Source organism: Mobula birostris, chromosome 4 (assembly GCF_030028105.1).
Source record: "Mobula birostris isolate sMobBir1 chromosome 4, sMobBir1.hap1, whole genome shotgun sequence".
NCBI lineage: Eukaryota > Metazoa > Chordata > Chondrichthyes > Myliobatiformes > Myliobatidae > Mobula > Mobula birostris.
Window position 1 is genome coordinate 159909736 of NC_092373.1, and position 288358 is coordinate 160198093.

General features: G+C 41.1%; 4 protein-coding genes across 7 annotated transcripts; 3 read left to right on the forward strand and 1 right to left on the reverse strand.

The window, feature by feature from the left end:
- The first annotated feature begins 3708 nt into the window (after window positions 1-3708).
- On the forward strand, window positions 3709-34997 carry fnta (farnesyltransferase, CAAX box, subunit alpha). The gene is made up of 9 exons (XM_072256335.1): window positions 3709-3953; window positions 15379-15464; window positions 18471-18585; window positions 27237-27341; window positions 27434-27560; window positions 28832-28980; window positions 30376-30438; window positions 31285-31456; window positions 34456-34997. Exons 1-9 carry the CDS (start codon window positions 3736-3738, stop codon window positions 34606-34608), a joined length of 1188 nt encoding a protein of 395 aa, XP_072112436.1. The 5' UTR covers window positions 3709-3735; the 3' UTR covers window positions 34609-34997.
- A 3997-nt stretch (window positions 34998-38994) lies between these two features.
- pomk (protein O-mannose kinase) lies at window positions 38995-50190 on the forward strand. 2 transcript variants are annotated; one of them, XM_072254770.1, is made up of 3 exons: window positions 38995-39815; window positions 43828-44024; window positions 48122-50190. In XM_072254770.1, the coding sequence occupies exons 2-3, from the start codon at window positions 43833-43835 to the stop codon at window positions 48905-48907; spliced, it is 978 nt and encodes a 325-aa protein (XP_072110871.1). In that variant the 5' UTR covers window positions 38995-39815; window positions 43828-43832; the 3' UTR covers window positions 48908-50190. The 2 variants fall into 2 exon arrangements, with proteins under 2 accessions (XP_072110871.1, XP_072110870.1); XM_072254769.1 differs by having other exon boundaries at window positions 38997-39815; window positions 43726-44024; window positions 48122-50188.
- A 7388-nt stretch (window positions 50191-57578) lies between these two features.
- Window positions 57579-135270, forward strand: hgsnat (heparan-alpha-glucosaminide N-acetyltransferase). Of its 2 annotated transcripts, XM_072256338.1 has the most exons (18): window positions 57579-57835; window positions 59866-59978; window positions 70262-70401; window positions 91221-91348; window positions 92253-92322; window positions 107307-107373; window positions 107818-107924; window positions 108697-108773; window positions 109663-109693; window positions 110388-110548; window positions 116831-116946; window positions 118165-118286; window positions 119686-119812; window positions 122441-122527; window positions 123633-123710; window positions 123819-123889; window positions 129380-129492; window positions 132164-135270. In XM_072256338.1, exons 1-18 carry the CDS (start codon window positions 57613-57615, stop codon window positions 132343-132345), a joined length of 2013 nt encoding a protein of 670 aa, XP_072112439.1. In that variant the 5' UTR covers window positions 57579-57612; the 3' UTR covers window positions 132346-135270. The 2 variants fall into 2 exon arrangements, with proteins under 2 accessions (XP_072112439.1, XP_072112440.1); XM_072256339.1 differs by lacking the exons at window positions 57579-57835; window positions 59866-59978; window positions 70262-70401; ... (3 more) ...; window positions 107818-107924; window positions 109663-109693 and having other exon boundaries at window positions 108701-108773.
- A 448-nt stretch (window positions 135271-135718) lies between these two features.
- LOC140196699 (SWI/SNF-related matrix-associated actin-dependent regulator of chromatin subfamily A member 5) lies at window positions 135719-189011 on the reverse strand. Of its 2 annotated transcripts, none has more exons than XM_072256337.1 (24): window positions 188760-189011; window positions 178415-178495; window positions 172873-173039; window positions 170802-170902; window positions 169643-169743; window positions 168459-168638; window positions 167914-168069; window positions 166670-166801; window positions 165623-165691; window positions 158201-158310; window positions 153435-153661; window positions 151328-151449; window positions 150686-150838; window positions 147567-147699; window positions 146856-147004; window positions 144950-145069; window positions 144750-144860; window positions 141005-141118; window positions 140236-140358; window positions 138326-138458; window positions 138054-138172; window positions 137741-137953; window positions 137483-137593; window positions 135719-135983 (listed from the first exon to the last, which is right to left on the reverse strand). In XM_072256337.1, the coding sequence occupies exons 1-24, from the start codon at window positions 188850-188852 to the stop codon at window positions 135918-135920; spliced, it is 3084 nt and encodes a 1027-aa protein (XP_072112438.1). In that variant the 5' UTR covers window positions 188853-189011; the 3' UTR covers window positions 135719-135917. The 2 variants fall into 2 exon arrangements, with proteins under 2 accessions (XP_072112438.1, XP_072112437.1); XM_072256336.1 differs by having other exon boundaries at window positions 178415-178498.
- Between the last annotated feature and the right edge of the window lie 99347 nt (window positions 189012-288358).

Genomic DNA, 288358 nt, shown 5'->3' on the forward strand with positions numbered 1-288358 from the left:
ATAAAAAGCCATGGATGACAACAGAGGTGCGTTCACTACTGAAGGCCCGTGACAGCCTACAGATCGGGGGACAGGAATGCGCTTCGCTCAGCCAGGTCTGCGCTTTCACTAGGGATCAGGAAAGCGAAAAGGGCCTACATGGGCAAAATACATGGACACTTGTGTGACACAGGTGACACCAGACGGATGTGGCAGGGAATTAAAGCTCTGACAGACTACAAGATCAAGCAGAAAACCGATGACAGTGACACCTCTCTACCAGACAGGCTTAACAATTTCTTTGCCCACTTCGAAGCATTAAACACTACAGCAAGGGGGAGAGCCGGTCCCTTTTTACCATCTGACCAGCCGGCTCCAATCATTGATCCAGAGCAAACATGGAGGACCCTTGCCAGGGTCAACCCACGAAAAGCGGGAGGTCCGACAACATCCCTGGACGTGTGCTCAAGGAATGTGCTGATGTATTAGCAGATGTCCTGACAGACATTTTCAACACCTCCCTTAGTGAAGCCATTGTCCCCAGATGCTTCAAAACCTCCACAATCATCCCTGTAGCAAAGAAATCAGTTGTAGCCTGTCTGAATGATTACCCGTTGCCCTGACCCCCATAGTGATGAAATGTTTTGAACAGCTTGTCTTGCCTCATATCACAGCCAGCCTCCCCTCATCGCTGGATCCTCTACAGTTTGCTTATCATCCAAATCTCTCTACGGAGGATGCAATATCCACCACACTGCACAGTTCTCTCTCACTTGGACAACAAAGACACTTATGCCAGAATCCTGTACATTGATTTCATTCAGCGTTCAATACCATCATCCCACAGAGACTAGTGGGGAAACTGTCGCTGCTTGGCCTTAACACTGCCATGTGTCACTGGATTCTGGATTTCTTGACAGAGAGACCACAGTCAGTCCGTGTTGGCAGGAACATCTCTGACTCCATCACACTGAGCACTGGATCCCCACAAGGCTGTGTGCTTAGCCCATTGCTGTTTACACTGCTAACACATGACTGTGCAGCCAGATTCAAGGAGAGCCTGATCATTAAATTTGCTGACGATGCCACAGTTGCAGGTCTCATCAGCAAAAATGATGAAACAATGTACAGGAGGAGGTCAAACACCTAGAGAGCTGGTGCAGTGATAACAATTTGATGCTTAATGTCACCAAAACCAAGGAGATGATCGTCGATTTCAGACGGTCTCAGCCTGAGCACATACCCCTCAGCATCAGCAGCTCCACAGTGGAGAGAGTGGAAAACATCAAGTTCCTTGGGGTGCAGATCTCAGACAATCTCACCTGGTCCAGGAACACCACTGGGATTGTGAAACAGGCGCCAGTAGAGATTGCACTTTCTGAGGAAGCTTAAACAAGCATCACTCCCCACTAACATCTTAACACCGAAACCCTTCGTCAGGACTGAAGGAAGAACTTTGGGGAGGGTTTGAAGAATGCTGGTAGTTGAAAAAGACAGTAATTTGAAAGAGAAAGGGGTGGGGGAGGGGAAGCAGGGAGGTGATTGGCAGGAGAGCAATGTGCGGTAGTAGAAGGAGGCGGAACTATGAGGGAGGTGATGTGAAATAGGGATAGGGGAAGGGAGGGGGAGGGAATTACTGGAAGTTGGAGAATTCTACGTTCATACCAAGGGGCTGGAGACTACCTAGATGGTATATGAGGTGTGGGAATGACATTCCTCTATCCCTTCCTCTGTCCCTCTTTTTGTAACTGCAACTTGACCTTTTTTATCTTTTTCTCTTCCCTGTGCAGTCTATTTATTTTTGTCTTGCTGACATAGTCATTGTACGTGTCCTACTTTGTATCATTTTCTGCATGTTTCACCTTTAAACCTGCATTGGTCTGCTTTATGTAAGCCCCTGCCACAATGGTAACACAATTTGTTCGGCCTGGCACATTTCTGTTTAGGCATTACAAATTTGTTCTCATTCACTTTCATCCCTGACAGCAACTCAGTTATGTCCCTTTCTGCTGTTTCCATAGATACAGCAATTTCAACTGCTCTTTTAAATGTGAGTTGTGCTTCCATTAGGAGCCATTTTTTTAATGTTTTCATGTAAGATTCCACAAATTAAACAATCTCTCAGTGCATCATTAAGCCCAACACTGAACTGACAATTCTCAGACAACTTGGTTGGAGCAGTCAAATACAAAGCAAGCTGTATGCTTTCTCACTTATTACACTCAGCAAATTTGATACTCGCTTCTCATTGGCTATTTCATTTGCTTCAAAATACTGCTCAATTTGCTCAGAGCCAGTTATTGTTGTGCAATCAAATCTGTCTATCTTTCCAATGTAGCCAGCCATTTCTGCTCTTCTTTTTAAATTTATGATTATATGACAATCTCACCTGGTCCAGGAACACCACTGGGATTGTGAAACGGGCCCAGCAGAGATTGCACTTTCTGAGGAAGCTTAAACAAGCATCGCTCCCCACTAACATCTTAACTACATTCTACAGAGGCGTGGTTGAGAGTGGGCTGACCTTTTGCATCACAACCTGGTACTCCAGCTGCAGTGCTGTCGACAAAAAAGCCTTGCAGAGGGTGGTTAGGGGAGCAGAGAAGGTTATTGGGTTCTCCCTACCTTCTGTCCAAGACCTCTTTCAGAGTCGACGCCTCCAGAAGACATGGTACATCATTAAAGACCCCTCACACCCTCTCCATGAACTGTTTGTTCTTCTGCCATCAGGCAAACGTTACAGGAGCATCAAAACTAAAACCACAAGGCTACTAACCAGCTTCCTCCCACAGGCAGTCAGACTGCTAAATAGCTGCTCTACCTGACTCTGCTTTGGACACCTTTAACTTGCACTGGACACTTATAACTTGATTTTAACTGACATGTGGCTGTTGTGTTTTACTATTTATTGTTATGTTTATTATTTAGTGTTGTGTTTGTTCTGTTATGATTGCACTGCTCCTGGGAAATGCTGTCTCATTCTGCCCTGCAGAGCTGATGTATGGTTAGAATGACAATAAAGTTTTTTGAATCTTTGAATCCCTCCCCCTGCTCTTTCATCCCCTCCACTCTCATCCTCCCCTCCCCCCACTCTCATCCTCCCCTCCCCCCCACTCTCATCCTCCCCTCCCCGCTCTCATCCTCAACCCCCCACTCTCATCACCACCCCACTCCCATCACCACCCCAATCTCATCCTCAACCCCACACTCTCATCACCACCCCTCTCATCATCACCCCACTTTCATCACCATCCCACTCTCATCTTCAACCCCCCCACTCTCATCACCACCCCACTCTCATCCTCAACCCCACACTCTCATCACCACCTCACTCTCATCATCACCCCACTTTCATCACCATCCCACTCTCATCTTCAACCCCCCCCCACTCTCATCCTCAACCCCCCACTCTCATCTTCAACCCCCCCACTCCCATCACCACCCCACACTCTCAGCACCACCCCACTCTCATCCTCAACCCCCCACTCCCTCTTCTCTCTCATCCCTCCCTCCTCTCTTTCTGATCCCTCCACTCTCCCATCCATCCATCCATCCCTCCCTCCCTCCCGTTACTGGGGAACTCCAGATGCAGGTGAAGGTCCGGTTTTAAACTGTACTGGCTCCATGTCCGTCCGGGGCAGGATTCAGCTGGGATTGGGATTGCGATTGTGATCTTGATCCGGATGCGGATGCGGATCTGGCGAGGCGCGGGGTGGGACAGGAGAGTGCGGGAAGTGACGTCCCGGGAGGAGAGCAATGGGCGAGCGGGAGGTTGAGTGCGCGGGTTGTGGAGAGGACGCACCGGCATTGGGCCTGGAGCCTGAGCGGGGAGGCGACATGGCTGAGAGAGAACTCTGGAGCACGCCCGGAGAAGAGGTGACTCCCGAGCCGGAGGTTTCGAGGCCGGAGGGATTGCGGCGTGCCTCCGGGGACTCGGACGGTGGTAGAAGAAGCGAGGGCTTCATCTTCTACAGGTGGGGGTCTGGGACTGGAAAACTTGGAGCCGAGGCTTTTGAGGTTTGATCAGCGCTAGGGGAGCTGGGGGTGGGAAAGGGATCAGAGCCTGGGCTGAGATCCGAAATGCAGAACCCGACCACTGATGTGGAGTCCGGATCAGGTGCACTGTGGCTTCGCTCTGCATTTGTCAACATGCCGGTGGAACTGAGCTTCAAATCTCTGCCCTCCCCCCCCCCCCCCCCCGTAGGTATGAAACATTAGTGATCTCTAGACCCTGTGTCCAAGTTAGTGTTTTTATATTTGGTCCATCATTAATAGTAATGGTTCTGCTTAGTGTGGAATAGTTTGGAACCTACATCAAAGTTATAAGAGTACCTCTGCATCCCGTACCTGGGGAGTAGCTGAGGACAGAAACCCAGAAATGATATGGTTGGGCAGAGGAGGATTTGCCCTGCTATCCAGCGGGATTTTTTGACTTTCCGTTGTGGTTGAATGTACTGGATTGAGAGCAGTAGCTGATCCCTGTGATTAATTTATCAAATTACCCTTTAAGAAGTAGAAGGGTAGGTTAGTAAGTTTGCTGATGACACAAAGGTTGGGGGTGTTGTGAATAGTCTGGAGGGCGGTCAAAGCTTACAGCGGGACAGCAATAGGATGCAGAACCTGGCTGAGAAGTGGCAGATGGAATTTAACCTGGATAAGTGGGAAGTGATTCATTTTGGTAGGTCAAATTTGAAGACAGAATATAATATTAATGGTAAGACACTTGGCAGTGTGGGGGATCAGAGAAATCTTGGAGTCCATGTCCAATAGGGCACTCAAAAGTTGCTGTGCAGGTTGACAGTATTGTTAAGAAGGTGTATGGTGTGTTGGCATTCATCACCCATGGGAATGTGTTCAAGAGCCATGAGGTAATGTTACAGGTACATAAGACCTTGGTCAGACCCCACTTGGAATACAGTACTGTGTTCAGTTTTGGTCACCTCACTACAGGAAGGATGTGGATACTATAGAAAGATTTACAAGGATGTTGCCTGGATTGGAGAGCATGCCTAATGAGAATAGGTTGAGTGAACTTGGGCTTTCTCCTTGGAGCGATGGAGGATGAGAGGTGACCTGAAAGAGGTGTATAAGATGATGAGCGGTGACCTGATAGAGGTGTATAAGATGATGAGAGGCATTGATGGTGTGGATAGCCAGAGGCTTTTTCTCAGGGCTGAAACGGTTAACACAAGGGGGCATAGTTTTAAGGTGCATGGAAGTAGGTACAGAGGGGATGTCAAGGGTAAGCTTTTCACACAGAGTGGTGAGCGTGTGGAATGTACTGCCAGCGATGGTGGTGGAGGCGGATACAATAGGGTACATGGAGCTTAGAAAAATAGAGGATTATGCAGTAGGGTAATTTTAGGCAACTTCTAGAGTAGGTTACATGGTCGGCACAACATTGTGGGCAGAAGGACCTATAATGTGCTGTAGATTTCTATATTCTAAACAGTATAGTGGGAAGTAAATAAAGTATATTCTGACAAAGTGGATTCTAATTTAGAGGGAATGTAAAATTTTCCATTTGGGCAATCAACGTAACTGGAAAAGCTGAAAAGAATGTGATTTATATACTATGCAAGATAGTCATATAAAAATACAGTACAGAACCATTTAAACTGCCCTGTCCCATCAAACTGCACCCAGACCATAGCCCTCCATACCTCTCTTAAATGTTGAAATCGAGCTCGCAAGCACCACTTGCACTTGCAGCTCGTTCCACACTCTCACAACCCTCTGAGTGAAGAAGTTTTCCCTCATGTTCCCCTTAAACTTTTCACCTTTTACCCTTAGCCCATGAACTCAGTGGAAAAAGCCTACATGCATTTATTCCAAGGAATAAAGTCCTAACCGCCAGAACCAGTAACATCCTAGTAAATTCTTGCTGTACTCTTCCAACCTTATTGATATCTTTCCTGTAGGCAGGTCACCAGAACTGCACACAATACTCCAGATTAGGCCTCATCAACATCTTACACAACTTCAGCATAGCATCCTATCTCCAGTACTCAGTACTTTAATTTATGAAGGCCAATGTGCCTATCTACCTGTGCCTCACATTCATTGATTTATGGACCTTTGTTCTACAGCACACCTCAATGCCCTATTGTTCACTGTGTAAGACCTACTCTGGTTGGTCCTACCAAAGTGCTACACCTTGTATTCCATCCGCCATTAACCAGGGCCTCAATGTCTCTTGAAAACCAAGATTCCCTAAACCTGTTATTTTTACCTTTTATTCTGACAGGCACATAAATGCTTTGTACTCTCAAAATTTCACTTTTGAAGGCCTCTTACTTACCAAGTACACCTTTGCCAGCAAGCAGCCTGTCCCAATCCACACTTGATACATCCTTTCGCTTTACCATCAAGATTGACAAAAACTTCTATCTCTTGCCCTGTTTCATTCCCTAATAACAGACCAAGTATCACACACTCTCTGTTTGGGACTTTTATGTACTAATTAAAGAAACTTTCTTGATCACATTGACAAACGCTACCCCATGTAGTCTTTTTACAGTGTGGGAGTCTCATTCAATATGTGGAAATTTAAAGTCACCTACTATAATTCTTGGAACTGTCTGTGATCTCTGCAAATTTGTTCCTCTAAATCCCACAGACTGTTGGGTGGTCTATAGTATAGACCCTTTAACGTGGTCATACCTTTCTTATTCCTTAATGCCACCCATAAAGCCTCACTGGATGAATTCTGTCAGCTATCCAGACTGAACATTTTCCCTGACTAGCAACTTCAATCGCTCATGCTCTGTTGTGTCTAAAACAATGGAAACCCATAATGTTAAGCTACCAGTCCTGCTCCTCCTGCAACCAAGTCTTACTGAAGGGTACAGTATCATAATTTCATGCATTGATCCATGCCCTGAGCTCATTTGCCTTTCCCACAATACTTCTTGTATTGAAATATACGCAACTGAGGATGTTAGTCACACCGTGCTCAACCTTTTGATTCCTAAGTTTGTCTTAACAACATTGGTCTCCCCTATCTGTTCTGGCACTCTGGTCCCCATTCCCCCCCCCCCCAGCCCCCCGCAGTACTAGCAAACCTTCCCACTAGGACATTAGTTTCTCTTCCGGTTCAGGTGCAATCTGTCTCTTCTGTACAGATCCCACCTTCCCTGAAGGAGAGCTCAGTGATCCAAAAATCTTATGTCCTCCCTCTTACACCAGCTCCTTAGCCACGTGTTAAACTGTATAATCTTCTTAGTTCTAGCCTCACTAGCATGTGGAACGGTAGCAATCCTGAGATCACAACCCTGGAGGTTCTGCCTTTTAATTTAGCACCTAATTCCCTGAACTCCCTATGCAGAACCTCATATCTACATGGACCATGGTGTTCACCCTCCCATTTAAGGATGTTGAGGACTCTGACTCTGAGGAGATGTTCTGGACCCTGGTGCCCTGGAGGCAATGGTCCTTGGTCGGAGAGCAAAAACATCCAGCCGATTCCCAGATGCCTTTCTCTGTTTCAGAGACATCCCTTTGTAAAACATGCACATCCTCAATTCCAGTCATACCCTTTGATTCGGAAACGGGGGATTCAGTTTTTCCCCAGCGTTCGTCATTTGGGGAACAATCAGTGCTGCGGTAAGGGCAGCTTGTTTCGCAGTTGAGTCAGCTCTGTTATTTCCACGGTCGGTCTCAGTTGTACCTTTAGTGTATGCAAAGCATTTAATAATGGCCAGTTGTGAAGGAAGACAGATGGTGGACCAAAGGTTGTCGATGTAAATTTATTCGTGATGGGCAGGTGACTTAACCCTTAGCTTTCCAAAGTTGATTGAAGTCATGAGGAACTCCAAAGGCATATCTAGAGTCTGTAAAAATATTGGGCAATTTTCCAGTGGCTAGGATGCATGCTGTAGTGAGTACAAAGAGTTCAGCTTGCTGCGCCTAGTGAGGAGAAAGAAAGGAAGCAGACTCCACAGTTTCTCTGTCGGAAACAATTGCATAGCCTGCACGGCGCTGGCCTTAGTTGTCTATAAAGGAGCTCCCATCTACATAGAAGACTTAAGTCTGGGTTAGCGAGGAGGACGTCAGTCATGTCAGGTCGGATTTCTGTCAATTGGTGACTTAATTGATCTAGACGTTCAGGTGGGCATTCTAAAAAGGTGGCTGAGTTCACCAGAGAACGGGGGAAAAATGGAGAAGGGGGTTCTGTGGGAGAAGGACCTCATATCTAGTGCGGGTGGGCCTGCATCAGGCCTTGCAGATGTTCATCAGAGCAACTACGTCATGAGAGGTGAGTACGTCCACTGGCTGGTGCAAGATAATGTTACTTGTGACCAGAACCATATTGTATACTGCAGGGAGAATTTGAATACAGGGAGGTAAGCCGGAAGCTACCAGGTCGCGTTTCTTGGAGAAGTTGGCGACAGGTCGTTGTTGATGGAAAGGACAACGATGGCACACCGTCCTTGATTGTCACATAGAGTGTAAAACAGTGATCATATAAGGGCCGGCCCAAGGAGGGGCGCGGTATTAGGGCTTGCTTGAGGGAAGCAAAATCCTGTTGGGCCTGTTCTGAGAGTCTTGCATTTGGGCGAGGAATAAGGGGTGAGGGATTTGGTGGGTAGGGCAACATCGGGAATCTAAGTGCGGTAGAAATTGGCAAAGCCCAGGAATTTACGCATCTGAGTCAGCGTAGTGTATTAACAATGGGGGTTAATTAGCACAGGTCAAGGGTGGAATCTGGTACCTTCTGGTCTATTAAGATGTGTACTACATTGGTGCCACACTTGATAACAAAACCTTTTAAAAACAAATCAATGTTTTTTCCTGACAAATTAACACACTCAATTTTTTTAAGTATAATGTAGTGTCCTTAGATTTGTTCAGAATTGGAGAAAATCAAAAATCAACCTTTCCTCACAAGGAAAGAAAACAATTATTAAAATATAGAAGATTGCTGTAGCCACCCACTGAATTGTTATGTACTAAAGTTTAAATTAACTTTTTCCCTTTAGATGGCCTTTGTGTTTTGCATTGAAAGACTGAACTATGACACTTCTTTTTGACAAGGCCACAGATTGTTAGTACAGCTACAGTGATAAATAATGAATGTCCTTATCTGATTTGCAACTTTCCTAGAAATACTTTGTCTTTGTGAACTACTAACTAATTTTATATGGCTTTCTGAAGCTTGAGTGGATTCTAACCAGTTCATATCGTTGATTTCAACCTTGTTGGCCACCTTGCTGGGCAGGGCTTGGAGGGGGAGAACAGAGTACTGTGGGGACTGGTTCGTGCTGCCTACAGTAACCTCCCGATCGTGCAGAATAAATGGCACTAAAGCATTCTAGGAAGTCATCAGGGGGTCTCACCTTTCCTGGATTTACACTCTTAACACCTTAGTTCCATCTATGGAGGGGGCCAGAACGTGGGACAAGGTGTCCGATGTATTTTCAATCACCCGCGGTTCAGTTTGCTCGGTCGCAATTAACTGCTCGTAGTTGCCATATCCAAGCTGAGTGGTGAATCGTGTCTGATCAGTAGGAGTAAGGGTGGCCATAGCCAGGGGGATCAAATCTCGGGAGTTAGTGGAATGAATAGTCGGGACAGTTCTTAAATAATTACCAAACCCTTGGGGGTCGACCTTTTTGTCAGGGATGGCATTCAGAATACCACAGAGTTCGGAAGGGTCCTGGGCTTATGCATTTGCATAGTAGGTGCTAGTCCTGCCGCTCCGGCTTGTGGGTTAGGAACGGTGTTCGTGGGCAATTGACACGAAGCCTGTGTCGGTTCCGGTAAAACCAATTGTCCTTGTTCAGGGGTCCTGTCCGGGAAGAAATGGGTATTGGGCTTCCCAGCCGTTCTGGAGGAGCTACATCGGTTGGTGGCGATGCAATGACTGTCGAGTTGGCAACTGAGGTACCAGGGTGAGAACCATACGGGGGTGGGGAACCTGACCATGGTAAAACAGGCGCTGATGCAGCTGCGGATAGTACGGCGAGATTATTAGGTCGTCATACCCCTTCCCAATCATCAGTATCGTTTGGGGAATCGGTCGGTATGTCTGGGTAGAGGCAGGGTACCCCAGAATTATTTTTATTTTCTATTTCCCTTTTCCCTTTATTTGTTCTTCCATGGCCATTATGTTTTGTCTCTGATACAATTTCTTTCCGTCTCCTTTGTCTGTTTCTGTCCCTTATCCCATTCTTCACAAATTGCTCTCAACTCTTGCCAACTCCTAGGATTGCCTCTTCTATCACATATGTCTATCCCTCTTTGCTTAGTGTTATCGGTTCAACAATTTACTTTATGTCTGTCTTTTATTTCTGCCTCGTGTCACCATAGGCCAATTAGGTGACCCATACTCTTTCCCTGCCTTCACTTTCCATATTCCCTGTTCCGCCTGCCTTATTAAATTTAAAATCAAATGTACCTCCTGCAGGCCAGTTGTCTTTTCCCAAATGTTTAGACAATTGAAATGGCATTTGTCTCAGTTTATTTTCATTGTCTGGATATTTGTCTGTAATTTTCTGTAACGGACTCGAACCACCCATCCTTTTTATTCCCTTTGGGTCCCGTCAGTGGATTTTCCCGCCAAAAAGAGGGAACAAACAGAGTTGTCAGAGAGCAGAGAGGAACCAAGGTTAAAGTTTACCTTGTGGCACGTTCGTCTCTGATTCACCCTAATGATCCATCAATCCACTTAATTCAGTTTTGGTGAGGTGTCTACCACATATTGGGACCCTGCTCGCAACACCAAGTGTCAATCTGCCTCTCTACCAGAGGACTTTAGGTTCAGACCTGGGGAATAATTGTCAAACACAGCTTACTTAAAATTACATACTGTTTATTAGCAAGTTTGCGTCTCAGTTGAAAAAACAGAGCTCCCGCAAATTTGCAAATCACGTGAGCACCGAGTACTGTCTGGGGCTGCTGTTAAACATTCATTATCACATACATACTCTGATAAGGGTACACAGAGTAGCTTTCTCATGCAACAAGCACTTCTTTGTTCATACATTATTCTCACAGCACGACTTGTGAAGCTGCTAATAAGTCAGTTAGGTCTTAGCCCTTTTATTTCTGTATATAATTCCTCAAATCTACCTACAGCTTTTTCGCCTGCTCTCGCTGAAGCTTGAAGAACTTAAGTTTCAAGATCCCCACTCTAACACTGTTCATACCAACAATAGCCATTCCAACAGAGGCCGCTCCGTTTTCCCTGCCTTATTTTGATTTGTTCTTGCCACTCAATCCTGATCGCTGATTGGCCACTGCTCGTAACATCAAACTGCCGCATATCAATGTCTTGTGAACTCAATCAATGAACCTGAGTGAGCTGTGACTTCTCATGCTTCCAATTGCTGATTGGCCACTGCTCATCAATTCATACAGTTTATAATTTCGGCCCTTGTTAATCATCAGAAAAAAAATCAATTCAGATTGTTTACAAAACAGGGACTGCAACCGTTCATACCTTTTATCCTGACTTTTACCAGCTGTATAGATAAGCTCGTTCTTCTGTGTTAAGCCCAGTATGCTTTCTGCATAGCTTTGAATTATGCAGTAGAGTTCAAAAGAGGATGTAGTTGTCTTTGACAGAAATGGTCTGTATACAGTGTATTTTCGTTCCTGGATTAGATGCATCTTGGAATGCTTAGGAAGGCAGGCAGTTAAGACTATATCACTGCTTTTGGGTGTGCATTCTTCAGCATTAGCTGTGTGTTCTGGATTTGCTTCTCTTATAGCCCTTCAGCCCTGAGTCATTGTTTTTGTATATTTTTACAGAATAATAATGTCACTTTTTTGCTGTTCCACTTTTGTAATTAGAACCCCACAACTCTGGGCATTGTTCTGTGATTATTACAAAAATTCACAAATATATACTTCGCAGAACTTTCCAACAAGGCATCTCCATAATGAGTTATGTAAATTACATGATGGATCCCTGCCTTTGAGTCCATATCCTCCTTAATATGCTGATATTCTGAGGTGACTTTACATGTCTCAGCATTCCTAACCTTTACAAATATTTAAGTTTTAACTGCAAGATACTCCTTTGTGTCGGTGAGCAGGAACCAATATTATCCTTTCTTTTCCACCTAATGCAGTGTTTAGAATCTAATGAGTTCTTCCAGTTTGCAACTATTCAAAGCAGATCTTGTCAGTCCATAAGACCATAAGACAAAGAAGCAGAAGTCGGCCATTCGGCCCATCGAGTCTGCTCAGCCATTTTATCATGAGCAGATCCATTCTCCCATTTAGTCCCACTCCCCCGCCTTCTCACCATAACCTTTGATGCCCTGGCTACTCAGATACTTATCAATCTCTGCCTTAAATACACCCACTGACTTGGCCTCCACTGCTGCCCGTGGCAACAAATTCCATAGATTCACCACCCTCTGGCTAAAAAAATTTCTTCGCATCTCTGTTCTGAAAGGGCGCCCTTCATTCCTTAACTCATGCCCTCTCGTACTAGACTCCCCCATCATGGGAAATAACTTTGCCACATCCACTCTGTCCATGCCTTTCAACATTCGAAATGTTTCTATGAGGTACCCCTTCATTCTTCTAAACACCAAGGAATACAGTGCAAGAGCAGACAAACGTTCCTCATATATTAACCCTCTCATTCCCAGAATCATTCTAGTGAATCTTCTCTGTACTGTCTCCAATGTCAGCACATCCTTTCTTAAATAAGGAGACCAAAACTGCCCACAGTACTCCAAGTGAGGTCTCACCAGTGCCTTATAGAGCCTCAACATCACATCCCTGCGCCTGTGCTCTATTCCTCTAGAAATGAATGCCAACATTGCATTCGCCTTCTTCACCACCAACTCAACCTGGAGGTTAACCTTAAGGGTATCCTGCACGAGGACTCCCAAGTCCCATTGCATTTCAGAACTTTGAATTCTCTCCCCATTTAAATAGTAGTCTACCTGTTTATTTCTTCTGCCAAAGTGCATAACCATACACTTTCCAACATTGTATTTCATCTGCCACTTCTTTGCCCATTCTTCCAATCTATCCAAGTCTATCTGCATACTCTCTGTTTCCTCAGCACTACCGGCCCCTCCACCTATCTTCCTATCATCAGCAAACTTAGCCACAAAGCCATCTATTCCATAATTCAAATCGTTGATGTACAACGTAAAAAGAAGCGGCCCCAACACAGACCCCTGTGGAACACCACTGATAACCGGCAGCCAACCAGAATAGGATCCCTTTATTCCCACTCTCTGTTTCCTACCAATCAGCCAATGCCCTATCCACATATGTAACTTTCCCGTAATTCCATGGGCTCTTATCTTGTTAAGTAGCCTCATGTGTGGCACCTTGTCAAAGGCCTTCTGCAAATCCAAATATACAACATCCGCTGCATCTCCCTTGTCTAGCCTACTTGTAATTTCCTCAAAAAATTGTAATAGGTTTGTCAAGCAGGATTTTCCTTTAAGGAAGCCTTGCTGAGTTCTGCCTATCTTGTCATATGCCTCCAGGTACTCTGTAACCTCATCCTTGACAATCGACTCCAACAACTTCCCAACCACCGATGTCAAGCTAACAGGTCTATAATTTCCTTTTTGCCTCCTTCTTAAATAGCGGAGTGACATTTGCAATCTTCCAGTCCTCCGGAACCATGCCAGAATCTATCGACTTTTGAAAGATCACCGCTAATGCCTCTGCAATCTCCAGAGCTACTTCCTTCAGAACGCGAGGGTGCATTCTATCTGGTCTGGGAGATTTATCTACCTTTGGATTATTCAGCTTCCTGAGTACTTTCTCTGTTGTAATTGTGACTGCGCACACTTCTCTTCCCTGCCACCCTTGAGTGTCCGGTATACTGCTAATGTCTTCCTCAGTGAAGACTGATGCAAAATACTTGTTCAGTTCCTCTGCCATCTCCTTATCTCCCATTACAATTTCTCCAGCATCATTTTCTATCGGTCCTATATCTACTCTCACCTGTCTTTTACTCTTTATATACTTGAAAGAGCTTTTAGTATCCTCTTTGATATTATTTGCAAGCTTCCTTTCAAAGTTCATCTTTTCCCTCTTAATGACCTTCTTAGTTTCCTTTTGTAAGCTTTTAAAAACTTCCCAATCCTCTGTCTTCCCACAATTTTTGCTTCCTTGTATGCCCTCTCCTTTGCTTTAACTTTGGCTTTGACTTCTCTTGTCAGCCATGGTTGCATCCATTTTCCATTTGAAAATTTCTTTTTTTTTTGGAATATACCTGTCTTGCACCTTCTTCATTTCTCACATAAGCTCCAGCCACTGCTGCTCTGCCGTCTTTCCCGCCAGTGTCCCTTTCCAGTCAACTTTGGCCAGTTCCTCTCTCATGCCACTATAATTTCTTTTACTCCACTGAAATACCGACACATCGGATTTCGATTTCTCTTTTTCAAATTTCACAGTGAACTCAATCATGTTATGATCGCTGCCTCCTAAGGGTTCCTTCACCTCAATCTCTGTAATCACCTCCGGTTCATTACACTATACCCAATCCAGTACAGCCGATCCCCTAGTGGGCTCAACAACAAGCTGTTCTAAAAAGCCATTTCGCAGATATTCTACAAATTCTCTCTTGAGATCCAGTGCCGACCTGATTTTCCCAATCCACTTGCATGTTAAAATCCCCCACAATTATCATAATGCTGCCCTTCTGACAAGCCTTTTCTATTTCCTGTTGTAATTTGTAGTCCACATCACTGCAGCTGTTTGGAGGCCTGTATATAACTGCCATCAGGGTCCTTTTACCCCTGCTATTTCTTAGCTCAACCCATAAAGATTCTACACCTGCCGATCCTATGTCACCTCTTTCTAATGATTTGATATCATTTCTTAGCAATAAAGCCACGCCACCCCCTCTGCCTACCTGCCTATCCTTCTGATACACCGTGTATCCTTGGACGTTCAGCTCCCAGAGACATGTGTCCTTTAGCCAGGTCTCAGTGATGGCCATAATATCATACCTGCCAATCTGTAGCTGTACGACAAGATCATCCACCTTATTCCTTATGCTGCATGCATTTAAGTATAACACCTTAAGAACTGTATTTGGTACTTTTTGCTTTGATTGCACTGTAACTCATCCCAATGGCTACAAATTTGCCCCATCACCTGCCTGTCTTTCCTGACATCTTTACTGCTCACTATCTTAGATTTAGATTTATTTCTGTTTTCCCCTTCCTCCGCTCTATCATTCCGGTTCCCATCCCCCTGCCAAATTAGTTTAAACCCTCCCTAACAGCTCTATTAACCTTCCCGCCAGGATACTGGTCCCCTTCGGGTTCAGGTGTAACCTGTCCATTTGGAACAGGTCAGGTTATGGAACATCTTCTAAAGCTGGACAGTTTGTGTGAATTAATATTATGATTCTTTAATATACAAATAGTGGTGAGGAATATTAATGAAATGTCACCCTCTCTCTAGGGACCGGAAGGAATGGGCTGATATTAAGCCTGTTCCACAGGATGATGGGCCTCATCCAGTTGTTCAGATAGCTTATTCTGAGAACTGTAAGTACTTAATTAAGAGTGCAATTAGTTATATAGAATAATTCATACTAATTTGATGACATCAAGAAGTTTTTGTCTCTTTTATTGTGCTGTCTAAAGGTTACTATCCATAGTTTAACTGGCATCAGGATCTGTTTGCCCATTACTCTGGTCATCCTCTTCCAGTCCACGAATACAGTAAACTAATGTTTGTTTATATAAACCCTCTCACTGTATTATCCTGCCATTTGTCCTACCCTCAAATATTTGACTTTATATTGCAGCCTTTACCAACCTTTTTGCCTTGAAGGAATTCTAGAAATAATTTTCAGGTCTCAGGGAACCCCTGCGTAAAAATTATATCTACAGCTCAAGAAACGTTAGTGTGATCAGTAAGTTGCAGATATAATTATCCAAAAGTACTTGTCAATGTCCTTTGAGTAGAGAATGAATTTTTAGCCAACCTTTCTTGGGGGAAAAAAGCAAGTAATTAAGCTTAGCTTACCTTTCTCAAAATTAATCTTTTTCTTTCCCTTTCATAAATTTTTAAAACTCATAAGGCAAACATCATAAATTTCTGCTTTTAATAAGACTCGAGACTATCTGATAACCTTCCTCGCTCTCAAGCCCAAGCAGCAGTGGAAACATTTCAAGATTTCCTTTTGCAACATGATTTTTCCAAAGATTCAGTTTCCTTTTAAATCCAAGAATCTTGTCAAAACATTTTCTCCAGGACCTTGCAGAGATTTGTTCAAATGGTTCATATAATGAAAAATGTCTGCTAGATAGGTTAGTTTCTGCAGCCATTCTTCATCTTCAAAGCACTTGGCAAAATCTGGCTTACTATTTTCTTGAACATTCCTTTGCTAAGCCACCGGATTTCTGTATATAGCAGGAGATTGGTGAGCTCTTTTCCATGTTTTCACACTTTTTTTTAAACGTTCTAGAATGAACTGGTCTTTGTTTAATAAAGTTAACCATTATAGTAGCATCATCCAGAATTTTCTTCATTTCATCTCCGAGTTTTTGACATCAGCACCTCTTTGTGAAGAAAGTGTGTTGTGACAATGTCAGGATTTTCTTTTTTTTTTAAACAAGAGAAACAAATCCTCTCATAGAGCCAACCATTGATGGTGCACCATCAGTACAGATGCCAACACAGTTCCTCCAAGACAGACCTTTTGCTTCCATATATGAAGACAGAACATTAAATATATCTTGGCCTTTGCTTATTTCAGGTAGCTCTTTGTAACAGAAAAAGTTTTCTTGAATTTCGCCATCATTTACAAATCTTACAAATGCTACAAATTGACATTTATTGGTGAAACCTGTTGATCATCAAACTGGATAGAGAAGCTGTTGTTTTTCAGTTTATCACAAAAAACTTTTCAGCATCATGTGACATGTCATTAATACATCAAATTATCATATTGTTGAAGAGTGAAGCCTTTCCAATTTCTCGTACTGCATCTTGTCCTAACACGGGTTAATAAAATAGAAAAAAGTACGGCATAATAAATAACTAAACGAGAAAACCACAGAAGATACGAAAACTTCACAATACCATTCAATTCTAACCTACGCTTTTCACCTTTTGCAACGTTTATAACAACAGCAAGACAGCAGGCCAGCAGCTGAGTCATCATGAGTAAAAATTCCTTCTTTAGAATGAAAATTTCTCTCCAATTTTGTAATAAACCAGTAAAGTTTGTTCGCTCCCATTGCGGTCAGTGGACGGTTCATGGGGGAAGGTGGGAGAGATAATTCGGGAGGGAGAGGCTGACATCACAACCCAAGTTGGGCGAGTCCGTTCAATGCTCAGAAGATGCACTTCACACTCCTCATCAGTCTACTGTCCTCCCCTCCCGTACAATACAGCGCTCACCAATTATCAGTGGCTTCCCATATCTCGTGTCAAAAACTGAGAGTGGGCTCAATCAAGTAAACATGGCCGTACTGCACACTGCCACACTGGGCTGAGAGATCTCTAACGAGATTGCTGACAGGGCTGCTCGGTCACTGCCCATCAATGTGCGTGCTAGCTACACACGTTGCACTAAGTTTTTTTTAAAAATCACAATCTCTTGCAAAACCCCAGTTGAGAAACTCTGCTATATAGAGTTGTACAGCATAGGAATAATCCCTTTGACTCACCATGCCCATGCTGATCTTTTAGCCCATCACTAATGATGGCAATTTAATTGTGAATTCATCAGCATTAGGTTTCTGTAATTCCTGCAGCTCTCTTTATTCCATTAAGTTTTGTTTTATGATTTTTTTGATCAAGCTTTTGGTCATCCATTTGAACTATATGAATATCTGTTCCTTTGGCTTGTTATTCATGTCCTTTCTGCTTTCTGAAATACGTGGGGGTTTCTTTTCCACATTTAAAAAGCATAATCATAAATAGTAGGTTGTTGTTGCCATTATGTTTTATTGAACGTGTTATGGCCTTTCTCTGAAAGCTTGGATTTTAAATAATTAGAATGTTTATCAATAAATTAACTGAATATAAAGTTACATGGCTGTCTTGTGTACCTACAAAATACAGTACATTTACATACCTAGCCTTCTCTGACAGCACCTTCCAAAACAGTCTCTATCACCAAGGAGGTCAATAGCAACAGATGCATAGGAACATTACCACCTGCAGATTCCCCCTTCAAATCACATACCATTTCATGTTGAAAATACATCATTCCTTCATCATCGCTGCGTCTAAATCCTGGAATACCTTTGCCATCTGCACTTTGGGAGTACTTGGAAAACTTTCACCAAGAAGAGTTAGGTGGTCCAAGAAAATGGCTCACCACAAGCTTCATGGGTGGTTGGTGATGGGCAATAAAGTACTGGTCGTGCCAGTCACACATAGGTCCTTAAAAAAATTAAAAACCAACAAGTAACAGGGTGATTTGCATGAAATGTTTGCCTAAAATTTGCTTAATTCTGTATAAATTCACTTACTAGTAATTGGAAAGTGTGTTAGCTGTGAACTTCAACTTTCTAACATTGTGTTTTTTCTTCCAGTTAAAGATGTATATGACTACTTTAGGGCTGTGCTAAAGCTTGATGAACGGAGTGAACGGGCACTCAGTCTAACAACAGATGCAATAGAGCTCAATGCTGCAAATTATACAGTATGGTAAGGCAATTGAAGCTGATAATTTTTTTTCTAGGTGGGAAAGTAAGAGCAAATATTCCATTAATCTAAACCAATGAAATTTGGAGCATAAACACAAGAGATTCTGCACATGCAGAAAATCCAAAGCAACTTACATAAAATGCTGGAGGAACACCGCAGGTCAGCATCTATGGAAAGGAAAAAACTGTCAATGTTTCGGGCCAAAACCGTTCTTCAGGACTCATTTGGATTATTTTGATTTTTATGTCATTACTTATCAGTTGAGCAAGTTTGCTGTTTGATTTTTGTTTTTGTTAAAGTAAGATAAATAAGAAAAAAATGTTGATCTCTGCATTTTAGACTTCGTGTTAATTTATTCCACTTTTTGATTTATTAAAGTAAAGGAGGTGTCTGATGAGCAATTTTTTGCACAAATGACAGTGCAAGAATATTGCGGATGAGTTAAAAACCTCTCAAATCTTAGTATTCTGATATCTTAATGCTCTGATCTTAAAGAGCATTTTATTACTGGAAAGTTAGGAATGTAGAAGTTAACTGTGCAGTGGCTGTAATGTGCCTTTGGAAAATGTTACGTATATTTGCTCTTGGAATATTAAGATTCCAGAGGTTTTTTTAAAACTCACTTGTAATATTCTTGCACTGTCATCTTGAACTGCTGCAGCCCTTGTACTGGATCATTATACTGAAATCTTCTTACTAACGATAAATTAGAAGAGACATACTTCTCATAAGATTAGTGTTCTCATCCTCTTGATGGCAGAGATTAACAGAAGAAACCAAAGTTGTCAATGTAGTTTTTGTATTCTGGAAAGATTTTGGAGGAAATTTGTGGTGAAGTGTATTTTTCTGTGAAAATTCAATTATCAGTTAGAGTCAGAATCATACAGGCCCTTTGGCCAGCACATTTTCGACAACCATTGCACTTATCTTGACTAATCTCATTTACTGGCTATAGATCCAAACCCTTGTTGGTTCAGGTGCTTGTCTAGGTGTTTCCTAAATGCTGTGAAAATATCTGCCTCCACCAGCTCCTTTGGCAGTGCAAGTTAGATTCCAACCATTCAACTAAAAAAAAATCGGCTCCGGATCCCCTGTAAAATTACTTCTGACCTTAAATCTCTAGTCCTTGATATCCCCACCAATGAAAAACGCAGCTTACTATCTACCTTTTCCACCCCCTCTAATTTCATATACTTCTCAGATCACTCCTCAACCTCATCTAGTTCACGGACAGCAGACTGAGTTTATCCACTCACGGATATGATTGTACTGGAGAGAGGCTTTGGCAGGAAGTTGTCAGGATTGGAGGACTTTAATCATACAGGTAGGATTGACTGTGTTTGATTTTCCTTGAACATAAGAGATTCAGGGATGACCTGTTAGAGGTATATAAAATTATAAGAGGTTCAGGGTAGATAATCCAAATCTTTTCCCCATGGTAGTGGTATCAAAAACAAGAGGGCTTAGGTTTAAGATGAGAGGAAGAAGTTTTAAAGTAGTGGTCACCAACCTTTTTAAGCCCAAGATCCCCTACCTTGACCTCAGTGAAAGGCAAGATCTACCTACTAAATTGTTTAGAGAAAAAACAGCTCAGATTGTACTTCCAATTTGAGGCCTTTTATTTGGGCGAATTGTGTTTGAATTACACAAAATACTTTTGTCAAACTTTCAAATTAATTCAAACAAGAAAACACTGTAACTAGCATATCAAACAGGCCATAGCTGTCTTTCTTTAAGAATATTACAATACTTCACACCTTTAATTCTAAGTTTCATTATTTAATTTCATTTCAACACGAAAAATAAATGAATAAAAATTGACTGTTGCACTCAGTGTGATGACTGGGGCTGAATACTTTCTGCTAATTCCCTGAAATTTGGCTCATAACTACAGACAGCCTGTGAGGTGTAGGGTTGCCAACTGTCCCGTATTCCCCCCGCTAAGGTAGAGCATTCCTATGAAACCTTGCATGCTGAAATGCTTTACGCCGAAGAAGCAATTACCATTAATTTATATGGAAAAAAATTTTGAGCATTCCCACACCCAAAAAATAACCTACCAAATCATACCAAATAACACATAAAACCTAAAATAACACTAACATATAGTAAAAGCAGGAATGATATGATAAATACACAGCCTATATAAAGTAGAAATAATGAAAATTAAGCCAAAACTGATTCATGGGGTAAAAAAAATTGGCACGTACGCGCATGCGCACACAGGTGCCCGCGCAAGACTTCATGGTCATGGTAGTCTTTCTCGGGGTAAACACAAATGCCCTGGGATTTGACTGCTACTTTTGTCTCTTATTTGGGAGTGAGAAAGTTGGCAACCCTAGTGAGGTGTTTGTCAGTAAGTCAGCTCCTGTACTTAGATTTAATAATTTTCATCTGAGAAAATGCAATTTTACATAGATAAGTTGACCCGAAGTAGGCACTGACTTTTAGTGGTATAAAACCAACGCGCACACCGCGCATTGCTCAGCCCCATCAGTAGTAATTGCCACCAGTTTATGAATGGGGATGTCATTTTCACGGACATTTTTTTTTAAACTCATTGTAAATATCCTCACTTCTCGTTCTTTCCTTTAATTGCAAAAGAGTGAGGAAGTCCTCCTTTGTTGTAAAATCCTGGAAAGCTATTCTGACAAATACAACAAGCTGAGCTGTTTGCATTACATCCAGGGATTCATTGAACTGTAGTGAAAAATATCCACGTCCTCTGACGGTCACTGTTGCAGGGCCGAGCAGTATATTATGTATTGCGGTTGTGATGCCGTTTTTATTTTTTAAAGTCATTAAAAACAGTCTCTGCAGTAATGACCATTGCTTCCTTGAATAAATTGCCATCTGTAAAAGGCTTCTTGTGTTAAGTCAAAAGGTGACTTACACGAAATGATGCTTCAATAGCAGCTTTATTTTGAGCAGCATGTTTTGTGGAAAACGATTGCTGGGCCTTCAACCCCAATTTCAGCTCAACTTTCCAGGCACAAATTGCACTCTCTGAGGAGTAGGTGTCTTTAAATTTCTGGTGGTTGGTTTTGCCACTCCAGATTCCCTCTTTTAGTCAGTGCTTGTGTTTGGTGGCACAACATGCATACACACTTGTCTTTCACCAAGGTAAATAGAAATTCCTCTTCCCATTCTGGATGGAAATTATATGTCTTTGCCTTCTTTCGTGGAGCCTCCGCTATGCTATCAGGATATCACGAGTGATTGCCGATTGCGTCGCCTCTGATCTGGGTCGATATTTACGTGCCGGGTGGCACCTAATTAATTTGCTTGTTTATTTCGGCTTTTTTTCTTAAAGATGTGCTGTGTGCATCCCGACTACCGCTGCACCACTGTGTGCTTCGCGGCCCGGAGGTTGGGGACCACTGCTGTATATTGAAGTTTGCGACAGTCTGTATTCTTATCTAATCTGATTGGTCACTTTGATGCAGCACAGGCTACGCTGAAAACGCGGTGCATGGTGGGGGAACTACGCACATGCGCACTGGGCAGAAAGAACGGAACTAAACCCCCCGCAACCCGGAAACAATCTCTTTGCAAACAGCTTTTTAGCGAAAATATTGCTATATTACCATTATCCTAATTAGTATTACTTACTTTTATAATGCTCACATTACAACAGTATTTGTGTATTTATTTTAGATTTTTCTTCGGGATCTACTGGGAAAGTCTCAAAGATTGACCGGTCGATCGCAATCGATGGGTTGGCGACCCCTATTTTAAAGGGTATTTGAAGTGAAAAATTTCAGAGAGTGGTTGATATCTGGAACTTACTGATACAGGACGTGGCAGTCATTTACATTAACTGTATTTTATTTAGACAGGCTGTTGAACAGCAAGGCATAAGAGGATAAGGCCTGATTTGAAGCAAAAGGGATGAGGTCAACATGAATGTGGTGGACCGAATGTGCTGTTCAGTGCTATGGCTCTAAGATGTCATTATTGAAATCTCCAGTCTAGTCCACATCCTGATGAATCTCTTTTGCATTCTCTCCAGTGAAATCACATGCTTCCTATAGTGTGGTGACCAGAACTATACAAAATTCTCCATGTGTGGCATGATATCCCAGCTCTTTTATTCTATGCCATGATTGATGAAGGCAAGCATCCCAAATGCCGCCTTCACCATACAGGCACTGTCACTGCCACCAGTGGACTTCAGCTCCGATCATCAACTCTTCTGAAGGCTCTACCATTTATTGTTGGTTGTCCTACCCTTGATTGTTTTCCCAAAACTCATTAAGATTCAGGACCTGGGGTTCTGTACCTCCCAGTACGACTGGATGCTCAACTTCCTCATCAGCAGAACTTCTCCTCACAATCATCAACACAGGTGCAGTTAAGCTTGCATGCTTAGTCCCGTGCTCTACTCTCAATATATGCATGACTCTGGCTAAGAACAGCTCCGGTGTTATCTTCCAATTTGCTAATAACAATACTGTTGTTGGACAAATCGCAGGTGGCAATGAGTCAGCTTAGCGGAGTGAGACAGGGCATCTGGTTAAGTGCTGCCATGGTGACAAACTCGCTTAATGTCAGCCAAATGAAAGAGTGATCGTTGGCTTGTGGAAGAGGGAAGGAAGGTAAATATTTTCAGTCTATGTTGGGAGATCAGAAATGGAGAGAGTCAGCAGCTTTAAATTTCTGGGTGTTAACATATCAGACAACCTGTCCTGGGCTCAGCGATTGGATACAATCAAAAGGAAAACACATCAATGTCTTTACTTTCTTAGGAGGTTAAGAAAGTTCAGCTTGCCACTGAGCACTCTGGAAAAAAAGCTTGTACTGATACACCTGACTGGTTGCATTATGGTCTGGTATGACAATATGAAGGCACGGGGACATAAAAAGCTCCAGAGAATAGTGGACTCTGCCCATTATACCACAGCCACATTCTTCCCTAGTACTGGTGATATCTGTAGGAGACACTGCCTCAGGAAGGCAAAGATCTGTCATCAAAGATCCTTGCCACTCAAGCCACACCATCTTTCTGCAGCTGCCATTAGGCAGGAATACAGAAACACAAAATCAGTTTCAAGAACAGCTACCTCCCTTCAACCATCTGTTCTCGAACCAGTTGGCTAAATCTTAATCATTACAGTATGATCACTTTGCACTAAAATGGTCTTTGCTTTTCCTTTGTTCTAATTCAGAATTGTGTGTATTATCACTATCATATATGATGTGAAGTCTGTTGTTTTGTGGCATCGACACACTGCAAAAACATAAAATTACTATAAATTACACAATTAAATAAATAGTGCAATAAGAAGGAACAACAGGTCATGTTCATGAGGTAGTTTTTGATAGGGTCCCACATGGAAGCCTGGTCTGTAAGGTCAGATCCAATAAGATCCAGGTTGAGCAAGGAAATTGGATACAAAATTTGCTTGGTGATAGGTGCCATGGGGTCAGAGGCCTGTGACCTGTAATCCACCACAGGGATCAGTGTGGGTCCTCAGTTGTTTTTCCTTACGCTGATGATCTGACTGAGAATGTAGATGGCACAACTAGTAAGTTGCTGATGTGTAGTGAACGGTGAAGTATGTTGTCTAAGATCAAGATCTTGATCATATGGGAAGCTGGACAAAGGAGTAGCAGATGGAATTTAACTCAAGTGCAAAGTGATGCATTTTGGGAAGTCACACTAGGGCAGGACATACTCCCTGGGATCCTGCTATTCATTGTGTACTAATGAATGGAGAAACCTTGTGGTACAAGTACACAAACAACAGGAATTCTGCAGATGCTGGAAATTCAAGCAACACACATCAAAGTTGCTGGTGAACGCAGCAGGCCAGGCAGCATCTCTAGGAAGAGGTACAGTCGATGTTTCAGGCTGAGACCCTTCATCAGTCCTGACGAAGGGTCTCGACCCGAAACGTCGACTGTACCTCTTCCTAGAGATGCTGCCTGGCCTGCTGTGTTCACCAGCAACTTTGATGTGTGGTACAAATACACAGTTCCCTGAAAGTGACAACACAGATAGACAGAGTAGTGTAGAAGGCATGGAGCCTGCTTGCCTTCATCAACCAAGACATTGAATGCAAGACTTGGGATGCCATATTTACTGTTGTACAAAATGTTGATTAGGCCACATTTGGAGTAATGTACTCAGTTCTAATCGTTACAATATAGGAAAGATGTGATGGAACTTGAGAGGGTGCAGTAAAGATTCTCAAGTATGTTTTGAGGATTGGAGGGCTTGAGTTATCAGGAGAGATAGGATAAGTTGGGTATGTTTTCCCTAAGGCAAAGAAAGCTGAGGGGTGACATGATAAAGGTCTATAAAATTATGAAAGGGATAGATATGGTTGATTGCCAGAGTCTGTGTCCAAAATTAGGTTTAAGGTGAGAGAGAGTAGATTTAAAGGGGATTTAAGGGATAGATTTTTCATATTTGGTATCCAAAAAGAGCTGCCAGTGAAGCTGGTAGAAGTATTAATAGTAATAACATTTAAGGAGCATCTGGATAGGTACTTGAATGTGCAGGGCACAGATATGAAATTAATGCAGGCAGGTGGGATTGGTGATTGATGATCAATGGTGGACCAAAGGGCCTGTTTTTATGTTTTATGACTCTGGAAGTCTGTGACTACAACAGATTCATTCAGAAAAATAACTCTCTGCTTCTGGAACCAACAGGAATAAACACTCAACGTTTTGGGCCGAGACTCATCATCGGGACACCTGAAGAAACTTCTCAGCTCAAAACAGCAACTGTTTGTTCCTCTCCGCAAATGCTGCCTCACTGGCTGTGTTCCTGGCATTTTGTGTGTGTTACTCTGGATTTATGTATCTGTAGAATCTCTTGCGTTTATGCTTCGATTATCAAACCATATTTGGATCCACTTCGTTAGCTTGCTCTGAATCCCAGGAGCACTAATCTTTCTTGCTGGACCTTGTCAAAGACTTGACTGAAGCACATGTGCACAACAACTACTACACTGCCTCATCAATATACTTAGTTACCTCCTCAAACAAAAACTTTTGTCAAATTAGTGTGACAGGATTTCACATGAACAAAACTCTACTATCCCTAATCAATCCGTGCCTTTGCAATTGTAGATAAATGCAGTTCCTTTTTTTGTTTGCAATTACCTGGATTATCTCTGCTGTCCTTGTAGAAGGAAGGAACTGTAATATAGGATGTCGACTGTCCATTTCCCTCCATAGATGCTTCCTGACCCGTTGGGTTACTCCAATGCTTTGTATGTTGCTGTCACAATATTTTCTATCTTCAATTCTTGCCACTCTCTGTAAGGAGTTTGTACATTCTCTCTCTGACTGCATGAGTTTGCTCCAGGTGCTCTGCTTTCTTCCCACATCCCAAAGACCTATGGTTAATTGGTCACTTGAGTGTAATTGGGCAGCATGGGACCATTAGGCCAGAAAGGCCTGATATTGTGCTGTATCTTTAAATAAAATAAAATCTCTAGCTAACAGATTCAAAAATCTTCATCAGGGTTCCAGCAATCTCCCATCTTGCCTGCCATTGCCTCCTGAGGATTTATCTACCTTTATGATCTCTAAGACATCTAATGCCTTCCTCAATGCTAATATACTTCAGAATATCACCATCCTTCTCCCTGAGCTCTCTATCTACCATATCCATCTCTTTAGTCAGTTGTTTGTACTTTTCTGCCCAAGATTTCTTTGAGTAATAATTTCTTGGAGTAAAGAATTTTCCTAAATTACATTACAGGTTGACTTTTATAAATTCAGATTTGCTTCTTGATTCTGTGTTTAACTTAACTATTATGATATTTTGTACTCATAGAAGTTCCCTCCCAGCTGTTTCCACGTATCTTAAAACGTCATAACATCATCTGCACAGTTTTTATTTTACCAGTCCTCACCCTGACACATCCACTGATCTTGTAACTCTTGATTTCTCTGCATCGTCCCTGATATTTCAATATTTTTTTTTCGTACAGTGGCTAATATTTGAACAAGGTATTTAAATAAGCTCTAGCTTGTGCATTTCTATCATTATGATTCATTGTGATAGATGACAATAAACTAAATGTAAACTCAGTATTGTGTTCCTTCTTGACAATGACTATGTTAATGCATTCCCTCCTTGGTCAGAGGAGGTAGGTTCCAATTCAACCCTAGGTTTTGAGCACATAACCCATCATGACAGCTAAGTATGGTGCTGTATTCGGATAAGTCGGTTGAGGTACATACCAAAGATGTCAAGTCATCATTTAGGGAAGTCCTTGTGGGATTTCCTAGCCAATATTCATTTTCCCAGCAACTCAAGCAAAAGTGGATTCAGGTAAACATCTCAGTTGGTGAGATCCTTTTGTGCACTAATGAATTACTTTATGATGGTTGCCTTCTGAAAGTAATTTCTGTGAAGAGTTTCTTAATGCCTTATTGTCAAATTTGGACCTCATATTCCCTCAGCAGAATGAGTCTATTCCAAAACAACTTGGAAGGCATATAAATGAGATAGTTATGTTCTGTTGGCAAAGTGTATGTAGGGATGTGGATCAAAGACTGATAAATGGAATTGATGTGCAGATTAACCATGTTCCAAAAGAATGGTTGTCTAGGCTTAAGGCCTGTTCTATGAATACATTTTTTCCATCTGAACGTGTTTGTTTGTTTTTTTTCCTTTTCACTCTTAGGCATTTCCGCAGAATGGTGTTACAGTCTTTGAACAAGGATCTCTATGAAGAATTAGCTTATATTTCAGAAATTATTGAGGACCAACCGAAGAATTATCAAGTTTGGTATATAAAAAACATTTTGCTTATCAGGTTAATAAAACCAGATGATTGAACTGGGAAATAAAAAATACGTCTTTGCATTTTTTGGCTCTTAGGTATCACAGGCAGAAGATTGTAGAATGGTTAAAAGACCCCTCACAAGAATTGGGATTTATTTCTGGGATCCTTGAACAAGACGCAAAAAACTACCATGCTTGGCAACACAGACAGTGGGTGATTAAGGTAAAAAAGCAAAATACCATGGATGCTGGGAATCTGGCATATAGAAATGTGAAGATATAGGAAATGGCATTTGAGAGACTCCAGTTCAAATCCTACTATGGAAAACATTGAATTTAAATACATAATCAGAATTTTTAATAAAAGTCATTAGGATGATGACTGCAAAACTGTGGTAAATTTGTTTAAACCCATCTAGTTTACTAATGCCCTTAAGCAGAGGAAATCTTCCTTACTCAATCTTGCCTCTATATGACTCCAAACTTAGCTGTATCGCTGGATCATTTCCTAAGTGCCTCTGAAATGATCCAGCAAATTATTTGATTCAAGGACAGTTAGGAATTGGCAATAAATGTGGGCTTTGTCGGACGTGCCTACACCTTGAATGATTGTTGTTTAAAAAAAATGTTCTTGGAGGAGTGGTAAAACCCAGAACTTCCATACCCTACCTCATATCAGATTGCAATTCTTTGAAATGAAATTGGAATATTATACAAGAGTAAGAAGCATTAGTACATGTGATTCTTTATCGACATCCTCGGTACGTCCCATGACAACCGTAGGATGTTTATATTCACTGTCCTGAAACACACTGTTGAGGTAGCTAGCCTCATCTTTTAGTGTTTGACAGACAGCTGGGCATAAAACTTCGGATGTTGGTGTCAGAGCCTATATTTATACTGCATAAAGTTCTGGTTAGGCTATATTTGGAGTATTGTGTGCGGTTCTGTTTGCCCCATTCCAGGAAAGATGTAGAGGCTTTGGAGAGTATGCAGAAGAGGTTCACCAGTATGCTTGCCTGGATTAGAGAATATTAGCTATGAAGAGAAGTTGAACAAAACCAGTTAGTTTTCCCCGGAGCGTCGGAGGTTGAGAGGAGACCTGCTAGAAGTTTATAAAATTATAAGAGGCTTAGATAGGGTAAGTAGCCTGAGTCTTTGGCCCTAGGATAGAAGTGTCAAATATTAAAGGACATAGTTTTCAGGTGAGAGGAGGAAAGTTTAAAGGAGATATACAAGGCATTTTTTTTTACACAGAGCAGTAGGTGCCTGGAATGTACTGCTAGGAATGGTGGTGAAAACAGACATAGTGGTGGTGTTTACAGGCACATGAACATACAGGCAGATGGGTTTAGTTTAATTTAGCATCATGGTTTGAAGGGCCCGATCCTCTTTTGTACTGTTCTGTGTTCTGTTCATTTATTTTACATTGCATGATGCATAAGCTGGTGATGTTGAACGGTGATGATTTTGTTTACTTTCTGTGCTTGACAGGAGTTCGGCCTTTGGGACAATGAACTAGAGTATGTGGATCAGCTGCTGGAAGAGGATGTGCGAAACAACTCGGCGTGGAACCAGCGATACTTTGTCATTTCAAACACCACTGGCTTTGATAACCCAACAGTGCTTAGTTGTGAAGTCGAGTTAGTCTTGCCCCACTTATTTCTGTTAACCCCATATGCAATTAATTTAACATGGTTTCTTGCTTTAGTATAGGAGGTGTTTAATCAAAAACGTTGTACAGCTGGAAGCCTATTGTTATGCCATTGCACATTGCAGTAAACAATCATGTCCGATGTAACAAGATTTGCTTTCAGAAATGTGAGAGAAAGAGTTATTTTTGATGTTCAGAAGCTTTCCTTTATGCAGAGGAACATGCATTTATGTAGCAGTTTTCACATCCTAGAGAGCCAACTGTGAATTATTTCTGAAGCCGTAGTCTTGACCTTGTGATTTGTTAAGACAGATGTGTTCCTCTCTCTATTGACGGATATAATCCACTACAATGGTAATCAATTCATTCTCGACATGTTTCCAAAAGTTGTGTTTTGGAAATGATTAATTAAAGTCTTATCCTGACCTGTTCGTGGAAGCAATTTAGTATGAAGTAAATTATCTAATGAATTCAGAATCAGAATCAAGTTTATTATCACTGACATATGTTGTTGTTTTACGGCAGCAGTACAGTGCAATCCATAAGAATTATTATAAATTATATTTTTAAAAAAATAGTGCTAAAAAGGGATAAAGAGGTAATGTTCATGGATTTGTGAACCATTCAGAAATCTGATTGTAGAAGGGGAGAAATTGTTCCAAAAATATTGAATGTGTGAATCAGCCTCCTTTACCACCTCATTGAAGGTAGTAATGAGATGAGGGCATGTCCTAAGATAGTGAGGGTCCTTCTTGATAGATGATGCCTTCTTGAGGCATTGCCTTTGAAGATGTCCTTGATGATGGCAAGGCTAGTGCCCATGATGGAGCTGGCTGAGTTTAGAACCCTCTGCAGCTTTCCCGATCCTGTGTGTACTGAGCCTCCATACTAGGGGGTAATGCAACCAGCCAGCATGCTCTGTATGATACATCTGTATAAATCTGCTAGTCTTTTGATGACGTACCAAATCACCTCAAAATGTTAGCTTGTGTATGTTCTCTCCTTTCATGATCTGCTCCCTCCCTTATACATTCAACTGAAGATACTACATTTACGATTGGAGCTGTCCATTCTTTTGTATTCCTCATCTCGAGAAACTATTGAAGCTAGTAGAATAACTCATTGTCCCCAGATGAGAATGTTGCACAGATATCTGGATATTCAGCTGTACAACTGCACAATTTTAAAATTACGCTTTTTCAGATATTTAGAGAGATATTCATTTAGCCTGTTCAAGTGACTCAATATAGTAATAGTTCTATTCATATTTAGTTCATAAAAGGGGAAATGATGCTCTGATTGTTCACCTTCCTGACCTCTAACAAGATTATGCACTACTTTACAGGCATGGTCATCTCTAACCACATTATGTATTACTTTACAGATATACCCTGAAGTTAATCAAAAGAGCTCCTCACAATGAAAGTGCATGGAATTACTTGAAGGGGTAATGTATAACTTACTGTTTCGCAGAATAGTATATTTATTCAAAATTTAACCAAGATATAAATACAGAGGTATTAGTGTTTTAATTCATTGTAATTTAGCATTTGATTAGGGTAGAAATATTCTTTAAAGTAATTATGACGCTTTGAATAAGAGCACAGGAATAAAGGATGAGCTGTGCTCTGCTCCCATTGAAAAGCCTCGGAGATGCTGATGCTTCTTGGGTGCTGCTCTATTTTGATTGCTCACAGGCCAGAGATACCAAATAGTGAGAGTATAACATTTTTTCCCAAGGCAATTGTGAAGTAATTTTTCTTTTGTACTATTTCTTTCTGTGGGAACCTGGAACAGAGTGCCTGCTTCAGGAATAAGAGTAGGAATAATGTCATCCTTCTACTTATAAATGAATATAACCAGTGCTTTAACCAATTTCCCCCGGGATCAATAAAGTATGACTATGACTGTGACTTGACACTGGACTGTTGACCTCGGCAAGGTTACGAGATTTAATACATTCATCCTGTTTTTAGATATGCTTCAGCATACTCTATGTACATACATCAGCTTTCACCATCTTCACAGGGAGTTTGCTTCATATATAGTTCTGTGCTCACTGAAATTGTTTTTCTACACTATTGTTTTGAAGTTATCTCCCTTTAACAGGAGGTTGTATCTTCGCTTTGAGTGTGCTATTAATTTTTGGCTCTGTAACCATGTGGTGACTTAATCTAAATTGTTTAGACAGTGAAAGGTAATTTGAGATTAGTGGCTGCAGTGTCATTTTGCAGTGATGTGGAATTTAATTTCAAACACTAACATTCTCTCACAAATCTCTTATTTTCATAAGAATTCTGCAGGATCAGAATCTCTCCAAGTATCCCAACCTTTTCGAGCAGGTTTCGCAGTTGATGGAAAAGCCCAGTTCCCCCTACTTGCTTGCTTTCCTGATTGACATGTATGAAGACCTTCTGGAGAACAACTGTGACGAGAAGGAAGAAACCTTAAGCAGAGCACTGGAGGTCAGTCACCTGGCCACAGGTTAAAATTCTCATTATGTTTATTGGCAGGGTAGATCAGAAACTAATTTATTATTTGTTAAGCTCTGACTAGATAAAGCCACATGCTGAATATTTTAGTCCTTTTCAATTAATTCTTTCATAAAACTATTACTATTCTACCATGGCTTCTATCTGTGGAATTAATCCAAGTTTTTTTTCCATAATCTAGCTAGGAGTTCATACCTTGTGTTGATCTGATTTCCGATAGAAGTCCTAAATTTGTTTCACACACTTGAATATAGCCTTACTCTGACCATTTAGTTTAATGGAGTGTTTAGAGTATACTTTTGCTCTGTTGTTATTGTTATACATTTGCCATCTGTCTCTAAATCAGATTTCCCAACCTCTTAGAATAATGGGGCAATTTTATGCTTTGTGCACTGCCTACATGGTTGAAATCTCCCTTGCCCACCTGCTGATCAAAGATACAATTTTAAGTTTTGGCGCAATGTGCTATCCTTAAGTGATCCCCTTTTGATGTTTCCCACACTGACAGATTAATGGGGATTTTATTTATTCATGTGGAGGGCAACACTGACAAGGTCATGGCCCCCATTGTCTCGCTAGCCAATGTTAGATGGCATGTAAGAGTCAGTCACTTTAGCTCAAGAGTTAAAGATAAACCAGACAAAGGAAGGAGGGTATTAATGAATCAGATAGGTTTATAACCCATCTCTGATCATACCTTCTGCTATTCTCCATTTGGTTCAGTGTCTTGTTTTTCCTCGTACCTCTTATGAAGTGTCTTATGTTAAAAATGATCTGGCATAAAAAGGTTTGGGCACCCTGGTCAAAATTTCTGTTACTGTGAATAACTAAGCAGGTAAAAGATGAACTGATTTCCCAAAGGCATAAAGTTAAAGATGACACATTTCTTTAATATTTTAAGCAAGAAAACTTTTTTATTTCCATCTTTTATAGTTTCAAAATAACAAAAAAGGAAAAGGGCCCGAGGCAAAAGTTTGGGCACCCTGCATGGTCAGTACTTAGTAACACCCCCTTTGGCAAGTATCACAGCTTGTAAACGCTTTCTGTAGCCAGCTAAGAGTCTTTCAGTTCTTGTTTGGGGGATTTTTGCCCATTCTTCCTTGCAAAAGGCTTCTAGTTCTGTGAGATTCTTGGACCGTCTTGCATGCACTGCTCTTTTGAGGTCTATCCACAGATTCTCGATGATGTTTGGGTCAGGGGACTATGAGGGCCATGGCAAAACCTTCAGCTTGCGCCTCTTGAGGTAGTCCATTTTGGATTTTGAGGTGTGTTTAGGATCATTATCCTGTTGTAGAAGCCATCCTCTTTTCATCTTCGGCTTTTTTACAGACGGTGTGATGTTTGCTTCCAGAATTTGCTGGTATTTAATTGAATTCATTCTTCCCTCTACCAGTAAATGTTCCCCATGCCACTGGCTGCAACACAAGCCCAAAGCCTGATCGATCCACCCCCGTGCTTAATAGTTGGAGAGGGGTTCTTTTCATGAAATTCTGCACCCTTTTTTCTCCAAACATACTTTTGCTCATTGTGGCCAAAAAGTTCTATTCAAAAGGTTCAAAGGAACATCTGAACAAGCCTGATACATTTTGGAAACAAGTGCTGAGGACTGATGAAGTTAAAATAGAACTTATTGGCTGCAATGAGCAAAGATATGTCTGGAGAAAAAAGGGTGCAGAATTTCATGAAAAGAACCCCTCTCCAGCTGTTAAGCACAGGGGTAGATCGATCATGCTTTGGGCTTGTATTGCAGCCAGTGGCACGGGGAACATTTACTGGTAGAGGGGAGAATGAATTCAATTAAATACCAGCAAATTCTGGAAGCAAACATCTCACCATCTGTAAAAAAAAAGCCGAAGATGAAAAGAGGATGGCTTCTATAACAGGATAATGATCCTAAACACACCTCAAAATCCACAATGGACTACCTCAGAGGCGAAAGCTGAAGGTTTTGCCATGGCCCTCACAGTCCCCTGACCTAAACATCATCACAAATCTGTGGATAGACCTCAAAAGAGCAGTGCATGCAAGACAGCCCAGGAATCTCACAGAAGTAGAAGCCTTTTGCAAGGAAGAATGGGTGAAAATCCCCCAAACAAGAATTGAAAGACACTTAACTGGCTACAGAAAGCGTTTACAAGCTGTGATACTTGCGAAAGGGGGTGCTACTAAGTACTGCCATGCAGGGTGCCCAAACTTTTGCTTCGGGCCCTTTTCCTTTTTTGTTATTTTGAAACTGTAAAAGATGGAAATAAAAAAAGTTTTCTTGCTTAGAATATTAAAAAAATGTGTTACCTTTAACTTTATGCCTTTTGGAAATCAGTTAATCTTTTACTCGCTTAGCTATTCACAGTAACAGAAATTTTGACCAGGGGTGCCCAAACTTCTGCATGACACTGTAGGAGCAAAATTAGGCCATTGAGTCTGCTCTGCTATTCCGTCATGACTGATTTATTATCTCTCTCAACCCCACACTCCTGATTTCTAGTAACCTGTGATGCCCTGATTAATCAAGTACCTATCAACTTCTGCTTTATATATACTCAATAATGGGCTTGACAGATTCACTACCCTCTGGCTAAGGATATTCCTTCTCATCTCTATTCTAAATGGGCATCCCTCTATTCTGAGTCTGTGCCCTCTGGTTCTCAACTCAGCCACTATAGGAAACGTCTTCTCCACATCAACTCTATCTTGGCCTTTCAATATTCAGTATCGAAATTTCCCTCATTCTGCTAAATTTCAGTGAGTACAGACCCAGAGCCATCAAACACTCCTCATATGTTAATCCTTTCATTCCTGAAATCATTCTCGAGAACGTCCTCTGAACCTTTTCCAATACTAGCACACCATGATGTGGTAATGCAAATTATTAAAATGAGTTTGGGCAGGTCTGGTATTTTGAAATTCCAGAATTGTTAAAAACAAATTGATGCAATTTAGTTTCTAATGGATTCGTTTTGAATTTCACTCAGCTTTGTGAGCAACTGGCTATGAAACAAGATACAATACGACGGGAATACTGGAGGTACTTTGCAAGGTGCTTGAAAACCAAGTACGGTATGAACCCAAAAGAAGCTACGTCTATGGGAAATGAAGACTCTTTACAGGAATGCTGTAATAACTAAAGAGTGCATTGTATTTTTTAGTATGCAGGACAAGATTTAGTGATAAATAATTTTCTGTTAACATCCAAACAGCTCATTTATTTATGTAAATATTTAAAGCCGTAACTTTGTTTGTGTATATACTATTTGAAGCTAAACTAGAAATACATCCAAATGTTCCTTCTTTGCCTTAGATACCTACTACAAAAATATGATTCAAGTGAATACTTTGAAACTAAGTCAGTTTTACTCACATGGGAACAGAATGGGAAGGTAGGGGTTGATATTGGAGTAAATTTAAAATATTACTGTTTTTAAATTTACCATCATTGTGGTATTATCGTATCAAAGTTGCAGTGCCACATTGTTTACCTGCTGGTAATAAAAAATAACTTTATGAAAGTGTTAAATGCTTTTTTTGTCTTATTAAACCAATAAATATATAAAACTAGCAAACACATAAAACCAATAAATTTTAAATCATCCATGGTTGCACTTCCATGTTGGTAAATGATTTTCTATTGCACTTTTAGTCTTGATTTCAAATATATTATTAATAATTTCTTTAAAGCATGAATGCGTCTATAGAGCAAATATACTGGAGGAAAAAATGACAAAAAATTGTGCGTGTAATCAAACAATAATGGATGCTAAAGTCAAAGTAGCCAAGATCTTTATTGGTAATTGTTTATTGTTATATGTACTAAGATACAGTGAACAAGATAATTTCAAAACAAATAAAATGAGGTAGTACAAGGGAAAAGCAATAATAGTATGCAGAATACAGCGTTACAGAGAAAGTGTCGTGCAGGTATACAATAAAGTGTATATTTACCCCATGACGGGGTAGATTGCAAGGTTAAGTGTTCATCTTTTACAAGAGGTCTATTTAATAGTGATATAGCAGTGAAATAGAAACTATCCTTGAATCTGGTGATACGTGTTTTTGATCCTCTAAAGTCTAGAGGAGGAATGATTAGTAGTTTGTTAAAAAGCCTAGTTAAATATGGAAACCTTAAGGGACTTTGAGGTGTTTAGTCAAAGAATTCCAAAGAATAGGGTCTATATGATGAAAATAGACACCAATGATGAGAAAACAGGAATGGTACCAAGAGGCTAAAATTCATGGAATGAAGAGTTCTTGAAAGAGTGAACTGGTGGAATTTGCAGAAATTATGAATAATAAAACCCAGATATGTTCGGTACAGAAACAGACCTTTTGAACCATTGTGAAATTTAGACATAGGAATGAGAATTTTCCTTTGACTACTGGAACAATAGAAGTCTTTGTAAATGAAGGCTTGATTGCTAGAAGATGTGAGCAGCCTGTTTTTGGACAGGAAGCTATGGGCCTCAAAAGACAGTATTAAGAATAATGAGAAGTGCTGCAAATAGATAAGGTATCCATAGGCACTTGAAAGTTGAGTCATACGGTATAGAAACAGGCCCTTTAGCCTCTGAAGTCTGTGCCATTCATCAAGCATATATTTACATTAATCTTATTTTATCCTCTATACGTTCTCGTCAATCGACTCCAGATCCTACCATTCAGCTATGCACTAGGAGTAATTTAGAGAGACCAGTTAAGCTACCAAACTACATACCTTTAAGATATGAGAGGAAACTGGAGGAAGTCACGTGGAGAACATGAAACTGCACCTCGATAGCACCAGGGGTCACGATTGCACTTGGGTTGCTAGAGCTGTAGTTAAAGCTACACCAGGAAAGGTTCAATGTAATTACAACAAGGATATGCCAGCTGCTTGAAACTACTATTATATTAATGTTGCTCCACTGCTTTTCCCCCTCAAGCTTCACATTTTTGCTTATGGGTGATGTATCCAACTTTTCAACAGTGGCTTCTAAAGGGGAGTTGGTATAAAATTAGAAAGGAATTACAAGTAGGACAAAGCAGAGGAGGAGGCTAATTTGAAAAAGCTGTGGACTGAATTGTCTACTTGATAACTTGGTATAGTACTCTCTCCTTACCAATGATTTCATTCACTTTGAGCCTATTTCCTTAGCCTATTGTTAACATTTTACATCCTCCATTTGACTTACAAAGCAGTGTATATAGGTATTGATCGTTGATGGGATTCTTGTTCCAATCCTTCCAGTTAACATTAGCTGTCTTTCACCTTTGAGACACCATCACTTATGCTTTCAGCATTTGCTTCACAGTCTTGTTTAGTAACATGGATAAATCACACTACTGCTAAAATTTATTTAACTACAAGCACAAGAGGTTCTGCAGATGCTGGAACCCAGAGCAGCACAACATAAAATGCTGAAGGAACTTAGCAGGTCAGGCAACATCTATGGAAAGGAATAACAGTTAACATTTCAGGCTGAGGCCCTTGGACTGGAAAGGTGGGTAGATACCAGAATAAGAAGGTAGGGAAAGGAGCACAAGCTAGAAGGCAATAGGTGAAGCCAACTGGGTGATGCAGGACCTGAAGTAAGAAGCAGAGGTGATGGATGAAAAAGGTAAAAGGCTGGAGTAGAAGGCATTTGATAGGAGAGGAAGTGGACCATGGGAGAACCAGAAGGCGGAGAGGCACCAGGAACAGGAGAGGTAAGAGGGGAGCCAGAGGGAGGAGTTGAAGGGGAAAAGGAAAACCCCACCATTGGTGCTGCTGTCACCTGCATTTTTCTTCATTTCCTGGACATCCACACTTACCACATCTTCCTGCTGGTTTAATGGATAGAGTTCCTCTTGTCCTCATCTACCATCCCATAGGCCACTGCACCCAACACATTCTCCGCAACTTCTGCCATCTTCAACGGGACCCTACCATGAAAACACCTTTAACTTGCTCCCCTCCCCCAACTCTCCACTTTCTGCAGGGATTACTTTCTCTGGGATTCCCTCATCCATTTGTCCCTCCCCACTAATCTCCATTTATCTCCACTTATCCCTGCAAGCAGAAGAAATACAATGCTTGCGTATTCAACTCCTTCCTATCACTTTCAATCAGGGCCCCAAACAGTCTCTCCAAGTGAGACCTGCAAATCTGTTGGGGGTCATCTGCTATAAACAGTGCTCCCGATGCAACCTCCTCTGCATTGGTTGGATCTGCTGCAAGTTGGGAGACTGCTTTGTCAAGCACCTTTGCACCATTCCCAAAAAGCTGGATTTCCCGGAAGTCAACAATTTTAATTTCAATCCACATTTCCATTCCGAGACGTTGGTCCATGGCCCCTCTTCTGCCCCAATGAGGCTACTCTCAGGATGGAGGAGTCTCCAACTTGATGACATGTACATTGATTTCTCTAACTTTTGGTAATTTCCCCCCTCCCCTTTCCCTCTTCATTTCCCCACTCTGGCTTCTTACCTCCTCTCCTCACTTGCCCATCCTCCCCCTGGTGCCCTCCTCCTTTCCTTTCTCCCATAGTCCACTTTCCTTTCCTATCAGATTCCTTCTTCTCCAGCCCTTTACCTTTTCCATCTATCACCTCCCAGCTTCTTTCTTCAGCTTCCTCCCCCACCATCCCTGCTTCACCTATCAATTTATAACTTATGCTCCTTTCCCTCCACCCACCCACCCACCCCACCCCACCCCACCCCACCCCACCCCACCCCCATTTTCTTATTCTGGCATCTTTCCCCTTTCTTTTCTGGTCTGATGAATAGTCTTGGCCCAAAACATCAATTTATTCATTTCCATAGATGCTGCCTGACCTCCAGTGTTTGTGTGCATTGCTCTTAATTATAAACATTCCTCCTCCTATAAAATCAAAGTCTTTCCTTCATCTGACCATTAACACCACACTGACATTTCTGCCCTAAAGATTTTGGCTAATAATCAGAATTGGTAACGTGATGAAACCAACGAAAGGAATGAACCTCATATGAGCACAGGATAAGACAGGCCGCTCGGCCTACAATGCAGTGATGATCGTAATGCCACTTGATACTGAATGTCTTCTTCCATGCATAATCCCCTTTTTAACTCATGTGTCTCTGTAAAAGCCTCTTAAACTCCACCAAACTACTTCCCCTGTTAACACATTCCAGTTACTTGTTACTCTTTGCTTCAAAAACTTGCCTCACGTCACCTTTAACCTAAACCTTAAAGCCCCTCCCCCAACCTTTAAAGCATGTCCTCTGGTATTTTGACATTTGTACCTTGAGGAAAAAGATTCTGACTGCCTACCTTATCAAAGTCTCCCATAACACAAACACAAACATTCTCTCACTCTCTCTCGAGTTTTTTCCTATTCTCTCTGACATAGCCTACCGTTGTCTATTATATCCTCTACTGTTTGATTTTATCTCTCTCTCCCTCTCCTTCTTTCCCTGCTCCCCCCCCCCGCTCGCAAAGCCTCACCATCTCTCTTTGACACTGCCTGCCATTTTCTGGGACAGTAGGTAGCTCCTTTAGTTTCCCTTCCTCTCCCTGACGCTGCCTTCCACATAGAAAATCTTTGTGCCGCCTGAACTTGGCTGTCTTGCTCTGTGTCTCTGTCTCTCTCCCCCTCTCTGACATTGCCTTCCTCTCTCCCTCTCTCTGACGTTGCCTTCCTCTCTCCCTCTCTCTGCCATTGCCTTCCTCTCTCCCCTCTCTCTCTCTGACATTGCCTTCCTCTCTCCCCCCTCCCTCACTGACATTGCCTGCCTCCCTGTCTCTCTCTGACATTGCCTTCCTCCCTGTCTCTCTCTGACATTGCCTTCCTCTCTCCACCCTCCCTCTCTCTGACATTGACTTTCTCCCCCTCTCCCTCTCTCTCTCTGACTGCCTTCCCCCTTCTCTCTCTCTCTCTGACATTGCCTTCCCCCCTTCTCTCTCTCTCTCTGACATTGCCTTCCCCCTTCTCTCTCTCTCTCTGACATTGCTTCCCCCCTCTCTCTCTCTATGACATTGCTTTCCCCCCTCTCTCTCTCTATGACATTGCCTTCCCCCCTCTCTCTATGACATTGCCTTCTCTCTCTCTCTCTGACATTGCCTTCCTCTCTCTCTCTCTCTCTCTCTTTCTCTGACATTGCCTTCTCTCTCTCTCTATGACATTGTCTTCCTCTCTCCCTTTCTCTCTGTTACTCTTTTCATGACTGTATGCAGCCGCCTGGATCTGGCTCTCTCTGTGACACCGCCACAGCACCTCTACCGCCACCTCTCTGAGTCTGAGACCGCGTCTGCCGTCTGCCGTTCGCCGCGGCGCGGGTGCTGTTGGAGCCGCTGAGCGGCAGCCGTTACCCGGGGAACCACGCTGAATCCTCAATTGCGCAGGTATGGAGCCGGGGTACGGGCAGAGGCCGGGGAAGTTTTTGATCACGTCGGTTTGGCGGCCTCGGGCTGCGTTGGGCACCGGGACAGCACCGTCCAGTGGCGGCTCGGCTGCCCGTCTGAGCTGATCCGCCTGCACATAATCTCATCTACATGGGAACAGGAGTAGGCCATCTTGTTCTTCGAGCCTGCTCGGCCATCTCTCCAGATCAAGGCTGATCTCTCGCAATCATCTCCATGTCTCTGTACTGTGCCCTATCACCTGATTCTCTTAGTAACCAGAGTGAACAAGTTGAATAAGCTCCCATTTTCCTCCGGACAGACAGCTCAGTAACCATTGCATGAATAAATTTCCGATCACCTCAGTCCTAAATGTCCTATCTCTTATCCTGAGACTGATCGCCTCGGTTCTAGACTCCTGAACAAGGAAAACATCCCCTCTGCTGTGGAGCCTAAAAAGTCGCAATAAGACCAGGCTTAGTCTGTTGAATCTTACACCCCACCGCCCCCATGCAAACCCATCACCTCAGGAATCAATCTTGTTAATCTTTGTTGTGCTGCCTCAGAGGCAAATATATTCTATTTTAATTGAGTAGACAAAAACTATACACAAAATTCCATCTCTTAGAGGCGCCACATAATCGGTTTTGGCTTATTGACCAAGATATAGTGAATAGCTTTATATATCATCCAGGCATTTCATTCCATACATAAGAACATTGAGGAATAAGACAGCTGTAATCCCATAATCAATTTCCCTTCCTAATTATTTGCTGTGTCTGCATGTTAACCTTACGTGAGTTTTGCATAAGGACACTTAGGTCCCGTTGCGGATTAACATTTTCCAATCTATCACCATTTTAAAAAAATACTCAGCTTCTCTGTTTTGGCTACTGAGGTGCATGACCTCATGATTTTATATACTTTATATTCCATCTATAACATTGTTGCTCAGGTCAGAATCAATTGGACAAGAGCCAAGATTCTACTTCAGATCTCCAGGTTTTAATCTTTTGCTACTCTTTACAAATTATCTAAATATTCACTGCCTTATTTCAACATATATAAGCTGTTTTATGCACTGCAAGAACACAATTTGAGTGGCTGATCCCTTTTCAATAATGTTGATTCACTGATAAATATTGAGCAGGAGGTCATATATAAAAGCCTTTCTTTTTCTTCAGAATAGTGTCAGTACCTTGTACATTTGCCTGAGAAGGTAGACCAAGCATCAGGTTAATGAAAAGGTGATATCTCTGTACTCCCTGCCCAACTTGACTCCCGCAGTCAGCCATGAACTTGAAACTACAGTTCTATGAAAGGAGAGAGCTATGCTGAAACAAAATGTCTAGAAATCTTCTAGGATTAATCAAATATCTGGACACTCTGTAAGCAAATCAGGAGCAATCGAAAGAAAATGCTTGCCTCCTACCCAAGATCCACAAACCTGACTGTCTGGGTAGGCCCATTGTTTCTGCCTGCTCCTACCCCATGGAACTTGTGTCCACATAGCTTGACTCTATTCTATTCCCCTTTGTTCAGTCCTTTCCTTGATACTTCACATGCTCTAGATCTCTTCAACAACTTTTATTTCTCTAGCCTCATTTTCAAGATGGATGTCCAGTCCCTCTATCCCCCATCAAGAAGTCCTTAAAGCTCTCTGCTTTTATCTTGATTACAGACCCGATCAGTTCCCCTCCACCACAACCTTCCTTCGTATGGCAAAACTGGTCCTCACCCTCAAGAATTTCTCGTTTGGTTCCTCCCACTTTTTCCAATCTCAGGTGTACCCATGGGCACCCGTATGGACCCCAGCAGTGGCTACCTTTCTGTTGGCTACATGTAACTGTCCATGTGCCAGATTTTTTCTAGTAATGGTCCCTAACTGCATTGGTGCTGCTTCATCCACCCATGCTGAGCTTGTCAATTTCATCAACTTTGCCTCCAACTTCCACCCTGTCTTTAAATTCACTTGTCTATTTCTGACACCTCGCTCCCCTTTTTTAATCTCTCTGTCTCCACCTCTGGAGACAAACTGTCTATTGGTATCATTTATAAACCTACTAGGTATCTTGATTATAGCTCTTCCCACCTGGCATCCTATAAAAATGCTATTCCCTTTTCTCAGTTCCTTCAGCTCTGCCACATCTGTTCCCAGGATGATCCTTTTCTTTGCAGGACATCAGAGGTGTCCTCCTTCTTCAAAGAATATTTCCCTTCCTCCGCCATTGATGCTGTTCTCAACTGTATCTCCTCCATTTCCCGGACATCCATGTCACCCAATCTCAACATGGATAGTTTCCCTTGTCCTCACCTACCATCCCATGAGACTCTGCATCCAACACATCATTCTCTGCAGCTTCCATCAACTTCAAGGGGACCTTACCACCAAACACATCTTTACTTCCCTCCCAATCTCTGCTTTCCACAGGGATCACTCCCTCTGTAATTCCCTTGTCCATTCATCCCGCTCCACTAATCTCCCTCCTGGCACGTATCCCTGCAAGTGACAGAAATGCTACACCTGCCCATTCACCTCCTCCTTCATCTCCATTCAGGTGAGGCAACACTTCACCTGTGGGTTTCCAGTGCTCCTGATATGGCCTCATCTGCATTGCTGAGACCTGACGTAAATTGGAGGACCACTTTGTCGAATAACTCCACTCCATCTGCAAAAAGCGTAATTTCCTGGTGGCCAACCATTTTAATTTCTATCCCTATTTCCATTCCAACACATTGGTCAATGGCCTCTTCTGCCATGATGCAGTCACCCTCAGCAACACTCACAACACGCTGGAGGAACTCAGCAGGTCGGGCAGCATCCATGGAAACGAGTCGACGTTTCGGGCCGGAACCCGACCTGCCCGACTTGCCCGACCTGCCCAACCTGCTGAGTTCCTCCAGCGTGTTGTGAGTGTAGCTTTGACCCCAGCATCTGCAGATTATTTTGTGTTTATGAGGTCACCCTCAGGTTGGAAGAACAACACGTCATATTCTGTCTAGGTAGCCGCCATCCTAATGGCATGAACATCGATTTCTCCAACTTCTGGTAATTTTGTTCTTCCCCTTCCCCTACCCTTTTCTATTCCCCACTCTGGCCTCTTATATCTTCTCTTCACCTGGCTATCACCTCTCCCAGTGCCCTTCCTCCTTCCCTTTCTCCCATGGTTCACTCTCCGTTCCTATCAGATTTCTTCTTCACCAGCCCTTTACCTTTTCCACCTATTCCCTTCCAGCTTCTTATTTCACCTCCCCCTCCCCCACCTACCTGGTTTCACCTATCACCTTCTAGCTTGCCTTCCTTCCCCTGCCCCACCTTCTTATTCTGGCACCTTCCTTCTTCCATTCCAGTCCTGATGAAGAGTTTCGGCCCTCAACTGTTTATTCATTTCTATAGATGCTGCCTGACCTACTGATTTCCTCAAGCAATTTGTGTGTATTGCTCTGGATTTCTCGCATTTGTAGAATCTCTTCTGTTTTTAATTTTCCTTGACTACTGTTTATTAATTATTGAAAGTATTGAGATTTGGGAGAAACGGTTTTTACAGAGATAATGTGATAAAACAACAAATGGATATAATCAGAGTTGTCAGCCCTGATCCGCATGCTCTGTGGTGAGCTCTCGTCTTACTGTTGTTAAATGGAGGGGGTGGGGGAGTTAGAGCTCACTGAAGTCTTGAATACATGCTGTAAAAACTGGCTCAGGAATTAATAAAGAGGAGTCATTCATCCCACAGAACGTTGATTTCCCCATTTATAGTTAGATCATGTTTGATCTTGAGCCATGATCCACTGTGCACTCCTCAGCCTTGCAGCTAAGTAACTGACTGACTACCAATTCGACAGCAGCTTTGAGCTGAGAGGTAGGGAAAGATTGCTGAACCAGACTTTTTCATTGTGAACCTTTGTACAGGAATATTGAAAATGCAGATGACAACGTCTGGTATTCATGGCTCTTCAGTAAGACAGAAGATGACCCTGTGCCTTGTATCCCTTATTGCTGTCGTCTTTACAGTCACCATGATCTTCAGAAATGAACTTTTAGATGCATTGAGTTGGTTGAGAAGCCCATTAGACAGGACATCAGACAACTGCCCACCAGGCTACTTCTGGCTGCGAGGAATGAAGGATTGCTTCCCCTGGTTATCCTGTGAAATGATACAGACCGAGGTTACTGTGATGGAACCAATTGGACAAGGTGCTGTCAAGCAGGTGGGACTCTATATTTGTCTGATTTTTCATTTCTCTTCCTTTAGATCAGTGTTATTCTTTTTGTTTTCAAATTTGGTGAACAGTTGTCAAAGGGAGTGAAGCATTTAACTTTTGTGATTCATTTAGAAAGAATAATGTGCATTTACAGAACATTTCATGATCTTCTGTTACCTTTAGAAGATTTCAGTCAATTAAATTTCAAATGTGCTTTTATTATAATTGGAAGATGGCAAGTAATTTGTGGTTACAAAGAGCCTATAAACTACAATGCAAAAATAGATATGGAATATGTTTTAATGAGATTGGGTGAGAGATGAAAGTCAGTCAGGGTTTCTTTTGACTCATCTGAAAGACTGCATTGGTAGTACTGAGCCAATCTCCACAATGAAATGTCAAACCTGGGTATGGGCCCAAGTCTTGGGTTTGTGACTAGATTTGCTTCAAAGGTGATAATATCACTATTTAGGCTAGGTGTGATTTACTTCTTTCCACCTGTTCAGATGAAAGACCTGCCTCTGTAAAACCTGTCTAATTCTACTTTTGAAGGCCTATTTGGACCCTTTCCCAAAACCGATATGAACTTATATAACATTTAAGGAGAATTCCACATGTCGTAAGATTCCAATCCAATGCAGTGTGTCATGAGATCACTCCATCCATTAGCCCCAAATTTGGAGGAGTTTAACTACTTGTTCCTTGCAGGGATTGCTACAGACTGTGCCAAAATAAAACCTTTTGCCATTGAATATTTCTGAGACAGAAGCAGCATGAATGCCATTCCTTATAATCCCCTGTGTAAATAGCCTTACACCCTGCTGACAGCTCAGTGTTCCCTGCTTTAGAATGATGCTCGCTCTCATTATCTCCCTTTCCTCAGTGCTCAGATCCAGCTTGGTTCCATGGGAACTCTTATATTCTCACTGCCTGTCAGCTGTCTAACAGTTGGCTCTTCATTGTTCACTTGCACATCAGGCCCAAAAGTGAACTCATATACTGACCTGTAACTGCAGGCATCGGACAGATCGACTAGCTAATGGCCTCACTAAGCATAATAAAACTGCAGTACATAAACAGAAAATAATACTGCTGTTGTAGGCATGAGGATCTGTGAACATACTGTATATCTAACTTGCTAATGATGTTGGATCACGGCATAATTCAAACTGATTCATGTGTATGGTCCTGAAGGTGTGGCGTTCTGCAGGTGAGATGTGAAACCCAGACCTTGTATACCACCAGACTTTAAAAAGGCCCGTGTGTTTTTTTGAAAGTGGGAAATTGCCCATGTCCTGACCAATTTTCATTTCTCACAAAATCATTAAAACTGATTACCCGCCATGGTCATCTTCATCACACCTACTTATAAGTAAATAGGCTGTATCATTTGTGGAACTTCAGAACTATGACTGACTGTGGCATTTTGCCACTCCAGACTATTGCATAAGGATCAATGGAAATACAAGTCTATTTTTTCCTGTAATATACCAGCACTGTCTCTAACACTTGGGAGATTGTGAAATTGTGCCCTGAGAAATTTGAGAACCCAAGATCAGTCATAAGTAGAAATAAATGAGTTTTACTGTAAATCTATTTATTGTATCAGCCACCTTTTTGCATTCTGTATGTTAACTTCTCACTAAATACTGAATGAGCCAAGTATTTTTAAAATTGGAAACGTTACGCTCTAATTAGCAGTGTCCAATGGTCATTTCATTCAGCTAAGGTTAAGATGTAATTTGGAGAACTTTCAGTTCCTGATATTTGTACCAACTTGTTAAATCCAACTGTACAAATGGATGTTTCATGGATGCAGTCCCCTAGCATTTGATGTTGGAGGCTGGCAGGAAAGAGATGCGGTACAGGGTAAGATATTCAGATAACTTTAAAGAAATAAAAGGTGAGAAGAGGATCTTGTGGAGCAAAAACACCCAGTTAGGCTGAGTGATCTGGTCCTGAGTTGTTATGGCCGGGTGAGTGTGTACCCAACAATCATTGCTTCCTCTCAGACTGACATACAAGATGTTGGAGGAATTCAGCAGGTTAGGTAGCTTTTCTTTAGCAGAATTGACAGTCAACATCTAGGACTTATCTTCATCTGGACTGAAAGATAGAGGGGAGATAACCAGTATTAAAAAAAATGCTGAAGTGAAAGGACTGGACACAAACTAGCAAGTAACAGATGGATCCAGATGAGGAGGGGTGATAGAAGAAGAAAAAGATGGAATAGGCAAAAGGAGGGGGGCAGAGTGGACTCATGTTCTTATTTTAGATCCACCTATTGCTTGCCAGCCTTCTCCCCACTTTCACTCACCCCTTTATATGGCTGTCTCCCCTCTAATCTTTCAGTTCAGATGAAGGGTCTTGACCTGAAACATCGACTGAGTCTATAGCATCTTGCTTGAGATTCCAGCAACTGCAGTTTATTGAGTCTCCTATCAGACTAACTGGGCAGTTTACACAGAACAGTTAAGTCAATTTATGCAAAACAACAGCATAAGACATAGGATTTGTGGTAAAGATGAAACTAAAACTAATTTTAAGAGGATTGTTACAGGTTATTTGGCTGTTCCAATTCAAAGGAGACAGTGATGGGTGATTTCTGTTGCTTTGGTTGACTTGAACAGTCCCTGGCTAAACCATTTAGGTGCACACATTAATGGAATAACTGCTTTGAATTATACAGAGCCTTTAATGGCGTAAAACAGTCCAAGACAATTCACAAGAATGCAACTGGGCAAAAATATTGATACCAAACCAAAGTAGGAATCACTAGGAAGAGTGACCAAGAAGGTAGGGCTGAATTGAATTGACATTATTACTTACACCCTTCATATACATGAGGAGTAAAAATCTTTATGTTACGTCTCCGTCTAAATGTGCAATGTGCAATTACAATAATTTATAATAAATGTTATGTACAAAAGAATAGTCAATATAACATAGAAATACTGTACAATTGCATCAGCATGAATTAAGCAGTCTGATAACCTGGTGGAAGAAGCTGTCCTGGAACCTATTGGTCCTGGTTTTTATGCTGTGGTATTATTTCCTGTATGGTAGCAGCTGGAACAGTTTGTGGTTGGGGTGACTTGGATCTCTAATGATCCTTCGGGCCCTTTTAACACACCTGTCTTTGTAAATGTCCTGGATACTGGGAAGTTCACATCTACAGATGCGCTGGGTTGTCTGCACCACTCTCTGCAGAGTCCTGTGATTGAGGGAAGTACAGTTCCCATACCAGACAGTGATGCAGCCAGTCAGGATGCTCCCAATCGTGCCCCTATAGAGAGTTCTTAGAATTTGGGGGGCCATACCAAATGTCTTCAACTGTCTAAGGTGAAGGAGGCGCTGTTGTGCCTTTTTCACCACACAGTCGGTAGTACAGACCACATGAGATCCTCGGTGATGTTTATGCTGATGAATTTGAAGCTGTTCACCCTCTCAACCACAGATTCATTGATGTCAATGGGGGTTAGCCTGTCTCCATTGCTCTTGTAGTCCATAACCAGCTCCTTTGTTTTTGCGATGTTGAGGGAGAGGTTGTTTTCTTGATTCCACTGTGTCAGGGTGATGACTTTCTCTCTGTAGGCTGCCTCATTATTATTTGAGATTAGGCCAGTCAGTGTAGTGTTGTCAGCAAATTTAATTAGCAGATTGGAGGTGTGGGTGGCAACACAGTCATGGGTATACCGAGAGTAAAGGAGTAAAGGAAATCGAGAGTGGTGCTGAGGTTTCGAAAGTGAATTTGAAAGCTTATGGCTAGGATGGGTGAAGGCTGGAGACAAGGAAATTAGTAAACAGTCAGGAGACAGAGTTGACAGAATGCAGAATTCATATACAGTATGGCTGTGTGCTGTAAAGATAGGGAACAGGAATGTACGGAAGTTTTCAACATGAGGGTAAGTAGTTCCTTCAGGAAATTAATATATAGAGTCTTAGAACTCTACAGCACAGAAAAAGGACCTTCAGCCCATTTAGTCCATGCTGAACTGTTATTGTGCCTAGTACCATTGACATGCTATAATTAATATCTGTATTTAAATCTCAGAAACATTGTCAACCATATATATTTGCCACTGCCCCTGTTTAATCTGCAGGTTTTGCTTGCATACTGGAGGGGAAACAAAGTGACTCTCTCTCGACTTGCTGCCTCTGAATTCAGTGACGACTTCTTTCATGGATTAGAGATGCTGAAAGGCTTGCAGAGTTCGTATGTGGTTCAGCTGCTGGGATTTTGTGAGGAGGATGCCACTATCCTCACGGAGTATCACCCACTAGGATCGCTAGTCAATGTTAATTCAGTTTTGCAACAGGAGGAGCACAGAGAATTTGATACATGGGAAGTTCGATTCCATTTAGCTCTTGAATACGTGAATTTTCTGCATTATTTGCACAACAGTCCATTGGGTACCCGTGTTATGTGCGACTCCAATGACCTGACAAAGACCTTGTCTCAGTATTTGTTGACAGCGAACCTGCATGTGATAGCCAATGATCTGGATGCTCTTCCACTAGTGAATCGAAGTGCTGGTGTTTTAATTAAATGTGGTACCCGGCAGTTACATGGTGACTTTGTGGCTCCAGAGCAGCTTTGGCCATTTGGTGACAAGCTTCCATTTTCTGATGACCTCATGCCTCCATATGATGAGAAAACAGATATTTGGAAGGTTCCGGATGTCACAGACTTTTTGCTGGGCCAAGTTGGAGGAAGTGATGTGGTCAGACTTCATTTGTTTCAGTTGCATCAAGACTGCAAGAAAAATGAGCCACAGCTTCGACCATCAATGCTGAATGTTGTGAAGACTTACAAAGCTGTTTATGATTCACTGATACAGGAGTCAGAGTTGTTTGGCATTCACAGTCAGATGTTACATGAGTTATAATAAATGATGTGATCCTGCTCTTAAAGAATGCTGTAATTCACCTCAGATAAAATCCCTTCAATACAAACTGACTCTGTTTGTCAATACAGGACAAGGCAAAGACTGAGTAATTCTTGATACCATCTTTTGTCTTCTTAATTGCATGCAGATAGGCCTAATTTTATCCATTAAAGATTGCTCAGGAATCTAATGTTCTCTCTTAACTGACAACTCTGATGTTTCTCCACTCCATCCAACAGCTAATATTATATCCACAGACCCTTACCCCGTACATGATCAGACCTTGTGACATATTAAGCCAATGCCCCTCTCCCACTCAGCTCATTTCCCCACCTTTTGATGTCTGATTACTGATTATCACACCACTCAGCACACTATATCCAGAGCCTGCAACTGAATTCCTCCTTCCTCCACTTCCATCAGGACTTTGAGATGACACAGTGGTGCGTCTAGAAGAGCTGCTGCCTTGCAGTGGCAGAGACATGGGTTCAATCCTAACCTTGGGTGCCTTCTGTGAGGAGTTTGCATGGCCTCCTTTTGACCATGCATGGATTTTCTTCATGTGCCCCGATTTCCTTCCATGTGCCAAGCTGTAGGTTGGTAGGTTAATTGAGATTTGTAGATTTCCTCCAGCATGTAGGGAGGTGGAGAAAGCAGCATGCTGAGAAAAATATAATGTGATGAATGTGGATGTTAATTTAAATGGTTAGTGGCTAGCATGAATCCAGTGGGCTGATAGGCCTGAATCCATACTATAACATACTTTTTCACTCAGTCCTTTCCACAGTATTGTCATGCCCAATGGTATTACTCTCACTGTACTCCACAAAACGCCCATGAACTGGGACTCCCATTGCATCCACACCTTCCCTGCATTTTTGTGCCTTCTCCCATTTCCATCTGATTGTTATCCCTCTGCCTGGACTTCATTAGACATGTACACATTCTAACCACCACAATTTCCCCTGCTGTTGCCACACCATAGGACTCTTCTGCTCTTTCTGTAAGTATTGTTGTTAGGTTACTCTCATTAACTCCTCTCTGCTTCTCCGTTCACACCCCAGAACATTTCCCCGCCTGTGATCAACAGCCCGGTCCTCCCACGCCTCTATATTCAATTAAAATTATGTGTAAACGATAAATCACACTAAGTGGATAAACTGTTTTCTACATAAAACACTAATGTGGAAGAAATTATACACTTTTGAAAAAGAATACACCAGACTGTTTCCTGTGATGGTAAGGTTGTATTAAGAGGAGAAGTTAAGCACACCAGGCTTGAACTCTCCAGACCTGACAGATGACTTGATTAAAACATATACATTCTTCTGGGCTTTAACAATGTTGCCATTTAATTGCAGCACATGACAAAACACACCATCAACAGATTATCTAACAACTACTCTATTAATGCAATTAGTTCAAACAATTTAATGATTCACCACGTTTTCAAACCAGACTCATTAACTCGTTTCACAACTCTTTTAGTTATGCAACTCTTTCATGTGCTTCAATAACTTTTCAAAACCTATACCTGTATTCAGATACTATGCCACTGTTGGCCGGGGTTCAATGTTGTTGAGTTCTTTTCTGAGAACCTGACTCAAGGTTTTGTACTTGTTGGTCTCTGGAGTCACTACTCCTGATGCCGTCAACAATCCTCATATTTTCTTTGAGTCTTTGAAAGGCTTTCTTTGTTATTCACATTCAGTCCTGTTGTCTTTCACTTCACTGCTACTTCCTTCACATCTGTTTTCTGATAGCATTTAATCGCTCAGCCTCCCACAGATCCTAAAAATTCGTAGTCACACAACCACTCCCTTATCCATACAAATATGTTTCTTCTAACCCATTCAAATTCCTCCTAATGCCATTCCACAAAAACCTTGACCATTTGGTTCCTTATTTATCAGAATGTCTGTGCCTTTTGCTTATTTGACTATTCCTTCCACAAGTTGTCAGTTTCCAAAATATCCCCATTTGTGTGTTCTGTTCTCTGGATGGCTCACCGTGAGATTGTTTGCAGGGCTGTAAGTCTGTCTCTGCTACTTTCTCATGCTGGCACTGAGTGAATCTCGATCATGTGACCTTCCTTAACTGCTTCTTTGTTCTTATTTCACAACATCTCTTTCTCGTCAACAGAGAGTCCTCTCAGAGCCTGATGGGATACTTGTTGTCTCTCTGGCTGCTACAGCAGGGTAGATGCTTTCATCTAAGCTGTCCAGCCATCAGCATTGAGAAGAATTATGTATGTTTTTGCCCAAGAGGGATGAGAAAGCTAAGACACTGAGTATATCCAAGACGGAGATTGGTAAATTTATGAATATTAAGGGAGTCAATGAACAAAGGGTTAGTACGACAAAGTGGTACAGTACTGAGGTAATGTAAAATAACCAGCCATGATCTTTGAGAGGCCTACTGCCTTCCTCCTGGTTTTATTTCTTATGTATTTACATGCTTATGACACTGTCGCTGGTTGCAACTTAGGTAGATGAACGTAGCCAGGTACAGATTGGCATGTATGATGTAGGCATCACTGAATCATGGCTAAAGGAAGTTTATAGCTGAGAGCTTAATGTCCAAGGATGCACATTATATTGAAAGGACAGGCATGAATGCAAAGGGAGCTATGTTTCTCTGTTGGTAAAAAATAAAATGAAATCATTAGAAAGAGGTGAGACAGGGTCAGAAGGTGTTGAATCATTATGGATAGAGCTAAGGAATTGCAAGGGTAAAAAGACCCTGATGGGAGTTGTATATAAACCCCCAAAGAGTCGTAAGGATGTGATCTACAAATTACAACAGGAGATAGAAAATGCATGCCCAAAGGGCAATGCTACAATAGTCATGGGGGATTTCAGTATGTAGGTAGATTGGGAAAATCAGATTGGTACTGGATTCTAAGAGAGGGAATTTCTAGACTGTCTATGAGATGGCTTTTTAGAGTAGCTTGTGGTTGAGCCCACTAGGGGATCAGCTATTCTGGATTGGGTGTTGTGCAATGAAACAGAATTGATTAGAGAGCTTAAGGTAAAAGAACCCGGAGGAGTAAGTGGTCATAATATGATTGAATTCGCCCTGAAATTTGAGTAGAGGCTAAAGTCAGATGTATTAGTATTACAGTGGAGAAAAAGGAATTACAGAGGCATGAGAGAGGAATTGGCCAGAATTGATTGGAAAGTAATGGCTGGAATGGCTGGAAGTTTTGGATGCAATTCAGAAGGCACAGAATGTATACATACTAAATAGGAAGACATTTTCTAAAGGCAAGAAGGCACAAGCGTGGTTAACAAGAGAAGTCAAAGCCAACATAAAAGCTAAAGAGAGGGCATATAATAGAGCAAAAATTAGTGGGAAGTTAAAGGATTGGGATGCTTTTAAAAAAACAACAGAAGGCAACTAAAAAAGTCATTAAGAAGGTAAAGTTGGAATATGAAGGTAAGCTAGCCAATAATGTTAAAGAGGATAGCAAAAGTTTCTTCAGATACATGAAGTGTAAAACAGAGGTGAGAGTGTATATTGGACTGCTGAAAAATAATGCTAGAGAGGTAGTAATGATGGAAAGGAAATGCTGATGAACTGAATAAATACTTCGTGCCAGTCATTACTGTGGAAGAAACTAGCAGTATGGCGGAAGTTTTAAGTGTTGGGGTAATGAAGTGTGTGAAGTTACCATTACTAGAGGGAAAGTTCTTGGAAAACTGAAACTAGTGGTGTTCCCCAGCAGTCTGTTTTTGACTGATTGTTTTTACGTTATATGTCAATGATTTGTATGTTAGAATTGATGGCTTTGTTGCAAAGTTTGCAGATATGAAGATAGGTGGAGGGGCAGGTAGTTTTGAGGAAGTAGAGAGACTACAGAAGGACTTAGACGGAGCAGGAGAACGGGCAAAGAAGTGACAGATGGAATACATTGTTGGGAAGTGTATGGTCATGCAATTTGGTAGAAGAAATAAAAGGGTTGACTATTTTCTAAATGGAGAGAAAATATAAAAACTAAGGCACAAAGGGAATCCTTGTGCAGGATTCTCTAAAGGTTAATTTGCAAGTGGAGTCTGTGCTGAGGAAGGGAAATGCAATGTTAGCATTCATTTCAAGAGTACTAGAATATAAGAATAAGGATGTAATGTTGGGACTTCATAAAACATTGGTGAGGTCTCACTTGGAGTATTGTGAGCAGGTTTGGGCCTCTTATCTTGGAAAGGATGTGCTGAAACTGAAGACGGTTCAAAGGAGGTTCTTGAAAATGATTCCAGGATTGAATGGCTTGTCATCTGAAGAGTGTATGATGGCTCTGGGCCTGTATTCACTGTAATTCAGAAGAATGAGGGTGACCTAATTGAAACAGATTGAACGGTGAAAAGCCTTGATAGAGTGGATGTGGAGAGGATGTTTCCTATTATGAGTGTGTCTATGACCAGAGGACACAGCCGCAGAATAGAGGGGTGTCCTTTTAGGATGGAGCTGAGGAAGAATTTCTTTAGCCAGAGAGTGGTGAATCTGTGGAATTCTTTGTCACAGGCAGCTGTGGAGCCAAGTCTTTATGTATATCTAAGGCAGAGGTTGATGGATTCTTGATTGGTCAGGGCATGAAGGGATACGGGGGGCGGTGGGGGAAGGTGGGAGATTGGGGCTGAGAGGGAAAATGGATCAGCCATGATGAAATGGTGGAATAGACTCAATGGGCCAAATGGCCTAATTTTGCTCCTATATCTTATGGTCTTAGAGACTGTGGCATCATTCGTGCAACTAACCCGCTAAGCTGCAAAGAAATTTGAACATTTCAATAAAATCACCTCTCAATCTTCTCAAATCTAGAACTGATATCCTCACAGTAATCTATTCTCATCCTAACAATCAACCCAGTATCCCTCAAAGACACTTGCCTTCTATTAATTCCAGTGACTATAAATTCAACTTTTCCCAAAGTGGTCTCAGCAAGTCCCAATACAATAGTAGTAAGTCTTCTCTACATTTGTGGTCCATTCACTTAGTCACGAAGGCCAATATTAACTGTTTCTTCTATCTGCATGTTAACTTCTGTGTTGCATGAAGCACTGAAGCAAGAGCCATCCGCATACCAATAATTATTCAGTTGGACAAATGTTGCCTTCCTATTATCAAATGTTGAGTTTTAATATCCATATAATTTGTAATCCAAACCTATGGGCTGCCCTATCCTGAATTGTTGAGAGATACCAGTTTTAAATTTTTAACTATGTCAGAGAGTCATACAAGGTGGAAGCAATGTGACCACCAGTCTGGTCATCAAAAACCTACCTCTGCTAATCCCAGTTCTTAGCATTGGACCTCTAGAAATCTATGACGTGGTGCTTTAAATGCATATGCAGTGCTACTTACCTCTTATATGATATGAGAATACTTGATTCCACTACCCCTCAACCTGTGAATTTCAGAGTTCAATTGTCCTCTGTAAAAAAATATCTTTCTGAATCCCCTATCTCTTAATTTAAACAGATACATGATTATGAATATCTCTGCCAAGGGTTAAGTTTCTCCCCATCTACTCTCCCTATATACCCCTCATAGTTTTGCTTATCTGATCCTAGTCACCCTTCAGTCTTTTCTGCTCCAAAGAAGACTAATTCAGTTTATGCAGTGTCTCATGCAAGGTAGGTTTTCTATGTTTCTATGAAAAATGGAAGAATTGTATTCAGTTTACTATTTAGTCTGCCCTTATACCATTTGGTCTGAACATGTGAGCACTCAAACTCAAATCATAATATTAAAGTATGAGAAAGAATGTCAAAGCTTTGCAGAGGGTGCAGGGAAAATTTACTGGCCTAACATCAGAAGAATCTTTATTGTGAGGAGATACAAAATCTGGGAATATTGTCCGGATTATCAGAGGTTCAGGGAAGACATTGAATATTATTAATAGAATGGAGAAAGAGTTTTGTGAAGAAAGATTATATTCATTGGCAAGTGGATTATGAACCAGATTATGTATCCCAATTGGCAAAACAAACCGTAAGTGATTTTCTCACATTAATGTTTTAGAATATACCACTTAAAGGGGTAGAGAAGCAGATACCACAGGACGTTTCAAAAGGAAATCAGAGGATGATTTGCATGGTTTTCACTGCACATTTGGATACCAAACATTTTGTGGAATCCCTATGATGTCTTGATTTGCTGTGGACATCCTTGGCTTGGTGGGATTGTTTTACCTTGTGTTTGAATGATGGAGCCAAGAAGAAGCATCAGGATCAGAATCAGGTTTACTATTGCCGGCATGTGGCGTGAAATTTGTTAACTTGGCAGCAGCAGTTCAATGTAATACATATCAAAAATAAATAAATAAATAAATAAATAAATTACAGTATACATATATTGAATAGATTAAAAATCGTGCAAAACATAAATAATATATATTTAAAAAGTGAGGTGGTGTCCAAGGATTCAATGTCCATTTCAGAATCAGATGACAGAGGGGAAGAAGCTGTATGGGTGTGTGCCTTCTGGCTTCTGTACCTCCTACCTGATGGTAGCAGTGAAAAAAGGGCATGCCCCCAGGTGCTGGAGGTCCTTAATATCTGCCTTTCTGAGACACCACTCCTTGAAGATGTCCTAGGTACTTTGTAGACTAGTACCCAAGATGGAGCTGACTGGATTTACAAACCTCTGCAGCTTCTTTTGGTCCTGTGCAGTAGCCTCTCCATACCAGACAGTGATGCAGCCTGTCAGAATGCTCTCCACTGTACATCTGTAGAAGTTTTTGTTGACAAATCTCTTCAAACTCCTAATGAAGTATAACCACTGTCTTGCCTTCTTTATAACTACGTTGATATGTTGGGACCAGGTTAGGTCCTCAGAGATCTTGACACCCAGGAACTCGAAACTGCTCACTCTCTTCACTTCTGATCCCTCTATTGGTATGTGTTCCTTCATCTTACCCTTCCTGAAGTCCACAATCGGCTCTTTCATCTTACTGACGTTGAGTGCAAGGTTGGTGCTGTGACACCACTCCACTAGTTGGTACATCTCGCTCCTGTATGCCCTCTCATCTCCATCTGAGATTCTACCAACAACAATTGTATCATCATCAAATTTATAGATGGTATTTGAGCTATGCCTAGCCACACAGTCATGAGTATAGAGAGAGTAGAGCAGTGGGCTAAGCACACACCCCTGAGGTGTGCCAGTGTTGATCGTCAGTGAGAAGGAGGTGTTATTACTAATCTGCACAGATTGTGGTCTTCCGATTAGGATGTCAAGGATTCAGTTGCAGAGGGAGGTACAGAGGCCCAGGTTCTGCAACTTCTCAATCAGGATTGTGGGAATGATGGTATTAAATGCTGAGCTATAGTCGATGAACAGCATCCTGATATAAGTGTTTGTGTTGTCCAGGTAGTCTAAAGCTGTGTGAAGAGCCATTGAGATTGCATCTGCCATTGATCTATTGTGGCGATAAGCAAATTGCACTGGGTTCAGGTCCTTGCTGAGGCAGGAACTGAGTCTAGTCATAGCCAACCTCTCAAAGTATTTCATCACTGTCGATGTGAGTGCTACTGGCTGATAGTCATTAAGGCAGCTCACATTATTATTCTTAGGCACTGGTATAATTGTTGCCTTTTTGAAGCAAGTGGGAACTTCCGCCCGTAGCAGTGATAGGTTGAAAATGTCCTTGAATACTGCTACCAGTTGGTTGGCACAGGTTTTCAGAGCCTTACCAGGTACTCCATCGGGACCTTCTGCCTTGAGAAGGTTCACTCTCTTTAAAGACAGCCTAACATCTGCTTCTGAGACAGAGATCACAGGGTCATCAAGTGCAGCAGGGATCTTCACAGCTGTAGTTATATTCTTCCTTTCAAAGCGGGCATAGAAGGCATTGAGTTCATCTGGTAGTGAAGCATTGCTGCCAATCATGCTATTGGGTTTCACTTTGTAGGAAGTAGTGCCTTGCAAAACATGCCAAGAGTTGTCGTACATACGATGTCACCTCCAACCTCACCTCTGTTAAGTTGGATAATGAATATTTCAAGTGCTCATTGAATAACAGAAAATGGGCGAGATAGAAAAGACTACTCTTTCTGTATTTCCTGTATTAAAAGTCAATTTCATGAGGAAACCCTTGCTATCCTGATAATGCTCATGTTCTAATGTTCTTCTTCAGAGATATGCTCCTATTCTTTCTATTTATTGAGTTACAGGGCAAACAGCTTAAACTACTTAAAATTTATAAGAATGATAGCTGAAGCTTTCAAGAATTAGAGAAATTGGTAAGCATTTTGGTTTTGGGGGAGATTATGATAAAGAGACTTAGTCTAAACATTGGACTAACATCTACCCTCCCTACAGTTTTATATTTTTGTGTCTCCTTCCCTATTCTGAAGAAAGGTCTTCAGATTGAAAGGTTAAATCTGTTTCTCTTCCCAAAGATGCAACTTCACCTGCTGGGCATTTCCAGCATTTTTTTCAGGATTCCAGAATTGCAGCTATTTTGATTTTCCGCCTGTTGTCTTTTCAACTCATAAGGCGAACGATCTTCTACATTCATTCAATGCACACCAAGTCCCGCCCCAGTCGCACCTTCTTGCCTATGACGAAGTCCCGCCCCTATGTAAGCTCCGCCCCCGAATGACGAACGCCCTTCTCGCTCTTGCAGACTGATTTGTTCCAGCAGAAGTCCCGCCCCCTCACCTTGTCCCACGAGGCGGAGTCGATACCGGAAGTGGCGACGGATGAAGCGCCGAGTGCGTCGGCCCGCGGTAGACGGAAGACAGCGGCATCAGGAGCCTGATTTATTGCGGCCGCTCGGAGCACAGGGACGGCGTTGGAGCAGCCGGACCGAGGCCGTAGAGCTGATGGGGGTGGTCGGCTCGAGCCTGGGCCTACTGGCCGCGCTGATTGTCGCTCTGTCAGTGCTAGTGGTGGGCGGCGTGAACTCGCTGACGGTGGCTGAAGGTGAGGAGTCCAGTCCTGGGGAGGAGGACAAGACTGCAAAGGATCGGGGTGGGAGCGGGTGCGCATCAGGGGCCGGGAGGAATTGGAGTTCTTGGTGAGTCGACGGGGGAGGGAGTGGTTAGAGATGGGGGCACAACAGATACCAATGATCACTGGATGGATTTGTGGAAAGTGGGGGTATGCAGAGGGGGGTAGGAGTGTTAACTGCAAGTGCGGTCGCTGTAGTTGGATTGCACTGTCCTACATGTGTGGGGAAGCAGTCTTTCTGTTCGTCAAGACTATCAGAATCAGTTTTATCATCACGCTTACATGATGTACCGTGCTGTACACTTCAAAATAAATAAGTAGTGGAAAGAAAGAATAATGGCGTAGTGCTATCTACGGAAAGGAGCAGTTTTTGATTGTGGATCTTCAGGCTCCTGGTGCTCTCTGATGTGAGTAACGAAATGGAATGTTCTGGATGTAGAGGGCCCTTAGTGATGGGTACTGCCTCTCGGGAATGTCATCTAGTTGGGAGAATTTTGCCTGCGATGGAGCTCGCTGAGTCTACAGCCCCTTGCAGCCTTTTGTGATTCTGTGCATTGGAACCACCGGAGGTGTCTGAAATGCAACCGGTTCAAATGCTCTCCATATACATCTTTAAATAAATGCACGAGTCTTTGTTGACATACAAAATCACGTCAAATTCTTCATGACATAGAGCTGGTAGTATATCTTAGGATATGATCTGAAGATTAGGATGTCAATTTCCTCCTGTAGAAGAGCACGCGGTGTCTGCATTTAATGTTTAAATCAAGAGGCGGAGATTTGACAACACAGCATTCCTGGTACCTGCAAGAGAGCTGAGATAAGTTTTCTCCAGATCTCGGTCTGGGCTCAGACTTGCATCCTAGTCTCCTAACTCATTTGAGAGTGTACAACTTTCAACCAGTATCTGAGATAGATTGGTGAGCAGCTTATTTTATTTGCTGTATACCATCTTCCTGTATACAAATTAGTTGCTGCACGTTCGTCCTTAGAACAGTAGAGGAGGTTGTAGAAGGCATCTATTTATTTTTAAATTGTGGATGTTTAGTAACTTGTTAGGCAATGGATACAGCTAAAATTGATCTAGTCTGAAGTTTTGATTGGCTAAATAGCTGTTAGCTTGTTACCAGGAGTGAAGTCAAATGAGATGTGTAAGCTGTTTGACATTATAATGTGCAGTGATCATTAACACAGTATATAATTCAGTGGGATACAAGTCATGTGTCTCTACAAATTTGTTGGCTGCCTTCAAGTTGTAGTTAAGACAGCAATTGTTATCTGGGTAATTATACATCACAATTTACTGATTTGTAATATTGACAGTAGTTGAAAAGGAAATTAAATAACCTTGTATTTTCTTTCTCAATATCACTGTGATTAAAATATCTGTAAAATTCTCCAATTCCAGTAGCTTATGTTACAACTTTTCAGTATCAGCATTTGTATTGATTTTCAATATGAAGTGCAAATTTCTTTTTGATTGTAAGAGCTTTATTTCCTTGGTTACTGATTGCTGGGGAAACATTCTCTAAATAAACGTAGGGTGTGTACTTATTGTACTTGAGTAAATTTATGTTAAAATGTGCTGTCAGTGTATTTAGTTGACACAGTCCATTTGTCTAGTGGACTAGGACAACCTGCAATTAATTATATTTAGATGAGATTTGGCTGGACCAATTAAAAAAAATGTAATAGCTGGGATAAAACTACATGTGTATCTTTGTATGCATATTTGGAGGAAATTGCACTGCAATACTGACAGCATTTGACATAGTGTTTCTTGAGTAACATCACAAACATAGTACATTGGCAGTAGCTTCTGATCAGTCTATCAATAAGCCATTGGAAATGCACTGTGAAGTTATTACAATGGGCAAATTAGCATTATTTTGTTGTTTTATAATATCTGAACCATTCTTGTATCTGAAAAACTTGGAAGTAGCTAGTTCAAGAATTTTTTTGCACAATCATATCAGTTTTTGAGTTTATTTGTGTCATTACAGAGTCTCCCGACAGAAAGCATCATAAACTTGAGATGGACCAGGCATTTTTAAGTGTTTATAATGAATTGTCTGAGGTGCTGGTTGTTTCTTGGCTGTCAGATCACTGTTACCAGGTGAGTGTTACAGTAAGTTAAGTTGTATTCCGGCGGTTGTTGCATCTAGGTTCACTGGTGTACAAATGAGAATGTTCTTGCTGGAGCAAAACTAACTTCACATATACAATGGCTGGAAAAAAGTTTGGCCTCTACAACTATTTTTACATTTTATTGTCTCATTTTCTAAATTTAAAATGTATTGAAGTAGAATTTTTAAACTAATCTACAAAATATTGTGCATCTTGTCAAATCAAAGGAAAAATTCCAATTGTTTGCTGAAAATTAAACTAAAATTGTGAGGCTATTAAAGTAGTCATCCCTTTTGTAATTGCTCTGCTAACTTTCCTCAGATGCAATATAAGTGTTACCTGACCAACTCACCCAGTTTGTTGATGTAGAAAATTGGAGGGTAACCATTTTCAATTAATTCATAAGAATAAATACTCCTTTGCTTTGTAAGGGCTGACAGTATGGTAGATTTTCAGCAGATCAGACCAAAATGGAGACAAAAGAGCAAATCAGGGGAATAATAGAGAAGCACAAATCTAGGGAAGGGTACAAGACCATCTCAAAGATGCTGAGCTTACCAGTGCAGTCCATCGTGGAAAAATATATGAAACCACTTCCACACAGCCTAAGTCAGGCTGTCCTTCTAAACTTGGATGCTGGAGAAGAATGGCACTTGTAAGAAAGGCTATTGTGACACCAACAGTCACTCTAAGTGAGTTGCAGCAGTCAGTGGCTATAACTGGAGATGAGGTTCGTGGTTCCACAATCTCTTGGGCCTTGCACAAAAATGCTATTATGGAATAATGGCAAGGAAGAAGCCCTGGCTTTTAAAAAATGCATATCCTTGCCCATAAAGACTTTGAAAAGTGTCACTTAGAAGATACTGTAACAATGTGCAAGGAGGTTTTGTGGTCAGATGAGAATAAAATGGAACACTTTGGCCTCCACACTAAGCAGTACCTGTGTGTAAATGTAATACGCATTTGCCAGGTAACACCATCCCGACTGTAAAGTATGGTGGAGGTCATATCATGTTATGGGGATGCTGTTCAGCATATGGGACTAAAACAATCTTGTCAGGATTGATGGGAAGATGAATACTGCTAAGTACGGAGAGAGATACTGCATTGAAAACCTGCTAGCCTCTGCCAGAAAGCTTAAATTGAGTAGGAAGTTCATCTTTCAGCAGGATGACCCAAAGCACACTGTTAGGGCAACCATGGAGTGACTTCAAATGAAGAAAATTGATGTCCTTGAGTAGCCCAGTCAAAGTCCTGACAACCAAATTGAACATTTGTGGCAAGTCCTCAAGATTGTTGTCCACTGTGCTCCCCAATCAACTTGGTTTAGCTTGAGCAATTTTGCAAGGAGGAATGGGCAAGTCTTGCTCCAGCATGTTGTTAATAGAGACTAATCTGAAAAGACTACTGGCTGTAATAGCAGTGAGAGGTGGCTCAAATCAGTAGTGAGCAAATGTTTTCAAACTGCTGACATTCCAGTTTTTGAATTTTTATTTTTTCATGCTTTACAATATTTCCTGTTTTTTGGCACTGCTGTGAAAAAAGGACATGTGATTCACAAATAAAAATTTTCTGTTAAATTGATTAAAATCCCTGGTTGCAGTACTTAGTTATCTGAACAAAGGGTTGGGGTCTGAATACTTTTAGAAGGCATTGCAGATCTGGCCAAATTTCAGGGATTGGTACCCAGATAACGTTATTTATTTTTGTTCTGCTTTTGAAACGTTTGAATACCTCTATGAGTGCAGTTTCTGCTTTTGGGTGAGTTTCAAATGGCATTGTTTTACAAGGCTTCAAGTAAAGTACATTTGTACAATCACAAAGGCAAGGGTTACATCATAGGTACAATTTTTTCTGATTAAGTTGAAAAGTGTCACTAGATGCATTCAAAGTTGGCAACTTGCTGAAGTTTTAGCAACAGTTGAATGTGTTTTACAGCATTCTATTCTCCATCTATATGTAATCTGATCTTAATTTTTCTGAAAGTAACTGAGAATACACTGAATCATTGAACCACTTGATAACTTCAGTGGTAAGTGGGAGGAAAAGTTTCCATCTGTAGCTGATTCAAGTATCAGATAGCATAAACAAAGTGAAAACCTAAAGGAACAAGCAGGACGTGAAAGGAATTTTTTTATATTTGAGTATAAGTATTTTGCTGTGCATGTAAAGGTGGTGGAAATAGTTGGTAGTTACAAAACAGAATTGGAAAGGGACATCAGGAAAATAGTTTGTAGTTCTATAGGCTAAGGGGAAGAAACTCAATATAATGCTAAAAAGGGGGTCAGTATCTTACTGTAGGTCAATTGGCTACCATTTGTGCCATAACAAAATCTATTTCTGTTTTGTGATTTTGTTACTTTCTAAGTACGTATGTTTTGATCTGAAAAAACTTTGAAAAAATACAAAGAAAATTATTGTTATCAGAGGAGCATTCCCTGTGTGACTCCCATTAATTTTAAATTGGAAATGTTGTCATTTTTGAAGTTATCTGCCTCTGATTAACTTTTTAAGGGGCAGGTTTTGCTGGCATATGTCCATCACAGGTGGTGACTCCACACCCAGTGTTACCTAGGCTAGATGGGAAGGAGAAACAAATGTACTTTGCTGATACATTTATGTTATCAGATTGATGATGAGGAATCTGAAGGCTACCGAAGGAGTTCTGGTCCCAAAGCTGGACTGGAAGTTTCTAGATATTTTTCAATGTTACTGACTTTCAGAATATTCAAACACTACTAGTGTCCAATTTATTATGTGGCAGCAACTCAATGCATAAAAGCATGCAGACATGGTCAAGTGGTTCAGTTGTTATTTAGACTAAACATCAGCACCTCGTTAATACAACTATCTAATCTTTGCTTAATGTCTAAGGATACATATTGTATCAAAAGGACAGGTAGCAAGGCCGCCTGTTGCTCTGTTGGGAGAAAAATGAAATCAAATCCTTAGAAAGAGGTAACCTAGGAGTGGAAGGTTTTGAATCATTGTGGATAGAGCTAGGAAACAGTAAGGGTAAAAACTCCCTATGGGTGTTGTATACAGATCCCCAAACAGCAATAAAGGTATGGTCTACAAATTACTATGGAAGCTAGAAAATGCATGCCGAAAGGGGAATGGTACTCAGTCATGAGGCATTTCAATATGCAGGTAGATTAGGAAAATCAGGTTGGTGCTGGATTCCAAGAGGGGGATTTTGTAGAATGCATATGTAGTCCCCCGGCCACCCTCAGGGTCGCTCAGCTCGCTGTCATCTAAGGAAATAGCCCTCGGCCCCGCCAAACTGGGTAATTGGTTTGTGTGGATGCTGTATGATGTACCCCACCCCGCCCAAATAACAGACAATACACCAGATACAATTAAATGATTTACAGTTTATAGATATTACTGGAATTATATAATTAATAGAGAATAAAATATAAAAGGAAAATAAAAGGCGCCACACTTATCAAAGTTCAGTCTCTTCGTGCACAAACAGTTGGAGCTCAGGACCCTCGGACCACCTCGACTGGCCGCCCTGGGACCAACAACGGTGGTCGACCAGACGCTCCACACGAGTCCGTCTCCTCTCCTCGCCAAACACCCTTCTCGGGGTCCGACCCCGTTAGTCACAGCACCTGGTCCATCCTCTGTCTCTTTCTCTCCCGCCTTCTGCCCCCAAAACTCCGCGCATACAATCTCTTACAGACACCCCACAGGCATAACAACTAACCCAATTAGTTCATTTGTCCTCTTATCAGTAGATAATCTAAAACAAACTGCCAGCGCAAGAACTTTTTCAGTGTTTAACATAACAAAGAAGCGTTCCCAAGCATAACATAACAAAGAAGCCATTTTAATTAGCCTACACAGTAACATAAAAGACGAAACCCCCTTACAAATACGAGATGGGTTTTTAGAGTAGCTCGTGCTTGAGCCCACTGGGGGAAGAGCTATTCTAGATTGGGTGTTGTGCAATGAACCAGAATTGATTAGAGAGCTTAAGGTGCAAGAACCCTTAGGTGAAAGTGATCATAATATGATCAAATTCACCCTGAAATTTCAGAAGGAGAAGCTAAAGTCAGATGTATCAGTAGTACAGTAGAATAAAGGGAACTACAGAGGCAGAGAGGAGTTGGACAGAATTGATTGGAAAAGAACACTGGCAGGGATGATGGCAGAGCAGCAATGACTGGAATTTCTGGAAGCAAGTTGGAAGACACAAGATGTATGCATACCAAGGTGGAAGGAGTATTCTAATGGTAAGATGACACAAGCTTGGCTAACAAGAGAAGTCAAAACCATTATAAAAGCCAAAGAGAGGACATATAATAGAACAAAAATTAGTGAGAAGTTACGGGATGGGGAAGCTTTTAAAAATCAACAGAAGGCAACTAAAAAAGTCATTAATAGTCATACTTTATTGATCCCGGGGGAAATTGGTTTTCGTTACAGTTGCACCATAAATAATAAATAGTAATAAAACTATAAATAGTTAAATAGTAATATGTAAATATTGCCAAGAAGTAAGTCCAGGAACAGCCTATTGGCTCAGGATGTCTGACCCTCCAAGGGAAGAGTTGTAAAGTCTGACGGTCACAGGCAGGAATGACTTCCTATGACGCTGTGTGTAGCATCTCGGTGGAATGAGTCTCTGGCTGAATGTACTCCTGGCCCAACCAGTACATTATGTAGTGGATGGGAGATATTGTCGAAGATGGCATGCAACTTGGACAGCATCCTCTTTTCAGACACCGCCATCAGAGAGTCCAGTTCCATCCCCACAACATCACTGGCCTTACGAATGAGCTTGTTGATTCTGTTGGTGTCTGCTACCCTCAGCCTGCTGCCCTAGCACACAACAGCAAACATGATAGAACTGGCCACCACAGACTCGTAGAACATCCTCAGCATCGTCCGGCAGATGTTAAAGGACCTCAGTCTCCTCAGGAAATAGAGACGGCTCTGACCCTTCTTGTAGACAGCCTCAGTGTTCTTTGACCAGTGCAGTTTATTGTCAATTCGTAACCCCAGGTATTTGTAATCTTCCACCATGTCCACACTGGCCTCCTGGATGGAAACAGGGGTTACCGGTACCTTAGCTCTCCTCAGGTCTACCACCAGCTCCTTAGTCTTTTTCACATTAAGCTGCAGATAATTCTGCTCACACCATGTGACAAGGTTTCCTACCGTAGCCCTGTACTCAACCTCATCTCCCTTGCTGATGCATCCAACTATGGCAGAGTCATCAGAAAACTTCTGAAGATGACAAGAAGGTAAAGATAGAATATGAAAGTAAGCTGGCCAATAATACAGGTCCACAATCCCTTATCTGAAATCCTTGGGGCCAGTTGCATTTCGGAATTCAGAATTTTTCGGATTTCAGACCCCCCCCCCCCCCCCCCCCCCGCCGATACCAAAAAACACGAATGCTCAAGTCCCTTATTTAACCTGTCTCAGTGTGGTGGACTTTAGGACCCAGCGGCGCACCAAACCTATGCACATCCTCCCGTATACTTTAAGTCATCTCTTGAAGACTCATACGACCAGATTTGGGAGTAGCTTCTTTCCAACTGTGATAAGACTGCTGAACAGATCCTGTCCCGGATCTGGGCCGTACCCTCCAAATATCCAGACCTTGCCTCTCGGTTTTTTTGCACTACCTTTCTTTCCATTTTTCTATTTTCTATTTATGATTTATAATTTAAATTTTTAATATTTACTAATTTTTGCTATTTTTAATATTTAATATTTGTAATCCAGGGAGCAAAAAAGCACAGAATCAAATATCGCTGTGATGATTGTACGTTCTAGTATCAATTGGCGACAATAAAGTATAAAGATTACGTATAATACCTAATACAATGTAAATGCTTTGTAAATAGTTGTTATACTGTATTGTTTAGGGAATAATGACAAGAAAAAAATTTATTTCCAACTAGAACATTCAATAAAACATAAAAATATACAGCTTCAAACGAACCGAATCAAACACATGGTAAATGACTTACTGGAATAAATGTAGAACGTCACTGTCACTATAAAACTTCAGTAATTTTTCTTTCTGTTTATTTAAATCATATACAGTGGTAGTTCGGACACTATTTTCTTCAGTCAGACGCCACACAGACATGCCACGATCAAGCTTCTGCAATAACTCCACTTTCTGCATTATTGTTAATGATATATGCTTCCTTCTCTTTTTCTCATTGTTACCCATAGGGTTATCTGCAGCTCTTTTTGACATTTTCACAGTGAAATTAAACAAAGTCAACAGTGAACTCAAAATATCAGCGAACAGCAAATGCATGTGTAACCAGTATGAGCGCTGAGCCACAACTGATGTCTGGTGGCCTCTGCTAGTGCTGCCACTTTACTCCTGAGTGACGTCAGCTGTTGGTGAAAAAAAGTTCGGTTTTCGGAGCTTTTTGGATTTCAGAATTTCTGATAAAGGAATGTGCACATGTATTAAAGAGGATACCAAAGTTTTCTTCAGATACATAAAGTTTAAAGGGGAGGTGAGAGTGGATGTGGACTGCTGGAAAGTGATGCTGGAGAGGTAGTAATGGGGACAAAGAAATAACGGAAAAACTGAATAAGTATTTTGCATCAGTCTTAACCGTGGAAGACACTAGTAGTATGGTGGAAGTTCTAGGTGTCAGGTGTCATGAATGTGTGAAGCTACTATTCCTAGAGAGAAGGTTCTTGGGAAACTGAAAGGTCTGAAGGTAGATAAATCAGCTGGATCAGATAGTGTACACCCCAAGATTCTGAAAGAGATGGCTGAAAAAAATGTGGAGGCATTAGTAGTGATCTTTCAAGAATCACTAGATTCTGAAATGGTTCTGGAAGACTGGTAAATTGCAAATGTCACTCCACTCTTCAAGAAGAGAAAGAGGTAGAAGAAAGGAAATTATAGGCAGTTATTCTGACGTCAGTGGTTGGGAAGATGTCGAAGTTGATTATTCAGGATGACATCTCAGGGTACTTGGAGGCACATGATAAAATAGGCCATAGTCCGCATAGTTACCTCAAGGAAATATCTTGCCGGACAAATCTGTTGGAATTCTTGGAAGAACTAACAAGCAAGATAGAAAAAGGAGAATTGGTTGATGTTGTGTACTTGGATTTTCAGAAGGACTTTGGTGAAGTACTACACATGAGGCTGCTTAACAAGCTGCAAGCCCATGGTGTTACAGGAAAGATATCAGATAGTTGAAGCACTATCTGATTAGGCAGGTGACAAAGAGTGGGAATAAAGGAAGCCTTTTCTGGCTGGTTGCTAGTGACTAGCGGTGTTCCACAGGGGCCTGTGTTGGGATCGATTTCTTTTTACATTATATGTCAATGATTTGTATGATGGAATTGATGGTTTTGTTGTAAAGTTTGCAGACGATATGAAGATAAGTGGAGGGACAGGTAGTTTTGAGGAAGTAGAGAGACTACAGAAGGACTTGGACAGATTGGGAAAATAAGTGAGAAAATGGTAGATGGAATACGGTGTTGGGAAGTGTATGGTCATGCATTTTGGTAGAGGAAATGAAAGAGTAAACAATTTTCTAAATGGAGAGAAAATACAAAACTCTGAGGCATAAAGGTACTTGGGAGTCTTTGTTCAAGGTTCCCTGGAGGTTTATTTGCAGGTGGAGTCTGTGGTGAGGAATGGAAATACGATGTTAGGATTTATTTAATGAGGGCTAGAATATAAGAGCAAGGATATAATGTTGAGACTTTATAAAGTACTAATGGGGCCTCACTTGGAGTACTGCAAACAGTTTTGGGCCCCTTATCCTAGAAAGGATGTGCTAAAACAGGAGAGGGTTTAAAGGAGGTTCTCGAAAATGATTCCAGAATTGAATGGCTTGTTGTATGAAGAGCATTTGATGGCTCTGTGCTTGTATTGGGAGTTCAGAAGAATGACATGTGACCTAATTGAAACCTATTGAATGGTGAAAGGCCTTGATAGTGTGGATGTGGAGAGGGTGTTTCCTATTATAGGGGTGTGTAGGACCTGAGACACAGCCTCAGAATAGAGGGGTGTCCTTTTAGGATAGAGCTCAGGAGGAATTTCTTTGGCCAGAGAGTGGTAAATCTGTGGAATTTTTTTTTATCACAGGCAGCTGTGGAGGCCAAGTCTATAGTATAATTAAGACAAGGGCTGATAGATTCTTAATTGTTCGGGACATGAAGAGATATGGCAGGGAAGGCAGGAGATTGGGGCTGAGAGGAAAAATGGATCAGCCATGATGAAATGGTGGAATAGACTCAATGGGCCAAATGGCCTAATTCTGTTCCTATATCTTATGGCCTTGTAGACTATGGAATCATCCATGCAACTACCCCATTGAGCTGCAAAGAATTTTGAACATTTCAATGAACTCACCTGTCATTCTCCTCAAATCTAGAACCAACATCCTCACAGTAATTTATTCTTATCCTAACAATCAACCAGTATCCCTCCAAGACACTTGCTTCCTATTAATTCCTGTAACTATAAATTCAACTATTCCCAAAGTGGTCTCAGCAAATCAATTGTAGCAAGTCTTCTCTACCATTGTAGTCCATTCACTTAGATTGATAGATTGTTGATTGTTCAGGGAATGAAGGGATACAGAGGGAAGGCAGGAGATTGGAGCTGAGAAGAAAATTGGATCAGCCTTGATGAAATGGTGGAACAGACTCAATAGGTCAAGTGGCCTAATTCTGCTCCTATATCTTATGGTCAAATCAGCCAATCATGTGATAGCAAGTCAGTGCATAAAAGCACGGTCAGTTGATGTTCAGACTAAACATCAGAATGGAAAAAAATGTGACTGAAGTGACTTTGACTGTGAATGATTGTTGGTGCCAGATGGCCTGCTTTGAGTATCTCAAAAACTGCTGATCATCCAAGATTTTAACATGCAAGTTCCTGGAGTTTACAGAGAATGGTGCAAAAAAAACCCCAAAAAAAAATCCATTGCGTGGTAAAAACACTTTGTTAATGAGACAGGTCAGAGGAGAATGGATAGACTGGTTCAAGTTGACAGGAAAGTGACAGTAACTCAAATAACCACATGTTACAACAGTTGTGTGCAGAAGAGCATTTGAAGGTAGTATATGTCAGACTTTGAAATGGATGGGCTACAGCAGCAGAATACCACGAGCATGTGCTTAATTGCCACTTTATGAGGTACAGGAGGTAGTTAATAAAGTGGCCACTGAGTGTATAAAATTGAACTAAACACTTGAGACAATTTTCAATGATTGAATTTTAAAAGAACAAATGAAGCAGCTTGGGGGGAAAAAACACAAACACAAATGGTTCTAAAAGAAGGACTTAATGTTTTCCTTTTTCTTTCTCCACTGCATCCCTCCAGTCCTCAAAGAAATCAGTTTTGCAATAGTTGCTGCATAGGTTGTACTGGTGCAGGATTTGAAAACCTACTTTCCCCAGTATAAAATTTTAGGAAATCCCAGTAATATCGAGCTCTGCTGCTGGATTCCCATCTGTGTGCTGCTTTTAATTACATTTGAGATGTGCGTATCTGTGTGAGACACTGTAGTGCCAATCTTGCTGGCATTTACCAATAAGAATTGCGTTACTGATTCCTGCAGGTTCTATAAACATCCAAGTTTTGCTTCTCTAATTATTTCTGAGTTCAGTCACTTTCTCATCACTTTGTCAATACAAAGTCCCATGTGAGTTTTCACTTTAAACCTCTGCAATTCTCTGCGCATCTAACTTTTTCTTCTCTTAAGATACTCCTTTAAACCAACCTCATTTCCAACCTTCTTGTCATCTGTCCTAATATCCCCATGAATGACAGCATCAAGCACTTGTATGGTGCTTTACAATTTCTAAGCGTGCAATATAACAGGTAAATTCTGCTTTACATTTCAGATAACAGAAATTCACCCAAAAATTGAGATAATGGAATAAAAACTTCAATATTATTACAACTTGCTTTTCTTGATACGTACACAGATGTGGCTTTGCATTACAGAAAATAGAGATTGAATGGATGTTTTTCTAGAATGTGACCCCGCTCTTCTCCAACCCCACCCCAGAGCATGTAATGTAGAATTGCCTGTAAATTGTTGTTGAATTGACCCAATTTAAATAGTGTGGAAATACATATGGAAGTGGTTTGTGGTGTGTTTAAGTATGTTTTAATTTTCTTGTTACTAATTTGATTGATTTTCGTGTTGGTTACAGCTTCAGTCATGGGATTTAGAATAAATTAAGTTGTGAAGCCAAGCATGAATCAATAGCTAACATTTTCCTTCTGATTTTCTTATCTTGTTTCTCAGTGCAAGTTTCAGAAACTTGGTAGTGTGCCTCCAAAAAAGCATTTGGAACTTCAACAAAAACCCCCTGGGAATTCAACATTTGCCATTGACACTAAACATGCAGTTTTGTTACAGTTGAACGTCACAGATGAGGTGTGCAGGTTAGTTTTTAAAATTCTTTCTTGGCTATGGGTAGTGTTGGTATGGCTGCCATTTATTGTCCATTCCTAATTGCCTTTGAAAAGCACTGAAGTCTTTCTGATAAAGATGCATGCACAGTGCTGTTAGGGGAAGAGTGGGAGAGGGGTGATTCCTAAGTTTAGACCCAATGATAATCAGAATCAGGGTTATTATCTCCGATGTGTTGTGAAATTTGTTGTTTTGCGGCATGGGGTTCCGTGCAATACATTAAAAATTAATACAATTTACAATGAGAAATATAAAAAAATAAGTAGTTCAAAAAGAGAGCAAAATAATGTAGCTTTCTTGGGTTCACAGGCCATTCTGAAATGTGATTATGGCAGTGGGGGGGGTGGAGGGGAGCGGTGTGGTGAGAGAAGCTGTTCCTAAAACATTGAGTGTGCATCTTCTGGCTCCTGCGTCTCCTGCCTGATAGTAGAAGTGAGAAGGGAGCATGTCCTGGATGTTGGGCGTCCTTAATGATGAATTCTGCCTTCTGGAGGTACCACCTTTTGCAGATGATCTTGACAATGGGGAGGCTCATGCCTGTGATTAAGCTTTTTTTTTGATTCTGTGCATTGGAGCCTCCATACCAGGCAGTGATGAAACCAGTAGGAATGCTCTCCATGCTGTTACTTTATAAATTTGCTAAAGTCTCTGGCAACAGATTGAATCTCCAATTTCTAATGAAGTATAGCCTCCGGTGTACCTGCTTTGTGATTGCATTAGTATGGTGGATAGATCCTCTGAGGTGTTGACACCAAGGAACTTGAAACTGCTCACCCTTTCTACTGCTGACTCCTCCGTGAGGACTGGTGTGTGTAACTAAAACTGTAAAACAGTACTCCAAGTGTGGTCTAACCAGAGTTTTATGGAGCTGTAACATTACCTTGCAGCTTTTAAACTTAACCTCCCCTCCCAAACTTTGACCTCAAGATCCCTTTGTCCTTCCACACTGCTAAGAATCCTGCCATTAAATGTACTCTGCTATCAAGTTTGATGTTCCAAAGCATATTACTTCATACTTTTATGGATTGAACTCCACCTGCTACTTCTCAGCCCTGCTCTGCATGCTGTCAATGCCATGTTGTAACCTACAGTACTGTGCAAAAGTCTTAGGCATGTATGTAGCTAGGGTGTCTAAGACTTTTGCACAGTACTGTATTTGTTGCTGTGGAGCAGAGAGAGTTTGTAAATCTGGTGGGAGCAAAGGAATGTTGGGAATAGCAAGGGTGGAGCACTGTGGGAGAGGTGTGGAACAGATGGCAAAGGAGTGTCATGGGTGGGTGGTTGGCATGGTTGCAGATATACCTAGCACTGAGACAACAGACAAGGTCATTTGATTCCTAGCAATTGGTTTATCGATCATCGGGGAATGTCTCTCTGATGCTTTCCACTCCCTCCCATCTTCCTTTCCCTTTTCCCAACCATGATTCCCCTCTTACTGCTCCCTTTCCACTCTCAGTCCACAATAGAGACCCATATCAAAATCAGGTTTATCATCACTCACATATGTCATGACATTTGTTTTATTTTTTTTTGTAGCAGTACAGTGCATAAAATTACAACATTACTATGCAAGAGTCTTGGGCACCCAAGCTGCATATATTTATTCTACTTCACCATACTAACCTTTCCCTACCTCAGTGAGACAAACCTATCGAGAACTCTATGCCAGTGCTCCCGAAACAATCTCCACATTTCCATTGTACATTTCCCTGAGAGCATCTGTTTCTAATTCAACACACACAAAATGCTGGACAAGCTCAGCAGGTCAGGCAACATTCATGGAAATGAACAGGGGACATTTTGGGCCGAGACCCTTTCTCAGGGCTTGGGAGCACTTTATGCTCCCACGTTCGTGCCTCATAATTTTCTCCTTCCCCATTAACTAGTTTCCCATGCCATCTGCTCTTATCCTTGTACAAGGCTATGGTAGAGGTCAAGGAGTTATGGTTACTGAAAGGCTCACCCATAAAGAGATATGTCAACTGCCCAGGTTCATTACCTAGTCCTAGATCCAGTATGGCCTCTCCTCTGTAGACTTGCCCATGTATTGTGGTAGGAATCTTACTAACAAATTCTGCTCCATCAAAGCCTCTTGCACTAAGGAGGTACCAGTCAGTATTAGGGAAGTTGAAGTCACCTATGGTGACAGTCCTGTTGTTTTTGCAACTTTCCAAAATGTGCCTATTGATCTGTTCCTCAGCATTCCTATTGCAAATGGGGTAGGGGGGGGCTCAAAAATACTTCCAGTGGATTGATTGCTCCCTTCCTGTTTCTGACCTCCTCCAGTCTGACTCATTAGACTATTTCTGATTAGCAATGCCATTTCCCCATTCTTTTTACCTCCCTCCATGTCCCTTTTGAAACATCTAAACCCTGCAGTTGCTATTCCTGCCTTTGTGATGGCCAAGGCTCTGTAATGGTCACATCATTGTAGTCACAGCGGATTATTAGCACCCAAACGCCCACTATTGAGAACATCTACCATAAACGCTGCCTGGGCAGGGCGAAAAGCTTTATCAGGGATGCATCTCACCCTAACCATGGACTTTTTACTCTCTTCCCATCCGGTAGCTGCACCAGAAGGCACAGGAAGAGCTTCTTCCCTGAGGCTTGACACTGTTGAACCTCTCATCACAGTGCTAAGCGGTATTGCATCGGTATTGTATTGTCTCAGTACTTTTATATTTGTGTGCTGTAGCACTTTTTTTATTTGCAGTTATTTTGTAAATAACACTATTCTTTGCATTTCTGGTCAGATGCTAAATGCATTGCATTGGCTTTGTATCTGTACTCGGCACAATGACAATAAAGTTGAATCTAATCTAATCATCGTAGCTCCTGTTACGTACCCCGTAACTGGGTTGCCAAACCAGCAGAAATGGACCACTTAGTTGGAGTCTGGATTACTGGAACTAAGAAAGTTTTATTAAAGAAATAAGTAACACAGTACTCTAATCGTAAGGATATTAATGCAACAGGTTAGCAATGATAAAACACACGTGTACACAGAACTAGGATGATAGGAATCAATCAAGCTCTATCGCAGTCTAGGGGTAAAATGATCAGTCTGAAGTGACGCAGAGTTCAGTTCAGCTGAGTACAGTTCACAGTAATCGCTGTTGTGCCATTGGAGAGAGAGAGAACGAATGTAAATTTCGATTCAACAGCCCTTTGATGTTCCCCGCAGTTAGCTTTCTCTTGACAGTAAATTTTAATCATGGTCTTTAATGTGGCGTGGAATCGTTCCAACGCCCCTTGGGACTCTGGGTGGTACGCGGAGGCCAAAATCTGCTTTGCTCCCATCTCATCCAACATCTGTCGGAATGTGTGAGATGTGAAGACACTCCCCTGATCTGACTGGATTTCCCTGGGCAGCCCCACTGTAGTGAAAAATTTCACAAGCGCCTTTACCACTGCGGGAGCCTTGACGCTTGCCAGGAACGCCGCCTCCGGAAACCTGGTGGCAGTGCACATCATAGTCATCACATACTCTCGCCCACTCGCAGATCTGGGCAGGAGACCAACAAAACCCACAATTATTCGGGAAAAAGGTTCCCTGAAAGCGGGTATCGGTTGAAGGGGCGCTTTTAGGCAGGACTTGGTTCGGCTTTCCTACCACCTGACATAAATGACATCACCTACAATATTCAATAATATCCTTCCTCATGTTCGGCCAGTTAAACTCTCTCATAATTCTGTCGACTGTCTTCCTCACCCCAAAATGTCCACCAAAGGGTATCTTGTGGGCCAGGTTAAAAATCTCGCCCCTATAAATTTTCGGCACTACCACCTGGTGTACAACCCCTCCATTCCTCATCTGTGGGCACGGTACGTGGTCTCCATTTCCTCATTAGTACTCCCTCCTTCACATAATAGCCCACTGGCTCCCTTTTTAATTCTACTTCAGGAGAGAGCTGTCTCCGCCAAAACCATCAGCTCCTCGTCTCGCTCTTGTGCCTGTACAAACTCTTTCCTTGCTAATGATAAATCTACCTCAATTCCCTCACTTCCTCCTGTTTTACTATGCTCCATCTTTTCACTTTCTAACCCCCCCTGTACAAGGCTGGTAAAAACATCTCAGCTAAATCTATATTCATTTCGGCACCCTTTCTGGACATGCACTGAGTCACTGCGCAAACGGGATAAACCTGTGAGTCCATGGGCGGGGCCTCAATCCTGGCAGACTGGCTTGTCAACCTTACTGCTGGGTACACCTCTCTGCTGGCGAGGTCATTACTGAGTAAGACCTCCACGTTTTCCATCGGTAGTTTGGGCCTCACCCCGATCGTGACCAGTCTGGAGACCAAGTCGCTTTTTAGGTGTATCTGGTGCAAAGGTACTGCTTCAGTCCCTTTCCCAATGCCTTTTATCACACTGACCTCCCCAGTCTCGGTCCCTGAACTAGTCTAAAACACTCCTTAAGATCAGTGACTGACAAGCTCCCGTGTCTCTCCAGATCCGCACTGGAACTGGGTTTGACCCCTCCTTCACCGACACCAATCCTGCCGAAATAAACTTCTCGCGCCCTTCCTGAACTTTATCAGACCTCTCCTCCCCTAGTGGTTTGTTTGCGGGTTCAATACAGCCAGTCGGAGTCGTTTTTCCTTTCCCCGTCTCCTTCTTTGGGGCAAAGCACCTGGACGCAAAGTGACTGGCTTTCCCACAATTATAGCATACGACCCCAGGAGACTTCCTACCAAACTGCTTCCTGTCTACCTTATCCGTCTCACTAGTCCCCGGCTTACTTCCTGACTTTTCTGGCGGACTCTCCTCGCCCTCTTGACTACCCTTCTGGTGGCCTTTACTCGGGGTAAACTTTGCTTTGTGCGTTAACGTGTATTCATCCGCTAACTTAGCAGTTGTGGCTAAAGTGTCTGCCTCTTTCTCATCTAGGTAGGGTCTCATACCTTCAGGGACACAACTTTTAAACTGCTGAATCAAGATTAGCTGTAGCAGTCTGTCATAATCCCCATTGACCCTTTTCGAGGCGCACCAACGCTCACAATATATCTGCATCTCACGGGCAAACTCTAAGTACGTGCGGCCCCACTGCTTCCTCGCATTCCGGAACCTCTGCCGGTATGCCTCCGGGACCAACTCATAAATCCTGAGTATGGCCTCTTTCACCACATCATACCTCTGGGCATCTTCTGCGGACAAGGCCGAGTAAGCTTGTTGAGCCTTCCCTTTAAGTACGCTCTGAAGCAAAACAGCCCACTTATCCCTCGGCCAGTCCTTACTTGCAGCAACTTTTTCAAAATGGAGAAAGTACCGATCAACATCGGCCTCCTCAAATGGGGGAACCAGCCTAACCTCCTGAGTTGCCCTGAACCCTCCACCTTGGTTCAGCATGGGCCCCTGCGCTAGTGTCATCTTTAACTTCTCCAGCTCAAATTCCCTTTCCCTCTGTTTCTCTCTCGCTTCTTGCTCTAACTGCCTGTCCCGGAACTCGTGCTCGAGCCTCAATTTTTCAATCTGCAGCTGTACTGCTTCTCCACCAGGTTTTCCCATGGATACCACCTCCAGCTCCCCTTGGGGAAACACACCTTTAGATACATAATGCTCTATGATAGCTCTGTGCATCTCTGCTCTTCTCATTGTCAACTTCCCCTTAAAAAGATTCAACCGTTTGGCCACAGTTGCCAATTCTGATTTCCTGGTATCCTCTAATGCCTCCAAGGTTGGCGTCTTTAGAAATTCCTCAATCTCCATTTCTGCTGTTTGCTCTTTCTTTCTTTCGGGAATTTTAACCCAATCAGTTTACCCAGTCCCAAATTTAGCGTTCAAAATCGCGGACGAGATCCCCACTTATGTTACGTACCCCGTAACTGGGGTTGCCAAAACAGCAGAAATGGACCACTTAGTTGGAGTCTGGATTACTGGAACTAAGAAAGTTTTATTAAAGAAATAAGTAACACAGTACTCTAATCGTAAGGATATTAATGCAACAGGTTAGCAATGATAAAACACACATGTACACAGAACTAGGATAATAGGAATCAATCAAGCTCTATCGCAGTCTAGGGGTAAAATGATCAGTTTCAAGTGACGCAGAGTTCAGTTCAGCTGAGTACAGTTCACAGTAATCGCTGTTGTGCCGTTGGAGAGAGAGAGAACGAATGTAAATTTCGATTCAACAGACCTTTGATGTTCCCCGCAGTTAGCTTTCAGGCGAGCCCTTTTACTGTCTTCGGAGGTCACTGACTGTGACCCCTCCATTCCGAATACGGTTGTTCTTCCGTGGTGAACCCAGCACCCAGGCAAGGGCGGACACACACACCAGGTTCCCGCCGATCGTACCTTTTCACCCTGTGCGTCTATGGTCGGTCCCGCGACCAGACCTCCAAACTCCCACCAACTTGTGGGGGCACACTGCTTTTCCAGGGTCTCGTTATCTCGTGATCTCGTGGTGTCTGTCTTGCCTTAGCGAACCTGTTCCTTTTATCCCCCTGCTGGGGTATCGCCTGTCCATCAAACTTCAAACAGTTGAGGTTCAAAGCAACCGGTCTGTCAATACTCGGAACTGTGTCTCTTTTCGTTAATCTCTCTCCTCTCTCATTAACATTTTGAACGCTTCTCCCTTTGTCTCTCTTATCTCTCTCATCAGCATCAATCTTCTGATAACTTGGTCTTTCGTCACACTCCAAATACTGGTCCATGCTTTAAGTTCATCACCTTTGTTCCTGATGCTTCTGACACCAAAGTAAACACATTTCAACCCATCCAACTGACTACAATTATGTTCTATCCATCGCCTATCCTTCCTTATAGTCTCTATACATATACATTACCTGCTGCTTCCTCTGACCACTTTGTTTTCCAATCTAGTTTAAACCCTCCCCAGCAGCTCTAGCAAATCTGTTAATAAGGACATCTGTTTTTCTCAAATCCAGGTGTAACTTGTCTTTTTTTTGTATGAAATACTTTCTCCAGAAGAAATCCCAATAATCCACATGAAACCCTACCCCCTGCAGCAATTCGTCAGTCACACATTCATCTGCTATATCATCCTATTCTTGCCCTCATTGGTGTGTGGCACAGGTGGCAATCAATGTTACCTCGTGGAGTTTGCCACGTTCATATCTTTTGCTACTAGTGCACAAAGGAACTGCACAAATAATTTGTGTTGTGAGGATGGACTTTAGCAGCTGGGGGAGCTGGGGAGCTCAGGAATCGCCACTCGTGGTTGCTGCTGAATTCACAGTACTTCTGTTCCGTTGATTGATGCCACTAACGTATTAGAATTAATGGATCAGTAATTCTAGATGGTGTTTAATTTATATTTACACTGAATTACCCCGACTTCAGACAGCAGCAGCCGTGGGCAATGGTCTGCTCCCAGGTCCTAAAGTCTATCATGACGCAAATTCTTTGTGCAATTCCTTTGTGCACTAGTAGCAAAAGATGTGTGCATGCGCACCTTAGAGGCAACATTGGCAGCAATTCTGAAATTACTACCTTTGAGGTCCTGCTTTTTAGCTTCCTTCCCAGCTCCCTGTATTTCCTCTTTAGGGTCTCATCCCTTTTCCTAGCAATGCCATTGGTATCAGTGCTTAGCATGACTTCTGGCTACTCTTCCTCCCCCTTATGAATGCTGTGAACTTGATCTGAGATGTTCCTGACACCTGGGAGGCAACATACCATCTGGGTGTCTCTTTCACATCCACAATCTCCTGTCTTTTCCCCTGACTATTGAATCCATTATTACCACTGCTGTCCTCTTCTGCCTCTTTTCTTCTGAGCTACAGACCCAGACTCAGTGCCAAAGTCCTGATCACTGTGGCTTTCCCTGTTAGGTTGCTCCCCCTCTTCTGCCCCTGTCCTCAGCAACAGTATATAAAGCAATGTACCTGGGTACTCAGTGCTCAGTCCTGCTCAAGGGTTTCGGCCTGAAACGTCGACTGTACTCTTTTACACAAAATACTGGAGGGAAAAAAAAACTGAGGCATAGATTTGAAAGGGGTGGAGGAAGAGAAGAGAGAAACGCCAGGCGATAGGTAAGACTTGGAGGGGAAGGAATGAAGCAAAGAGCTAGGAAGTTGATTGCTGAAAAAGATAGAAGGTCATGGATGAAAAAAGGGTGGGGAAGAGCACCAGAGGGAGGTGATGGGCAGGCAACGAGATAACATGAGAGAGGGTCAAGGGGATGGGAAATAGTGAAGGGGGTGGGGTGGGTGGAGGCATTACTGGAAATCTGAGAAATCGATATTCATGCCATCAAGTTGGCAGCTACCCAAATGGAATATAAGGTGTTGTTCCTCCAATCAAATGTGGCCTTATCCTAACAGTGGAGGAGGCCATGGATTGACATATTGGAATGGGAAGTGGAATTAAAATGGGTAGCCACTGGGAGATGCTGCTTGTTCTGGCAGACAGAGCATAGATGCTTGGCGAAGCAGTCTTCCAATCTACGTCAGGTCTCAACGATGTACTAGATGTCACACTGGGAGCACTGAACACAATATATGACCCCAACAGACTCTGGGGTGAAGTGTCACCTCACCTAGAAGGACTGTTTGGGGCCCTAAATGGTAATGGCCCTTCACCATTTCCCATCCCCTTGTCCCTCTCTCATGTTATCTCCTTGCCTGCCTGTTGCCTCCTTCCCGCCCTTTTTTCTTCCATACCTTTCTGTCTCTTTCACTAATCAACTTCTTAGCTCTTTGCTTCATTCTTCTCCCTCCAAGTTTCACCTATTGCCTGGTGTTTCTCTCTCCCTCCCGCCCCCCACCTTTCATCTATTCCTCATCTTTTTTTCTCCAGTCCTGCCGAAGGGTTTTGGCCCTAAGCGTCAACTGTACTTTTTTCCATAGATGCTGCCTGGCCTGCTGAGTTCCTCCAGCATTTTGTCTGTGTTACTCTGATACTTTTCTGGTTTTAGGCAGAGCCGTTGCAATACCAATCTATGCTGCATCTGATAGGATGCTTTCTGTGGTGGATTTGTAAAATTAAGTGACTGTCATTAAGGAAGTACTGAATTTCATTAGCCTTCTAAGCAAATAAAAGCGCTGGTGTGCTTTCATGTGATTGGACCAGGATAATTTGTTGGTGACATTTACACCTAGAAACCTGAGCTACCAACCTCCTCCACCTCAGCTTTGATACAGACAGGGGTATATTCTGCACCCTATACCCTGAAGTCAATGACCAGCATTTCCATTTAGCTGACATTGAGGGTGAGGTTGTTATCTTGACACCATGCTGCAAACCTTCCTATTTCCGTCCTGTACTTTGTTTCATCATTGTTTGAGATCTGGCCCACTACAGTGGTGTTATCTGCAGACTTGTAAATGGAGTTTGAGTAGAATCTGGCTATCCAGTTATGAGTGTGGAGGAAGTAATGCAAAGACTGAGAAAGCAGGCTTGTGGGGCATTGGTGTAAGGATAATATTGGTGAGGTCAGGTCTGTTTTATCCGTGTCTTGAGGGAAATCTTGATGCCTGCTGTGGCCCTGAGTTTGTAACTGGCAGTTAGGAACAGACCGTGCAAGAATCTGATAGACTTTTAGATTATAAGGCAATAGAGTGTTATGGGTCAGTACAGCTGCAGAGTGCTGTAAAAGATTAACCAGGAATTTATTGAATAGTATGGGGAGAGGGCTATTGCACAGGACCAAAAGAAGCTGCATAGGGTTTTAAATCCAGTCAACTCCGTCTTGGGTACTAGCTTACAAAGTACCCAGGACATCTTCACGGAGCGGTGTCTCAGCCAGGCAGTGTCCATTATTAAGGACCTCCAGCACCCAGGGCATGTCCTTTTCTCACTGTTACCATCAGGTAGGAGGTACAGAAGCCTGAAGGCACGCACTCAGCGTTTCAGGAACAGCTTCTTCCCTTCTGCCATCCTATTCCTAAATGGATATTGAATCCTTCGATACTACCTCACTTTTTTTAATATACAGTATTTCTGTTTTTTGCATGTTTTTTAATCTATTCAATATACATATGCTGTAATTAGTTTACTTATTATTATTGTTTTTATTTTTTCTCTCTCCTATATTGTATATTGCATTGAACTGCTGCTGCTGAGTTATCAAATTTCACGCCACATGCCGGTGATAATAAATCTGATTCTGATGTGATATCAGATTTTTAGTTCTGAGGGTTTGACAGTTTAGTGACTGAGCGCCTGTTTTCTTCAAACTTGGGTGGGGTTGGAAGGAACAGTACAATGTTGAGGGCCACTTGCCTAGAACTGAAAGAATATTTCTTGGAACTGTAGAGTAGATGCAGTTTTTCTCCTCTCAAAACCACGTCTTCTATCTTTAAGTGCAATGTTATCAATCCTGTTCCTAGCTCTTTCTGTAAATTATTTTCTCCCTCAACTATCTATCCATTTCTGTTGAATATCACCTTTGAAACTGCTGCTGCCCTTTGTGGGCAGAACTCCAGATCATGATTACTCTACAGAATAAGTTCCAGGACTGTGAATCCTTGGAATTTTTAGGGAGCTCTAAGTTTTCAGACATAGCGTAATAAATTTTTGTATTGCAAGAGAATCGAGATGAGACGTTTGGGCAGCAAAATTAACTTGAGCTCAAAGATCTGCTTCTCATGCATAGCAGTCAAATAGCAAGAAGCATCACCATTTATTCTATTTTTAAAAATTATATATAGCATCCATAGAGAGGGAGCTAGTAACGTTTTAGATAATATATTTGAACTGGAACAAGTTAAAATCAACGGGTCTTAAAATGCAAAGAGGAAGAGGAGGAAGAAGCAAAAGGAAAATTGTAATGTAGTGGTTAAATGTAATGTGACATAGAGATGGTGCAAGTCAAAAGAAAATGTGAAGACAAGTTATCAAAAGATGGATTGAGAGCTGTAAATGGGAATGTCAGATGATTTCTTTAGCTAGAGAGTGAATCTGTGGAGTTCTTTGCCATTGGTGGCTGTGGTGTCCAAGTCATTGTGTGTATTCAAGGCAGGGGTTGATAGATTCTTGATTAGTCAGAGCTTGAAGGGATATATAGTGAAGGCGGGAGACTGGGGCTGAGAAGGAAAATGAATCAGCCATGATAAAATAGAGGAGCAGACTTGATGGACCAAATGGCCTAATTCTGTTCCTATATTGTAAGGTCATGATTATTTCTTCAATATTATCATCATACTGATTTCAACTAATTTAAGTGCAAATATTTATATTTCAAAATAAGAACAATACAATAAAAAATACTGGAGTGGGATTTCCTGGTGGTGGCTGATGGAGTAACAGCAATCTGCAGTTGCTCCAGCACAAGTTATCTTACCATTTCCAACCTGTCTCGAAACTTTCTTAAGTGTAATATTCTTTCATTATGGCTATAAGGAGGGCTAGAGGTACTAAAAAAGATGATTCCCCTGCTTCTTTGGATTTTATTATGGTGCAGCACCCCCTAGCCAGTCTCGGTTGCTCGGCTCGCTGTCGTCTAGGGCAACAGCCCTCAGTCCCGCCAAACTGGGAAATCCATTTGTGTGGATGCTCTGTGATGTACCCCACCCCGCCCAAGTAACAGACAATACACCAGATACGATTAAATGATTTACAGTTTATAGATATTACTGGAACTATATAACTAACAGAGAATAAAATATTAAAGGAAAATAAAAGGCGGCACACTTATCAAAGTTCAATCTCTTCGTGCACAAACAGTTGGAGCTCAGGGCCCTTCTTCTTCACCCTGCGACCCCTCGGATCATCTTGACCGGCCGCCTGGGACCAACAACGGTGGTCGACCAGACGCCCCACACGAGTCCGTCTCCTCTCCTCGTTGAATGCCCCGCTCGGGGGCTGACCCTGTTAGCGGACTCACAGCACCTGATCCATCCTCTGTCTCTCTCTCCCGCCTTCTCTCCCAAATCCCCGCGCATACAATATCTTCAAATCTTCAAATACACCAAAAACATAACAACTATCCTAATTGGTTCGTAACATATTCTTATCACACTCTAACCCAAAACAAGCATTTCTGAGCACTCAGTTCAGCGATGCAAATCCCCCCTCTCCACTGTGTCTCATTCAGATTGACGACCTGGGTTTCCATCCCCAGGTCCACCACCGTCTGTTCCAACACCAGGAAGCGCAACTGGTATGTCGGGTCAATTTTCTCACATTGCACTAAACTCCTCCGGCCACAAACTCCTCTGCATGTGACACTTCGCTTCTTTTGCCTGGGCTCAGCCACTTGCCTTGCCTCATAGTCCTCCCCCCCCCCCCCCCCCCAGGCGAATCCAAGCTCTCGGCGGTCATCCAGATACGCCAAAACTCCACACACCTTCACTTCCCCCATGGTCTTCCTCATGCCCCGCAGGAAGGATGCAGGGGCTCCGGATATGCCCTTGGGCATCTTTTCGGATCAGAAGAATCCTAGGGAACTAATAACGGCTGTCTTCGGCTCGACAGCCGCACTCCTCAGGATCTGGCAACATCTACTCCTCAGATCCAGCAATTAAACCACGTCGCATAATCCACACACACGCTGCCTTCATCTTCCATGCCGCCAGGGTCTAGTTGCCGCGACCTCTCTCTCACTGAGGTGTCTTCAGCGGTCAACTCCCCTCCCTCGTGGTAGTTCGGAACGTCTACTAAGAGGGTTTCACCCCCAGTTACTTTCCCCAAGCCGTACCGCCGCTGGGTCTCGTTGAAATTTGGTACCGGCTCAGGGCTGCTACACACGTCCTCAGAAGCAACTCGACACACTGGGTGCCCAGACAATGCCCCCATGAACTCCAGGGTCATTAACCAATCATCGTCTTCTGGATAACTACTGGCACTGGTACCCAAAATCTCCAGTGCCCTTGCGGTTGTCAAGGGTAAATGCTTCAGATACCGGTTGTAAAACGAACTGTACAACAACTTGACCTGCGCCCCGGGGAAGAGGATGGCTTTAGCATTGCTTCCCTCTATCCGTAATGACACCCTGGGGCGTGGTCCCTCTAAGCCTTCAGGAATAGGGTCTTTTCCTTTCGGAAGTTCATTGGTACATTGCTGGGAACGTGCTTCCCCAGAGAGCCCAAGCCGTTCCCCCACTGGGCCTCCACGAAGTTTCCCGACACCCCTCTGATCAGCTGAACAACTGAAGGAGGGGCTGATCCCCTGAAATGATCCCCCTGGCACTGCAAGCAATTTAGCCGCCCTCCTAGCCAGAGAAGACATACTGAAAACTTACCCCCTCTTTCAAATAACTGATAGCTGTCACTACGGTGTAAGTGAACCTGACAGCTCTAACACCGTCACCAGCCCGCCTACTTAAACTTTCAACCAATCCCTGTTGCTCTCCTTCAGCTGAGCACTGCCACTCATCTAACAACTGTGAGATCGCTCTGCGCACATCTCGCACGCCTCCACCCCTCTTGGGGTGGACAGTATCCCAAACGCCAGGTGGAGCTTGCCAGAGCTAGAACATTTATTCGCAGACACTACCTCCAAATCAGACCACTCTTCCCTCTCTCTCCCAACAGCATGGACAGCCCCTAGTGCCACCTCCAACTTGTCAATGCTAGTCTGAACTCGAACAAAGACCTCACCCACCACACATACAGCAATAACCAGCAAATAACCCACAGAGACACACATTACTGATTTAAACAGGGCCACCACACAGCATACCAGAAGATCCAATCCCGGACAAAGCCCCCACAATGTAGCCCCCCCCGGCCAGCCTCAGGGTCGCGCGGCTTGCTGTCATCTAAGGAAACAGCCCTCAGCCCCGCCAAACTGGGAAATCCGTTTGTGTGGATGCTGTGTGATGTACCCCACCCCGCCCAAATAACAGACAATACACCAGATACGATTAAATGATTTACAGTTTATAAATATTACTGGAGCTATATAATTAATTGAGAATAAAATATAAAAGGAAAATAAAAGGCGGCACACTTATCAAAGTTCAATCTCTTCGTGCACAAACAGTTGGAGCTGAAGACCCTTTTTCTTCACCCTGCGACCCCTCGGATCACCTCGACCGGCCGCCTGGGACCAACAACGGTGGTCGACCAGACGCTCCACACGAGTCCGTCTCCGTCTCCTCTCCTTGTTGAACGCCTTGCTCAGGGTCCGACCCGGTTAGCAGACTCACAGCACCTGGTCCATCCTCTGTCTCTCTCTCCCGCCTTCTCTCCCAAAACCCCGTGCATAGAATATCTTCAAATACACCAAAAACATAACTATCCCAATTGGTTCGTAGCATGTTCTTATCACACTGTAACCCAAAACAAGCTGCTAGCGCAAGAACTTTTTCAGCGTTTAACATAACAAAGAAGCTTTCCCAAGTATAACATAACAAAGAAGCCATTTTAATTAGCCTAAGCAGTAACATAAAAGACGAAACCCCCTTACACTCTCCCCCCACCAAACAAAGTCATGTCCTCATGACTTCTAAATGACTCGCCAACCAGTCCTGCAGACACACAACACACACATACACAAATACACACAGTGACAGTGGACCTTACGCCGTCCCACGAGCGCTACATAAGCCAACCTATCTGGGAGCTTCTCAACCCTCCAAGACCTCCGTACCCCCTCACCTAAACCCTAAAGGCTCAGACACTACTAGGGATACCTCGGGCCTGCCTGCCAACTCCTCTCTCACTCAGGCCACCATTCCAACTCAGAGCCCCTTGTCCCGTGTCCGGGGCCCCACTCCTTTTCCTTCCTGGTCCTGCTGTAACTCAGACTGCCCACAGCTGGGCGTTCCCCCTACACCTGACTCAGTGGGAGAAGGGCCAAAGGTCTCTTCCTCAATCACGGGGAAGTTAGCGAAAAGCAGCAAGTACCACATATCCAGCACATCATCCTTCGAATCTGTATTTTTCCTCATTCCCTCGATTGGTAGCTGCTGTTTAAGTTTCTCCAAACTGAAACATTTAGCCGGGGCTACCCCTTCAGCTTCCTGCAGTCGAGACGTCAGCTTCTTCGGGGACTCCTTCAACTCTCGCCGCAGCCTCAATAGTTCTGACTCACGGTTCTTGACCATCTCAGTCTGGGACGCAGTTACTCCACCAGCTTTCTCCACCCTGACCTGAAAAGCAGCAGTTAAAGGATGTTCAGCTTCCAGTTTCTTCTTCCTGATGATGTCTTCCAGGTCAACTTTCAGTTTTTCCACTTCATTTAATCTGTTGATAGTCATCTTCAGGTTCCTTTCAAGTGTCTGCCCCTCTTTTCCGAGATCTGTCCTCTATTTCTTCACCTCCTCGGGAGTGTAGTCAAACTTCCCTCCCTGGGCTCTCGGTTTTCTATTGGCCTTAGTCAGAACACTTCCTTAATCTTCCCCAACTTGTCAGTCTTCCAGTCTTTTCTGGATCGATGTCTTGAATTTCTGCTGATCCCTTCGAAGGTAGGTCATTGTTTCTTCTTGCTGGATTAATTCATCAGTACATGACCGCAGTGTTGGCTCGGAATTCCGTTGCTCCTTCTTCACGTTGACGAGCGTGAATTCCAAGTCTGCAATGGTCGTCCCACAAGTATGGCACTCAGTCTCCAGCCGGCATTTCTGAGCACTCAGTTCAGTAGTGCAAATCCCCTCTCCCCCCTGTGTCTCATTCAGATTGACGACCTGGGATTCCATCCCCAGGTCCACCAACGTCTGTTCCAACACCAGGAAGTTTAACTGGTATGTCCGGTCAATTTTCTCACATTGCACCAAACTCCTCCGGCCAAAAACTCCTCAGCCACTCGCCTCACCTCAAACCCCCTTACAATGGATTTGCTGCAAAGTCGTACATGAGAAGCCTCTGAGAAGTTTCAACAATTCAGCTCTGAATTTAAACAAATAGATGGTAAATTGGGTTCTATTCAACAAACTCTTAATGAACACGATAAACGTATAAAAAATGAAGAAATTTTGTCGTCTCTGGAAATGGAAGTGGATGAATTGCAGAAGCTTTGTGAAAAGCAATCGAAGTCCAATGAAAAGTTAAGACAGAAGATTATCAACCTAGGAAATAGAAGTAGAGGGAACCACCTATGGGTTCTGGGTCTCGAAGAATTAATCGAAGGTAATCATCCTATGGAGTTTTTTGTAAACTTTTTGCAAGAGTTATTTCCGGAGATTTTGATAACTGTGCTTATGAGCAATTGAGTTCACAGATCTCCTGCGTTTAGACCTCCTAAGGGTCAGAGACCAAGATCAATAATAATCTGTTTTCAGGAATTTAAAACAAAGGAACTCTTTAATTCGTGAATCTCGACGAAGAGGCATGTTTGATTATAATGGTCGCGAGATTAGAATTGTCGAAGATTACTCGCCTGAGGTTACGCAGGAACGTGTTAAGTTAAAGGAGTAACGTCCGAGCTTTTCAATAAGGGTTTCAAGCCTTCCCTTCGCTACCCAGCCCGACTCAGAATCACACTTACAGACGAATCTTTCGAATGGTTCCGCTTGACTGTTGAAGCACAAAGGTTTTAAAAATCTGACGGCTAGCTGTTTAGTTTCTCTTTGCATGGAGACTCAAGATTAAATGAGGAGCTTTTAATTTGCAAATCCAGTGGAAGGGGCATGATTGGTTATCAGGTGGAATATTAAGGTTCTCGAAGATTATTCGCTTGAGGTTATGCAGGACCGTGCTAAGTTTAATCAAGTTTTGTTGGATTTTTTTTTAAACAAGGGTTTTAACCCATCCCTTGGCTACCCAGTTTTACTGAGAATCTCATGAAAGCTGGATCCTTCAAATGGTTTCATTTGAATGCTGAAGCATAAAGATTTTTAAAATCTGAAGGCTAACTGCTTGGTCTGTTTTTCCATGAAGATACAAGATTAAATGTTTAATGTCTTTCTGTATGAATAATTGTATCTTTTACTTTTGGTAAACCTTTGTAACTAATTTACTGTCATACTTTTTAATACTATATTTTTGATATACGAGAATTGAATCTCTTGTTTGGATATTGTTTAGTCTAGGTTGGAATATAAAAAACCATGAAACTAATTGGAGTGATCGCCAGGTTTTTTTGGGGGGTTGTCTGTAGTTGTAGATGCCAATTTTTCTATTGGGCGGTTTTCTTTTTTTGGGGAGGTGGGCGGGGGTATGGTTTTTTTTTCCCCTCAGAAGCTGTTTTCAAATTTTTAGCCAACTTATTGCTTGGTTACCATTTCTCAAAGTTTATGGCTTGGTTTTTAACTTACATTTTAACCCTTACTTTAAATAATATTAAAAATGGGCCAAACTATTAATTTACCTAGTTTTAACGTGAAAGGGTTAAATAACCCTGTTAAACGTAATAAGATTTTTGCTTGTATTAGGAAACTTAAGATCCCTGTTATTTTCTTAACAAGAAACTCACATACGCAAATGTGTTAATCTATGTTTTTTTAGCTGTTGGAATGGACTTTGTTTTTACTCTTCTTTTCAGGCCATATCTAGAGGAGTTTTGATTCTTTATAGATAGTACACTTTCCTTTGTCCAACATAAAGTAGTGTGTGATACTGATGGATGTTTCGTTATAGTTTCAGGAAAACTAGATAACAAATTAATAGTATTTGCAAATATGTATGCCCCAAATGTAGATGATCCAGGATTCTTTGAGCCTTTTTTTTCATTTTTACCAGATCTGAATCTTTATTCTTTGGTGATGGGAGGAGAATATCTTTAAAACTCACTGGTCTTCCTCAAACCAACAGATTTTGGCATTTTAATACAACTTTGTTATCTCATAAGGAATTTTAAAAATTTCTAGAGAAGCATATTTTGTTTTTTGAAGAAAATAAAAAGGAAGAGACTTCTAATCTTATTGTATAGGATACTTTCAAGGCCTATATTAGAGGAAAAATTATTTCTTATACTGCGAGTGTTAAGAATAAAGCTAATAAAGAACTGAATGAGCCAATCAATTGAAACAATTAGATCAAAAATATGCTATAGCTCCAGATCCTGTTTTATATAAAAGACGTGTTGAAGTTAAAACTAAATGTGATCTTCTGTTAACATATCCAATTGAAAGTCAACTTCTTAAAGATAAAACTCAATTTTACATTCACGGAGATAAATCAGGCAAAGTATTGGCCAACCAATTAAAAACTTCAGTAGTTAAATGACAGATTAAAGACATTTGGAAAACTAATGGTGATAGGACAATTGATCACTCTGAAATAAATGATACCATTAGAGAATTCTATTCTGAACTTTATAGTTCTGATTCCCCTAAAGATAATACTGTAGTGAATAATTTTCTAGATTAATTAAATATCCCTGCAATTTCTGCAGATAATTGCAAACAGATGGATCAACCCATTTCTTATGAGGAAATCGCCGAGGCTATACGTTCATTACACTTGGGGAAGGCTCCGTCCGGGTCCAGATGGATTTTCTGGAGAACTTTATAAGGCTTTTTCTTCATTAATTATACCACAGATACACTTAGTCTTTTTGGATTCTTTCAAATTGGGTAGTTTGCCTCAATCTTTTTATGAAGCTTCTATTTTGCCTATCCTAAAAAAGAACAAGGACCCAGCTGAGTGCTCTTCATATAGACCAATTTCATTACTCAGTGTTGATACTAAAATTCTTTCTAAAGTTCTGGCTTGTAGGATTGAAAATATTTTACCTTCTGTTATTTCTGATGATCGGACTGGATGTATTTAAAAACCGACATTCCCATTTTAATATATGCCATGTATTAAATGTTATTTACTCTCCTTCTCAGGAGATATCGGAATCTGTGATATCCTTAGACCTCTTTCAATATCGTTGATTGGATGAATTAATTCTATTAAAATGAATATTCTACCTAAATTTATATAACTTTTTCAGGCTTTCTTTTACCTGTTTTTATTCCTAAATCCTTTTTTGACTCTCTTGAATCTACTCTATCCTCCTATATATGGAAAAATAAACGTCCTTGTTTAAATAAAGTTCGTCTTCAAAAACCTAAAAAGTCTGGAAGTTTAGCCTTAACTAATTTTAGGTTTTATTATTGGGCAGTTAATATACGACATCTTAAGTTTTGGCTATATTATATAATCGTGTAGACTATCTGGTATGGGTTTCTTTAGAAGCTAACTGTTAATAAATTTTCTATTATTTCTCTTCTTGGATCCTCACTTCCTTTATTTGTAAGTAAACTAACTGATAATTTAATAGTTAAACATACTCTGAGATCTGGATACAATTTAGAAAACATTTTGGTTTATTGAGATTTTCCCTTTCTAGTCCCGTTTATTCTAATTTTTTTTAAACCCTCCATGACTGATTTAGTTTTTAAAGAATGGGACAGGTTGGGTATTAAATGTTTTTGGGATCTGTTTGTTGGAGGAAATCTTTTCTCATTTAAAAATATAGCTTACCCAAAACTCACTCTTTTAGATATCTACAAATCAGAGACTAAAATCTCAATTATGCACATTTCCTATAAGCTCAAACAAGAACTTACTAGACGTAATTTTTAATTTGACACCTTTTCATAATGGTTCAATATGTAATATTTATGATATGTTACTGGAGACGAGGAATGTTCCTTTAGACAAAATTAAGAATCTCTGGGAACAAGATTTACAGACGTCAATATCTGAGGAAACTTAGAATGAAATTTTTAAATTGGTTAATACTTCATTGCTATGTGCTTGCCATTCCCTCATTTAATTTAAGGTGGTACATAGAGTCCATATGACTAAAGATAAGCTTTCTCGTTTTTGTTTGGATATATCTCCCTACTGTGACAGATGTAATAATGGAGAAGCTTCATTAATTCATATGTTTTGGACTTGTCTGTGTCTAGAAAAATATTGGAAGGAAGTTTTTCAAACGTTTTCTTTACTTTTCAATGTCAATTTTAAGTCTAATCCTCTGACGGCCCTATTCGGTATTGTTGCAGGACAAGATGTCAAGCTGAAGACATCTGATTTACATATTTTGGCCTTTAGCTCTCTTGTAGCCAGGAGGGCACTTTTGTTTAAATGGAAAGATATTTTTCCTCCTGCTCATGCTCAATGGTTATGCAATGTTATGTCATGCTTAGATTTAGAGAAGATTTGTAGTTCAATTTCTGAATCTCGTCAAGACTCTCAAAACATTGTGGGGACCTTTTCTGAATTATTTTCAAAACTTTCAAAACCCTCAATTCGTTGTTTAAATTCAGATGTTGGCTATTATTAATTTTTTTTTATTATACAAGAAGGTATTTTACCTTTTTTCTCCTTAATAAGCAGTTTTGGTAGGGGTTAGACTTTTTTTTTGTAATAAGTTAGTATATTTCTATATAACTATTGACTAACTTACATGAATATGGGGTAATGAGATTGTTGTTATGAATAGATATAATGTAGTTGGTAGTTTTTAAAATCCTTTTTTGACCTTTTATATACACGGTCTTGTACTCTGTATTCTTCTATGTAGAAACTAATAAAAATATTGAAAAGGTACTGGAGCATCATTTATTAAATGTGTAATGTACAATGTAAAGATTCTATCAACCCTTTTTCCCAGGGCTGAAATGGCTAGCAAGGGAGGGCACAGTTTTAAGGTGCTTGGAAGTAGGTACAGAGGAGATATCAGGGGTATGTTTTTTTACGCAGAGAGTGGTGAGTGTGTGGAATGGGCTGCCGGCGATGGTGGAGGCAGATACGATGGGGTCTTTTAAGAGACTCCTGGACAGGTACATGGAGCTCAGAAAAATAGAGGGCTATGGGTAACCCTACGTAATTTCTCAGGTAAGGACATGTTTGGCACGGCTTTGTGGACTGAAGGGTCTGTATTGTGTTGTAGGTTTTCTATGTTTCTATGTTGCAAGTACAGAATAAAACTATTTCAATGGTTGAGCACCGAAGGTAAATATAGATTGATTTCTTATAGTTGCCCTTCTGTATGCCTCTTGCAGGGTTCATGAAAGCTTTGGGGAGTTTGGACACTATTCCTTATGGGTGAGAAAGGCTAACCGGAGTAATGCGAGTGGGACAGTGACCTGTAACGTCATTACTGACAAAGCACCCATCAACAGCAATCTTCGTATGTACAAGTGTTGCTTCATTTTACCTTGCTTAAAGTGGGAAGCGGAATATTCTTTATAGGAAGCGAAGAAAGAGAGCTAGCATTTTAATCTGTTTTAGAGGGAATTCTGTCAAGAACAGGAACAAGGTATTTCTATTTAACACAAGATTAGAGCAGGTTTTCTTTATACAACAATATGCAGAATGTATACTTAGTGGCCACTTTATGAGCTACCTCCTGTACCTAACAAAGTGTACACTGAGTGTATGTTCATGGTGTACTCCTGCTGTAGCTCATTCACTTCAAGGCTCGATGTGTTAAACATTCAGAGATGCTCTTCTGAATACCACTATTGTAACATATGGTTATTTGAGTTACTGTCACCTTCTTGTCAGTTTAAACCAGTCTCACCATTCTCTTATCATCTCCCTCATTAACAAGGCTGCTGCTCACAGAATGTTTTCTCCACACCATTCTCTGTAAACTCTAGAGAGTGTTGTGCATGAAAGTCCCAGGAGATCATTAGTTTTTGAGATACTCAAATCACTCTGTCTGGCACTAGCACTCATTCACGGTCAAAGCCATGTAGATCACATTTCTTTTACATTCTGATGTTTGCTCTGAACAACAACGGAACCTCTTGACCATGTCTACATGCTTTTATGCATTGAGTTGCTGCCACATGATTGGCTGATTAGATACTTACATTGACTAGATAGATGTACCTAATGAAGTTACCACAGTGTATGTGGTATGTTTCAGATCCATACACTACAGGCTGGTACGATATACTTAAGTCAACTATAAGCATTTGTACAAACCTGTTTTTTTCCCTCCTGGTTTATCATTTTTTCTCCCCGTTCAGAATTTCTTCTACAGTGCTTTATTGATTCAAAATTAACTTGTTGTGTTTATCCCACAGCGATTTTATATGCATTCCTTGCCTTTGTTGGAATCGTCCTTCTCATGTGTTTTGGACAGTTCATACAAGGGTAAGTGGTATAATTTAAGAATTACTCAATGAATGAATTTTTGGTGTTGTATAGAAAAATCATGTCTTTGATACTAGCTGGTGCCTACAGTTAGTCTCCTGACTGTACTTCACAAGCTGTGAATCTATTTAGTATGTCCTGTAAAACAGACTCCTCTGGTAAGCAAGATTGTAAATTCTGATATACATTTGTATCTCCATTTCTACAATTTCTCTCAATCTTTTGTTATCAGTAAGCTTTCAAAAGCTGTCATAGATTCTTTTTCCTTCACTGTTTCCTGGTTAGCCATTCCACATCCTAATAACTGTCTATATAATTTGTTGCTGTGGTATATTTAAAGCGGAGGTGAATAGGTCCTTGATTAGTAAGGGCATCAAAGGCTATGGGGAGAAGGTGGGCGAAGGGGTTGAGAGAGACAGTAAACCAGCCACGATGGAATGACGCAGCAGATTCAGTCAGCTTTGTGGCCTAATTCTGATCCAATGTCTTATGGTCTTGGATGACTACTTCTATGATTAGGTTTGCACCTTGTTAACTGCCAACTAACCGTAATTTTTCCCAAACTGTTTAATTAAATTTCTTTTCTTTTGATCCCCTCTGTTGGAATTTCATTTTACAATCTTTATCCAAACAATTAAGCTTAGTTTTTCAGTTCCACTTGCCTTAATAAACCATTTCTGCTCTTGACCAATATCCAAGCATCAGCTGTTTGTACTGAAGTATAGTTAAAGGGGTTTGGGATTTAGACTACTCTATCTGTGAATACCCTGCTGATTTTGCAGTTTCTATAACTAGAAATAGGTCCTTATGATCCTCCATTGTTACCACATTTTTCCCAATTATTGAAGTTTTTAAAAATGCCTTCATGAGGGGATATGATGGCACACGGGTGAGATAGTCTTCCTCTTAAGTAACAATGAAATGCTGCAAGGCATGTATAAAAGGATGTCACATTTGAAATATAGTTTAATTGGCTTCCGTTGAACTTCAGTCAAAATTAGTTAGATGCTCGCATGTATAGTGTCTCTATTCTCCCCCTATGCTCTCATCCAATCACCTTAAAAGTATGCCTACTTGTATCAACTATTTCCACCTTGGGGAAAAAGGTGGCAGCTTTCCACATTATCAGTGCCTCTTATCATCTTATACAGTGCATTTCTATCAAGTCTCACCCTCCTTCGCTCCAAAGAGAAAATCCATAGCTCATTCTACCTATCTTATAAGACATGATCTATAATCCAGGTAGTAGATCCCACAACAGATCCTTGCGGAACATAAGTGGTTACTGACCTCCAGGCAGAATATCTCCATCTACTACCACCCTCTGCCTTCTGAGTACAGGCCAATTTTGAATCCAGTTACGTGACAACTAGTATCATCCACAGTGCCTTTCAAAAGTCACCCCAACCGCCCCCCCCAACCCCGGAAGTTTTTATGATCAACAGTTTTTGTGTCAAAGGGAAAGCAGATTTCTACAAAGTGATATAAATTAATTACAAATATAAAACACAAGATAACTGATTTAATAAGTATTCACCCCCTTAATATGACACACCAAATCATCTCTGGTGTTGCCGTTTGGTTTTTAGAAGTCACATATTTGGTTAAACGGAGATCACCATGTGCAGTCAAGATGTTACAATTGATTGCAGTAAAATTATACCTGTGTCTGGAAGGTCCATCTGCTGGTGAGTCAGTATCCTGGCAAAAACTACATCATGAAGACACAAGGATACTCCAAGAAACTCAGCGAAAACGTTATTCAAAAGCACAAGTTAGGAAATGGGTACAAGCAAACTTTATTTTATTTATGATTGTCTACAAACTACAGCGTAGAAGAAAAAGAATCAATAGTATAAATAGAAGGATCATTGCAATACAATACAGACAAAAATAGCAATAAAACATAGCTTAACAAATGAGCAAGTCACCCATATTAAAAATGAAAAAATAGAAAGGAAAGCACCCAACCCACCCACTATCCAACTCCAAGCCAACCATTATATTATAAGTATTTGAAAGGACATTTGAGATAAACTTTTATCACCCCAGAACTATATATTGTAGTAAAAAGAGAAAAGAATAATAGTTTTTTAAAAAGCAGCCTGCTACCTAATCAAAGAATCAAAGAAAGCTGGAAATGCAGGATCTGACTTTCAAGGGAAGAAAAAAATACACCTGTCAATCTAGGTGAGAATTATGAAAATATTCAAGAAAAGGTCCCCACACCTTATGGAACTTTATGTCCGAATTAAAAAGTGAATAGTAAATCTTTTCAAGATCGAAACAAGACATAATATCCCTAAACCATTGAACATAGGTTGGGGGAACTACATCTCTCCACTTAAGGAGTATTGCACGTCTAGCTAAAAGACAGGCAAAAGACAATGTTCGTTGTTCAGCTGGGATCAAATGCTTGTCAAGGTCTCGAGAAATACCGAGAAGAGCGATCAAAGGTTCAGGTTCCAAATGACAATTTAATATAGAAGATAAAGTTAAAAAAATATTTTTCCAAAGTACAACAGGCCCAATACATATGAATAAGGGAAGCCTCACCTCCTTTGCACTTGACACACCAGGGACTAATATCAGGATAGAACTTCGCCAGTTTGGTTTTAGACATATGAGCTCTGTGGATGACTTTAAACTACAAAAGACAATGATGAGCACATAAAGAAATTGAATTGACTGACTTAAGAATTGAATCCCAAACCTCGTCGGGCAAAGAAAAACCTAAGTGATGCTCCCAAGCAGTTTTAATTTTATCAGAAGGGGCTCATCTGAGATTCATAAATCTGGCACGAATAGTAGAAATTAAACCTTTACCCAAGGAGTTCATTTGAAGAAACAAGTCTACAACATTTTTATCAGGTTGTTCAGGAAAATGTGGTATTAAAGGGCTAATGAAATGTCTAATTTGAAGATACCTAAAAAAAAAAAATGAGTATTCGGTAAATTAAACTTTGTAGACAACTGTTCAAAAGTCACAAACCGATTGTCTATAAAAAGATCTTCAAAACGCCTGATACCTCTCCTACACTAGTCTTGGAATGTGGAATCCTGCATAGAAGGTTGAAATAAATGGTTGTGTAGAATAGGACTAGAAAGGGAAAAACTATAAAGGCCATGATATTTTCTAAATTGGCCCATATTCTCAGAGTATGCCTGATTACAGGATTAATAATAAATTTTGGCAAGTGGCAAGGAAATATAAATCCAAGTAAAGCTGGAATAGATAATTTCTTATAAGCGTTCAATTCCATTGACACCCATGTTGGACAAACAGACTGATTATAAAAGTAGGACCAAAAGATAATATTGTGAATATTGGCTGCCCAATAATATGAACGAAAATTAGGCAACGCCAAGCCACCTTCTCTTTTAGGCTTTTGAAGATGAGCTTTATTAAGCTGAAGCTGTTTACCCTTCCATAGGTATGATGAGGTAATAGAATCTAAAGAATCAAAAAAAACTTTAGGAATAAATATAGGTAAAGATTGAAATAAGTATAAAAATTTAAGAAGAATATACATTTTAATTACATTAATTCACCCAATTAAAAACATAGAGGTGACCACTGTGCTAGACTCTGTTTTGTAAAATTTAAAAGATTATTGAAATTCTCATCAAAAAGGTGATTATAATTCCTTGTTACTATAATACCAAGATAAGTAAAACAATTGTTTACTACTTTAAAAGGGAGATTTTGGAATTCTAATGCTTGTGCTTCCTCATTTATCGGAAAAAGTTCACTCTTATGTAGATTAAGTTTGTATCCGGATAACTGACTAAAATTTATTCAGAAGTGAGAACATCAAAGGTAAGGAGGTGGTTGGGTTTGATATAAAAAGTAACAAATCATCGGCGTATAGAGAGACTTTGTGCTCAAGACTGCCCCTCCAAATCCCAGTCAATTCAGTATGCAGCCCCCCGGCCACCCTCAGGGTCGCTCGGCTCGCTGTCATCTAGGGAAACAGCCTCGGCCCCGCCAAACTGGGTAATTTGTTTGTGTGGATGCTGTGTGAGGTACCCCACCCCGCCCAAATAACGGACATTACACCAGATGCAATTAAATGATTTACAGTTTATAGATATTACTGGAACTATATAATTAAAAGAGAATAAAATATAAAAGGAAAATAAAAGTGCACAAAAACCGTTGGAGCTCAAGGACCTTCTTCTTCACCCTGCGACCCCCTCGGACCACCTCGACCGGCCGCCTGGGACCAACAACGGTGGTCGACCAGACGCTCCACACGAGTCCGTCTCCGTCTCCTCGCCGAACGTCCCGCTTGGGGTCCGATCCCGTTAGCGGACTCACAGCACCTTGTCCATCCTCTGTCTCGCTCTCCCGCCTTCTGCCCCAAAACCCCGCGCATACAGTATCTACAAATACACCAAAACCATAACAACTATCCCAATTGGTTAATAGCACCCTCTTATCACCCTCTAAACCACAATAAGCTGCTAGCGCAAACTTTCTCAGCGTTAAAGCACAACAAAGCCGCATTCCCCAGATTAACATAACAAAAATGCCATTTTAATTAGCCTCCGCAGTAACATAAAAATCGAAACCCCCTTACACTCTCCCCCCCCACCAAATAAAGTCATGTCCTCATGACTTCTAAATAACTCGCCACCCAGTCCTACAGACACACAACACACACATACACAGATACACACAGTGACAGTGCTCCCCAAACAGTGGACCTTACTCCCGTCCCACGGGCGCTAAATAGGCCAACCTATCTGGGAGCTTCTTAACCCTCTGAGACCTCCGTACCCCCTCACCTAAACCCAAAAGGCTCAGACACTACTAGGGATACTTCGGGCCTGCTTGCCAACTCCTCTCTCACTCAGGCCACCACTACAGCTCGGAGCCCCCTGTCCCATGTCCGGGGCCCCGCCTCTCCTCCTTCCTGATCCTGCCGTAACTCAGACTGCCCACAGCTAGCCCTCCCCACTACACCTGACCCAGTGGGAGAAGGGCCAAAGGTCTCTTCCTCAATCACGGGGAAGTTAGCGAAAGGCAGCATGTTCCACATGTGCAGCACATCATCCTTCGAATCCGTATCCTTCCTCATTCCCTCGATCGATAGCTGCCGGTTAAGTTTCTCCAAACTGAAACATTTAGCCGGGGCTACCCCTTCAGCCTCCTGCAGTCGAGACGTCAGCTTCTTCGGGGACTCCTTCAACTCTCGCCACAGCCTCAGCAGTTCTGACTCAGGGTTCCTGGCCATCTCAATCTGGGACGCAGTTACGCCACAAGCTTCTTCCACCATGACGTGAAAAGCAGCAGTTAAAGGATGTTCAGCCTCCGGTTGTTTCTTCCTGAGGGCGTCTTCCAGGTCAACTTTCAGTTTTTCCACTTCATTTAAACTCGCAATAGTCACCTTCAGGTTCCTTTCAAGCATCCGCCTCCCTTTTCCGAGATCTGTCCTCCATTTCTTTACCTCCTCGGGAGTGTAGTCAAACTCTCCTCCCTGGGCTCTCGGTTTTCTGTTGACCTTAGTCAGAACACTTCCTTGATCTTCCCCAACTTGTAAATCTTCCAATCTGTTCTGAATGGACGTCTTGAGTTTCTGCTGATCCCTTCGAAGGCGGGTCATTGTTTCTTCTCGCTGGATTAATTCGTCAGTATATGACCGCAGTGCGGTGCAAATCCCCTCTCTTCCCTGTGTCTTATTCAGATTGACGACCTGGGTTTCCATCCCCCGGTCCACCACCGTCTGTCCCAACACCAGGAAGTTCAACTGGTATGTCGGGTCATTTTCCTCACATTGCACCAAACTCCTCCGGCCAAAAACTCCTCCAGATTTGACACTTTGCTTCGGTCGCCCGGGCTCAGCCACTCGCCTCGCCTCATAGTCCCCCCCAGGCGAATCCAAGCTCTAGGCGATCATCCACATACGTCAAAACTCCACACACCTTCACTTCCCCCATGGTTTTCCTCATGCCCCGCGGGAAGGATACAGGGGCTCCGGATATGCCCTTGGGCATCTTTTCGGATCCGAAGAATCCTAGGGAACTAATAAAGGCCATCTTCGGCTCAACAGCCGCGTTCCTCAGGATCTGGCAGCATCCACCCCTCAGATGCAGCACACTAAACCGTGTCGCATCATCCACACACACGCTGCCTCCATCTTCCACGCCGCCAGGGTCCAGTTGCCGCGACCTCTCTCTCACTGAGGTGTCCTCAGCGGTCAACTCCCCTCCCTCGTGGTAGTTCGGAGCATCTACTAAGAGGGTCTCACCCTCAGCTACTTTCCCCAAGCCGTACCACCGCTGGGTCTCGTTTAAATTCGGTACTGGCTCAAGGCTGCTACACATGTCCTCAGAAGCAACTCGACACGCTGGGTGCCCAGAAAATGCCTCCATGAACTCCAGGGTCATTAACCAATCATCGTCTTCTGGATAACTACCGGCACTGGTACCCAAAGTCTCCAGTACCCTTGCGGTTGTCAAGGATAAATGCTTCAGACACCGGTTGTAAAACGAACTGTACAACAACTTGATCTGTGCCCTGGGGTCGAGGATACCTTTAGCATCGCTTCCCTCCATTCATAATGACACCCTGGGGCATGGTCCCTCTAAGCCTTCAGGAATAGGGTCTTTTCCTTGCGGAAGTTCAGTGGTACATTGCTAGGAACGTGCTTCTCCAGAGACCGCAGGCTGTTTCCCCCACTGGGCCTCCACTAAGTTTCCCGACACCTCTCTGATCAGCTGAACAACTGATCCCCTGAAATGATCCCCCTGGCACTACAAGCAACTTAGCCGCCCTCCTCGCCAGAGAAGACACACTGAAAACTTGCCCCCCTCTTTCAAATAACTGACAGCTGTCACTACGGTGTAAGTGAACCTGACAGCTCTAACACCGTCACCAGCCCGCCTACTCAAACTTTCAACCAATCCCTGTTGCTCTCCCTCAACCAAGCACTGCCACTCATCTAACAACTGAGAGATCCACTCCGCCCACCTCTCACACGTCTCCGCCCCTCCTGGGGTGGACATTATCACCAGTGCCAGGCAGAGCCTGCCAGAGCTAGAACATTTATTCGCAGACTCTACCTCCAAATCAGACCACTCTTTCCTCTCTCTCCCAACTGCATGGACAGCCCCGAGTGCCACCTCTAACTCGTCAATGCTAGTCTGAACTCAAACAAAGACCGCACCCACAACGCATACAGCAATCACCAGCAAATAATACACAGAGACACACATTACAGATTTAATCAGGGCACCCACACAGCATACCAACAGACTCAAGCATCCCGGACAAAGCCCCCACAATGTAGCCCCCCCGGCCACCCTCAGGGTCGCTCGTCTCGCTGTCGTCTAGGGAAACAGCCTCGGCCCCGCCAAACTGGGTAATTCGTTTGTGTGGATGCTGTGTGAGGTACCCCACCCTGCCCAAATAACAGACATTACACCAGATGCAATTAAATGATGTACAGTTTATAGATATTACTGGAACTATATAATTAAAAGAGAATAAAATATAAAAGGAAAATAAAAGGCGCCATACTTATCAAAGTTCAATCTCTTCGTGCACAAAAACCGTTGGAGCTCAAGGACCTTCTTCTTCACCCTGCGACCCCCTCGGACCACCTTGACTGGCCGCCTGGGACCAACAACGGTGGTCGACCAGACGCTCCACACGAGTCCGTCTCTGTCTCCTCGCTGAACGTCCCGCTTGGGGTCCGACCCCGTTAGCGGACTCACAGCACCTTGTCCATCCTCTGTCTCGCTCTCCCGCCTTCTGCCCCAAAACCCTGCGCATACAGTATCTTCAAATACACCAAAACCATAACAACTATCCCAATTGGTTAATAGCACCCTCTTATCACCCTCTAAACCACAATAAGCTGCTAGCGCAAACTTTCTCAGCGTTAAAGCACAACAAAGCCGCATTCCCCAGATTAACATAACGAAAACGCCATTTTAATTAGCCTCCGCAGTAACATAAAAATCGAAACCCCCTTACAAGTACAACTGTGAAATGCAATTGCCAGTGGCTCAATAGCCAGATCAAATAGCAGAGGACTTAAATGGCATCCTTGCTGGGTGCTACGTTTAAGGTCAAACGGTTGGGATTGCTGAGAATTAGTCAAAACTGATGCAATTGGATGAGAATATAGTATCTTAATCCACTTAATAAAATTATGTCCAAAATGGAATTTTTCTAAAACCGCGGATAAATAGTGCCACTCCACCTGGTCAAACGCCTTTTCAACATCAAGAGAAATAACACTTTCAGGAATCCCTGATGAAGATGAATATAGAATATTAAAAAGATGCCTAATATTAAAAAGGGGAAGGCGATTTTTAATAAAACCAGATTGATCTTCAGAGATAATTAAGGGTAAAATGGTCTCCAGCCTACGGGCCAAAACTTTAGTTAAAATTTTAGCATCTACATTTACTAGAGACATCGGCCTGTATGAAGCACATTCTAATGGATCCTTGCCTTTTTTCGCTAAAAGAATAATACAAGCCTCATCAAATGATGCAGGCAATTTATCTAGTTTAAAAGAATCAGAAAAAACTAAACTAAGTTGGGATAAGAACAATGAAGAAAATGATTTATAAAATTCTGCAGAGAACCCCTCAGGACCAGGAGGTTTACCAGGCTGCAAAGCAGAAATAGCAGAGGATATTTCCTCTAAGGATAATGGCTCATTCAATTTATGTTTGAGATCAGAAGAAAGTTTTGGAATATTTTAAACTATTTAAAAATTGCATAACAGTAGTATTACCATTAAAGGATTCAGAGGTATAAAGTTGAGAATAAGAATTCCTGAATGTATCATTAATTTCAGAATGGTCCATAGTAATATTCCCATTACTCATTCGAATTCTAGTGATGTGTTGTTTTGCTTTAGAACGTCTAAGTTTGTTAACTAAGGACTTACCAGATTTATCCCCGTGAATATAGAACTTACTCTTACTGCCCAAAAGTTGGCGTTCAACCGGGTAAGTAGAAATAAGATTAAATTTAGTTTGAAGTTCCATTCTTTTCTTATACAGCTCCGGATCCTTGACCTGGGCATATAATTGGTCTATAGCTTTAATCTGATTGATCAATTCTAAATGTTCTTTTTGAGTCTTTCTTTTCAAATTTGCTGTACAAGAAATTACTTGACCTCTTAGATATGCTTTCATTGCATCCCAAACAATTTGACTTGAGATTTCAGGTAATACATTAGTATTTAAGAAGAAAGTTATCTGATCCTCTGTAAATTTTACAAAGCCGTTATCGGACAACAAGGTCGGATGAAAATGCCAGTGCTTATTTACTTGAGGGAGACCAGGAAGAGCTATAGACAATGTAAGTGGGGCATGATCTGAAATCAATATACTCTTTATAGTCTCAGGAACGGATGGATGAAATCGACTGATTATCAATTTAAAAAATAATCGATTCTAGTAAATGTATGGTGTACTTGTGAGGAAAAAGAGTAATCTCTTTCATATGAATGAAAAAAAATGCCAAATATCAAATATTCCATAATTGGAAAGAAAAGATTGAATTGATAAAGCAGATTGACTTAATTGTCTAGGGATAGAAGGAGATCTGTCCAAGACTGGATCCAACCAACAGTTGAAGTCACCACTCAGTATAAGAGAGTATGAGCTTAGTTCTGGCAATGCAGGAAAAAAAAAGGTCAAAAAGGTCAAAAACCCCTACATCATCCGAGTTAGGAGCATAAAGGTTGGCTAAAACTACCCATATATTATAAAGTTTCCCCGAAACAATAATAAAATGACCATTGGATCAGATATCTTATTATGAAGCTCAAAAGGAACATTTTTGTTTATAAGAATTGAAATGCCCCTCACCTTGGCTTGAAAACTTGAATGAAAATGTTGTCCTGACCATCGTACCATAAGACGAGAATTATCTGAGTAACGAATATGTGTTTCTTGTTTTTAACCAAAAAAAACTACCTCTGCTGTAAGCTGTTTAAGATGTGCGAACACCCTCCCCCTTTTAACTGGATGATTCAAACCCCTAACATTCCAGTTTACAAAGTTCAACGGACTAACCATTGAACATAAGAAAAAAAAAAGGTAGCAGGCATTAAACCATATCTGAAATTTATATGTCAACTCTGGGGCAAAGGTATAGAAGAAAAAAAAACAGGGCAAAATTACGTCCTGTATAATGCAAATATGCCAAAATTCCGTATATAATATTAGTATTGGAGTTCCCACCCACACTCTCTAAACCTACAGCAAGAAAGCTGAAAATATAAAGCAGCAAGCTCTCCCCTAGAAAAACTAACCCCCTGCTGAACTTCCAGTTAGGTAACATCTTAGTTATCTCCATTCCAACAGATCTCCATTCCAACAGTTAATAGAGTAATGAAAACGACACCAAAAAGCTTTAAGAATTACAAACTAAAATTAATCTTAATAAGAAAAAACAATACATTCAAAGTTTATAAATCTTAAAATATGATAATAATCTAAAAAGAACTTTACCCCAACTTTCCCGCTAGAATTGATAAACAAAAAAAAGATAATTTGTAAACCCAATTATACAGGAAAAAAAGCTTTAATGTCCAAGTAAGTAATCCATCCGAATCATAAAAAATAAGAAAAACACAAATAGCATCTTGAAACATCGGGAAAAAAACGCCAATCCATTTGAAAGGATTTTTGATCCAAACCTGAAACAATTTAAAGGTACAGCATCAACTGCTATTTAAAGTTAAAATAATCTAACCGGAGAGAAAAAAAAATTCATTAACTTTTAAAGAACTAAAATTATGAAAGATAGAAACTGATATTGAGAAAATGGAAAAAAAACACTTCAATAGGACGATGCAACATATTTAAGCCACTAATTAACTAAATGTGACATCAGCTTCATTTAAAATTTTTAAAAAATCTAGATTTGTAGAAAATGGAGACTGAAGTCTGGGGGAAAAACAGGAAACCATTCAAAGACATCACTTCATGAATTGATAACAATTTTTTAATGCAACACCGACTCCATTTTGAAATGAAATCTCCAAAGACCTTTAAAAGGTGTCTAATTACATAATTTCACAATCAGCTCTATTTAAGAAAAGTAGAAATGTCCGTACTGAAAAATAGAAATCCATCATATCGAAATATATTGAATTAAATGAATAATAAAAAAAGATAAAGATTAGAATATTAGAAAAAATAATAAAGGAAATAACTGTTATCTAAAAAAAAAGGAACTCGAAGTAGCAGATAGGCTATCAATAAAGGTCTGCGCCTCTGCAACTGAATTGAAACGTTTAAAATCGCTGTTCTCGAGCTTGATTTGGAGCCGGGCTGGATAGGCAAGAGAAGGATGAAGTCCACGATTGTAAAAAAAACTTTCATTACTACTCTGTATTCAGCAAGTTGACTCATAACTTGAGGTGCATAGTTCTCTACTAAACGGATAGCTTGACCTTTATATTGAAGCTTTTTACGTTGGTGAGCTTCTTTAATTTGTAAATCCTTGATTTGATAACGATGGAGGCGAATTATCACTGGACGTGGTCTCTGGCTGTCCAGTGGGCGAGATGTAAAGATACGATGCGCTCAATTGATCTCTGGAGGACTGGAAAGTAATTCACTTCCAAAAATCTCACATAGAAAGTTTGAGAAAAGTTCAATAGAAGATCCATTTTCGACAGCCTCCAGCAAACCGAGAATTCGAAGGTTTTTGTGTTTACTCCTGCTTTCAAGATCCATAACTTTAAGGGTTAACTTGCTACTTGCTACTGTGCTCTTTTAGGGTAGAGCAAACTTTTTCCAGCTCTTTACAACAACGATCTAACTTCTCTGTAACTTCAACATGTGAGAAACGTTGAGCGTGATTCTCCAGTGTAGAGTTAAGTTTATCCAGTTTCAATTCCAACGAACCAAATTGGGAAAACATATCCTGTCGGGTTTGTTCTAACAGTGACGCAATTTCAATCAAGGTGGCTCCCGATGGAATATCTTTTTTTGCCGATTTAGTAGTTTTAGGTACACTCATTGTGCAGCCAGCAGATTCAGTAGCGGGAGGAAGAGTAAAAAGTAAAATAAAAGAGAACAGGTATATGAAATGGAGTGGAACAATAGTTTTAGTGACTTAAGCTATCGCCATCTTAACCGAAAGTCCATACAAGCCAGCTTTCAAGTCACTGAATATCCCTTGGAGTACAGTTAATCCAATCAGGAAAGAATATGGCACAGCTGTAAAACTGCCTAGAGTAGACCATCCTCAAAAACTGTCCGTGCAAGAAGGGGACTAGTGGAGGAGGCCACCAGTTTTGTAAAGATGATGTGCAAAACTGATAGAGGCCTATCCACACACACTCAAGCCTATAATTGCTGGTGAAGATGCATCTACTAAATACTGACTTGAAGGGTGTGAGTAATCATGCAATCAATTATTTTGTCTTTAAAAATTTAGACCAATTTGTTTTCACTTTGACACAAGTCTTTTTCTGTTACAAAAACCAAATTAAATCCACTGTGATTCAAAACAGTAAAAGATAAATTTCCAAGTTTTCATGGGTTTTTTTCACATCTGGAGACTGCAATTTTCCCCCATTCTTTTTTCTTTACAAAACTGCTCAAGCTGTGTCAGATTGCATAGGGATCGTGGGTGAACAGTCCTTTTCAAGTCCAGCCACAAATTCTCAATTGGACTGAGGTCTGGACTCTGACTTGGGCACTCCAGGACCTTAACATTGTTGTTTTTAAGCTTTGACTTTATGCTTGGGGTCATTGTCTTGTTGGAAAACAGATCTTCTCTCAAGTTACAGTTCTCTTGCAGACTGCATCAGATTTTCCTCCAGGATTTCCCTGTATTTTGCTACATTCATTTTGCTCTCTACCTTTCAAAAGCCTTCCAGGGCTGGCTGCAAGTGAAGCAATCCCACAGCATGATGCAGCCACCACCATGCTTCATGATAGGGATGGTGTGTTTTTGATGATGTGTGGTGTTTGGCTTACGCCAAACATAGCATTTAGACTGATGGCCAAAAAGCTGAATTTTGTTTTCATCAGACCGTAGAACCTTCCAGCTGACTTTAGAGTCTCCCACATGCCTCCTGGCAAACTTTAGTCGAGATTTCAAGTGATTATTTTTCAATGGTAGCTTTCTCTTTGCCACTCTCCTGTAAAGCTGTGATTGGTGAAGCAACAGTTGTTGTATGCGCAGTCTCTCCCATCTCAGCCACTGAAGCTTGTAACTCCTCCACAGTTGTCATGGGTCTCTTGGTGGCCTCCCTCACTAGTTGCTGTCTTGCATGGTCACTCATTTTTTTGAGGATGGCCTGCTCCAGGCAGATTTATAACTGTGCCATATTCTTTCCATTTCTTGATGATTAACTTAACTGTACTCCAAGGGATGTTTGTTAACTTGGAAGTTCATTTGTATCCATTTCCGACTTGTGCTTTTCAATAACCTTTTTGTGACAATGCTTGGAGTGTTCTTTTGTCTTCATGGTGTAGTTTTTGCAAGGATACTGACCCACTAGCAGTTGGACCTTCCAGATACAGGTGTATTTTTACTACAATAAATTGAAACACTTTTTCTGCACACAGCTCTCCCAAAACAGATCTTCACTTAACTAGTTATGTAACTTCTAAAATCAGTTGGCTGCACCAGTAATAATTTGTCGTGTTTGTTACGTACCCCGTAACTGGGTTGCCAAACCAGCAGAAATGGATCACTCATTTGGAGTCTGGATTACTAGAACTAAGAAAGTTTTATTAAAGGAACAAGCAACACAGTACTCTAATCAAAAGGATAATAAATGCAACAGTTCAGCAATGATAAACACACGTACACAGAATTAGGATAACAGGATCAATCAAGCTCTATCGTCGTCTAGGGGTAAATGACCAGTTTCAAAGTGACGCAAAGTTCAGTTCAGTTCGCAGTAATCACTGCCGTGGGAGATGGACAGTGGGGGGGAGGAGAGAGAGAGCAAAACGAATGAATATTCAAGCGGCTTCCACACAGACCTTTGATATTCTTCGCAGTCAGCTTTCGGGCGAGCCCTTTGTGATGTCTTCTGAGGTCACCAACCGTGACCCCTCCGTTTCCAGATACGATCGTTTCCCTGCGGTGAACCTGACACCCAGGCAAGGGCGGACACACACACCAGGTTCCCGCCGATCATGCCGTTCCACCCTGTGCGTCTATGGCTTGGTCCTGCGTCCAGCCTTCCAAAACTTCCCACCGACTTGTGGGAGATGCACCGCTTCCAGGGTCTCGTTACCTCGGGGTGTCGTGTGTGTGTTGCCTTAGCGAACCTGTCCCTTTTTATCCCCCTGCTGGGGTATCGCCTGTCCATCACTTCAAACAGTTCAGGGTTCAAAGAGGGAGCCGATCTTGACAGCTCTCCTTCCGTTAAACTCTCCCATCCTTCATTAACATCTCCAAATGCTGCTCCATTGTTTTCCTTATCTCTCTTTCTCCTGAAGACAGGTGGCAGACCAACTGCTGATCCCACTAGTGCCAGCACAGGACAGTTAACATCTTAATCTATGTGTATTCTCGTCACATGTTATATTAAAGGGGGTGAATACTTGTGCAATGAATTGTTTTGTTTTTTATATTGGTAATTAATACTTTGTAGAGATCTGTTTTCACTTTGACACAGTATTTTTCTGTTGATCCGTGTCAAAAAAAGCCAAATTACATCCACTGTGATTCAATGTTGTAAAACAGTAACACATGGAAACTCCAAGGCACTGTGACTACACATTGCCGTAGATGGAAGTTCTATCCTGTGCTGTTTCATTTGAGTCACAGAGTCACACAGCATCAATATGGGCCCTGCCGCTCAACTGGTCCAAGCCGATCAAGATTCCCATCTAAACTAGTTCATTTGTATGCATTTGGCTCATATCCCTTAAACTTTTCTTATCCTCGTACACGTCAAAGTACTTTAAATGTTAATGTAAATGCAGAATAAAGAAGTGGGGAAATGCTGAATTTCGGTGTATTTCTCCACCAGGCTAGCTCTTTTTAAAAGGTTGTTTCGTCTATCAAGTCGAGTGGAGATGGAACGATTAATCAATTCTGTAAGTAATGAGCAATTTTATCTCAGATTTCATAAAGGTAGGAAGAACATGGGTGTTTGTGTAGATAGTGTTAAAATAGTTAAAATTGAAGGGTATTGTTTATTAGCATGCAAAGCCAGTGCAGGTCCTCCATAGCTTAAGAAAGCTTCACTAATGTTTAGCCTATATGTACGAGTGAGCATTTGGGAGACATTGGTATGAATTTGCCGGTTGCTGGAGGGCTGCAGGCATCTGCTGCTGTGTGAGAACTTGGTTTACTACTACACGTCTTACTGATGAACCTTTTTGGTTATGAATAGTTCTTTATATTATGAACAGGCAGGGAAGTGTTCTTGATGAAAAATAGCATCTATTTATGGAAATTCCATGCTTTCTCTTCCTCCTTACAATTATATTTAGAGCAGGTTTAATATCAAGTATATATATGTATGCTTTGTTTCATAGGAGCTGGGAACACCAATCCGTGTGGGCGACAGCACTGATCAAAATAACCTGGTCCCTGGACGTAGTGCAGGCTCCCAACGGCTTCGTTCACTAGACACTTTGCGAGGGTAACTACATTTTTTGAATATTTTAAAGTTCACATTGTAAATATTCCTAAAGTACATTTGAGTAAACCTGTACAAGTTGTTCTTTTCTCTGCCCCATGCTGTTTGTAGGGAAGCTTCCTGTCACAGGTTTATATAATCTTGATATTTAGTGCCTGATCTGTTGCAGAGCATACTGCTACAGTTGCTCTGTTGCTATTACTTTTTAACTTTTGTCCACTATTTGAATGGTTAGTTTTGGTTCCCTGTTCCCCTGCCCTCTCTGAGCCGCTTAAAGTCTTACTGATCTGACAATTCCAGCTGGTCTCTTCCCTTTGGCTTGATGTCATTATACTCTGAACATATAACCTCAAGAGCAGGCCGTGGGGCTCCTTCTGCTTTCCTGCTATTCATAAATGATGACTAAATTTTTTCTTGGTTCCCTGACCCTACAGATCCAACGAAACAGGGATCAATCAATTTGAGTGTTTAAAAAATAATTTTTTTTTTTTAAATTGCAACTGAGAGCTTGATGTGGTGGGTGAATCAGCCTGGTCACAGTAACACTTTGTGTTTCTGTTCCTCAGAGAATTATGAATGTATTTGAATCCCTATGAAACTGATCTCTAATCTGTTGTAAATAAAGATATAGAATGATTAGAAGTGACTTTTATGAGCCATGTTTTATGTCTTGTTTCTGTGACCCTGTTTTTCACCAGATTCGAGGTATGGGGCAGAACTGTTTTGAATGGGGTTGTTGGTTAGAATGTAACCATTTTACTGTATGTTCTTCTAGGTTGGCTTTGGTGATCATGATCTTTGTTAACTATGGAGGTGGGAGATACTGGTTCTTCAAACATGAAAGTTGGAATGGTGGGTCAGGCACTTTTCTGTGTGTTCATGTGACTAATCACTAATCTGGGACAGGTTCATACTGTGAATAAATTGCTCTTTGAAGGCTTGTTTTGTTATACTGTTTAAAACCTACCATGTTCCTGTCTCAATTATTAGATTTATTGATACTATTGGTAATCATTCTGGAAACCCCTCCTTAACCAAGCCTGCCTTTTAACCGCTCTGTTGTTCTTGTGAGTCTCCTTTAAACCTACATGTTTGGTCAGGTTTTTGATCATGTTCCTTTGTGGTTTTGTTCCTTGCACAGTGTCTTTAAAGATAACATCTTGAGATGTTTGTTTGTTATGTGCCATGCAATGACATGGAAAGACTATGATTGCCCATGACTGTTCTTGGCAAATTTTTCTACAGAAGTGGTTTGCTATTGCCCCCTTCTGGGCAGTGTCTTTATAAGACTGATGACCCGGCCATTTTCAATCCTTTTCAGAGGTTGTCTGCCTGGTATCAGTGGTCACATAACCAGGATTTGTGATGTGCACCACCTGCTCTCATGGCTTCACGTAGCCCTGATTTGGGGGGGGGGGGGGGGGGGGGAGGCGCTAAGCAGGTGCTACACCTTGCCCAAGGGTGACCTGCAGGCAAGTGGAGGGAAGGAGCACCTTGTACGTCCTTTGGTAGAGAAGCATCTCCACCCAGCCACCCTGTGTTAAAGGCATTTTATAACTGCAGCCTGTTGACAATTACTCCTTCAGTTAGTGGTTGTGCCCTTTCACTGGTTCCATGTCAACTCTTCAAAGTGCAACATAGGCAAATAGTTTTCACTTAGTTTATGTTTGATTTCGTTATCAATCTATAATATTGTAATTCCATATGTAATGCTAATATTTTCTGAATTCTTTTCTGATAGGACTAACAGTAGCAGATTTAGTTTTTCCTTGGTAAGAGTTTTTAAAATTATTTCTGCTTTAGGCAAGAGTATGATGTCTTGGATTAATAATTATCTTGCAGTTACAAGTCAGACTGGTGTTAATTCTGTTGGTAGCATGTTGCATCTATGTCAGAAAGCTTAATTCCATTCTGGGTTCAGGGGTGTTGCCTTTTTGCTAAAACATTAATCTGTACACCTGTAAAGACTGATGTGAATCATGAAATTTCCCTAAGAACACTGCTGCCTAGGTATCGTGCTTTTCCTGTATTACTTTTTGAAAAAGTTACTAAATAGCTTGGTAAAATCATAAAAAGTGCATATGGGAGACTTTTATCGATTGATGTATTTATATTGCATATAATTGCTGTAAACTTTGAAGTAATTTTGAAATTTCTCAAAGATAAATTACGCAAATGTTATGAATACAGTAGGTTCCACAGCATCTATGGAAAGATGTTCATCAGATATGGGAATGGTATTTTCAGAAATGTGATTTTAAAAAAAAATTCATATTTCCAGCACTAACTGTTGTACACATTATGCATTTTAACAGCACAGAAGGCATTTTGTGTTTTAAGCTATTAGGTGATATGAATTAAGCAACTTTAAGAAGAATGGGGTGTAATGTGTATGTACTGTATATGGAAAGTAATAAATTGTTGATTCTTCGACATATTATTGTGCCTGCTGTCCGTTTGCCCTAGGTTTGTGTTTATCATGGGAACCTCCGTTGCCCTGGCCTTGAACTCCGCATTACAGGTTAACCGCTCCAGGTGGAAGCTGTTGACTAAAGTTGCTTGGAGAACTGCTGCACTTGTTTTGCTTGGCATCTTTATCATTAACCCAAATTATTGCAAGGGACCACGTAAGTGCTGATTTAGAGATTTACTTAAAATTTTGTTTGATTTTCTTTTAGAATTAGTGAAAATAATCCTTCAGGGTCGTGGTTTTTGAAACCTCAATTTATGAATAGTAAATATGTGCATTAATCAATTATGGATATGTGTATGTGAGCAATTGAAATAGGTAAACGTGAAAAGGAAAGGCAGTAATGGGTGATTTTTCCTGTTGACACTGAACTGTTTGGTGTAAAGTACACACATGCAATGGATTAGTGTATATTCTTTTTAAAGAGGACTTGTATCTAAGTTCAAATGTATGAGGAGAAATCATGGTTTTCTGAGAAAGACTTGAACTGAATGCTGATGCAGGGAATGCTGCACATTCATTGCCCATCTCTGGCTTCCATGAGGGCACGATATGTAAGTGAAATCATTTGTAGATTGAGTAGTGTTGAAGTGGTAAGTTTACTTCACTGAAAAATATTAGTGGATTGTTTTGATCTTTACAACAATCCAGCAGAGCTCATGTGCTGCATTTGCTGACTTCTCACCTTTTCACCATGGATTCCTCAATCTCTTCTTTGAATCCAGATGACTACATCCTTTGAATTGAAAGCAGAAAGGATATTAAAATTTGCAAATGCAATGTCAATGCATGTGTGACCATAAGATATAGGAGCAGAAGCAGGTCATTCGGCCCATCGAGTCTACTCCGCCATTCAATCATGGGCTGATCCAATTCTTCCAGTCATCCCACTCCTCTGCCTTCTCCCCATACCCTTTGATGCCCTGGCTAATCAAGAGCCTCTCTATCTCTGCCTTAAATGCACCCAGTGACTTGGCCTCCACAGCTGCTCGTGGCAACAAATTCCACAGAGTTACCACCCTCTGACTAAAGTAATTTCTCTGTATCTCTCTTCTAAATGTACGTTCTTCAATCCCGAAGTCGTGCCCTCTTGTCCTAGGCTCCCCTACCATAGGAAATAACTTTGCCATATCTAATTTGTTCAGCCTTCTAACATTCGGAATGTTTCTGAGATCCCCCCCCTCGTCATTCTCCTGAACTCCAGACAATACAGTCCAAGAGCTGCCAGACGTTCCTCATACAGTAACCCTTTCATTCTTGGAATCATTCTCATGAATCTTCTCTGATGTCAGTACATCCTTTCTAAAATAAGGGGCCCAAAAGTGCACACAATACTCCAAGTGTGGTCTCACGAGTGCCTTGTAGACCCTCAACATCACATCCCTGCTCTTATATTCTGTACCTCTAGAAATGAATGCCAACATTGCATTCGCCTTCTTCAGCACCGACTCAACCTGGAGGTTAACCTTTAGGGTATCCTGCACAAGGACTCCCAAGTCCCTTTGCATCTCTGCATTTTGAATTCTCTCCCCACCAAAGTGCAACAACATGCACTTTCCAACATTGTATTTCATTTGCCACTTCTTTGCCCATTCCCCTAAACTATCTAAGTCCCTCTGCAGGCTCTCTGTTTCCTCAACACTACCTGCACATCCACCAACCTTGGTATCATCGGCAAATTTATCCACAAATCCATTCATCCCATAGTCCAAATCATTGACATATATTGTAAAAAGCAGTGGACCCAACACCAACCCCTGTGGAACTCCACTGGTAACCGCAGCCAGCCAGAATAGGATTCATTTATTCCCACTCTGTTTTCTGCCGATCGGCCAATGCTCCACCCATGCTAGTAACTCCCCTGTAATTCCATGGGCTCTTTTCTTGCTAAGCAGCCTCATGTGTGGCACCTTGTCAAAGGCCTTCTGAAAATCCAAGTACACCACGTCTACTACATCTCCTTTGTCTACCCTGCTTGTAATTTTCTCAAAAAATTGCAGTAGGTTAGTCATGCAGGATTTTTTTTTCAGGAAACCATGCTGGCTTTGGCCTATCTTGTCATGTGCCTCCAGGTATTCCATAATCTCATCCCTATCAATCGATTCCAACAACTTCCCAACCACTGATGTCAGGCTAACAGGTGTATAGCTTCCTTTCTGCTGCCTCTCACCCTTCTTAAATAGCGGAGTAGCATTTGCAGTTTTCTAGTCATCCAGTACAATGCCAGAACCTATCGATTCTTGAAAGATCATTGTTAATGCTTCCGTAATCTCTCCAGCTACTTCCTTCAGAACCCGAGGATGCATTCCATCAGGTCCAGAAGATTTATCCACCCTCAGACCATTAATTTTCACTGCACGGTAGTGTCCTTCCTCCGTTCGAAAATTTCTTATTTGGAATATCTGTCTTGCACTTCCTTCATTTTTCACGGAAACTCCATCCATTCCTCCTCTGCTGTCCTTCCTGCTAGTGTCCCTTTCCAGTCAACCTTGGCCAGTTCTCCTCTCATGCTGTTGTAATTTCCTTTGTTCCACTGGAAACACAAAATAAAAAAGCTCACTTCAGACTTTTAAATCTATACTTTATGCTTTCACCAATGTTTAGAATTGCTATTTTGAACTAGGTTTGTTGACACATGAGACGGATAATAATTCTCAAAACTCTGTAAAACTATACTTCATCTTTGTATAGTTTATAAATGAAAAATAACTGAGTTGGCTACAGCAGCCTTAAAATTCCTCAGATTTATGAGAAATATGATGAACTGTAAGGCAATAACTTGTCGAAATGTCAAAAGGTAGTGGGAAATGATTCTCCGTTACTGATCCGCAAATCCATGCTCTTGTGTTTAGAGGTAATGGGTTAATGCTGTCTGTGAACTTTGTATTTAGTCTTATAGTATCATTTTAGTTTTGAAGTTATAATTTCTGATTTTTCCTGAGATCAGCATTTTTAAAAAATAGATGTTTAGCTACTTAATCTTCAATTTCTCAACTGTCATCTTGAGATTCAAGCCATTGTTGCTTGATCAGTAGGTCGCAGAATGCTATCTGCTAGTTCATGATCTTATCCACTTTACTACAGAGTTTACTGTGTAGGAGTCCTGAGTATTCACAGGTCTGATTTGCCAGTAAAGGCCCACCGGATTCTCTTTTCCCAATAGAAGTATAAGATAGTTTTGAGGGAACAGGGAATTGAGGACCAAGTTCAAAGAAAATCTGTTAACGAAGTACATATGTCCCCATATACAATCCTGAATTTCTTACTGGAATTCACAGTAGAAACAAAGGAACACCACAGAATCGATGAAAACTGCACTCAAGACAGATGAACAACCTCATGTGTAGAAGATAAACTATGCAAAACAAAAATAAATAAAAACATAATAGTAATAAATATCAAGAACCTGAAATGAAGAAGTCTTGAAAGTGAGTCCATGGGTTGTGGGAACAGTTCAGTGTTGGAGTGAGTGAAGATATTCCCTCTGGCTCAAGAGCCTGATGGTTGAGGAATGATAACTGTTTCTGAACCTGGTGGTGTGGGTAATGAAGCTCCTGTAGCTTCCTCCTGATGGCAGTAGTGAGAAGAGAGTGTGAGCTGAATGTAGACGTCCTTAATTGTGGATGCTGTTTTTTGCGACGCCATTCCTTGTATACGTGCTCAATTGTGGGGGAGTGCTTTACCCATGATGAACATGGTTGTATCTACTACCTGTTGTAGATGTTTCCCTTCAAGAGCAGTGCTGTTTCCATATCTGGCAGTGATGCAACCATATCTGCTGTGATTTGGCCATGTTATCCGCAGACTTAAATATGGTATTGGAGTTGTGCTTAGCCTCACGGTCATGAGTGTAGAGGGAAAAGAGCCTTGTGATACACCTGTGCTGCTGGTGATTGCGGAGGAACTGTTGTTGCCAATCTGAAGTGACTGGGGTCCGCAAGTGAGGAAATCAGTGATCCATTTTACAAGGAGATATTGAGGGCTTGGTCTTGGAGCTTATTGATTAGTTTTGAGGGGATGATAGTATTGAATGCTGAGCTGTAGTCAGTGAACAGCTTCTTGATGTATACGCTTTCACTGTCCAGATTTTCCAAGGTTGAGTGAAGAGCCAATGGAATGGCATCTGTTGTTGACCCGTTGTGACATGAGGCAAACTAGACCAGATCCAAGTCATTCCTTTAGAAGTTGAAATGTTTCACCATCGTCTCAAAACATTTCATTACAGTGGATCTAAGTGCTACTGGACAACAGTAATTGAGGTCGGTTACCATGTTCCTCTTGGGCCCCAGTATAATTGCTGCCTGCTTGAAGCAGCCGAGTACCTCAGACCATCAAAGCAAGAGGGTAAAGATCTCAGTGAACATGCCAGCCAGTTGATCACCCCAGGTCTTCGATACTTGGCTGGGTAATGGATCCAGGCTGATGCTTTTCATGGGTTCACCCTCCTGAAGGATGCTGTCACATTGGCTTCAGAGCTTGAAATCACAGGATCATTGGAGGCTGTGGGAGTTTGTGAAGATGCCTCTGTATTTTGCTGGCCATAAAGGTAGTTCAGCATGGACTAGATAGGTCAAAGGGCAGTTTCAGTGCTGTAGTGCAGGGGTCCCCAACCTTTTGTGCACTGTGGACTGGTTTAATATTGACAATATTCTTGCGGACCTCGCGTGCGTTCAAGTTCAACAGTGGGCATGACGGAATGAGGAAAAGTGCAGCTGACTCATATCGGTTCACATCGCCAAATCATATTGGTGTCCTCTCGGCTCGGTGGTTGGGGACCACTGCTGTAGTGTTCTGTGAATAGTGATCCATGTTACAAAGGGACACTGGCAGAATACAGAGCTGGACTGAGGTGACAGAGTGGAGTTCTCAACCCAAAGAAGTATGAAGTAATTCTCTTTGTAAGTTCAAATTTGAAGGCAAAACACATGGTTAATGGCATGATTCTAGGCGTTGTGGAGGAGCCAAGGGCTGTTGGGTTTCACTTCCATAGATCACTCAGATTTGCCGTGCAAGTTGATAGGGTGGTTCAGAGGGCATATGGTTTGTTGGCCTTCAGGGGATGGAGATCAAGAGCTGTGAGGTAATGTTGTAGCTCTATAAAACTCTGGTTAGAACACACTAGGAATGTTGTGTTCAGTTTTGGTGGACTCATTATAGGAAGGATTATAGAAGCTTTAGAGAAGGTGCAGAAGAGATTTGTCAGGACAATGTGAGAATTAGAGAACATTTCTTATTAGAATAGGTTGAATGAGCTAGGGCTTTTCTCTTTGGAGTGAAAGATGACGAGAGGTGACTTGATAGAAGTATACAGGATAATAAGAGGACATAGGTACAGTAGACAGCCACTGCCTTTTGCCCAGGGTGGCAATAGATAATATGAGAGGGCATAATTTTAAGGTGATTGGAGGAAAGTATAGGGGGGACTGAAAGAAGCTGCCCAGGCTTGTAAATCTAGTCAGCTCCATCTTGGGTACAAGCCTACAAAGCACCCAGGACATCTTCAGGGAGCGGTGTCTCAGAAAGGCAGTGTCCATTATTAAGGACCTCCAGCACCCAGGACATGCCCTTTTCTCACTGTTACCATCAAGTAGGAGATACAGAAGCCTGAAGGCGCACATTCAGCGATTCAGGAACAGCTTCTTCCCCTCTGCCATCCAATTCTTAAATGGACATTGAATCCTTGTACACTACCTCACTTTAATATACAGTATTTCTGATTTTTGCACGTTTTTAATCTAGTCAATATATGTCTACTGTAATTGATTTACTTACTATTTTTATTTTATTATTTTTTCTCTTCTATATTATGTACTGCATTGAGCTGCTGCTAAGTTAACAAATTTCACGTCACATGCCAGTGATAATAAACCTGATTCTGATTTTGGATGTTGGTTTTAATACAGAGTGGTGGGTGCATGGAATACCATGTTAAGGGGTAGTGATAGAGGCTGATGCATTATAGACATTTAAGAGACTTTTAGATAGGCACATGGATGATGGTAGTGTGGAGGGCTAGGTGGAAGGGAAAGGTAGATTACCTTGGAGTAGTTAAAAGCTCAATATAACATTGTGGGCTGAAGGACCTGTACCGTAAGTAAACAGAAACATTTCCAGTTTCAGTCCTTGGTTTATCCTAAAGAGAAATAAATTATATTGTACAGGTGCTTCATCAAGGCAACTTAAAATCGCATTATCCAAAATATTTTGTAACATACTATAAGTAGGATAGGTAGCTGATTAGAAGCACATTTAATTTAAATATAATTGGAGAACTAGTGTAGTAATGGAGATACCATTTTTGAAACAGATGTGCCCTGTCCTGGATAGCTTGTAAGTATATTTAGAACTCATTCCAAACAGAGTGATACCACTGGCAAAGTTGTTCATTATTGACAGTCTGAGGAACTCTTCTATTTCTTTGCTGCTTTTTTCCCTGTAGTTTCCTGGGATACTCTGAGGATTCCTGGTGTGCTTCAGAGGCTAGGTCTTTCGTATGGTGTGGTTGCTGTCCTGGAGCTTTTGTGTGGAAAAGTATATCCTGAAAGTCTTGCTTTGGTAAAAAAAAAGTTTTGATACATTTCTCCTTACCTTGCTTTAGTGGTTGAGTGTTTCATCTTCATTATTTTTTTGGTTTCAGTTCTGGAACACCAATACTGAAACTTGTAACATTGAAAATTGCCTCTTCGCAAATTATTCTATTCGTTGTGTGCATATATTTTAAGAAATCTCATTTTCAAGTTATGAATTAAAAAAATATATAGCCATAAATTTCTGCATGAAATTGGCAACTGTTCCTGTAAGTCCTGCTTAAGGGCATTGGGTGAAATTGCTGGAGGAGGGTGTTTCGTAACAACATTTTTTTGTGGTACTGCTCTTGTTCCTATCTAGTTAGTTTGGCTAGGAAAGCAGGGATCTGGCTAAAAGAATTAACCTTCCACTTGTATTGCTGCCAAGAGAAAATCTGCAGCTGCTGGAAATCCAAGCAACACACACAAAATGCTGGAAGAACTCAGCAGACCATTCAGCATCTGCGGAAAAAGAATAAGGTCTCAGCCTGAAACGTCGACTGTACTTTTTTCCATAGATGCTGCCTGGACTGCTGAGTTCCTCCAGTATTTTATATTTGTATTGTTGCACTCAGTTCACTGAGTAGGTTGTGATGGCATAATGAATTGTAGAATGTTAGTCTGGCTCTTTTACAAGTTCACTGCAAGTTCTGTTTGGAGAATGGTTTTACTGTTGTCACAGTAGTAGGAGCATGGAGATAATCATTTAGAGATAGACTAAAGGGCTAGTCATTCACAGGCTTGAATGTGAGTTTAGTTCCTACCATGAGAATTTGAAAATTTGACTACTAATTTGAAAGAAATTGACAAATGAGGAATTGGTGTCAGTAAAAGTGACCATGAAATTGCAACATATTCTTTCTATAGGGGGGAAAAAAAAGACTGCCCTTTTTTTTGGGAAGTGATTTAGCTCGAAATGTCGACTCTTTATTCCTTTCCATAGATGCTACTTGACCTGCTGAGCTCCTTCAGCATTTTCTCTGGATTTCCAGCATCTGCAAAATCTCTAGTGTTTATGATTGCTTAACTTCTGTTTTCCTCAAGTTATGCAGTGTTAGAAAGTGGCTTGGACTTGGAAGATTTTTGACTTTTGAGGTTGTTGATGATTGGCCTCATTAAAGTTTTCTACTAATGATTCTTGGTCCTTAAAGGCACAAATTGTTCTTGCAATAGCCTTTTTTTTTTATATGCTTTTTAATTTTCATAGGACAACTTGTGGTCTCCAGCCAGGGATGTTTTGATCTACTGGCCCCAGTGGATCTTTATTTTGCTATTGGAGTGTGCTTGGCTGTGTCTAACATTACTGTTGCCTGTACCAGGTTGTCCACAGTAAGTACTTGTTTTTCTGTGATTTCTGCAGTGGAATAACTAATTTTTTTTCCATTAGATTAAATTTACCAATAGGCAAGGTGAGAAGCAGGATGATATTGGTTCCTAAGCTGCACAAAGGCTGGAGGTGGTCCTCCGTCCTATCAATATTATTTCTCCTGTACACTGATAAATTTCCAGTGTTGCTATATTTTTAAGTTATCTGGGGCTGATGAGTAGGAATGGGGATCTAGAGTGCTGATATACAGTATTTAACAGAGCTGTCCCCACTGATTTATCCTTTGTCCTTAAGACCAAGCTATCATTTAAGAAACATCCTCTGTTGTAAAGGAGGAATTTAGCCTCCTTTATTCATAATTATCCAGTTACTAAACCTGCTTGATTACGGGAAAGCCTAACAGCCTTATGGTGTTTTTCAGTCATCATGCCGCTATTTAAGTAATCCAAATAATATGTTATTCTCGATTACTGTTGATGATTTACATTCCCAACTAACCCATATGCAGTTGACCCCCTTCTGTCATCTTCACTCTGTAATGCATATACTGTATACTCCATAGACTGCAACCTGTTTTAATGCACTTTTGTGGGATGTTGCTGGGATTTGCCGTAAGAATGTGGTGTGAAGGTTTTCCCTTGAACTACAATAGTGTGTTGGTGTTCCCACACTGTAGCGATGTGAGAAGCTCTAGTATTTTGATTCTGTGATTGTTCAGTTGTAATATTTGAAGAGGCTATTCAAGAAAACACACCCCTGATTGTGCAGGAGGTTAGGTAAAAGTCTTTTGCTTTTCTGCCTCCTGATTGTTCTTTCAATTGGAGATATTTTATTCAGGAGTTCTTTCAAATGTTAATATTCAGCCGAAGAAAATCTAACTTCTTGATGTCAGAGTTGACGTCTTTTTCTAGTAAAAAGATAGTGACCCTACATCAGGACTACAGTGTAAGAATGAAAGAGATTGGCTGTCCGCTTTACATTCTTAGTCCTGATACAGGGTCTTAAGTTGAAATGTCAACTATCTCTCTGAGCTTCTCTAGCAGCTTGCTATTTTTTTGTTTGCTCCAGGCTTTGTATGATTGTTTAATTCCAAGTCAAGATTGAAGCTCTCTAATTTTCTAGGATGAGCCACCAAATCCTCATTTTATATCATAAAAAGGCTATGCTTGGTCTTGGCATTCCCATTGGTTCCATACCCTTATTTTCTCAGTCACGTATTCTCTTGCATGCCTATCAATTCCCTCCAATACTCCTGCCACCCATGTACATTGAGAATAATTTACAGTACACCATTAACGTACCTGGTCAGAGAAAGCATGTACAAACTCTATGCAGAGATGATAACCAGGTTGTTGGAGCTGTTAAACTTGTATCTAAGTAAGAGGATGTGTTGCTTGTCAGGGGTTACCTTGGCCCTGGAGGGATTGGAGACTTTGGACAGTTTGCAAACTGCACTGGAGGAGCAGCAGGCTACATTGATCGTTTGGTCTTTGGAAAGAACCATATCTACCAACACCCCTCTTGTGCGGTAAGCACCTGCTGGATTTTACAATTCAGTAACATTTTAAGAATTGCACTTTTTCATTCAAGCACAGTTTTACTTCTGTGGTTAATCAGAAAGAGGGTCTAATTTTCTATAATGGCACAGTATAATTATCATGTATTTGATTTTTAAGGCAAAGTGGTAAGATTTGATATGGCATATGAGAGAGTACTGATCTCTCCATACCTAACAACATGATGGTGTTCCATGGTTATCTGCTCCAGAGAAACCGGGGAATTATAGACCGGTTAGCCTGACATCGGTGGTGGGGAAAATGCTGAGTCAGTTATCAAAGATATGATAACAGCACATTTGGAAAGCGGTGAAATCATCGGACAAAGTCAGCATGGATTTGTGAAAGGAAAATCATGTCTGCTTGATTGAAGACAGTATTTCCATCTCCTTGACACCGTGCTTTTGAGAGCTGTTCAGATGCTTATGAGCCTTTCATCACCTGACCACGAAGAACATTTTTTAAAAAATCAACAATGCTCATCTGATACCAAAAGCATCACACATATCTTTATAGCTTCTGGACCTGTGTATTCCACCATCTCAGACCAGCCTTTTACTCTGCGAGCTTGAAGTCAAGTAAAACTATGCGTGTCCCAATTCTCATCCAGTCTCATTCGTCTATCACCTAAATTAATGGTGGTCTGGTTAATTAAAGACCCAGTTTTAAATTCCTTTATAAACATTTAATTCTTTTTTCAGCTCTCCTATTCCTAGCTCTGTAGTCTCATCTTGCCCTCAGATACATCTGCTTCTTACAAGGCTCTCCTCAGTTTTATTTGTTCCTCCATCAGAGGCTATGCCTCAGCTGCCAAAGTCAAAAATCCTAACACGTTTTCCCCAAATGCTCCTCTCTCTTAAAACATTCCATAAAATCTCTCTCTTTGATCAAGCTTTTAGGCATATGTCCTAGTATCTCTTGTATGAGGCTCAGAGTTAAGTTTTATTTGATAAAACCATGTGTAAAGTCCTAAGGACACTTTAGCACATGGATAGGTTAGGTGAGTGGGCAAATTCATGGCAAATGCAATTTAATGTGGACAAATGTGAGGTTATCCACTTTGGTGGCATGAACAGGAAAACAGACTATTATCTGAATGGCGGCCGATTAGGAAAAGGGGAGGTGCAACGAGACCTGGGTGTCATTGTACACCAGTCATTGAAAGTGGGCATGCAGGTACAGCAGGCAGTGAAAAAGGTGAATGGTATGCTGGCATACCATAGCAAGAGGATTCGAGTACAGGAGCAGGGAGGTACTACTGCAGTTGTACAAGGCTTTGGTGAGACCACACCTGGAGTATTGTGTGCAGTTTTGGTCCCCTAATCTGAGGAAAGACATCCTTGCCATAGAGGGGAGTACAAAGAAGGTTCACCAGATTGATTCCTGGGATGGCAGGACTCTCATATGATGAAAGACTGGATCGACTAGGCTTATACTCGTTGGAATTTAGAAGATCGAGGGGGGATCTTATTGAAACGTATAAAATCCTAAAAGGATTGGACAGGCTAGATGCAGGAAGATTGTTCCCGATGTTGGGGAAGTCCAGAACGAGGGGTCACAGTTTGAGGATAAAGGGGAAGCCTTTTAGGACCGAGATTGGGAAAAACTTCTTCACACAGAGAGTGGTGAATCTGTGGAATTCTCTGCCACAGGAAACAGTTGAGGCCAGTTCATTGGCTATATTTAAGAGGGAGTTAGATATGGCCCTTGTGGCTAAAGGGATCGGGGGTGTGGAGGGAAGGCTGGTACAGGGTTCTGAGTTGGATGATCAGCCATGATCATACTGAATGGCGGTGCAGGCTCGAAGGGCCGAATGGCCTACTCCTGCACCTATTTTCTATGTTTCTAAGATCTTGCATCACCTGAAGTACTACTTAGACTCTTTGCAGAAAGTTTGCTTCCTTAGCGACTCTTTAGTTTGAATGAGACTCAACAATGGTCTATATTTTTGAGGCAGATACAAATCTCGATGGTTGACGTGTCTTTTATTGGACTTGATTAGTGTGGGCCTTGTATCACTATAAATGGGTGTTCTATTTTGATTATACATGCTGGGCCGGAGAATAATGTTTGGAGGAATTTATAAGTGACCCTAGTTTAATAACTCTAAATATAGCAAGAAATTGGGCCCAAATAGTACTTCAGCGAATGCCACATGTTGAGAAGGATCTTCCAGCTGAATTAACAAGCAAAAAATGTACATGATGGAAAAAATGGTGAGAAATAAGGGGGTAGGAGGGTGGTCAAGATCTACTTCACGTTACTGTTTTCTGCTAATTACATTCTGACTGAAACTAATGGAAGATAATTACTCCAATGTTGAAATGCTGTTTTTGGTCTCAGTCAAGCTCTGTGCGTAAAGGTATACCCTGAAAGTTACTGTAAGAATAGCCACAAAGGGAAGAGTTGAAAGAGGAGCACCAGAACACAATTAAATAAACCATTTGAACATGACCCATGTTCTGTGAAATCTTTGCTAACATGGCCTTTCCATGTTAGGACTGTGGATGATGCCTTTTTATTCTGTTTTAAAATATTTCAAGGCTTTTTTTTTATCAGGGTTGTAATCAACATCCAAATGTTTTTTTTTTCTTTTTAAGAGACTTTATAAGACAACAGTGCCTTTTGATCCAGAGAACCTGCTGGGACTAATCAATTCAATTGTGATGACATTTCTAGGACTACAGGTATCAACATTTTTCAGTTACACTGACTCTGGAGGTTCTTTGTCCAGTGAGTCCAGAAGCAGTTAGTTGTCTTGATGTGAGATGCACCCATGTGGCTCTTTGTGCGATCCTTATAATGTGTTTCCACACATTGTTCCAGTCTGTAGAAGATATTTAATCTTTTATTGGATTCCAGCAGTGAAGCACTTCATTCATCACAGTTGGTGGAGCTTCCTTATGACTCCTAGTCAATAATAAGTTTAGTGGACAGACAGCTGCTGCTGATGTCTCTTTCCACCTGGGAATCTAAAACTTCCTCAAATCAGAACACTCAATTTATTTTTGATAGTTTAGCACAAAGTTAGATACATTTGTGGCAAACTATTTAAAAAGGTTAGCATAAGAATAGCCATCTATGCTTACATGGCCTGGGCTTATTTGTTCTTGGAGTGGGGAGAAAAAATAGACTTTGATTATCTTTATGACCTTATGATGTTCCTTTGAATCCTTTGAAGTTCACTCACTTTGTTGTGTGACCATAGACATTGGAACAGAATTGGACCATTTGTCATAGTCTGTTCTGCCATTCCATCGTGGCTGATTTATTATCCTTTTCATCCTCCACTTTAAATATACTTAATGACCTGGCAATCTGTGGCAATGAATTCAACTGATTCACTACCCTCTGGCTAAAGAAATTCATCCCTGTTCTAAATGGACGTCCCTCAATTTTGAGGCTGTACCCCCGGTCCCTGACTTGCCCACTATAGGATACATCCTCTTCACATCTACTCTATCTGAACCTTTCAATATTTGATAGGTTTCAATGAGATTTCTCCCCCCCCACCTCCATTCTTCCACACTCCAGCGAGTATATGCCCAAAGCCATCAAGCACTTCTCATAAGTTAATCTTTTCATTCTTGGAATAATTATTGTGAACCTCCTCTGGACTTTCTCCAATGCCAACACATCTTAGATAAGGGGATGTGGAAGTAAGTAGCTTTCTAGTGTCCCAGTGGTTGAGTACAGAGACAAGTATGTGCAGCCTATCTCATCTTTTGTTTCAATATGTGCAACTTCACAAAAATATACGGTATGGTTTGTCATGGTTTTCTTTCTCTGCAGGCTGGAAAGATTTTTCTTATTTACAAAGGTCAAAACAAGCAGATTATGCTTAGATTTTTATTTTGGAGCATCCTGCTGGTAAGTATGTGTAGAACATAAAAGACTTTTCATTAGATCAAGTAGAGAGCATCTGGTTATTGAAATGTTCCTTGTTTGTCTAACAGTGTTCTGATTTGATGCCTGCAGGGTGTTATTTCAGCTATCCTTACAAAATGCTCTAAAGACCATGGATTCATTCCAGTCAACAAGAACTTGTGGTATGTACGTGTTGTATTCAACATGAGATGGCAGAACTCCTGCAAGTATTGGCATTATTCCCATGCAGTATGACCGATATATTTGTAGAAACAATTTTTGAGTGAATAGCTAACTTGTCCTGACTGTAGCAGGTTTAGTGATGCTGTGATCTAGATTGCACTGCTAGGATACCAAAGAAGAATTTGAGTTGTCCCAATTAGAGTTGGGGTTACCAGAGTTCTTTTGGCAATAGGCTGTGGTCACTATTTACAGTTATGCCAGGACTATATGTTGTTCACTTGAGTTCACTTTTTGTGGCCAGTGTCCAACCAAAGTGGGTGATGGGAGCTGAATAACAATTCTGAATGGCAGTTAAAGTGAGGTCTGCAAGGTGCAGTTGAAGATGGAGGGAAGTGAGTCGGTTATGATTGAGTGTTCTGGAGAAATTTGGGATTGGGGGGTTTGCAGAGTGAAAGGTTATTGACCAGTCATGGAGTGTGAAAGAAGCGTGTGTTTTTGAGCAAGGTGATTAGAATAGGTAGTGCAGGAAGAGTCGGTGGGTCCAACATAGACGGTGGATTGCAGACAATGTGATGAGAAGAGTCAGGATTTTGAAATCTAGGTCCCAGTAACTATTGACAATTTTCAGAATAAGGAAAGGAGGTAGGTTTTAGGAAGACTGGCCAATGCAAGAGTGCTTGACACATTGGACCTTGTAAAACTCAGGTAGCTGACAAATATGACTATTGGAGTTTTGTGCATAGAGATGAGTGTTTTAATGCTGGTGGAGATAGAGGTGTATTAGAAGTTGCTGAAGGATTGTTGAGTTTTGGGGTGTTGTATGATGCATGACGGATGTGGTAACAGTTTTTAAACTTCAGGAATGAGGAAGGTACAAGGATATGGGTTTGAAACTTAGCTTCTCAAAGTGGAGAGTGAAACTGAGATTGAGGAAGCAGCTTTTAGAAATGGGATTGGGACCTTAGCCATAGAATTTCTGCAGGACATTTGTTTTTAGATTGGAAGTCTTTTATCTTGTGTATAATTAGGTGGCAGGTAGTATGATAATAATTTGATAACCGGTCTGGCAATAGGATGGACCTTGGTCCTAGATGCTGAAGATTTGTAGGATAATAGAGTTAAGTACATATTTTGTGAATCTTGCCTCTAATGTGAACAGACATTTTAAGATGAACACCTTTAAAGAATTGTATCCGGGACATGATTTGGTTAGTCCTAATACAGGGTTTTGACCTGATACATCGAAAATTCCTTCCCCATTTGGATACTACTCAATCCCGACTTCTTCCTCCAGTTTGTTTCTTTTTTTTTGCTCCAGATCCCAGTATCTGTAGATTCCTGTATCATTATGATTTGGTTGTGACCACTTTTAAACATGGCTGGAGGGGTAGTTGGCTTATGAGGGACATGAATAAGTAATGACCAATCTCTCCTCCTCAACTCTAACCTCTGGAAGTCACAAAAAGAAACAATTTTATCAGACCATAAAGCCATAAGCCATAGATGCAGAATCAGACCATTCAGTCCATCAAGTCTGCTCCACCATTTAATCATGGCTGATGTATTATCCCTCCCAACCCCATTCTCTTGCCTTTTTTCCCCATAACCTTTGAGGCCCTTCCTAATCAAGAACCTATCAACCTCCTCTTTAAATATACCCAATGACTTGGCTGCCTGTGATAATGATTTACACAGAATCACCACCCTCTGGCTAAAGAAATTTCTCGTCATCTCTGTTTTAAAGGGACCTCCTTGTATTCTGTGGCTGTGCCCTTCGGTTCGAAACTTCCCCTCCACAAGGAAAAACCTCTCCACATCCACTCTACCTAGGCCTTTCAGTAGTTGATAGATTTCAGATAGATTCCCCCTCATTTTTCTAAATGCCAGCACTCTTTATTGGTTTGAACTGAGTTGTAGATGTATTGATCTTGAACAAGCTTTTTGCAATCTGCAATCCCCGCTTTTCCATTTTAGTGTTGGCCAGGGTGCACAACATCCTGGTACAAGAGGGAAAGCAACCAGAAGTCGTGATACATGTTGGTACAAACAACATAGGCAGGAAGAGGGATGAGGTCCTGAAATGTGAGTTTCGGGAACTAGGCAGAAAGCTGAAGAACAGGACCTCAAGGGTGGCATTCTCAGGATTGCTGCCAGTGTTGCTGCCAATCACATGACAGTGATTGTAAGAATTGGAGGAGATGGCAGTTGAATGCGTGGCTGAGGAGTTGGTGCGGGGGCAGGGTTTTAGATTTTTGGACCATTGGGATCTCTTCTGGGGAAGGTGGAACCTGTACAGAGTGGATGGGTTACACCTGAACTCGAGGGGCAGGGGGGGCAATATCCTTGCAAGTAGGTTTGCTAGCATGGTTCGGGAGGGTTTAAACTAATTTGCAAGGGGGATGGGACCCAGAGTGATAGAGCAGTGAAAGAAGTGCATGGAGTAAAGCCGGATCTAACATACAGAGAGGCTTTGAGGAAAGAGAAGCAGAATAAACGGTGTAAACGTAGAAGGGCTAAAGTGTGTGTACCTCAATGAAAGAAGCATCAGGAACAAAGGTGATGAACTGAGAGCTTGGATACATACATGGAATTGTGATGTAGTGGCCATCACAGAGACTTGGCTGGCACCAGGGCAGGAATGGATTCTGAATATTCCTGGATTTCAGTGATTTAAAAGGGATAGAGGTGGGGGGAAAAGGGGAGGAGGGGTGGCATTACTGGTCAGGGATACTATTACAGCTACAGAAAGGGTGAATAATGTAGCAGGATCCTCTTTTGAGTCAGTATGGGTGGAAGTCAGGAACAGGAAGGGAGCAGTTACTCTATTGGGGCTATTCTGTAGGCCCCCTGGTAGCAGCAGAGATACAGAGGAGCAGATTGGGAGGCAGATTTTGGAAAGGTGCAAAAATAATAAGGTTGTTATCATGGGTGACTTTAACTTCCCTAATATTGATTGGCACCTGATTAGTTCCAAGAGTTTAGATGGGGCAGAGTTTGTTAAGTGTGTCCAGGATGGATTCCTGTCACAGTATGTGGACAGGCCAACTGGGGGGAATACCATACTAGATCTAGTACTAGGTAATGAACCAGGTCAGGTCACAGATCTCTCAGTGGGTGAGCATCTGGGGGACAGTGACCACCACTCCCTGGCCTTTAGCATTATCATGGAAAAGGATAGAATCAGAGAGGACAGGAAAATTTTTAATTGGGGAAGAGCAAATTATGAGGCTGTAAGGCTAGAACTTGCGGGTGTGAATTGGGATGATGTTTTTGCAGGGAAATGTACTATGGACATGTGGTCAATGTTTAGAGATCTCTTGCAGGATGTTAGGGATAAATTTGTCCCGGTGAGGAAGATAAAGAATGGTAGGGTGAAGGAACCATGGGTGACAAGTGAGGTGGAAAATCTAGTCAGGTGGAAGAAGGCAGCATACATGAGGTTTAGGAAGCAAGGATCAGATGGGTCTATTGAGGAATATAGGGAAGCAAGAAAGGAGCTTAAGAAGGGGCTGAGAAGAGCAAGAAGGGGGCGTGAGAAGGCCTTGGCGAATAGGGTAAGGAAAACCCCAATGCATTCTTCAATTATGTGAAGAACAAAAGGATGACAGGAGTGAAGGTAGGACAGATTAGAGATAAAGGTGGGGAGATGCACCTGGAGGCTGTGGAAGTGAGCGAGGTCCTCAATGAATACTTCTCTTCGGTATTCACCAATGAGAGGGAACTTGATGATGGTGAGGACAATATGAGTGAGGTTGATGTTCTGGAGCATGTTGATATTAAGGGAGAGGAGGTGTTGGAGTTGTTAAAATATATTAGGACGGATAAGTCCCTGGGGCCTGACGGAATATTCCCCAGCCTGCTCCACGAGGCGAGGGAAGAGATTGCTGAGCCTCTGGCTAGGATCTTTATGTCCTCGTTGTCCACGGGAGTGGTAGCGGAAGATTGGAGGGAGGTGAATGTTGTCCCCGTGTTCAAAAAAGGTAGTAGGGAGAGTCTGGGTAATTATAGACCAGTGAGCCTTACGTCTGTGGTGGGAAAGCTGTTGGAAAAGATTCTTAGAGATAGGATCTATGGGCATTTAGAGAATCATGGTCTGATCAGGGACAGTCATCATGGCTTTGTGAAGGGCAGATCGTGTCTAACAAGCCTGATAAGAGTTCTTTGAGGAGGTGACCAGGCATATAGATGAGGGTAGTGCAGTGGATGTGATCTATATGGATTTTAGTAAGGCATTTGACAAGGTTCCACACAGTAGGCTTATTCAGAAAGTCAGAAGGCATAGGATCTAGGGAAGTTTGGCCAGGTGGATTCAGAATTGGTTTGCCTGCAGAAGGCAGAGGGTCGCGGTGGAGGGAGTACATTCGGATTGGAGGATTGTGACTAGTGGTGTCCCACAAGGATCTGTTCTGGGACCTCTACTTTTCGTGATCTTTATTAATGACCTGGATGTGGGGGTAGATGGCTGGGTTGGCAAGTTTGCAGACGACACAAAGGTGGGTGGTGTTGTAGATAGTGTAGAGGATTGTCAAAGATTGCAGAGAGACATTGATAGGTTGCAGAAGTGGGCTGAAAAGTGGCAGATGGAGTTCAATGCGGAGAAGTGTGAGGTGGTACACTTTGGAAGGACAAACTCCAAGGCAGAGTACAAAGTAAGTGGCAGGATACTTGGTAGTGTGGAGGAGCAGAGGGATCTCGGGGGTACATGTCCACAGATCCCTGAAAGTTGCCTCACAGGTGGATAGGGTAGTTAAGAAAGTTTATGGGTGTTAGCTTTCATCAGTCAAGGGTTAGAGTTTAAGAGTCGTGATGTAATGATGCAGCTCTATAAAACGCTGGTTAGGCCACACTTGGAGTACTGTGTCCAGTTCTGGTCGCCTCACTATAGGAAGGATGTGGAAGCATTGGAAAGGGTACAGGGGAGATTTACCAGGATGCTGCCTGGTTTTGAGAGTATAGATTATGATCAGAGATTAAGGGAGCTGGGGCTTTACTCTTTGGAGAGAAGGAGGATGAGAGGAGACATGATAGAGGTGTACAAGATAATAAGAGGAATAGATAGAGTGGATAGCCAGCGCCTCTTTCCCAGGGCACCACTGCTTAATACAAGAGGACATGGCTTTAAGATAAGGGGTGGGAAGTTCATGAGGGATATTAGAGGAAGGTTTTTTACTCAGAGAGTGGTTGGTGCGTGGAATGCACTGCCTGAGTCGGTGGTGGAGGCAGATACACTGGTGAAGTTAAGAGACTAGTAGCAGGTATATAGAGGAATTTAAGGTGGGGGGTTATATGGGAGGCAGGGTTTGAGGGTCGGCACAACATTGTGGGCTGAAGGGCCTGTACTGTGCTGTACTATTCTATATTCTATGTTAATTGTACAAATGAAATGGGATCCGATTTTATCAATATGTCTTAGCAGGAGAGCAATAGTGTTTTTCAGAATGATATCTGCCACTTTTTCTAAATATTGCTTTTTTTCCTTTCTCATATAGGTCCATCTCTTATGTTACAACACTAAGTTCCTTTGCCTACATTCTTCTCTTGCTGATTTACTTTATGGTGGATGTAAAGAAACACTGGACTGGAGCTCCATTTTACTTCCCAGGTATGGAAGATCCCATCATTGCACTACTCCAGAGCCTCTCTTGCCTTTTTCCCCTAACCTTTCTGCTTACCATGCTTCCACCCAATTTCTTCCCACCCTCCATCTTAAACCTTTCTCCACTGTCCCTAAAAATCTTTCAGCTAGGTTGGTGCGAAGAGCCAGTGATGTGAGAAGGTATTGTCACTTGCTTTACAAGTAGCAGACAGCAGCAGATGAGCTCAGAGAGGGCTCCCCTTCATGTAGGATATTTTTAAGGAGAGTGCATGACAGGCTTGGATAAACACTAGATTGCCTTGATGTTAAAACAAGGAAGGACTTATTTTATTAGAACAGAAAATTTGTTGACAATGCTACATTGACTGGCCTCATTTCAAATAATAATAATTTCAACCTGTGTGGGCATGTGGCCAAGTGGTTAAGGCATTGGACTAGCTACCTGAAGGTCGTGAGTTCGAGCCCCAGCCGAGGGAATGTGTTGTGTCCTTGAGCAAGGCACTTAATCACACATTGCTCTGTGATGACACTGGTGCCAAGCTGTATGGGTCCTAATGCCCTTCCCTTGGACAACATTGGTGTCGTGGAGAGGGGAGACGCAGCATGGGCAACTGCTGGTCTTCCATACAACCTTGCCTAGGCCTGTGCCCTGGAGAGTGAAGACATTCCAGGCACAGATCCATGGTCTCGCAAGACTAACGGATGCCTATTAGTATTAGTTGAAAAAGAAGAAGTCATAACCTTGACACAGTGGTATAAAAAAAAAACAACCTGTCCCTCACTGTTACAAAAACAAAGGAGCTGGTTGTGGACTACAGGAGGAACGGAGACAGGCTAACCCCTGTTGACATCAATGGATCTGGGGTTGAGAGGGTGAACAGCTTTAACTTCCTTAGCATACACATCACTGAGGATCTCACATGGTCTATAAACAGCTGTGTGGTGTGAAAAATACAACAGCACCTCTTTCACCTCAGATGGTTGAAGGAGTTTTGTATGAGTCCCCAAATCCAAAGGACTTTCTACCGGGCACGATTGAAAGCATCCTGACTGGCTGGAATGGGAACTGTACTTCCCTCAATCGCAGGACTCTGCAGAGAGTGGTGCAGACAGCCCAGCACATCTACAGATGTGACCTTCCCACTGTAAAGGGACATTTACAGAGGGAAGTGTGTAAAAAGGGCCCGAAGGATCATTGGAGACCCAAGTCATCCCAACCACAAACTGTTCGAGCTGCTACCCTCCAGGAAATGGTACTGCAGCATAAAAGCCAGGAGCAAAAGGCTCTGGGACAGCTTCTTCAACCAGGCCATCAGACTGATTAATTTACGCTGATACAATTGTATTTCTATGCTAAATTGACTGTCTTGTTGTACATATTATTTATGCAAATTGCTATAAATTGCACATTGAACATTTAGACGGAGACGTAACGTAAAGATTTTTACTCATTTATTTGAAGGATGTAAGAAATAAGTCAACTTAATTCAACCCTTAAAAATAATCTTCAACAAATGGGGCATTGAGTATGAGTTGGGACATTGTGTTAGAGCAGGACAAGATGTTGGCAAGACTGCACATGGAATATTGTGTGCTGTTTTGGTCATGGCCCTATAGGATGATTGTGCTTAAGCAAGAGAGCCTGCAGAAAGGAGTCACAAGGATGTTTTTGAAACTGGAGGGGGTTTGGGTTACAAGAAGAGGTTGTATAGGCCAGGACATCATGATAGAGGTTTTTAAGATCATAAAGGACATAAATAAGGTGCATTGTCAGGCTTTTTCCCAGCAGAACTGAATCTTGGTGTGTGAATCTGGGTAAATAGCAATTTTCCACACCTCCCCCTAGATTTTGTTTTATATTCTGGGTTTTATCGCTTATTTTTTTCCCTGTTTTTTAATGTTGGGGGTGGGGTTCGCTGTTTTCTTTGAATAGGTTCCATTTTTTTTGTTTCATGGGTGTCTGTGGGGAAGACAAATCTCGGCTGTATATTGCACACAAACTTTGATAATGTACTTTGAATCTTTGACTACATTTTTTGTTATGGGGGGAAACTCTGAGAAAAGTGACAGTAATAGTTCTGGCTGTACGTGCCCTGATTCTATAATCACTTTGCACTGTTGTAGGTTACTCTCCATTAACATTTTTCATTGGTGAAAGATTAGTAATAAAATCTTACAGCTCAGATGCAGGCCCTTTGTACCTACAGTATCTGTACCAATCCCATTTTCCCATAATTAAATCCATTGCCTATGACTTGCTGATTCAAGAAGTTAGCTGGATGCTTTTTAAGTGCCATGAATATATCTGCCTCCACACCTCTTCAGGCAACGCAGTTTAAGTCAGTCACCCCCGTTCTATGGGAAATATTGCTCCTCAGATGCCTTTTAAGCCTCCTACCTTTCTCCTTAAACCCATGTCCTACCAGTGGGAGAAGGAAACAAATGGAGAACATTTTTCTGGATAATAGGGCAAAACACAGAGAATACTTGGGCTTATTATTGAGTATTTGTTTTTAAGACTCTTAAGTCAATGGGGAAATGAGTATCTCTTAGACTTGCTGTTGCTCTCTTGATTGGTGGTGGTGTGCATAATCACCAGCTGTCTAGTCACCAGGTTAACTGTCAGATTGCAGCTCTGAAGCGTTGAATGATCTTTTGTTTTCTCCAATCTCTGTAGGGATGAACTCTATTCTGGTGTACGTTGGACACGAGGTGTTTGAGCACTACTTTCCTTTCAGATGGAAAATGCTAAATGATCGTTCACATGGGGAACACTTGGCCCAGAATCTTGTTGCTACCATTATCTGGGTTATTATTTCTTATGTTCTTTACAAGAAGAAAATATTTTGGAAAATCTAATGGGAATCAAGTATTTTTTTGGCAAATACAGAAAGTGACAGTATATTTTTCTATAATTGTGAATTGAATGAGCAAGTGTGCATTTTGTTAACATGGGAATGCAAATTTCAGTGGAATTTAAATTTTTTCACTTGGCCAGTATATCAGTGTTTCATTAACCAATTTCCTGGTAATCATCAGTTTACGATCTACTTATCTTTTTTTTTTAAAAAGTGTCAATTTTGCAGAGCTACAAGATAGATCTTTTTACTTAATTGTGAATTGGTGATACTGAAAATTGTATTGAAGTACTGACTAAATCAAAAGGTTAATGTACTAAACATCTCTGCATTGTCACCATTCCAGTCTCCAAAACTTTGCTCAATCTCTCAGTGCCTACCTTTCATTTTAGTTTCTTACCCCACAATTTATCACTGGTATTTTATTCCTGTTTACTTGTCAAAATTATTTTAAACAGATCTGTCTTAAATAAGCAATTGTAAAGCTGTTGGTTTATTTCGATGGATACGAGGAGAGGGATGTGTCTCCTGTTAACTGTTCTTCCGCATCCTGTTTATGGTGATACAAGTTACTAATAGGCAAACCTTCCACCAGAGTTCAAATCTCTATACTTTATCATAAATTGGCAGAGCTGAGAGGATTGAAAGTAAGATTGAGGTTGGAAAGTTTGAAGACTGGAATGCAAGTTTTTCACCTCTTATTAATGTTTGTGCTAATTTGGGAAGCTTGCTTGTTTAATGCTCTTGACTGAAATAATGATGGCCTTTGTGTGTTTGTATTTAAAAAAAACCCAACAAAACAGCATTTGCAATTGAAGACTTGTAACAGATGCTGTAGCCTGTGCCTGTCCAATCTGTCACTGCTACCACTGAAAAGCTTGTTTGTATTGTACACTACATCAAGAATGTATGGATTATCTTTGTCAGATTAACCAGATGATGTAGAAACTTCTTGTTAATATTGAATGTTAGAACTGTTGAGAAATCTCCTTATCTGCTAAGTCCTATGTTTGTCATATATAGAGCAAACTTGTTATTAAGGAAGTTACCTGAACCGAAAATTTTAGTGAAGCTGAGACTGGAATCAAGATTTGAACTCAATAATCATGCAAGGAAACATCTGGACTTTAGGGTACACACACAATGCTGGAGGAACTCAGCAGGCCAGGCAGCATCTTTGGGTGGGGGGGGGGGGGGGGAGGAGTACAGTCGACATTTCTGGCCAAGACCCTTTTTTTCATAGATACTGCCAGGCCTGCTGAATTCCTCCAGCATTTTGTGTGTGTGTGTGTTGCTTGGATTTCTTGTTTGGATTGGACTTCGGGATAACTATGTTATAGAGCAGATTGCTGATGAATTTCTAATACTTCTGTAGCCAGAATTTTCTTGTTCATTAAGACTTTGGTATACAGAAATTTCTGTTAGGAAGAATTCCAGTACCTGGTAACTGTGTCTGGTGTATCATCAACACAATGTACTACAAAGCTACAGAGTTCAGATATCCCATTATCAGTTTATCTTGGAGGACCTTGAACCCATGTAGCCCCTACCTTGGATTAGAGATGGCTTGTTTGTGCTCACAAGTACACTTTGTGTTAAGCTTGGTTTAGGAACACATCAAAACTCAGTGAATGTTATTTCCACTCAGTGCAGCTACCAACTCCTTAGCCATCTAACCTCACCATGGTGGAATCTGTCTTGTTCTTGTGTGATTCACTTGAACTTTTGTGGTGAGATCTAGATCAACACAATCTGCTTGCACAATCTTATTGACTGCTTAATTTGTCTTCTGACTTGGCCAAGGCAAGAATTGTATAAATATTTTCAGTGGATTCTGTGGCTTCCTGCTCTATCTGATCAGACTTATTACGTAGGTATCTAAAATCTGTATTTTTGTCTACTTCAAACCATTGTTATAATTTGGGAGGATTGCATTATAGAAACAAAGCCTAAATTTTCTCCTTTAGAGTCAGCAGTGTTGAGAATTGCAATACTACATTGCCACTTCTAGGATGGCAGTGATCACTGTTTGAAATCCTTTGCCTAAATGAAACAGTTAATGCCAGTATCAGTATTTTGTGTGCAAATGTTACTGATTTGAGAAGTTGCACTGTTTTTAACCATGTAGTTTATTTGTGATTGTTTATCTTCTAATTTGAACTTGCAGGGAAAATGAGTTGGTGTTCAGTTTTACAAAAAAAAAACCTAATCTATTCTATACATTCTTCTTTCTGAGAGAAATATTCAGGATTGCCCTGGCACTTTAATCTCGGTATTACTAGGTGGCTTAAATATAAGGTGTTGTACTTCATTTTACTGGGGGGGAAATGGCATAGAGCTTTTGATGTCGGGACTGGTTTTAGAATGCTTCAGTAGTATAATTGTTTTTTGTGGGAATATTGAATCTTAAGCAATTGATTTTAAAACTAAATTTCTCAGTAATGTTAAAAATCCACTTATCAAGTATTGAGGAGGTTTTCTGTACTTAAAACATTTTCCTGATGTTCATTTAATGCACAAATCACTTTAGAGAGAGATAATGACTAACACTTGTTTGTCAAACTTGATGTTTTAAATGTCATTCTCCCCCCCCCCCCCCCCCCCCCCCCAAGTCCTTAACGTTCAAAACGTTACACATTTTGGCTGCTGTGGTGTGCTGAGCTGTTACTGGATTGAGGAACATTGTTAATCCATGTCATCAGCCTTGAAGTAAGAAAAGGATCTACAACACCAGAGCACTGTTCTCAAAGTCATGTTTATCTTGTGCAGGCATAGTATAATGGATCTTCACACTTAATTTAAACTTCCAAAAGGGAAATCTAACATTTGCTTTTAGAATGCTAGATGGCAATATATTGTTTGTATGTTAATTCAATGGAATGTATTACCACTTTTTAAAATTGAATAAAGGGATTTCTGTACTGCAGTCACTTTTCCCACATGGAAATGTCCTATTTATGGGACATCTTTACTAATAAGAATAGATACAATGATATTGAGCACCTTGTTGCTGCATTGCTATTTTGGACATTTTAGTAAGGAAGATGAAATTAATTTCTGCATAATTTTGACTGAAGACTTTACCTACCCAATTCTCAATTTCCTAGCTAGAATACAGAAACTTTCATACCTGCAATTCATATGTAGATTAATGTCCACTTTCTTTAGGCTGGTGTTTAAAGATTTAACAGGAGTCTTCCTATCATTCATAACTGTTTTACTTCAATATACAAATGAATGAGCAGAAACTCTGCTAGGTCTTGGATACATTTCAAATGCAGTTTATGAAATAAAGACCACAACTCCCCTGGCAACAAGACAAAATTGTATTGTGTTCAACTATAAAACTGAAAAGTGTAGAAATAATCCATAGATTTGAATGGAAACCATTTTATTACATGGTAAAAAATATTCAGCACAGCTGTTCAAAATTCAATAAACTCTAGCCTACATTAATTCCTACTAGCACAGTGGGAATGATGTTGGAATACCACATGAGATTTCTATCAAAGCTTTTGTACATCCTCAGAACTGAAATACAATAACTATGCAGACATGATGTGCATAGATGATTCAAAGTTTTAATTTCTTTTTTCGGCCACGTCCATCTGGTCCACCGTCCAATTTGCGTTTCTGTGCCTGAAAAAAAGATGTGGATGATTATCTTAACAAATCTCCTCTTACGCTGTGGGCAGCTGTTAATGCTGTATACTTGATTCACAAAAGGCATAGTCATAGACCTTTGGCCCACCTTGTCTGTGTAGAACCATTTAAACTGCCTAGTCCCATTGACCTGCATTGGGACCACAGCTCCTCTTCCATCCATGTACCTTTCCAAACTTCTCTTGAATATTGCACAACTTACACTGGCAGCTCGTGGCATACATTCAACCCTTTGAGTGACGAAAATACCCTCCTGCTCCCCTTAACTCATGACCCATGGTGATTGCAGTAATTCAAAATGTACATTGTCATGAGATTTCAATTAAAAACAAAATTTACATCTGATGTGGTTCAAAGGGAGAAGTAGCTTATAGAATGTTACAAAAGAAAAAATTAAGGTCAGAAATTGTTGTCCTTAAACCTTGATCTCTCATCACAGCAATTTTATTAAATAGCCTAGCAAACCACTCAGACCACACTTCTGTAAAAAGGTATCATTGCATTCTTAGTTCAGAATGGTAGTACAGATTCACTCCACTAGGTGGTATAATCTATTCAAATAAAAACGGCAATTGCCAACATCTAATTTTATTCTATGACAAAAGCAGTTGGCTTATGAGCCCAGGTGCCATTATTTAGACTCCACTGTTTAAAGCAGTTTCTATCAGCTCCCATATCCCTTTCAGAGGCTGTTGAAAATTCTGATTTAAAGCGAATCAATTCAGCCCCATTAAAGAGTGATGTCTATGATTGAAGAAAATTTATAACTTAGCTCAACTTTGAGTTTGCACTTAAAATGAACATTACAAATAAAAATTACAAATTCAATCAATAACCTTACTGTAGCCAGAACAGCGTTTGTACATTAAAGGACCGGAAACACCAACAGCCTTGAATTTGGCTCAGTGTACCACAAGGTAAAAATTTCCACCCACTGAGCATATCTGTACACAGCACTGTCACAGAAAAGCAGCATCCATCAAGTACCACCACCACCACCACCCAGGCCATGCTCACTTCTCGTTGCTGCCATCCGGAGAATACAGGAGCTTTCAGGACTTGTATCATCCGGTTCAGGAATAGCTATTACCCCTCAACCATCAGGCTCTTCGACTAGAGGGGAGAACTTCACTCACTGAACAGTTTCCACAACCTATTGACCCACTTTCAAGGACTCTTCATTGTACATTCTCAATATTTATTGCTTGTTTATCGTCTGTTGTCTTTTGCACATTGGTGGTTTGTCCTGTTGGATGTGGTGTTTCATTACTTCTATTATGTTTCTTGGATTTACTGAGTATGCCCCCAAGAAAATAAATTTCAGGGTTGTATATGGTGACATATGTACCTTGATAAAACTTACTGAACTTTTGAAATGCTGCACAATATAGACATGAATTGAAGCTTCACATGACAAACTCAAGCATCAAACCCACCCCTATAATCGATGCACAACATAGAGTGGTTAAAGTTACCGATGCTGTTTTTGGTCCACGTTTTTTTCTTTCTGCTTTCTCCTTTTCTTCAAGTTCCAAGTTTTCTCTTTCTATTAGAGTGATTAATGTATTACAACGCCTTTGGAGTTCCTAGAAGTGCCAATGAAGCAACAAATGAATTTAATTCTTCAATGCTTTATTGAAAATATGATTTCATAGCTTGAATGTAGATAAAACCAACCAATTAACAAAAAAAAATCAATTACTTTAAATAGCAAAATCTTTGTAAGCAGTTACCATAGCAGTCCTTGACTTCAGGAACCAGTCAAATCTGAACTGTGGAGAGTTCCGAATACATTGTCTAAGTTCATCGTAAACATTTTCTTTATCAAAGCCCAACTTGTGCAGCATACAGATCAAGAATCTGTCCTCCTCTTCCGTATAATTCTTTCCTTTATTTGTGCCATATGCAATTCTCAGTTGGTGGAAAGGTGCTTTATATCGGGCAATCTATACAAGGACAAAATATTGCTGTTGAAAAATAGGAACAACAGAATACAAAAGCATACACACAAGCTCTAAAACCAAAGACGGGAATCAATGATCGTACCTTGGTGTCTAATGCTTTTTTAATGCCGATCCTCCTTTGGATTCTAGCTTCTCCCCTTTCTATCTGTGCCATAATTTTTTCAATGTCTTGGAGCTCATTACATCGCTCCCAGAATACAGCTGAGAAAGACAGCAATCAATCAGTAAAGTAAATTATTGATTGAGCAAAGTGTTCATAATGCTTGGACCCATTATGTCTAAAGTGCAAACAAACAAGAAAGGCACCTACTTTGCACGTTAAACGTGTTAAATACAGGCAGAAAAAAACCTTACCAGAATATTCAATCACTTCTTCAGGAATTTTTCCCTCTACTTCACGGGCAATATTTTCAATGTCATCACGGCCCCACTTCTCATTTGCTTTGATAAACTGATTAAAGTCTCTTTTCGTCCAGCTGGTAAATCCCTGTAATTTATATAGTTATATTTAAATAAAAATATACAAGTCAACAGATCAATATTAATAGGAGAAGAATTTGTGGAGTGAAGTGATGGGACATATTTGAAGCCTGAAGAATTATTATGAAAATACATGGCCACGACATCTGACTTCAGTACAATTAAGGGATTCTTAAAGCAATGAAAGAAAGATTTGCAAAACTGGCTGAAACATAACTACACCTTGGGGACCACAAAGGGAAAGCTTGAGCTCCATTTCAGGTGGTTGTGGGATTTTTAAAATCCACCTTAAAGGGTCGATGTAGGTTTAGCTACCGTTTTGACACGTGCTGCCTAAACTATGTACTTTGATCTTTCTATTGTAGGTTGAAGTAAAGATCTTTCAACTCAGGAGCAAGAATGCTACCACAGAATCAAGTTGACCTCTCAGGACAAACTCTCATGTCAGAAGATACAGTATTATGAGCTAGAAGGCATAGCAGTGTCTACACTTTGAGGAGATTGTGTAACTCTCCCCATCCCCATTCTAAAAATATTCTACAGGAGCTTTGTCGAGTGTCTGGTCCAGCTGCACCATTGTGTGGTACAGAAACCACAAGGCATTGGACTGCCGAACCCTACAGAGGATGGTAAAACTGCCAAGAGGATTACCGGGGTCTCATTCCATCCATTCGTGACATTTACTGGAAGTGCTGTACATGAAGAGCTTGAAGCATTGTGGCAGGAGGATGGGGTAAGAGCAGATGTGCGTGAAATGGAAGAGATGTGGTTGAGGGCAGCGTTGATGGTGGAGGAAGAGAAAGAGGACATCTCCTTCATTCTAGAAAGAAAAGCCTCATCTTGAGAGCAGATGCGGCGGAGATGGAGGAATTGAGAGAAGGGGATGGCGTTTTTACAAGTAACAAGTATAGTCCAGGTAGCTGTGAGAGTCCATGGGTTTATAATAGACATAAGTACATAAGACATAATAGACATAAGTTTATAAGTACATAAGTTGTCTCTGGAGATAGAGACGGTGAGATTGAGGAAGGGGAGGGAGGTGTTGGAAATGGACCAAGTAAATTTGAGGACATAATGGAAGTTGGAGGCAAAGTGGATGAAGTTGACGAGTTCAGCATGATCACAGTGAATGGGGGTGCTGGCTCGAAGGGCCGAATAGCCTAACTCTGCACCTACTGTCTATTATCAGGACAGGTGCAAGAAGCAGCACCAACACAATTGTTGATGTAGCATAGGAAAAGTGCGGGACGGTCACCAGTGTAGGCTTGGAACATAGACTTTTCCACATAACTGACAAAGAGGCTGGCATAGCTGGAACCCACGTGTGTGCTCATAGCTACCCCTTTTGTTTGAATCAGAATCTTAAATGAATTAGCTATGTTACTCTCAAACACACACAACCTCAAGCCCTTGAAGCAAAACTGCCACAAAGAGATGTCATCTTTTGCAAGATGCTTTCCAAATCACATGCCTTAGACATGTAATCACCTTGGTCAGATAGAGGTACACCTTCACCATACAGACTGCAGTAGTTCAAGGGAGCAATTCTGTGTCACCAAAGGCAGATGTGGATGGTCAACAAATGCTGGCTGGACCAACAACTTACCCCTTTTAAACAAAAGCAAAAATGTAAAGGCATAATAAAATTAAATGCTAGGGATATGCAGCAGGATACATTACATCTATGATAATAGAAATAGTTAACGTTTTAGGCTGCTCTAAAATGGCACCATTTCATTTCAAACATCAATTGTCTTCTATGAGAAATTGAACATTAACAGTACCTGTGTCAACAGCTTCTCCTTCTCTTCAAGCTCATCATCATTTAGGGGTTCAGCCTCATCAATCTTGCATTGTTCTTCTTTCTGTACTTGAGCTGAATTTGGCAAATCAGGATTACGTGGCACCTATACAAAGTAACACAACAAGTTTTAAATTAGCCTCTAGTTTTGTTTTCTTCCACCTGTATCTCAGAACACAAATCAGAAGCCTTCAAATATCACAATCATCTAAAATTTACATAAATTCTACTGATTCTAACATGAAAGCAAATTTAACTACTCTTTTTCTTCTATCAGCAAACTGGCTACTACACCTACCCATCACGTTCTGTCATCTCCAGCTTTCTGGACTTTAACCTACTCCAGTGTTTCTATTTCAACCATTAATCCTGGAAGTAAATTCTGCAGCCTTAACTCTTTCAATCACAATTTTGTATCTTTAGAAGAGTTATCTCATCACACAGCCATTGAAATATTCAAATAATAAATCATGAGCAAATTTCATGAGGTGGTTGATGGAAAAAATAGGGTAAATAGCAAAGAGACATTCTGCCAATCTCATGCACCACCTGCTGGCCACTTATGCAGCAGCTATGGATTAATACCATGGGGTCAATTTGCCAGTACACATATACACCAAAACTAAATTTTAATGTGATCATCTCTCCTCATTTCTGGAGGTTGTTTTGCTGTGAGTACTGTAAACTTGAGTAGTTAAGTATTAACAAAAAACAGACTATGTTCATAACTGAGATAAAGGATAACTTTTTACCTTATAGCCAATAGTTTTTCGATAATAGAGAATTTCTTTCTCTAGCAGCTCAAACAGCCGAGGGGGGAAGAATTGGAAATCTTGAATATTGGGCTGCTTTGGTGGCCGAGGAGCCTGGCAAGATAAAATTAAAAACAAAATAGTGGTACAGAAAACTACAGCACAGAAACAGGCCCTTCAACCCATCTAGCATGTGCCAAACCATTTTAACTGCCTAGCCCCTTCAACCTGCACCTGGACTATAGCCCTCCATGCTTCCCTTAAACACTGAAACCAAAATCACATCCACCACTTGTGCTGGCTGCCTGTTCCACACCCTCATCTCCCTGACTCAAATTTCCCCCATGTTCTCTTTAAACATCTCACCTTTCACCCTAGTTGTAGTCTCACCCAACCTCAGTGGAAAAAGCCTGCTTGCATTTCCCCTATCCATACCCCTCATAATTTTGTATACGTCTATCAAATCTCCCTATGTTCTAGGGAATAAAGTTCAACCTATTCAATCTTCCCTCCAGCCCCGGCAACATCTTTGTAAATTTTCTCTGTACTCTTTTAATCTTATTCACATCTTTCCAGTAGGTAGGTGACCAAACCTGCACACAATACTCTAAATTAGACAGTTATGGTCACCTATCTACAACTTTGACATAATATTATGCAAAAAAGGGACACATAAACAAACACTATCCAGTGAGACCCTTGCAGTCTCTTTCCAAACCCAACATTGGATCTAGTACCTTTCCAGATAGACACCAGCCAAGCATTTGCCTACTACATCTTGTGTTTGGAGACCCAGCATTTATTATCTACAATTTCTTTATGACCCAAACACAAAGAGCAATTGATTATAGAGCACAAAGCAGAAATGCCACAGTAACTGAGTCAAACAGCATCTATGAAAACAGAAACCAGTCAGCACTTCAGACCAATGTTCCAAGTAAATTTATTATCAAAGTACATACAATTGCAAGAAAAAGATCACAAACCCTTTGTAATCACCTGGTTTTCTGCATTAATTAATCATAAAATGTGGTCTGATATCACCTAGTCACAATAACAAACAAAATCTGCCTAAACTAATACCACACAAAGAATTGTACTTCTCATGAATACTGAGTACACCATTTAAACAATCTCAGTCTACATTCAAAAAAGGTATGTGAACCTCTGGGGTAATGCCTTCTACAAAAGCTATTTGGAGTCAGGTGTTCCGATCAATGAGATTGGAGGTATGGGTTATAGAGGTGCATTGCCCCATAAAAAAGGCACATAAAGTCAGGTTACTGACAGAGCCTGCTCTTCTCAAGAAAAATCTGTTTATGTGCACCATGCCTTGATCAAAACAACTTTCAGAGGACCTTGGAAGAAGAATTGTAGAGATGCGTGAAACTACAGAAGTAATATTTTGAGAGATGAGCTCATATGTTCCTGTCAGAATAAAAGGCAAGCATAACAGGTTTATGGAACCTTGGTTTTCGAGAGATATTGAGGACCTGGTTAAGAAAAAGGGAGGTGCATAGCAGGTATAGGCAGATGGAACAAACAAGGTATTTGAGGAGAAAAAGAAATACAAGAAAAAGAGGAGAACATGCATCAAGAACTCCCACCACTAAGGCCATTGTTCTCTTCTCGCTGCTGCCATCAGGAAGAGGAAGGCATACAGGAGCTCAGGATCCACATCAGGTTCAGGACCAGGTATTCCCCCTCAACATCAAGCTCTTCAACCAAAGGGAATAACTTCATTGACCCCAACAATTAACTGTTTCCACAACCTATGAACTCACTTTCAAGGACCCCATCTCAAGTTCTTGACATTTATTGTTTAATTATCATTATTTTATTTATTTTTGTATTTGCAGCTTGTTGTCTTGTACACATTTGGTTATTTATCTTGTATGTGGTTTACATTGATTCTATGGCATTTTTTGTATTTATTGTGAATGCCTGTAAGAAAATGAATCTCAGGGTTCTATATTGACATACAGTGCCTTGTAACTGTACTCAGTCCCCAACCCTTTGTTGACATTAATGAGTATTACAACCAGGAGTTTTGATCAAGTTAACCAAGAATTTTTATTTCGCCACAGTCAAGTCCAAAAAAAAGGGAAATTGTAAAGCATGAAAACCTAAAAATTCAAAACCTGAAATGTCAGCAGTTCAAAAGTATTCATCCCCTTTACTCAGTACTTAGTTGAACCACCGCTTGCAGCCATTACAGCCAGTTTTTTACGACTAGTCTCCATTGGCTTTGCACATTCCCCCTTACAAAATTGTTTAAGATGTGCAAAGATGTTTGGGGGCCGGGGGGTGGTGATGGACAGCAATCTTGAAGTCTTGCCAGAGATGTTGAATTGTTCAATTTGATTAAGGTCGGAACTCTGACTGGGTCACTCAAGGACATCAATTTTATTAATTTGAAGCCACTCCATGGTTGCTCTGGCAGTGTGCTTTGGGTCACTGATCTGGTGAAAGATAAACTTCCTCCCAAGTTTAAGCTTTCTGGCAGAGGCTAGCAGGTTTTTAAGCAACACACATAAAAGTTGCTGGTGAACGCAGCAGGCCAGGCAGCATCTCTAGGAAGAGGCACAGTCGATGTTTAGAGCCGAGACCCTTCGTCAGGACTAACTGAAAGAAGAGATAGTAAGAGATTTGAAAGTGGGAGGGGGAGGGAAGTATGGGCAAGGAGTATAGTGAGATGGACAGAGGGAGAAAAAATATAATAATAATAAATAAATAACGGATGGGGTACAAGGGGGAGGTGGGACATTAACAGAAGTTAGAGAAGTCAATGTTCATGCCATCAGGTTGGAGGCTACTCTGTACTCAGCAGCATTCATCTCACCATCAATCCCGACAAGATATAGAATCACTGCTGCTGAAAGGCATCCGCACTTCATGATGATACCTGCAGCATACTTTACAGAAGGGATAGTGTTAACCTGGCTGAAGTGCACTATTACACTCACACGGCGTGTGTTGAGGCCAGTAAGTTCCATTTTAGTCTCATTGACCACAAGACCTTCTTCCATGTCTTTAGAGCATCTTTTGAGAGATGCTTTGCAAAGCCTTTATGGGCAAAGATGTGCTTTTTTTTTTTTTTTTAAAGCCAGGGCCTCTTCCTTGCCACTGTTTGTGCATGGCCTTAGAGATGGTGGAGCCATGAACTTCATCTCCATTTACAGCCACCACCTTCTGCAGCTTGCTCAGAGTGACTGTTGGCATCACAGTAGTCCCTCTCACAAGTGTGATTCTTCTCTGGTGACTAAGTTCAGAAGGGCAGCCTAACCTAGGCAACGTGGCAGTGGTTTCATATTTTTACCCCCACTTTTTCACGATGGACTACACTGAGATCGAGGTATGCTCAAGTGTCTGAGAGAGTCGTGCACGCTTCTCCAGATTTGTGCTTCTCTTATCATTTCCCTGACTTGTCTTGAATGCACTTTTGCCTTCATTTTGGTTTGGTCTGCTGAAAATCTACAATACTGTTGGACCTTACAGAGGTAGGTATTTAATTCTTATGAATTCATTGACAAACAGTTGATTCTCCAAATTTGTACATCAACAAATTGGGTTAGTTGGTAAGGTAATCTGATAATAAAATTACTTTGAACTTTACTGGTGAGCTTTTCAGTATGGAATGACAGTAACACTATATAATATATATTTCTATCACATCAAAATCCTTAAACAGTAATGAAGCACACAGGTAAAGTGAGGGTCTCATTTAACCAATAATCAGACTTACTTTGGGTGCTTTTGGTTCACTGACACGAAGAGCCTCTCTGAAATATGCATCAACTGCATAGTTTGCTTTTCGTTCTCGTTTCGGGGGTTCAATCCATTCAGTTAGAGCCATCTGTGGATAAAACAATGTTTTGCTAAAATGTTTTATATACTACACTGAATTTAAAAGTAAAAGCACAGACAAGACAAAACAAAACTCACCTTCTGTTTCTCCCTGTAGTCTTCACCTTCAAAGTTGTACACACTGACCTCAGATTCCATGGTAAAGTTTCTGAGGGAACTTTCACCCATATTTGCAAGCTTTTCTGACAGTTCAGCTGTCTGTAGTTAATAAAGCAAAAAGATGAGCTGTTTTCATAGCAAGTTGTAAATAAACACACCACCAGATGGAGTTCTCTAGTTCCCAGAGATGGCTGCGGGGTGGGTCCTCCACACAGAAAGACACCAAGGTTTAATATAAAAGCTATTGCACTGGAGAACATTTTTTTCTTCCCCCATATACTAGTGTTTCCTCGTAGCACTGGATCATATCCACCATATGATTTTGTGACATTTAAAATATTTAAGGATTCAAGATGTTCTATTTATGGGGTGAGGGCACTCTCCAACAACACTAAGAATATGTTGCCCATTCCCAACCGCCCTTGAAGTGAGCCTTTTTTGGAGAAGGTGTCATAGATAACAATGCAATCCTCCCTAATAAAGAATACTAAGAAATAAACTATATCTACATTTTAATTTGCCAGCTGTTTAAATTGCCCAGGAGTCTGGATTACTTGCCTAGTTACAAAATCACTTAGCTTTACAATGAATTATGCAATATGGTTAAGTGGTATCATTTTCAGGTAACTTTCAGACAGTAATTAAGCTTGCTCTGTTAGTACATTTTACAAAAAAAAAAACAAGCAGGACGATCAGCAATACAGTACATAAAACAATTTCCCGTTGTCTACATTCTTCAGCATTGGCTTGCAGTTTAAAACACTTAATAACCAGAATAGCAATGAGTCAATTGAAATAAAAATATAATACAACAGGGGTGACTGAATTACCAGTTGCTATCAAAACAACCTACTTCTTCATGAGTTAAATTCAAGCTGTGTTTCTTCATTCCAAAGGTTTACACCGAAAATAATGCCTTCATCAATGACTTGGCATGATTGGCAAATGAGGCCAAGTTAAATTAAGAGATCTACACCAGTGGTCCCAAACCACCGGGCTGCAAAGCACGTGCTACCGGGCCACGAGGAAACAATATGAAACAATATGAGTCGGCTGCACCTTTCCTCATTCCCTGTCACGCACTTTTGAACTTGAACATAGGGTTACCAACTGTCCCGTATTAGCCGGGCCATCCTGTATATTGGGCTAAATTCGTTTGTCCCATACGGGACCGCCCTTGTCCCGTATTATCCCCGGTAAGGTACAGCGTTCCTATGAAACCGTTCGTAAGCTGAAGTGGCGTAAAGCGAAGAAGCAATTACCATTAATTTATATGGGAAAAACTTTTGAGCGTTCCCAGAACCGAAAATTAACCTACCAAATAACACATAAAACCTAAAGTAACACTAACATATAGTAAAAGCAGGAATGATATGATAAATACACAGCCTATATAAAGTAGAAATAATGTATGTACAGTGTAGTTTCACTTAACAGAATCGGGAAGATTAAGCCAAAACTGATTTGTAGAAAAAAAATCAGCATGTACACGCATGTGCACACAGGTGCCCGCACAAGGCTTCATGGTCACGGTAGTCTTTCTTCCCGTATTTGACTGCTACCTTTGTCTCTTATTTGGGAGTGAGAAAGTTGGCAACCCTGCTTGAACACCACCACCCCTCCCCTACCCTGGTTGGCCGGTCCACAAGAATATTGTCAATATTAAACTGGTCCGCGGTGCAAAAAAGGTCGGGGACCCCTGATCAACACCATTAATAATCTGAATACACAGTTTTCAGTAATTTATGCGAATGTAGATTAAATGACAGTTACTGAGATATTGAGCCAAGTCAAACTATTGTGGGAAGACTAAATAAAAGTTATTAAGAGCAACAGATTTAGATTAGCAATACATGGGGAGGGGGCACTCATATGTTGATTTTACCTTCCTTTCACCCCTTTCCAATATAGCATCAACATCTTCATCTGTAATGTCACTCTCTTTGGAAGCAAACACATGGGTAGCACCGTGACGAATCATCTGAAGCATCTCATCTTTTCCCAGCTTATTTAGATTCTGATCAACCAGCCTTCCTGAAAGAATAATTACTTAATTAATTTATAAAAGTGAAAGTGAGTGCATGAGGCCACTGTGTACAAGAATAAATTTAACAGGCAAAGGAGTGGAAGAGAAAATGTGATCACTGAGGCACAGCAGTGGAAAGCATATATTAATTGGTTATTGGCACACTAATCTGTGGCCGTACAGAGGGTCTATTTGCATTTATACAACTATAAATTATAAATATACAATTTCAATCTATTTAGAACAGTTTAGTAAAATACAGGATTTCAGAATATTATAACAATTCATGATAAAAATTCATTGGGAATCAGAGAAACTAACTCTTCAAATTGATAATCTACTGTCATAAATAGGAATAGTATGATATGCCATTTGATGCATGAGTGATTCCCATCAGGAAAACAAAGGATCCAAGTCACACTCTTCCTAGCACGAGAAATAAAGCCACAGCAGATGGAAAGGCAGAAATTATAACAAGTTTTCTTTTGATCAGATTTCTGGAACTTGTACCTCTTAAACCTTCAGGGATTTCTTTCTAGCTCCCCCGTCCAAATATAAGCAAACACCAACCTTGCTGAATTACAATAGAGTCCAATCTAAGTTTCATCTCAGCACGCTCCACAATTCTTTCTTCTACTGTGTTGTCTGTTATAAATCTGAATACTTTGACACATTTTGTTTGACCAATTCTGTGGGCTCGATCCTTAAAAAGAATTGCAGGAAAGTTATCTTCAAATAACATTACCATATATTCCAGAGGAGTTTTAAAGTACAAATTACAGTAACTTCTGTTAAAAAAAAAAATCCCTCAACTCCAAAAAGAGTTTTTAAACACAGGCAATAAGTAATATAACTTCCAACTATGTGTTCTTCAGTAAACTGGTGAAATTGTGAAAGAATAAAAGATTATTTGTATACTCCCAGCTAAAATCAAGAGCTGCTGCATTGAAATGGGGAGTGGCGTGGGAGTTTGAAAAAAAAATCCAAACAACTCATATTTACTGCATTTGTTCCCTTTCAGAACAGTTTCTTACAGTTGCTGTTACAACAGAAAGTATCCTGATTTCAAGATTTCAAACCATCAACCAGAAATGTGAACTATTTCACTTTACAGTGATGCCGTCCAATTGCTTATTATTTCTAGAAGCCACTGAATGCTCCATTTTCTGTACAGGAACACCAGAAACTTCACAAGCCCATGTCTAGAAAATAGTCTATGCTTTTATTCCTCTAACCAAAGTGGTTGACCATACACTCCCCCTTACACCGTATTCCATCTGCCATTTTGTTCATTCTCACAAACTGTCCAAGTCCATCTGCAAACTCCCTGCTTCCTCAACACTTCCTGCCCCTCCACCAACCTTTGTATGGTCTGCAAGCATGGCCACAAAGCCATTGAATTCAGCATCCAAATCGTTAGTATATAACATGAAAAGAAGCTGTCCCCATACTGACCCACGCGGAACACTATTAGTCACTGACAGCAACCGGAATAGGTCCTCTTTATTCCGTCTCTTTTTTCTTTGTCTCCTGCCAGTCACCCCGTCTTCTATTCATGCTAATATCTTTCCTGTAATACCATGGACTCATCTTGTTAAGCAGCCTCATGTGCAGCAGCTTGTTAAAGGCCTTCTGAGAATCCAAGTAAACAATATCCACTGACTCTCCTATGTCTATCCTGTCATGTTATTTCTGCAAAGAATTCCAACAGATTTGTCAGGCAATAATTCCCTTCAAGGAAACCATGGAGACTTTGGCCTGCTTTATCATGCGCTTCAAGTATCCTTTAACCTCATCCTTAATAATGGACTCCAACACCTTCCCAACTACCGAAGTCAGGCTAACTGGTGTATAATTTCATTTTTTCCACCTCCCTCCCTCAAAGAGTGGAGGGACGTTTGCAATTTTCCGGTCCTCCAGAACAATTCCAGAATAATTCCAGAATCCAGTGATTCTTTTTTTTAAATATAGTTTTTATTGAGTTTTCAAAAAGAATACATGAAAAGATAATATCTACCCTCCCCCCCCCATATAAAGTCCTACCTGAAAAAAAAAGAAGAGCCACCTGGGTATTGGAAGGTTTCCATATGCTCCAAAATAAATTTGGTATACTTATTCGTTACTTTCCCCAAGGGACCAAGATCTTTATCGGAGCACTTAAATATGCCACCCTATCTTTTGTAAATAAGGGCGCCAAATATTCAAAAACGTTACATATTTATCTCTTAAATTATAAGTAATTTTTTCGAGTGGAATAGAACTAGCCATTTCATTATTCCAACGATCCATACTTAAATACGAATCAGATTTCCAAGTAACTGCTATAGTCTTCTTAGCTACTGCCAATGCAATTTTTATAAATTCTTTCTGATATTTATTCAATTTAAGTTTCAGCTTTATCCCTTCAATATCACCTAATAGAAATAATACAGGGTTATGTGGAAGTTGAGTTCCAGTAATTTGTTCCAATAAGACTCTTAAATTTATCCAAAAGGGTTGAATTTTAAAACAAGACCAAGTAGAATGTAAGAAAGTACCAATTTCTTGATTACACCGAAAGCATTTATCGGATAGATTTGAATTTAATCTATTTATTCAAATAACACTTTCTTTTGTTACCTTCAATTAAGGGCTTACTTAAAAGGTAAGCTGGGTCAAACAATGTTTTTGCCAAAACCTAATGAAATTGAAACTTTAATTCAAAAAGGGAAAATTAAAAAATTTATTTCTTGTATGTATAATTTGATTCAAAAACAGACAATTAAACAAGGAATCCATAAGTCAAAACAAAAATGGGAAACAGATCTGTATATTAATATTGATGAAACAAATTGGTCAAGACGTTGTCTTGACAGTATGACAAATACAATAAATGTTCGACTTAGATTAGTACAGAATCCAGTGATTCTTGAAAGATCATTACTAATGCCACAATCTCTGAGGCATAGTCCATCTCATCTACCTTCAGACCTTTCAGCTTCTCAAGCGCCATCTCCTTAGTGATAGCAACTAAACTCACTTTTACTCCCAACACTCTCAAATTTCTGGCATACTGCTAATGTCTTCCACAGTGAGGACTGATGCAAAATACTTCATTAATAAGTTCGTCCACCATTTCTTTGTCCTCCATCACTACCTCTCCAGCATCATTTTCCAGTGGTCCGATATCTACTCTTGCTGCTCTTTTACTCTTTATATATCTGAAAAACTTTTGGCATCCTACTTTATATTATTAGCTAGCTTACCCAACATTTCATCTTTTCTCTCTTTATGACTTTTCTAGTTGCCCTCTGTAAGTTTTTACAAACTTCCCACTGATTTGGCTAAACAAAACTAGCTTAGATGGGAATCTAAGTCAGCATAGAGCAGTGGGCCAAAAGTCGCATTTCTGTGTTGTATAACTATGAAGGATTCTAAAAACTTTAAAGGAGTTCAACCTTTATCTCATTATCATACTCAGAAGATAAAACTTAATCTTCTGAGTATGATAAGAAGATTATCCAGATCATACACTAAAGTTATGGCATTGCTCAAAATTCCAAAAAAGGAATTTTAAACACTTAATAATCCAACCTTGTAGGAAGAGTGAAATATCTGTATGCTTCTAATTAACTAATAGAATTCATTGACCTTATACTCATGGGTTATGGAACAATTTCCCCCCGAAAATCCACTCTTTAATAACTTACCATGGCCTGCAGGTCAACCTGTGGGTTCCAGTCAGAGTCATATAGGATTACAACATCTGCTGTAGCAAGATTTATACCGAGACCCCCAGCACGGGTGCTCAACATGAAGATAAATTTAGTACTTCCAGGAGTATTGAATGCACTAATAGAATCCTGAAGGGATGAGAGATAAAAAAAAATCAAGCAAGAGAACTACACAGCAGAATGTGGCATAATTGTTACAACTTACTTGAAATTTGTCCTCGTAAAAGTACAAAAAGGTAGTAATTGCAAGTTACATGTTCATGGGTCCTTGTTCGAAATACAAACATCAATTCTGTAAATGAAATCTTAAGTTCCACCAGCTTTTATAACAAGGTTCATAATTACAACATTGATATAATGAGTCTTGTTATAAAATGTTGTTGGGCTAAACTGCTGTTTTGGATATACTTCAGGTATATCCTGTCCATCCAAGGCAGAAGTTAGGCAAGTGTTAGCTTTGCTTAAAATGCTGGTTATTTATAATGCAAGTGCTAAAGCTATCCCCCGACAAACGTGCCGAGGTTCCAACATATAGATAATAGAGCTTTAGATAATTTAAGATGGGAACTTTACAAAAACAAACATCAAACTTTGGAAGGTGCAAGACCAAAAATATACCTGTCTCTCAACATGTGGAGTCTGCCCATCCAGTCTGCAGTACTCATAGTTTCTCCACATACAATAATCTTCTAAAATATCCAGCACTCTAGTCATTTGGCTGAAAATCAACACCCGCGAGCCTATAAAAATGAGGATTGCACATCAGAAAATCTAATGAAAAACTTTACATGGATTATGACATGGTTCAAAATTCATATTGATTGAAAGATAGAACAAATAAATTTCTTCACTCATGCTAAAGACAGAACTTCTAAAAATTATTTTGTTGCAAGCTAATTAAAAAATGTCGAGTATAAATTAGCCCAATCCAATTAACTCACTGCATATACATCTCGTAGTATTTGAACTGACTGTGAATTTGTTTTTAAAACAACAAAAATACATCCAAATGTGTGGATTAAGAGAAAACTGAAAGATTTTAACTTGTGGATTTATTTTTGCCCTTAACATAATTTCAGCAATAGGGATAGAGTACAAATTAAGAAATGTTTGCAATCAAACACATTTAATCATTCTACTCTTACATTTCTATTCTTCCTTCCCCCAACCTGTTAACAATCATCCGAAGAACATTCAATACTGATCCAACTGCCTTTTGGATTTAGACCAGAGAATGGATGGGCTACTACCTTGCAAAACTTATTCTCTGTTTCTAAATCAGTCTGCTCCTTTGGGAGTTGAAAGGTTTAATGGCTTAAAGTTTTAACTTTGCTTGAAAATTCAGAATATCCACCTGCATCACTCAATGTTCATTATCCAAATAAATATTACGTGGCACTCACACTACTTTTAATGTTGGTTTCATCTTTAATCTTGACTCCTGCATTCACAAGCCTAGCTTTCATACTCAAAATCTTAAAACACTTCTCTAAATACTTTCCATTACATATGTGTTCCTTGAGGTAGGATATCATGCCTGATTATCGGCCATGTCATTAATTTAAACCAAGCCCTTGAAAACCATGTTAACTGTAACCCAACGAACTAAAGAAAAACAATTTCCAAGCATTGTACTTTAGATACTTTCAAAGTAGAATAAGTAAGCATTACCCAAGTATTTGTTAACCTTGTCTTGCAGATTTTCTGTGCCAAACATTCTGGTCATCTTCCTTTACCGGTTCCAAATCTTTCCACCTAACAACAACTAACTATACTCCTTGCCCATCCTCTGGGCTTCCCCCTCCCCCCTTTCTTTCTCCCCAGGCCTCTTATCCTATGATCCTCTCATATTCTTTTTGCCAATCAACTTTCCAGCTCTTGGCTCCATCCCTCCCCCTCCTGTCTTCTCTTATCATTTTGGATCTCCCCCTCCCACTTTCAAATCTTTCACTCTCTCTTCCTTCAGTTAGTCCTGACGAAGGGCCTCGGCCCGAAACGTCGACTGTACCTCTTCCTAGAGATGCTGCCTGGCCTGCTGTGTTCACCAGCAACTTTTATGTGTGTTGCTTGAAATTCCAGCATCTGCAGATTTCCTCGTGTTTGCAAACTAATTTTTGGTCTTGTAATGTGCTGCAGGCGTTATGCTTTGGAAGCCTAGTAAAGCTGACCATTCACATTTACATGATCAGGGATTTTGGGGGGGGGGGTGGTTGGTGAAGTCCCATATTTGTAGGCATCTTTTGGATAAATGGGCTAGGCTACTATTTAATTTTTCACCAACTTCCTTGTTTCAGGGAATATAAAATTATTTGAGCACTTGAGAATCATACTTCATAGAGAATCTGCCTCTTACAAAGCAGCACTCTAATGTTCCACTAAAAAAGCAACCTCCAAAGAAACATGTCAGTATTTTTCAGTGCTAATCAAGTCTAAACAATAAAATCTAACCTGCTATTCCAGCACTTCTCACATAATAGAAAACTTTCAACTAGTTTCTTGCATTATGGCCCATTTTATTTTGCATCTGTCTTATACCTAAGAATATTGGAACCATTGTATCCCCCATTTCTCCTTTACATTTATAGTATTTATGAAAATTTATGAATACAGGAGTAAAATTCTCCTGCAACCATTTTAAAACATATCCTATAGGACTAGAAGATACTGCATTTTATATAAAAGGTCAATAATATAATAAACAGGGTCAAACAGAGTCTCAGCCAACCTTGCTCCTTCACTCTTGGCAGCAGCTTGTCCAATACCACCATCTTTCCACTGTTAACCACGAGGTGCGTATCAGTAGTATAAGGTGGGCCAGGCTCAGCTCCATCAAATAGATAGGGATGGTTGCAACACTTGCGTAGCTGCATCAGTATGTTCAACAAACGCATTTTGTCCATTTTCCCTGAGGAATTAAGGATGTCAATATCCTTCATTAAAATCTTGGTGTACCTGCAAGAAATATTACAGTTAACTCAAATTTAGAGAAGTGATTTGTTTTCCATATCTCTTTAGGAGAATATTCAATACGTTAAAATTGTTTGAGAATGCAACTAGGACAAAGACTAGAATCCCATCTTGGCCCTCAGATCTATATCCAGTGATCAGTATGCATAATGCACAAAAGATCTCCCCTCTTTGACAGGAAGTACATTCTACAAAGTGGTAGAAAAGTGAGACAGCCAGGATGTGTGTTACTGCATCTAGATAGACAGTGGCATGCAAAAGTTTGGGCACCCCATGAGATCTGAGCTCAGATAACTTTTACCAAGGTTTCAGACCTTAATTAGCTTGTTAGGACTATGGCTTGTTCACAGTTATAGCTAGGAAAGGCCAGGTGATGCAAGAGCAGCTGTCTAGCACTTGAAAATTAAAATAAATGATGCCCACAAAGCAGGAGAAGGCAATAAGATAGCAAAGCATTTTCAGATAGCCGTCTCCTCAGTTTGTAATGTAATTAAGAAATGGCAGTTAACAGGAACGGTGGAGGTCAAGTTGAGGCCTGGAAGACCAAGAAAACTTTCCAGAGAACTGCTCGTAGGATTGCTAGAAAGGCAAATCAAAACCCCCATTTGACTCCAAGCGACCTTCAGAAAGACTTAGCAGACTCTGGAGTGGTGGTGCACTGTTCCACTGTGCAGCAACACCTGCACAAATATGACCTTCATGGAAGAATCATCAGAAGAAAACCTTTCTTGCGTCCTCACCACAAAATGCAGCGTCAGAAGTTTGCAAAGGAACATCTAAACAAGCCTGATGCATTTTGGAAACAAGTCCTGAGGACTGATGAAGTTGAAATCGAACTTTTTGGCCGCAATGAGCAAAGGTATGTTTGGAGAAAAAAGGGTGCAGAATTTCATGAAAAGAACACCTCTCCAACTGTTAAGCACGGGGGTAGATCGATCATGCTTTGGGCTTGTGTTGCAGCCAGTGGCATGGGGAACATTTACTGGTAGAGGGAAGAATGAATTCAATTAAATACCAGCAAATTCTGGAAGCAAACATCACACCGTCTGTAATAAAAAAAAGCTGAAGATGAAAAGAGGATGGCTTCTACAACAGGATAATGATCCTAAACACACCTCAAAATCCACAATGGACTACCTCGAGGCGCAAGCTGAAGGTTTTGCCATGGCCCTCAGACACTGACATCATTGAAGATCTGTGGATAGACCTCAAAATAGCAGTGCATGCAAGACGGCCCAAGAATCTCATAGAATTAGAAGCCTTTTGCTAGGAAGAATGGGCAAAAATCCCCCAAAGAATTGAAAGACACTTTGCTGGCTACAGAAAGCATTTACAAACTATGATACTTGCCAAAGGGGGTAGTACTGACCATGCAGGGTGCCCAAACTTTTGCTTTGGGCCCTTTTTTTCCTTTTTTTGTTATTTTGAAACCGTAAAAAATAGAAATAAAAAAATAATCTTGCTTAAAATATTAAAGAGATGTGTCATCTTTAACTTTATGCCTTTTGGAAATCAGGTCATCTTTTACTCGCTTAGCTATTCACAGTAACAGAAATCTTGACCAGGAGTGCCCAAACTTTTGCAAGGCACTGTAATTCCGAAGAAAGCACCAAGTAATACATACTCAAAAAAAAAAGTGTAATAATCATTCTGGGACAAACATCTATTGCATCAAAAGTAGTTGTCTGGCTCAAATCAACATACACAAAATGCTAGAGAAACTCAGCAGGTCAGGCAGATCTACAAAAATGAACAAACAATTGACGTTTTGGGTCGAGACCCTTCTGCAAGACTGTAAACGAAGGGGGAAGACAACAAAATAAAAAGGTGGGGTTAGAAGGAGGATGTCTGGAAGGTGATAGGTGAAGCAAGGTGGATGGGAAAGGTAAAGGGCTGGAGAGGAGCGTGTACCATAAGAGAAAGGGAAGGAAGAGGGGCGCAGCAGGAGGTGATAGGCAGGTGAGAAAAGGGGCCAGAGTGGGGAATAGAAAGGGGGGGGGGGGAGAGAGAGAAGACGACTTTTTATCCTGGAAGGAGTAATCGATATTCATGCACATGGGTTAGTAGGTTAATTGATTGCATTGGTGTAGTTCAGTGCCGTGGGCTTGATGGGCCAGAAGGAACCGTCACTGTGCTGCGTCTTCAAATTTGAGATATTTAAGGGGGATCAGAGGTGGAGATGTGCAGTGGAGAGTATACTGCCTGGTTGCATCACAGCCTGGCATGGAAACACCAATGCCCTTGACAGAAGATCCTGCAAAATGTAGTGGATACAACCCAGTCCATCAAGGGTAAAGCCCCCCTCCCCAACATCTATCCAGACCATTGTCACAGGAATGCAAAGGACCTAATACCAAGGCTGTGCTCTCTTCTTGTTGCTGCCACCAGAAAAGCAGTACAGCAGCTTCAGGACCCACACACACAGAATCAGGAGTTCATCGGGTTCTTGAATCAAAGGGTAACTTCACTCGCCCCATCAATGAATTGTTCCCACAACCTATGGACTCACTTTCAAATGATTGTTCATCTCCTGCTCTCAACATTTATTGCCTGCTTGCTTGATTTATTTATTCTCTTTTGTACTCACGCAGGTTGTTGTACTCTACACATTGGTTGTTTGCCCGTCATGTTGGCTACTGTCTCTCATTGATTCTACTGCTTCTCTTGGAATTACTGTATATGCCCTCAAGAAAACAAATCCCAGGGTTGCATATGGTGACCTATATGTACTTGGATTAAAAAAAATTACTTTGAACTTTGAAGCTAAGCTCAGTACATGTAACTTTAGGAAGAAGGTTGCTGGGGCTCAGACAAGAGGCCACAGCTGAGGCACTGGATGACTCATGGACAGCAAATGTAGTACTTTTATTCAGTATGAGCAGCAGGAATAAGCTCACTAATTATAAGCAAGCAAAAGGATGATTGTTTATTCATTTCATAGATGCTGCCTGACCTGCTGAGTTCCTTCAGCATTTTGTGTGTTTAACATCAGTGGTTATAATGTTTGCTGTCGTAATTCTAAGTGACAGGATTAATTTATATGTGGGACATTAGATAATGATCAAGGAAAGTCAGCAGGATTTTATTATGGGTGGGGGAGGGAGTCCTGTCTGACCAACTTGATTAAAATTTTCAAAGATGTAATGAAATGTATTTTTAAGGGTAATGTGGTTGAAGTAGCATATTTGGACTTCAACAAGGGCTTTGACAAGGTCCCAGAGAGCAGCCTCATCCAAAAAGTGAAGAGCTCTTGGGATTAGGGGCAAATTGGATGACAAGATGGCTTGGTAATGGGAAGAAGTGGTATATCGTAGAAGGCTGTTTTGAGATTGGAGGCTTGAGACTAGTGATGTATGCAGGGATTGGCTTTGAATCCTCACTGTTTATTATATGCACAAGTGAATCAATGTGAGTGTTAAGTCTGGTCAGTAAATTTGCATGTGGTATGAAAATGATCTTCATAATAGGACCACCTTAGGTTTTATGACAATACTGATGAATTATAAATATGAGCAGAACAAGATAAAATTTAATCCCAATGAGTGTGAAGCGATAGTTTTGGCAGAACTATTTAGCTACAATATACACAATGAATGATAGGATCCAAGACAATATTGGGGAAGAGGATTATTGGTGTACAAACCCAAGGTTCTGCAAGGTTCTTCATAGATTAAGTGAAGAAGAAAAAAAAGATTCTTTCCTCCTTTAGCACTGACATGAAAACAAGGGCAGGAAAGTTACAACTATACAAAATATCAGTTACGCCACAGCTGTAGTAGTGTGTGCAGTTCTGGTTGTCACACTTTACTATAGGGTGAATACAACCATCCTGGAGAACACAGAGGAGATTCACCAAGATGCTGTGTTTCAGTTATGAAGGAGAGAATGGGGAGATTGGGTGTATTTTCCTTTGAGTGGAGCAGGCTGAAAGGGGATCAGTATAGAAAATGTGAGGAACATGAAGTAGTGGTGAGAAACATTTTCTCCCACAAACGAAACCAGGCAGCACAGTTTAATAAAAATCAAGAATCAGAACCAAGCTTACTATCACCATCATATGTCATGAAACTCAGAATCAGAATCAGGTTTATCACCGGCATGTGACGTGAAATTTGTTAACCTTTTGTTATGTGGCAGCAGTACACTGTAATACATACTAATAATAATCAAAATAAGACAATAAAAGTTAAAGGAAAGAGGTTTAGAGGATATTGAAGGAAAAATGTTACATTCCCACACTCCCACCAGCAGCAGAGTGTGGTTAGAATCTGGAATGGTCTGTCTGAGGTGGTAACAAAGGCAGAAAACCTTATATTTGCACAGTATGTAAATGAGTACTTAAATCGCAAAGGAAAAGAAGGTAGCGGGCAGAATATTAGAAATTAGAATGCGTGCAGATGAGCATTGTGGGCCAAGTTGTCTGTTTCTGCCTTGTTATGACTATGATTAAAGCAAAATAAACAGTGCAAAATTATACCACGCTTCATTATGCAATATGTCATCACTTGCAGGTTGTATACTCACCATTCCCGTTGCATTTTGCTGAGGCCTACATACATTTTGACTTCTTTTTTTGGTGGTAGACTCTTTTCTACCTCAGCCTTAATACGTCGGAGAAGGAAGGGTCGCAATACCTAATTCAGGTTAGAATACATGCTCTTTACACACTGATGGTGCCCATGGAGGCAAGTAAAAGAAAGCAATTACAAATGCTATATATAAACATTAGAAAAGTGGCTTAAAATATATTTTACCATACCAAGGATTCAAGTACTTCTGTAAATATAAGCTAAGAATACAGTTAAATGGACACACCCATATACGCAGCCAAATTCAGGTCAAAAATATTTCATGTTAGATGCAATCTATTCTTTTGCAAGATCACAGCCTCTAAAGCAGAGCAAGTTCACAATGGCGCCCATAGACAATGCAAACTACTTGGAATTAATTTGAGTGCATTAATTAGAATTATACATTTGTGAGAATTTATGAACGTCCTTCAACAGAACAAACCCAGACCCCCAGCCTAGTTTTTATATTGTTAAGTAGAGCAAAGAAAATCCTCAGTGTCTTTCTTCATTCTTCAAAAAAACTTGATAAATACATCATGAAAAGAAATATTAAATGTTACAAAAATTCTGGTCAGAGGCAGAATTAAAGAGAGAATTCAGAGCATGGTTGAAAAGGTACAGCGATGAGCAAACAAAAGAAATGGAGTGGAGATCTCAGGAGATTAAATAAGGGACCAATATAACTAGAGGACAAGTTGCAAATATTGTTTCCCAACCAGGATTAAAAGTAGTCTTGAATTTGGTAAAGGTGAGATTCACAGTTTATTACACTGGTGCAAAGTGGTTGGAAAAAGAACGTTAGAACATAATTGAGGAAACAATGGCACTTTATAGATAGTAAGAGGTGGACTTCATGAGTCAACAGAATGTTAGTCCAGTATCAAGGTGGACAGAAAGGATATAGACATCAGACTGTGACCTGAGTCAGGAATAAGATTTTATAGTGTGAACAAATTTAGCCCCACTTCAGCAAGTGAAAAAAAAAATGAGAAAAAAAAGTTAAAGAAAAAACAAACAAAATATCCATTTAGTTTTTCACCCCATAATACCAAACAAGTGTTTTGAAATTTGAAACTCAGAAATTTCCGTCCTCCATAATTAACAACAGTTTCACCAGAAGTGTGGCAGTGCCCAAGCACTACTTAGTATCTAATTCAAAATTAGAATTCAAGACAACCCATGGACACACCTGATAGGCCATATTGCTGACACTGGGGAGCAGCGGCCAAAAGGACAAAAATACATATTGGAGATCTACATATTATCTCTGGAATTATTAGTTACAGGTGGTAAATTACTGGCACACATATCTAAGATGGCAATAGTATGCAGTGCTGTTCTTGATTCTTTAAACTTCACTCATAATTTAAAAAAAATTATATTAACTGCCAAATGAAGCAATAAATGATATTTTACACCCAGCAGCAGTGAGATGTTTTCACAGGAAACGTCTCACGCTGGCAGGGTGCCACATAGACGAATGTGAGGATAACTGACAAGTTAACCTTCCAAAAATTCTTTCTGTGACAACAGATGGTGCAGGCAACACAACTGGTAAAGAGGCAGGTTTTGGCAAACTATTTGCTAAAAATTTTGAGCATCTACTGATAAGACTTTCATTCTATAGTACACAAGGAGGTTTTGTGCAAAAGATGGCCTTAAGAAAGTAACAAAAATTATAACCAAACTATCTAATTTTATTTCTAGGTGTGTTTCAAAACAACTTTTAGTTTGCAAAGCAAGGTGAATTTGATGCACACAGCTACTCATGTACTTGTCTTTAAATGATTTGTTGAGTGCTTAGATGAATTTTTTTGATTTTTGATGAATGAAAAATGTACTTAACGAGAATTATATGACATTGTGTGGATTTGTAGATATCTCCTCACATTTGAACACCAAATTACAGGGATCTGGCAAAGTACTGATGTTATGCTTGATAATATAAAAGCCTTTGAAAACAAACTGGATGTATTTAAACGTGAAGCCAAAAATGGCAGTTTTTAAATATTTCCCAAACCTAAATAAACACATGACAGGTATTCAAATTCCTGAAATGACAGACATCCAGAGCTTTCCAATGCAATTTTTCAGCATCACTGTTTCAACTATTGAACAATTTTCTTTAAAAATAAATGAAATTCCAATCATTAAAAGAAACCGCAAAATTCATAAAGCAGACAGTAGAATAAAATTGGACAAACTAAATTTCAAAATGTTGAAGTGGATTGATTTCAATAATTTTTAATACAACTGATTGATTTACAAAGAAGCTTAATTTGGAGACACAATTTGTTGATTTATAAAAGCTGAAACTAGAAAGTAATGAAGGGGATCTGTCAGTAACTGAATCAAACTATAAAAGTCCCAACAATGAGATTCTGAAACTCGGGATTCCATTCTTCAAACTATTAACTACCTTACATTTGCTTTCCTCACCACAGATTCAATGTGCAATTAACCTTCAGAAATTCCTACACGAGGACTCCCAAATCCCTTTGTACCTCGATTTTTAAATTTTCTCCCCGTCAGAAAATAGTCTATGAATTTACCAAAGTGCTTGACCATACACTTCTGGAGACTATATTCCAACTGCCACCTTTTTGCCCATTCTCCTAATCTGTCCTTCTGCAGCCTCTCTGCTTCCTCAACACTACTTGCCTCTCCATCCATCTTCATACCGTCTGCAAGCTTGGCCACAAAGCCATCAATTTCATCATCCAAATCGTTGACATACAACGCAAGAAGCATTCCAAACATAGACCCCTGTGGAATACCACTAGTCACCAGTAGCCAATCCAAAAAGCTTCCTTTATTCCCATTCTTTGCCTCCTGCCATTCAGTCAATGCTCTATCCATGCTAACATCTTTCCTGTAATACCCTAATCTTGATTAGCAACTTCATGTGTGGCAACTTGTCTGAAAATCCAAATATACAACATCAACCGATTCTCCTTTGACCATCCTGCTTGTTATTTCTTCAAAGAATTCCAACAGATTTGTCAAGCAAGATTTTTCCTTAAGGAAACCATGCTGACAATGGCCTATTTTGTCATGTGCCTCCAAATTTCCGGAAACTACATCCCTAACAATCAACTGCAACATCGTCACAACTACTGAGATCAGACTAACTGGACTATTATTTCCTCTCTTTTGCCTCTCTCCCTTCTTGAAGAGTGGAGTGATATTTCCAATTTTCTAGTCCTCCAGAACCATGACAGAATCTATTGATTCTTGAAAATCATTACCAATATCTCTGCAATCTCTTCAGCTACCTCTTTTAGAACCCTGGGTGAAGTCCATCAGGACCATCTACCTTTAGACCTTCAGATTTTCCAAGCATCATCTCCCTAGTAATACCCCTGACACTCTTGAACTTCCAGCATACTATTAATGTCTTCCACCATGAAGGCCGTTGCAAAATACTTATTCAGTTCATCTGCCATTTCCTTGTCCCCCATTACTATCTTGCAAGCGACATTTTCCAGCAGACCAATATCTACTCACATCTCTCTTTTACTCTTTATATATCAGAAAAAAACTTTTGGTGTCATATTTGATAGTACTGGCTAGCTTATCTTATTTCATCTTTTCCCCCTTAAGTTTTTTTATAAAGTAGCCTTCTGCTGCTTTTAAACATTTCCCAATCCTTTAACTTCCCACTCATTTTTGCTCTATTATATGCCCTCTCTTTTGCTTTTATGTTGGCTTTGACTTCCCTTGGAAGCTACGGTTTCCTCATCCTCCCTGTAGAATACTTCCTCTTCTGTGGGATGCACCTATCTTATGCCTTCCGAATTTCTCCCAGAAACTCCAGCCATTGCTGCTCTGCTGTTATCCCTGCTAGTGTCCCCTTCAAATCAACTTTGGCCAGTTCCTTTCTCATGCCTCTGTATTTCCCTTTACTCCACTGTCATTCATCTGATTTTAGCTTAGCTTCTCTCTCAAGTTGCAAGGTGAATTCTATCATATTATGATCACTGTTTCCTATGGGTACCTTTACCTTAAGCTTCCAAATCATATCTGGTTCATTAGGCAACACCCAATTCACAATTGCTGATCCCCTATTGGACTCAACTACAAGCTGCTCCAAAAAGCCATCTTGGAGGCATTTCATAAATTCACTCTCTTAGGATCCAGTATCAACTTGATATTCCCAATCTATCTGCATATTGAAACCCTGCATGATTAATGTAACATCCTGGCTACTGCTCAGGAGCTGGTAAATAACTCTCAACAGGGTCTTCTTCCCTTACAGCGCCTTAACTCTACCCATGAAGATTCTACATCTTCCAGTCCTATGCCACATCTTTCTAAAGATTTGATTTCATTTTTGTAAGAGCCACTACTCCTCTGCCTGTCTGCCTTTTCAATAGGTTGTGTATCCTTGGATATTAAGCTCCTAACTACAATTGTCTTTCAGCCATGACTCCGTGATACCCACTTCACACCAGCCAATCTCTAACTGCGTTACAAGGTCATCAACTCTATTTTGTACACTGCGTGCATTCAAATATAACACCTTCAGTCCGTTATGTGTCACCCTTTTCAATTTTGTCCTCCTTTTATACTGCAACCCATCCTACTGACCGCAATTTTGCCATATCATTTTTCTGTCCTTTCCAACAGTCTCACTACCTCTGCTTGTAAAACAAAATCCTTATTCTTAGCTCTATCACTCTGGTTCCCAACCTACTGGCGTGTGACACAGGCAGCAATCCAGAGATCGTTACCCTAGAGGCCCTGCTTTTCAGCTTTCTACCCAGCTCTTCTAAATTCTCTCTTTAGAACCTCCTCTCTTTTCTGACCCATGCCATTGGTACCAGTATTCACCAAGACATCCGGCTGCTCACCTTCCCCCTTTTGAATTTCGTGGACATGATCCAAGACGTCCCTGACCCTGGCACCTGGGAGGCAACAAACTATCTTGATCTCTCTATTGAGTCCATAAACTCCCCTATCGATCCCTCTAACCATGGAATCTCCTATTACCACTGTATTCCTCCTCTTCCAAGCCATTGTGCCAGAGACCCTGTCGTTGTGGCTCCCTTTGGTAGGTTATACATGATGTACAATAACAATACTATGCAGAAATCATGTTATCTCCAATTGTCTTTAGAAAATTAATACTAATAATTTTTGAATAGGTTTTAGAAAATGCTTTATTTATAGTCTCTGTTAAACTTATAACAGTAAAATAATGAATACAGTAAATAAGCAACATTGTTCATCCTCTTTCCTTTAAAAAAGCCCATAATCATGGTTACTAATTCATTAATCAATGATAATCTCTGCTTACAATTACCATGGCGCATGAGAACTTTTATTAAGATTATCGCCAATTTGTGCACATGCTTTCAAAAAGGTTCACCACCCCTACTATAGAATTTCATCTCCTTGCTGTCTCAACTATTGTTCCACAAAAGAAACAACGGTCAAATGCATTAATGCTAATTGCAACAGTATGTTTATATCATCTTGTGCTAAGTTCTGCAGCTGGATCTTCAACTTCCTCACAGACAGGACCCAGGCTGTAAAAATAGGGGACAAGCTCTCCTCTACAATCACTCTGAGCACCGGTGCCCCACAAGGCTGTGTACTCAGCCCCCTGCTGTACTCACTGTACACCCATGATCGTGTAGCGAAGTTTCCATCAAACTCAATATATAAGTTTGCTGATGACACAACAATTGTAGGCCGTATCTCGGGTAATGATGAGTTTGAGTACAGAGGGGATATTAAGAACCTGGTGGCATGGTGCGAAGAAAATAACCTATCCCTCAATGTCAGCAAGACAAAGGCATTGGTTGTTGACTTCAGGAGTAGTGGACCACACGACCCCATTTACATCGGTGGTGCGCAAGTGGAACAGGTCAAAAGCTTTAAGTTCCACGGGGTCAATATCACAAATGACCTGACTTGGACCAACCAAGCAGAGTCCACTGCCAAGGAGGCCCACCAGTGCCTTTACTTCCTGAAAAAACTAAAGAAATTTGGCCCGTCCCCAAAAACCCTCACTAATTTTTATAGAAGCACCGTAGAAGGCATTCTTCTAGGGTGCATCACAACCTGGTATGGAAGTTGTCCTGAACAAGACCGGAAGAAGCTGCAGAAGATCGTGAACACAGCCCAGCACATCACACAAACCAATCTTCCGTCCTTGGACTCACTTTATATCGCACGCTGTCGGAGCAGTGCTGCCAGGATAATCAAGGACACGACCCACCCAGCCAACACACTTTTCGTCCCTCTTCCCTCTGGAAGAAGGCTCAGGAGCTTGAAGACTTGCATGGCCAGATTTGGGAACAGCTTCTTTCCAACTGTGATAAGACTACTGAACGGATCCTGACCCGGATCTGGGCCGTACCCTCCAAATATCCGGACCTGTCTCGGTTTTTTTTGCACTACCTTACTTTCCATTTTCTATTTATGATATATAATTTAAATGTTCAATATTTACTATCGATTTGTACTCCAGGGAGCGGGAAGCACAGAATCAAATATCGCTGTGATGATTTACATTCTAGTATCAATTGTTTGGCGACAATAAAGTATAAAGTTTCTTTTACCCAGAAATAGTTTGCATCTTGTTATGTGAAAAGGAAGGCAACAACATCTCAATTATTACTCATTCTCTTAAGTTCTTATCACTTAGGGAGGGGTTGCAGGTTAGACTGGTTTAAGCAACAAGGGAACACTTTACTACACCTAAGAATAATTCTAGATAATTAATAGAGCTACTACATAATGTTCAAGCTAACATTTATAACAGGTGAATTATCATCTGTGTCAATGAGTAGTCCAAGACTAACTTAATAAATATAATTAAAAATTAATTTAGAAACATATTTGTCACCAATAAAACACTCACCCAGAGGTATATTAAATCATCAAAATTTAAAGATTAAAGTCTGTCACGAGCCTTGTGGTCAATCAGGCTGGTGCTTATGCCGGTTTCCTTGGCATGAAGCGACTGAGAGTACGAGAATTCTCCCCAGATAGGACGCCAGTCTATCGCGAGGTTAACCATCAGCATTTTTGCCGGTACCCATTCTCAGCTGGACAGACTGGAGCATTGTGTGGTTAAGTGCCTTGCTCAAGGACACACACGCTGCCTTGGCTGAGGCTCGAACCCACGACCTTCAGAATGCTAGTCCAACACCTAACCACTTGGCCACAAACCACACCATCAAAATTTAAGTCATCATAAAATATGATGCATTACTCCAAAATTATTTAGAATTAGTTTAAGGTGATTTTTTTTTTTTTTTTTTTTAAAAAGGCAAGAACATTCCTTCAAATTAAGGTGAATCATAATAACATCTACATGTCTATAAACTAGAAGTATCACTGTCATTTAAAATGAATCACTTACCATATGCAACCGTTCAACTAGCTTCTGATCTCCAAAACAGTTATTTGTATCAAACCATGAATCAAAGTCCTAAAAAAAAGAAGAGAATTTTGCTCTTCCAAATCTAAAGTTTGGCCACATTTGCTGCTAGCTTTAATAACTGATATCCGATATCACAAAGCAAATTAAATTATCAAAGCAAAATTTTGCTTTCTAAATCCTCCATTCACGCCTTCCTAAAAATATGCTGTATGATGCTGCATATCTGAATGTGAAACTTTGTTTTGCAGCTTCTCATTAAAGTACTTTCAGCAATACATCTCATTAGAATAACATACAAATTCAAGGTGTGGCTGACATGCAAAACCACAGGTAGTGTTTACGTGGGATATTATTTTCATCTATATCTGGATAGTTAACAATACCTAAGTGAAAAGTTTAAGCAAGTTTTTAATAGGACACATCACCACAAGCATGTCTTGAATGTAATCTTCAATTGTCATACAAGAGGGCAGAATTGTTCAAATTGTATTAAGAATAAACATGAAGAGGGACAAGGTGGGTATACAGATTCAACATACTTATTAATTTAAGGCAGTTGTAATAAAGAGTATTAGAAACGCGCAACTATTTTGTGCAGTTAAAATTTGGATTGCCAAGTGAGTAATGAAGACAGTCACGGTATGGAGAAGAGAACCATAAAAGTATTTTCAAAAAGCTGTACTTAGTCCTGACGAAGGGTCTCGGCCTGAAACGTCGACTGCACCTCTTCCTACAGATGCTGCCTGGCCTGCTGCGTTCACCAGCAACTTTGATGTGTGGTACTTAGTAAGAGCTTGGGTACCGTGATTTGCTGAAATGCTTTTACAATGAACCAGCAAGGATTCAATGGAGCAAATGGCCTCCCTTCCAGGCTCTTATCTATGTGTAATTTCATGGAACAGTGCTGCGCTTGCAATCTTAACATACAAGCTTTACAATTAAGCACCATTGATATGGATGTGTATTAAACCTCAACCATAGAAAGCTTCACCTAATCTCAATGAAAGTTTTCCTTTAAGTACTTACAGCAGAAGAATTGAAGACATCAGGAAGAAGGAAGTTGAGCAATGCCCAGAGTTCGTGTAAGTTGTTCTGGAGTGGTGTACCAGTGAGTAATAATCGATTTGTGGTCTTGAATTCTCTAACTATTTCAGATAGCTGCAATAATATATCAAAAACATCAAGAAACAAACTGGCTTAAGACATTAAAAAAAAAATCACATTCAGTAATATAATAGTTAGATCCAGAGTGAATTCAAATAGTTACAACATGATTTGGCTATGTCATGGAAAATGAAACCAAGGTATTGGATGGGACAAATATTGGAAAGATAGTATTAGAAAGTCTAATTGATAAATCATGAATACTAGATGGGATATATCTTAGGCTGAACAAAAAAAGAAAATAGAACTGATTTCAAATTTAAAATCCAAGGACTCCTCCCACCCCCCACTGAATTCTAGAGCTGAGGAATGAATGTGTTTAAATGACCTCCAAAACTTGGGGTTAGTTTGTTGCAATTGGTACAAGTTAAAACACTTGCATTAGACTATCTCAGACCAAAGCACCAATCTACCTGCCATGAATGATAGAATGACTAAATATTTTTAACTATTAATGCTCTGATAGTGGATGGATAATGGAAGAATAAGATTGACATAGAAACAATTATTTTTTAATCATTCTATCAACGATAACTGCATCTTCACCAGCGCTTGGAATCAAGGCTACAGCTGAATTTCTCTCTCTACAGATGCTGCTCTATCTGCTGAGTTCCTCCAGGAGATAGATTGTTGCTCCAGATTCCAGCATGTCTTCTGTGTCCATCACAGAATGTTTCATTATCCTTCATTTTCTCCCTCAAATGTTCAATCTTGTAGTTTTTCATCCTGCATTATCACATTCTCCTTAGTACAGCTACATTAATTCACCCCACTTTTTAAAAAAAAGTACGGGCCCTGTTAAGCATTTCATTTTTTTTTTGTTATCCTTTACATTTCATGCTTCAGATGCAATTTAGCCCTTGTCTTTCCAATAAGTAGTACCTTGCTTGGAAAAAGAACTCATACTTGGAATACACAATGTGTTTCTCTCTGAGGGTACTTTTGCTACGTTATGGCAGCAGTGTGATCAACTGTCCAATGTAAAACAAGCTTGCATCAGTTTAATACACTTTTCACTAAATGTTTACCAAAAAATGTTACCATTATGTTTAGGTTACTATAACGGGTAGACATGATGGGAGAGAGTGGACGGAAAATAAACTTACCTTGGATTTTTCATTTTTGATTCTGTGGGCTTCATCTATGACGAGATACCTCCAATTAAATTTTTTGAAAACCGATTTCTCCCTGATCAACATTTCATATGATGTTACACAGACATCCCACTCTCCAGGCAGCAAGACATCTCGGATGAAAGCAGCCTGACAAAGCAAGTTGTTGTTTCTTTAATCAACCATTCAATTTTCTCTTACTTAACAGAGCTAAACCAAGAAAGAACTTAAAGTAATTAAATTTAACTGAATAAAAATTTAGAAAATTATTGTAAAATCAGTTCAACCCAATGATGCACTATGAACAAATCAAACACGACACTTTTTTTCTTATATAAACACACAAGTACTAGCAGATGTCACGATTGGCCAATAAAAAGGATGAAATTCTTTATCCTTATTTTCAAATTGGGGTAACTGCTTCTGCAGATCGGTTCAGCTAGCCTTGCATTGATCAAATCAGTATTTCTGGGTAATCTACCAACCAAGCTCTACAGACATTTGCTGGTTTATCCATTAGCACATAATACAAGTCTTACCCGCTGTTCCTTATCACCAATTAGACAAATGGCTCGAAGAGTTGGAATCCATCTCTTGAATTCAAGCATCCAGTTATGGAGTGTAGATTTAGGGACTAGAACCATGTGAGGTCCAGGAATGCTTCTGTAATGTTTCATGTATCCGAGAAGAGCAATAGTTTGTAATGTCTTCCCAAGACCCTGTTAAGTGAAGTACAATTAAATATCTCATTAGCCTTTGACTGGGAATAACATGACACATTTCCAAAGATATACAAGAAGCCAGGTTGGTAAATCAGATGTAGTTATTTTCATACAGTCTTTAGACTACAGCCTGTTCATTTAAACCATGGCTTAAACGGCTTTTAATATCATATCCGTGCCATGGCTCCTTATTGCTCAATACAAATACAAAGTTCTACCACAGCAAAATCTTGAATAAACCCATTTTCAACTACTTTTTGGAGGGAGTTCCAAACATCAATTATCCACATGCTTTCAGACACTAAAATTAAATACAGAATTTTAAGACAATTTCTTCCAAACATCCATAGATAAGTGAAATAGTTTCCTCAGATTTTTAAGGGACATTCAGTGCAGAAATAATATTTTATTTGAAAGGCAATTCAATAAGAAATACAATAATTGCACCTCAACTAGTCTAAGGTACAGCTCATGCAGTTTTGGCAATATTTCCCAAATGTTAATTAAAGACTTTAGAACTGGAAGGATCAAGTCTGTTTGTCTTTAAATTCACTACTGAATTAAAAAATAGGCAGTTAATCCTGTTGCAAGCTTATTCCACTTTATAAAGCCAGTTTGGTAAGACCCAACAGCTTGCAAAGTTATTTAAAAATCACTTCATCATTGCTGCAGGTATGGAGAAACATGTCAGCCATTTTGCGTAAAGACTAAAAATTTCCTTTCCTTAATTGGACATTAGTAACCCGGATGTATTTATTTTCATATTAACAGCTTGGTTGTCTCAGTCACTTATTTCATATTTATGTGAACAAACTAAAACTGCCTCATTATCACAGGACTTGAAATCCTATCTGAATGATCTGCATAATAGGCCTCAGAGTTTTCAGTCCAATGATGTAAGCAACACTTAACACTACCCCATATCTTAAATTCGATAAGCTTTTCACCTTTAATATCCATAATCAACATTTCTAGCACCCACAATTAACATAGATTCATACCATTTCATCTGCTAGGATACCATTTATGCCATTTTCATATAAAGAAATGAGCCAGTTCAGTCCACGGATCTGGTAATCCCGCAGCTTCCCCCCTTTTATATCTGTAGAAGAGATTCCTAACAGTTAGCTACACCAGCCATTAAAATAATGCTCCAAATACAGTTTAGATGGATACGAAAGCATTCTCATGACCAAGAATCATTTAGCCAAGACAGCAAAATGCAAAAAGTTTCAGTATTATCTCTTGATGCTAAGATTTCACTGTTTGAATAAAGAAAGCAGGCATTTAAACAAGGACTCCAAAGCTAAAGTGATGTTTTACAATGCCAGACTAACATTACTGCATTGCAATCCAAATTAAATGCTAAACACAAAGCCAAATAAATGGAGACAAATAGATGCAGAATATAAACTTCATCAGGACAAGTACGAAAGAGAAAAACTACAGTGGGGGGGGGGGGGGGGGAAGCAAGACTTCTTTGTTAGCCATAACATTATCATAGAAATGGCTATCAGAATTTCAATATCATCGGGAAAGGGCATTTAGCATGGGCAAGAGTATAAATGAACTGATCACAGGACCCTCAAGGGAATGTAATTAATTATTCCCTGTACACATACATTAATATTTCTAGATGTAGCCCCGTACTAAAACGATGAATCCATCCATTCGCTAAGAGCTATGGTTTCATGAAAAATATACTGGAGCAATTTAAACTTTGATATCTTCAAGAACAAGTCTGAGCAAAATGTGCCACTGAAGAGTAAAGAGCTGGTTTGTGAAGCATTACCTCGCAATGACAATAGGATAATCAGTGCTCAATGTTGACAATGACTATTGGAGTTCATGGTTCAAAATAAAATGTAAAGATGTCAAAGTGACAACATTTCTGGCATAAATCAGTGGCCTCAACATCATTTGTTGATGTCCACAAGTGATGTCCTTGACAGAACAACAATATGTGCAAAGGGAAGATAGAAGCTCTAAGCTAGAACAATTTGTGTGTCCTGACAGTTCAATTTGGCCTACTTTGAATAAAAACAAATTTTGCAAACCAAATAACAGAATAAAAATATAAATGTAAAAGCAACTGGAAGTAATGAAAACACAACTATGTTAACAAATGTATGGATCAATGAATAAAATGGCTTTACATACATGATGGGGATTCTTCAAACCTTGTGCAGACATTGGTTGTCTTGCTATTTTCTGACAGGAGTTCTTCATCTTCTTCCTGCTCCGTACGACGATGCCGATAACTAAGAATCAAAAGTGAATGGTTTTGTGCAATGAGTCACTAATATATTTTAATGTTTTTAGTGAGATGCTGATACAGCCAATTTCAAATCCTTCAAGTCTACAGTCATGAAAAAATAGCCTATATTACACATCACATCCAAGAGTGGAGACTGTTTAGTAAGTTTGGAGCACTATGCAAATGGAAACTACTTTAAGGGCAATTTGAAATCTAAACAATTTTTAAATTGCTGTTATACAAATACTTATGTTTTTCCAAAACCAACCAAGCCTAAAGGGTATAATGGTATAGTCAATGTAAATGAAAATAGCCAGAGATTAGCTTTATAATGATTCCCCTGCCAATACTCCGAAATACTTGACTAAATTAGAAATGAAATAATCAATACAGATCAGAAAGAAATTATATTTCCTCAGATATTTAAATGATTAAAAAACAAGGCACTGAACACCAGTGAATACTATACAACTCAAACTTTAAAAACTACCAGATTACACTGTTAATTAGATCTTAGTTTAGCTCCCCTAATTCACAAAAAGGTGTAATTTGTTGATGTATACTCAGAGGAAAAATCCTTTGAACAGTTCAGAAAATGTTTGCTACTCTCGTACCCCTTGTATGAAGGTGGATTTTTATTCTGAAATTGGCCGGATCAAAATTTTATCATGGCCTTCTGTTCTAGATTGCTCAATAACCCGAGCAAATAGTTTTTTCTCCTTTTCCTCACTATGTCAATTAAGAATTATAATATTGTGCAAAAGCTGTAGATATATATATGTGAAAGTGGACTACAGTGAGTTTGTAAATCTGGTGGGAGCAAATGATGCTGGGAATGGCAAGGGGGAAATTGCCTTGGAAAGGGTGGCAGAGGAGAGCCAGAGGCAGGAATGGCGTGGGTGCAGACGCCCCTTACCAGACACCAGGTAAGGTAATTTGATTCCAAACAACTGGTTTATTGATCATAACGGAATGTCTCTTTGCTGCTTCCCTCTCTCTCTCTTCCTCTTTTACTAACCACGATTCTACTATCCTTGCCCCCTTCCCACTCTCACTCCACAACAGAGATCCATATCAGAATCAGGTTTATCATCACTCACATGTCGTGAAATGTGTTTCTTTTTGCAGCAGTACAGTGCAATACATATATACCAACATACGTAGCTCTGCTATATCATAATAGCCGTGCTCCAAATAAACCCTACTTTATAGAAAACCAAGTTAATAGAAACGATTGTGTCAATAGTGGAAAAGTACATTGGGGCTAGAGTTTCAGATCACAATAATCAGAACTCTTCATGTAGGAGTTTCAAAAGTAAAGGTGCTTTTAATAAATGCAAGTTTATTTTGTTAATGTCAAGCTAAAATACTAAAGGCCCGATGGTAGACTTTCATATTTTTGGGCAAGAATCAATGGAAGTGACTTCTTGACAATTTTCAATGACCTTCAACTATGAAACTCACAACCTATGTTCTCAAAGGTCAATGGTGTCCCATTCCTGAGGGAAGGTTGCATGTAAACAGATTTTTATCTCCCAGGGTATTTTATTTCCCTTAAGACTGATTTTATTCTGCTTGTTAATTTGAAAGTAACTTTTAAATGGTACTCTAGTTCCCAATTATAACCTATTCAGAGTGCTTGATAAAAATCAATGTTCCCTAATCCATCAGTTGCATTATGAAACCACAATTTAAAGTTGAATTACACTAAACTCCACCCAAACTTCTAACTAGTTGTCGACCTATTGAGCATTCCATTTAAGTCCTATCTTCACATGACATTTCTCTATTCTTTCATCCCAGCCTGATATATTGTGAAGATGTGATGTACTAAAAAGTTGAAAAATGAAAGAGATACTTCTAATCAAGCCTCAATTCTTTATGACTTTCAAGTGTGAATAGTTTCCAAAGTAGGGCTACAGAGAATGTGCATCTTCAATGCAAGACAAAATCATTTCCTGTAATATATCTTACTCTCCAACCGACAGCAGTGTCTGCTTTTCATCTTTCTTTACGCGAGGGCGCCCTGGTTTCATCTTTAGAGGTGAAGTTGGTGTTTTTTGTGCAGCGGGCTGGATAAAATGGGCAAAAAGTTCGGTCTGTTGCAGTAGATAGTCAAATCTGTTTGCTCTGTCTGCTTTCTGCCAAACAAACAAAACAAGATATGTTAAGTAGAGCTATTAACGAGAACTGGTTAATCAAACTGAAATGGAAAACAAAATACTGGAAATACAGGACATGTGACATACTGTTCGTAACATTTTGGTTTGATGATCTTTAATCAAAAACTTATTTCCATGTTTTTGTATTATTTTAAATTTTCATCAGCTTCAGTATTTTACGCAAACAGACGTCATCAGATACAACCATTTTATACCGGGAACTGCATATTAGTTTTCAATAGCAGTGAAACTTACATGATGTTGGAACAAATAGCTTTACATTAAATCCTCGTATACATTTGTCTGCATCACAGCCTGCTATGGAAACACCAATGCCTTTGAATGGAAAATCCTACAAAGGATTATCAGAGATCCCCACCACCCACGTCATGCTCTCTTCTCGCTCCTGCCATCATGTAGAAGGTACAAAATTCAAGAACAGTACCACCCCACAACCATGAGGCTCTTGAATTGAAGGGGATAGCTACACTCACTTGACCCATCATTGAAATAGCAATGATCTCACTTTAAAGACTATACCTCATTATCTCATGATTCTCCTTAGTTATTGCTATTTATTTATATTTGCAGTTGCAAAGTTTGTCTTATACACTCTGATTGATCTTTTATTGATCCTTATAGCTACTATTCTACAGATTTGCTGAGTATGCCCACAGGAAAATGAATGTCAGGGTTGTATATGGTGACACGCATGTACTTTGACAATAAAATCTACCTTGAACTGGCACTGACTGTATATTTTGCAAATCAAAGCACCACACCACTTCTCAGTGGGAAATAAGAGATGTATTTTCACATTGTTATATCTACTTCAGCCTTCAATAAGTTCAAGATCATCTCAATAACCAATCCTTTTGAAATGACATATTTATGCACTAAATTTTTCTTGGTTAAAAAAAGTAGATTAAATTCAGTGAAACTTGGTAGGTCCATTCAACTTTATTGAACTTCTAACATCAACATAACTGACCCATAGGGCTTAGGATGCTTCTAAGGAGCTCCTGCATCCAACCATCTTCAGAGATATGTTTGACCTTCAACAACAATAGAATTGCTATGGTGAAATCTTCTACAAGATCAATCTATACTATTTTTATGCTTCAGCAACATTGCCCCATTCTCATAGAATGCAACTATTACTAACATATAGAATGCCCTCGATCATGATTTCACTTAAATCTGCTTATGCTACCACAAATTAAAATAATCTGTAAAATCACAATACTATAAAAAAAAATTGCTGAATATTGTGACTTACAAAACTACAAGATTTAATCAGGACAAAGCCCTGCAATAAAAATGTATCAACTTAATAAAAGCAAGAAAATTGCTCAACACTTGCAGAAGAAAGACGGTTGCAGCATTAGTCAACCCACTGGACTCCTCTACAACAGATTTTCAGGCTAGTGTTCCAGACCCAACCATTTTCAGCTTATTTAAAAAAGCCCTTCTTGAGAAAAAAAAATTCATACCAGTGGTAATGCTGTTAGGATTGTGCATGATAGCTACAGCAACCAGGGCTCAGTCCTGACCTCAGGTGCTATCAATCTGGAGAATGCATTTTCTCCTCGGACTGTCAGAGCTTCTTTCAGATGCTCTGGTTCCCTGCCATATTATAAATAAGTGCAGGATGATAAGTTAGTTAGCTCTTGTAAATTACCTGAAAGTAGTGTTAAGTGGTAGGTAGAATCTGGGATAAGTGAGAAGAATCTAATGAAAAGCAAGAAAAATAAGGATTGGTGTAAAACTGGGTGCTTGATAGACTGCAAAAAATTAGTAGGCTGAAAGGCCTGTTTTTGTAACTCTATGCTGAATAGATTATTAGATGTCTTAATTGGACCATTGTCTGAAAATGAAATAAAAGGACCAAACTTGAAAGAGCAAATTACAAGTCATCTTCACACTACCTCTTGTGATACTGGAAAATATACAATTCAAGCTAATAATTAAAATATACTATGCACTGGGACATTTAACTATCTGGCCCACATCAAGGATGGATCATTTGTAGTTATGGCAGCAAAAAGTCCCTGAGAAAGTCACTTTCACTTATACTGTGGCATGTAGGCCTATTTAGTATTAATTATGTTTACAGTTTCATACACCTGGGTAGCCACCGCAGGTGACCATATTTCCAAGTTCAGAAAACTTGTAAAGCTAACAATGATTGATGTAGACCCTTCCTTTACTGAGCATATTCGAAACATATTTACTATTCACACTACTTTGAAACATAACATTCCAAATCACATTTGTATAATTCAACTGGCCTCCCAATGTCAGATACTAACATCCATTCCAAAGCAAACTTTGAGAGGGGTCAGGGTAAGGGTATTTGAATACTACGAGCTATCAATGGAGAAAACACTGTAATTTAGCAGAAACTTTTAAATAAAAAAGTAGTCAAAAAAGCATCCTAAAACACGCCCACCAATATGTTTTGTACTTCTTTTCAATATAAAGGTGCAGGTGGGGGAAGGGTTTTTTATTGCTGGGAAAAATAAAGAGGGAATTATATCTGAATAACCTGAAAAAGTACAACAAACAGGAACACAAAGCACCATCACAGGAAAGCAACGTACGTCACCAGGGACCCCCACCATGCAAGTCATGCTCTCTTCTCATTGCTGCCATCAGGAAGGTGGTACAGCTGCCACAGGAACCCACACCACCAGGTTCAAGAACAGTTATTACCTCTCAATCATCTGGCTCTTGAACCAGTAGGGATAACTTCACTCGCCCCATCACAGAACTATTCCCACAACCTATGGACTCACTTGCAAGTATTCTTCATTTCATGCCCTTGATATTTATTGCCTATTTATTATTTTTTTAAAATTTTCTTTCATATTTACAGTCCATTGTCTTTTGCATATTGGTTGCGTGTCTACCCCATAGGGTCTTTCATTGATTGTTTTTTTAATGGATTTACTGAGTATGCCTGCGGGAAAATGAATCTCAGGCTTGCACATATACAGTGGCGTACAAAAGTTTGGGCACCCCTGGTCAAAATATCTGTCACTGTGAATAGCTAAGCGAGTATAAGATGACCTGATTTCCAAAAGGCATAAAGTTAAAGATGACACATTTCTTTAATATCTTAAGCAAGATTACTTTTTTATTTCAATCTTTTACAGTTTCGAAGCAGAAGTTTGGGCACCCTGCATGGTCACTTCCTAGTAACACCCCCTTTGGCAAGTATCACAGCTTGTAAATGCTTTCTGTAGCTAGCTAAGTCTTTCAATTCTTGTTTGGGGGATTTTCGCCCATTCTTCCTTGCAAAAGGCTTCTAGTTCTGTGAGATTCTTGGGCCGTCTTGTATGCACTGCTCTTTTGAGGTCTATACACAGATTGTCGATGATGTTTAGGTCAGGGGACTGTGAGGGCCAAGGCAAAACCTTCAGCTTGCGCCTCGAGGTAGCCCATTGTGGATTTTGAGGTGTGTTTAAGATCATTATCCTGTTGTAGAAGCCATCCTCTTTTCATCTTCAGCTTTTATACAGATGGTGTGATGTTTGCTTCCAGAATTTGCTGGTATGTAATTGAATTTGTTCTTCCTTCGACCAGTAAATGTTCCCCATGCCACTGGCTGCAACACAAGCCCAAAGCATGATCGATCCACCCCCGTGCTCAACAGTTGGAGAGATGTTCTTTTCATGAAATTCCGCAACCTTTTTTCTCCAAACATACCTTTGCTCATTGCTACCAAAAAGTTCTATTTTAACTTCATCAGTCCACAGGATTTGTTTCCAAAATGCAGCAGACTTGTTTAGATGTTCCTTTGCAAACTTCTGATGCTGAATTTTGAGGTGAGGATGCAGGAAAGGATTTTTCTGATGACTCTTCCATGAAGGTCATATTTGTGCAGGTGTCCTGATGGTCTTTTGCAGTCAAACAGGGGTTTTGATTTGCCTTTCTAGCAATCCTACGAGCAGTTCTCTCGGAAAGTTTTCTTGGCCTTCCAGACCTCAACTTGACTTCCACTGCTCCTGTTAACTGCCATTTCTTAATTACATTACGAACTGAGGAAACGACTACCTGAAAACGCTTTGTTATCTTCTTATAGCCTTCTCCTGCTTTGTGGGCATCATTTATTTTAATTTTCAGAGTGCTGGGCAGCTGCTTAGAGGAGCCCATGGCTGCCGATTGTTGGGACAAGGTTTGAGGAGTCAGGGTATTCATAAAGCTTTGCAATTTGCACCACCTGGCCTTTCTCAAGGATGATTGTGAACAAGCCATAGCCCTAACAGGCTATTTAAGGTCTGAGACCTTGGTAAAAGTTATCTGAGAGCTCAAATCCCTTTGGTGTCCAAAATTTTGCATGGTGCTCCTTTCCTTTTTTTCACTCCAAGATTGTACAAAACAAAAATAATACACTAATCTTGCTTAAAATGTTGAAAAGAATGTTTCATCTTTAACTTTATGACTTTTGGAGATCAGTTCATCTTCTACCCACTTGACTATTCACAGTAACAGAAATTTTGACCAGGGGTGCCCAAACTTTCGCATACCACTGTATGTACTTTAATAAATTTACTTTGAAGAAGCAAGTGATCCCCAAAGCTGCTCTTCCATTCACTAAGATCAAGGCTCATCCAATGACCTCAGCTTTATTTCCCCATCAGTCCCTCTAACTCTTGACTTCCCTATAAACTAAAAATGAGTTTACATTAGTCTAATATTTTAGTAACCCAACCTTTAATGATCTCTAGTATACAAAATATTGAGGTCTCATTATTTTCAGAGAATAAATTCCTTATCACCTCCATCTTCCAAGATCAACTCAATTTTTTGAAACACTTTCCCCTAGTTTTATATCCCTCCACACAAAAAAAATATTTGCCAAGTCTCCTCGGAATATTCTCCCAGTTTGATCATTTCTCATTTTCCTAAAACGAATGTCAGCCCAACCTTTGTTCATAACATCTTCATCCCATGAACTAACTTTCACTTTTTTTACGAACTGTCTCCAATGCAAGAATATCCATCCTTAAAACAGGCAGGCCAAAAGTATCTGCAATGCTCCAGGTGTATTTTCAGTAAATCCTTTCTATTAGAGATCAATCAATCCTGATGTAATCAAAGATGACACCTCTCAAATGCTAATGTTTGGAAATCAGCTTTCCTTACCTACATATGTTGTGATAATACAAGTTACAAGTCACTTAATTAAGCATTGCTGATAAATTGTTAATCTACTATGAATTAATAATCTGTCATTAACATAAATGCTGGAAATACTCAAAGGAAGGATTTTGAGAGGAAGAAAAAGTAAACACCAGATAATTGACATTTCATCTGAACAGCTCTACACTCCTCTTTACTATATTTACCATTTTTTCTTCATAGGCAGGATCCTCCTCTTTAACCTCTGGCTTTGGCATCTTGAATGTAAATGCTTCCTCAGTACTTTCCTTCTAGTAGAGAGAACATATTAGAAGCTTCTGAGGACAATTTAATTGCAATCTGTGTGCTAGAGACAAAGCCAGTGCCATTTTGAGTACTGTGCAATGCTGCATTTAAAACTGGCAAAGCAACTAAATTCTGAAGAAAGATAGTTTATAAAAATATTAATGTATTTGAAGCTTTGATGTAGTTTGTCAAACTTTGGATTTGTCAAAGTTTCTTGACCTAACCAAAATGATCTCATTGGAGTTTAACTCAGCTCTCTTCTTAACTGCTATATATCAAGTCAGTCCAAAAAGCTTCCATAGCAATGCACTGCAAATAAACAGGTTAATTATTTTCTAAGCAACACACACAAAATGCTGGAGGAACCCAGCAGGCCAGGCAGCATCTATGGAGATGAGTATATTCGCCATTTTGGGCCAAGATCCTTCAGCAAGTGGGTGGGATGGGAGGGAGAAACACTAGGTGATAAGCGAAACCGTAAGTAAAGAACTGGGAAGATGATTGGTGAAAGAGATACAGGGCTGGAGAAGAGGGAATATAATAGGAGGGGGCAGAAGGCCATGGAAGAAAGAAAAAGGGGGGTAGAAGCACCAGAGGGAGGTGATGGGTAGGCAGGAAGATAAGGTGAATGAGAGGAAATCTGCAGATACTGAAAATCCAAGCAAAGGTAAGGTGAAAGAGGAAGAAGGGGGATGGGGAATGGTGGGGGGGCGGGGCGGGCATAACCAGAAGTTCAAGAAATCCATGTCTTTGCCACCAGGCTGGAGACTATCCAGACGGAATACAAGGTGATGTTGTAGCAATGTTTAGGATCTCTGTTTAATCTTCACCAAAAATGAGCAAATTCTCTTGTTCTTAACCACTTTCGTTTATGTTATAAAACATTTTCTTCACAGCTCCTTCATTTTAAATGGCAACTTGAACTAGACACAGCATTGTGTAAATTCCACTATAATTAAATGTCCCACTAAGATGTGAGCCAGAGTGTTATGTTCGAGAAGTGAAAGAACATTTTCTTTTTAAAAAAGCTGAAAATCAGGGGATTGCAAAGCTAGACAATATTACATTTGGTAGAATAATGATAATCAGAGAATCAAAAACAGGAACCAGGGCACAGATTTTGGACATCAGCAAAGCCGGAAGGTTAGTGGGCATGTGCTGATGGTGAGAAATAGTGGGTTGTAGAAAAATCTTATACAAATGTTAACAAACCAACACCGAAGGTAGGTCAACAAGGGTGAATGATACATGGTCCAAGCTAACATATGAATAGCAGGGTTTTGGACACAATGAAGCTGGTGGTATAAGGAGCTAGCTAAGAGATTGCAATCAAAAAATAAGTAAAAAAGGTTTAAAGTAATGCATTATAATTTCAACAGGAGATTAAAGGCTGTTCAAGAAGAACAATGTTATAAAACTAGTTAAAGAACAAATGCATAATTGGAAGCTCACAGTGCCAAAGGGATGTTATCAATTTAGTACCAGTCCCAAAACACAGGCTCAGAAGGGTGGGATCATCCATCAGGGAACAATCTGATTGTTGGGATCAAAGGCACGCTTCCCAATATTTAAAGGGGGTTTCTGTTCATCCAGTTAGACAAGCAGTATAATGTTTATGAAGAAACCCTTTCTGTACTAGTAAGAACAGAAACTTAGCTGCAAGACTCAAAAATGCAACATGGGAAAATGCATACAAATAGGAAGATGTGAAGCAAGAACAGAGGATACAAAATTGCTTTATTGAAGAAAGAAAGTTGAGATAGATTTAAAGGAGGTAAATCAATGTCAAAAGCAGGATCTACTAACATCATCAGGGATCAGAAAAGAATGTTTGAGCTTATTAGGGATACAACCAAGAAAGTTGAAAGTGAACACAGAGTTACCATAGCAAACACGAGGAATTCTGCAGATGCTGGAAATTCAAGCAACACATATCAAAATTGCTGGTGAACGCAGTATCTCTAGGAAGAGGTACAGTCGACATTACGGGCCCAGAGTTACCATAACAGGTAAAAGCATTGAAAAAGAAGCAAGTTCCTATCTTGGACAAAGAGGAAGCTAAAGGGATGTTTAGCTTGGGGAATAGGAAAAGCAAAAGTAGCAGTACAAGAATTCCATGAGTTTTCACTTTGTGTCAGGAGGAATAAATGAAGGAGACAACACAGAACTATTAAAAAAAAATGGCTTGTACTGGATGAGAAGCAAGGCAGCGATTGGAGCTGCATTACAGGAACTTAGTTTCCATCCAATAGAAATAAACCCCAATACTTACATTGATTTTCTAAAATATTATAAGCTCATGATTTTGCTTATTATGTATTAATAAGCTGAGAAGATTGCTTTGCTATCTCAGTATGTCACCTTAACTCCATCCAAATACATACTTCACAACTTTTAGTGAAATTTGTTATCAACACATATTGACAGATTAGAAACAACCATCATCCTCAGTACTAGCCATAACCCTGCTCTCAGCTCCAAATCAGTGACACAAACCTTGACATTATCTGCTTCAGTCAGGATTCTATAACCATCAACATAAACAGACAGTTCCACAATAATGCAAAAACACATCACCTGCACAAAAGAACTGAGAAATGACACCAGTTTCAACTTTACCTTGCAAGTTAGTTTTGTTCCTTCATTGTAACAGACAAAATATAAATTCCACCCATAAAGATTATAGAGTGCAACAGGGAAAGGCTCTAAATAGATACAAGATTATTTCAATGGAGCTAAATTTAGGATAAATAGGTCAAATTCCAAACAAGAATCTAATAACATAATAAAGAATTTTATTAATAAAGAAAAATCAGGGGATTTTTCTGCAAAAAAGCAAGAAAAAGGGTGAGGCTTGAACAGCAAATATAGGGAGCCAGGAAAGAAGAACAGAGGCATGAGAGAGGTGGATTGGAGGAGGATACTGGCAGGGATGACGGCAGTGCAGAAATGGCTGAAGTTTATGAGAATACAGTCGGCCCTCCTTATCCGCGAGAGATTGGTTCTGGGACCCCTCGCGGATACCAAAAAACGCGGATGCTCAAGTCCCTTATTCAACCTGTCTTAATGTGGTGGACCTTAGGACCCAGCGGAACCCCAGACCTTATTTAACCTGTCTCAGTGCAGTGGGCATTAGGACACAGCGGCGGAGCTCTGAATCCACAGTGTTTCTGTTCACAAAAATAATCACGATCGCAATTTAAAATAAAGTAGAAATAATAGTAATCAGAAAGAGGTGAAACGCCATCGGTCATTGGAAAAGCACGAGGCTACAGTCGGTCAATGATCGGAACAATTTTAAAGGATAAAATGAGACAGGCCCTGCCCAATTAAAGCTACAATTATTACTAAGCAACACAGTGGTTTAATTCAGCAGGCCAAGCAGCATCTGTGGGAAGAGGTATAGTCGACGTTTCAGGCCGAGACCCTTCGTCAGGACTAACTGAAGGAAGAATGAGTAAGGGATTTGAAAGTTGGAGGGGGAGGGGGAGATCCAAAATGATAGGAGAAGACAGGAGGGGGAGGGATGGAGCCAAGAGCTGGACAGGTGATTGGCAAAAGGGGATACGAGAGGATCATGGGACAGGAGGTCCGGGAAGAAAGACAAGGGGGGGGGGGGAGAACCCCCAGAGGATGGGCAAGAGGTATATTCAGAGGGACAGAGGGAGAAAAAGGAGAGTGAGAAAAAAAAATTGTGCATAAAAATAAGTAACAGATGGGGTACGAGGGGGAGGTGGGGCCTGGCGGAAGTTAGAGAAGTTGATGTTCATGCCATCAGGTTGGAGGCTACCCAGACGGAATATACGGTGTTGTTCCTCCAACCTGAGTGTGGCTTCATCTTTACAGTAGAGGAGGCCGTGGATAGACATGTCAGAATGGGAATGGGATGTGGAATTAAAATGTGTGGCCACTGGGAGTCCGCCAGAGAAAGCAGGATCTCCCAGTGGCCACACATTTTAATTCCACATCCCATTCCCATTCTGACATGTTTCTCGGACGAGGGAGATGTCTTCATTTTTTAAAGAAAGGGGCTTCCCTTCCTCCACTATCAACTCTGCTCTTAAACGCATCTCCCCCATTTCACGTACATCTGCTCTCACTCCATCCTCCAGCCACCCCACTAGGAATAGGGTTCCCCTGGTCCTCACCTACCACCCCACCAGCCTCTGGGTCCAACATATTATTCTCCGTAACTTCCACCACCTCCAACGGGATCCCACCACTAAGCACATCTTTCCCTCCCCCCCCCTCTCTGCATTCCGCAGGGATCGCTCCCTACACAACTCCCTTGTCCATTCGTCCCCCCCCATCCCCCCCCACTGATCTCCCTCCTGGCACTTATCCGTGTAAGCGGAACAAGTGCTACACATGCCCTTACACTTCCTCCCTTACCACCATTCAGGGCCCCAAACAGTCCTTCCAGGTGAGGCAACACTTCACTTGTGAGTCGACTGTGGTGATATACTGTGTCCGGTGCTCCCGATGTGGCCTTTTATATATTGGCGAGACCCGACGCAGACTGGGAGACTGCTTTGCTGAACATCTACGCTCTGTCCCTCTGAATATACCTCTTGCCCATCCTCTGGGTCCCCCCCCCCTTGTCTTTCTTCCCGGACCTCCTGTTCCATGATCCTCTCGTATCCCCTTTTGCCTATCACCTGTCCAGCTCTTGGCTCCATCCCTCCCCCTCCTGTCTTCTCCTATCATTTTGGATCTCCCCCTCCCCCTCCAACTTTCAAATCCCTTACTCACTCTTCCTTCAGTTAGTCCTGACGAAGGGTCTCGGCCTGAAACGTCGACTATACCTCTTCCTACAGATGCTGCTTGGCCTGCTGCATTCACCAGCAACTTTGATGTGTGTTGCTTGAATTTCCAGCATCTGCAGAATTCCTGTTGTTTACAGTGGTTTAATTACTGAGTTTTGGGGCTTTGGGTTTTTGATCCTCCGTTATCAACCCGGCAGGGATGGATAGCGCGCTCGGGAGCGATCTGTTATTGGACTGAACTCGGGAACGCCCGGCGTTGAAACATACGTTTCTTAAGTATTTTATATGCATAGAAAGGTCATACATATACTATATACTAAGACAAACGTTTGGCTAACTGACGCTAAATGATACCAGATGTACCTGTTCCGACTTACTTAGTAAGAGAACACACGGTTTTTTTTCGATCTACGATAACCTACGCACATCCTCCCATATACTTTAAATCATCTCTAGATTACTTATAGTACCTAATACAATGTAAATGCTATGTAAAATAGTTGTTATACTGCATTGTTTAGGGAATAATGACAAGAAAAAAAAAGTCTGTACATGCTCGAACAGCAAGTGCTGGAAGAGCACTTCCGGATTTTCTCAATTCGCAGTTGGTTGACCTCGCGCATGCAGAACTCGCGGATAAGGAAGGCTGACTGTAGTTCACAAGACCAGGATAGATATGTCCCACAGAAGTAGTAGTTCTCAATGGTAGAGGTAGGCAACCGTGGTTGAGAAAGGAAGTTAAGGACTGCATAAAAACCAAGGAAAGGGCATATAAGGTAGCAAAAGTAAGTGGAAACCTGGATGAAAGGAAAGCTAAAAGGCAACTGAAAAAAGCTATAAGGGAAATATGAGGGCAAACTAGCCAATAATATAAAGGAGGATACCAAAAGTTTTTTTATTCCAGTTATACAAAAGACTAAAAGGGAGGTAAGAGTTGATATTGGACCACTGGACAATGATGCTGGTGGGGTAGTAATGGGGGACAAAGAAATGGCAGATGAACTTAATGGGTACTTTGCATCTGTCTTCACTCTGGAAAACACTAGCAGTGTGTCAGAGGTGCGTGAGTGCCAGGGAGCAGGAGTGAGTGCCATTGCTATTACAAAGGGAAAAGTGCTAGGCAAACTCAAAGGTCTTAAGGTGGGTAAGTCACCTGGGCCAGATGCACTACATCCCAAAGTGCTGAGAGAGGCTGTTAAAGGGATAACAGATGTATTGGTCATGATCTTTCAAGAATCAATTGATTCTGGGATGGCCCCAGAGGACTGGAAGATTGCAAATGTCATTCTTTAACAGAGGAAGGCAAAAGAAAGGAAATTATAGGCCATTTAACCTAACCTCAGTGGGTGGGAAAGTGCCGGAGTCCATTATTAAGGATGAGGTTTCGCGGTACTTGGAGACTAATGATAAGTTAAAACAGGTCAAAATTCAGCATGGTTTCTGCAAAGGATAATTCTGGGAATGAAGGAGTGTTTGGCAGCTCTGAGCATGTTCTCTCTGGAATTTAGAAGATTATGAGGGGGGTGGTGGTAGTGAGAGAGATCTCATTGAAACCTACCAAATGAAAGGACTAGATAGGATAGATGTGGAGAGAATGTTTCCTATCCAGAACTAAAGAGCACAGCCTCAAAAGGGCAACCTTTTAGAACAGAAGTAAGGAGGAATATTTTTTAGCCAGTGATGAATCTGTGGAATGCTCTGCCACAGACTGTGGTGAAGGCCAAGACCGTGGGTATATTTAAGACAGAAGTTGATAGTTTCCTGAGTGGTCAGGGCATCAAAGGATATGGCAAGAAGGCAGGTGTATGGGGTTGAGTGGGATCTGGGATCAGCCACGTTGGAATGGTGGAGCAGACTCAATGGGCTGAATGGTCTCATTCTGCTCCCATCTCTTATTATGGTCTAGAAACGGGCATAAGGCGGCCTTAGAGAGTAAGATTAGGAAAAACTCCTGAGGTTTCCTACACTAACATGAAGAACAGGAGGATGACTAGAGTTGTGGTATGACTGATTAGGGAGAATAAGGAAACAGAGGAGGTAGGGGAAGACCTAAATGAACACTTTGCTCCACTATTTGCTAGAATGTGAAGTCAGTGTCGAACAGGCACTGTACCGGACATGTCAATGTTAAGAAAGAGGCAATGTTGGAACGTTCAAAAAACATTAGGGTAGATAAGTCCCCAGGGTCAGACAGGATATACCGCAGCTTACTACAGGCAGTGAGGGAAGAGATTCCTGTGCTGGTGGCAACGATCTTTGTGCCTTCACTGGTCACAAATGTAGTACCAGAAGATAGGAAGATGATAAATGTAATTCCTTTATTCAAGAAAAATAACAGGGATAACCATGGGGATTATAGACCAATAAATCTTACATCTGTGGTGGGAAAACTACTGGAGAAGATTATCAGGGACAGATGTTATGAGCATATGGAAAAGCATAGTCTGATTAGCAATAGTCAATACGGGGCAGGTCATGCCTCGTGAGTCTGAGTGACTATTTAAAAGAAGTGGCAAAAAAAGTGATCAAGGTAGAACATGGACGTGATTATAGTAAAGGTCTTCAACAAGGAAGTGGAAAGGTGGGTTAGTAACACTCACAACATGCTGGAGGAACTCAGCAGGTCGGGCAGCATCCATGGAAACAATCAATCAATGTTTTGGGCCGGAACCCTTCGTCAGGACTGAAGAGGGAAGGGGCAGAGGCCCTATAAAGGTGGGGGGAGGGTGGGAAAGAGAGGGCTGGTAGGTGCCAGGTGAAAAACCAGTAAGGGGAAAGATAAAGGGGTGGGGGAGGGGAAGCAGGGAGATGATAGGCAGGAAAGGTGAAGAAGGAATAGGGGAAAACACAATGGGTAGTAGAAGGAGGCAGAACCATGAGGGAGGTGTTAGGCAGCTGGGGGAGGGGGCAGAGTGAAATAGGGATAGGGGAGGGGGAGGGAATTACTGGAAGTTGAAGAATTCTACATTCATACCAAGGGGCTGGAGACTACCCAGACGGTTTCTCACTTGGAACCTACCAGCCTTCTCCTTCCCACCCTCCCTCTTCAGTCCTGACGAAGGGTTCCGGCCCGAAACGTTGACTGATTGTTTCCACGGATGATGCCCGACCTGCTGAGTTCTTCCAGCGTGTTGTGAGTGTTGCTTTGACCCCAGCATCTGCAGAGTATTTTGTGTTAAGGTGGGTTAGTAAGTTTGAAGGTTAGTGGTGTTGATAGTGTAGAACATTTTTGTAGGCTACAACAGGACATCGACAAATGTAGTACTGGATTGAGACGTGGTAGTTCAAACAGAAAAAGTGTGAAGTGATAATGTAAGTCTAACTTATGGCAGAGTACAAAATTAAAGGCAGGATTCTTAAAGTGTGGTGGAACAAAGGAATCCTGGAGCCCAAGTCCATAAATCCCTCAAAGATGATGTGCAAGTTGATTTGTTGGTTAATGTGTATAATGTGTTGAGCTTCATTAGTTGGGGAGCTCTGACGTAATGTTGTACCTCTACAAAACTCTGCTTAGATCACAGCTGGAATAATGTGACCAGGATGTTGAAACTTTATGAGATGGCAGAGGAAATTTACCAGAATACTGTCTGGATTAGAGAACTTCTTATGAGAAAAAAGTTGATTGAGTTAGAGCTTTTCTCCTTGGAGCAATGGAGGATGAGTGCGAGACTTGGCAGAGGTGTACAAAATGATGAGGCATTGAGTGGACAGTTAACACCTTTTCACAGGGTGACAATGGCTAGTATGAGGGGCCATACCTATAAGGTGATTATACGAGAGTGGTAGTCAAAGGTAGTGTTTTTTTTATTGCACAGAGCGGTAGGGTGTTGGTAGAAGCAGATATATTAGGGACACATAAAAGACCCTTAGATAAGCACATGGTTGGAAGAAAAATAAAAGGCTTCTGGAGGGAGGGATTAAATTGATCTTGGAGTGGGTTAAAAGGTTGGCACAACATCACAGGCAGAAGGGTCTGCACTATGCTCTTCTATATGAAAGTGGGACATCAATTACTTCATCAGCTGTTGACTACTGGTCTTGCTATTCTTTGATACCAACCCAGTATATAAACATACACGGCCATTGCGAGAGCTGGTTTTCAGTCAATGACTAGACAGAACGATATTTTAACCATAAGTTGTTTTTTAGAAAGCACTGTCAGATGAACTACATCATTCTGGTGAAGATTGATACAGATAATATCTGAAAATGGAATATGCCTATTGGAGTCAGTATAGAACTGCCAGGTTGATCCAGAGAATGAAGGAAATGGTTAAACGAGATAATCGTTTAGACAAAACCAACATAGTCCTATTTATAAATAGTTATTCTGATTTAATGATAGCGACAAGGGCCTGGTAAAAGGGAATGTCATTTCCCTGATCTGGGAACAGAGAGCTACAGTCTAATAAGTGATTACATGTTCAAAGGGAATCAAATATTGAAAGGTGGGAAAATATTAACCACAGAAATCTAAAGAAATTTCGAAGTAAATGACCTCATGCAGGATATTTTATCCATACTCTGTGAATTTCATGCAAATTTCAACAGAGTTTAATTGTCTAATCACAGAATTCAGAAGTTAGAAATATGGAATAAGGGCAATTGAGGCATCATGATTGTACGGAAACAAACTGAAGAGGATAAAAGACGTGTGGGGAGTAACATGAAATGAAAGGGGAAGCATAGTACAGATGCTTCTGGGCTAAATGCTGCTGGGAACAGGCAATTTATCAGAACGAGACAATCAAGTTCGTTAAGCTGTCGGGATGGTGAACGACTCTGGTTCCTTTGTCTACGTTTTTACCCTAACTGCTCCCATTCACTCATTGACCGGGTAACACCCAGGTTTACACTAGTTTCTCTCCCCTCGCAAGAGACTTCCCGTTTAATTTTATTTCTCTCTCCACTTCACAATTCTGACGAAGAGATTTCGACCTCAAGAGTCAATTCTGCTTTACTTTCCACACAGATGCGGCACGATCTGCTGAACGTTTCAATCATTCGCTCATCTCATTTAGACATCCAGCATCTGCGCTTGTTTTCATTTTCAAACAAAGGAGGGAAAGCGCGGAGTGGAGCATGCGCCCGCGCTACCACCGCCATCCGGCCTTCCGCGCGGACCCGGTCGCTTCCCTGCTCCCCTCCTCCCGGCGAACGGGCTGAGGATGGCTAAAGAGACCGGGTGGTGGGCACTACTGTTCGACGACTGGGTTGGGGGTGATGGTAGTGGGAAGAAGCAGCAGAAGTTGTGTGGTTCCAGGGACCAGACTAGCGGGGGAAGCCAGTGAATGTCGCCGGGTCTCCCCTGCCTTGTGTGCCCGCCCCGTGTTCGGCTGCTCCTGGCGGGACAAAACCGGCGGCAAACAGCGCCGGGATCGGGATCGGACTGAAGGCTGAGCCGACCGCCCCGACAGGCGGGACATCCCCGTTCCTCCCGGAGACGTCGCTCCCGGCCCCACACCACACACCGGCGACTATCCCCACCCCAGTCGCTTACCTTGTCCTCGCCTTCCTCCGCGGGCGGTGAGCCCGCCGTATCTCCCTGGCCTTCAGTCGGGCATGAGCTCGACTTCTCCTCGACTACAGACATTTTGTTTTAAAATCCTCCTGTTTTCCACTCTCTCTCGCTGGTCGGGCAAATCGAAGGCTGTGGGCAGAATGATCAGGTCGACCGCCGCCGCTCGGTTACTCTTTCCCCCGGCTCTCCCTCGCCGGCTTCAACTGCTGCCCACCGCCGGCAGACTCTCGCGAGAACTCGCCCACTGCGCTCTCGCGAGTACTGGCTGTGATCTATGCTCAGTGACGTCGAAGCCTGGAGGAGGAGGAGGAGGAGGCATAGTATTGATGTGGATTGAGGGAGTAGGTGGCAATGGGTTGAGAGCGAAAATAAATCAGCTATGATCAAACCGCAAACAAATTCCATGAGCCGAAAGGGCTAGTTTTGATCCTGTCGAATGGTTTGAAAACCGGGAGAGGAGGTGCCAAGATGGCGGTGGCGTAATGTGGAAACAATTAGCTTCATTGTTTCCACCTAAACCGTTAAGATTGTTTCTCTTCAGTAGAAGTACCGCTTCGTGATATTTCCGCCTGATTTGGAGAAGAGGTGGAAAGGACTTACTGGGCTGGGGAGAATGAGGTGACACGGTGCGGGTTTGGGGAAGGGATCCGTTGGTGAAACGGTGTCACCAGCAAAGGATTAGGAGGGCGAAAAGGACGCACAGGGTTGATGCGGGTTGAGTGAAGGTGCCACAGGGTTGAGGGCAGGAGGTGGCAAGGGTAGGTGTAGGCTGAGATGAAGAGGTACCAAGGGGTGTGAGGTGAAGATGGCATAGGGTAGAAACAGAAAATGATGGAAAAAAAAACTGAACAGCTCAGGCTGCAGCTTTGGGAAGAGAAGCAGTAAGCTTTGATGTCTTCCACTTGAAATATTAACTCTCTTTCTCTTCCCACAGATGCAGCTTGACTTGCTGTGTTCCTAGCATTTCCTGTTATATTAGTTTTCCAATATCTGCATTTAAATAGGGGTCAGTTGGACTGTGGCATCAGGTTGAAGGCTGGAGTGAACAGGGAGGGGGAAGGAGGAAGCACAAGGTGATGGTATGGAAAGAAGAATTGATAGGTAAGAGTATTTAGGAAATGTGGGAGGTGGATGAGTAAAGAATGGAGTGAGAAGGTGATTGTGGGTGAGTGATTCACTTGAGGTATAATGTAGGTAGGTGGGCAGAGGGATGATGGCCCACAATTTTGTGGCAAGCTGGCTTTGAAGTTTAGTTATCAAAATTGCCTGTTCCAATGTCCCTAATTGTAACAATTGCTATTGAGTTTGAAAAGTTCTGACAAACCATGGGAATTTTCAAGCTAGATGTCCAAATTGGGCTGAGGCAAAGCTGAGGAGTTAACTGGCTTTAGACCACCTGGACAACACAAACACCTGTGTCAGGATGCTGTTCATCGACTGTAGCTCAGCATTTAATACCATCATTCCCACAATCCTGATTGAGAAGTTGCAGAACCTGGGCCTCTGTACCTCCCTCTACAATTGAATCCTGGACTTTCTAACTGGAAGACCACAATGTGTGCAGATTGGTGATAACATCTCCTTCTCATTGACGATCAACACTGGTGCACCTTGGATGTGTGCTTAGCCCACTGCTGTACTCTCTATATACATATGACTGTGTGGCTAGGCATAGCTCAAATACCATCTATAAATATGCTGACGATACAACCATGGTTGGTAAAGTCAGGTGGTGACGAGAGGGTATATGGGAGTGAGATATGCCAACCAGTGGAGTGGTGCCACGGTAACAACGTAGCACTAAACGTCAGTAAGACGGAAGAGCTGATTGTGGACTTCCAGAAGGATAAGACAAAGGAACACATACCAATCCTCATAGAGGGATCAGGAGTGGAGAGAGAGAGAGCAGTTTTAACTTCCTAGGTGTTAAGATCTCTGTGGATTTAACCTGGTCCCAACATATTGATGCAGTTATAAAGAAGGCAAGACAGTGACTATATTAGGATCTTTGAAGAGATTAGGTATGTCAACAAATACACTCAAAAACTTCTATAGATGTACCGTGGAGAGCATTCTGACAGGCTGCGCCACTGGTATGTGGGGGCTACTGCACAGCACTGAAAGAAGCTGCAGAGAGTTGTAAATTTAGTCAGCTCCATCTTGGGTACTAGCCTACAAAGTACCCAGGACATCTTCAAGGAGCGGTGTCTCTGAAAGGCAGTGTCCATTATTAAGGAACTCCAGCACCCAGGACATGCCCTTTTCTCACTGTTACCATCAGGTAGGAGGTACAGAAGCCTGAAGGCACACACTCACCGATTCAGGAACAGCTTCTTCCCCTCTTCCATCCTATTCTGAGATGGACATTAACCCCTTGGACACTACCTCACTTTTCAAAACATATTTAATATTTGTGTTTTTGCATGATTTTTAATCTATTCAATATATATGCTGTATAAAGTATATTGAATAAGATTTAGTTATTTATTTTTTTCAATATATATTGCATTGAACTGCTGCTGCTAAGTTAACATATTTTATGTCACATGCCAGTGATAATAAACCTGATTCTGATTCATAATGCAGACAAGAAAGGTGTTTGAAGAGCATCACTCACAAAATGCTGGAGGAACTCAGCAGGACTGAAGAAGAAAAGCTGAGGAGTAAATTTAAAAGGTGGATGGAGGGGAGAGAGTAACACTAGGTGAAACATGGAGGGGGAGGGATGAAGTAAAGAGCTGGGAATTTGATTGGTGAAAGAGACAGAAGGCCATGGAAGAAAGAAAAAGGGGGAAGGAGCACCACAGAGAAGCGACGGGCAGGCAAGGAGATAAGGTGAGAGAAGAGAAGGGGGTTGGGAATTGGTGAAGGGAGTGGGGGTGGCATTACCTGACGTTTGAGTAATTGATGTTCATGCCATCAGGTTGGAGGCTACCCAAATGGAATATAAGATGTTGTTTTGAGAAATCCAATTGGCCATAAAATTTTGTTAAGTCTTGAGACTGTAAATTATAAATGCAACTTTTGAATGTATAGGAGGAGGTAGTGCTATCACAGAGTGAAATAATGTCTACTGTGTCTCTAGCTGGATGGAATCTATGTTGATTTGGGGATCTGCTTCTCAGCAGGTGGAAGAGGACCTGGGCAGGAGACAGAGACTTCTTTAGCTCCCACAGACAAATTTGGTTCCTTTCTTGAAGGAGGTCACAAATGCAGCATTTATGGGGTGCTCTACTGATCTGTCTCTCAGCAAAAGCAGATATCAATGTTAAATTAACTACGTTTTTCAAACTGACAGCAATGCCTTTGGTTGATTGAGGAGAGAGGGATTTAAGCATAAAAACCTTAAAACCTGGCAATAAAATTTCTGCCCTATGAGATGATTATAAGACCTCAACTACCAGGACGTGTGTGTTGAAGATTAGCAATGTCTCTGCAAAATTTCCAAACGAAATAGAAATATAAATAAACCACCATCAGCTTCTTCTCACTGGCCAACACCTGCAGCAAAGAAGCCCTAGTTACTCTCAGTTGTTTTGCTGGCAACCTGGTTCACATGCATTCCTGACATTAGACTCCCAAAGCTGTTTATTCAGAGCTCTGTTATGGAGGCAGTAAAATGGATTACAGGCTGTGCAAAGAGTTTCTCTGAAGAAATGCAACATCCTCACTGAGTTCTGAGAACTGGCCCACAACCTCCCAAACTGGCATTTAGAACCTTGAGATCAGGCATTAGGAGCACACCAAAGCCCTGTGTAAGTGGCAAAGGGAGCACACCACCTCAAAAACTGTTCAGCTGCTAGTCCCGTCTGTCAAAGAGTTTGCAATCCAAACACTAGCTTCATTAGCCAGCTCAGAACCCACAAAGCACATGTTCCGGAAGGAATATGGAGGACATGCTTTACTTTAGGATTGATATTCGTTAGTTGGCATCTGTCTGTCTTGAAGGACAATGGGTAATGATCGTTATCACATCTCTGGGTGGAACATATGGAGATCCTGAGTTACTCAGTCATCAAAATCCCCCTCTCGGCCTCACAGGTGTAGTTCAAAAGAAAGCTTATGAAGCAATACGTTTGGCACTAGCTTGGCTACAGGAGCTGTAGGAAGGAGTGTTCAATGACGTCCAGCCACAGCACCAGAGCATGTCCACACATCAGTGGGCCTGCGCGCTACTTGACTCTTTCCTCCCTGTCCTCTGTAGTTCGGCCTGAGTCCAAAAGGAGTTCAGTTTTCGTGTGTCCCCATGGAGGAGGCGCTACATGAGGTTTGCTGTTGGAGAGGCTATGTACAGGCAGGGAGAAACTTACACATTCAGCTCTTCTTTTCACAAGACTGCTAGCCAGCGGTGGAAGCTGAAAGAGTGACAAGTACTGCCCACTGCACTACCATATAGATGCATCACAACAACCATTTTGATACCAGAATTGATGTACACTTAGACTAAAGTAATGTTGTGGATTCTGGACATTTGAAGTAAATTATTATTAATGTATCAAGGTACAGTAAAAAACATTGTTTTGCACACCCTTTATACATGAAAAACTGTTTTTACATGCCATCAATACAGATAATTTCATTACATCTGTGCACTGAAGTAGTACAAGCAAAAGCAATAACAATGTAGAATTACATTTTACATTGAATGTACAGTACAGGCGGATAATAAGGTGCAAGGTAGACTCTGAAGTCAATACCCGTCTTTTCATAGAAGGGGGCAGTTCAAACAGTGGGATAGAAGGTATCCTTGAGCCTAGTGGTACTGGCTTTCAAGCTTTTGTATCTCATGCCCGATGGGAGGGTGTAGAACAGGAATATCTGAGGTGGGTAGAGTCTTTGATTATTTTGGCTGCTTTAATGAGGCAGCAAAAACAGTAGAGTCCTTGGAAGGTAGATTAGTTTTCATGATGTGTTCAGCTAAGTCAAGAACTCTGCAGTTATTTGGAAGTCTTGGTCAGAGCAGTTGTCACACCCAAGCTGTAATGCATCTGTATAGGAACTTCCTATGATGCATTGTTGAAAATTGGTGAGAATCAAAGGACACATGCCAAATGTCTTTAGCCTCCTGAGGAGGTAGAAACATTTATGAGCTGCCTTGTATGTTGTATCTACGTGATTGGGCCAGGACAGGATATTGACAATAGGCTTCAGGAACATCAGTGGATTTGTAGCTGGAGCTGGCATCCAGAGTACTGAAATTTTCCACTTCCTTTAAAGTCATCAGGGGTCAATTTTCTCCTCTGCATTGACAGGGTTTGTGGAAAAATTTGCTGTATGACTAACGTAAAAAAAAAGTGAAATAAAATTATTATAGAGAATTAATAGAAGTAACGCCCAATCTTCTGGAATATTTGCTAATCTATCACCAAGAAAATCATAATGGTGTCAGATTATTGAAGACTTAGGAACATAGATTTATGCTGTGGGTCTGGGTGCTGCAATGTGTATTTGTTATATCAGAAGTAGACAGAAGAGGGTGCACTTGGTTAGTGTAACTGGTGAAACTCCAACTGTCCATTATCTAATTGGAGATCTGGAGACATAAGAGACTGCAGGTGCTGGAATATTTCCCTTCATAGATGCTGCCTCACCTGCTGAATTCCTCCAGCAGTTTGTGTATTGTGTTTGAAAATCTTGATTGGTTTGGCATCTGGTTCGTTCATTAGTAAACTAAGTTCTCGTTACTGATGGTCTTGTTATGCTTTGACCCATGTACTCCTGAGGTTGGCTGTGTACTGAAAGATAAAACCGACAACCTAAATCCCGCTGTATTGTTTCCCCCACTCCCTTTAAACTCACCAGGTTCACTCGGAAATGTGTTATCCTATCTGTACCACGTAAACAAAATGTAAAATAGAAGTGTTGTGTGGGTAATGGGGGCAGCATCCAGAACTCTTGGGCCTTGAGGCAAAACAAATTAGGCATGCCTCCATTGATCCTTACCAATTTATTTTCAGATGCACCACAGGGAGCATCCGTTATGGCTTGGTATTGCAGCTGCTGTGCCTAAGACCATAAGACTGCAGGTTAACTCTGTGGTTAAGAGTATTGGCCTTCATTAATCGTGGAATTGAACTTAGAAGCCGAGGTGTAATGCTGCAGTTATATAGGACCCTGGTCAGACCACACTTGGAGAACTGTGCTCAGTTCTGGTCGCCTCACTACCGGAAGGATGTGGAAGCCATAGAAAGGGTGCAGAGGAGATTTACAAGAATGTTGCCTGGATTGGGGAGCATGCCTTATGAAAACAGATTGAGTGAACTCTGCCTTTTCTCCTTGGAGCAATGAAGGATGAGAGGTGACCTGATAGAGGTGTATAAGATGATGAGAGGCATTGATCATGTGGATAGTCAGAGGCTTTTTCCCAGGGCTGAAATGATTAGCACAAGAGAACACAGGTTTAAGGTGCTGGGGAGTAGGTACAGAGGAGATGTGGGGGGTAAGTTTTTTACTCAGAGAGTGGTGAGTGCGTGGAATGGGCTACCGGCAATGGTGGATACGATAGGGTCTTTTAAGAGCCTTTTGGATAGGTAGATGGACTTAGAAAAATAGAGGGCTATGGGGAAGTCTAGTAATTTCTAAGGTAGGGACATGTTTGGCGTAACTTCGTGGGCCGAAGGGCCTGTATTGTGCTGTAGGTTTTCTATGTTTCTAAGACACTGCAAGGTAGTGGACACAGCTCAGCAGATTATGGAAGCCAGCCTCCCCTTCATGGGCATTGTCTACACTTCTTGCTGCCTTGCTAAAGCAGCCAACATAATAAAAGTCGGATCCCACTCTAGACATACTCTCTATTCCTCCCACCCATTGGACAAGAAATGCAAAAGCCTGAAATCAAGTATGTACCACCAGGCTCAAGGGCAGCTTCTGTCCCGCTGTTTTAAGGCTATTGAACCATCCCTTTGTATAAGATGGACACGACCTCATGAACTACCTCATCATGGCCATCTACCTTATAATTTATGTGCACTGTACTTTGTAACTGTAACATTATTGGAGTCATAAAGTTATACAACATGGAAGGAAGCAGGTCCTTCAGACCAACTCATCCATGATGACCAACGTGCCTTCCTGCATTTAGCCTTTATCTTTCTAAACCATTACTCTCTGTGAACCTGTCCAAATATCTTTTAAACATTACAATTGTATCTGTATCTGCCTCTGCCTCTGCCTCTGCCACTTCCAGTGGCACTGTGTCGCATTTACCTGCCACGCTCTGTGGAAAAACTTGTCTTCTGCATTCTGGTGTTGCTTTTCCCTTGTATTACAGTACCTCAATGTAGTTGTGTGATGCAATGATCTGTCCGGATGGCATGAAAACTAAAGCTTTTCCCTGTACTTTGGTATTGTAACAATAAACTTGTTGCCAATATAGTTTTACAAAACTGGCTTGTCTGTTTTCAACAAAGTTTAATGGTGCTGGATTATTGGAGTTGGAACAGTACGTTTTCATGCCAATGCTGGAAGTTTGGAACCTCTTGAAAACATCAATCATATTACATTCAGCAGATTTGGTATATCTAATGTTTCGCATGCATGAATCATGTGCTACACTTCATTTTTTCCTTTGTATATGTAATGGGTACAAAATAAACAAAGAGCAATAGCTCAACTTGGCTTACCTCAGAAAAACAGATGAAGACTGTTCTTTTGGAAATGGTACTCAGCTCATTTTATTACTCAGCCTTTTAGATTTGATTACTCAACCTATTGCCGCTACTGCCTCATGAATGTGAGAAAGTGATAGGCCAGTGGACTGGGAAATCCTCTGGGGTAAAAGTATAAGGTTTTAATTTTGAGAACAGTCAATGAAGGTGCATGGCAAACATTAAGGACATTTTTCAGATTGCACAGAATAAAGGCATTTTAACAAGAAAGAAAAACATGAAGGGAAACCCATCATGTGTGGTTAACTAAAACAATACTCTTGTATCACACTTAATGAAAATGTATAAAATTGGGTGCAAGTCAAAGACTGAGCAGAGCATTTAAAAAAAGTGAATAACCAAAAAAACTGTGGATGTAAAGATAAGTGAGTGAGATCATAGTAGCAAGAAATTTAAAAATAGATTGTGAAAGTTCCTTGTAGATAATTCTAAAAGAAAGTTAACAAAGGATGCATTGGTTCAATCAAAAGTGAATCTGGAAATGGAAATAAAAGAGATAGATGAAATAAAAACATAATGTATCAGTATTCATCACCAAGGATCTTTGTACTCTTGAAATAGCTGTGAATAGGAACTGCATGGTAAGGAGGAACTTGGGGAAAATGATATTTTCCAGGCCAGTAGCATTGAATAAATAGTTGAAGCTGCTAGATGTTAAATCTCCTAACATACAGTCTTAAAGAAGTGGCAATTGAGATACTTGCATTAACAGCTTTATTTGTTCATAGTTCCCTAAATTTGGGGTAGTGGTGGAGTTGTTATATTGGAAGATTTTTATCAAGAGATACAGCAGGGTAACATGCCCTTTCAGTCCAATGGACTCATGCTCCCTAATTAGGCCTATTTGACCAATTAACCAACTAACGGGTACGTCTTTGGAATTGGGGGGAAACCAGAGCACCTGGAGGAAGCCCAAGTGGTAATGGGGAGAATGTACGAATTCCTAACAGACAGCGGTGGAGCTGAGGGTATTACGTTGTCATGCTACTGTGTCGCCCAATAAATGTAATCACTTATTGTAAAAAGGAGGGAGACAGCAAGAAATCACAGGCCTGTTATCTTAACATGCCAATGGAGAAGTTACTACCTGTTATAGCAGGTACTAGGAAAGGTAATCAGGCAAAGTTAATATGGTAAACACAAAATACTCTGCAGATGCTGGGGTCAAAGCAATACTCACAACACGCTGGAGGAACTCAACAGGTCAGGCAGCATCTGTGAAAATGATCAGTCAACATTTCGGGCTGGAACCCTTCGTCAGGACTGAAGAGGGAAGGGGCAGAGGCCCTATAAAGAAGGTGGGGGAGGGTGGGAAGGAGAAGGCTGGTAGGTTCCAGGTGAAAAACCAGTAAGGGGAAAGATAAAGGGTGGGGGAGGGGAAGCAGGGAGGTGATAGGCAGGAAAGTTGAAGAAGGAATAGGGGAAAACAATGGGTAGTAGAAGGAGGCGGAACTATGACGGAGGTGATAGGCAGCTGGGGGAGGGGGCAAAGTGAAATAGGGATAGAGGAAGGGAGGGGGAGGGAATTACTGGAAGTTGGAGAATTCTATGATCATACCAAGGGGCTGGAGACTACCTAGACGGTATATGAGGTGTTGCTCCTCCAACCTGAGTTTAGCCTCATCATGGCAGTAGAGGAGGCCATGTATGGACAAAGTTAATATGGTTTTGTGAAAGGAAGACTATGTTTGACCATTTGGAGTTCTTTGATGAGTAACATGCCATGGGCACTCTGAAGGTACTAAGATTTTCTGATGGCAATTGGTGAGGTGCCACTTCAAAGGTTATAGAAAATAAAAGCTCATAGAGTAGGAGGTGACATATTAGCATAGATAGGAGTTTGGCCAGCACGAAACAAAACGAATGGGTCTCCTGGCTAGCAAAAATTTAGTGGATGATGTATATAAATGTTTCATGTAAATGATGTAGCTTAAAGCTCTAATATGGTTGTTAAATTCGCTGCTAACACAAGACAGACATAAGTTAAATTGTGAAGAGGATATGGGAGGCTACAAACAGCTATGTTACATATGTGGACAAATCTCACGCACATGAAATAAAATGTGGATAAATTTGAAATTTTCACATTTCTCTTATTTCTTTATGACATAGAAGGAAGCCATTCACCCCATCAAATAATTTCCAGATCTCAGTTTCATTTGCTCAGTTCTTTCTCATCTGTCTATCAATAAAGAACTTAGCATTTCTCAGTGAAGAGGCAAACTTTCTCTGAAATTAATCTGACTCCCTTATTTGGCTAAAACTTTGTTCCACACACCAATTGCTCTTTAGATGAAGAACTGTTTCTGGAAATCAGTCTTCAACTCTGCTTTTACAAATTTGAACACAGTGAATCACATCTGAGAAGGGATAAGAGTTCTGCCGTCGACAAAATATTAAATTCCCCCTCAAATCACTACTTCAATATAACTGGTTGATTTCTGCATATTTTGAATCATGCATACGGTTTACAATTTTTTTTTTTGCATTTTCAATTTTAAATGTTAGTGGAAAGGCAGCTTTATTTGCTCAGCTATACATAGTTTTCCTGTGAGGGCAGTGGTGACTATCTTGGATCACTGCTGAAGTTTGATGCAAAAGAATAACTGCACCAGTAACATGTACGAATTAGCCACATAACTTTAATCTGATTTGACGGTTACCAGCTTTATATTTCTGTATTTTGCTATTAAAAAAGAATCAACATTTGACAAGTCAAGGTATTCTTTGGATAACCATTCAGTGGGATTATCAAAATTCAACACAAAATTCGATCTCTGGGAAAGACACAGGTTTGGTTGAAACAAAGATCTCACACCCTCTTGTGGCCAATCATAGAATGATACTGGGGAAAATCCCAGGGACAGTCTGGCTACCCAGGCTTCTATGGTTCCTACATTGTAATAGCAACTAAATTTCATAAGTTGCCTGTAACGTGCTTTGGGGTCTCCAGAAATTGTGAAAGGTGTTGCAAAGTCTGGATTCTCTTAATAATTCTACACCTTTCCCTTTCCTCATTGCTATGCAAACTTTAATCTTTCACTTATGATTACAAATCCTAAAAAGAAGTTAAGAACTAGAAGCAGCAGTTGGCTATATGGATAAACTTGGACAAATACCAATACATCTCTCTCCACACTTATTACGAAAAGGCCATCACAGTAGGGGGTGAGGTATCCTTTCTGTAATGCAACATCAAGGGCACTTTTTTTTAATGAGTTGAGTTTATTGTCATGCACAAGAACATATTTGCAGAGGTGCAGCGAAAAACTTACTTACAGCAGTAACATAGCACACAGCATCGGGACACTATATTATACAAATTACACAAGACCAACACAATTAGAGCAAAAATGTTTATTATAGTATAAAGTCGTCAGAGTGTTGTTATACTGAGGTGGTGGTTAGGGTTGTGCATGTTGGTTGTAGACTTGAATGGTTGAAAAGAAGTAGCTGTGCTTGAACCTGGACATGTGGGCCTTCAGCCAGATGTACCTTCTGACAAATGGTAACTGCGAGAAAATAGCATGGTCTGGATGGTGGGGATTTTTGATAGTAGACTTTGCCTTCTTGAGGCAGTACTTCATGTAGTTACTTCCAGTGGTGAAGGTGGATGTGCCCAATACGTTGGGCTGAGTCTGCTACTCTGCAGTTTCTTACATTCAAATTGCCATACCAGAACATGGTGCCAAAGTCAGGATTATGGTAGTGCTGAAGTCATGAAGTCAAAGGGAGGTTAGCACAGTCAGTGTCTATCTCAACATGATCAGGACAGGGCCTGGAGTCTAAGAGAGAGTTCTTGGTGAGACATTCTGTCAAATGTTGACCAACTATTCAGGGAAATGCTCAGTTGGGTCAATTAGTTTGCATTTTCACTAATCTTCTGGACAAGTAGAGTCTCTCATTCCCTTTATCTTTACAGTAAAACTTCTCAGCACCCTTTCCAAGTTATTAGCAGCCACCTCAATGTGTTGGCAGAAATGGATACTTTTGTCCATCTGAGGCCTAACTAGCAATTTAAACAAAAGATTTTGGAAATAATTTGCTTACCTTTCTGTGCCTAAGTTTTCCATGCAGAAAGCACCGTGCTGTAATTGTTACTCATTGCCCATTGGACTTGGTACCTTCTACCATGGCTGTGTAACTGACATTTGTTGTGCTGGTACCCAGGATTCAAAATCAAATGTGAAAAGGTGGAGAGATTGTCAAGTTATTTTGAGATGAAGTGAAAATGCTAAACACAAGGCATATTACTGAGAACTAGTCCGCCACTTTGCTAAGCAGTAAATTTAATGTGGTTTGAAATTCTGTTCCCACCTATTACTGTTAAATTGTCTTATAAAATGTTTTGTCATTGATATTAACGGCAACACAGTATATCAAATTTGATTTAATGAGGTGTGAAGTAATGTTTAAATCCTCTAGCTGCTCAGTGACCAAAAGCTTAGTGGCCAACTGTACGTGGAGAAGTAATAGCAGTGCCGTTTAAAATTAGAATCCAGACAAGATGTGGGCGATGAAATAGGCTGGAATATTTAATGGAGAGAGAAGGTCGTTAATATCATCCAATCTCTTGGGCTTTCTGCATATTTTAAATAAATGCAGAAAATGCAAGAAACACATACTGTATCAGGCAACATCTATGGAAGAAGAACCAGAGTTAACATTTGAACTTGAAGGCCCTTGAACTCAAAGTTAGATCTCACTTGATTTCTCACTGCATCAGTTTCTTCAACAGATGATGTCTTGCTATCCTTTCAGGTGTCACAGATAGTAAACTCTCCCTTTATTGCAGATTTCAAGCATCCAGAACTGCTGGTTTCACTCCTGTTTATTTTCACAGGCTGAACCGAGTTTATTTTGCATGGTGTTGATTTCAAAAATCAAAAACTGTAGATATTGGGAACTGAGAATTTAAAAAGAAACAGCAAGTCAGTCAGCTAGTATTGATGGAACACATCTCAGCTGGAATAGTTGGAGAGATATTGTAACATTCTGGAGAATTCAGGGTTGGAAAGCAAAAATGCTTTTCTGGAAATGACACCATTATTTAGCCATTTTTCTGGACTTAGTTATCACATTCTTAATGGTTAAATTATTGTTGAGGCATGCATGGGAGCCATGACTCTCACAAAGACCATCAGCGATCTGAGAGAAATAGAGATGGTGGATCCTTTCAGTTGTTTTTTTTTGACCTGCAAACAAGACTCATTTGGTGAAGGTGTGAAACCAAATAAGCCAATTTTATTGCTATATAAAATTTGAAATTATCTGCAAATAGAGTAAGTAAAACAGAATTATTATTTCAGGATCATGACTTTTTATCGGTTCTGATGGAAGGTTAACAATCAGAAATGGTAACTGTTCCTTTGCAACACACACAAAATGCTGGAGGAACTCAGCAGGCCAGGCAGCATCTATGGAAAAGAGTACAGTCGATGTTGTGGTCGAAACCCTCCAACAGGAATGGAGAAAAAAAGATGAGAAGTCAGAGTTAGAAGGTGGGGGGAGGGGAGGAAGAAACAGAAGGTGATGGGTGAAAGCGGGGTGTGGGGGAATGGTAAGTAAAGAGCAGGGAAGTTAATTGGCGAAGAAGATACAGGGTAGGAGAAGGGGGAATCTGACAGGAGATGACAGAAGGCCATGGAAAAGGGAAGGAGCAACAGGGGGAGGTGATGGGCAGGTGAGGAGATAAGGTAAGAGAGGGAAAGGGAAATGGGGAATGGTGAACGGGTGGGGGGGGGGCATTACCGGAAGTTCAAGAAATCAATGTTCGTGCCACTAGGAGGCTACCCAGATGGAATATAAGGTGGCGCTCCTCCAACCTGAGTGTGGCCTCATCGCAACAAGCCATGGACTGACATGTCAGAGTGGGAAGTGAAATTAAAGTGGGTGGCCACTGGGAGATAGTGCTTTTTCTGGCAAACAGAACATAGGTGCTCAGCGAAGCAGTCTCCTCCTAATCTATATCAGGGCTCACTAATGCACAGGAGGCCACACTGGGAGAACCGGACACAGTATATGACCCCAACAGACTCACAGGTGAAGTGCCACCTCACCTCAAAGGACCGTTTAGGGCCCTGAATAGTAGTTAGGGAGAAGATGTAGGGGTAGGTGTAGCACTTGTTCCACTTGAAAGGATAGTGCCAGGAGGGCAATCAGTAGGAAGGGACGATTGGAGAAGGGAGTTGTGTAGGGAGCAAGTCCTGCAGAAAGCAAATAGTGAGGTGGGGAGGGAAAGGTGCTTTGTGGCAGGATCCCATTGGAGATGGTGGAAGTTACAAGGGATTGTGTGCTGGACGTGGAGGCTGATGGGGTGGCAGGTGAGGACAACAGGAACCCTATACCTGCTAGGGTGGCGGAAGGATGGGGCGAGAGCAGACATGTGTGAAATGCAAGAGATGCATTTGAGGGCAGAGTTGATGGTGGAGGAAGGGAAGCCATTTTCTTTGAAGAGGGAGGATATCTCCTTAGTTCGGGAATGAAAAGCCTCATCCTGAAAGCAGATGTGGTGGAGACAGAGAAAGTGAGAGAAAGAGATGGCATTTTTACAAGTAACAGGGTGGAAAGAGGTATAGTCCAGGTAGATACGAGAGTCAGTGTGTTTACAATAGATATCAGTAGATAAGCTGTCTCCAGAATAGAGACAGAGAAATTGAGAAAGGGGAGGAAGGTGTCAGAAATGGACTAGGTAAATTTGAGGGCCAGGTGGAAGCTGGAGGCAAAGTGGATGAAGTCGACAAGCTGCTCATGGGTGCAGGAAGCAGCACCAATGTAGTCGTTGAGGCGTAGGAGAAGTTGGGGAGTGATACCAATGTAGGCTTGGAACATAGACTATTCCACATAGCTGACAAACAGGCAGGCATAGTTGGAACCCTTGTGAGTGCCCATTGCTCTACCTTTTGTTTGAAGGATGTGGGAGGAGCTGAAGCAGGACTATTGAGAGTGAGGAGAAGTTCTGCGAGACAGAGGAGAATGATGGTGGAGGGAAACTGAGTGGGTCTGTTGTCCATAAAGAAAAAGAGAGCTTTGAGGCCTTCCTGGTGGCGGTTGGAGGTGTATAGGAACTGGACATCCATAGTGAAAATAAGACGATCAGGGCCAGGGAACTTGAAATCACTGAAAAATCAAGAGCGTGTAAAGTGCCATGGATGTAGGTAGCAAGGAACTGAACTGGGGGGATAAAACCGAGCTGAGGTATGCAGATTTAAGTTCAGTGAAGCAGAAAAAAGCAGAAACAATGGGTTTAACTGGACAGGCAGGTTTGTGGATCTTGGGTAGCAGGCAGAAACGGGAGGTGTAGGGTAAGGGAACCATGAGGTTGGTGGCTGTGGATTGGAAATCCCCAGGGTTACTACAAACATTGGTAAGTTCAGTGATGGTGTGGAAGACAATGGCCTGGTGCTTCTTAGTGAGGTCCTGTTCATTTCTTTCTCTACAGAATCTGCCTGACCCATTAAGCTGTATTTTCTGTTTTTATCTGAGAGTTAAGCATTTGCAATCTCTTGCTTTTGAAATATCCTCTGGGAGCCACACATTACAGTGGACTTCAAAACCCTAGAGAGGGCAAGGAAGATGTTTCCTAGAATGTTACCAATAACTTTGGAGTTCAGTTGTATTGAAAGTTTAGAGAAAGTACAAATTGTTCTCTTTAGAACATTGAACATTGGTCAAAATCATGAAGGTTCTCTTAGATGAAGAGACGGAGAAACTATCTCCTCTGACATGGCTTGTTAATGAAAAGTTATAATTTAGAATAGCTAGTGAAAAGATAGTGGATTTTATTTTACTTGGAAGGTTGTTAATATTTGGAATATGATGCCTATTAAGATCTGGAATGCTACATATTTGGAAAGGTGGTAGAGTCAAATTTCATGGGGACTTTTAAAAGGAATTGGACATATATGTAAACAAGTGTCAATGTCAGCTTATTTAGTAAAATTCATGTCTCTGAGTTAAAACATTTTGAACTCTAGTCCTACTCCATTGCCCACACCACAAAATTTTAAGCAGATACGCTTGTGTTCTCTTGTTATTTTGAAGAAGAGCTGGGCAATGATCTTCAACGATCTCACCAACGCTTGTCCTGCAGTCAATATTTTCAAACCAGATCTGGTCATTATTACATCGCTATTGATAGTGTTTGCTATATGAGAATTGGCTGCCGCCTTTGCTATGTAGTAACCAGATTTGTAAAGCATGTCACTGATTAGTGGATGTTCTGAAAGGCGCTGATTTAAGGAGCATGAAGTTGCAGAGTTGAGAGGAAAAGTTTGGGCATGGGACTGAATTGAACTGTTCTTTCAAAGAGCTAGAATCATTGTAAGGGGCTGAATAGACTCTGCACAGAAGTGAAAAGCAAACTGCTGGAGAATCTCTGCTGGCCAAGCAGCATTTGTGGAGGCAAATAAATATTTGAGATTTTGGGTTGGGGGTCTACATCAAGACTCTTCTGTACTTAGTATTCTCTGATTAGTGAGATTTTCACTTTTAATAGCGATGTCTGTTTGAATCTGTTAATATGTAAATTTAAAGTTCAAAGTAAATTTATTATCAGAGTACATAAATGTTACCATATGCTACCCTGAGATTAATTTCCTTATAGGCATTCACAAGAGAACAAGGAAACACAATGGAATCAATGAAAAACTACACACAAAGAATAACAAACAACCAATGTGCAAAAGAGAAACTGTGAAATACAATAATGAATAAATAAATAAATATGTAAACAATATTGAGAATTTGAGTTATATGAAGTCCTTGAAAGTGAGTCCATAGATTGTGGAATCAGTTTAGCGTTCAGGAGCCTCATGGTTGGAGGTTAATTTCTGTTCCTGATCCTAGTGGTGTGGAACCTCAGGCTCCTGTATCTCCTTGCTGATGACAGCAGTGAGAAGAAAGTATGGCCTGGATGGTGAGGGTCCTTGATGCTACTGCCTTGTGGTTGCGCTCATTGTAGATATGATCAACGGTTGAGAGGGTTTTTATTGTGATGGACTGGCCTGTGTCCAACAATGTAGACATTTTTTGTTTTTGGGCATTGGTATTTCCATACCAGGTCTTAATGCAACTAGTCAGGATACTTTTGACTGTGTATCTATTGAAATGTGACAAAGTTCTAAATGACATACTGAATCAGTGCAAACTCCTCGGGAAGTTGCACTGCTCTGCGTTCTTTGTAATGGCACTTACCTGCCAGTGCCGGGCAGATCCTCTGATAGGATAGTGCCAAGGAATTTAAAACTATTTACTCTATCCACCTCTGATCCTCTGAGATGATAATACAAAGGAATTTAAAATTATTTACCCTATCCACCTCTGATCCCCTAATGAGGACTGGCTCATGAACCCATGGTTTCTTTCCCCTGTAGTCAATAATCAGCTCTTTAGTTTTGCTGATGTTGAGTGAAAGATTGTCGTTGTGCCACCATTTAACCGGATTTTCTATCGTCTTCCTAATGCCGATTCATCACCACCTTTTGATTTGGCCAACAACTGTGTGACATCAGCCGAATCAAAGGTGGTGATGAATCAGCATATAGAGAGTGAGACTGAAAATAATAATCCCTCCCAAAGTTACCCCTATTGTGATTTTTCTAGCACAGGTTTGGAATTTCTTGCTTGATAGAGATTTACACAATAAGTAAACAGAATTACTTCCCATCATAGGAGCTTAAAAGCAAGTAAACATCTGGAAAAGTTTTAAAGATAAATTTAGTACAGGTACCTCATTTGTGAGGTGTATAAGTAAGAAACCTCACCCCATTATCTTCGTACCATTGTGAACAGCAAGGATTCTTTGAAAGTATCTCAGTACCTCTTCTGTCTGGAAGTACACAGATAATAAGTGAATGTGAACACTATTGCCTCCAAGCATTGCATGAGTCCCACTTGGCCAATCATTCATTACTGCCTGAGCAAAATCATGGACCTCCTGAAAGGAAAACATTGGAAAACACTCATCATACAGATTGCAATAATTTTAAGCAACGGTTAACCACACTTTTTCCAAATGACCAGGGACGGACAATAAGTTTAATACTTGCCACCAGTGTCCATTTCCTGAAAGTGATCTTGCGTTAAGTTCAGAATGTGACTGTACTGTTCTTAAAACTCGTGTAAAGGTGTAAGCTGGAGCCCAAACTTCTAAAGAATGAGACAAATGAGTTCAAAGTTGGTTTTATGTTGGGGCAACTACTATGGAACAGGAGGGATGCAGGTTGGGAACATAAAACTTAATTTCATTTTGAAGACTGAGGTGGCCTGTATCATAAGAAATTGACAGTCAGGTTTTGCACGGTATTGTTAACCTTTTCATCACCTGGTGAAACAAAAGGGACAATAACCCACTGAGGATGTAAGAATGAGGTAGAGGGCAAGCAAAGGCCACACCTTGTTCATCTGAGAAGTGAATACCATCAATATGCACTCAGTTACTGTGGTGCTGTAGCGGTGTGCAGAACTATTGTGATGGTGGTTACTGTAAGCGTAACATATCATCTCGATTCTTTTATTATGCTCAAGATAATACTTCATGCAACTTACTTTTTTATATTGCTATCCCTTTCAAGTAGGCATGAAGGTATTATAAAATAAAATCAGAAAATACTGAAATTACTCCCCAGTACAGATAGATGTCGTGGAGTGGAAAATAAGTTAATGTTTCAGACCAATGAGCTTTCATTGGAATTAGGAAGTGTTGGTGATAGAGTAGTTGTTAAGGAAGTACAGAAAAGGGGCAAGTTCGTGCTTTGAGAATGAATGTAAAAGGGTGCAAGCAAAAGGGAACACAAATGAACTTTAAAAAAGCTGGTGATGCATATTAAAACCATGATAATGAGACAAAAAATGACTTAAAGGGTCTCTAAATGACAACAGCAGAATCTACCAGCATGTGTTGAATGGAAAATAGGAGCAGTGCTTATAACTTGAACCCGTTGACCTCACTATGGTCCAGAAGACTGATGCTGGCCATTAATGAGGCTCAATAGCCTGTTATAAGATCCCACCGTATACATAGAATGGCTGTCTTCTGAGTTTTATTGAAATAAATGGATTCTAGTAAAACTTCATGAGTTCAATTTACTTTTGGTGTTGGTGAGAATGCTGGAAACAGATCAGATAGTATCTGTGGAGATAGGAACTTACTGTGAGTCTTTCCAACGTTGTCTTTTATTTTGAAATTTCATGAACTCTGGTGCTTATCCTATTGTTCCATCATTGTCATTTTTCCCTCAGTTCATTCATCTTCATTTAGTAATGTCTCCAGAAGCATCATCTGTAAAATGCAAGCCTTCACATTCACCAGCCTCTTCCAGCCAGCAGCACCGCCAGTTGAGTCATTCAGACTCTCTTGTTCTTCATCTTTCCACATTCCCTTTTAGCTCTCCTACTTCACCCCTGCAACTTAAAACATCTTTAATTTCTAACATTTTCAAGGTCCAATGAAAGCCACTGGTTATCTCCATCTTTTTTTTATTTCAAATTTCCAGCATCTGCAGTTTTTTCATTGGATACTTAATGTTTTGTTTAGTCCATAAATTCACACTCTTTTTATGTATGATGGCTGCCACTTTAATTGCTGCTATATTGGGCAAATGGTGTTGTTTTATCTCCAAGTCTCCATTGAACACTGCATCAGCCAAAGATGTCAATCTACCATTATCCCAAGTGGTGTGTCTGTGGTAACAGTCAACTGTACAACTGGAAAGTCAGTTTACTTGGAAAACAATCTATTCATTGAGTAGAAGAGACAGAACTTTTGAATGAACTCGGCAACTTCAATTAATTACCCTCCCCAATTTTCCCCCAAAAATTACAGCATAGAAGGCAATAAATACACATTTTGTGTTTCAATTCAATTTCCATCATTATCTCCGAGTAAATGAAAATGTATCCTTATATAATCAGGGAGGAAGTATAGGAGCTTGCAGACCGCACTCAATGATTCAGAATCAGATTTCTGAACAGTTTACGAACACTACCTCATTACTCTATTGTTTCATGCTATTTATTATCTTTGTGCTGTATTGCTGCTGCAAAACAATACATTTCACGTCATAGTGAGTGCTAACAAACCTGATTCTGATACATCCTTTACAAATTGTGGGCTGTTTCAGTCACTGGAGCTGAACTATGTGTTTTCTTATAAGTAGCTCTGTGGAATCAAATATATCAAAGCCCCTTAGGGATGAGGTCATTGAGGACTTCTTAGCTCATAATGTAGTATGACTGATATTGAATCTTCTGTATGTTATACTCCTAGGTTGGATCTTCCCCTTACTCTTCTGGATTATATACCAAGCAGTCTGATAATTGTGGCTTTATATTATTACCAGAGGTTAAAATTGTTCCCATGATGTTCCTACCATTATATAGGAGATTTTATTAAATCACAAGCATAATTATTCTCTTCATTATTCATCTTACTGACATTTTAATGCCCTAAATATCTTCAGAAATGTCTACATTAAAATATTTTTAAAAATTAATTACTGCAAATGAAACAAAATGACCAGTATAAAATTATTCTTTCTTCCTTTTGGATAATTTTAGGATTTATCATTCATCCTTTTTGCTGATGTTTTAAAAATGTATACTTTATCTAAACATTTAGAGGCCCAGTATTGGTTTGTCTGCCTAAAAGAGGTTATGCTTGTGAACGCAGAATTTGAGGTGTATGATTTTCTTTTAAAACACAGTCTAAATTAATGAAAAAGAGAATACCTTATTGGATTTATCAAATTCCAGAATAATTCAAAATCTAGCTAGGGGTTGAGTTGTTTTGCAGTCTGTTAATTTTACTGACTTATTGCCTATGGATTGGCAAGAATCCAGCTCAGAGTAATGCATTTGAAGCCCCATCGTGGGCTACAGCAGAAATCTTTCTGTAACTTGATGGCAGTCTTGTACTGAAAGGCTATAAAATTGTTCACATTAAGTTTGTACACATTGGTACAATGGATGGGTGTAGATGTTCTTATGCAGAGTGTTTCTTTTTCATTTTGAAGAGGAACAATTGTTTAGAGTTTAAGATGTACAAATATATCTTCTATATCAGCATTGCCCCTAAAACCAACTATAAAATTGTCAAAATGTAAACTATAAATACCTACTAGCATCTTTGTCATCCTTGTTGAATCTCACTGTGGGTGGGATTAAGTTCCAATTAAAATGTCTTAACTTGTAGGGAAACAACAAATAGAATACGCTGCAGAGTTTCTTTGTAATTTGAAAGTTTGGACACTGAATTCAGAGAGAAAAGTGAAATTTCTTTACAGCAAGGGTTGCTGCAACAAGGAAATTGATGTCCATGGTGACAAGCTTGGTGCCACTTGACAACTTCCAAATCACTTGAAAACAAATAGCTTCTTTGAAATGGACACTCCAGAACAGCCCATGACATGCAATAGTATTCAGCCTTTGGTACTTCTCTGTTATATTTTGTAATTCTTGTCACTAAGGCAGTTGTTTTTCTTTATTGACAACTAAGTCTTTCTATTTTCATTGCTTTGTGGAGAGGTGCAAATGATTTTGTCATATGCTAGTGCTTTAAGGAAAATATGGCTGTGTGATGTGGTCCAGAGAAGCAGTGGACCTCGTGAAAAGAAACTAGAATGCTAAAGAAGGGAACTGCCCAGGTTTGTGATTTGGGGGTAAGGTTAATCTTATGATGCACACCCTGTAACCATGTGGATTTCCTCCTGGTGCCCATAAGTGTGTGCAGGTTGGTAAATAAATTAGCTCCTGAAAATGACTCCTAGTGTCTATGTGAGTGGTAGAATCTAGGGAGACATGATAGGAACAGGAGGAGAATAGGTCGCAGTGAATGGCATTGATCTGTGATGTTATAGGCCAAAATAGCTTCCTTCCATGTCATAAGAAAAATGCAAATAGGGCCTAAGTAAGAAGACAAATAGGTCCATTATGTAAAAATGCTAGAATATCTAAAAACATTACAAAGAAAGATAAAGGTACTGTATCTGAATGCATGAAGATCAAATGCACAAATATATGTAAACAGGCATAGTATAATTGTTGTTAGGCTACAGAGTGACTAAGGCTGAGATATATCAAAGACATTCAATATTTAGCAAGGATAGTGGAGAAGGAGAAGTAACATTGTAAGGAAAGGATGCATCAGAACTATTCTTCCGAGGAAGAGTGTCCATTTCATGATAGAATTCTTCATTAAGATAGAGCGTGAAGTAGTTCAATTCCAAATTAGGATCTTAAATTTAAATAACATAAACTACAAAGGTAAGAAGATTGAATTGCTTATGGTGGATTGGGGAGCTTCACTCAAGACATAATAGTGAATAGTAGTTTATATTTAAGGAACAAATACAGTAACTATGGCAGTTATACAATTTTAGGATATGGGTTAAGATGCTTAGGAGTAATGAGGAAAAATTTCTTCTCTCAAACCATTGTGAATCTGTAGATTTTCTACTACAGAATACTAAAGGGGACCTGTCTCAGAATATACTGAAAAATTAACGGGACACTAAAGGCATCAAGGGGTATGGAGAGAACTCAATACTATGGTACTGTGATAGAAGATCAGCTGTTCCGCCCTCTCCTATGTATGGTTGTGAGTATATTTTGCATATATCTAGCAACATGTCAGTTGAGTTGACGTGATCTGCTTACTGTGTGTGTTAACTGCATATGTGTGCGTCCTGACGAAAATAATGTCAGGAGTAGTTCATACCCATAAATGTCCCCTGCATTCCTCCCACGTGACAAAGTGTGGCTTGGTAAGTTAATTAGCCACAGTAAATTGCCTCTAATATAGAGTGGTGCGAGGAATTTTGTGAACCCTGTAGAATTTTCTCTATTTCTGCATAAATATGACCTAAGTTGTGATCAGATCCTCACATAACTACTAAAACTAGATAAAGAAAACCCAATTAAATAAATAACACAAAAACATTATACTTGTTCATTTATTCATTGAGAAAAATAATCCAATATTACGTGTATTTATTGGAACAAGTAAATGAACCTTTCCTTTCAGTAAGTGGTGTGACCCCCTTGTACAGCAATAACTTCAACCAAACATTTCTGGTAACTGTTGATCAATCCTGCACATTGGCTTAGAGGAATTTTAGGCAATTCCTCCTTACAAAACTGCTTCAGCTCTGGGATGTTGGTGGGCTTCCTTGCAAGAACTGTTTGCTTCAGTTTGTTCCACAACATTTCCATGGATTAAGGTCAGGACTTTGACTCAGCCGTTCCAAAACATGAATTTTCTTCTTCTTAAACCATGCTGATGTTGATTTATTTTTGTCTTTTGGATTATTGTCTTGTTGCATTATCCAATTTGTATTCCACTTGTTGATGGGTGGCTATCCTAACTTTCTCTTGTAAAATGTCTTGATACAATTTTGAATTTATTGTTCCCTCAACAATTGCAAGCTGTCCAGGCCCTGAGGTAGCAAAGCAGCCCCAAACTATGATGCTCCTTCCACCATGCTTCAAGTTGGAATCAGGATTTGGTGTTGGTGTGCAGTACCCTTTTTCCTCCAAACATAGCAATGTGCATTTCTGCTAGAAAGTTCAACTTTTCTCTCATCTGTCCACAGAACATTGTCCCAGAAGTGTTGTTGAACATCTTGGTGGTCTTTTACAAACTTGAGACGTGTAGCAATGTTTTTTTTTGGAGAGCATTGGTTTCCTTTGTGATGTCCTTCATGAACACCATTCTTGTTCAGTGTTTTTCTTTTGGTGAACACATAAACAGAGACTTTAGCAAGTTCTAGAGATTTCTGCAGGTCTTTTGCTGTTATCATTGGGTTCTTTTTCAGCTCCTTCATTTTGTGCTCTTGGTATGATCTTTGTAGGATGCCCTCTCCTAGGGAGAGTAGCAACAGTACTGAACTTCCTCCATTTGTAGACAATTTCTTTTACTGTGGACTGATGAACACTGAGCTCGTTAGAAAAGTTTTGTAGCCTCTTCCAGCTTCATGCATCTCTACCCTTCTCTAAGGTCCCCTGAAGGTTGTTTTGATCAAGGCATGGTGCACATAAACAGATCTTTCTTGAGAAGAGCAGGCTTTTTCAGTACCTGACTTTGTGTGTCTTTTTTTATAGGGCAGGGCAACTCTACAATCCTCACCTCCAATCCATCTCATTGATTGGAACACCTGACTCCAAATAGCTTTTGTAGAAGGCATTACCCCAGAGGTTCACATACTTTTCCCAACAAATATATGTAATATTGGATCATTTTCTCAATGAATAAATGAACAAGTATAATGTTTTTGTGTTATTTATTTAATTGGGTTCTTTCTATCTAGTTTTAGGACTTACATGAAGATCTGATCACACTTTAGGTCATATTTATGCAGAAATAGAGAACATTCTACAGGGTTCACAAACTTTCTAGCACCACTGTAAAGGTGAATGATGGTATTGGAGATGTTAGGAATATGGGGAGATTTTTGGTAAAATTGGTGGGGAAATAGGATTGCACTGTGAACAGACCGAATGCCATGAGAAAGTATAGAGATACTTATAAGCTCCTTAGTAAACATTCAAATTCAAGGTCCTAGAGATGAAACCAAAATAGAATGGTAGATGATGGAAATATCAGCCCACTTACTATTTAATCAGGTGTGTGTTAAGGTACCACCATCTCAACCAAGACAAAATTATCGATGATTCCCTCACAATTTAGGCAGTGCCTTTCTATTACATAATAAGGAGGGCTCTGCGATTTTTAATGAAGTTTTGAGGGAAATAGCAATGCTTGGACTGTCTTTCCTAACTATTCTCTACAATAGTATTGAAGGGAAATTGCTCTTTGAACTTCTTATAATGATTACCAGGAGGCCATTGATCACAAATGTATAGCGAGAAGTCTATGGAAGAGCTCTGCTGATAAAATCACCTGGAGACCACTCAGCGAGCTTTAAATATTTGCAATCAGGAATGAAAAGAGAGGGGAGTTTTCACAGGATTAAATATGATATTAATAATACCAATGAAACTATTAAGCTGCAAAGTACCTCAAGGAGGAAAGCAAGTTTTGTTCTACCTTCTGTCAGAAAATGTTCCCTACTGCAGTTTGGATAGTCTTCCCAAACTAAAGTCTCGCATAATTTTTGAGTCTTTCAATTTGGCACTGACTAGAAGTAATTTTTGATCATAGACACAAGAGGTACTGCAGATGCTGGAAATCTGTCAATGTGCTAGAGGAGCTCAGCAGGTCAGGCAGCATTTATGAATGGAATGGGCCCAGACCGTTCAGAAGATCACTTTTGATCAGTCTTGCTTGCTGGGAATGGTGATGGGATGGGGAGAGATAAAAATTTCATTTGGTGCTTTTAAGTTATGGATTTTAAAGAATATTTATGGGTTGGATTAGATTCCTGAAAGCTTAGCTTGTTCCTAATGCTGAGTAGACTTGCACTTTGTATTCTCATTCACCCTGGTATCAGGCATGAAAACACATCAGAAGTAATCTAGTGACAAACAGGAGAAAATCTGCAGATGCTGGAAATCCAAGCAGCACACACAAAATTTTGAGGGAACCCAGCAGGCCAGGCATCATCTATGGAAAAAGTACAGTCGATGTTTCGGCCAAGGTAATTTTGAAGCAATAACATCAGAAGTAATTTTATTATTGAGCAAGTAGTTTCAGAATGTTTTAACTACAGTAACTTACAGTTGAATTATGGCAAATTGAAAATAATGAAACACTGTTGAAGTTGCATCCTTGGGAATCAAAATATTCTTGCATCAGCTTCCATAGAGAAAATATGGGGAAGATTTATAAAGACATCTTACTAAAGTTAAAGGATGCAATTATCAGTTAAATTTGGAGTAAATTGGCAAAAGACTGGAAAAAAAGTCTGAGAGTGGTATCTAACGTTTGTAAATTTTTAAAGGGGTTTAAAATGGTTTAATGACATTTATGAAGTACTTGTTCATGTTACACTTAGCATTATCTATTCCTGCCGGATGAGATTTCTGCCATGTAATCATTCATAAGATCTATTGTGTGTATCATGAGTCTTCAAAAAAAAAACTCCCTCAGTCTCCTCAGAATTTATTAATGTAACAGTTCTTTTCAAGGTTTCTGCTTTTTTCTATACATTAATGACAGTTGAGGCTGGCAAGTTTGGCTGTTATTATGGATCACTTAATATTTCCCCCTAATTATACTTTATTCATACAATATATAGTTACGTGCTGCAGAAAATTAATTATTTTCATTCATTGTTGGTAGGATTGTTTTTTATTACCCATTGCTTAATAGCCTGAAACTGAGCAAATGGAAGCATTTAAAAGTTAACTGCATTGCCAGTGTTCTAGAATCACATAAGCTAGAGTGGTAAGCACAACAGCTATCTTCTTAAAGGTCACCAGTGAACTTAATGGGGTTTCTACGACATAGTTAAATAATCACTGTTTCTGATACCAGTTTTTTTTAATTTTAGAATTTTTTAATTAACTGAACTTAAATTTCCTGGTTGCCTGGTGATAGTGAAACTTGTATCAGTATGTTCTGGACTGCTGATTCAGTGATATATCCATGAAACTATTGCATTTCACAGCACCAGGCTGTTCTATTGGAACACCCACTGTTCTATTGGAAGTGGACTGTGATGGGCTGCCTGTAGTCTGTAGCATATGATTTCATGCTTACTCACACTAGGGTGTGAAGTATTACACTAGAGTGTCATGTCCTCCCTCCAGCAGTTAGGAGCTTTGAAATAAAATTTGATGAGTTTTCACACAACCAATTGGAAAATTGTTCTGCATGATATGTACAAACAACAGCAGGTTGGGACTCACAGGAATGATCCATCTCATGGCTACACTGCACTCAATTTTTCTATGTCAACTTTCAGGCCATGATATTTTTGTAAGGTTGTTGGAATTACTAATTGGCAACCTGGGATTGACGCTAAGGATCGAGGCCTAGGGTTAAAATTCGAAGTCTAGAAGTAAAAGCCCATTGGCTGGAGCCAAGTCTGAATCTCTGCAGGTGTGCTGGGGAAGTCAAAGCCCAATGTCTGCAAGCCCGAGTCAGAGTCTGCTGGAGGCTGTAGACTGAAAGAGGCAGCCTGTCCTGGGGTTAAAGAGGGAGGAACAGGGTGTGATTTGTTGCTTGTTGTGTTCTGTGTTGTTCTGCTGAGCATTGTGAGCATGCTATGTTGCCACTATAAAAGTATAAAACAGTGAGCGAGTTGCCCCCAGCACACCTCGAGTGTGTAGGTTGTTAATGCAAATGATGCATTTCAAATTTGCTGTGAATGCAGCAGGCCAGGCAGCATCTCTAGGAAGAGGTACAGTCGATGTTTCGGGCCAAGAGAAGGGTCTCGGCCTGAAACGTCTACTGTACCTCTTCCTAGAGATGCTGCCTGGCCTGCTGCATTCACCAGCAGATTTGATGTGTGTCGCTTGAATTTCCAGCATCTGCAGAATTCCTCGTATTGATGCATTTCAATGCATGTTTCAATAAGTGTGTGATAAATAAATTTGAATCTTGATCAACCAGGAACTGAGGTCAATAGTCAACAGGACATCTAGACACTTGTAAACGTCTGATTCAATTGTCTATCAGCTCAATTAGTGTGTGTCAGTCTAATGTGAAGGCCCTGTAAGTTTTGAAATGCTGTGAAACTAGTGCTAAAGGTTACTAAAGAGGCAAAAAAGAAATAAAAAGTTAATGGATCTCTTCACCCAAAAACACTTTAAAGGCTAATTCTCCCACATTGGATGGAAATATTGCTATAGCTTTTTGATGAGGTTGTAAGTTAATAAAGAACGGATGCTTCAGAACATCTGTTCTGAGGAAGAGGGCCCTTTGAAAACGTGCCCATAGAAGAGTTTGATAAGCAAATGCTATGAAATCAAAATCAGCATTGTGACATTGAAGCAACAGATCACGATCTTCGTCACGGTCCAATGTACAGCAGCCAAGTGCATGTGGAAATAAAGTGACCCAGCAAACCAGAGAAGGGAAGCTCATATTGTTAGGGGTTTATTATCAATATAAATTTTATAGAAAAGTCAATTTATGTTTCTGACTGGGTACTTTTCAAACAAACGTACAACCCAAAGTTAAGCAAATGATAAAACTCAGGCGGTATGGTGAGGAGCCTAGCCTGTTCCTATTTCATATTACCTTTGATTCCTGTACTTTTAATATTTCTACATCTATTGATGCTGTTGGTCATGTAGTTCCTCTGATCTTAAAAAGGACTCCCAATAATTTCTTTCCAAGAAGACTGTTTTCCTTTTCTATATCAAACACCTTTTCTCTTCACTGGTCTATTAAGTATATCACATAAACTGTGCTATCACATTAAGGGAAAATCTCATCACTTCTTTTGGATAGGATACAAGAATAAAAAGCTCATCATATCTCTATTGGAATTCTCTTGGCTCTCTGTTAGTGATACTAATAGCACATTTCTGAATTTCTGCTCATGTTCCTTAAAAGTACAAGAACAACCATCCTTGATCTTCACCTCCCGTTGTGCAGATGTCTTTAGATTATAAATAAAACATTCTTTTGCAGTCTTTTCAGCAATTCCTACAATGAAACATTGACTATCTGTCTCCCTCCACAATATTGCTTGGCAAGCTGACAAAATTTCCAGTCTTTTCTGTGTTTGATTTCAGTTTAACATTTTTTGTTAAGTAGTGTTTGTTGTCAACAATGTTTTAACCAATAATCTTAAGGTGAAGTGCAGAATAATACAGCAAAGAGACTATTGTACAATAGAAAAGATTAGATCACTCAGAAAATAATCTATTTCATGAGTATATGAAACAAAAACCACAGCAAGAACAGTTAACTGGTTCATCTTTCCAGCATCTGTAGTGTCATTTGTCACTTTCCACAGCCGCTGTTAGACCTCCCAAGTTCTTGCGGGATTTCTGTTTTTGTCTCAGATTGGGGCACCTAGAGTTTCATTTTTTTCCCTAGAAACTGCAGCAACTCCTCCCAATAAAGGCAGCGCTATTTTCCCAGAAAAATGCAGAATCAGATTTATCACTGACAGATAACGTGAATTTTGTTGTTTTGGGACAGCATTACGGTGCAAAAATATAAATTACTAAAAGAAATAAATAATGCAAAAATAAAAAGAAATAATGAGGTACTGACCATTCTGAAATCTGATGGCAGAGGGGAAGAAGGTGTTTCTGAACTTTTGAGTGTGGGTCTTAAGGCTATTGCACATCCGCACTTATGGTAGTAATCGGAAGAGGGTATGTTTTGGTTGCTGAGGATCCTGAAAGATGGGTGCTGCCTTCTTAAATATGCCCTTTAGAGTAGAGAAGGTTGTGCTCATGATGGATCTGGCTGAGTCTGTAATCTACTGCAGCCTCTGGCAATCCTGTGCTCTGCATCTTCCACACCAGGCTGTGATGCAACCAGTCAGAATGCTCTCCACAGTACAGCAGAAATTTGCGAGAGCCTTTGGTAACAAACCAAATCTTCTCAAGCTCCTACTGAAGTACAACTGCCGGCAGGCCCTCTTCATGACTGTATCAATGTGTTTGGCTCAGGATAGATCCTCTGATATGTTGATGCCAGGAACTTGAAGGACAGTGCACAAAGTGGCATTGAGCAATAAGGCCAGCCATTAACACAAGAGATCCTGCAGATGCTGGAAATCAATGCTAATAAAAATGTTGGAGGAACTCACCAGGTCAGGTAGCATCTATGGAGGGGAATAAACTGTCAACATTGAGGTGAGCTGGCCTGCTGGATTATATCAGAGTGGCGTCCAAACAATGAATTAATAACATTCATCACCCAACTGGAAAGGAACAAATTGAAATGTGGAACTTGAAATTCAGCTGTACCAACGTAGTATAGTTTTAATTTTTGTTTAAATTCCAAAACACTGAAGAGATAAGTGCAGGCTATAAAGCTAGAAGCAACTTAGCAACCCTTTTCCTCTTTGCAGGAGATCTCCCCATCTCCCCTCCCCTGTCAAGTTGCAACATGGTTCACAACTTAGCAGAATGGAGAAGGCAATGAGTGACCCTAAGATGCCTTAGGTTTGGCAGACAGATGCTCCAGTTGGTGAAGTTGTTGAACAAGTTAGCTTTGTGGCCAGGGTAGAGCCATTAATCATAGATGCTTACTCTGAATGAGATGCACTGTGATGCTGGTTACTGGTGAATTTCTAATACGTCGATGGTGTAGCCCCCTTTCTTTCCTTGCTCACCCCCAATCAAATAAATTACTTTCATTCCAGAACTAAATGCTATCTCTTTAAAACTGAATGTTTCAAAAAGAAACTAAACTGAAAAGATTTTAATGTAGATCTGTCTCCCTTTGCGGGTTAATTTTCATTTACAGTTTAAACTGACAATACTTCATATTCATCAAAGAGCACTGTAACAGACAAGTTAATTATTCCACTGCTCTACCCAAGTGTTTTGTGAAAAACCAGAGATCTTTTAAACATTAATCTTGTGTGTTGCTTAAACTGAGAAGCAACACTCATTAGAGTGAGATAATGTCTCTTTCTTGCCAGGTCATTGAAAGACAACACTGAAGTTAATGTTAAACACACTACCCTATTGTTCATTCTCGACTGTTTCAGTACTCCTAGGAAAGTGAGGCACAAAACTACAGGCAAATGTGTTACACTATCTTTTTTGGTATATATCGAAATTTATAGAGAAATATGTCAGTTGCGTTTACAACCAACACACCCAATGATGTGCTGGGGGCAGTCTACAAGTGTCACCACACATTCCAGCACTGACATAGCGTGCCCATAACACTTGTCGGGACAACACGGAACACAACAAAATACACATACCAAGTAATAAAGCAACAACACTGAAACAAACTCCTTTCCTTCCTCTCTCCCATTTATCCCCCTGGGTACATATACCATCCTTTAAGTCCAGGACAAGCCATCTTCTTCAGCATCCAGCAGACCATGGATTTGCAGACACTAGGCCCTGCCTTCCCTTGTGGACCTGCAAAGCTCTGCACACCCAGGCTCTGGCCATCGAGTCTCAACTTATGGACTTCCAGTCGAGGTTAGATTTCAATTTGGACCTCCAATTGATCTTTGAGCATTACTCTGGACTTCCAATTGACTTCTTTCTTCCATCCGGACTTCTGATCGATCTTCGGGCTTCAATCTTTGGTATCGACCCAGGACTCACAAATGATGATAAGTGAGGGCCCGAACTCCAGGCCCTTAATGTCGGACTCAACCATGACGAGACCTCAAAAGCTAGAACTCTGTTGATGACAAGACTCCAACTGTAGTCGCAGGTCTGTGGCCCCAACATCTGACCATGCCTCCACCTCTGGCTTTCAAACGCAGAGGCCTGTCCTCTAATTTCCCCACATCCCTTTTGTAAATCCTAACTTGAGCCTTAATTCCCCTCCTTGTCACCAAAACCAACTCTATGAGCCACGAAACTAAAAGAAAATCTAAAAGATAACTAAGTTTGAGCCACGCCCCTCAGCTCGATGTCATCTCGGAAAAAATAACTCTGTATAGATAGTCACTGCTTTTTAAAAAGTATGATATTTTTAACCTTTTCTCAATATTCTTGTTCCATTTTGTAAGGGGGAGGGGGTTTTGGGGGTTGATGATTGGGATGCTGTTCCTTTTTGTGCAGGGGCTGGGTTTGATGTTTCTCTCTGAATGACTTCAATGTTCTTTCTTTGTTCCAAGGCTATCTGGAGAAGATGAAATTCAGAGTTGTACAATCGTTCCTTGGTATCTGCAGGGGATGGGTTCTAGGACTCCCCCCCCCCCTCCGCCCCCCCGCGGATACCAAAATCCGCGGGTACTCGTCCCTTATATAAAATGGCGTAGTATTTGCATATAACCTATGCACATCCTCCCGTATACTTTAAACCATCTCTAGATTACTTATAATACCTAATACAATGTAAATAGTTGTTATACCGTATTGTTTAGAGAATAATGACAAGAAAAAGAAGTCTGTACATGTTCAGTACAGACGTAGCCATCGTAGCTCTTCTGGGAACCCTGATGCTGCCTCGGCATCAGCCGATGCCAATTCTCCCGTAATCTTTAAGTTCTTGAGGCTGTAGTGCTTTACATAGCTAGCCAGCCATCCCTTACTAGCCCTAAACTCCTTCCTCTCGCTCACAACACAAGTAGCGAACGAATGAGATGCAAGGCGAACAATGCTCAAACAATGAGTGCTGGAGAGAGACTGAGGATCTGTGAAATGGCGGGAGGCTACAGCAGGGTATTCCTACACATCACTTCGTTTGCATGGATTCAGTGTAGTTCTCGACGCGCGGCAAATTCAAGTTTTGCTTTTTGGAACTTTCTGGAATTTTTTTTCGAATATTTTCGATCTGTGGTTGGTTGAATCCACAGATGCGGAACCCGCGGATACGGAGGGCCGACTGTACATGGATACATACTTTGATAATAAATGAACCTTTGAACCTTTGGATTGAAGAGAGTGAAGGGGCAATGAGTTGTTAGAGTTGGCCCGTCTACCATTGAGACTTTATATGTGTCTCCAGTGAATCTCCGAACAACTGGAACAAGGTTGTTTATGCTGAAAATACTTCCCAGAAGAGTAACAACCTCTCATTTTTTCCCCTCTGGCACCATTTAGGCTTAACTTGTTCTAGCTCCCCTCCAAATGACAGCCATGTGGATAAGACTATCGCATCTGTCACTGGGTCCCTTGCTGTGTTAGAAATGAAAAGTAATGACAGATGGAATAACTCCTCCTCTTACATTCAGACTAATTACTCAGATTGGTAGCAGGTGTGATATTATAATTGAAACCAAATAAGCTTTAAAATTATGTAGTTTTAATTAATATGCCATTAGTGATGCAGGGATATTGCTGGTTCTGCTGTTAGCAATGCCAATTAACACTAATCTTGAATGTTGCAAATCCTAAATCAAGACTATATGAGGTTTGGGAGAGGCACTACACACATTGTGAAGTCAAAACTGTATTTATTAAGAAAGTGTTTAGACTTCTAATTTATGCAGAACAAAGCTCAAAGTTCCCCACAAGATATTTTCAGTTAAATATTGCATTATGTGAACTATATGGATGAATTTTATATCCAGGTGTACGTGCATCAATACACACTCATATTTTCTCATTTTAATTATGTGAATATGAACAAGTACCCACTGAGACCTGATCTTATTACTCTAATCTTACATAATGAAACGTAAAGCAGCAATATGTCATTTAAGTGCTAGAATTTGTTTGAATCAAGTACTTAAATGATTTGTCAAAACATCTTTCATACATATTTCACAACAAAATTTTGTTTTTAATTAAGAGACAAAAATCTTTTCCTTTGTGATCAACTGGTGACAGCATTGACAGAAAGTGCCCTCTGGTCTAGAAACATGCTGACCATATCAGTAATTAACATCCTGAATGTTGAAAATACTAGGTGATGTGAGGTCACCTTGGTGAGAGGCTTCCCTTGTGTGCTGACACTGTGAAATTAAAGCTGCATTTATTTTGAAAGTGTTCACATTTCTGTTCTATGAATCACACATTGTAAGCCTCTTTAAAAATGTAAACTATCTGGGTGCAAAAACGTAAACTACCTTTCCTTTCTTCATCTTATTTATTGCATTACAAACTTCAGATTTTAAAATACTTGGACCTTCAATGTTCTTCTTAATTTCTGGATCTTCGCCTCGATTGTCTTCAAACAATTCCTGAACACACTCAGTCCATCTGTTTATGATCTCATCTTTTTCCATGATAATGGTACCGTCCTTTGCTATCAAACATACACCTGAAGAACAGAGGAGCTTTTTACCAGTGATATTCTTGATTTGTTGATGTACCCTTTTTGGATCAGTAATAGGGATTCTTTCTAGTTGCTCATATTACTGGTTTAACGATTCTCCTTTGGCTTTTTGACCTAAGCTTTTTACTTTTTTATATAAGGACTTATATTCCATAGGATTTGCTTTCTTCAGTCTCCTTTCTTCCATCAGATTTTTGATTTCATCTGTCATCCATCTATTCTTTGTGCTTTTTTGGTTTTTAAGAATCACTAACTTTCCTGATTCTACCAAGGCATCCTTCAGAGAGTTAAACTTTATTTCTACATGATTGCTATCACCTTCAACAGATTCTATTTCTAGACTTTGAAATCTATTCCTTACCTCAATTGTAAATTGTTGTCTTAAATTTTCTTCTTTAATTAATTATGAATTGATCCACTTGACCCAAAACAAGAGTGTGTGGGCCATGGCAGTCAAAGCTCAATCTGGGCATGTCACCTGATGATGATGATGACCTGGGTGAAATTTTTGCTCAGACAAGGATACATAGAGAAACATACTCAAGTTTGATCATTTGTGTAGATTCGGAGATCAAATGAGTAAATAAAAACTGGAAATGCTGAAAATATCAAATAAAAAACAGGAAATGCTGGAAAAACTCAGTAGGCTAGGCAACATCTCTGAGGAGAGAAACCATTAATGTTGAAATAGAAGTGTTGAAGGGTCTCAGAGCTAACTGTTACATAACTGTTTCCGTTTCTATTGAATATAACAAATTACTGTTATTCATTGTAGGAATTAGAATTAGAATCAGGTTTAATACTACTAGCATATGTCATAAAATTTGTTGTTGTGTGGCAGCAGTACATTGCAATACATATTAATAATTTTTAAAAACTAGAAATTACAGAAGAAATATGTATAAGAAAAATAAATTAAATAAATAGTGCAAAGTAGAGCAAAAATAAAAAACTAACAATCAGGTAGTGTTCATGGGTTCATTGTCCAGTCATAAATCTGATGATAGAAGGGAAGAAGCTGATCCTGAAATGTTGAGTGTCCTTAGACCTCCTTCTTGCTGGTAGCAATGAGAAGAAGGCATGTCCTGAGTAATGGGGGTCCTTAATGATAGATGCCATGTGTTTGAGGCATCGCCTTTTGAAGGTGTCCTCAATGCTGGGAAGACTAGTGCCCATGATGGAGCTAGCTGAATTTACAACTTTCTGAAGCTTTTTCCGATCTTGTTCAGTAGCCCCTCCATACCAGATGGTGATGCAAGTCATTAGAATGCTCCCCACGGTTCTTGGTGACATACCAAGTTTCCTCAAGCTCATTGTCATGTCTTCTTTGTAACTGCATTGATATGTTGGACACAACATAGATCTTTAGAGATGTTAACACCCAGGAATATGAAACTGTTCATCCCTTCCACTGCTGATCCTTTGACGAGGACTGGTGTGTGTTCCTTTGACTTCCCTTTCCTGAAGTTCACAATAAGCTCCTTGGTCTTACTGACGTTGAGTGCAAGGTTGTTTCTGCGACACCGCTTACTCCTGTACGCCTCCTCATCATCTGAAATTCTGCCAACTGTGGTTAAGTCATCAGCAAATTTATAGATGGTGTTTGAGCTGTGCCTTGTGTTCGTCCATCGTCATCGATGAGGACCTCGACACCATTATGATGGTGTCAAGACTAGCGCGTGATTTGGATTTAAGTGAGGGAGAGTTGCACAGCGTCAGCCTCACTCTCTCTTCCCAATTCCCATCTGGATCCAGTGGCAAGACAAGAGCCGGGACGGCTGGAGATGGGACTAGGCGCAGTGGATGACCAGGACGTCTTCTGTGTCTTGTCGTGCTCTACGTGTTCCACGACGCTTGCAGAGACCGCCTTCTTGACCGTTGGACCTTCCATTGGTCTTGTCCGCTCAGTCTGCAGTCTGTCTTCACATGCCGGGATGGATAACTCCCTATCTCACTGAGGGTTTGAGACCCGTCAGCTACCCTCAGCTGGTTTAGCCAGCTTGTCGAAGCCATTGCCCGGGGCGTGGCCACTGTCACATGCAAACAGCTACGGGGAGCCGCAGGTGAGAGCTGAGTGCCAGGTGGGGACCAAAGGTGGACTAACCGCCTTGTAAAGGATGCGACATGTTCCCCCACCAGAGGTGCTACCCCTCCCTGACACCCCATAAACCCACACCCGAGCTGTGCCTAGCCAGTTTGTGTAGAGAGAGTAAAACACAGGCCTAAGCATTCATCCTTGAGATATGCCAGTATTGATTGTCAGTGAGGAGGAGATGTTATTTCTAATCCGTACTTCCTAACGTCTCCTGGTGATAAAGTCAAAGATCCAGTTGGAGAGGGAGGTACAGAGGCCCAGACTTTGGAACTTTTTGATTAGAACTGAGGGTATGATTGTGTTGAATGCTGAGCTGTCAACAAACTGCAGTCTGACGTAGGTATTGTTATTGTCCAGGTGATCAAAGGCCTAGTGGAGAGCTAGTGAGATTGCATCCACTGTAGACCTCTTGGTGGCTGGCCCGGTCCTTGCTTAGGCAAGAGTTGATTCTGGCTCTGACCAATCTCTCAAAGCACTTCATCGTAGTAGATGTGAGTACAACTGGGCGATAGTGATTCAGGCGGCTCCCCCTGCTCTTTTTGGGCACTGGTCTGAATGTCACTCTTCTGAGGAGGTGTGAACCTCTGACGGAAGTCAGGAGAAGTTGAAGATGTTCTTCAACAACACACCTGCAAGGTGGTTGACACAGGTGTTCAGTGCCCCACCAGGCACACCACCAGGGCCTGATGCCTTGTGGGGGTTCATCCTCTTGAAAAATGTTCTGATGTTGGCCTCCGAGATGGAGGTCACAGTGTGACCAAATGCTGCAGAGATTTGCACAGGTGTAATTTTATTCTCCTTTTCAACATGTGCGTAAGAGGCGTTGAACTCACCTGGGAATGAAGCATCACAGCCATTCATGATGTTAGGTTTCACTTTGTAGGAAGCTATGGCCTGCAGAGCTGATTTGCATTTGATTCAGTCTCTAACTTCAATCGGAATTGTCTCTTTCACTCTTAAAATAGCCTTCTATAGGTCGTACCTAGAATTCTTGTATATTTCTTGAATGCCACAGATACAGCCCTCAACTGACTACAGATTTCCTGGTTCATGCAAGGCTTTTGGTTTGGATATGTCTGGTTTGTTTTCAAAGGCACACACTCATTCTTACAGGTCTTGATGAAGTCGGTGACAACTATGGCATATTCATTCAGATTTGAAGATGAATCCCTGAATATTGACCAGTTCACCAACTCAAGCTATCCTGTAAGTGCTCCTCTGCCTCGTTGACCATACCTCCTTGGTCCTCACCACTGGTCTCTGCCTATACGCCAAGAGTAGCAGGTAGCAGTCCAGTAATATTTTGGTGATAGTCCTTCAGGGACTCTTCAGGCTGGCTTGAATTCCCCTGCAATGATAGAAAACAATGAAGAGGAACAATATGTACAAAAGATTGTAATTAAAAAGAGATATAGGAACATCAAAACCAGAGGTAAATGTAGATGCCATTGAAGGTGGCAGGTTAACACACTGAAAAGGGTTAACATCCTGAGCTTTATAGATAAAGGTCAACAAAAAGAAAAGAAAGGAAAGTCATAAGGTAATGTGGTAGTTCTATTAGGCCACAGGTGGAATATCATGTTCACTCTGGTCACTTAATTATAAGAAGGATATGGAAGCTTTTAAGAGGGCATAGAGGAGATTTATCAGGATGCTACTATGAGATTAGGTTGAGTGAGCTAGGCTTTTTCACTTTGATATGAACTAGGATGAAAGGTGTAAGAGGTGTACAAGATGATAAGAGGCATAGATGGAGTGGACAGCCAGAGATTTTTTCCCAGGGTGGAAATGATAATACCGGGGGGCATAAATTTAGGGTGATTGGAGGAAAGTATAGGGGTGATGTCAGAGGTAGTTGGGTGCGTGGAATGTTCTGCAAGGTGCATGGTGGTAGATGAAGATACATTAAGTACATTTAAGAAACTTTGATAGGCACTTGGATGGTAGAAAATTAGAGGATTATGTATGAGGGAAGGGTTAGAATGGTCGTAGAATAGGTTATAAGGTTGACTTTTGACAGATTAAATAGGGAGAAACCTTACAGCAGGAAGACTGTAATCAAAAGACACAGGTTATATAACAGAGGAATTTAAGAAGTGTATATTTTACACAGTGAATTACTATAATGTACAAAAGTGTTGCGAGCAAATTCAATCATAACTTTCAAAGAAAAATTGGATAAAAAATGGAAGAGGAAGGGAGTGAGACCAATTGGAAAACTCTTTGGCACAAGTTCAATAACTAAATGATCTCCTTCCTTGCTGTGTTATTCTATAGTTCTCTGAAGATGGTAAAATTACAGACAATTTATACTTTGGAGCACAACGCAGTAAGAAGTTCAAAATCTGCTAAGCACATTTCAGTTTGTTATCCCTGTAACAGCTGTTAGACAGAGAAGACTTTCATTCCAATAGTCTGACTAAATTCAAAGCCCAAATCTCATAGGTGAAAGGCCAATTGCTAACTTGTCAAAGCCTTATTCATAACACAGTAACCGCACATGGACTTATGATTTAGCTTTTTAAGGATGGATGCGAGTTTTGCTTGAATATACTAATTTGGGAATAGTTGCAGTTACTTGATGTTCTGAACCACACATGAAACATCACAAGTTCTCTGTCACATGTGTCAATTTGAATGACTCTGGAGGCCAGTGGCTTGTAATGTGATTACAATCTTCTCATTCATCAAAATTTGTTCACAGAAGGCAAATGACGAAAATAGAAAAAAACATTTTGACTTAGATAATTTAAAATTGAGAAATGTCCTTAACTTTTCCATCTTCAAGCCAAAATATTGCTCAACTCTGTTACAGCTTTTGAACTGGAGGAGTAAAAGGATTTGGATGCAGGAGCAGCTTTTGGGATTTGGCAGCAGAAGCAGCTGAAGTAAGATCAACTGTTTACATTTTCGCTGTCCAAATGGAGAAGTGAATGGCTTACAAGAAGCAAAGGGTGATGCAAGCAGGATGTGTTGAAACATAGGTGAAGTTAGACGACCTCACTTTCCTTCTTCCTTCTTGTTTTCCATCCTTCCTTTCTTCCTCTGTCCCTTCGTTCTTTTGTTCTTTCCTTCCTCTCCTTTTCTCTTCCTTTTCATCTCTATCGCAGTTGTACTATACTATGGAAATAGCAACTGCCCATTGAGCACAGCAAGGTTGAATACACAGCAGTGAAATAAATCCCATCCCATGATCCTCTCCCTTCTCCAGCCTCGTATCCCTTTTCCCAATCACGTTTCCAGCTCTTAGATCCATCCCTCCCCTCCTGTCTTCTCCTATCATTTCGGATCTCCCCCTCCCACTTTCAAATCTCTTACTAACCCTTCAGTTAGTCCTGATGAAGGGTCTCGGCCTGAAACATCGACTGTACCTCTTCCTAGAGATGCTGCCTGGCCTGCTGCGTTCACCAACATTTTTTGTGCGTGTTGCTTGAATTTCCTGCATCTGCGGATTTCCCCGTGTCTGCGAGTGAAATAAATTCATAGGTCTTTTGCTTCTCTGAATGTTGGGTAGTGCAGGGTTTGAGGAGCATTGTGTCTCCATTGCTTGTTTTCAAATAGTTTTGAGGGTTGCTGGGCTGCATGGCTAGAAAGGCCCACTCCACGCTGTATTGCTAAAAAAAAATTTAAAATTAAATAAAAACGTTTGTGCCCTCTCTCTCTCTCTCTCTCTCTCTCCCTCTCTCTCCCCCTCTCTCTCCATCGACTGGTAACTCCTGCATTCTGTCCATTCAAGCAATGGAAATTCAACATTACAAAAGTCACAAACTGCTACCCAAAAATTTAAGATATGGAATAAGTCTCACCCTTATGGAATTTGTGTGATAAATTTTGTCTGTGTTTCTTAATGCATGCACAGATGACACAGCTTTATGTCACAAAAGATCACGATCCAAACAGGAATCCTTCTCCCACCCCCCCCCAACGGAAATTAATTATATATTTATGTGTGAGACATTTGTATAAATGACACACACTGCACTTATTTATATATATATAAGTGTAACTATACATCTGTATTTATGCATTAAGGACACGTCATGTTTTCATGAAAGCTTTGCCATGCTCATTGTATGTATTTTTAGAACTCCTTACTTCCTCTTCTGTTCTTGAGCACCAGCACGGCCAGTGATCAGCGGCTGTTGTCATGAACTTCCATTGTTCTCCGAGAGAGAGTGCGTGCAGAGCCTCATCCGATCGTAGTGCCTACAGCCACTAACTCTTTCAGCTGAACAGCTGGATGTGCCGTCATGTTGGAAAATGCCAAGGGAATGTGGGAGCACTCACAAAATGACTGCGAACAATTCAAGTTCGAGTTCAAATTTAATTGTCATTTAACCATACACATGAATACATCCAAAATGAAGCAGAGTTCCTCTGGGACCAAGGTGTAAAACCCAGTACTAGCAGTCAAGCACAGCACATATAGAGACGATAGCAGCGAAACACAGAGTCACAGAAAACATATTGCCCAAATCATGGCTTGTAGGTTGATGGTGCATCGGGAAAACAACTGGTGTGCAGAAAACAGCAAACTGTGCGAATACAAAAATGAAATAGTAATAATAAATTCATAAACACATGAGATGACAAGACATTGAAAGTGAATCCAGAGGTTGTTGGAACATTTCAGCGTTGGGGTGAGTGAAGTCAGTTGCAGATGAACGCAATCCAACTTGTCTAACACGGAGTGAACACCGGAGTGGCAAGCCCCAACTCAGTATGAGCTCCAGCTCTCTCCGCCTCTGCTCCAGGGTCTCCTTCCCGGGCCAGATGCAATAGGTGAGCCCACAGCATAAGGACCTGGTCGGTGCAACAGCCAAGACCACGCAGCTCTCCCGCAGTCAGTTTCGCCAATGAACCGGTGAACTAGACTTGCAGTATTCTACATTAGCAATGTCCAGCAGGGACATGTGCAAGTAATATTCAAGCAAGTGTATAGATTTTTGACTGTTTGTCTGTATGTTTATATGGAATACCCTAATATTATGAACTTTCGAGTAACAGAAATTCACAGAACACTAGCTAAGTTTTGAGATATGGAATAAAGCTCACTCTCATAAAATTTCTTGTGAAAAAGAAGTAAATAAATAAACACAACATGTATTTTTAACTTGCATTTTTATGAAGCTATGGCCAAGAAATTGCACCAATGGCTTTACTTCTTCAGAAATCAAAAGACAATTGGCATGTCCCTGATAACTCTTACTAATTTTAACAGTTGCAGCATAGAAAGCATCTGATCTGGATTCATCACAGCTTGGTAAGACAACTGCTCTACCCAATACAGCAAGAAATTGTGGAGAATTGTGGACACAGCTCAGTCCATCACTAAAACCAGCCTCCATTCCATGGACTTTATCATACTTCCTGCTGCCTCTGGAAAGCTGCCAACATAGTCAGGGACTCCTCCAGCCCAGTTATTCTCTCTTGACTTGAGAGATGTCATCCTGTCATTATCGGACCCTTGACTGGAGCTCTCATAGGATAAAGACGAACTCTTAATCCCTGAATTTACCATGTCATGCCCTTTGCACTTTATTTGTTTAGCTGCACAGCACTTTCTCTGTAGCTGCCGAACTATATACCACAACTGCAGATGCTGGAAATCCAAGCAACACACACAAAATGCTGGAGGAACTCAGCAGGCCAGGCAGCATCTATGGGAAAGAGTACAATCGATGAAGGGTCTTGGTCCAAAACGTTGGCTGTACTTCTTTCCATAGATGTTGCCTGGCCTGCTGAGTTCCTCCAGCATTTTGTATACACCACATTCTGTTTTTACTGTTTGCTACCTTGATGTATTTAATGTAAGGCATGGCCTTTGAGGCTGACTTGCAACAAAAGCCTTTAACTGTATCTCAGTACATATGACAATAATAAACCAGTACTACTGTGAAGTAATCCCTGCTGATTTCTGCTATTTGTGATCGTTGTTTTCCTTGGTCTCTGAATGAAACAGGCACAATTAGGAGTTGTGAGGAGCTGGCATCGATTTACACAGTCTCAGAAACCACTGAACTGGAGTGGAAACAAGTCATCCTCAACCCTTGGAACTATCTAAGATCCTAAGATATAGGTAAAATTTATGAAGCATATTAACTCTGATCTTTGGGAATGTAATATGTTTGTGTTTGAGGCAACATGGTATTATAGCAATGAGTACTGTTGCCTTAAGGCTCCAGGGACCCAGGACTGACCCTGACCTTACCTGTGAGGTTTGCATGTTCTCTCTGTGGATGCTCAGCTGTCGTCACGCCCCCAAAATGCCAGTACATTCTACTAAAGGATTAGTGCAGGTTCATAGCAAAAAAGAATCTAAAGGGAGTTGAGGAGCTTGGTTAAAAAAAGTCACGGGAGACCGAGAATGGAGAGGGAGGGAGGACTGAATGAGACTTCTCTCTTGTGAACCATCTTGGATCTGACAGGCTGGATTGCCTCCTGCATTGTTATAAGGTAAAACTGATTTCTCTCCCTTTTTTCCCATGGTCCACTGTTCTCTCCTATCAGATTCCTTCTTCTTCAGCCCTTCATCTCTTTCACCTATCACTCGCCAGCTTGCACTCCTTCCCCATCCCTGAACTTTTATTTATTTTTGGCTTCTTCCCCCTTCCTTTCCAGTCCTGATGAAGGGTCCTGGCCCAGAATATTGTCTGTTCATTTCCCTCAGAAGATGCTTCCTGACCAACTGAGTTCCTCCAGCACATTTTGTGTGTTGCTGAAGATTTCCAGCATCTGAAGAATCCCTTGTATATATAATATAAAACATTAGTTAGGCTACACCTGGAGTTCTGTGAGCAGTTCTGACCATCATGATAACTAACAAGAGACAGGCAATATGTCTTATACCTGAATTGAATGGCAAATTAATTAAAGTGGGATTGTACATTGGCTTGGCTGTTTCAGTCATTCCACAAAATGAGTTTGAACAGCATTTCAAAAATACTCAGCAGAATCCTGAAGGTTTCCAACTGAGAATTTATATAAGAGAAAAGATAACTCCTGTGGGAATGACATTCGTAGCAGTGAGATACCACAACCAACAAGCCACGTTGCAATTGAGCGTGGTAAAAACAGGAGGGCCAACATTGTGGAGACGTTATTGTCCAAGACACCTAAAACTTGACTGAAGACCCATCCAATATTTCCATGTCATATATCCTGCAATGGAGTCAACTGAAATCGAATTAAGAAAGGTACTGGGTGTGGCCATAGCAGTGTTCAAGAATGGCATTTGAAAACTCAAACATATCAAGACTAAAATAGTGCTGCATGAAAACGCCACACCAAATTTTACAAAGCCCGTCCAGTTCCTTATGCCAATCATGATAAAATAGTATTTGAGCTAGATCGCATGGAGGCTGAAGGAATTCTTTCCAAGGTTGAGTGGAGCCCATGGGCATCACTAGTGGTCCCAATAACCAAGAGGGACGTCTCTGTAGGGATCAGTGGTGATTGTAAGGTCACCATTACTGAAAGTAGATTAATACCCTCTGCTCAGGATAAATGATAACTTTGCAAACTTTTCTGGAGGAAAACACTTCAGCAAAGTGGACTTAGTTGAGATGAAAGAAGAGTCCAAAGTGTTTCTCACCAAAAATACTCACAAAGAGCTTTATCACTATAAATTTTGGCTTACTTCTGGAGTAGCATCTGCGGCTGCACTTTGGCAGAAAGCCATGGACCAGGTGCTGCAAAGCTGCCCAGGCATTCAGTGTTACCTGGATGACATCATTGTTACTGGTGAGGGTGACAAGGAACATCTCCAAAATCTCAAGAGAGTCTTAAAAAAGATTAGAAGATTGTGGGCTCAGAGCACGATGCGACAAGTGTGAACTCTTTAAACCAAGCATCACGTACTGAGGTCACACCTCTGATGCACTAGAATTACACAAGTGTGCTGAGAAAATACAAGCATTGGGGGATGCCCGAAGGCCGTAGGATGTGTCCCAGTTGTGGTTATTTTTAGGACTTGTTACTTACTATAACAGGTTCGTGCCAAGCCTTGATATTGTGCTCGACCCCCTGAAGTCATTACAACAGACCAAGAAGAAATGGCAATGGACAAAGCAGTGTGAAGTGACTTTTCAAAAGACAAAGGGAATGGTGACGTCAGACACTGTACTCACACATTATGATCCTTATCATACAGGGAAGCTTGCCTTTGACAACTCACCTTATGGTGTCGGGGCAGTCAGGTCACATGTGATAAATGATGGGAGTGAAAGCCCCATAGCCATTGCTCCATGTTTCCTTACAACTACAGAAGAAAATTACACTCAGAATGATAGTCTGGTTTGGGGTGTAAAATGTTTCAACCAGTACTTGTATGGGAGAGAGTTCCCTCATTACTGATCATCAATCCACAGAATGTGTCCCACTGACAGCAGCAGCATGAATACAGAGATGCGCTGTGTTTCTTGGAGGACACAAGATCGAATTTAAGAGGACAACTTATCATGGGAATATTGATGAATTGTCCTGTTTACCCTTGGAAAAGGAAATACCTGAAAAATTTACAAAAGAGGAGACTCCTCTTCACATATTCTCCCTAATGCAAATCAGAAGTTTCCTTTTTACGGAGGAGATGATCCAAAGAGATATCAGAAAAGACCCCACACTGTGTCAGGTCTACATGGCAACCAAAAATGGCTGGAATGTGCAGCAGAAATTGCAGTTCCACCATCTTACCTGTGCTGGGATGAACTTGCCCTTGGGGGATTGCCTTATGTGAGGATTTGGAGATGTTGTACCACCCAAATAGACTGAGCAGCTTGCCATGCTCTTTCGGGATGTAAACACCTCCAGAAAATGGCAAGAGCCTCTCCATCCCTGGGAATGGCCTGAATTTATGAGGATTTTGCCAGACCATTCATGGGCACAAATTTCTTGGTAGTAGTGGATGCAGCTACAAAGTGTTCCCAACAGCCTACACTACAGCCTAGCACGCTGTTGACTTCTCAAGGACTGGTGTTCCAGATACCTAATCAATGACAATAACCACAGTATGTTGAGAAACAGTTTCAGCCATTCCTGAAAATGAATGGAATAAGACAAATTACATCTGTCCCATATCACACAGCTACATATGGCTTGGTGGAAAGGTTTGTTCATAGTCTAAAGAACAGACTGCAAGCAATATCAGCAGAACACACAACACTGAATCAGGAGCTCGTCGATTTCCTCCTTGTGCATCACAATGCAGCACACTCAGCAACCAGCAACTCACCAACTATGTTGTTCCTGGGTCATCCCTTCTGTTCATGCCTGGATCTCCTCAAACCCAGTCTCAGAAGGAATATGCAGGACAAATAGCTGAGACAAATTGAGGACTCCTCAAACAAGGAAGTTCAATGGTTCACTCCTGGACTAGCAATCCTAGTGAAGGACCATAGAGATGATCAAAATTGTGTACTTGAAAAGATTAAGGACAGAACTGGACCACTCTCCTACGCAGTGGAGATTGCATTTGATGTCATCTGGAGATGACATATTGATCAGTTGAGGAGAGAAGAGTCAATTGTTAGAGAAGAAAGCTGTCAGAACTACTGCCTGCTGTCCCAGAGTCATCTCCTACAAACACCATGGAGGAGACCCCAGAACCTGAGATTGTTTCACAGCCACAAGTCTCACCTGTCAAGCAGAGTGACCCCTGCTTGTCAGGAAAGATGTATCCAACAGGAGTAAGAAATCATCCGTAGCAATTAACCTTTACGTCTTTTTTTAGATTATGAGGACACTCAGTCCTCGTTTATTGTCATTTAGAAATGCATGCATGCATGCATTAAGAAATGGTTCAATGTTCCTCCAGAGTGATATCACAAAAAAACAGGACAAACCAAAGACTAATACTGACAAGACCACATAATTATAACATATAGTTACAGCAGTGCAAAGCAATACCATAATTTGATAAAGAACAGACCATGGGAACGGTAGAAAAAAGTCTCAAAGTTCCAATCGACTCCCGATAGTCCCTGATAGCAAGTGGCAGAAGGAAGAAACTCTCTCTGCCATAAACCTCCAGGCACCGACAACTGCCGATGTTTTGGAAGCACCCAACCACAGCTGACTCTGAGTCCGTCTGAAAACTTCGAGCCTCCGACCGGCCATTCGACACTGAGCACTGAGCACCATCTCTGCTGAGCGCTTCGACCCCGCCCCGGCCGCCGAACAACAAGCAAAACTGAGGGCTCGGGGCCTTCTCCTCCGGAGATTCAGGATCACACAGTAACAGTGGCAGCGAAAAGGGCATTTGAGAAGTTTCTCCAGATGTTCTTCCGTTCTCTCACGTGTGTCTCCATCAATTCCGAATTGTGCACGGCACCCTACTTGACAGATTACAGGTATCATTCACCAGAGTGGCCACGCAAGCCGCGTCGCGCCGCCATCTTCTCCTCCTCCTTCAAATCAATTAGGCCTAAATAGAATAATTAAAAATTTTCTATGCTGTGCATATCTATATAGCAGCTGTATTATATAGCGTACTATATATATAAATAAAACTAGAGCAGAATACATTACATACATGAGTTGAGATGCATTCCATATTGCGTCGGAGTTTATAGTTAAGCAGCAAGGTCTGTAGTGCATTTAATATTCCAGTAATATTTGAGAAGTATTGTAAATATACTGTTTGACTAAGCTTTTCTGTTTATTTATATATGATATGTAAGAAGTGTTGTACATGAATGGCATACAGCTTTACACCACCACGTGATATGTGATCGCCTCACTAAAGAAAAGAGGAGAACAAATAAGTAGATCAGTAGATAGAAGGAAGGGACTTGGTGTTTTTGTTTTTGGGGGGGGGGTGCAGATTGTTCCGACGCTCGTGTTAATATGGAAGGATAGGAAGAGTACGTGGTTCCCTCACTGGTCTCATTAAAACAAATGAGGAAGCAAGTCATCTTCGAACCTGAGGGACTATCTGAAAGGAAAGGTGGCTGTACAACCCTGCTATGAGTTTCCCACATTGAATTCAACTGAAAACGAAACTTGCATTCTGTCTAACACACCATTCATCATCATTGACTTGAAACAAGACCTTAATCCACAGAGAAAATCAATTGTATTTCCTTTTACTTACCTTCCTATTCAAATATATTTTTAAAAATGCAAATTTTTCCAAATAAATATTTGTATTTACCAACAGCAAATCTTTTTTGTTGTTCTACATTTTAACAGCCTTTTATTATAATTGATATATTGTGTTTCCAGTGTTTCAGGCCACTCAAGATTTCTGTGGTCACAAGGTAACTTCCCGTGATATGTGGGGTAGCTAACCAGCTCCCTTCATTATACCAGCCGTTAAGAATGGGTCTGACAATCTATATATATTTATATTTTTCTCTTACTTTGTAAGAGGATAGTGCATCTTTGTGTTTGAACTGTTTGCTTTGGCCTCTTTGTCTACGTTTCCACTTTGTGTAGTTCGGGCTTTAGTTTATTATCTTTAAAAGTAACTCTCCTTACAATGTTAACAGCAGCACTTGAATTAAAACGTCTTTTGATCCGGGTAGTGTTCATGGGTTCAGGGACCTTTCAGAAATATAACTAAGTAAAACTGGAGAACGCACACAAAATGCTGGAGGAACTCAGCAGGCCAGGCAGCACCTATGGAAATGAGTAAACAGTCAATGTGTCAGGCCAAGACCCTTCATCAGGTCCTTTGGTTACATTGCTTGCTTTACCAAGGCAATGAGAAGAGTAGGTAAAATCTATGGAGGAGAGGTTGGTTTCAATGATATGTCGATCTCTGTCCACAACTCATGCCTCAGTAATGCATTCATTTGAATGCTGCCTTGAAAACAATTAGTGAGGCTCAAAGGGAACATGCCAAATTTCTCTAGCCTCTTGAGGATGTGGAGGTACATGTGTATTTTCTTGGCCATGGTGTCTATATTGTTATTGGCGATGTTCACTCCTAGGAAATTGAAGCTGTCAACGCTCTTGACCTCAGTATGGTTGATGAAAACAGAAGAGTGTGCACCGCCCCCTTTCCTGAAAGCAATGACCAGCCTTTTTGTTTTATTGACAATGAAGGAAAATTGTTGTTGTGGTGTATTTAATATTTCAGTAATATTTGAATAATACTGTAATACTGTATATTGTTTGATTAAGCATTCTTTGTTTATATGGGCAACATGCAAGAAGCAAGTGAATGGCATACATCATTACACCACCATGTCTTATGTGAGCGCCTCACAAAAATTAAAGGAAAGAAAAACTAAGTACACAAATATCCTGGCCCCTTTGTTTTACTTTCAATTACTTTTTGGAGTTACAAAACATAATGTGTACTGTTCCAGTAGTGCATATTTGATGATCAGCATAGCATGAGCCAATGGGCTTAATTTTGTTCCATGTGACTCTATAGCAAAGAGTGTATGTCTCAAAGTGTTGCTTGAAGTGTGTGGAACTCACTGCCTGAACGGGCAATAGATAGAAGCAGAAAAGCCTATTCCATTTGTAATTGCATTTGGATGAACTCCTGATTTATTACAAGCTACAGGAACTATGGTAATACGAGGGCAACACTTTTTCAGATTGCATGGAGACCTTGAGTCAAATGGCATGATTCCATGCTATGCAAGCCTGAGAAAAATATATGAACTCTCTTAAATGGAACTTCCTACAAAAAACAATGGATCCAGCCCAGCCCATCATTGATAAAGCCCAACCCGCCATTGAGCACATCTACACAGAGCAGTGTTGTAAGAAAGCAGCATCCAATATCGGAGACCCTCACCACCCAGGTCATGTTGTCCTCTTGCTGCTGCCTATAGGAAGAAGGTACAGAGCCTCAGGAATCACACTACTAGGTTCAGAAACGGTTATCACACCTCAACCATCAGGCTCTTGAACCAGTGAACTTCAGTCAACTTCACTTGCCTGTCACTGAACGGACTCTCTTTCAAGGACTCTTCACCGCATGTTCTCCATATTTTTTGCTTGCTTATATATTTATTTATTTATCCATCTGTCTATTTATTTTATTTTTTATTTGCACAGTCTGTTGTCTTTTGCACATTGGATGTTCAGCCACCACTTTGGGTGCAGTCTTTCAAGGATCCCATTGTAGTTGCTGTTGTTGTTCCTCTTTGCACCCTGTGACGCATTGGCTAGCAACCTTGCCATTTCTTTAGTGTTTCTCTGTTTTTTATGAGCCAGCTTGACACTCAATGCAGCACAGATCGAAAGCCTGCAAGGAGCCAGCCAGATTCGAACCCAGGATCACACGCTTCGAAGTCCAATGTGAATGCCACTACACCACCAGCCGGCTTAGTTACTGTGAACACTCTCAAGAAATTGAATCTCAGGGTTGTATATGGTGATATGTATGTACTTGGATAATAAATTTACTTTGAACTTTTAATTGTACATTCATTCAGCAATTCATTCACTCATTTATTTCCCAATTACAGGAATCTAGAGCAGATTCAATTTGCATGAGCCATATGTGGTTACATTTGGCAATGTCTGTGGTGGTTTGCAGAATATAATAAATAATGTAAGAACAGCGTTGGCCTCTCCGACAGATCCATGCCTTCAGCAGCTGGTTTTTCTCCTTCCTTGTATGCAGGAAGAAGAAGAAGATCGCCCATCTCCAGACCACAGCCTTTGCCTCCTCCCACTTGGACACTGACTTGATTGGACGCTTCCAGACCATAGCCCCACTGTCTCCAACTCCAAATCCACCAGGCTGCGAATTATGCAGCTTCCAGCTCCGGCTGCAGCCCCACCCTCTGCCACCCCCATCTCCAGACTGAGGCCTTTCTTACCGCCACTGTGCCGCAGGTTCTTCTTCCCCCACCACTACTGCCCAATCCAAGGCCTCTCAGGCTTCCCCATCACCTCTTGAATCCTCAGAGCCTCCAACTTCCTTCCACTGACCTTCCCTGAACACTCTAACCCTCCCCTTTCCTCTAATGCCACCAACTCTCTTCCCCAGAGCTATCCAAAGCTACTCATACATTAACCTTTTCATTCCCAGCATCATTCTTGTGAACCTCCTTTGAAGCCTCTCCGATGCCAGCAGATCTTTTTTTAGATAAGGGGCCTAAAACTGCTCACAGTACTCCGAGTGTTCTATGGCTAATGCCTTCTAAAGCCTCAGCATTACATTTTCACTTTTATGTCCTAGACCTCTCAAAACTAATACCATCAATTCATTTTCCTTCCTTACCACTGACTTAACCTGCAAGTTGACGTTTAGGGAATCCTGCACAAGGACTGTAAATTCCCTTTGCATCTGTGATATTTGAATTTTCTCCTCATTTAGAAAATAGTCTCTGCCTTTATTCCTTCTACAAAAGTCCATGACCATACGCTTCCCTACACTATATTCCAAATGCCACTTTTTTGTTCTTTCTCCCAATCTGTCTAAGTCCTTCTGCAGACTCCCTGCTTCTCCATCCTGATGGATTCCTCCACCTATCTTTGTATCTGCTACAAACCTGTTCACAAAGCCATCAATTCCATCATTCAAATCATTGACACATAACAGGAAAAGAAGTGGTCCCAACATGGACCCCAGCAGAACACAACTATTCACCAGTAGCCAACCAGAAAAAGATCCCAATTATTCCCACTCCTTGCCTCATGCCAGTAAGCCAATCTTCTATCCATGCTAATATCTTTCGGTAATACCATGGGCTCTTACCATGCTAAGCAGCCTCATGTGCAGCAGTTTGTCAAAGGCCTTCTGAAAATCCAAATAAACAACATACACTGACATTCCTTTGTCCATCCTGCCTGTTACTTCCTCAAAGAATTCCAACAGATTTGTCAGGCAATATTTCCTCTGAAGTCAGGCTAAATGGACTGACATTTGCAGAAATATCCCAGAATCTAGTGATTCTTGAAAGATCATTACTAATACCTCCACAATCTCTTCAGTGACCTCTTTCAGAACCATGGGGTATAGTCCATCTGGTTCAGGTGACTTATCTACCTTCGGACATTTCAACCTATCAAGCATCTTCTCTTTAGTAGTATCAACTACACTCACTTCTGCCTTTGACCCTCTCAAATGTCTGGCATATTGCTAGTGTCTTCCACAGTGATCACTGACACAAAACTCCAAAGTTGGTCTGGCATTTCTTTGTCTCCCATTGCTACCTCTACAGCATCATTTTACAGTGGTCTGATATCTAGTTTTGCCTCTCATTTGCTCTTTAAATATCTGAAATAAACTTTTTCTATCCTCTTTTATATTATTGGCTATCTTACATTCATAACATCTTCCTGAGCAGCGCCATCGTTCCTACGTGCTTCAAGGCCGCCACCATCGTCCCTATGCCGAAGAGGTCTTCAGTGCCCTGCCTCAGTGATTACCCTCATGTTGCACTCACATCCATCATCATCATGAAGTGTTTCGAGAGGCTCGTCATGAGACACATGAAGTCCCTGCTGCCCCACTCACTGGATCCCCTGCAGTTCGCATACCATCCCAACTGTTCAACAGACAACGCCATTGACATCGCCCTCCACCTGGCCCTAACCCACCTGGACAAAAAAGACATGTATGTTTGAATGTTGTTCATAGACTTCAGTTCAGCATTCAACATAATCAATCTTCAGAAACTGAGTAGAAAGCTGAGCCTACTGGGCCTGAACACCTCCCTCTGCTACTGGATCCTAGACTTCCTGACTGGGAGACCTCAGTCAGTCCGGATTGGTAGCAGCATCTCCAACACCATCACACTGAGCACGGGGACCCCCCACCCCCTGCAGAGCTGTGTGCTCAGTCCACTGCTGTTCGCTCTGCTGACCCACGACTGTGCTGCAACACACAGCTCGAACCACATCATCAAGTTCGCCGACGACACAACCGTGGTGGGTCTCATCAGCAAGAGTGATGAGTCAGCATGCAGAGAGGAGGTGCAGTGGCTAATGGACTGGTGCAGAGCCAATAACCTGTCTCTGAGTGTAAACAAAACAAAAGAGATGGTTGTTGACTTCAGGAGGACACAGAGCGATCACTCTCCACTGAACATCGACGACTCCTCCATAGGGATCGTTAAGAGCACCAAATCTTTTGGTGTTCACCTGGTGGAGAATCTCACCTGGTCCCTCAACGCCAGCTCCATAGCAAAGGAAGCCCAGCAGCATCTCTACTTTCTGTGAAGGCTGAGAAAAGTCCATCTCCCACCCCCATCCTCACCACATTCTACAGAGGTTGTATTGAGAGCATCCTGAGCAGCTGCATCATTGCCTGGTTCGGAAATTGCACCACCTCGGATCGCAAGACCCTGCAGCAGATAGTGAGGTCAGCTGAGAAGATCATCGGGGTCTCTCTTTCCGCCATCACAGACACTTACACCACATGCTGCATCCGCAAAGCAAACAGCATTATGAAGGGCCCCACGCACCCCTCATATAAACTCTTCCCCGTCCTGCCACCTGGAAAAAGGCACCGAAGCATTCGGGCTCTCACGACCGGACTATGTAAGTTTCTTCCCCCAAGCCATCAGACTCCTCAATACCCAGAGCCTGGCTTGACACCAACCTACTATACCATCTACTGTGCCTACTGTCCTGTTTATTATTTATTATTATTTATAGTAGTGCCTGTGCTATTTTGTGCACTTTATGCAGTCCCGGATAGGTCTGTAGTCTAGTGTAGTTTTTGCATTGTTTCATGTAGCACCATGGTCCTGGAAAATGTTGTCTCATTTTTACTATGTTCTGTACCAGCAGTTATGGTTGAAATGACAATAAAAAGTGACTCGACTTGTCTTGACATAGTTCATCTTTTCTCTCTTACCTTATGGCTTTTTGGTTACCTTCTGTAGGTTTTAAAAAACTTCCCTACCCTCCTACTTCCCACTAATTTGTGCTCGAATTTATACCCTCTGCTTTTGTTTTTTTATAACTTTGATTTTCCTCATCAGCCATAGTTTTGTCATCCTGTCTTTAGAATACATTTTCATCTTTGGGACATATCTATCCTGCACCCTCCAAATTGCTCCCAGAAATTCCAGCTCTTGCTGTTCTGCCTTCATCCCTGCTACTGTCCCCTTCCAATCAACTTTGGCCAGCTCCTCTCTCATACCTCTGCAATTCCCTTTCCTCCATTCTAATACAGATATATCTTCTTCCTTTCAAACTGCAGGGTGAATTCTATCATATATTATCATTGTCCCCTAAGTGTTCTTATACCTTAGTTCCTCAATCATAATCTAGTTCATTACTCAATACCCAGTCCAGAATTGCTGTTCTTCTAGTGGGCTCAACCACAAGCTGCTCTAAAAAGGCTTCTCTGCAAATTCCTTCTCTTGGGATCCAGCATCAACCTGATTTTTCCAATCTTCCCGCATATTGAAATCTCCATGACTATTTTAACATTGCCCTTTTAACAAGTGGTGCATCCCTCCCATTTTATCAGGGTTTCAGCATCCTCTCAAGGAAGTGCACTGAGTTCTCCATGCCAACTCATTTTGACAAACCATGGCTGAGGGCTACCCATGAATTATTTAGGCTGTTATATCTTTCCAGTGATACATCTGGAATATCCATGATTTTTTTGTTGCTTTCTCCTTCCTGCAACAGAGCTCAGAATTGAGTAGGTGTTTTGGGTGGCGTGGGTTGGGAATGTGAATGATATGGCCTATACTGAGGCTTGTCGGCAAGAATGTTGCCTGACATTGATTTGTTTATCCCACTTCTGGATTTACAATTTAATAGCCTCTACAGCAAATGATGTACTATCGATACACGATATTTTTTGAGATAACTTAATTATTAATAATTTACTGTAGTTCCTTAACTAATACATCTGTGAAGTGACATCATTCATTGACAAATAGATTGGTGTAAATATCTGCACAAAGTGAATGGAAGCCATCAACAAGCAAATTTAATCTTCAAGAAGTTAGAAAATATTAGCAATGGCAAAAGTATTGAAAAATTGAACTCAAAAAATAGTTTCTGTAGTTACAAACACAGCTTCCATCCACATAATACCAAATAGTGAATAAAATCAACAAAGGGTTTGAACAGTATCATCAAAAGCATGAATCAATGCTTCGCAGAGTGTAGCAGGGTGAAAAATTAGCAATTCCCTAAACACATCATTTTTATCTATTACAAAACGAAGGATTGAGCCAAGATTTAACTCCTTTTTCTAGTGCAGTCATTACAATCTGTCATTTTTTCAGTAGGATCACTCTACAGATTGTGCCTTTAATAATTTTTCAAAAGAGTGTCTAAACATTTCTCTTTGTTTGAAACGTGCCAGTGGTCCTCTCAACACAACTGCTCCCAGCCCCTCTCATTGTGAGATCCTCCTGCTCAGTGGGGATATGATTGCTACACTGCTGGTGAAATGGTACACTAATTCCTTTCCCCTTGACATGACTACTCTTTGGACCCACATTCCTTTCCAATTCCTTGTCATGAAAAACAATGACTGCATTGAGTTAGGAAAGAAGTCAGGTCTTTACACCATAGTGGTTTAATGACTGTGGAAAGGACAACCTTGCACATTGGATTGGCAGAAGGAAACTTTTTGAAAGGTGGAAGTGGGTATGTAACAGTTTGGGGTAACATGATAATGCAGTTAGTAGAGCAGCTGCCTCACAGTGCCAGAGAACCAGGTTCAATCCTAACCTTGGGTACTGTCTATATGGAGGTTGCATGTTTTCCCTGTGACCACGTGGGTTTCCTTAAGGTGCTCTGCTCTCATCTAACATCCAATAGAGGTGCAGGGTTAGTAAGTTAACTGACCACTGTAAATTGTCCCTAATGTGTAGGTGAAGGAAAGATTATGGGGGCAGTTAATGAGAATGTGGTGGAAATAAAATAATAGGAATAACATAGTGTAAATGCGATTGAGACAGAGTAACACACATCAAAGTTGCTGGTGAACGCAGCAGGCCAGGCAGCATCTGTAGGAAGAGATGCAGTCGACGTTTCAGGCCGAGACCCTTCGTCAGGACTAACTGAAGGAAGAGTGAGTAAGGGATTTGAAAGTTGGAGGGGGAGTGGGAGATCCAAAATGATAGGAGAAGACAGGAGGGGGAGGGTTAGAGCCAAGAGCTGGACAGGTGATTGGAAAAAGGGGATACGAGAGGATCATAGGACAGGAGGTCCGGGAAGAAAGACAGGGGGGGGGGGACCCAGAGGATGGGCAAGAGGTATATTCAGAGGGACAGAGGGAGAAAAAGGAGAGTGAGAGAAAGAATGTGTGCATAAAAATGAGTAATAGATGGGGTACGAGGGGGAGGTGGGGCCTTAGTGGAAGTTAGAGAAGTCGATGTTCATGCCATCAGGTTGGAGGCTACCCAGACGGAATATAAGGTGTTGTTCCTCCAAACTGAGTGTGACTTCATCTTTACAGTAGAGGAGGCCGTGGATGGACATGTCAGAATGGGAATGGGATGTGGAATTAAAATGTGTGGCCACTGGGAGATCCTGCTTTCTCTGGCGGACAGAGCGTAGATGTTCAGCAAAGCGGTCTCCCAGTCTGCGTCGGGTCTCGCCAAAATATAAAAGGCCACATCGGGAGCACCGGATGCAGTATATCACCCCAGTCGACTCACAAGTGAAGTGTTGCCTCACCTGGAAGGACTGTTTGGGGCCCCGAATGGTGGTAAGGGAGGAAGTGTAAGGGCATGTGTAGCACTTGTTCCACTTACACTGGGGTGATATACTGCGTCCGGTGCTCCCGATGTGGCCTTTTATATATTGGCGAGACCCGACGCAGACTGGGAGACCGCTTTGCTGAACATCTACGCTCTGTCCGCCAGAGAAAGCAGGATCTCCCAGTGGCCACACATCTTAATTCCACATCCCATTCCCATTCTGACATGTCCATCCACGGCCTCCTCTACTGTAAAGATGAAGCCACACTCAGGTTGGAGGAACAACACCTTATATTCCGTCTGGGTAGCCTCCAACCTGATGGCATGAACATCGACTTCTCTAACTTCTGCTAAGGCCCCACCTCCCCCTCGTACCCCATCTGTTACTCATTTTTATGCACACATTCTTTCTCTCACTATCCTTTTTCTCCCTCTGTCCCTCTGAATATACCTCTTGCCCATCCTCTGGGTTCCCCCCCCCCGTCTTTCTTCCCGGACCTCCTGTCCCATGATCCTCTCGTATCCCCTTTTGCCTATCACCTGTCCAGCTCTTGGCTCTATCCCTCCCCCTCCTGTCTTCTCCTATCATTTTGGATCTCCCCCTCCCCCTCCAACTTTCAAATCCCTTACTCACTCTTCCTTCAGTTAGTCCTGACAAAGGGTCTCGGCCTGAAACGTCGACTGCACCTCTTCCTACAGATGCTGCCTGGCCTGCTGCGTTCACCAGCAACTTTGATGTATGTTGCTTGAATTTCCAGCATCTGCAGAATTCCTGTTGTTTGAGACAGAGTAAACTGGATGGGCCAAACAGCCTGTTTCCATCTGCACCTCTCTATAATTCTGTACCTCTATAACATGGAACTAAGGCTTGGAGCTAAAGCTTGGGGCTCTATTCCCCCAATAAGTGTCACTGTGAGGGAGTTCTGTATGACAAAATGGAACAAAAACTTTTTAAAGATTATCCATTTATTAATAACCTTGAGAATATTTTGATATTACTCTTGCTGTAAAGTGTTTTTTATATGGCAATGAAAACAGTGTATAAAATTAAATCAGTTGATTGCAGTTTGGAAGCAGAAGATAAGATTGGTTAGAATCAAATTAAATTGCATTCAGTTCTATGAATTTTGATGACAGTACCTTAATCTCCCTTTTTTGAATAGGACAACTTGGGTTGGGGAATGTGTTTCAGGTGTCAAGGACGGTTTTTTTGTTCTCTCTCTCCTCTGGAAAGAATGCAGGAGAATTATTTTTCACAGGAAGAGGAGAATGATTCTTTTCTCATTGAGAGATATTCTTGAGTCTGTTCAGTCTTTCCTCCTTATTTGCTTTTGTAAATTCTCCCTTCTTTCTTTAACTTGCTTTTTATTCAATGTGTAATCTCTGACATTATTGGTAATGTAATATACAGTATTAACCCTGCTTCACTTTCCCTCAACCTATGCTTCATATTTCTCATTAGCCTCTTGCATTGTGAAGTCTTCAGGAGAAGAGAGCCATGAGAGAGATTTGGCAACTCATTTTTGGGGTGGCTTGCTCTATCTTTTGATACTTTATGTCTGAAGTGGGGAGAAAAACTAAGTTAATGTTTCACTTTGATGATCAGTCAACCCTGCTTCTTTCTCCACAGGTGCTGCATGACCTGCTGAGTGTATATCTAGAGCTGCTGTCTGGCTTGTTAGATTTAGATCAGTTTTCCAATATCTGTTCTATTTTGAATTTGATTACTAATCAAGTACGGTATCTCTACAATAGAATTATAGGCTTCAATTTAACACTAGTTCGCAGCTTTCTGTTGAATTTCTGGTGTTGTCAGATTTTAGACCACTTTTGTAGTTCAGGTATTTCAGGATATTCAGGGTTTAAAATTGCTGGTTGAATAATTCAGTGAAACAGTTCAGACCAATAAGCGTTACAAAAACAGTTCTAATCATTGCCTGGAGACACAAGACACTGCAGGTGCTGGAATCAGGAATGACAAACAATAACGCTTGATCCTGATGGTGGGTTTTCAGGAAAACATTGACAATTTCTTTCTTCCCACACCATTCGACCCCTGGAGTTGCTCCAGCTGATTGTTTGTTGCTGTTGTCATTGTCTGATGAAAGTCTGTGGGAGCGTGTCACATGTCAATTGACTGCACTGTTTCCTACATCACGCTGTTAACCATAGAGGTGGTTCTTTGATTGGAAAGCACTTTGGGATGACTTCAAAAGGTTTGAGAAGATGCTAGTAAGTGCAAGTATTTCTTTCAGTGATTATCATAACTGCAACAGTGAAGTTCACAATGGATAACCTCAGCACTTCAGTTGTCGTTCTGATCACAAGTTAAAGATAAGCTTTGTTTGTTGCATGTACATTGAAATATAGTGAAATGCGCCTTTTGTGCAAATGACCAACACAGTCCGAGAATGTGCTGGAGGCAGCCCATAAGAGTTGCCATGCTTCTGGTGCCAAACTACCATTCTCACTATTAACAAATTCTAACCTGTAGACTGAGGGAGGAAAGCAGAGCAGCTGGAGGAAACCCACACTGTCATGGGCGGAACGTACAGACAGCAGTGGAACTGAATCTGGGCTGCTGGTGCTGTAATCGGGTTATGTTAACCACACCATTCACAATGTGTTCCATTGTTAAGTGCCAATAAAGAACAAAAAATAAAACAAGCTGTAAATAATTTGCTTTGCTCCTAAATAGATAATGTTTCTTCCATTACTCTTGCACATTGCACCTTATATATAGATTGAATCAATGTGCTCCTTGACCTATTCAAGTCAACACTGTTCAATCTCTCAAATTTGATGGAAAGTTAGACTCCATCAATGTGATATGGAACCAGCCAGCTGTGATCAACATTGAAAGGAGCTGCAAGGCAATTTCTCGATGTCAGTATCAATCAGAGTGTCCTTGTACTTGCAAAGAGCCTGGAACCTACTCAGGATTGATGAGAGTGTGATGTGGGATGAATCAGGGCGAGTAGGTCATGCTTTATAAATAACAGGAAAAGAACAGGAGTAACAGAAGAAAGGCAAAGGAAGGGAGATAATAAGAAGGCCAATGTGATACACTTCCATCAAAGAAAGCAATAAGAAATTAATTTGGCCTCTGCTTCCCTCTGTATATTGTAAACATGTTATAGCTCACACTCTGAATTGGGATTGAGTTTAAGTGATACTTGCACTGTCTTTCAAGGCTCACATTGTGCTATTTGTATGCTGTGGATATTCAATATCTCACACTTGTAATGTCTGTTAAAACATTTCCTGTAGCACAGTGAGTATGTGACAGTACACACATTACGCTGCGGCTTATGCTGTGATCTCTACATAGCTCACATTGTTGCAGAAATATGGCTCACATTCATTTTTGTGAATCACTGCATCTTCCATGGATTGTAAGGTATGGAATGATTGAGAGGGATAATAAATCAGCCATGACGGAATGGTGGAGAAGACTTGATGGGCCAATGGCCTAATTTCTTTGAGTTTGAGTCTTATGGACATCAAACTCAAACTCAAGTTCAAGTTTAATTGCCATTCGTCCGTACAAATGAATACAACCAAATGAAACGGTGTTCCTCTGGGGCCAAGGTGCAATACACAGAATAACCACTCACACACAGCCCACACAGCACATATAACTACAATAGCAGAAAAATATACAGTTACAGAAATAATATTTTTAAAAAATTAGTAGTATAGCCCATGTCCCTGAGTGTCATGGCCTTTAGATTGATGATTCATGTACTGTACGATGTTGTGGAAGCACATTTCTGCAAGAACAGCCCACAGCAGTTCCTCATGTCGTATGGAGCAGCCCCAGATGAAGCCATTCTAGATTGTCTCCCACCAAGCCAAAACTGGAGGCCAGCACCAACGGGAATCCAGTGGCACACAGCCAACTCTGGCATCTCCTTCATCGGTGGCTACAACAGGCGATCCCAAGGCATGATTAAGGGCCTGGTCCATACCACAACGGAGGCCATGCAGTCTCCCTTCTGTCCATCTCACCAATGAAGCAGGGAATCAGATTTTCAGAATTCTACATTACCAGTGTCCAGCATGGTCTTCTGATTCCAACAAAAGCATTCAAGACAATCACCATGCACCATCTCAGCTCAACAACGGTATGCAACAAGTCCAGGCAACATCACGATGACGGTACGTTATAAGCCCAGCTCCATCGCTATCGAGCAACTTGATATTGGGGTAGACCTTCTGTTTTTGATGTTCTTAATATCCAGCAGAGCTTTGCAATTGTAAAAAATCCATAAAGGACAAACAATTACTCTTCTGGTTGGAAGCAGAGAGGCCGCTTTCTCTGACTGTGCTGCCATTTTAGCAGAAGAGACTTATCACTCACTCAGTATATTATTAGTATGTTGTGTCTCACCCCTTTTCCTTTCTATGTTGTGGTTCATTTCATGCCCTCTATCTGTTGTGCTTTTCATTGAATAGGTTAATGATAATTATTATTTCATTATTTGCCCATATCCTTTAGTTTTTCTGCCTTTAGCTTCATGTTTACTCAGCGGTAACAATCATGTTGTCAATATGAATCAAGAGTGATGCTTCCACATAATAATAACTTAGTAATTTACTTAGTTTTGTGGCATGGCTGCTTCCTTTGCAAATGTTATAATTATTTTTCATAGTGTACTTCATCTCTCATTATAAGGGATAATTTTAAACATTTACTCTGGGTTTTAATTTCTAGCCTCACCCACAAATGGGCATGTGTTTAGTGTTTAGGGTACAGAGAATGATGGATTTTAACATTTCTTTCCTTCACCATGAATCACAGCCGAGAAATATATCAGAATTTCTTGCCTCATTCATTCAGGCAACCTTCATTTAACAGTAATCATGAAAGTGGTGTAGTTTTTACGGACCCCAGTTAGTTCAGATTGGCAACAACATCTCTTCCACAGCCCCCTGCTCTACTCACTTTATACTTATGACCGTGAGGCTAAGCAAGCTCCAATGCCATATTTAAGTTTGCAGACGACACCATTGTCCTTTGGGGAGTTAAAACAACATAAAGGAGGGAGAGTGAAAACCTGGCTCTGTGTGCTACAACAACAACAACCTCTCACTCAATGTCAGCAAGACTCAGGAGCTGATTATTGACTTCAGGAGGAGGAAACTCGGCGGCCATGAGTTAGTCATCAGGGGATTGGAGGTGGAGAAGGTCAGCAACTTTAAATTTCTCAGTGTTTTCATTTCAGAGGATCTGTTCTGGGCCTAGCACGTAAGTGCAATTATGATGAAAGCATGACAGTGCCTCTACTTCCTTAGTAGTTTTGCAAAGATTTGACAAGACACCGAAAACTTTGACAAACTTCAATAGATGTGTGGTGGAGAGTATATTGACTGGTTGCATCACAGCTTAGTATTCAAACACCAATGCCCTGAAGTGGAAAATCCAACAGAAAGTAGTGGATACAGCCTAGTCCAACATGGGTAAAGCCCTCCCCCATCACTGAGCACACCTACAAGGCGTGCTGTTGCAGGAAAGCAGCATCCATCATCAAGGACCTCCACCACCCAGGCCATGTTCTCTTCTTGCTGTTGCCATTAGGAAGAACGTACAGGAGCCCCAGGACCCATACCACCAGGTTCAGGAACAGTTACTACCCCTTAACCATCAGACTCTTGAATTGGTGGGAATAACTTCACTCACACCATCACAGAACTATTCCTATGACCTATGGACTCGCTTTCAAGGACTCTTCATCTCATGTTCTTGATATTTATTGTTTGTTTGTTTCTTTCTCTGTTTATTTATTACTTCTTTTTTTCTTTTTGTATTTGCACATTGTTATCTTCTGCACATTGGTGTTTGTTCATCCTGTTGGGTGTGGTCTTTCATTGATTCTATTACGTTTCTTGGATTGACTGTGTGTGTCCACAAGAAAATGAATGTATGGTGACATATATACATACTTTGATAATAAATTGACTATGAACTTTGAGCTGTTAATAATATTACTAGTTTGCCATTTGCTTGCCTTGGAATTCCTTTTATGAACCTCTTTTGGAGTTCTCTCTCACTTTCTTTAAAACCAAAGGGAAAAACAGAAAACGTAGATAATACTCAGTGAATTTGGCAGGTTCTGAGGGTAGAAGAACAGAGTTATTCAGGCCAGAATGGAAAAAGCAAGTATGTTTTGAATGCAAAGAGCAACAGGTGTGGAGGGAGCTAAAGGAATGTTTGCCAAGGGACAAAGGTTGTCATGGTGACACAGTGCTTTTGGAGATATTTAGTTAACAATTGAACAAAGGCTGTTAGAATGATTAAAAATAAGAGAATGTGCAGGAGCTGTGACAAATAGAACAATTACTAGAGATCTGAGAAAGAAAGATGTCGGAAATACCCAACTAAACAAGCAGAATTATCAAAGTCAAAGTAAATATTATTGTGTAAATATGTATGTGTTTTCATATACCACCTTGATATCCATTTTCCTGCTGGCATTTATATGAAAATGAAGAAATTTATGAAAATCTATATATAACCGAAGACTGACAAAGAGCCAATGTGCAAAAGACAAATAGAGCAACTGAAAAGTAATACTGAGATCATCAGTTATAGAGTCTTTGAATGTGAGTCCATAGGTTGTGAAATCTGTTCACAGCTGTGGTGAGTGAAGTTATCCTTGCCAGTTCAGCAAACTGATGGTTGTACAGTAATAACTGCTCCTGAACCTGGTGGTGTGGGACCTAAGGCTTCTGCACCTCCTGCCTGGTGATGGTAGCATGACTGAATGCTGGAGGTCCTTGATGATGGATGTTGCTTTCATTTGGAGCACTACGTGTAAATTCTGGAGAGTGAATAACAATTAATTGCAGATGGATGAGCTGAAAAGACTTTCAATGGAATTAAGCAGTCCTGACACAAACTGGGAAAGTTGGCTATTTAAAAATCATTGAATTCATATGGATGCAACATGTGTAGAGAAAAGATGAAGTACTATTCCTTGAACTTATGTTGAGCTGTATTAGAATAGGGTAAGCCAAAGGCAGAGAGGTCAGAATTGGAGTGGATGGAAATTAATGGCGGGCGATTAGAAGTTGAGGGTAATCGCAGAAGGGCGAATTAAAGTATATTGTGAAGGGACCACACAACTGGTGTTTGGTTTCTCCAAAGTAAAAATAGCATGAAGTGGAGGTGACTTGCTGCTCTACTTGGAAGGAATGCTTGCCTCCCTAGGAAGAGGCATTGCATCTCCAACCATTCCATGGGGAAGTGAAATGAAAAGGAGAGTGAATACAGGAGGTGAAAGAGCAAACTAAGAAGCTGAACAGGTAATGATGGCTTTGGAACACTAAAAGGAAAATGGTGGTGGGACCTCAGTGAAGTTGATGGAAATCATAATGGATGAAGTATTGACTGCAAAGGCTGATGGAGTAGAAGGTAAGGTCAGGAGACCTTTCTTTGCTCTGGCAGAGAAGAGGGTTGGTGAAAGCAGAACCTTAGGAAGCAGAGGAAAAGTATGTTGAGGCTCAATAGAAAAAACAACACAGTTCAGGAAAATGCCTCATCACCATATCAGATATAATAAAGTGAGAGAAATACGGAGAATAGAATAGGGAGAGGGATTTACATTCAAATAATCAAGTATTTCTGGAGGTGGACATCTGAAAAGTGGATCAGGGCTCTTGGGAGACCACACAAATATACAAAATCACATCTGAATAATTAACAGGAATTAGCTCCATTGCCGGAGCTGAAATAATTGCACTATTCTCTGCTGTGGTGGAATTTCAATCAAAGAGATGTAAGTAATAGAATCCCACAAGTTCCTTCCTTCTGCTAGTACTTGCCATATAATAATAGATTCCACTTTTCCTTTGCAGAAAATGACTGATGCAGTAGTAGTGGTAGACGGTCATGATGACTGGTACCATGCCATCTAGATGTTTGTACATCCTGTGAACAGAGGGATGCAGAACTTTTACAATTTAATTTGCACTACAGTTTAATCCTGTAGTGTTTGAAATGCATTAACTGTGCAACTAAAGTGTGTTGGTCTAGGAAATGATGAAGATGCAGACAGCAGAAGACATCATTTAATTCATCTATAAATCAATCTAAACGGTAGGATACTTTGTGGTGAAGGATGACATCATCCACTTTGGATCTAAGAAAGATTAATCAGAATAGTTTCTTAATGGATAAAGCTTAGGCATCAAAGTAGCAAAGGGATTTAAAGTGTCTGAGAGCACCAACCAGTAAAAGCTAATGCAGAGAAGCAAAAACTAATCACAATGTCTCACAAAATGTTGGCTGGTATCTCAGGGGATTGGAGTTCAAGTATGAGGAATTGAAACTTCAGTTGCACAGCACTTTGGTCAGATCCCACCTTGGGCACCGAGTTTAATTTTGGGAACTGATCCTTAAAGATGTAGCTGATTCAATAGAATGATTCCAGGGTTGAAAGAGTTAAATCAGGAAGCTGTATTGTGTAAACTTGAGATTGTTTTCCACAGAATGTAGAAAATGAATAGCAACCTTGTTGAGGTACTTCCAATGATCAAGGATTTAATGGGGTGGATACAGCGAATTCATTTCCTCTATTGGGAGAGAATTTAAACCAAGGCTGCATAACTGCAAAGTTACTGCTCTCCCATTTCAGAGAGAAAGCAGGAAGCAAGGATAATAGAAATCGGAAACCTAGACCCCAAGAGACACTGGATGCTGAGCCAGTTGAAATTCATAAATTAGTGTTGGGTAAAGGAATTACGGATTGTGAAGTGGTAGTGGGCATTGGGTTACAGATGATAATAAATGGTAGGTTACATTTATGGGGTTAAGTGACCTCATCTTCCAAAAAGGCGATATATTTTGTTACGGAGATGCTGCTAAAGGTTTGAAATAATGACATTATAAATGGGTAAAGACATTTATGCAAAACTTGCTACTAACTTTAACTCTTGGTTGTTCTTTGAAAAGAACTGTAGGCTGGAGCATATTGAATAATAGATTATTCCCTGGGTATTAGTTATATACTTTATCAATGTGGATTGACATCGAGAATGTAGAGACAATTCAATATTTACAGCTTTTTCAGTATGACTTACAAACTTTTGTTCCTGTTTCCTCCAAGCAAAACACTTGACATATTTTATAAACAAGGCCTGTAGCAAACGGCTGGTCCACTGGGTATTCTTGTCCAATTGTCTTTGCATAGTACAGTGCTCAGGATAGTTATTATTGTGAAGAAGATCCAAGAACTGTCTGTCAGTGATTGAGAGGATCAGAATACCTATCTTTGTATAAGAGATGGGTTCACTCAGCTTTGATCGACCAGGGAAAACATCTCACATCACAATTGTCATCCAACCATGAAAGGTAGAAGACAGGATATGGGGAAAGTCCAGCAGTCAATTTAAGTGAAGCATTGCAAGTACCATAGGAAGACTAAGAGGAGGTCAGCATATCAAATAATGCCCTGGCTGCAAAATTATTAGAGCGACAGATCCAAATTTTTAGCCTGCAACTCAGCCAGAAGAGTGTTCCAATTGGTCAAGAGTGTTCTAATTATGAAGCGTTTGTGATCGGAAGCTCACCAAACTTTTCACACATTGAGAATCTTGTAGGACAGGGATATTGTCTTCTAATTGCTTCCACAAACTAAATTGTTCAGCCACAGCCATTTTAAATTACAGCTGAAGCATACTTGTCTTGGTAGTTGTCTTGTGGAGTATGAGTGCTTAACAAAAGGACTGTTTCACCTTTATTTGCCCACCATTAAAGTCAAAAGTCTTGCCGTTTAAGAGTACATCACGAAAACCAGATGATCTTGCACCTGGACTACACCTTTTCAGTAGCTGTTACACATTATTCTATATTGTTATTATTTTACCTTGTTCCAGCTTAATGATTTGATCTGTATAAACAGTATGCAAGACAAACTTTTCACTGTAGCTTGGTACATGTAATAATAATAAACCAGTATCCAACCAATACCAATACGTTTCCATTCTCTCCGTCTACATTTCCTGCTGCCTTGGGAAAGCATCCAACATAATTAAGGACCCCTTCCATCCCAGTCATTCTCTCTTCTCCTCCCTTCCAGAACTTAGAAAAGCATCAGAACATGTGACCCCAGTCTCTAGGACAGCTTCTATCCCATTGTTGTAAGACTCTTGAATGGATCTCTTGTATGCTGAAGATGAACTCTTGATCTCTCGGACTACCTCATCTTGCACATTTTTGTCTGCCTGCACTTTCTTAGTAACCATAGCACTATATTCTGCATTCTCTTTTCCCCCCCTTACACGACCTCAATGTACTTATGTATCGAATGATCTCTCTAGATGACTTGCAAGCAAAGATTATGCACTGCATCCTGGTATATGTGGCAATAATAAACCATTTGCCAATCACAATGCAAATCTTGTGAGATGATTTCAGCAAGATATTGAAGCATGCGAGATTCTGAACTGTACAAGTACCATTCTTGATCATTGAGCTGACCAATCATTATTGTATAGCATGGAGGGAGGGAACATCGACTCAGACCATGAGTGGCCTGTGTCAGGCATTTTCATGCCTTACAAGGCGCAGATTGGAAGTCTGTGTGGGCCGCCACTCCTTGCACAGACTAGAGCAATGTGTGATTAAGTGCCTTGCTCAAGGCCACAAACACACTGCCGCAGCTGAGGCTCGAACTAGCAACCTTGAGGTAACTAGATGAACGCCTTAACCACTTGGCCACGTGCCTAACACGTGTATAGCAAGTCTCAGGTATTGTATCAGAGCCTCCTCACTGAATACCATCCAACATGGGGACAGAGATGATGGAGAATTTCCAGTGAGTCCATTTTCCCACCATCTTCACAGGAAGCCGCACAGCCACTCTAATGCTCTTGGTGACCCTTCTGTCAAGGTCTGTAAGTCACACCTCGCGCATCTTCTCTCAGATGGTTGTGGTTTCCATGCTCCTTACTTGTGTTGCCATGAAGAAGCTGTTGCACTACCTGGTATCTTGCTGAACATTGTCTCCAAGGGGAGCTTGTCAGCATTTTAACTTAGGTAAAATGTCAATGGATGAACCAGCTAGAATCATAATTGGAGTTTCAGCATGTTAGTATAAACATCCCTTTTAGAAAGATGGGGCCATGTCTAAATCCATGAGTTTATTGCAGGGTTGGGGGTTGCATTGGACACCAGCCAGTGTTCTCAGAACTCCAGTTCAATTCGACTACAATAAAATTAGAAATTTTGATTAACAATAATACTCAGAGGGTTTGACTTTGATGAGAAGTGAGCTAAACTCTTTGATTCAATATTAAGCACAGATGATGTTCAGAGACAATCTCTGTTATTAATAGGAATTGTTTTTTACTTCAAAAGAATCTATATAAATTCCATTCCATAGTTATCAGGTGCAATAATAGAACGATAAAATGCAGAGGGAGCCATTCAGTCTATTTTGTCGTGGAGCCTCTTCTAAAGAACAACACAATTAGTCCCTTGTCCCAATCTTTCCCTAGCCCAGCTACTGCCTCTTTTTGTATATCTCCACTTTCAATTTTAGAAGACTACACCTTCTAGGTGGTTGACATACTTCACAGCTGACAAAATACTTGTGAAATAATGTGTAGGACAACAGTTCACCTAGTTTATGTAAGGCCTTACAAATGGCAAATTATGCAAATAACCAAATAATCTGCTTTTTATATCTTGTTTGTTGATTGGGATATTAATCTTTTTACATCCATCTAAACAGGGAGGTTGGACTTCAATATAATGTCCCATCTAAAAGATAAACTGAGGCTTTAGTGCATAGATTTTTTTAGTTGTTCAAGATCTCCATCTGTGAGAAAAGTTGTGTTTCCACTATCCCAGTGGGACTGGAAAACTTGATTTCAGTTCAGAATGTAATTTCATTTCAGGATGTTTAAAAGTATGTTATCAAAAGGTTTTTTAGTTCAGATAAAATCAGAGAATTTAATTTTCCTCAAGTCACATTCACGAGTGAACTCTAAAAAATTAAAACAATTGTACAAGGAAGCTTTCGTTTCTTTTTTCTCCTTTGGTCTTTGCCGGGGAAGGTGAAATTTGGATAGTATTATAAACTGAAAGCAAGGAAAGTAAATCCATTATAGCTTGGACAGATTTTGTTTTCTTCAGATCACAAGATAATGTTAACATACTCCTGATGGGGGTGGATTTCTTCCTGACGTATTTGGATTGTGTTTATAAGATGCAGAGTGAGTGAAGAGAGTAGAGTCCAAACTTCTGGAGTGTTGTAAGATGGAGTGTTCTTCTTTATCTTTATTTACTTAGAGCTGTTGTACGGAACAGGCCTTCTGACCCAACGTGTGACACCGCCCAGCAACCCCCCCATTTAACCCTAGCCTAATCACAGGACAATCTACATTGACTAATTAACCCAATAACCGGTACATCTTTGGAATGTGGGAGGAAATCGGAGCGCCCAAATGAAATGCTCACCTCACAGGAAGTGTGTACAAACTCCTTACAGATGGCGTCAGAACCACTGTCTTCTGGTCTCTGGTTTCCTGTACCAGCAAACTGAGGGTTAATTATTCACCCAGTCAGGTGGTGCTAGCCTGAGGGTGTGGATAATAGAAATCCACTTAAATTAGGAAGAATTAATGATCTCCACTAATGCCACATAGTCATTAATTTTTGAATCATAAAAGGATAGGTCTGATTAGCATAAAAATTGAGAAAAGCAATTCAAATGTTCAAATGAGCTATGCCAGATTAATGGGATGACTGCACAAAAGACTGGAACCTTTCTGTCATGAACCAGCTTTTGGCAGCTCGTGCTTATAGAGAGCACCTTTATTGCATCAGTAGTTGTTTTGCAAGTACAGGAACAGCTTTCCCTTAAAATATCATGATAGATGTACATGACTGCACTTCCCGTAAGGAGACAATCCTGTTCTCCCAGTTTCTCCTGCTCCATTGTATCTGTTGAGATAATGATACCTTCTACACTGGGAATCTTCTACCACCCACCTACACAAGGAGCAATCTACAGTTGCTAATTAACCTAACAACCAGCCTGTCGTTCGGATGTGGGAGGAAAAATGAGTACCCAGGGAGAATGTGAAAACTCCACAAAGATCTTACCGGATATCAGAATCGATTCCCCGGCGTTCAAGACAGCAGCGCTGTCTGAACTACCACTGTTCTTCGGTGAAACAATATTGTGTCAATAAAGCTGGCTCTTCTGCTTTTTGAAGTGGTATTTCTCACTATGAGGGTACATTTACAGCAAGATTTGAACTCAGAGACGCTGATGTTGAAGGGTTCCTTTGTCGTCCAGCTTTTCAAGTAGGGGATGCGTAGGCATTTAAATGTGACTGCTTTGTGCAGAATGCTTTAACCAGATGTATATTTTTTTCACACACACAAAGACACATACTCACAAATGTACCACACACACCCACACAGACACACATAGCTGCATGTGAACAGACCCATACAAACAGAGATGTCTAAATGCAGACACACACGCACATGCACACGCGCACACACACACACACACACACACACGCACACACACGCGCGCACACACGCACACGCGCACACACGCACACGCATACACACGCGCATGCACACACACACACACACACACGCACACACACACACACATCCATGTGCAATTCTAGGCCCAGCATATGGACACATTCATAAAGAAAGGGTGTCAGCATTTTTACTTTTTTAGGAGCTTAAGGAGTTTCACTTTGTGACCAAACACTTTGTCAGCCCTCTACAGACGCATCATGATCTGGTAGAGCAATTCAAATGCAAAGGGACGTATGAAGTTGCAGAGTTACATCACAGGCACACCCCACCCCGCTAGTGGTAGTGTCAAGAGGAAGGGCTTTCTCAAAAAGGCAAAACCCATTATCCAAGATCCCCAACAATTGGGCCATGCCATCGTTTTGCAAATACCATTGGGCAGGAGGTACAGACCCCTGAAGTCCCATACACCAGGTTCAAGCACAGCTATTTCCATTCAACCATTTGGTTCTTGAATCAGCCAGCAAACCCCTCACCACTACCTCAGTATAGCAGCACTATGACCACTTTGATTACTTTGCATTGTGCCCTTTCTTGTAAACTGTGTATAATTTATATCTGTCTTGTGAAAGTTGCTTATTTCATGTGATATGGCTATGAAGCTGCTGCAAATAAATTTCTCAATCCAAATGTACATCCATGTACTCGCACATATACGAAGTGCACCTGGATGACACATTTGAGTGAAGCACGAACACAGAGGCTGTGTACAAGAAGGGCCAGAGTTACTTCTACTTCCTGAGGAGACTGAGGTCCTTTGGACTATGCGTGCCTCTCCCTCACAAGTTCTACCAGTCTGTTGTTGTCAGTACAATCTTCTACGTGGTGGTGTGCTGGGGCAATGGCATCAACACTGGTGATGCCAACAGGCTCAATAAACTGAATAGGAAGTCTGGCCCCATTATAGGAGTCAAACTGGACACCCTGGAGCCTGTGGTAGAACAAAGGAAAAGGGAAAGGAAAGGTACGTTGCACCCGGAGTTTCTCTGGTTAGCAGACGATTTCTCTGACGTAGTGGGGAATTGTGTAAGAGGCAAGTTACAGCAGTGGTTTGCCAATGCCTTCTGCCGGTGAGTTTCTAAAGAGATCAGCAGCTCGTAACCCAGCACGGATGGAAAGCGTGCAGGAAAGCCGGCTGGATTCAAACAGGACCTTTCGTCCCAAAGTCCAATGCTGATGCCACTACGCCACCAGCCGGACCCTACAAAAAATCCTGGCAATCTTGGACAATGTTTCTCACCCTCTGTATGCCACCTTGGCTGAACAGAGGAGCATTTCTTGTAACAGGCTAAGACAACTGCACTGCTTCAAAGAGCACTGTAGGAGGTCATTCTTACTCATGGTCATTAGGCTCTATAATGTCAACCTATATCTAGGGAAGTGATGAAACCCTCCTGTTAGACTGTTTATTTTTTATTCTTTCTACTTCTCTTCTAATCTGTGCACTTGTATACTACTGTGACACTGTAATTTCCTTTAGGATTGAAGAAGTATCTAGCTGTATGACAATCAACTCAACATTGACTTTGACTTTCAAACAAAGACACTGACTTTGACTTTCAAACACGCACATGCAAACACAAATACACACACACACACACACACACACACACACACACACACACACACACACACACACACACACACACACACACACACACACACACACACACACACACCCCTGTAATACACACCTTGAAAAGGGGAGGGACGAGTCCCATGCCATTCATTCCCCTGTGCCTGTCTCTGGTTCCAACTCGGAGCTAATGTTGGCAGTAAATGTTCAGAGTGAGTGATTTCAGTTGCATGTTTGACAGCTGAACCTGTCAGATTACAGAGAAAGCTCATAAATCAGACCGTTGATCTTTGTTGTTTAGTTGATGTTGAGCAGGTCAGTGTCAGCTAAATCAGGTGAGAGTGGGCAGTCGCGCAGAACGTGCTGAATGTTCTGCACCCTCTCGCCACACTCACTGTCATGGTCCTGATCGTTAATTCCCTATCTTACTCCTAGTTTCCTTTGATTATGCCTTGATTTCGACCGTTAGTTTCCCATTTACTGCTAATTCTCTTTGATGACGACACACCTGTGTTCTATCAAGACCTGCGGAATAAGAACCCTGGCATTACAACCATTAGTCGCCAGATCGTTGGTCTTTTTCCTGTGAGATAGCTACGTTTCCTGACCACTTAGAACCGTTTCTTCTAAGTTAGCTCCAGTTTCAAGGTTTACCTATGAGACTCCGTTTCTCTGAGTCAAGGCTCCGTGTCAAGATCCCTCCTGTTTGCTGTTCGGCACTTACACCCGTGTGAGCCTCCAAACTCAATCTCCGTGCCCGTGTTCTTCACTTGGGTTTGCTTCCTTCGCTCCTTGCAACACTCACAGGGTTCGCTGGTCTTTAAACCCCACTTCACCATATTGTCTTCCGTCCTTCAAACTCCCGCTCTCGCTCTGTTGAGAGTGCACCACTTCTGCCTGTCAAGCAGTGCCCTGTCTGGTAACATTTCTGTGGGGTCTTGCACTGTATTGTTTGGTGGGGTTCTGGCTTCTGTTTGTTGCCAGAGATCAATTCTGTATGTTTGGGGGGATGTTCCATGCGGTAGTTCCTCCACTGTAGCAGAACTTTTCCTCGATTTTAGGCAGTTGGAAACTGGCACCTGATGATGTAGTGGGTGCCGTGGATCCGAGTTCTGTTTTACCTTTTTCAATTTTTGTTGTAGTGTGTCTTTGGATCTCTGGGGGAGAAATGCCTGCAAGTCTGTAAATGATATTAGTGGGTATGGGGCGCAGTGTGCCTGTGATTATTTGGCAGGCTTCGTTAAGCAACGGGTCTATTTTCTTCGCATGGGCTGTTCTGCCCCACACAGGTGCACAGTATTATGCAGGTGCATAGCAGAGTGCTAGGGCAGTTGATCTAAGTGTGTGAGCATTAGCTCCCCATTTCGTGCCTGCTATTTTTTTCAAGACAGAATTGCGAGAGCCATCTTTCCCTCAGAGTTTTTGGACCAAATATTTATTACCGGATGGCAACATTTGATGAGTAGCTTAAATACCTGTAAATTTCTGGTGACAACAACCATTCAGTAAAAATTAGTAGGAACTGTGTAGTTTCCCACACCGTGCAACAGAGTATTTTAACCATGATAGAAGTGCCATATGAATGTAAATTTTGTTAATATCTTTGGGCTTGGCAATTCTGTTCATTCAGTGTCCCTTGTGGAGCATTGTTATAATGAGGGGTTGTTAAATAATCTCAGGCAGCACTAGATACCAGAGAGGAAGCAAGCACAGGGAGAGTGAGAATAGAACGTCCAGAGGGCATCAGCCTCCATCCTTCGCAACTTCCACCATCTCCAAAGGGGTCCTACCACTAAACATATCACCACACTCCGCTTTCCACAGGGATTGCTCCCTCGCCCCTCCCCACTAATCTCCCTCCATTCACTTATCACTGGAAGTGGCCTAAGTGCTAAACCTGCCCATAACCCTCCTCCCTCATTCAGGGCCCCAAACAGTCCTTCCAGGTGAGACAACACTTCACCTACAAATCTGCTGGGGCTGTCAGTTGTGTCCAGTGCTCCTGAAGCGGCCTCCATTACATAGGTGAGATCCATTGTAAGTAGGGAGACCACTTTGTTGAGCACCTCTTCCCGGTGGCCAAACATTTTAATTCCAATTCCCAGTCCATGGCCTCCTCTTGTGCTGAGCTGAGGGCACCCTCATGGTGCAGGAGCAACACCTTATATTCTGGCTGGGTACCCATGAATTTGATGGCATGAGTATTGATTTCTCCTTCCAATGAACAAACTTCCCCCACCCCCTTCGTCCATTCCCCACTATGACCTTTCACTGCTTCCCACCTGCCTATCACCTCCCCCTGGATCCCCTCCTCATTCCCTTTCTCCTATTGTCCACTCTCCTCTCCTATCAGATTCTGTCTTCTTCAGCCCTTGATCTTTCCCACCCACCTGGCTTCACCTATCACCTTCCAGCTAGCCTCTTTCTCCTCCCCCCCCACCTTTTATTTTGGCATCTTCCCCCTTCCTTCTCAATCTTGAAGAAGAGTCTCAGCCTGAAACATCGACTGTTTACTGTTTTCCGTGGACGCTGCCTGACCTGCTGAGTTCCTCCAGCACTCTGCGACAGAGAGGAGACTCAACATCATTGGGGAAATACCACTGATGATGACTTGCACTTTACAGCCTAATTTTTCATGTGAAACATTTGGCCTGGTATCTCTTGATCAAAAGCATTAAAGCAAATGACTGTTCTTATGTGGGAAGGACAATGCAGCTCTCGAAATGGAAGTGCAGACCCATCTGAGGGTAGGAGCTGCTAGCTACTAGCGATAGCTGTGATCAATCTTTATAAAATCTGTAATCTCCAGAGTCTGTACACATGACAGAGCAGAGTCATGGTGAGGCAGAAATAATCAAGTGGGAGTGTAATCAACTGAGAGCTGGTATTAGGATATGACAGACAAGAGGACTGTGCTGACTGACTCCTTGCAGGCATTAGTCAGACATGACATCACCTTTAAGCTGATCCCGGATGGGTTATAAAGCACTACACTTTGCGTTAGTTTTGGAAGGGAAGAAATGAATAATCATCAAAGGAAAGCTTTAAATGTGTATTTTTGTGTGATATACCTTTCCCTCCCTTCCCCTCTCTCCTCTATTTCCACTCTTCCCTTTCCTGTTTCTCAGTTTCCCTTTCTCTGTTATTCCCTCTCTCGTTCCTCCTCTTCGTTTCTTTCTCGCTTGCCTTTTGATATACAGGACTTTTGTAGGTCCCTGAATGTGGCTGCACAAGCCAATAGGGTGGCAAGAAAGGAGGATGGCATTTTGGCCTTTATTCATTGAGGCAATGAGTCTGTGAGTCGGGAGGTTTCTTGCAGCCTAATAAAACTCACGTTGGGCTGGATCTGGAGAATTGCATTCATTTCCAGTCAACCCATTCTGGAAAGGATGTTGAGGATATGGAGAGAGTGTAGGAGAGGTTTACCAGGAAGCTGTCTGGATTAAAGGTATGTATATGGACAAGGAAAGGCTTGGGTAGTTTTCTTTATAGCAGTGGGGGCTGGGGAGAGACCTAATCGAAGTTTATATAATTATGAGAGACTTTAATGGAGTAGACAGCCAGTGGCTTTTTCCCAAGGTTGAGATGTCTAAAAGAGGGCATACTTTTGAAATGAAATGCGGGGCAGGTTTTTTACACAGAGAGTGTGGATGCCTGGAATGGCAAATGTGATGAAGGCTTTTAGATAGGCACAGGATCATGAGACTAGGCATCATTTTCATAATTACTTTTACAACATTGTTTATTTATTTATTAGGCTATAAACTTCTGGCCCAGCGATTCATGTCACTCGGCATCCCCAATTTAGTGTGGAAACAAGGAATGGACTTCCATAGGTGGTTGTGACATTCCCACGTGCTCACGGGAGAAAGTACAAGCACCTTACAGGCAGTGGCAGGAATTGAACCAGGGTCACCTGTACTGTAAAGCGTTGTGCTAACCACTATGCTACTGTGCCACCACATGGGCTGTAGGGCCTGTTCCACTGCTGTACTGTTCTCTGTTCCGTTCTTTCCATTTGTGGCCGACTGATTTGCAGATTAAACAAATTTGCATGTCTCCAGATTAAGGCAACAGTGCAATGGTGAGTGGTTGGAGTGATTCATTGTTGGTGAGAAACTGAAGCCCTATCGATCCTCTCAGGAGAATATTGAATCTCCCCGTGCACTATTTCAAAAGAAGTTCTCCTTTGTGTAAGAGCTAATGGTAATCCTTCAACACACATCACTAAAATAGATTTGCCAAGACATTCTAGCCTGTACAAACATTTGTACTATATAGTTTTTGCAATCACATACTGATGCCTTTTTAATTGTGAACCTGCTGATACAAATGCCAAACAGTGGGGGGAGAGAATAGTTGTTCGTCATAGACTGATGAGAGCCTGGGGAGTGGTTGGGTTATTGATTAGTAAGTGGCTGGTTTGGAGGGGGAGGATGGAGAAAGCACAGTTTTGGGGATTTGGGGGTGATGGTGGGTTAGATTGGTAATCTAGGTGGAGGCCTTGTCACAAGGTGGGGAGCAAGGGTGGACCAAGTGCAAGACACAAACACGTCTTGTGAGGTTAACTAAATTAAGTTTATTGCTCGTTACAAGGAGAGCAAAGCAGAAGCGGGAATAGCGTAAGGGACAAGAACTCAGGCCCTGGACTGGGCTGGAACTAAGGGTCTGGGCTTGGACTCGGAACACGGACCTCAGAGCCAGGACTCGGAACACGGACCTTGGAGCCAGGACTCAGAACACGGACCTCGGAGCCAGGACTCAGAACACGGACCTCCAGAGCCAGGACTCGATACTTGAAACCAACAGAGCCAGGACTCAGTACTTGAAATCTCCAGAGTCAGGGATTCTTCTTATTCACGGGACAGACTCAGACACAGGACATAAAACACTGAGCCGGGAATCCTCCTTAGACACAGGACGGAGTCGGGACTCTTCTTGACACAGGGTCAGAATCCTTCCAGGGTACAGGGCCGGGATCCCTTTTAGACACAGGACATGGATATGGAGACCACACAACGATGGACAGTACTATAACTGGGCACGAGTATGCTCCAAGCAGTGGCGAGCTCTTGACTCACCGCGGCGGGTTAACTTTGACCTGCTCTGGCAAGGGAAGGCGGCCTGCTGGCACTTGCTTCGGGAGGAGACTAGGCTTGCTCTGGCAAGGAACTTAGTTGGCTCCGGCCAGATGACTTTGGCTCGCACTACCTTCGGTGACTTGGTTAACGCTCTCGCGCAGAATGGCTGAAAGCAGGAGACTTATAAACTGCCAGTCCAGCCGGGAGTAAATTGCCTCTAATCACCAAGCCCGAGGGACACGGGAAAACAGGGAACCAAAGGGAAACAGGGAGTCAACGGTCCGGATCGTAACACAAACAAAGTAAATTTAAAGGGAACCCGATCCGGACCATGACAGGCCTAGAATAGGCATTGACCTTCAGGATCAGGACCTAGATGGAAGAGAAATGGTTGAGAGAAATGATGGGCCAGCAGTCAGGTAATATTTTCAAGGTGGAGGGGAAACGATGTTTGGAGCAGCTGGAAGTCCTCGGGTGAGGGGCCTTTGGGGGTGGTATGGTCAGGGGGTGGGAACATGGGTTTGACAGTGGTCTGAATGAATGGTCAGATGTGTTGCTTGGCAGGGATTCAAGACTACAGGAGATCACAAAAAAGAAGTGCGGAATATACCTTAGTTGTCTCTCAATAGGCATCTAACAAGCATTCCTGGAAATGGCCAATGCTAATCAATTATTGGATATTATTTTCCCAGCAATGGTCCAAAATGGTCATTGCATGGGGAATGACATACTTTGATGTGCAGTTGCTGCAGAAATAGAGAGAAATGTGCAAATGCCAGCAGTGAAGCAAAAATACTGAAATCATGGGTTATCAAACTTCAGTTCTTGAGTCCTGAGACGAATCGTGCTATGTGATTTAACTTCTAGGCCATTATCTGGCCATTTTCACATCCCTCTTCTGTGGAAGTTGTTCACAAGTGGGCAGCTGCTTTTTCCTTTCAGTACAACAATGACTGCAATTCAAAAGTACTTCCTTGTCTGTGAAGTGTCTTGGCCTGCACTGACTTCATGATAGATGCTGAATAAATACAACACCTTCTTTTTCCTTGATGAGCATATTTGAACCCTAATTTGATACTCCTCCTGAAGTTGAATATTAAGCTTAACACCACAGAAAGCAGCCATTGATCTAAAGCAGTGGTCATTCATGTCTGAATTTCTGTTTTTACATTCTGCCCTTTCCGTCTCTGTGCAAAGCAAATAAGCAAATAAGCAAACCTTCATTTGGTTCAACATCTGTGACGGCAAATTCTGTCTTCTTTCAGTTGACTAATGTAAATCACCAGCATTTAGCTGATAAATTTTAAGTGACTTTCCACTGAGGCAAGGGGAGAAAAAAACCAGAGGACATGGGTTAAGGGTGAGGGGGGGAAAGTTTAAAGGGAACATTGGGGGTGCTTCTTCACACAGAGAGTGGTGGGAGTATGGAATGAGCTGCCAGACGAATGCGGGTAAATGCGGGTTCTTTTTTAACATTTAAGAATAAATTGGACAGATACATGGATGGGAGGTGTATGGAGGGATATGGTCCGTGTGCAGGTCAATGGGACTAGGCAGAAAATGGTTCGGCACAGCCAAGAAGGGCCAAAGGGCCTGTTTCTGTGCTGTAGTTTCTATAGTTCTATGGTTCTATGATCTGAATACTCAATAAAATCGATATATTTATATTTCAGCTTTCAATGGACAAACTGTCCAAGGTGCCTGAAAACTAGCTGCAGGAATAAACTTTTTCCGTTGTTTGTCTCAGAACCAGAGGGTGTGAATTTAAGGTGATTGGGCAAAGAACCAAAAACAACATTAGGAAAAACATCTTTACCCAATGAGTGTGTAGTAACATGGATGAAGTATGAAAAGTCTGTAAACATCTGTAAATCCTTGTGGTTTGCACTCTCTCCTAAATCTAATCAACAAACTGATTACACACTATAATAGGGAAGTCCTGTTTGAAAGAACTGATTATATTTGATAAAAACTAAGAATGTAACCAGGGAACAGAATGTACAGATGGCAAAAGATTGAATGGGAGAAGACGTGACTGTTGGTTTGCGAGAGTGTGCGTGCAATGGAATGATGTAAGGGTAACAAACCTTCTAAATTACATCAAAGTCTTGACTACATTTCCAGCTTGTTGCTGTTGATTTGGATCCTGTTAAACAAACTTCTTTTTGACACATATGACATTCAAATAACGTGCTGGCATCACTGGATGCCACATCAAAATATTGACACTCAAAATGCAGATGAATGCTTTTGTTGTGCAAACAAAGCTCTCAGGTTTGTTAAGGAACTACCTGGGAGGAAAAATTCACTGCAAGAGATGTTGTTTCTTATCATTGGATGTTGTTTAACTGTGAACTCTAAATTTCGAGAGTGAGATGTGTGCTATAAAACAAGGAGGTAGTTTTAGAGGAGACGCCCATCAGAAGTGGCTGGGATGAAAAATAATATGTTGCATGATTTGTTTGCAATGACTTATTTGATATTACCCCTGTCTCTGAATCAGAAGGCTCTGGGTTTAATTCTTGAACATAATAATGGGATATCTTAAACCAGAAGTAACAAGCAGGAAGCTGAAGGAAATCAAAGGATCACGCTGTAATTGTGGATGGAAATGCACTGCCGATGTTATGGATCGAGGTCCTTCATTTGAATCCACGGACTTCCTCCAGCTACTAGTTTGTGGCTCTAGATTACAGCAATTGCATTCTCTTGTGTCTATCTCAAACCTGGAGTCAGAATCTCAAAATAAGGAATCATCTCATCACAGGAGAGATGAAAGGAAATTTCTTCATTCAAAGAATAACGTATTTTTGCAATTCTGGAAGAATCAAGGGGTATAGGGTTAGTGTAAGAAAGTGGCATTGTTGGAAAAGTTCAGCCATAGTTGTACTGATTGCCTACTTCTGCTCCTATTTCTTATATTTTTGAGTTTTATGCTCTGTAAACTCCTTACTTCTCTTCCCAACTCTCAGTATTTTATTGCTTTCCTTTCTACTTTGTAAGTATACTGGGCTTTCCTTTAAATTATCTGGGCTGCTTGGCTAAGATACTGTTGTTTGTCCTAATTTTTTAAAAGGATATATCAAGATATACTTTTGACCCCTAGATCTGGATTTGCACATGAATGCTGCTGACTTGTTCTACTTCATAAAATGACCGCCAAAGTGTTTTGAACCTCCTGTGTAACCAGATACAAAATATGTCTCAGATGTAAATAAAGAACATACTACAAAAAAAACCCAAAAACTAAAAATCAACAAATGCCTGCTTTGTTGCTATGGTGCAGCTCTGGGATTGCTTCCTCCTTAATTTACAAAAAATAGCTTGTGTTCAAAAAGAATGACAACTGAATGCATGTGCTGTTAACTCATCCTGTATATTACTTAGGTTCATCTTGTTTTACTTTAAAGGATACAGGTGTTTTTTTTTGCCTTCCCTTTTCCCCTGTGACCTGCTTGTTAGATCTCCTTTGCATTGCTCTGAAGATATTTGAAGAATTGAAAAGGCATATGTCTGATAGTGCCTTCTTTATTGTTAAAACTGAACTCAGTTCCAAGGGGCCCATTTACAGTCATTTGTTATCTCCTTTTATCATCTCTCAGCTTCTGTCTCTAAATCCACAGCCTGCCATCTGGCTCCAACTACCCATCAACTCCTCCTTACCCAGATCCTCTTATCATTTGCCAACACCTGCCTTTCCCTTACCTCTCACTTCTATACTGGATATCTCCCCTTTACTTTGTCAGTCCTGATACAGGAGCTCAATCAAAAATGCTGACAACCCCTTTGCAGCCTAGATGCTGCTTGATAACACTGAGCTCCTCCGGCAGTTTGTTTTCTGCTCCAGATCCCAGTATCTGCAGTCTCTTGCGTCTCAATCCCACGGAGTTCCTGCGGAGTGAATCGCTTGGACATTAAACAACCTACACTTAGTAAACCGTAATCTTGCTGGTAGCTTACTGTGCCTTTTGATTTGTCCAATGATCACAATGTATAATATGATATCTGAAACATGAGAAAATCTGCAGATGCTGGAAGTCCAAAGCACAGAAAGGAGTAAATAGTGGACATTTCGGGCTGAGACCTTTCAGAAGGGTCTCCAGCATTGTGTGCGTGTTGCTCTGGATTTCCAGTATCTGCAGATTTTCTTGTGTTCGTGATACCACTACTACTACTACTACTGTGAGGTCTCTTCAAGAGATGCCTACTCTGAAGAAGCTTAAACCTTCCGAGTACTGATGAAGGGTCTTGGCCCAAAACATTGACTGTTTACTCTTTTCCATTGATGCTGCCTGACCTGCTGAGTTCCTCAAGCACCTTGTATGCATTGCTGCAGATGATATCTGAAGCTTAGACCAGGTTTGCTCTGTCCCAGTAGTTCTCAACAGTGTCTTGACCAATTATGATCTTCTAATCAATGTTACAGAAACAGATCATTTGCATGTTGCAACTTTGTTGTTTGCATATACTGTATGCTATTTATATTTATTCACCACAACTTTATAAGAGTGAATGCTTTCAAAAGAACTTCATTAACTATAATGTACATTGAGAAGTCCTGTATTGTAAAATGCATTCTATTAATATAATTTACATTCTCTTTCCTTCTTGGACTTTTTCCTTTTCTCTGAGAATTCCATACCATTTCCATGAGGATAGAGAAACTGGTATTCCATCAATTTGTCCAGGTCGAGGGATATGGGTGACATAGCCAAGCAGGCACTCCAAAACGTGCACTTCTACAGAGCTCTCTCTGAACTTTTGTTTGTTTCATCTTGCAGGCAGGTAGTTATGGGAGACTTCAAATGGAATTAAGTGCAGGTTTCTGGTCCTCTGCTACTGTGGTCCACCCACTTCAAGATTCGACGTGTTGTGTGCTCAGAGATGCTTTCTGCACACCACTGTTGTAACATGTAGCAATTTAAGTTACTGTCACCTTCCTGTCAGCCTGAACCATTCTGGTCCTTCTCCTCTGACCTCATGCATTGACAAGGCTTCTTCATTCACAGGACTGCTGCACACTGGATTTTTTTTTATTTTTCACACCATTCTCTGCAAGTTCTAGAGGCTGTTGTATGAGATCCTAGGAGATCAACAGTTTCTGAGATACTCAATCCACCCTGTCTGGCACCAACAATTATTCCACGGTCAAAGCCACTTAAATCACATTTCTTCCCCATTTGTTCTGAATAGCAACTGAACCTTATGATCGTGTCTACCTATTTTTATGCACTGAATACTGCCACATGATTAGATATTTGAATTAATAAGCAGGTGTACAGGTGTACTTAATAAAGTGACCACTGAGTGTTAAGTTAAAAATTCTGAGAGTTGAATGCTACTGTTAGATACCTAACATTGATTTTTCTGTTTGTAAATGGCTTCAGAAAGATGGCTACAATACCAGTCCAAAATTTAGTCCCAGACTAGCTGTTGATTGTTTCAGGGCATGCAAGGTATAAATCACTACAAAATGAAGCAAAACAACATTTCCTTGCTGCTGAGCTTAACACATTCTATGCATGTTTTGAACAGAAGGGGACTGGAAAGCCAACACCCACCCCAACAGCCTCCGATGCACCTACCCCGCAATCGCTGTTGCAGATGTAAGATCAGTCTTCCGGAAAGTGAATCCATTGTAATTAACTTCCCCAAATGGTGTCCCTAGCCATGTCCTTGGATCCTTTGCAGATCATCTGGAGGGGATATTTGCAAACATTCTTAACCTCCCACAAAATGCTGGAGGAACTCAGCAGGTTGCTGAGTTCCTCTAGCATTTTGAGAGTGTTGCTTTGGATTTACAGCACCTGTAGAACCTTCTGTGTTTTTAATTTTCCTTGACTACTTCTGTTTGTAAGTTATTAAAAATATTGGGATTGGAGAGAAACTTATTTTAAGAGATAATGTGATAAAACTTCAACCAATGCATATAATCAGAGTTTTCAATGCTGAACCACATGCTCTGTAGTGAGCTCTTGCCTCATTAATGTTAGATGGGAGGAATCGGATTTCACTGAAGTCTTGTGGACATTGAAGGAAAGATTGTTATTTTAATGTATTTAATATTTCAGTAATACTTCAGTAAAATTCTGTTTGACTAAGCATTCTTTATTTGATTACATAATTCATTGTGGGTTATATGTAAAGGTACGTGAATGGCGTAGGTAATTATGCCACCATATCATATGTGAGCGCCTCACTAAAGAACAAAAAGAAAAAAAACTAAATAGACAGGTGCCCCGGCTCCAGTGCTTTTCTTTCAATTAGTTTCTGGAGTTAAAAAAATGTAACAGTGGCAATGAGAGCATTTTAAACTGAACTTGAGATGACTATTTACCTGTTGAAGCAACGCATATTTTTCTTTGGAAGAGGAGAGAGACGTTCGAGTCTGGGCTGAATCGGAAAGGATGGGTACAGGCTGAATTGAGGTGGTAGGTTGCTGGCCCCAGAGCGTGTTGAGATGATTGAACCTGATGTTTAGATGTCGATTTAGGTGCCAGGCCAGATTGAAAAGGTTAGGGTATGAGGACCCGAGGTGAGGTACGGACCTGTTCAGATCACTGCTTCACGACTCGGCTCTGTGCTGAACTATGGGACTCTCTTTGCAAACTTCGGAACGTGATTTGCTTGTGGTTATTGGTTACATGATATGTTCTTTTTCTCTGTGGGTTGGGTGATCAACAGTATTCTTTATTTTTATGTGATTTTTTTTATGGGCATGATGTGTTTTTTTCACTGCACATTGGGTGTTTGAGGGTTTCTTTTTCTGTTTGTATATGGGTTCTTTTGGGTTTCTTTGTTTCGCGGCTGCCTGTTGGCAGAGGAATCTCAATGTTGTATAACGTATACGTACTTCAGTAATAAGTGCACTTTGAACTTTGAAAACTAACAAGAGACAAACAATATAGCTTACACCAGAATTGAACGGCAAATTAATTATAATGGAATTGGACACTGGCTTGGCTGTTTCAGTCATTCCACAAAATGAGTCTGAAGGCAATTCAAGGATATTGAACTGAAGCCAGCAGATATCCAAATAAGAACTTATACTGTATAAAATCTGTCTGATCATTATGTATCAGTGTGGGTGGAAACTCTTCTAATCATTTGGCCATGATGGAAGTAAATATTCTATAATCCATATTAAAAGCAGATATTGGTCTAAATGACCCACATTCCATTTTATCCTTGCCTTCTTCCGGTATAGCTGAAATTATCGTCTCCTTCCAGCTGGGTGGCATTTGCGCCTTTCTTAGTGTCCAGTTCAGAGTGGGGAGTAAAATAGGAATTAACTCACTTCTAAACTCTTTATACCACTCTGCCGTATATCCATCTGATCCTGGTGACTTGCTTAATTTAAGCCTACTAATTGCAGTTTTTAGTTCAGCTTCAGTTATGTCAGCAGTTATCGTTGTATTTTGTTCTTTGCTTAAAGTGGGTAACCTTAAAGAATTCAGGAAGGTGTCAATTTGGGTTATGCTTCCCCCTGGAACTTTGGAATATAGAGTTTTGTAAAACATTTCAAAAGCTTCTTGAGGGGGAGGAGAAGATAGTGGCGTGACGCAGCGTGCGCGCGGCCTCTCCAGTGAATGATATCTGTATTTGTCAAGTAGGATGCCATGCACAATCCTGATTTGATGGAGACAGACGTGACAGCACGGAGGAACATCTGGAGAAACTTCTGAAATGCCCACTTCGCTGCTGCTGCTACTGTGCGATCGAGAATCTCCGGAGGGGAAGGCCCCAAATCCTCGGCTTTGCCTGTTGCCTGTTGCCAGGGCCGGGGTCGAAGCGCTCGGCAGAGATGGTGCTCAGTGCTCAGTGTCGGAGGCTCGAACATTTTGGACGGACTCAAGAGTCAGCTGTGGTCGGGTGCTTCCAGGATGCTGCATCGGCAAGTTTGCGGCACTGGAGGTTCATGGCAGGGAGAGTTTTCTTCCTTCTACTGTCTGCGTGAGATGATGGGACTTTTGAGACTTTGAGATTTTTTTTACCGTGCCCATGATCTGTTCTTTATCAAATTACAATATTGCTTTGCACTGTTGTAACTATATGTTATAATTATGTGGTTTTTGTCAGTTTTTTAGTCTTGGTCTGTCTTGTGTTTCTGTGATATCATACTGGAGGAACATTGTATCATTTCTTAATGCATGCATTACTATATGACAATAAAAGAGGACTGCATGTCCTCATAATCTAATCTAATCTAATTTCACTTAGTTTATTTTTTATCACTTTTGTTCTTGGATCCCTTATTCTATGAATTGTATTTTCTGCTATTTTTTTTTTCAGTTTCATAGATTTAGATCCACTTTCATAGTGTCTCTGTTTCAGAAACATTAAGTTTTTTCTAATTTCTTGTGTAGCCAAACTATTAATTTCATTCCTAATTTTTAAAATTTCCTCAAGTGTACCCTGTGCCAAACTCAATTTGTGTTTTTTTTTCTAGTTCCTTCAGCTTATTTTGTAATTCCTCTAATATTCTATTCCTTATTTTTTTCTTATATGATGCTATTGCTATAATTGCCCCTCTTAAGACAACCTTCAGACTATCCCATAGAATGGGAGGTGAAAGCTCTCCATTATCATTGAATTCTAAGTAAAGACCAATTTCTTTTTTAATTTGTTCCTTAAAATTGGGATCATTGAGTAGACTTGAATTTAAGTTTCCAAATAGTATTCTTTGGTTGAAGGTCAAAATCAACAGATAAATATATAGGTGCATGGTCACTTACATCTATTGTCCCAATTCCACAGGTGATTATTTTGTATCTATCTTTTCCAAATGTTATGAAATAGTCTAATCTTGTATATACGGAATGGGGAGAAGAATAATGAGTGTAATCCTTTCCAACATCCTCAAAAAGAGTGTTAACTTTCTTATGTAAGGACTTTGTTTCATATCTTTTTCTACTGGAAGAGTCTAACTTTGGTTGTAATTGTAAATTTAAGGCTCATATCAAGAGACCTTCTGTTTCCATTACCATAATATCAGTAATTTTCTGGAAGAAACAAATATCACTTCCTGGGGGTGTGTATATATTCAATAAAGTAACTGGATTTCCATCTATATTCCCCCTTACCAGAATATATCTGCCCTCCTTATCTCCCATTTTGAATACTTTTTCAAAATTTAGCTTACTTGAGATGAGAATAGCAACTCCTCTTCTATGTCCTGATTTATATGAGGAGAAAAACAAATTAGTGAAGCCCATTCTCTTTAATTTTCCATGCTCATTATCACTTAAGTGAGTTTCCTGTAAATATACTACGTGGGCTTGTTCTTTTTTCATTTTTGATAGAATTTTACTGCGCTTGACTGGATTCAACAGCCCACTGACATTAAAAGAAATGGATTTTACTTTGTCCTTAGCCATGTGTATTTATCTGTTAGTATATCATTGAAATTTGCAGAATATAACTTAACCGATCTACTCCCTGAACAAATAAGAGCGAAGAAACGTGAATAATAAAAAAAAGGTAACAAAGGTGTGATTCCAAGGCTGGGGTCTCTAGATGACCCTGGGTTGGGCTAGAAGAAAAGTCTAGCCACGGGGGATAGCCCCTTCTACCTGTGGGTTGAGGGCCCCCGTTGCAGTACCTACAAAAGTAAGTAAAAAAAAACTATGTCCATTACACAGAAATGATTTCCCTGTGCATTCCTCCCATGTATATATTCTCATTTAGGTGGGGAAAAGGAATGAATAAATGAATTTTTAAAAATTGAGTGATATAAAATCCACATTATAACACGTGTTTCTCGAGATAGGTATATCACCGTCTATTTTTGCTTCCGTTTAGTTTATCAGCACTTTTAAAGTAAGCCAAACCTTATGGCTCTTCCGGAGGAGGTGAGGGCTGCCCTCAGAGAACTGACAGTCTTTTCCTGATATCCTTCTCTTGTCCTGCTCCCGTCCCCTGCTTTCTAGGTTCTCTTACTATTTCCCAAGCAGCTCAGGACGACTGCTCAGCCAGACTCTCTCTTGGTTTGACCACGCTAATGGACAGTCCTCTGTTCTTCATGTCTGTAGTCGCCTCTTCCACCGTCTGGTGCAGTCGTATCCCTTCTTGGTAAAATACCCTCAGTTTAGCAGGGTATGGGGTTTGGAATTTAATCTTTTCTTGCTTTAATATTCGTTTCGCTTCGGAATATTCCTTCCATTTCTGTAGGACTGCCGGGGGGTAATCATGATCGAAATATATTAATTTCCTGTTCCAAAAAACCCTCTTCTTAGCCCAGGCCCTTCGTAGAATCTCCACCTTGCTCTTGAATCAAAGGAATTTAAGTACTATTGAGCGCGGTTTACTTTGTCTGTCTCCGGGAGGCCACTGGACGAGCGAACAATGTGCCCTCTCAATTTCAATCTCAATAGTCAGGGAAATCTCCAGCGCTTCCCACAGCAGCTTTTCTACAAAGTCTATCATCGACAATCCCTCCGCTCCTTCGGGAACATTATAAATCCTGATACTTTTCCGTCACGATCCTCCCTCCTGGTCAAGCAATTTACTTTCCTGTTGATTTAATATTTTTATCGTCTTACTTAGTATCTGTTCCACGTTTTGCACGCGATCTTCCAACTTCTCAATTCGAGTCTCTGCCACCGCTATTTTCTGATTGACGTTGGTGAGCTCTGACTTTTTATCATTGAGTTGCTGCTTTACATCTTTTTGGACTTCCCTTATCTCTTCCAGAATCCTTATCATACTTGCCGCTTTGCCTGCACGAGGCCCATCGTCAGCTTCGCCGCCACGCGCACGTGTAGGAGAGCCGCGCGCTGCACCTCTCTCTTCCATAGGCTGCGCAGTGGTGCTTTTTTAATCTCCATTCTTGCCCCCCTTATCAATTCAGATATTTTCGAAAGATCTTATACTTGATGGGTTAACGGGCAAAATATGCGTCTTTCCGGAGGAGCTGTTGATTTAAACTGCCATTCTGAATGATGATGTCACCGAAACCTTGAGAAAATCAGTTGTATTTCCCTTTACTTATCCCCTTATTCCAATATTTAAAAAACTTCTGCAAATTTTTCCAAATAAATACTTGTATTTACCAACAGTGAATTTTTTTTTGTTCTACATTTTAACAGCCTTCTATTATAATTGACATACTGTATTTCCAGTGTCCCAGGCCACTCAATATTTCTGTGGTCACAGGCAACCTCCCATGATATGTGGGGTAGCTAAACAGCTCCCTTTATTATACCAGCAGTTAAGAATGGGTCTGGCAATATATATTTTTTTTGTTTTTGTCTTATATCTGAACTGTTTGTTTTGGCCTCTTTGTCTACATTTCCACTTTGTGTAGTTTTTGTGGTTTGGTTTATTATCTTTAAATGTAACTTTCTTTACTGTCCATGAAAATGTCTTCTGCAACCAGGTGTTGTTCTTGGGTTCATGGACTGGTCCGAAACATAACTGACTGTAATTGGAGAGCACTCTACAGTAACACACAAAACACTGGAGGAACTCAGCAGGTTAGGTGGTAAATATGGAAATAAATAAACAGTTCGACGTTTCAGGCCGAGACCCTTCATGAGGTCCTTTGACTACATTGCTTGCTTTACCAAGGAGGCAATGAGAAGAGTAGACAGTGTCCATGGAGGGGAGGTTGGTTTCAGTGATGTACTGAGCTGTGTCCACAACTCAGTCCTTGGTAATGCATCCAGATAGAATGCTGTCTATAGGGAATGGATAACAATTGGTGAGTCTCAAGATCCACAAACCTGACTGTGTGGGTAGGTCCATTGTCTCTGCCTGCTCCTGCCCCACTGACCTCGACTCCATTCTACCCCCCTTGGTTCAGTCCCATCCTACCTACGTAGACCTGCAACACTTCTCATGATCTCGATGTGCTCACTAACTTTCAATTCCCTGGCCCAGACTGCCTCATCTTCACCAGAGATGTCCAATCACTATACACCTCTATCTCCCATCAGAAACACATTAAAGCTCTCCGCTTCCTTCTCAACACCAGACCCAACCAGTTCACCTCCGCCACTGCCCTTCTCCATCTGGCAGAACTGGTCCTCATGCATAATAACTGTTCTTTCGGGTCCTCCCACTTTCTCCAAAGTCAATGTGTACCCATGGGCCCCAGCTATGCCTGCCTTTTTGTTGGCTACATAGAACAGTCCATGTACATGGCTTTCCCTGATAATGCTCCCCAACTCTTCCTCTGTTATATTGATGACTGCATTGGTGCTGCTTCATGCACCCGTGCTGAGTTCATCAATCTCTCCAACATTGCCTCCAACTTCCACCCTGCCCTTAAATTCACTTGATCCATCTCTGACACCTCCCTTCCCTTTCTCGATCTTTCTGATTCTGACATCTTTTATAAACTTACCGATTCCCACAGTAAAAATGATACTCCCTTTTCTCAGTTCCTTCATATCTACCGCATCTGTCCCCAATATGCAGCTTTCCATTCCAGGACATCCTCCTTCTTCAAAGAACGAGGTTTCCCTTCCTCCACCATTGACACTGCCCTCACCAGCATCTCTTCCTTTTCCTGTACATCTGCACTCATCCACCTTTCCATGGGCTTAAAAGTGATGGAGTTCCTCTTGTCTTCACCTTCCACCTCATGAGCCTTCACATTCAACACATCATCCTCCACAACCACTGCCATCTCCAGAGGGATCCTATCACCAAATATATCTTTACGCCCCCCTCCACTTTACGCAAGGTTCGCTCCCTCGATGATTTCCTTGCCTATTTGTCCCTCCCCAGTAATTTCGCCGCCGGCACTTATCCCTGTAAGCAGCCAGAGTGCTACACCTGCCCAATCGCCTCCTCACTCATCTCTGTTTGGGGCCACAAAGAGTCCTTGTAGGTGAGACAACATTTCACCTATGAAGCTGCTGGAGTTGTCTATTGCGTCTGTTGCTCCCGATGCGGTCTGCTCTACATAGGTGAGACCCATGGCAAATTGGGGGGACTGCTTTGTTGAGCTCCTCTGTTCCATCCGCCAAAAGCAGAACTTCCTGGTGGCCAAATATTTTTATTCAGATTTCCATTCCCATTCTGACATGTCAGCCACAGCCTACTCTTGTGCCAAGATGAGCCCACCCTCAGGTTGGAGGAGAAACACCTTAAATTCCGTCCGGGTAACCTCCAACCTGATGGCATGAATATCAATTTCTCTTTCCGGTTAAAAAAGATTCCCTCCCTCTCTCCTCTTCTTCTACTCCCCACTTTCACCTCATATCTCTTCTTACCTCCCCCAGCTGCTCTTCTCCTTCCCTTTCTCCTTGGGTTCACTCTCCTCTCCCTCCTTTCCTTCCTCTCCAGCCCGTTTCCTTTCCCACCCAACTAGCTTCACCTATCACCTTCCAGCTATCCTCCTTTCCTTCCCCACACCTTTTTATTCTGGCATCTTCCCCTCTCCCTTCCAGTTCTGAAGAAGGGTCTCAGTCCAAAATGTTGACTGTTTATTAATTTACATAGATGCTGCCTGACCTGCTGAGTTCCTCCAGCATTTTGTGTACGTTTCTTTACAATATTTCTTGTTCTAAAAATTAACCTTTTTTTTACCATGTTAACCGCAGCACTTGAATTAAAATGTCTTCTGCATCCAGGAAGTGTTCATGAGTTCAGGGACCATTCAGAAATATGACTGAGTATAACTCAGAATAAGGTTTGTTATCACTGGCACGTGTCGTGAAACTTGTTCTGATTCTGATTCTGAGTATAACTGGACAGCATTCCACACTTCCTCTTCTTCATGTACCTTGCGTGTTACACGCTTGGGCCACCATGGCTCTCTACATCTCGCAGCATCAATGATATCTCGCACACTTAGATCTGTTAGTTCTTTCACAGTGTCCATATGTTTTCTTCTTTGCCTTCCTCTTCTGCGTTTCCCAGGCATACAGCCTTGTAATGTAAGGCATTCTATTTCTCCCTTTCTGATGATATGGCCGAGGAATTTAAGTTTCCTCTCATTTAATGTTCTCATTAAAGATCTTTTTGTATGGGCTTCTCTAACTTCTGCTAATGCCCCACCTCCCCCTCGTACCGTATCCGTTATTTATTTATATACTCACATCCTTTCTCTCTCTCTCTCCTTTTTCTCCCTCTGTCCCTCTGACTATACCCCTTGCCCATCCGCTGGGTTCCCCCCCCACCACTGTCTTTCTCCCCGGACCTCCTGTCCCATGATCCTCTCATATCCCTTTTGCCTATCACCTGTCCAGCTCTTGGCTCCATCCCTCCCCCTCCTGTCTTCTCCTATCATTTTGGATCTCCCCCTCCCCCTCCCACTTTCAAATCTCTTACTAACTCTCCCTTCAGTTAGTCCTGACGAAGGGTCTCGGCCTGAAACGTCGACTGTATCTCTTCCTACAGATGCTGCCTGGCCTGCTGCGTTCACCAGCAACTTTGATGTGTGTTGCTTGAATTTCCAGCATCTGCAGAATTCCTGTTGTTTGCGTTCATTGTTTGGAAGTTGGTTTTGGCAATGGCAATTCTTTTTATTTCTACTTTACTTCTAGCATCTTGTGATATAAAGCTACCAAGGTAATTAAAGCCGGTCTTTTGTTCAATGTCTTGGTTACCAATGTACAATTGGCAGTTGGGAGTATCCTGCTGTTTTGATATTACCATACATTTGTTTTTTTTTACAGTTGATGGGTAGACCAACATTAACACTAACATACAGAAAATGCTGAAAATGCTGATGAAGGGTCTCAGCCCAAATCATGGTCTGTTTATTAATTTCCACAGATGCTGCCTGGCCTGCTGAATTCCTCCAGAGCAACACATGCAAGATGCTGGATTTCCAATATCTGTTGGCACTCTTGTGTTTATGAGCACTCTACATCGTTGGGTCGATGCCAGTGTTGTAGGTATAGTGGAATAGCTTGGCTACAAGTACAGGTAGTTCTGGAAGGCAGTTCTTTGGTACTACAGCTGGGATTTTGGTTGGCCAAAGTTGTAAGTGCCTAGAGGGATGACCTACCTTGCTGGGAGTCCCACTATCATGACACTTAAGTGAAACATTGCAAATTGCCCATGGAACCAAGACCTGAACAAACTGTGAAAATCAGATTAAAGTTGAATGTGGTTAATCTTCTGAAAAGATTAGAGGGAACTTCTGAGAGGAAACTTGATGATGGTGAGGACAATATGAGTGAGGCTGATGTTCTGCAGCATGTTGATATTAAGGGAGAGGAGGTGTTGGAGTTGTTAAAATACATTAGGACAGATAAGTCCCCGGGGCCTGACGGAATATTCCCCAGGCTATTCCACGAGGCAAGGGAAGAGATTGCTGAGCCTCTGGCTAGGATCTTTATGTCCTTGTTGTTCACGGGAATGGTACTGGAGGTTTGGAGGGAGGTGAATGTTGTCCCCTAGTTCAAAAAAGGTAGTAGGGATAGTCTGGGTAATTATAGACCAGTGAGCCTTACGTCTGTGGTGGGAAAGCTGTTGGAAAAGATTCTCAGAGATAGAATCTATGGACATTTAGAGAATCATGGTCTGATCAGGGATAGTCAGCATGACTTTGTGAAGGGCAGATAGTATCTAACAAGGCTGGTAGAGTTCTTTGAGGAGGTGACCAGGCATATAGATGAGGGTAGTGCAGTGGATGTGATCTATATGGATTTTAGTAAGGCATTTGACAAGGTTCCACATGGTAGGTTTATTCAGAAAGTCAGAAGGCATGAGATCCAGGGAAGTTTGGCCAGGTGGATTCAGAATTGGCTTGCCTGCAGGAGGCAGAGGGTCATGGTGGAGGGAGTACATTCAGATTGGAAGATTGTGACTAGTGGTGTCCCACAAAGATCTGTTCTGGGACCTCTACTTTTCATGATTTTTATTAACGACCTGGATGTTGAGGTAGAAGGGTGGGTTGGCAAGTTTGCAGACGACACAAAGGTTCGTGGTGTTGTAGATAGTGTAGAGGATTGTCGAAGATTGCAGAGAGACATTGATAGGATGCAGAAGTGGGCTGAGAAGTGGCAGATGGAGTTCAACCCGGAGAAGTGTGAGGTGGTACACTTTGGAAGGACAAACTCCAAGGCAGAGTACAAAGTAAATGGCAGGATACTTGGTAGTGTGGAGGAGCAGAGGGATCTGTGGGTACATGTCCACAGATCCCTGAAAGTTGCCTCACAGGTGCATAGGGTAGTTAAGAAAGCTTATGGGGTGTTAGCTTTCATAAGTCGAGGGACAGAGTTTAAGAGTCGCAATGTAATGTTGCAGCTCTATAAATCTCTGGTTAGGCTGCACTTGGAGTATTGTGTCCAGTTCTGGTCCGCTCACTATAGGAAGGATGTGGAAGCATTGGAAAGGGTACAGAGGAGATTTACCGGGATGCTGCCTGGTTTAGAGAGTATGCATTATGATAAGAGATTAAGCGAACCAGGGCTTTACTCTTTGGAGAGAAGGAGGATGAGAGGAGACATGATAGAGGTGTACAAGATGATAAGAGGAATAGATAGAGTGGATAGCCAGCGCCTCTTCCCCAGGGCACCACTGCTCAATACAAGAGGACATGGCTTTAAGGTAAGGGGTGGGAAGTTCAAGGGGGATATTAGAGGAAGGTTTTTTACTCAGAGAGTGGTTGGTGCGTGGAATGCACTGCCTGAGTCAGTGGTGGAGGCAGATACAGTAGTGAAGTTTAAGAGGCTACTAGACAGGTATATGGAGGAATTTAAGGTGGGGGGTTATATGGGAGGCAGGGTTTGAGGGTCGGCACAACATCGTGGGCCAAAGGGCCTGTACTATTCTATGTTCTATGTAAAAATGTGTCAGTGTATTTAAAATCAAACTAAACAAATGATGGCTTATTTTTAAATGAACTCCAGAAAAGTTTCATCTTAAATACAAATGTGGGTACATCCAAAAAATAAAACTAGAAGTGGGTGCAGCCTCAGTAAGGACACTGCATGAGGACTGAATGTATTTCTGTTCACTGTCCTGCAGGAAACGTGACTACATAGGATAGAATGTGGAAGAGATGTACAAAAATATTATAGGAACTGGAAAATTGCAGCTATGATGAAGGGTTGACTTCTTTTGGACAACAGAGGCTGTATGTCATGGTGACAGAGGCAGAAAGAAAGAGTAGTTAAATGTGTACCTGAAGGGTCATTGCCTGCAGTGTTGCAGAGCTAATAACTGGAAAATGTGATTAGGCTGGAAAGACCTTTCCTGACTGGAATAAACAGCCTCCTTCTTTAATTGAAGTTTTCAATTATTCCATAATTTTCTTCAAGAAACTGGTTGATGGCTTTTGTTTCCTTAATCGGTTTGAAATGTTTCTTGCACATCTTTTCATTCATATGTTTCCCTATGTGTCTATAGCAACTTTGAGTATCACACTGTCACATTTCCATTACTCAACCTTATCATGAGATGCTTTGTTTTAACTGTTCTTTTATAGCTAGTTATTAAGGATACCTGTACCCAGCAGGGTGCCGTGAAATTGCACCTTAGTGCACTTCAGGAGGAGGCATTTAGCTCATTGTTCTTGGGTCTGCTCTAAGAACGTACAATCTAGCAGCCTCATTTCCTTCTGATAAGACGCCGTGAACACTATTCTTTTCAAATTATTCACACAGTTTGATTTTGAAAGTTATTATTTTCTAGTAATACATTTCAAGTCATTAAAACCTGCCATCTAAAACATTAGCTTTCATATTTTTCTTCAACTCTACACATTTTGCTTGGCAATTATCATAATTGGCATCCAAAAAGACACAACTTATAAAGTAAAGTAAGTTCATTACGATTTATCCAAACCAACTAGCTTCAAATTATGCTACATAGCTTAAACAAATAACAAGCCTGGTAAAAGCAATTGTGTCTTCATTTGATGTCCCAACATCTTGACTGGTTTCCTTGAACCTTGAATTGTGCCTCTTTGAACTCACACAAGGAGGTGTGGTTGATAAATGAAAATTTGAATGGAAAAGAGGCTACTGAGGAAATTACATAGCAGGCTCACATCAGACGAGATTACTTCAGTCAAAACTAATACAAGTCATGGGAGAAGCCACCAGAAGATATATCATAAGAAAGTCACACAAGGAGATGTGGTTGATAAATGAGAATTTGAAAAATAAGGTGTCATAAGGAAAGGTAAAATATTTTTAGAATTAGAATTTATTTAAATCTTACATCCATCCCACAACATGAATGAAAATCTTTGTGTTATGACTCTATCACAATGTACAAACGTGGGAATTTAAAAGCCTAATGGTTTGTAGGAAGAAGCTGTTCCATAGCCTGTTAGTCCTGTCTTTAATGTTCCGGAACCGTTTGCCAGAACAGAGCAGCTGAAACAGTTAATGGTTGAGGTGACTGGTGTCCCAATTGATCTTCTAGGCCTTCTTTCTGTACCTGCTACTATAAATGTCCTCAATAGAGGGAATATGATATCAAACATGAAAGAGAATTCAGGCCCAATGTTTACAGATGATGCCATTAATTTAATGTTTGCAGATGATGTCAATCAAAGTAGGAACATGATGAACTTAATACAGCATTATATAAAGTAGATGGGGGATATTTTAGTATGGAAACAAGTAAATCACTCTGAGTGCTTTTGTGCAAGTGATTATTTTTAATTCAGTACAAAGCATAAACTTAAGCCTAGATTTAGGGAAAAGTATGTGCAGGTAACAGAGAAAAAATTAGTATTTGTCATAACATAAGAAAGTCACACAACGAATCATGGCTGACATTTGAGGATTTGAAATGCAAAATGTTATTAGGAAAGATTAAGTATGTATATAGAGAGCTGTGTGAAAGGCTCGTGGTAAAATTCTTGCAGACGGACAAGAACTGCATAGAGTTAGTGTGGTCAGAACAAGAGCAAAAGAAAATAGGAGGAACAGACCACCAGGGCCTTCAAAGCTGCCTTATCATTCAATATAATTATGCCTGATCAATGCTGGCCTCAACTCCTCCTTTGTGCCAGTTCCCCATAGCCCCCAATTCCCAGATCTTTCAAATATTTATCTACCTTCACTTTCAACACATCTCACGACGAGACCACCTTACACAAAGCCATATCCATAGTATTATAATTTCCCTTACTGAAGTTGAAGACTTTAGATCCTGTACTGTTCAGCATCAAACTGCATCTGAAATACTATTATATTATGATCAGGGAACTTCTACTAAATGATCTCATTAATCATTCATCAATACTCATATCCAAATCTAAATTAGCCTGCTATTGGGTAGGTTACATAATATTCTCTTCTAAAAAGCAATCCCTGACCAACTCTACAACTTCTTCATCTTTTACATTCTTGCTAGTTTGGATTCTCCCAGCAATGTGTAGATTAAAATCTCCCTTGACAGTCGCAATTCCCTTCAACCATGCAATAGATCCATTTATACTCCACCCATCAGGGGGTCATATTTGGGGTCATTTGACCACTCCCACCTGTGTCTTCTTTACTCTGCAATTCATGATTTCATCCCAGACGAAAACTTGCCTGCAAAAAAATAGTGTTGTTTGGAAGCCTAAGAAAGTCATTCTTCTAAATAAAACAGGTTCTAAATGATACACAAGAATAGTAAATCTTCTGATGCTTTCTCAGGGTTCAAAAGACTGCAGAAGCTTGAATCTGGAGCAACAAACAAACCGCTGGAGGAAATCTGAGGTCAAACAACATCTGTAAGGGGGAAGGATCTATTGATGTTTCAGGTCAAAACCCTGATTTGGAACTGAGCATAGAGAGCGAGGAGGCAAAATATGTATACTACAAAGTCATTCAAAAACTACAGGATCTTTTTAATCAATCATAATCTGTCAGGGATACTGTATGTGTAGCTTGGAATCAGAAGTCAGACATGACTATCAGTGCGCATGTTTTGAAGGATCTGACTCAGCATTAAAATCTAGTGTCTTTTTGGGCAACACAACATGTGACAAGATTGTTGTTGTTTTATCAATGGGCAAGTTCAGTAGAAACTCACACTTGGTTGTGAGTGTAGAATTGTGATGAAAACAGAAATGGTATTGAGTAATTTTGTGTTTGTAAGGTACAAACCCGACTGCAGTTTACATTCATAGAGCAGTAACAAAACTTAACCTCCAAGTCAAGACCTGAAGCATGTGGGTGGAATTGTTTGGGCAAACTATCCACATAAATTGATGCTGTAGATAAATCAGAAGCCATTCACAGTATGTATGCACGTGCACCATGTTATAACTGCCAGAAAGTACAGAACAAATCCAATAGTGTGATTTCTTCTGAGGAGAAATCATCACAGCAAAATGCCACAGAGAGGAAGTTACACAGTGTTGGAGCCAATGTGAAAAATGTGGAGTGGACTTGCACAGCATTTATGCCAGCAGCAGCAATAGCAGAATGCAGCATTGTTTCACTTATGTGATCAGTACATAGACCATGAGAGCACAATTAGGTTATTTGGCCCTTTGAGTCTACTCCACCATTGCATTACGGCTGAACCATTTTCTTCGTAACCCCACTCTCCTGCCTTCTCCCCACAGCCTTTCACACACTGACTAACCAAGCACCTATCAACCTCTGCCTTAAATAGACCCAATGACCTGGCCTCCACAGCTGCCTGTGGTAACAAATTCCACAGATTCATCACCCACTGGCTAAGGAAATTCCTCCTCCATTCTCAGTGTATGTCCCTCTATTATGAGGCTGTGCCCTCCGGTCCTAGGCTCCCCCACTCTAGGAAACACGCTCTTCGCATCCATTCTATCTAGGCTTTTCAACATTCAACAGGTTTCAGTGAGATTCCCCCCCTGCCCACAATCCCAATTCTTCTAAACTCCAGCGAGTAAAGGCCCAGAACCATCAATTGCTCCTCATACTCTGTAAGCCTTTCATTTCCAGAATCATTTTTCTGAAACTCCCCAGTGTCAGCACATACTTTCTTTAAATAAGGGGCCCAAAACTGCTCGCAATACTCCAAATGAGGCCTCGCCAGTGCCTTATTACAACCTTGCTTTTACAGTCTAGTCCTGTCAAAATAAATGCTAACATTACATTTGCTTTCTCAGCACTAACTCAACCTGCAAACCTTTAGGGAATCCCGCACGAGGACCATAAGACATAAGAGCAGAATTAGGCCATTCAGCCCATTGAGTCTGCTCCACCATTTCATCATGGATGATCCATTCCCCTCTCAGCCCTATTCTCCTGCCTTCTCCCCGGAATCTTTTTCACCCTGACTAATCAAAAACCTATCTACCTCTGCCTTAAATACACCAGACAGCAACATTCAGTAAGAATACACATGAAACCTCTTGTTACTGGGCATCTCTAGAGAGGCAACCCGTTAGCACTTCGCAAACAGCCACCGGACTCAGCGGTGATATGACTTGGGTCCCGCCAAACTCATGAGGGTGGTGTCTCCCACCCAAAGCTCAATCTGTGTGAATACTGTGTAATTTACTGCCCCCATGCAGTCAGCAAAAAATAACAGACCATACCACTGCATACAATTATAAAGAAAATATATTTACGAATGTTAACTTTACCAAACAGTTATTAAAGAAAAGGAAGATAAAAAACCAAAAGAACCCATCATAATTAAACAGTCAAATGTGCTCATAAGTTGGAGCTCATCTTGAAGTTGACTTTAACATCTGCTGGACCCTCGGTCTGCGTGAGAGCACACACCACTTTCCAAACGTCGTTTGAGATACATCTTGAAGAAATAGGCTCAGCCACGGGAGTATTGGTCCTTCCTCCTTGAAACCATTCATCTGCACTAAGCACCTTGTTCAACAGGGATGGCATCCTCAGCTGCCTTCCCTCCTGTCTTCTCTGAGCTCCCGCCAAAAAGATCCTGACCCACAGCAGCGTCCGTCACAAAAGAACTTCTCCACCCAGCACTCTCTAGAACCTTCTTCCAATTCCACCATCCTGATTGGCTGACACCATATTCCTAAGTCGAACAACAAGGCCCCTTATCTTAGCTCAAACCCAAACAGGCAGAAAGCAGAACAGACTGCTCTTACAGAACTGCTGAAATGAAATATCTACAGCATAGCAGTAAAAATCTTAAGCAGGGCGTTGCACACATGAAGGATCAGACAAGTCCAACTGATAATGAATACAGTAGACATTTCCACTTAGATCCATTTAACATCAGAGAAATGTATACATCCTGAAATTCTTTTTCTTCACGGACATCCACGAAAACAGAATAGTGCCCCAAAGAATGAATGGCAGTTAGAACATGTGAACACAAAGCCTCCCCCTGACTCCCCCTCCCAGGCACAAGCAGCAGCAGAGCAAACACCCTTCCCCAACCCCACCCACTTCCACAAAAAAGCATCAACACCCTCACCCCACCAAGCAAACAATAGCAAAGCCCCCAGTTAAGACCATGATCTGTAGTACAACAAAAACAAATCAGTTACCCGACAATTTAACATGCCACAGGCTCTCCCTCTCTCTCCCTAATTAAGAGAAAAATGGTGTCCCCTTTCACAGCGAGAGAGGAGACATAACAAAACAGCTGATTTATGGTGTTAAAAGTCTGTTGCACCGCATTTTTTCCTGAGTTCTGTGACTCTGGAATTGACAACAATCTCTCACCCACCGACGAGAGGGAGAGAGCGCAACTCACTGAATACAGAGCACTGGACTACCGATCCACTGTTCCCGATGTTGCGTTCTCTCCCACAAAAAGCTTCAGCCCGTCCCCAGGGTCACAAAGCCTCAGAATCTTGAATATACAGTCGTCTTCTGGGCTGCATCCTGGGGATATCGAAAAGCAGCTGGTTATGAGCCCCCGAGAGTGGGTTCCACCAACGCAAAGGACCAAAGTCTGAGTGTAACTCCAGGTCAGGGTCTTCAATAGAATCCCATCCACCCTGAAGGGGAAAAGGAAAGACATCAAAGGTAGAAATTAAGCAGTCTTCATAGATGAATGCAAGAGAGTCGCAATTTAGCACCATCATGACTTTGCCTCCGACTACGTCTTGAAAACATATTCAGACAATGTATTAAATAGACCAGTTGAAGTGTGTAGTGAGTGACAAACATAACTAGAATGGATTAGCATTTTACTTTTCAGCTAACAGCAAGGATCATTTAGATACAACGAAAGGAAATATATCTCTACTGAAGAAAAAATAGAGTGGTTTAGAAACGACTTAAAGTGGACAACACTGTTCAACCATGTACTAATTGAATCAAGCATCTAGTGATTGCTACTACCAAATAGCAAGATTTATATGCAGTTAGCAGCAGCCAAATGTTCACTAAACCAATTTTGTCACATAAATATAAGCTGAATGTGAATAAAGCGAGTCAGCAACATTTGAAAATTAGTAGTCATACAGAGAACTCTCTTGAGTGTCAAATTATAACCAAAGATGTGTCAAGCTACCATTGGCAAGATATTTCAAGGCATATAAAACCATTCCTGGATTTACTAAAAGCCACAGGTAACAAAGAGGTAAATCTTGAAAGAGATAGTTTGGGTCAAAGATAGACAGGAATGGATTGCAGTCAGTCAAAGAGAACAAGGAAGCAATTGTGAAAAAAAGTCATAAAATTTGGGTCATTCTTAGGCATCATGCAGATCTTGTAACAATACTGACACAATTGCATCAGTTATGAAAGGTAAAGAAACAAACCTGGACAAAGAACAGCATATGGCATATGAACTTTCTAAGAAGATTGTAAGAAATATGTTTTTGTTAATTCACCATGATACAACAAATACATTGAAACTTGAACATGCTTCAAGATGTTGATAGGGAGGTGTAATCAGACATGAATAGACAGTAGTCAAGGAAAATCAATTGTATCAACATCAAATGCATTGAAGGAGATCGAGAAAAATATGCTCAAACTGAGAAAGAGACCTTGGGAGTGAAAATACTTCTACAGTTATTAAAACTTTTCTTATGTTGATCACTGGCCATTAGCTTTTGTCAGAAATCCTTGGGGAGTGATAAAGGGAGAAGTCTGCAGTGTTGTTGCTAGTACAAAAAAAATGGAGAATTGGGCTTGTATGGCATACATAGCACATGCGTAGAGTAATTAAGAGAACTGAGTAATTATGTTTTTCCATGTTTCATGTATTAGCGCAGTTAGAATAAGTAATGTGTGCACATACACATAAAACAGTGCCCAAAATGTGAGGAAGGGGATCCTACTTTGAAGCATAAGTCATCAGTGAGGTCTAATTTGGAGCATTTTGTGCAGTTTGGTCACCTAACTACAGGAAAGATGTAATTAAGGTTGAAAGAGTA

Bases quoted from the DNA above. Each gene is read 5' to 3' on its own strand.
- hgsnat (XM_072256338.1), top strand. From the start codon at position 57,613: ATGAAGCGCCGAGTGCGTCGGCCCGCGGTAGACGGAAGACAGCGGCAT. The intron at 108,774-109,662 runs GTGGGTCAGGCA...CTTTTCTGATAG, and splicing joins CAAACATGAAAGTTGGAATG to GACTAACAGTAGCAGATTTA. The intron at 118,287-119,685 runs GTAAGTACTTGT...GTTGCTTGTCAG, and splicing joins CCTGTACCAGGTTGTCCACA to GGGTTACCTTGGCCCTGGAG.
- pomk (XM_072254769.1), top strand. From the start codon at position 43,737: ATGCAGATGACAACGTCTGGTATTCATGGCTCTTCAGTAAGACAGAAG. The intron at 44,025-48,121 runs GTGGGACTCTAT...TTTAATCTGCAG, and splicing joins GACAAGGTGCTGTCAAGCAG to GTTTTGCTTGCATACTGGAG.
- LOC140196699 (XM_072256336.1), bottom strand. From the start codon at position 188,852: ATGTCTGTAGTCGAGGAGAAGTCGAGCTCATGCCCGACTGAAGGCCAG. The intron at 147,005-147,566 runs GTTGGTGTTTGC...TTATTCTTTCAG, and splicing joins CTCTATTGTAATTCAGCAAG to GAAGGCTGGTTGATCAGAAT. The intron at 137,594-137,740 runs GTAACTGCTTAC...TGGCACTTCTAG, and splicing joins TGAAGTCAAGGACTGCTATG to GAACTCCAAAGGCGTTGTAA.
- fnta (XM_072256335.1), top strand. From the start codon at position 3,736: ATGGGCGAGCGGGAGGTTGAGTGCGCGGGTTGTGGAGAGGACGCACCG. The intron at 27,561-28,831 runs GTAAAAAAGCAA...TGTGCTTGACAG, and splicing joins ACAGACAGTGGGTGATTAAG to GAGTTCGGCCTTTGGGACAA. The intron at 30,439-31,284 runs GTAATGTATAAC...TATTTTCATAAG, and splicing joins GCATGGAATTACTTGAAGGG to AATTCTGCAGGATCAGAATC.